The sequence below is a fragment of the Phodopus roborovskii genome, unplaced genomic scaffold (assembly GCF_943737965.1).
Source record: "Phodopus roborovskii unplaced genomic scaffold, PHOROB, whole genome shotgun sequence".
Classification (NCBI taxonomy): Eukaryota; Metazoa; Chordata; class Mammalia; order Rodentia; family Cricetidae; genus Phodopus; species Phodopus roborovskii.
Genome location: NW_026126646.1, coordinates 2,033,162 through 2,321,519, shown reverse-complemented (window position 1 = coordinate 2,321,519; position 288,358 = coordinate 2,033,162). Strand labels below are relative to the sequence as shown.

At 46.9% G+C, this 288,358-nt stretch overlaps 2 protein-coding genes across 7 annotated transcripts; one reads left to right on the top strand and one right to left on the bottom strand.

The window, feature by feature from the left end:
• Window positions 1-63,496: 63,496 nt before the first annotated feature.
• Window positions 63,497-86,119, top strand: Slc45a1 (solute carrier family 45 member 1). Its single transcript, XM_051173801.1, has 9 exons — window positions 63,497-63,651; window positions 68,924-69,344; window positions 69,804-69,896; window positions 70,237-70,461; window positions 75,282-76,021; window positions 79,639-79,796; window positions 82,232-82,425; window positions 84,112-84,317; window positions 85,720-86,119. The coding sequence occupies exons 2-9, from the start codon at window positions 68,948-68,950 to the stop codon at window positions 85,984-85,986; spliced, it is 2,280 nt and encodes a 759-aa protein (XP_051029758.1). The 5' UTR covers window positions 63,497-63,651; window positions 68,924-68,947; the 3' UTR covers window positions 85,987-86,119.
• A 6,082-nt stretch (window positions 86,120-92,201) lies between these two features.
• On the bottom strand, window positions 92,202-278,365 carry Rere (arginine-glutamic acid dipeptide repeats). 6 transcript variants are annotated; one of them, XM_051173787.1, is made up of 22 exons: window positions 277,897-278,365; window positions 257,973-258,043; window positions 250,360-250,485; window positions 223,201-223,306; window positions 221,064-221,160; window positions 213,403-213,507; window positions 188,483-188,531; window positions 182,677-182,801; window positions 181,521-181,620; window positions 162,869-162,967; window positions 131,616-131,696; window positions 102,362-102,524; window positions 101,751-101,843; window positions 101,069-101,268; window positions 100,015-100,176; window positions 99,588-99,701; window positions 98,122-99,470; window positions 97,786-98,008; window positions 96,514-97,234; window positions 95,626-95,772; window positions 94,951-95,155; window positions 92,202-94,692 (listed from the first exon to the last, which is right to left on the bottom strand). In XM_051173787.1, exons 1-22 carry the CDS (start codon window positions 278,219-278,221, stop codon window positions 94,659-94,661), a joined length of 4,695 nt encoding a protein of 1,564 aa, XP_051029744.1. In that variant the 5' UTR covers window positions 278,222-278,365; the 3' UTR covers window positions 92,202-94,658. The 6 variants fall into 6 exon arrangements, with proteins under 6 accessions (XP_051029744.1, XP_051029745.1, XP_051029746.1 ...); XM_051173788.1 differs by having other exon boundaries at window positions 94,951-95,131; XM_051173789.1 differs by lacking the exon at window positions 250,360-250,485.
• Between the last annotated feature and the right edge of the window lie 9,993 nt (window positions 278,366-288,358).

Genomic DNA, 288,358 nt, shown 5'->3' with positions numbered 1-288,358 from the left:
TCCATCCACATGGTTACACACATGTGTGGTACAGAGAAAGAGGAATTGCAGAGCAGCGTATGCCTCAGTCTCTTCATACTCATAGGTAGACAGATGCCAGTGTGCACACTCCCCCCCCACAGACACACACACACACACACACACACACACACACACACACCACTGTCTTAGGGCTTCTACTGCTGTGAAGAGACACCATGACTACAGCAACTCTTATAAAGAAAAATGTGTAATTTGGATTATAGTTTCGGTCCATTGTCATCATGGTGGGACATGCGGTGTGCAGGCAGACTTGGTGTTGGACAAGGAGCTGAGGGTACTACATCTTGGTCTCTAGGCAACAGGAAGTGAACTGCCACTGGGTGTAACTTGAGCATAGGAGACCTCAAAGCCCACCCTCCACAGTGACACACTGCCTCCAACAAGGCCAATCGTACTCCAACGAGATCACACCTCCTGATAGCGCCACTCCCTATGAGCTTATGGGGGCCACTTACATTCAGACTATCACATGCACATACACACGTACCAGACACATACGAGCTAAGATACATTGATTCGATTACTAAGGCAATAATACCACTTCTTAGGTTTTAGGACCAACTTTTAGGAAAAGTAAAGCTAAATTTAGGAAAGTTTGAATATAAGTCTCTTTGATATTCACAAAAAAAATTGTCACAATTTGGAGTGAGGTCTTGTGTCATTATATGTGGGTCACATTCTCCTGATTCCATGGAGCTTGGAAGAGCCAAAGGGGTTATTTTCTGCTTGAAGATTTTCTGAGTCTCATGATTTCAATTCATTCCTTGAAAACAGATTTTTACATTTCTTTTAAGATTTATTTTACGTGTATGAGTGTTTTGCCCAAATGTATGTAAGTGCTCTTATCCACAGAGGCAACTCTCCAGGCCCCTACCCACCCCCAAAACAGTCTCAAAAGAGAGCAAAATTATGGTCCACTCAAAAGACAGGGCTCAGAATTTCCTGTGTGCTTGGCTTATGCACAGCAGCCTTCCTTATTCTACCCCGACCAGGGTAGAAACAACGGGCACTAGCCTTTTCTCTCTCCTCTAATCCCAGGGTCTGAAAGTCTGTGAGTTTCCTAGGTTTAACTCCTAATATTTCATGTGCAATGCCTATGCCTGTGCGTTCACGCGTGCACGCGCACACGCGCGCACACACACACACACACACACACACACACTATGCTGTATACAGGCCAGGCTTGTACAAGTGGGAAATGAGTCTCATGGCATGCCAGAAATCATAGTTTCACAACTTGAAAATCTTATTGTCCCATCTCTTTTGTAAACGAACAGGTGACAGTTGGCCTCAGTGGCGTCACCAAGCCACAGGATTCACTGCCACACCCCATGTGGCCCTGGAGGGCATGAGATCTTTCCTCTGCGGTCGGTAGGCTCCTCCAGCTAATGTGAGAGGCCACACAGGGAAGGGAGGGAGGGCCCAGGCTGAGTCCCCTCACCACTCCCGACCCCACCTCTACACAAAGGCCAGATTCCTTGTCCCAAGCAGGACAAAGGCCTGTCTTTCTTTCCCTAGGGTCTCTGTGGAGCTGTCACAATCTTTGCTATTTAAAAGGCTGTGCTCCTGGATCACAGGAGACTAAGCATGCCTTCTTAGGAGTGCCCCAGAGTTCTGTCCTGTGACTCTGTGCTCAAGGGTACATGTGCCCAACCCTGTTCTTCCAGGCCCAACTCCCAACTCTGCACAAGTTCTATTGACTTGACTTACAAACCAGAACTAGAGGGAATATCATAAGGAGGTCTAAGTCTAAAATAATAACGGAACCTTAACCTTTAGTGTGTCCCTCCTGAGCCAGGCGCTGTGTGTCTGCAGGCAGGAAGCCAGGCAAAGGCGAGCAGCTGCTTGGACTGCTACAGTGTTTCAGCAGTGACCGCTACAGGTTCAGGGCACAGTGTCAGCCTTGCATCCTCTTGCCTTTGGCTGCAGCCTGCTCTCAGGTGGGCGTGGGATGGACTATCCATCTATCATGATCCCTGGGTGGGGGAAGAATTTGAAATGTACTCCCTCGTGGCTCCTCTCCTCCCTTCCTCTCCCCTCCCTTCCTTCCCTCATCCCCTCACCCCCCTTCCCATTCTAGGGATTTGAACCCATGACTTTGTGCATAGTAGATCAGAATTCTACCACTAAACCCTGTGTGTGCATGTGCGTGCGTGCGTGCGTGCATGCGTGCGTGTGTGTGTGTGTGTGTGTGTGTGTGTGTGCGGGCAGAGAAAACCAGGAGCATCATTTCTCAGGAGCCATCCCCTTGGTTTTTGAATCAAGTGTCCTTCAGTGTGATCTGGGACTCATGGATTAAGCCAGTCTGGGATCCTCCCGTCTCTGCTTCCTCAGTCCTGGGATTACAAGCACACGCCATCATGCTGGCTTCTCTACGTGTGTTCTAAGGACAGAACTGGGTTCCTCGAGCTTGTGTGGCAGACATTTTACTGACTGAGTCATCTCCTCAGCCCTGACCCACTTCCTTTGAGTATCCTCATCCTCAGCACAGGCAAAGGGTGGCCATAGACCTTTCATCTGTCCCCTGCAGCTTTTGGACAGCGATATAGTCACTCCTCCCTGGGTCTGTGGAATATCACTGTGGCTCTGACCCCTGTTCTTTGCTTACTTGGGGGGTGGGGGGTACCGAATGGTCGAATCGTGAAGCCCACCTGCGGGGGTACCGCTTGGTCGTAACAACGGTCCCCCATGGGAGGACCTCCACATTTGAGTATCTTAGTGTTGAAGCACTTTTGTCCTGGCCACAGCTCTGTAGGCAGATCCTGTCACTTTGTCTTGTCTTCAGATGCAAGCACTAAAGCCAGAGAAGGTGGCACAGGCCTGGCTAGCTGAAGCCCTGTGCCCCAGACACTGCTACTCGCAGGAACTCTGTGCCCTCACCCCCAGGCCTGTGGTGTGGGGAGCACTCATCTGGGCAGTTGCCACACCGACATGGCACTGAGTCACAGGGCAGAGATGGCTTTCCGAGATAGCACACAGGGAGATATGGAGATACAGTCTCGGGACTTGGCGCTATGGCGCCCGCCGGCCTCCTTCCGGACTGCTTGACACTGGTTAATTTGTGCTTGGAGAGTGTAAGAGACTCTCCCGGGCTCCCGTTGGCACTCCCTGGCCTTTTATGGCTGGAAGGTTCTTATTAGCACTTGGGAAGTCAGAGTTTTCCTTCCAGGTGGGTTAATGCATATTTGGGATAAGAGGGGGGAGGGGAAGCATGGGAGTGTGCCTACAGCCCAGCAGTACTTTGGGCTACAGAACAATGACCTCTTACAGCCAGCAGGAGGGACCCCCTGCCTGGGTGCATTGGGAAATAGCTGGGGCGAGGCCTGGACAGTGTGGGCTGGAGGCTGGGACTGCTCATGGCTCATTAGCCCAAATGGATGGATGCCCAGAGGTTGGCGGAAAAGAACAGGTGGCCCCTCTCATTTAAAACCCTGCAGTTTGTGCTTGGCTTTCAGGGACCATTGCCAAATTCTTGCCCTGGAAATAATGTTTCCAGGTCTTCCTATTTGGAGAATGAGGGACGCGATATGAAGAACAAAACCCAGAGGTCCCGACAAGAGCAGAGTTGGCAGGAACGCCACATGTAAGGCAGAGGCATCACATCCGTGTGAAGCAAATGACTAGAACCATGGCCGAGGTCATGCCGGCTAGCCAGAACCCTCGGTCCCTCCCCGCAGCATCCTCCTCACACATCTGGACAGCTGGGGATGCACAAGCATTCCAAAGGACCTTACCCAGCTTGGGGACAGCCACACCAGGATGACTAGGTTGGGTTCCCCACCCCAAAAGCCACAGCCACCCCAGGTGAAGAACACAGTTTTAGCTAGTAGGATTCACAGGACTTTCCATCCACCCACCCTCAGGCTTCAGGTTGAGCTGTGGAAAGCCAGGGGAACTCTGACTCACTCAGCCGCCCCTCCAGCCGGGACACAGTTCTGGGAATGGGAGGCATACACTGAGCAACGGGGCATTCCTGAGCCGGGGCTAGCAGCTGTAATAAGTCAACCGCCCACTTCTCTAGCCACGGCTTCACCGGCTTCACCGTCAGGGGCAGGGCTAACCAAAAGGACTGCAACCTCGCCCGCGTTAGGGGAGGAAGGCGAGTGGCACAGGGCGCCTTGCAGAGGGCATCGTCCTGCCACGCAGCGGGCAGTGCACAGGTATACATAGCAGCTGTCCCCTCCGCTTTCCACAAATAGGAAAGATGGCTCTCAGCTCAGGCACGTGATGCTCAAGACATGCCTGTTTCATAACGCATGCTCGCAGGGGATCTAGGAACGCATCTCTTCTGGGGGGGGGGGTAGACATCGCTGGGTTTGGACATTTGAAGTCACAGACAAATGACTCCGTCGACCTTTGACTTGTGGGTAAACATCTGTGCGTCTGAATCCCAGAGAAAACATTATTTATTAACAGAGCACTGAATAGACAAGTGTGGCAGTCGTGTGGGGCATTGGGGGATGCAGAGGGCAGTGTGAAGGGCATTGACTCCACCAGGGACTGCCATCATGGTGGGGATTGGAACTCCTGGAGTGTGGTGTGGTAGACTATGGAGGGAAGCTGAAGGCTAGGGACAAGGGAAGACAAGACCCAGGAGAGATGTCTGAGCCGGGTGGGCCCCCGTCTGCTCAGATGACCACCTTTCAGAGAACTTTGAGACCTAGGTTGAGGCAGAGCTTGGGGGTAGCAGGGTGAGATGGTAGGGTGGAGATTCGGGCACACAAGTCATACATAGCCTATGACTAGAGTCCCAGGGGCTCCTGGAGCTGTGCTAGGACGACTCCGAGTGTTAGAGTCCAGCGCAGAGCAACATTACCAAAGTGCCCCAGCAAGGTCATCCTGATGGCACTTTGAACTTTGACCTTGAAAGGGCCGATGATGGGGAGCTGTCGGGGGATCCCAACAGGCTAGACCAGCGCAGCAAGGTGTGACAGTGGGACTCCCCTAGCCAGCTCCCGCCTGGAGAGCCCTGGTGACTGTCCCCTCCTTTACCTTGAGTGTCAGCCCTAAGTCAGGCTGCTCTGCTATTGTCCCATCTAGAGATGAAGAGGCCGAGGCTTGGAGAGAAGAGGTCACCACTCACAGTGACACAGTGCAGAAGCAGCGGGGGGCGAGGGGGGGGCAGGGTTTAAACACCTCTGTCTGCCTCCAGCCACAGCCACCCAAGTGGGGTATGATTAACTGGGGAGGAGAGAGGTGCTTCCAGGAGCCTCAGCGGACACAGGACTGCAAGGGCAGGCGGCTGAGGAAGGAGGCAGTGTAACTGGGATTGGGTAGACTGGATAGACGGTGACAACGTGTGATCAGAGTTACCAGCCCAAGGTTCATGTGAAAGATGGACTAAGGGCTCTGTCTTGGTAGAAGGCAAAGAGGTTTATAGAGATCATTTCGGGTGCCTCAGACATCCTCATGGATGACCTGTGGTGTGTCCTTCCATCATCTTCAGTGTGCAGGTGGCAAAACAGACACTTAAAGGCCACAAGCTGCCTCTTGAGCCAGTGAGATGGGTCAGTGGGTAAAAGTATTTGCCGCCAAGGCTGATGGATGGCCTGAGTTCTGTCACCAGGACCCACGTGCTAGAAGGAGAGAACCGACTCCCACAAGTTGCCCCCAGACTCCACGCACGTGCACCTCCCCCAAACAAATGCAATTATTGAAAACAAATTTAAATAAGCTTTTGTCTAAAGTTGCAGCCCACAGAAGAAGGAACTCGGGGTCTCTGGAATTCAGGCTGGAGCATTACCCACAAGTGTATCTGGGTAGGTTAATACAGGAGGAAATGTACTAGGAGAATAAAAGCATGTCCCACAATAAGGAATTCAAATGAAGCCTGACTCAGTCCCATAGTGAAGCTGGATCAGCAGTGGGACATAGACCGTGGTGCTGCAGGTTGATATGTAATGGCCAGTGTCACCGTATTAAGAGATGGGGTCTGTAGGGAATGATTGGGTCCCCATCACATGGATGTGTACACCAAGCGGAACTGACCCTGCCCCGCCTTTCCCACCGGCCCCTCTTCAGACAGGCAGACCCCAGTGCACTCACCTGCATCCTCCGTATTACTGGTTCAACACTCTCCACCCAAACCGCGTGTTCTAGATCCCTCCACCCCTCTGCCAGCGCACATGTAAGAGTCCCTGCCTTTCAATACCGGTAGGTTGAGTCAGCTTTCCTCTCTGACCTCCAGCCACAGCCTTACTCAGGGTTCCTCACTTCCCCTCTCAGGCCTCATCATGACCCAACACCCACCTCTCTCCCTGGGACCCTCCCTGTCTTCACTGCATCAGGCTAGCTCCTCCATGCCACCCCTGCTAAATAGAGTCTAGTTTCTCTCAAATGCCACAGGCCGTGAAGCCAGAAAGACCCGGGAAGGCACAAGTACAGACTCGCTTTTTTATTTTCAAATTATTATCCAATTGTCTTTCAGATTATTTCCTTGGGAGAGAGTCCCCAAGGTTGGGATTCAGGGGTGAAGGAGGTGGGGTATCTCAGTGAGAAACTGGTCCCATACACTTGAAGATGAGCGCTTGCTCCCCGCCCATCCCCTAGTCTTCTCCAACATAAATATTTTAAGGGTGTTTGGGTTTTGCCTGTTTCATTTCTCTTCCCAGTAAAAGTATAAAGTAACTTTAACGCATCATCGGTGAAGGTCCCCTACTCCCATAGGCTGCTATGTGTTTTCTTTGCTCTGTTTCCATTTTGCATGTACATTGTCCCAGGTTACAGATACTTTTTTACTAATTGGCAGTCATTTCACCAATTGTACAGTGTGGGAATTCTCCTCCAAAGACTCTGAGAAACAGGGTTAGGAAGAGGCTCAGCTTATGCCTTATCCCTTCTTCATGCTCCAAGTAAGCCTCAAATAAGTAAGATCAGAAGCGAATCGGGAAGGGATTGTCATCTGTGTTCATCTTCATTGAAATAATAAGCGCCTGGGTACAGGGTGACAGAAAAACCCCCTTTTTATTGACTGTTGTGTTTTTAATGTGAACTGTGAACTAGCCCCCAGAGGCTCCTGGAGGAAGTGAGTCATGGGGGTGCTGCTTGAGTATTCTGAGCCCGGCTCCTTTCCTTGTCCTCTCTCTGCTTTCCTCCAAGATGGAGGAAGGAAGTCCCAGCCGCTCCCCCACACTTCAAGCTGCGAGCTGGCAGACCCTGCCTCAGTTAGGTATGTCATCACAACGGAAAGTAATTATACATTGAATTTCAGTAGGCTTTGGCAAACTGCATTTTCCTGAAATTTTCACTTATGGAAAAATGAAGCGATTGGTATGGTCTGCCTCATGAGTCTTGACCCTGCTCTCCCCCTCCCCCCATACCCCTCTACCCCCCCTTCCCTCCCCTCCTGACCCTCAAGGGGTGTCAAGGATACAGTGGCTTGTATGAAAGACTCATCTGGTTCCCTGTGAGCCCCTTTGTGAAATTTTGAAGTTGGGCCTTGGCTCCTCAATATAAGCTATCATCTTCAAATAAAACTGACCATCGTAAGTACTTTTCCCAGACCTGGAGAAGTCTGGAAGATGCTTTCCTTTCTTTCTTTCTCTCTTTCTCTCTTTTTTTTGAGACAGGGTCACTCTCTCTCCCCCTCCCTCCTTCTCTCTCTTTCACCCTGGCTGCGCAGGAACTCTCCATGTAGACCAGGCTGACCTTGAACTCACTGAGATCCACCTGCTCTGTCTCTGAGACTAAAGGAGCACGCCACCACGGCCCATCTTGGAAGTGCTCTTTAATGCATCATAAATTCTCTTCATTCTCCAAGGTTCTGTCTTCTTGTCCCATCTTTATTACAAGCAAACACACACACACACACACACACACACACACACACACACATCCTGCTTTCCCGTGGCCTCTGCCCAGGAAGGGCTCTTTCTACCCTTGTGTCCCAGGGCCTCCAGGATCGCTTTCATTGACCCCATGAGGCACTCATTCCCTCACCATCCATTTGCTTTCTCCAGTTTTGCATCAAAGCATCCCTTGACTGCTCTTGACAGGTCAGAGCCTCTTTTGTGTGTCCTCTGGGCACTCAGCACCTCTCCTCTACAGGGCTCCTTTAGATTAATTTATGTCCTTGTTTCCTCCCTCCAAAGAGCCTGAGAACCGGGGGGGGGGGGGGTCAGTATCCATGACTACATGGTTACTGCCTCAGTGGTAATAAGAACCCACCATGGATACAAAGCTGAGGTAAGCTTCTGTGGGAGGGACAAGACGACCATATTGAAGAGCAGTGCACTCTGGGAAGAGGTCATGACTCCGAATCTTTACTTCAAAGGATGCAGTGATGAGTAATTATGAGCGCACAGGAGATGACAGCAAAACAGAGAGAGACATGTTTGGCTAGGCCTGGTGCTCCCATCTCTTCTCTGACGCCTTCTCCTAGCCAAAGCTTCTAGCAGCTCTGGAGACCATTCCAGAAGCCTCTAACCATTTCCCCGGCGCTCCTTTTGCAAATATACAAGGCTCTCCTTCTGCACAGCAGGTAGGAACGTATCCGAACAGCATAGATACAGCCGCATCGAGGCCCATTTCATACTCGCGAGCTTATGACGCAAGCACCACACGTGGTCTGGTGGTCCTCAGCTACTTGGCCCTCGCCAGCCTCTCATGTTCTGGACCTGGCCATGCTCGCTGCCCTTAGGCTCCTCCCATGCTCCAAGCTCGCCCCAGGGCGGGTTCCCTCAGTTGGGAAAAGGCTTCTGAAGAGGTGTGTGTAAAGATTTCACTAGACCCAAAATAAATGACAAGTGGGTGTTTATTGGGGAACAATTACACAGACAAATACAAAGAACCGCGGAGTGTTTCTCTGCGCTTCCTACTGGATAGGCTGATACACCCTAAAGACCCAGCAAAAGAAAGCCAGGCATTAAGTTTCCCTCTTTCTGATTCTGTCCGCCTGAGACCCCGCCCAAGGGGGTGTGGCCACCACTACAGGTTCTCAGCAAGACTGCTTCAGGCTTCCCCAAGATCCTGCCATAGATGTCCCTTTTTGGGGTTCCTTTCTCCATCTCACTCCCACTTTTAGAAGAGGCCTTCCCTAACCGAGCCTTGAACTTGTGATCCTGCACTCTGAGCCTCCCGAGTCCCACCCTACACACAGCACTCATGTCCCCGTTTTGTTTCCTTCCTCTTCCTGTCTCTTTCTGAGTTATTTTCTTTAATGTGCCCAGAGACTGTGCTCCTGAGAACATGGCTTCCATTGTCCATTGCCGAGCGACAAGGGCCTAAAAGAGGCCCGGGAGGGGACGCACAGGTCCGTGGGGAGGAATGAGTGCGCTCTGTCAAGAAGAAAAGTATGGTTTTGGCCGCGGAGAAATCCAGAATGTGAAACTTCAAGAGGCCCAGGCCCTGTCGTTTAAAAAGTGGTACCCAAGAGAAAGATGCCATACCTCAGAGCTCACGTGGAGGGGGTTTTTATTAGGGGAACGTGAAAAGGGGGAGGGGAGGGATAAAGCCAGCTTCTGGGGACAGGAGCTGCAGAAGAAAAGAGAGAGCGGCGGCAGGGAGGGGCAGAGAGACAGTCAGAGAAGCGGAGCGAGAAAGGGACAGACAGAGAAACGGGAGGTTGGCACGGAACGTAGTGAATGTGCACAGGCGGTGCTCTCAGTGGCTGCAGCTGAGGGCGTGTCCTGTCAGAACCCCAAGGGCGGGCCGGCGCAGATGCCTGTGAAAGCATCCTCTGAGATTCACAGACTGTTCTGGCGTCTGGCAGTGGCTGAGAGGTGCTCAAAGCTTGGCCAGCCTAGTAGCCACTGAGGTGACCCCAGGACACGATACAGTGATGGGGGCTGTCACTTTCGGGAGCATATCCAACCTCTCCCGATCTGCTTCCTGGCTTTTGTGCCTTCATACCGAGTAGGTAAAGAGGACTTACAGGGGGACCGCAGTAAGAGGACAGTGGGATGAGCCATAGAGCCAGTCAGCAGTGAGGTGCGGCTTTCATGCCCGGCTTCCTTCTCCCAGACATGCCTGGGTGTTGATAAAACACAAGGCTGATAAATGAAACAGGGCAAGGCAGGACGCGACTATCCTGAAACCTAACATGTGTGTCATGGTTTCTGGATATCAAGAGAAAAGACAGTTCAGAGGTCACCCCAGGGCCAAGCAGAGAATCCAGTGGGTGACCTCTGAGAGCCAAGTCAAAGCTTGGAGAAGGGGGAGGCAGGAAGGCAGAGGCGGAGGGAACATGACCAGGGAAGAGCTGAATTCGCCCCCCCCCCTTGGAGAGCTCTGCGTGGGGAGCCAGTAACAGCATGGGGTGAAGACAATGGCTTGTTTTCCGTTAGGTGTCCATTTAGAAATGGGGGGACACAGAGGAACCCCGTTGTTGTCTTCAAGGGACACAGGATATTGATAATTATATGGATAGTTCCTGGCCTCCTGCCGGGAGAGGCTGAGACCGGAGTCTATGGAGAGACAGAGCTGGAGGAACCTGCCCACAGGGACACTGAAGCCACCAAAGAGATACAGAGTTGGAGAGGACTCTGAGACGCACCAGGCCGGGCAGCTCAGAGGCCCTGGGGTCACCCTGAAGTTGATTCTCCCTCAGACACCCTGCATGGACCTCAGTGAAACACAGTTGAGGCTTTAGGGAGGAGAGACATGATGTCTAAAATGACATGTTTATATTCACCCTCTGTATCTGTGTCCAGTACTAGCTACCCACAGACAAAATTCAAAGCCATCCCATTCTCTTGTGTAAAGCATGCAACATTTGCACATGTAGCCTGCCCACACACCCTGCATACTTCAAATCCGTAGTGTCTCTGTCACATGAAATATGAAGGCTGTGCACATTCACTGTGCTGATTAGGAGATAATGACACAGAAAAGATGTCTGTAGTGTTTAGTTTAGGCATATTTCTGACTTGAATTGTAAGTTTATTTGATGTGTTTACCTGTATGTGTACCTGTGCACATGTGTGCAGTGCTCACAGAGACCAGATGAGGGCATCAGATGCCCTGGAAAGGGAGTTACAGACAGGTGTGAGCCGCCATGTGGGTGCTCGGATCAAACCCGGGTCCTCTGGAAGAGCAGCCAGTGCTCTCAACCACTGAGCCATCTCCTCAAGGCCTAGATGCAACTTTTAAAGAGATGCATTTATTTATGTATTTATTTATATGAGTGTGTGCCTGCCTGCACGTATGTGAGCCATGTGTATGCAGTGTGAGAGGATGCCAGAAGAAGGCAGCAGATGCCCTGGAGCTGGAGTCGAGATGTTGGTACCTGCCACGTGGGCAACGGGAACTGAACCCCAGAGCAGCCAGTCCTCTGAAGTATGGGCCATCTCTCTAGCTCACAGACTTTTTTCTTTCTGAATAGTTCAGCCCTACGATTGGTCTAATTGGTAGATGAGAACTCACAGGGCACAGGTCTGCCTATGTGCACAGAGATAATCATAAGGGAAGCACAGAACGTTCTCAAGAAGGGATCCCTGAAAAATGGCTTGGATATGCTCTAGGTTAATGATCTTGCGAGGCTTCTAAGTAGAGAATGCTATAAATGTAAAAATCCCATTTAATCAAAAGGAAGGTTCCTGGAGATGCCATGAACCAGAGAGAAACGATGGCGTAGAAGACAGACAGAGAAGTGCCTAGGGCTGGAATCGAACCCCGGCACTTACTTAGGAGAGGGCTTTCTCCTCTCCAGGTCGCTCCTTTAGGTTGCTGTAAAATAGAAGGCTCCTTGCCGTGTTTCTCCAAATATCACAAAGCTCTGAGAGCAAGGGAATACCACTTTGTGGCTTTGGCCTCACTTGCTTAGTGTGAGAGCCAAAGTTACATTTTAAGTAACTTTAAGTAAAATATCTCTGATCTACAAACCCCTTGCTCAAGGACAGATAGTTCCTGAAATGCTGGAGGCCGTTGTGTATGGGCCATAACAAGCCTCATGCTTTTTCATTCCCCTATTCGAGTATGTTTGACCCATCTGCTCCAGATATGCTAGCTCGCATGTGGTACACAGGCAGGAAATACGTCAGAATATACGCTTACTGGTATGGGATGTCCTTCCGTATGCTGCAAATACACGTTGCTTCTATTGGTTGATAAATAAAGCTGGCCAGACAAAATATAGGCAGGAAATCCAAACAAAGATGCAGAGAAAAGGAAGACAGGGTCAGGGAGACACCGTGTAGCCTCTGAAGGAGTAACATACAGGAGCATTACCAGTAAGCCACAGCCTCGTGGCAATACATAGAGTAATAGAAATGGGTTACTTTATCAAATAGAGCTAGGCAGTAATATGTGTGAGCCATCAGCAAACAATTGTAATTGATATTAAGCCTCAGAGTGTTATTTCCTCAGTGGCTGCGGGAACTGATTGAGGTGTATGTGGGGGGGGCACGGAAAGAATCAAACTATGGTTTGCCCCTGATTGGATGTAGGCTGGATACATCAGGATGTATGCTTACCCCTGATTGGATTTGATGGGAAATACTTAAGCTGCTGTAAACCCTGATGGGGAACCTTCTGGAAACCTAGAGAGAAAAGTTCTTCATTCGCTGGCACCAGGCTCCAGGCTTTTCTTTCTCTCGCTGTAAGATTCCTGGGGAGTTGCTTGGGGACCATTATCTCAACAGTCTGATAGCCAAAGGGAGGGTGTCTATCTTTAGTATCTTCATTCCTGCCTGGAGGGTTACATTTGTGTGCTTCCCCAGCAAACCTGCCAGCGATGAAGGGACTGTGTTCTCTGCTATGGGTCTCTATTTAGTTTTGAAAGTAATGCAGCAAAACTTCCTTTTAAAAGTATTGACAGGAATCAGAGTGAGCCATCTAAAATATGACCTGAGCAAAAGGGTCATTTTGCACTAATAAGGGAAAATACAACACAGAAAGCTCCAGGCCTTCTGACCCTGCCCGAGTCTCTCTCTCTCTCTCTCTCTCTCTCACCAGCTGAGGGGACACAAGCTTTCCCTCCAGCCATGCACCTGAGCTGGGTCTGCACCAACAAGCCCGACCCCATCCCTTCCCCTTCCCACATTCATCTCTCTTACTCCTGTAACTTCCCTGTAATTTCTACCCTCTGCTAAAATGACACACAGACCTCCTACACGCTCCAGATCAACTACATCTTCTGAATCTTTATTTCTTTTTAACAGAGGCCCTTGGGCACCTACAAATGCAAGTGGTGCTATCAAATGAAATCTGTGTGCTTTTTTCCTTACTAATCTGTCTTTTGCTGATGCACCTTGATATGCTGGTTAGCTTTTGGTCAGCCTGGAACAGGCTAGAGCCACCTAAGAAAGAAAAAGCTCAACTGAGACAATCTCTCCATCAGATTGGCCTGAGCCAAGTTTGTGGGATATTTTATTAATTGACGATATGGGAGGACCCAGCCCACTGTGGGTGGTGCCACCTCTGGGCAGGTGGTCCTGGGTTGCATAGGAAAGTAGGTTGAGGGGCTGGAGAGATGGTTTAGCAATTAAAAGCGCTGGCTGAGCCGGGTGGCGGTGGTACATTCCTTTAATCCCAGCAATTCGGGAGGCAGAGGCAGGCGGATCTCTGTGAGTTTGAGACCAGTCTGGTCTATAAGAACTAGTTCCAGGACAGTCTCCAAAGCCACAGAGAACCCGTCTCAAAAAAAAAAACAAAACAAAACAAAAAAAAGAGCACTGACTGCTCTTCCAGAGGACCCAGGTTCAATTCCCAGTACCCACAAGGCAGCTCACAACTGTCTGTAACTCCAGATCCAGGGGATCTGATGCCCTCATACAGACATACATGCAGGCAAAACACTAATGAACATAAAATAAAAATAAATTATTTTTAGAAAAAACCAAGTTGCGTGGGGCAGTGGTGGTACATGCCTTTAATCCCTCTTGATCTCTGTGAATTTGGGGACAGTCTGGTCTACAGAGTGTGTTCTAGGACATCCACGGCAACACAGAGAAACACTGTCTCAAAAAAAACAAAAAGAAAAAAGGAAGCAGGCTTAGTAAGCCATGCAGCAAGCCAGTAGCAGCATCCTCTGTGGCCTCAGCGTCAGCTCCCGCTCCAGGTTCCTCTCTTGACATTTCAATGTGCTGTGACACAGGATGTATAAGCTAAATAAGCCCTTTCCTTGCCAAGTTGCTAAGACACAGGCATACCTCACCTACAGCCCATATGAAATCACCCCCATAGCATTCTCCAGCTAGAGTAGCTGTTAAATCTCGTAACTCCTTAAGCTCCTCAATGAGATCGTTTGTGTTGTGGTGGGGGAGGGGATCGCCACATGCTGGATCCGGTCCAGTGTCTTTCTGGACTTGTTTGTATTCTCTCCAGCACCCCAGCAACATATACTTCTGAGTCTAGAGGCAAATAGTTAAGACTGAGTTCCCAACCTCAGTGTCTGCAGGCTGACAAAAACAAGCCTAGCTGTCTTTCTTCCCTGGCAGACTCGTCCTGCTGCTGTCGTGGGCTGTGGTTCCCAGTCACCGCTGCTGATCGCAACCAGGCCTTTCTGAGTCCTGAGTGGGAGAAGATGTGAAAAGGAGAAAAGGGTGCAGCTCTGTGGGGGTGGACACATTGTGAACCAGCATCCTGCAGCACCATGCAGCACAGAGAAGCATCCTGAAGCACCATGCAGCACCGAGAAGCATCCTGCAGCACCATGCAGCACCGAGAAGCACCATGCAGCACCGAGAAGCACCATGCAGCACCGAGAAGCACCATGCAGCACCGAGAAGCATCCTGCAGCACCATGCAGCACCATGCAGCACCATGCAGCACCATGCAGCACCGAGAAGCATCCTGCAGCACCATGCAGCACCATGCAGCACCATGCAGCACCATGCAGCACCGAGAAGCATCCTGCAGCACCGAGAAGCATCCTGCAGCACCATGCAGCACCATGCAGCACCAAGAAGCACCATGCAGCACCGAGAAGCATCCTGCAGCACCATGCAGCACCGAGAAACACCATGCAGCACCGAGAAGCATCCTGCAGCACCGAGAAGCATCCTGCAGCACCATGCAGCACCTAGAAGCATCCTGCAGCACCATGCAGCACCGAGAAGCATCATGCAGCACCATGCAGCACCGAGAAGCATCATGCAGCACCATGCAGCACCAAGAAGCATCATGCAGCACCATGCAGCACCATGCAACATCCTGTAGCACCATGCAGCACCGTGCAGCATCCTGCAGCACCATGCAGCATCCTGCAGCACCATCTCCCTTGCCTCCCCCGTCATCAGCTTGGACACACTGGCTGAGCACTGTGGGCTCTTCCTGAAACCATCTCAACAGTCAAGAATCAGAACCCTCTTGGGAACGAGCTGAGGATCTGGGAGAGGGACATTAGCCAGCATGCTAGCCTGTACCTTCCTGGATGAAGGGCACAGCCCAGTCCCAGCCGGTGTCCAGGTCCTAAGGAAGATGACCCAGTTCAAGACCAGCTTGAGCCTCTGCAAGGGTGCTTTGGTTTCGTTTCTGTTGCTAGGATAAAACACCCTGACAATGCCATCTTAGCAAAGTTAGATCACAGTTTTAGGTTACAGACCATTGTGGTAAAGAAGCAGCTAGCCACACTCACAGTCAAGAGCAGAGAGGGGCTGCAGTGATGGCTCAGTAGTTAAGAGCATTTGCTGCTATTGCAGAGGACCCAGGTTCCATTTCCAGCACCCACACGGTGGCTTACAACCACTCATAACTCCATCCGGGGTGGCCTGTGCCGCCTTGTGACCTCTGCAGGTCCCAAGTATGCACATACTCATGCAGGCAAATCAGTCACATAGCAAATAAAATCAATAAATCTAAAAGGAACTGAGAAAAGAGATCAAAGAGAAGTTGAGGCAGCCCACAGTGGAGCCTCAGGGCACAGTCAAGAGGACCCCCAGAACGTGCCCACAGGCCGACCTGACGTAGACCTCCCTCACTGAGACCCTCACTGAGACTCCCTACAGGAGATTCTACATTGTGTCAAGCTGAGGGTGTGGCACAATCCAGAAATCGATGTTAGTGATGTTCGTTTCTTCGGGGAGTGTCTGGAGCTCCTGTGCTGCTGCAAGAGGCTGGAGCATCGTCCTCCATGCAGTGCAGCTTGCTAGATACTAGTCCACGTAGGAGAAACAAGTACCCCAAGTTCCCATGAGCTTAAGCCCAGGATGAGCTCCCCACGAGCAGAGGACCAAGGCGTGGAAGCTAGGAGAGGGAATGGATGATACTGGCATGAGGCCTCTTAGAACCACACCAGACGGTGGCATGGCCCGCACCCACCTGCAATGGCCTTTCTTACAGCCACCGTAAGGCAACAACAAACCCCGTATTGATTCTGAATCCCTAACAGACTTCCCAGGAGCCCATGTTCCAGGAAAATGGCGGTCGGCACTGACTTCCCTTCCAGGCCTCGGGATGCCAGACTCCACACACTAGAGGGCTTCTGGTGGTGACACATTTCCCCATGCATACAACAAGCACACCTCAGCTAACCATGCTCCTCCTCTTCCACAACCTCTGGTGGCACATTTCCTCCCTGGTGTGGAACCCTCCCCTCCCCCACCACTCAGGAATCAGGACTGCTCACCAACACGTGGCACGAAACTTCATCCTTCTGCCCCTAAGAAGGGGGGCTTGAACTCTTATCAGGGCCTCTGTTGCACTGCTGTCTGTCTGTCCGTGTTGTTAATAGCTCTGATAAACCTCTTACCTAAACGGACAGTCCATTTCAGTGTCCCCCTCGAGTCCCCACACTGGTGCAGAAAAACGTTCTTTGGCTCATGGCTTCCTTCTTTAGGGTTCTTTAGGGCCAATCACACCTATGTGCCCAGAAAGCAAGCCTTCCTCTACCTTTAGGCTCAGTGACTAAGGCTTGCAAACCGGACATTAACAAAAGAAAAGGCATATAAATTTTGCTATTAATACTTTAAGAGAGGGTTAAGGAATACATGGGCAAAAACCTCATGATGGGGGAGGGAAGAAACACCAGGAAGGAAGGCAGACAGGAAATCACATACCACAGGAGACAGGGAGATGTGGGGAGAGCCATTTGGGCTCTGAGCAGATAGCCGTTTCTAGAAGTCAGTTCTAACAGTGGAGACTGCCATGTTCCCCCACATCAGCTCTAACCATGGGCAGGCGCCATGTTCCCCATGACCACCACAAGTCCTCACGGTATCATGAAACACGGTAGCTGGGACCCAACACTGGAGAAGTTGGCAGATGGCTCTCAAAGCACCGACCTGTGCTCCAGAAGTACACTGGATGGAGGGAGGGAGGGATGCAGGGCCCCTTCTGGAGGGCAAAGTGTTCTGCTAGCCAAGAGGGGATGCCGGGGAAGAGCAAGGGCTTGTGGGAAAGACAAGAGCTTGTTTTTAGATTCTCTCTCTCTCTCTCTCTCTCTCTCAATTAGATTGGGGGGAAGGGGTCTGCTGGCAAAACCTTGTGTTTTAACCATGTCCTGTCTCAAAAGCACTGTTCCTTCCCAGAAAGAGCCACCATGCAGAAGGGCCATCGGCCAAGCACAAAGAACAGGACCCTGGAAGTAGCAAGTGGTGGCTTTAGGATCAGGGCCCCTGGTGTGTGAGGACAGCATGGACAGGCCAGGGTCTCTAGCATAAAGGATTTCAGATGGCCTCAAGGCATCTGTCTCCACGGGAACTGATTAGAGAAACTGGTGTTCTGGTCCACAAACAGAGTCCTCCAAGGAGCAGAAGTGGGTGATAGCGACTCTGTTGCTTGGGAAGCGAAGAGTCCCCCGCTCCCCGGCCCCACCCTCCACCCCCGCCACCCCCGCCCCGCCGGGTCAGGGTCTCCCAGTGCTAACCCAGACTGGCCTTGGACTCACTATTTCCCTGTCTCAGTCTCCAGAGAGCTGGAATTACATACAGCATGTGCCACCATCTCTGGCCCATTGGAATTTGTTCGTTTTGAGACAGAGTCTACGTGCTGGCTACTTTTCTGTGAACATGACACAGGCTAGAGACTTCAGTTGCTTTCTGGTCCTGGTGGGGTTTTTTGTTTGTTTTGTTTTGTTTTTACAGCCTCAAACAGGTGACAATCCTCCTGCCTCAGCCTCTTATGTGCTGCGATTTCCGAATGCTCCACCACACGAGCACAAAAACAGAGATTTTCAAGGACACATTTCTTAAAAAAGCAAAGGCCCTTCCCAATTGTGGATAAATATGGGCCAAATACCAGGAAAGCACAGTGGACCAGGTAGTCCTGAGAACAAAAACGTGGCCAGGCTAAGATACAAAATACAGGACTGCCGGGAGCTGTGCAGTCAGAGCAAGAGGGATTCCTGGCCTCTGTGACTGAGTGGCAAGCTCTTCCTTGGGGCTCTCCGAGGCAATCTTGTAGCCTGTGATGTTCCCAGGTGAATGAGACAGGCCTGACCCACAGACGAGTGAAGGGCAGGGCAGGGCTCTGTGGGACACAGAGCTCTTCTTGCTCAGTCTCTGACCCTCACACACCTGACCTCAAGCGAGTGTCATTAGCTGCTTTCATGACAGGTGCAAAATGGCAGGGCCAGGGGTTCAGGCCTCAAAGAGGAGGACTCTGGCCCATGGGCCCCAAGGAGTGTCTGACACCCAAGCTGGTGAGATGCTCAAGACAGGCACATGCCGGACACATGTCTGGCAGGGACAGCAAGATGACTACCAGTGACTCTAGTGTGAGCTGGGTATGGTGGTGCATGCCTTCAAACTCAGTACTCCAGCGGCAGAGGCAGGCAGATCTGTGAGTTTGAGGGCAGCCTGGTCTGCAGAGCGAGTTCCAGGACAGCCAGGGCTACACAGAGAAACAGACTCATGAGGAGGAGAAGAAAAGAAGGGGAAAAAAAAAGAAGAAAGAAAAACAGGCAGCCTCTAGTGAGGAGACAACAGCAAAATATCAATGTATCCAGATTGCCCGGCTCGGGAAAGATGGGGAGGGTTCTTAGGGAGGAGCCCGGGAGTGCCTGATGTCCCTGTCCTGGAGGGAAGAGCAATCAATCTCTCAAAGTGTCTGAAACACAGCAGACCAAGGGGAGAAGGTGGGACATGACAGGGCAGGCCCCGGGGACAGCCATGAGGGACAGCCACGGGGGACAGCCACAGATAAAACCATCAGGGATGGGAACCTTTAGTCCCTTGTGTGGTGTCATCTTTTGTCACTGTGACAAAGGGCAGAGAAAACCAACTCCCCCCCCCCATTTGTTTATGCATTGTTCCGGGGATTGACAGCTGATGGCTCAGCAGCAGGCACCCAGATCTGCTGAGATGTCTCACTGGCCCAGACAGCCAGCCTCTAAAGGAAAAGGATTATTCTGGCTCATGGTTCTAGAAGCTTCAGCCCATGGCCAGTGGAGCTGTGGCGAGGCCATGCATCCTGGTGAGACGGCGGAAGAGCTATTCAAAGGACAAGGGAGTCAGGGAGGGAGGTGGCCCAGTGCTTAGGAGCAACTGTTGCTCTTGTAGAGGACCCGAGTGTTGCTATTGGCACCCACGTGGTAGCTCAGTCATTGATAACTATTGGCACCCACGTGGTAGCTCAGTCATTGATAACTATAGTTTTAGGGACTCGGATGTCCTCTTTGGACTTCCAAGGACACCAGGCACATATGTAACACATGGGCATACGTGTGCACATAACACATATCAAATAGTACAGTTTTTAAAACTATTTTTTTTTTTAAGAGAAAAAGGAAGATCCACTTCAGGGGTGTGCTCCAATGACCTAGAGCCTGTCACACTGTGGAGTCCAAACCTTTGCCACATAGATTATTTTTTTTTTCTTCCTAAAACAGGGTTTCTCTGTGTAGCCCTTGCTGTCCTGGAACCTGCCCTGTAGATTAGGCTGGTCTCGAACTCAGAGATCCTCTTACCTCTGTTTCCCAGATTCTGTGATTAAATAAAGGCTTGTGCCACCAACTCCGCATAGATCTTTAGGGACATTTAAGATCCAAGTTGCAGCCCTGCCTATGTGCAGCCAAGCTGTTGCTCCCAGAGCCTCCTATGGACGGGAACAGTCGCATCAAGGGACCGGTGTGGAAGGAGAGGGATGGGTCTGCTGGGCATCCATCAGAAGCAGAGCACAGGGATTCCAGCCTTTGAGGATTGCTTGAAAGTGATTGGACACTTCCTGTCCCTCTTCCCAGAGGAAAACCATCTTAACCTAGAGAACTTCCTGGTACTGCTGGCAGGCAGAACCTTTGATAACAAAGGTGACAAGCCTAAGAACTGAGTAACTGACAGACACACGGAACTGAGTAACTGACAGACACACGGCTCATTCGGAAAGCCCCCTGCCTGCACCAAGAAAAGCAAAACAAAAGGAAAGCGTGTGTAGTTACTGGTGCCTGCGCCTTTGCCCATTCCTCTCTCCAAAGGATGCCACAGGGGCCCTTGTTAGCCTCTGTCAGTCATTCGGGGCTCAGAGGACTTCGGTGTGCAGACCTGAGCTGGGCACGGGTGAAGTGGGTTACTAGACAGATGCACGCCCACCCACGGGTGCGCAGAGTTGATCAGGAATCTCTGAGTGTGAGGTCCAGAGAGCAAGCCGGATGAGTGAATCAGCCGGTGGCTGCGGGAGGAAGAAGCGTCCAGGATGGAAGGCAGAGGCCAGTGAAGAGGGGTGGGGGGTGAGTGGGGGCAGGGCATGCTGGTGGCCACCTGCAGGCACCACCTTGGACATGAATCTGCATGGACATTTGTGAGACCATAAACTATTGCCACAGCACTCAAGGGGCAGGTTCCAAGGAGGGGCAGGGTCGGGTAGGCTGCCTGGCGCCACACTCTCTGGGAAGGTAGGCCATTTTGGTGGACATCAGATATTGGGGCACAGGTCACACCTCCAAGGACAACTCATTCCTTTCTGAAGGGAGCCATAGTAACAGCTGTGGCGGAGAGATGGAGGGCGCCCCCTTCTGGAGGGTAGGAGAAGAGCAGGAGGCCCTGAACCAGACAGGTGGCACACTGGGGGGGGGGTGGCCAGCAAAGGGGGTGCCCGGTGAGGTGGTGCCCATCGAGGGGGCGTGCCCAGTGAGGGGGTTCCCAATGAGGGGGTGCCCAGTGAGAGGGTGCCCAGTGAGGGGGTGCCCAGTGAGAGGGCGTGCCCAGTGAGGGGGTGCCCAGTGAGAGGGTGCCCAGTGAGAGGGTGCCCAGTGAGGGGGCGTGCCCAGTGAGGTGGTGCCCATCGAGGGGGCGTGCCCAGTGAGGGGGTTCCCAGTGAGAGGGTGCCCAGTGAGAGGTTGCCCAGTGAGGGGGCGCCCAGTGGGGGGGTCCAGTGAGGGGGCGTGCCCAGCGAGGGGGCGTGCTCAGTGAGGTGGTACCCAATGAGGGGGTGCCCAGTGAGAGGGTGCCCAGTGAGAGGGTGCCCAGTGAGGGGGGTGCCCAGCGAGGGGGCGTGCTCAGTGAGGTGGTACCCAATGAGGGGGTGCCCAGTGAGAGGGTGCCCAGTGAGAGGGTGCCCAGTGAGGGGGGTGCCCAGTGAGGGGGTGCCCAGTGAGGAGGCGCCCAGTGGGGGGGTCCAGTGAGGGGGGCTCCCAGCGAGGAGGGTCCATCTGGGGACAGCCTGAGGGGCCCAGGTTGAAGATGCTGAGAGAGGGTGGGGAGCGGGCTACGATGTGTAGCGGGACCCTCGATGGAGCCTTTGGGAAGTCAGGTCTCTGCAATTTATGTGCTCAAATGGCAGGCCCAAGAGTGGATGCTCAGGAGCGCTTCCTCTTCCGCCTCAAGAGGCTGGGAAGGACGAGGCTGAGGGCCCAGCATCTCCTGAGTGCCTTCTGCTTGTTTCATCCCACAGCAAAATGCAGAAGAGCAAGAGAGCTCACGCTTGAGAGAGAAGCACTCAGAGGTGACCTCTTACCAGGAAGCCACCAGAGGCATGGAACCAGTTCTCCCATATCTGTCTTAGTCCGGGTTTCCATTGCGGTGAAGAGACACCATGACCACAGCAACTTTTTTGGTTTGTTGTTTTGGTGTTTTTCGAGACAGGATTTCTCTGTGTAGCTTTGGAGCCTGTCCTGGGACTAGCTGTGTAGACCAGGCTGGCCTCGAACTCACAGAGATCCATCTGCCTTTGCCTCCTGAGTGCTGGGATTAAAGGCTTTTACCACCACAACAATCTTATAAAGGAAAATATTTAACTGAGGTGGCCGCTTGCAGTTCAGAGATTTAGTTCATTATTATCAGGGCGGGGAGCGTGCAGGCAGATGTGTGCAGGCAGATGTGTGCTGCAGCAGGAGCCGCTATATGTTGACATGCAGGCAACAGGAAGTAGACTCATACACTGGGTGGTATCTTGAGCATGGGAGACCTCAAGGCCCGCCTCCACGGTGACTCACTTCCTCCAATAAGACCACGCCTCCTAACTGCCACTCCCTTTGGGGGCCATGTTCTTTCAAATCACCACACTACCCCTCCATGATAGTGTCGGCTTGTCTGCTCAGGAGGGCAGAGCCTGCCCCGTCTCTCTGCGTGATTGTCCTGGGAGCACACGTCTAACACATGACCTCTGCAGGAACACATTTATTCCAGGAACATCGGAAGAGCTTTAAGAAGGAAGTGCGGGATGAGGGGCTGGAGGGAGGGTTCAGTGGGCATAAAGCCAGCACTTACATCACCGGTACCCACAGGAAAACCCGGGCATGGCAGTGAGCAGGCAGACCCTTGAGGTCTCTGGCTGACCAGCCCAGCCTGACTAGTGATCCCAGGGTGTCAGAGCAAGGGTGTAGGTCCCAGCAAGCTACTTAATCAAAACAGCCCAGTAGCTTCTGAGGAATGATAATAGGATTGATCTCGGGCCTCCTTGTGTACATGTGAACACACACAGAGGACCGCCTGGTGGCAGAGGAGATGGTACACACGGAAGGAAAAATCAGTATGCAGCTGAGGGTGGAGCCTAGAAGGTCTGGATCAAGGCCAGGGTGGCTGACAGACAGTGGGCTCTTTTAGGAAGGAGGAGACCGGTATGTTCAGGACCCACAGGGTAAGTATCTGAAGAAATCTCTCAGATGAAGGAAGTCAGGGAGCCAAGTCCAAAAGCCAGGGCATCCCTGAAGTAGGGAGGAGCCCAAGGTACCAGGCACCCGGGGAGACAGGCAGGGGCAGGAGACGGTGTTCTCTAGATAGACAATGAGGTCCAAAGTCTGCAGAGGCTACAAAGGGCCCAGAGAACGACAGATCCAACACCACGTCTTCATGTCAGATAAATGTATAAGCCCCAGAACCCACACAGACAAGTTCCTCTACCTGCCATCTTGTCTTCGGAATGGTCATAACAGTTTGCTCTTCCTTCTGAACTTCAGGATAAATTTATCAGTGTCTCAAGAATCTTTTCATACTTTTGACCTGTGTTGTATTGACTTCGCCCACCAGTGTGGGAGACTTGGAACCCTCCTATCCGTGAAGATGGTATGCAGCCACCTGGAGTTCCTCAACACATACTTTTCTTATTCTCTTTGAGACAGTCTTACCATGTAGTCCAGACTGGCCTTGAGCCTGCGATCTCCCCCAAGTGCTTAGGGTTAGGTAGATGCTTCTGTGCACACGTTCAACATATGTATATGCATTTTTTGTTTGTTGGTTGGTTTTTCAAGACAGGGTTTCTCTGTGTAATCTTGGCTGTCCTGGAACTCACTGTGTGTGTGACCAGGCTGGCCTGAAACTTAGACATCCCACCTACCTCTGCTTCCTGAGTGCTGGGATTCAAGGTGTGCACCACCAATGCCCAGCGCAACGTGTGTATTTTAAACCACTTTATGTATAATACAGGCAGAGGGTGTGGCTAAGTAAGAGAGCACTAATCCTGGAGCTAGGGAGGATGGGTGGTGTGCAGGGTGATGGCTGAAGGGCAGAAGCTTCTCTTTCAAGGATAAAAAATAAAATAAAATAAATAGTTGTAGTAATGGCCACTCAGTGAGTGTTACACAAGAACCATGGAATTGTGCAATTCAGCACTACAAGACGTTTCACAAGTAAAAGTTCTTCCTGCCAAACCCAATGACCTAAGTTTGATCCCAAGGACTACATATATGATAAAATAGAGAGCTGACTCCCTCAAGCTGTCTTCTGTCCTATACCACACACACACACACACACACACACCACACATTGTAATTTTTAAAATTAAAAAAACATTGTGGTGCTGGAGAGACGGCTCAGTGGTCAAGAGCACTGGCTGCTCTTCAGAGGACCTGGGTTCAATTCCCAGCACCCACATGGTGGTTCACAATCATCTGTACTCCAGTCCCAGGGCACTCACACACACTTTTGACCTCCATGGCATGGTACACATACATGTGTCCATGCAGGCAAAACACTCACACACATAAAATAAAATTAATAAAACTAAAAACAGAATCCTGTACTATACATGAACAAGCTGTGTGCAATATGAATTATATTCAATAAAGAGGTGAAAATAAAAACTTCCGTTTTCAAAAACAGTTTTCCACAGCCGGCTATCAGCTGGAGCACTGGGTTGGAACTGTCAGCCCTCAGCCGTGGCAAAGCCAGAAGGAGCTGCATGGGCAGGCTCTGACCATAGGAAAGCTGAGGGCAGCCAGGCAGGACCCTGGTCATGCACTCCTGTCATACCTGAAGCCCTCTCATTGCACACGGGATAAACAGAAAGGCCCAGTGTCCCTGAGGCAATCTTATGGGGTGGGGTAAGATGCTCGATCTCCCCATAGGAGCAGAAGTGGACCCTTTCTAACTGAAGGTAAGAGAATAGGACACTGACCCTGGTGGCTGCCATTGCCACCAAAACCTCAAACACAATGAACACACAGGAGCCACAAGTGTGGCACACTGAGCCTCCACCTAAGAACACAGAGTCACAAGGGCCAGAGCCCGGGTCCCGGCAGCTCCCAAAGCTAGATAGGCCTAGCCACCCATCTTTGATGGGATGGGGTCCTAATGTGAGGCTTAGGTTTAAACAAGGGTGAGAGGTTTGCTTGACGAAGCGGTCACGGTGTGGGCCTGTCCATCTGACTCAAGGCCAGTCTCTCCTGTGAAGCGTTCAGGTAAATCTCTTTCCAGTACCAAGTCCCCTTTCCTGGCTGGCACCAGCATTTCCTTCTCCCAGCATGTCTGGGGAAATTCCTGTTTCCTGAGGTCCGAGTTTCAATAGTTTAGTAGCTGAAGGGAGAGGCAAATGTCTCTTGGAATGTCTTCCTAATGTCAAACGTTACAACAGTAGCTCTGACTGTCCTACGAGCTAACAAGTTTGTTTCCAACTCCGAGAGTCATTTGGGACGGGATATCAATTTTATGGCCTTTCCCTGGGCGTCACAACAGGAAAGCAGGGGCAGGCCCTGCGGGGATCTAGGGACCAGCGCTTCCACCCTGCCAATGGCTAAGAGCTGATGGGGACTCAGCAAATTATTACATGATTTGGTAATAAAGCCTGATATGGCCACAATAAAAGTTAATGATTAGGCACTTACCTTCAGACAAATCACAGAGTCTAGACTGAGATTTTATAGGAAGAAGGGTTTGGTTTTTCTTGAGGCAGGGTCTCACGGTGTAGCCCAGGCTGGCCTTGATCTCACAGAATAAGGTTTGAAAGTTACTTTGGTTCTACCAGCCTGAAGCCACTAGTGTAGTCCCTACCCTCTTGGGTCACCCAAACAGCCCCCATCCATATTCTCAAAGCAGGCCTGTGCTGGGAGCCATGTGTGGAAACACTGGAAATGGCTTTGGTTTTGTTTGTAGCCGTTTGATGAAACCGAGACTCGTGTATGTGGGGTATCTGCTCTACCCCTGACCCTTAACCCAGAGCTGGCAAGCTCTCACTGTGAAGCCAGCTTAACACGTCCATCCATCTCTCCTTTAGTCAGCGTCACAATTTCCTTTCTCCTTCCTTGCTCAGGGGGAAGGGAATGGCATAGGAAACGGAAAGGTCTGGGACGCAAGATGTATTAGAAAGTTATTAATGCCCTGCACAGACAGACAGACAGAGAGCAGCATGGCAGGGCCTCTGAGGAGAGTTCTTGCCCATGAGGCAGGTAGGGGTCCCCTCTTACAGGTCTCAGAGGAAGAAGGGGAAGGTACTCCAGGCTGTGTCTGTGTCCAGGGCAGCAGGGGGGGGGGTGAGCAGGGGGGGGTAACTGAGATGTGCCTGCTACTCTGTGGGGGGGGGATGTGTGGCCACCGATAGCTCTGTGGAGTCAGGCAGCCTGGAGTCTGCAGCTTCCTGGGGGAAGTGAGAATTGGCTACTGTCATTGTCCTGGGATCCAGGCACCTGGGGAGTCTGTTAGGAGCCAGAGCCAGAGGAGCTCTGGGGAGGGACCTGCCACTTCCTGACAGAGATGCTCCTGCAGCTGGATGTGGGCTGAGCAGCAGTTCGGTCCAGATTCTAACAGAAATGAGGAAAACAAACTAGAAACAGATGCTTGTAACTGTAGGCTCATCAGAAGGACACGCAGGATGCCTCATCCAAGTCTCTACCTCGCAGGAGAGGAAACCGATTGCTCTCATGTCTAAAGGCCTCAGTAAGACATCCACTCTCAGTCCGGTGGTGCCGGTGGCAGCAGCGCACGCCTTTAATCCCAGCACACGGGAGGCAGAGGCAGGCGGATCTCTGTGAGTTTGGGGCCCTACAAAGCTACACAGAGAAACCCTGTCTCAAACAAACAAGCCACGAATCCTCTTAGCTGAGAGATGCAGTCAACCTAGGTATGTGAGTCCACTTATGTGTGGGCACATGGACACACCACCAACACTGTGGTGATATTTTGTTTATGATCTAAAAAGTAAAGCTTGCCTGGAGATCAGAGTGCAAAGCTAGCCACACTTGTCAGCCACAGAGGCCAGGCTGTGGTGGCGCACACCTTTAATCCCAGCAGCCACACTAGTTAGCCATAGAAGCTGGGCAGTGGTGGTGCACGCCTTTAATCCCGTCACTAGAGAGGAATATAATGTGGGTGGAGACAGGAGTGTAGTGTATTCAGTCTGCTGGGGACAAAAGAGGTAAGAACTCTCTAGAAGCTTGGCTGCTTGGCTTCTCTGATCTTTCAGCCCCCTAATATCTGTCTATGGGAGTTTGAAACTCCTGCTACAGCACTGGCATCAGGAGCCCTCCACCATTCTCCCCTCTGTTCACTGAGGCAGGGTCCCATGCTTGAACACAGGGCCTGCTGATGGAGTCGGTCAATTGGCGGCTCTGATGCAGGGAACCCGTCTCCACCTTCTGACACTGATGTAATACTGAGCTACAGCTCCGGCTCTCTGCCCAGCAAATACTCCACCCCAGGTCCCATTCTTCTCTTTCCCCAAACACACTTTTATTGATTACTTAAGATGTTTACATTGACCATGCTCACTTCCCAGTCCTCCCTGGTCTGTCCCTACCCCTGTACCCCCCCCCAAAAAAAAGACAAAACAAAACAAAAGCACAAGTCCAATCTGCCCATACACTCAGGGAGCTCAGTCAAACTCCCAGTGGCCAGCCCCTTCCCTAACCTCACCCCTGCAGAAGCCCTCAGTTATGAAGAGCTACACTTCAGCAATCCTTATCACAATTTTTAAGAGTTCTCTTGGATGGTTTCCTGCCTAGGCTGTTGCTTTTGTGGGGAAGAGGGTAGTGGGGGTTGTCACAGAAGCCTTCTATGTCCTTCTTTCTCAACTGTGAATGTGCAGTTATCTATTCCACGGGCTACGGGCATCAACTGTGAGTGTGCAATTATCGATTTCACAGGCCACAGACATCAACACAGCTTCTGGTGGCTGCACAGGCCATTCACATCCACATGCAGGCCAGGTTCTCGTCTTCTTGAAGGAAAGAATCCAGCCACAAGATACCGTTTAAGCAGAGCTTATGCAGCACAGCTAATCAAGCCCTCCAAAGAGAGATCAGAGTGGGTTGTCCCAAGCACCCACACCCACAGGGTTCAGTGCTGCCTATTAAAGGCCCTTCATGAATATTTATGAGGTAGGTGGCATGCTCACAAGGACATAGAGAGAGTCCCTTGGCTTTTTCCCTGGTGCCGGGGGCCAAACCCTATGCCAAACCCCCAATCCCAAAAGGTTTTCTTCCCCATAATCCTCTAGAAAAGTCCACAGAAGTAAAGGTGTCAAAAACACAATGAAAACGACAATATAAGGAAGCCAGCTTTTTCAAGGGCGCAGACCATGTGTTTGTGAAGCAGAGGGCCTGCCAGGCTCTTGGGGACAGATCCCGAGGTGGCTCTTGGAGTGTTAGCCCCCACAGACACTTATGTAATGGCCCAGTTGTAAAAGTCAGCAAGATGTATGTATGTGGTACAAGAACATGGATCTCAGATGTATTGTTTATTTTCTATTTGTTTTTGAGATAGTCTCCCATGGCCTAGGCTGGCCTGGAATTCATTCTATCCAACCTCAGCCCCCTGACCCTGTTGCCTTTACCACCTGGGTGGGTTTACATATGCATGCCTCAGTTTGCACTGGGCTAGGGATGGGCCCGGGGATTTGTACAGTTCCAGGCAAGCAGACTGCCCCAGCTTTCTGATTGGAAGCTGACCTAGAGCCTGACCGCAGTCACCAGCTGCTGAATCGCTTTTTCAACAATCGCAAAAACAACAATTTCTGTTGTCCCCAGCACAGCTTTGAGCCAATAAAATTAATTACCTCACCTAGGAAATTAGCCCCGTGTTTTGCATGCAAAGGTCAATGTCCACAGAGAAAAGGGTTCTCAAACACAGCTTGCTCTGCATAAACATTTATCACGGGGAAGACAGGAACTCATTGTCCACGGTTTGTTTGCCTTATCAGGCATTTACCTGGGGCAGAGTCTGCAGTCAGCTTCCTGTCCCAGTTTCTCTTGCCCAAGACCTTGGGCAATTGTTTATTTGACAGAGTGTTCTGTCCCTGTCCCCTCTTCTGGGAATAGAGGCAGAGGATGCTGTGCAAACAAATCACCTGGGGCCTACACACCTGATCTCTGGAAACAGCTGCAGAAGAGAAAGTTGCTCCAGCCTGGGCTCAAGTGTGCTTCCGCCTTCTGCTTGTGTTGGGTCGCATTTCCGCTGCTGTCAGTGAGGCTCTGGAGTGCGCCCGGCTTTTGACAGTGTAGCTGAAATAATGGTCATGGAGATGGCGGGCAGGGATCACAAAGAATCTGTGTTACAATTTCCTGTTGCCTTACCAGCCTTTTAGAGGGAGAGACCCTGGCCAGTCTGCCTTACCCAGCTTCTTGATCTGTGCCCTGCTCAGCTTTTAGGTCACAGCATCACACCCTAACTAGTACAGTCACACGCTAACTAGTTCACAGCCACACACTAACTAGTTCACAGCCACACACTAACTAGTTCAGTCACACACTAACTAGTTCACATACTAACTAGTCCAGTCACACGCTAACTAGTTCACAGCCACACACTAACTAGTTCAGTCACACGCTAACTAGTTCACAGCATCACACCCTAACTAGTACAGTCACACGCTAACTAGTTCAGTCACACACTAACTAGTTCACAATCACACACTAACTAGTTCACAGTCACACACTAACTAGTTCACATACTAACTAGTCCAGTCACACGCTAACTAGTTCACAGCCACACGCTAACTAGTTCACAGACACACACTAACCAGTTCACAGCCACACGCTAACTAGTTCACAGCCACACGCTAACTAGTTCACAGCCACACGCTAACTAGTTCACAGACACACACTAACCAGTTCACAGCCACACGCTAACTAGTTCACAGCCACACGCTAACTAGTTCACAGACACACACTAACCAGTTCACAGTCACACACTAACTAGTTCACATACTAACTAGTCCAGTCACACGCTAACTAGTTCACAGAGTCACATGCTAACTAGTTCACAGCCACATGCTAACTAGTTCACAGCCACATGCTAACTAGTTCACAGCCACACACTAATTAGTTCACAGCCACATGCTAACTAGTTCACAGCCACACACTAACTAGTTCACAGCCACACGCTAACTAGTTCACAGACACACACTAACCAGTTCACAGTCACACACTAACTAGTTCACATACTAACTAGTCCAGTCACACGCTAACTAGTTCACAGAGTCACATGCTAACTAGTTCACAGCCACACGCTAACTAGTTCACAGCCACATGCTAACAAGTTCACAGCCACACACTAATTAGTTCACAGCCACATGCTAACTAGTTCACAGTCACACACTAACTAGTTCACAGCCACACGCTAACTAGTTCACAGTCACACACTAACTAGTTCACAGCCACACGCTAACTAGTTCACAGTCACACACTAACTAGTTCACAGCCACACGCTAACTAGTTCACAGCCACACGCTAACTAGTTCACAGCCACACACCCACTAACATGGCAGTTGTTACGTAAGACTCCCACCTGCCCACCAGGAAGTGGTTCCAGGGATGGATGTCTGAACCTCCAGCACAGACATCTCAGGTTAGCATCCTGAGCGTGGTAACCCAGTCACGGAAAGACAAACATGGTATATACTCACTCATATATGGATTTTAGACATAGAGCACAGGACCACCAGCCTACAATTCACACCTCCAGAGGAACTAGGAAACTAGGAGGACCCTAAGAGAGACATGCATGGTCCCCCGGAGAAGGGGGAAGGGATCTCCTAAGCAAGGGACAAGATCTCCTGGGCAAATTGGGAGCCCGGCAGGGGGGAGGGGAGAGGGAGTTAGGAGAAAAAGAAGCAGAGAAGAGGAGGGGGAGGAGGACATGAGGGACCAGGAAGATTGAGTCGGGGGAAGAATAGAGGAGAGCAAGAAAAGATGCACCATAATAGAGGGAGCCATTATAGGTTTAAAGAAAAATCTGGCACCAGGGAAATGTCCAAAGACCTACAATGACCCCAGCTAAGAATCTAAGCAATAGTGGAGAGGCTACCTTAATGTCCTTCTCCTATAATGAGATTGATGGCTACCTTATATGCCATCCTAGAGCCTTCATCCAGCAGCTGATGGAAACAGAAGCAGACACCCACAACTAAACACTGAGCTGAATTCCTGGAATCCAGTTGCAGAGAGGGAGGAGTGATGAGCAAAGGGGTCAAGACCAGGTTGGAGAAACCCACAGAAACACCTGACTTATGGGCTGGAGAGATAGCTCAGCTGTTAAAGTCTAGGCTCACAACCAAAAATATAAGAAACAGCTGGCCTGAACAAGGCGGAGCTCATGGACCCCAGACTGACAGCTTGGAAACCAGCACAGTACGGAATCAGGCCTGGGCATGTGGGTATCAGTTAGGAGGTCTGGGCAGTCTATGGGGGGCCTGGTAATGGAACCTAGTGTACGAATGGACATTGGGAGCACATTCCCCACAGAGGGATGCTCTCAAAGCCTAGACACACGGGGGAGGGCCTAGGCCCTGCCCCAAATGATGTGACAGACTTTGATGACCTCTCATAGAAGGCCTCACCCTTTCTATGGAGCAGAAGAGGGATGGGATGGGGGTCAGTGGGGCGGCATGGGGGAATGGGAGGGAGAGAGAGCTGGGATTGATATATGAAATAAGATTGTTTCTAATTTAAATTAAAAAAAAAAAATCTCAGGTTAGGTCAAACCAGACGGTAGACAGACGATTTCCACCAAGAAACAGCTTCCAAGAGTGATTTGCATATTCCTCAACATCACCTCCTATCTCGTGTGGTTTTTCCTGAGTCTTTTTTAATTAAGTTGAGACAGGATTTCATGTATTCCCTGCTGACTTAAAGTCGATATGTAGCAGCCAATGACCTTGAACTTACTGGAAATCTACGTTTACAGTCTTTGGTTAGTTCCACGCTACCAAATCTGAAAGCTGACTTTCGCCAACTGTGTTTTGTCAAACCTTAATATGAACTTGGTTTGTTGAAGATTTAATTTGCATTGCATTTTGCATTTAATTTGCCCTGCTGTCCGCCCCCCACTTTTTCTATTGGAGTTTCCCTGTGGCGTGTGCAGTGGGACACCAACACCTCCTTGATGTGCAGAATCACCAACCTCCACTGGTCCCAGGCCCTATCAGGTTTGAAATGTGTCCTTCCAAGCCTGGTGTGAAAATCTTTCCAACTAGTTTCCCAAAGTGTAGTAAGCGAATTCAGGCCAATATTAGCAAGGTCAAGACAAAATATCCCTGATGGCTTCAAGCACTCATGTATTCCTGGGCCAAGCAATGTTTGATAATGATTTGCCTGGGAATGAGAAGTCCCTGAAGACATTATTCCTGCTCCTCACAGCACTGCCCTGTCCTTGCCTCTTCTTTTCCAGCTACAATGAAGAAGATGTCAGCCTTGTACTCTATCCCCAACAGAAGCCTGCGTTCCCATGATGGCTTTCTTTTGTGAAATTTTGTATTAAACTTCATTTTGTGTGTGTGTGTGTGTGTGTGTGTGATGTATATGTGTGTGTGTGTGTGTGTGTGTGAGTCAAAGAAGAATTTGCAGAGTCAGGATCCACGTGGATCCTGGGGATGGAATTCAAGCTCAGACTTGGCAAACGCACCTTTACCCTATGAGCCATCTCGCTGGCCCTTGATCACTTTAATGATTCTTTTCCATGATGTTTTCTTGATATACTATAGTTAAAAATGTGTGTGGTAGCCTAGAATACCAACCCTGAGGAAGCTGAGGCAGGAGGATTGTGAGTTCAAGGCCAGCCTGGGCTAGACAGTGAGATCCTATCTCAAAAAACAAAACAAACAAACAAAAATGATAAGCTGGGATTATAACTTAATAATTTGGCACTCACCTAGCAAGTCTAAGGCCCTGGCTTTCATCCCAAGCACAGACACACACACACACTCACACACACTCATACATGCACACTCACGCACACATACACACACACACTCACACACCACACATGCATGCACACTCACACACACATACACACGCACGCACACGTACACACGCACATGTACAGACTCCAAAGTATATGGCATTCTCCACTGCACACACACACAGAGAAGTTTTTACAGCTCTGCTTCCAGTCCTATGTGTCAGGAGTCTTCAGATGTCAGAAACCATTGATCGATCATCGTCACTGGGATGGTCACCTCCACCTGCCTGAAAACCAATACAACAGAGCTTACTCTCCTGTTAGGACCCGGGCTCCTTTGCCCACCTCAGAGTGAGTCGGGGAAGTTACACAAACCTCACATGAGTGGAGAATGTGTGGCCACCACTTCTGAGGCTTGAACTAGAGAGTCCTGGGAGGCGACCTTCCCATCCTACCCTCGGTTCAAGTCAAGCCAGTGGTTCCACCTGTGCCCACGCACTCGGCATTTACGGCATCTACGGCATGCCGACTCTTCTGTGAGGTGCCGGCAGGGATTTATTTCATCTCTTCTAAAAGCGGGTCCATCTGGGATGGAAACCCCCTTGATCACCAGTCAACAGCCGGGCTGTTGGGTGAGTCACTTCCCTCCCGTGAACCTGCTTTTCTCCTTTAGAAGACCAGTGTTTCACAAGATTCCTTCAGGCTCTCACAGTCCCGGCTGGAAGTTTCCACTGAACTGCAGCAGTGTCGCCCACCATGAGCTTGGGCTCTGCGCTGGTCCCTTGGCAGCCAGGCCTAGTTCCACATGCCCACCTTGTTCTGGGTTCGTGTGACATGGTGGCTTTGGAAACTGGTAGCTCTAGGCGGAAGTTAGACAGTCTTGTTATCTCCCATTGCCTGTCACCAACACTGACCCTGAAGAGACCCCTCAGCTTCTCTCAAGCCTGAAGGTGACCCCCTGATGTGTGTAACAACTGCCTAAGCCCTTTGCAGCAATGTAGAGGTAGCTTGAGCATCCTGAAGCCCCTAGCCACTCACGTCAGTCTGTGCAGGCCTGGGTACCACTCTGGTGTCCCAGAACTCAAACCTCCACTCTCTGAGAACACTATGCTATTGATTCTGAGCACGTGTGTGCTCTAAAGACACTTGCCACATAGTCAAAGACTTCTGATCTAACTTGAAGCCAGCTTTCAGCTTTTCCCATGGCAGACATCCGTTTCTTTGTTTGTTTGTTTGTTTGTTTCAAGACAGGCTTTCTCTGTATTTCTTTGGAGCATGTACTGGAACTCGCTCTGTAGACCAGACTGGCTTCTAACTCACAGAGATCCGCCTGCCTCTGCCTCCCAAGTGCTGGTATTAAAGGTGGGCATCACCGCCACCCGGCGACATCCCTGTTTCTTAGTGCATAATATTCCCAAATCCAGGCCAGGCGAGATGGCTCATCGAGTACAGGCTCTTGCCATGAAAGCGTGATGACTTGAGTTCTATCCATGGTTTTGTTTTCAGCTCCCAACATGGTGGCCCCAACTGTCAACAATTCCAGTTCTGGGGGATCCGAAGCCCCTCTTCCGACCTCTCAGAGCAATGCATGCATGTAGTGTACGTATATTAATGTAGGCAAAATACTCATATACATAAAACAAAAGTGAATTAATCTTAAAAAAAAAAAGAAAAACAAAACAAAGCACAGGCTGTGGTGGCCACTCACCTTTAATCCCAGCACCTGGGAGGCAGAGGCAGGAGGATGTCTGTGAGTTCAAGGCCAGCCTGGTTAACATAGCGAGTTCCGGGACAGCCACTACACAGAGAGAGTTTGTCTTGAAAAACAAACAAACAGAAAACCCAGCAACAATAACAACAAAAAAGAAGCTGAAAATAAGCAAGAAAAATATTAATGCCATTCAGTAGATGTTAAAAAAAGATGACAGATGAGGCTCAGTGAACAATAAATGCTCTTTGCTGGCCTCTTGGCCAGTACCACTGATTTTAACAGAAAATCACTGGTTAAGAACGGCTTTGTGTTGGGCGGTGGTGGAGCATGCTGTAAATTTCAGAACCCCAGAGGCAGAGGCAGCTAGATCTCAGAGTTCAAGGCCAGCCTGGTGTACTGAATGAGCCCCAGGACAGCCAGGGCTATTGAGAGGAGAAACCCTGTTTCAAAAATCAGTGTGTGGGGAGGAGGGACATGGGACGACTCTGTTTAGGGCAGTGTCATTAAGCATCCTTTTTCCTTTCCTTTAAATTATATTGGGGAGACAGAGGCAGGTGAGTGTGTGAGTTCGAGGCCAGCCTGGTCTATACAGCAAGTTCCAGGACAGCCAGAACTAGATAGTGAGACCCTGTCTCAAAAAAAAAAAAAAAAAAGTTTTTTAATTGTACTTGTTGTGCGGGGCATATATGACGTAGTATGCGTGTGGAGGTCAAAGGACAACGCATGGGAATCTGTTCTCTCTTATGACCTCGTGGAGGTTGAACTCAGGTCGTTAGTCTTAGCAGCAAGCACCTTCATCAGCTGAGCCATCTCACAGGCCCCTAACAATTTTTTTTTTTTTTTTTTTTTGAGACAGTGGCTCACTATGTGGCCCTGGATGACCTAGAACTCACAGAGATTCCCCCAACTTTTGTCTCCCTAATAATTAAAGGTGTGTGCCACCACACCTGACTTGATAACCCCATTTGTCAGGAGAGGTCTTGATGTTTAAAAATACTTTTGTTATTGCTGCCACAATGATGGTGCTCACTTGTACCCCTGAACACTTACGTGCCAGACTCCTGAGAATACCACAAGATCGAGGCCAGCCTGGTCCAGACCAGCCTGAGCTACATAGTGAGACACTGTCTCAAAACAAACAGCAACAAAAACGGAACAAATAAAAATCAGGGACGCTGAGAAGGCTCAGCAGTTACGGCTTGTCCCAAGATTCACAACTTGAGTTCAATCCCGGGACCCCCGGTGGAAGGAATCAAACCCTGGGCTCCATGTGTGCTGGGCGCTCTCCTGGCTGGCTGAGCTGCATCCCCAGCCCTGTGTCCAATGCCCTCTGCCCTCTTCCCACACCCACCGTCGTTCCCACCAGCGCTCCCCATGTTTCTGTGGACACCCTGGAATGGTTTGTGATCTGGTTGCTATGCAGGCTCTCCCAGCAGCCACTCCATCTGCCAGTGGCTTCTCTTCTTTGGAGGAATGCTCTTCTGTAATTGCCTGGGCTAATCAGATAAAAAGACTTTTGGCTTGCTTTCCAGCCTCCTTAAACTATGCCCCCCCATTCCCCGAGTAAAGGAAGCCCCAAAATGAGGAGAGTTTGGTGTGCTACCCAGCCAGCGGGAGACTGGGTAGGCCTGCACTTCTGGTCAAAGACACAGAAACTGTTCACTTTGTGCTTACAAAGTGGGTGGCTTGTCTCTCTTTTAAGAAATATTACCACCGCTAGGCATGGCTTAGCATTTACACGCATTAGAAGCTCCTGTTTCGCCCCAGGAACTGTCTGTTCCAGAAGCCAGAGCTCCTCAGCCTTTCAAAGGAGCATCCTACCAGCACAATCTCTGTAAAAAGACTGAAGCAGAAAACACAGCTTACAAGTTTTGCATTGACTTCCAAACTTATCTCATCATCGTCATCATCATTTTGAAAATTAGCATCCTGTAACACTCCTTCCTACAATCCTCCTACCGCTAAGCCAGGATCTGGGCCTCATGATTGTCCTTTGGCCCAGGCAGATGATGGTGACGGATGCCGGCTGGCACTAGTGTCTCTGGGGCAAGGGAGTGGCTGGCAGTTGTATGATGTCGATTCGAGGCTTTCTGGGTGGAGCCTGAAGCACTGTCCCTGTTCTCCGTCAACAGCATTGTTCTGTGTGGTAAGAACACACATGTGAAAATGTTCATCAGAAACTCAGTCCTAGACAGCTTATTACAGGCACACACTAAGAGTTAGACATTGAGCCTGGCATGGTGGCACACGCCTTTAATGCTAGCACTTGGGAGGCAGAGGCAGGTGGATCTCTCTGAGATCAGGGACAGCCTGAACTACCTGGCAAGTTCCAGGCCAACCAGGGCTACACAGTGTTGTCTCAAAACAACAAAGAGTTAGTAGACATTGACAGTTAGGGAACTAGATTATCCTGTAAATCCTTTCTGTGGAAAATGAGAGAGAACCCAGGTTAGTCTAACTGCTGAGTCCCAGGCCAATGGCAAACCCTATGCCAAAAAGCTAGGTGGACAGGGTCTGCGGACCAATGATGAGGCTGCCCTTCTGCCCTCTTCACGCATACGCTCACACACAGACAGCACCTGCAAGGTCAAACAAGAGTTAACATCCCCAAGGCCTGCCCTTGAAACCAGATGCACTGGCGGCTAGTCCCTTCTGCATTCTGAGGAAACCAATGTCCCAGACAAGTAGGGCAGAAATAAATCCAGCCCCTCACTGCGTCCCGTCCCACCTCTGCGGCCCGCCCCGTCGGTTATGGCTCCCATGGGGGAGGGGTGCCCTTTCACCAGGGCCGGTGGGAAGGCGCTGAGCAGAGCTGCATGAGCGACCATGGAGACAGGACCCATAAAAGTGTCTTCTCCCATTTTCAAGGTAAACAAATGTCTTTGCCACCAGGAAATAGAGACGCCGAGAATCTGGAAAAACTGCCCAGGCAGTAATTCTTTTCAGTTTCCAACTTCATTCTGACGGTTCACCAAAGTCAGTCAGCGGACAAGAAAATCCCAGGCTTCTCAAAGGCCTGTGCGCATAGAGGGGACATATTTCACAGTGGCGGATGTAAACCGCTAATCTGATGGCTCCCGCTGCCTTCAATGTGTTTTCCTTTCTCTGTCTTTGCACAGGCAGATCGGGCAATGTGGGCTTTGAATCCTGTGTTACCGGGGCTGCTGGTGTATAAAACCCATTGAGGACTGGGGGTGGGGGGTTCTGTAACTAACATCTTCCCAATGTGAAGCCACTCAGGCGATAGATATGCCTTCACTTTTTACATGTGTGGGAAATGTCACAGGGCATATATGCAATTGCACATGTCAATTAAAAACTTCCCCAAGGTCCGGCCAGTGGGATGGTTCAGCAGGTTAACACACTTGCGCCCAGGCTTAACATCCTCAGTTCGATGCCTGGATCCTGCAAGGTACAAGTCATTCCTAATCCCCACATATGTATGGTGGCGTGTACACACATGCACACACATACACACGCGCACAGACAGTGTGCACAGGGAGGAGGTAGCTGGCATCTCAGATAATTTGATGAGAAACATGAATGTCTAGTCATGGAAGGTATTAAGGGCCCCACATCTGGGACTTTCCTAGCATGGCAGAAGGAGGGGGGGGGGTTGTCCAGGGTAGACCAAGCCTTCTTCCAAAAGAAAGGCCACCTGCCACTAAAAGTGGGGCTTAGCCAGGTAGTGGTGGCACTCACGTTTAACCCCAGCACTTGGGAGGCAGAGGTAGGAGGATCTCTGAGTTTGAGACCAGCCTGGTTTACAGAACAAGTTCTAGGACAGCCAGGACTACACAGAGAAATCCTGTCTTGGTGTGGGGGGCGGGGATGAGGCCAGTGCTTGGAAGGGGTCACATTTAGGATAATGTGTTTGTTTTGGTCAACACTGAACACATGAAGGCCTTGGCACATGGTTGGACAATGCAGGAGGCAGAGTGTGCCTCATGAGGAAGCTTCACTTACTGCTTTTTTTCTTTTTTTCTTTTTCCTCCTGGTGTTGGGATGGACCCCAGGACCTAAGCTATACTCCCAGCCACTACTAATGAATATATTTATTTATTTATTTATTTATTTATTTATTTATTTGGTTTTTCGAGACAGGGTTTCTCTGTGTAGCCCTGGCTGTCCTGGAACTCACTCTGTAGACCAGGCTGGCCTCGAACTCACAGAGATCCACCTGCCTCTGCTTCCTAAATGCTGGGATTAAAGGCGTGAGCCACCACCTGGCTACTAATACAATTTTTAAACTGAGTTTTGTAATTTTGTTTCTGACATCTTCATTAAGACTTGTGTTGTTCTGTCTTATTTTTTTCTATATACACTTTGGAAATCCAAAAGCCTTTGGGATGTTAGTATGGTTGACCCATTGCTGCTGGAGGACCCAGCGGGAGGTGACATTTTGACATACGTGGTAAAGTCATTGCCCTGGGTGTTCACACAGCAGTGGGTTGCCAGGTTGAGTGGCTATTCTATTTGAATTTTTCAAGGTGATTCCATACTAGCTGTGCTAGTTTATATTCACACAAGACAACTGGCTGTGCTTACGGCACAGGCCAGATCACAGTGACCCTGACAAGGAGGAAAGCGTGCCTGTCGAGGGCATAGGAGCAAAAATTCACACATACTTCCATGGGGTTTACAGTCAGGGTCCCCCCTACTGTGACAACGATCAACTCTGAAGGGTAACAAGTCTGCTTTAGTTAACGGTTTCAGGGCTTCCAACCTGACATGATTGGCTCTGTTGTTTGGCGGCCATGGCCAGGTGGTTCATTATGGTGAGGCTGCTCACATCATGGTAGCCAAGAAGCCTCAGAGACACACAAGAAGCTGAGGTATCAGTACTTTTTCAGCGGGACTGAAGAGAGGGCTCGTTGGTTTAGAGCCCTCGCTGATCTTACAAAGAACCCAGGTTCAGTTCCCAGCACCACATGGCAGCTCACATCCCTTTCTGACTCCAGGCCCAGGGCAACCCTCTTCTGGCCTCTGCAGGAACCAGACATACATAAGGACATGTGGGCAAAACATCCATACACATAAAATAAACTGTTAAAAAAAATATATCTTTCAGCTGGGCATTGGTGGTGCACGCCTTTAATCCCAGCACTAGGGAGGCAGAGGCAGGTGGATTGCTGTGAGTTCGAGGCCAGCCTGGTCTACAGAGCAAGTTCCAGGACAGGCTCCAAAGCAATACAGAGAAACCTTGTCTCGAAAAACCAAATATACATACATACATACATACATACATACATACATATATATATATTGTGTGTGTTCATTGGTGTTTTGCCTGCATGTGTGTCTGCATGAGGGTGTCAGATCCCCTGGAACTAGAGTTAAAGACAGTTGTGAGCTGCCATGTGGGTGCTGGGAATTGAACCCAGGTCCTCTGGAAGAGCAGCCAGTGCTCTCAACCCCTGAGCCATCTCTCCAGCCCTTCTAAAAATACATCTGAAGTACATAAAAATGTATCTTCCTTCTCTAGCACAATACCAGAGTCTGATACTCCTCCCTCTATCCCCTACCTCAGAAGCTTCCATAGGCTTCTGGGGAACATTCCAGACTCAAGCTACACTGTTCCATGAAGGGGCTGAGGAGAAGTACTACCTGAGCAAGCTTGAGGACTACCCTGGGAAGCCAGCACCCATTGCACATAAATGTGAGGCTGGTAAGGAGGTGTGCCTGCAATCCCAACACACAGAAGGCAGAGGCAGGGTCTCCGAGGCAAGCAGGAGAGTTTGCGCTGGCCAAGTGAGAAACTCTACCTTTGACAGGGAAGGCAGGCGGAGGGTGACAAGGAAGATACACAATCACACCCATACACAGGGAGGGAGGGAGGAGAGGGGAGAGGGGAGAGAGGGAGGGGGAGGGGAGGGACGGGAGAGGGAGGGGGAGGGGAGGGAGGTGGGCGTCTCCATTTAAAGTCCACACGAGATAAAAAAAACGAGAGGACAGTTACATGTCTCCCAGAACCTCGCATGGCAGAAAACCCCTGTGCTCGCCATGATGGATCTGGGGGAGAGGACCCGGAACATCAACTTTCCATGAAATCGCTTTGGGCTTTTTTATTACTTGACCTCACAGATGATCACATGCATTTAAAAATAAAATCAACATTGATCACTGTGGGGCAGAACAGAGGTGTCTTGTTAGGTTCAAAACGAAGTCACAAGACAAGCTGGAGCCAGCCTGACTGTGGGGGAGGAAGAGGTTGGTCCCCTGCTGTGGGAGCTCATGAAAGACACCGTCACCAGGCTTGGGTCATTAGGAACTGGCGAGCATCATGCATGCACGGGGAAGACTTTTATGGCCCCTAATCGTTTTCTGTAAATGAAAATTGCTTGCCCTTGCCGGGTAATTTAGTTTTATCTGAGTTAATCCAGGAAAGTCTTATTCATACTAACTATGACACACACAAGTCTGTGAGTGTCACCCGGAGACTTAAAGAGGCACTGTGGTCCTCTCAGTTCCGGGATGGCGGCCTGTGGGGAGGGGGTCTGAGGTTGTGCATGCTGTTTCCAGGTGAAGGTCGTGGGTCGGTGATGGTCGGCTGGGGTGGAGACGTTCCCTTGCTCGCTCTGCTCTCCTCCCAGAGTTCCTGGTGTGGGTGACTCCATGTCCAATGAAGGCATGTTCTATCCAGAGGCTTACCTCATCCAGATGTGGTGGTTCTAGAGGTGTGGTCACGGCAACCCAAACAAGGACTCCCTAGCTTGCTTAGAAATCAACCAGGCCTTTGGCAAATTTGGGCAGTGTCCATTGAAGGAGGAGACTCCCACTGGGTTTCATGTGCAGCCACATTCATGGGTACCCTGGGCAGCTCTGCGGAAAGGAAAAGGCTCAGAAGCCAGAATGCTGCCTTTCTGAAACCCTGAACAACAGATGTCAGCTAGGGCTGCAGCCCAGGCAGGGCCTTGCGCAGACCGGGAAAGCTCTCCACAGCTGGTCTCTGTCCTCTGCCTTTCACAGTGGGCACCAGGCAAGAGCCCTCCATTCCCAGCCTCTCACTGAGGGGGAGTCTAGGCAAGCACCCCCAGCTGAGTCACACCCCAGACCCTCACTCTGGGGGGCCAGGGAGTTAGTCAAGCATCCCATAGCTGAGCTGGGCCCCTCTGTCACAAGCAAGTCAAAGTTTCTCCATCTATACCAGTGGCAGATGGGGTCTGCAGGGAGTTTCACTCCTGCCTGTGACCCCTCTGGGTTCTTTGCTGATACCGACTGTTCAGTACCCGGATGTCCGACACACTGTCACTGCGGTGTAGGACTGTGTATCGGGGAACAGACGTGACCTCCACCGTGTCATCGTGGCTAAAATAACCAGAGAGAAACCATGTTGCAGATGGACAAAATGACACCCTGGCCCCACCCTGGCCCTTCACCCCTTGGGGACAGTTAGGCAGACTGCCTCAAGTCTCTGAGGAGGGAATGGAAAGTGTGCATCAGCGGGCTGTGAGTCAGGCCGTCTGCTGGACGCCATGTCACTAGCTGCATCCACTGTACAAGCGACTCGTGAATATGATACAGGTGCAGCTGGAGAGGTAGGCTACTGCCTAAGAGCCCCTGCTGCCCGTACTGAGGACCCAGGTTCGGTTCCCAGTACCCACAGTGTGCGACTCACAACCGCCTAGAACTCCCGCTGCAGGGATTCAGACACCCTCCACGGGTATGGACACACTGTGGTACACATTCACATACATACACACGCAGGCGTATACAGGGGCATGATAGAGGCAGGTGGATTTCTGTCACAAGACAGCTTGGCCTACATATAGAGTTCCAGGACAGCTGGGGATAAATATACATATAAACATTATGATTTCATAACCTATAAATATATATATATATGGATAGATGTGGTTATATACTCTATAAAAAAGAATATATAGGGCCCAATGAAATGGCTCCATCGTTAAAGGTTCTTGCCACCCAGCCTAGTAACCAGAGTTTATCCTTGGGATCCACACAGTGGCAGGAGAAACCAACTCCTGCAAGCCGTCCACTGGCCTCCACACATCCACGCTACGTACACAAAGCAAATAAAGGTTAAAAAATAAGAATATATAGCCTATACATGTATATAAAATTCACATTAATTTTCATAGCTAATCCACAAATATAGTCGAAAATGTTCTACTCATCCAACTGCTATTCCTACCATTTAAAGACTACAGCTTAGACTTCAGCTCTATGAGGGTGTGTGAGGCACAAAGCATGCATTGGCGTCTCCGTCACAGCCCAGCCGGGCCTCAGGCTCCTCACCCCCTCAGCTTGTGCTCCACACCTAGTGGCTATTTTCACTTGTGGTTTTTGTCTTGTGTGTGTGTAATTGCCGTGAGTGTGTGTGTGTGTGTGTGTGTGTGTGATGTATGTGCCTGTGTGTGGTATGTATGTGGTGTGTGTATGTGATGTATGTGCCTGTGTGTGGTATGTATGTGGGGTGTGTGTATGTGTGTATGTGTATGTGGGGTGTGTGTATGTGTGTGTGTGTATGTGTGTGTGATGTATGTGCCTGTGTGTGGTATGTATGTGGGGTGTGTGTGTGTGATGTATGTGCCTGTGTGTGGTATGTATGTGGGGTGTGTGTATGTGAGGTGTGTGTATGTGTGTGTGTGATGTATGTGCCTGTGTGTGGTATGTATGTGTGTATGTGTGTGTGTGTGTGATGTATGTGCCTGTGTGTGGTATGTATGTGGGGTGTGTGTGTATGTGTGTGTGTGATGTATGTGCCTGTGTGTGGTATGTATGTGGGGTGTGTGTGTATGTGTGTATGTGTATGTGTGTGAGATGTATGTGCCTGTATATGGTATGTATGTGGGGTGTGTGTATGTGTGTGTGATGTATGTGCCTGTGTGTGGTATGTATGTGGTGTGTGTGTGTATGTGTGTGTGTATGTGTGTGTGTGTGTGATGTATGTGCCTGTGTGTGGTATGTATGTGGTGTGTGTGTGTGTATGTGTGTGTGTGTGTGATGTATGTGCCTGTGTGTGGTATGTATGTGGGGTGTGTGTGTATGTGTGTATGTGTATGTGTGTGTGATGTATGTGCCTGTGTGTGGTATGTATGTGGTGTGTGTGTGTGTATGTGTGTGTGTGTGTGATGTATGTGCCTGTGTGTGGTATGTATGTGGGGTGTGTGTGTATGTGTGTGTGTGTGTGATGTATGTGCCTGTGTGTGGTATGTATGTGGTGTGTGTATGTGTGTATGTGTGTGTGTGTGTGATGTATGTGCCTGTGTGTGGTATGTATGTGGGGTGTGTGTATGTGTGTGTGTGTGATGTATGTGCCTGTGTATGATATGTATGTGGTGTGGTGTATGTGGTGTGTGTGGTATATGTGTAAGTGTGGTGTGTGTATGTGGTGTGTGTGCCCGTGGGTGTGTGGGGGGAGGTGCGCACACTGTCACTCTCTGCTCTGTTGAGGCGGGGTCTCTCACTGAAACTGTGGCCCCATCTCCACCCTGAAAGCAGCTGTTTTTCAAACTGGGTACTGAGGATCTGAACTTGTTTATACACTCTCGTCCGCTGAGCGTCTCTCCAGCCCTGGTTGTTTGTTAAAAAGGAAAATAACATACAGAATGTATTTCTTGCCTAAAGCAGGGGAGTTTCATAGCTGTAGCTATATCTGAATGTATTCCTTTCACATGTCCAATACTAAGACCCTGGGGACGGGGACCTGGAACTCACTCTAGACCAGGCTGGCCTGGAACTCACAGAGAGCCGCCTGCCTCTGCCTCCTGAGCTCTGGGACTAAAGACGCGCACCATCAACACTTGGTTATGTGTATAATTTTATATCTGTCCTCTCTTACACATGTATACTCACATGCATCATCTACCACGTTTTTGTGTTAGGGTTACACTAAATCTGGACCGCAGTTCAGGCAGGCCTGGCTGCTTCATAGACCAAATCACCGGAGCGTTTACACAGCTCCTTACGGTACCACAGGGCTGTGCTGTGGGTCCCTAGGCAGATACCTTAAAGGGCCTTTGTTGTTCTCTGAAAAATATACATATTGTGTTATTTTTACATTTGATTTCCTAATTGTTACTGGATATGCAACTAAGGGACCTTGTTAACTTTACATCTTAATTTTGATAGCTTATCAATATAGCTGGCTTTCTGTCCACCCAATCACAAGTCCCTTGAGTAGTAACAATCTATTTGCTGCTCTGACCCTTTGTACATTTTCCCTGACCCTTCCTACCCTGGCTTGGACCCAGGATCTTTGCTGTAGGATAGGACTTTTGTAAATGCATCCCATCCCATCCCTGGTTTCCTTAAGGCATCCATCATCCTTGGGATTTAGGAATAATTTTTCTCCATTTTTTTTTTTTTTTAAGACAGGGTCTCACAGTGCTGGCCTAGAGCTCCTTATGTAGACCAGACCAGGCTAGCTTCAAACTCACAGAATCCCTCTCTCTGCTTCCCATGTGTTGGATTATAGGTGTGCACTGAAGGAACTCAAACAGGGCAGGAGCCTGGAGGCAGCAGCTGACGCAGAGGCCATGGGGGAGTGCAGCTCACTGCTTGCTCCCCATGGCTTGCTCAGCCTGCTTTCTTATAGAACCCAGCACCACCTGCCCAGGGGATCACGCACAATGGCCTGGTCCTTCCCCATCAAACAACAACAACAAAAACAACAAACAAACAAAAATAAATGATTATATATATATATTTTAAAACTTGGTCTCAGGGGCTGGAGAGATGGCTCAGTGGTTAGGAGCACTGGCTGCTCTTCCAGAGGATCTGAGTTCAATTCCCAGCACCCACCTTGAATCTGGTGCCTCTGCTGGCATGCAGACAGAAGACTATACATAATAAATAAATAAATTAAAATCTTTAAAAAAGAAACAAAAACAAAGAAAAAACGTGGTTTCCACAAAAATCCAAAGTGCCTTTTAAAATCCAATACATAAAATATATTTTTTAAAAAATTAAATACTTTACTCTCAAGAGGCAGAACCAGGACATAGTCACAATTTGAACAAAGCAAAACCAAACTGCAAGTGTGTAAATAATTCAATATTCCGTGTCTGGGATTCGCTTGGGCTCTTCTGGAACCCTCTGACAGGCCTGGATCGCCTCTCTGACTTCATCCCTTACAGCACACACAGCTGTGTTCTAGGCCCCGACCGGCTCATCTCCATGGCTGTTGCTGTCCTCGGTGGTCATCCCACGGTACTGGCGTCTCCAAAAGGCTGGGGTCCCTGCTGAAACTGGGCCTTACCTCCACCACAGCCTCTCCTGGGCTCTCTTCAGGGCCCCCAGGCCTCAGCCGCTCCCCATAACTTTTCAAAACCAGCACTACCCGGCTGATCCTTACAGCACCAAGTCAGCTACCAGCACCAGGTACAACCTTGGCTGCCTCCGAACACCGCCTCTGTGTGCTGGCTCTGAGGAAACACTTCCAGAAGAGTTCACCTCAACAATGCTGCTCTCTCCTTAGTCACCATTAACTTCTTAGCTGCAACCAGCATCCAGCGTCCCCGAAATGCAAGGGTTTGATTTCAGTGGTGCTGGTCCGTGTTAATCACGGCTGAGTCCAGCTCCAGCTGACCAAAGCAACAGATTGTTCCACAAAAGGCCTGCTGGAGTCTGCTTCCCTGTGAAACTTCACAGGCCAGGCCTCCGTCATCCACACTGCTTTCAATATTCTTCCCTCCCAAGTTCCCACAGAACAGCTCACTGAGCTCTCCATCCTCAATGGCTTTTCTAGCCCAGAGTTCCAAAGCCCTTCCACAGTCCTCCCAAACAACATGGTGGGTCTAGCACAGAAATACCCCACTATGCTGGTGCCAATTTATATTAGTTTAGGTTACTATTGCTATAATGAAACACCAGGACCAAAGCAGGCAGGGAAGGAAAGGGTTTATTGGCTCACACTTCCACATCACAGCTGATCACTGAAGGAAGTCAGAGCAGGAACTCAAACAGGGCAAGGACCAGGAGGCAGGGGCTGATGCAGAGGCCATGGAGGGATGCTGCTTACCGGCTTGCTCCACGTGGCTTGCTCAGCCTGCTTTCTGATAGAGGGGTGGTACCACCCACAATGGGTTGGGCCCTCCCCCATCAAGAAAATACCATGGGGGGTTGCAGGCCTTTACTCCCAGCATCTAGGAGGCAAAGGCAGGTGGGTCTCAGTGAGTTAGAAGCCAGCCTAGTCTTCTACAGAGCGAGTTCCAGGACAGCCAGGACTGTACACAGAGAAACCCTGTCTCAAAAAAACCAAAAAGGAAAGGAAGGAATGAAGGAAGGATGGAAATACTCTATATAAGTTTTTTATTGTTGTTTTGGTTTTTTTTTTTTTTTTTTGAGGCACGGTTTCTCTGCGTAACGCTGGCTATACAGGAACTCACTCTGTAGACCAGGCTGGCCTCAAACTCACAGAGATCCGCCTGCCTCTGCCTCCCGAGTGCTGGGGTTAAAGGTGTGCGCCATCACTGCCTGACTCTCGAGGCCTTTTCTTAAATTGAGGTTCCTTCCTCTCAGATAACTTCAGCTGTGTCAAGTAAAAGTCTCCAACGACGTCTTTTAATGCGCAGAGAGTGGAGAGACAATCCATGGTATGGGAAGAAAGAAACATTACAAAGGATGCATCCAACAAGAGTCCATGTTACAAAACAGTGCAGCTGGGCCACAGACAGACAGTGGCCTGAGGAGATTGCCCAGTGGTTAGAGCACTGGCTGCTCTTCTAAAGGGTTCAGCTCCCAGCACCCACATGGTGGCTCACAACCACGCACAACTTCAGTTCCAAGGGACCTGACACCCTCTTCTGATACCAGGCACAAGTGTTGTGCACATACATGCACTCAGACACATAAAACAAATTAATTACAAAAAGTTTTAGAGAAAACACACTGTGTCGGGGCACAGCTTGGTCTGTAGAATACTGGTGTGGCATGACAAAGCTCTGGGTTTGACTCCCAGCAGAGGCTTGCAGTCCCAGCACTAAGGAGCTGGAGGTGAGGTCAGAAGTTCAAGGTCATCCTCAGATACACAAGTTTGAAATTAGCCTTGGCTATGTGAGATCATCTCCAAAAAAGGGAGGGGGGATCACAAAAAAAAATGGATATGATCAAAATACACTGAATAAATATATGAAAATCTCAAAGAATAAATTTCAAGTATTATTTTAAGAAGTGTTTTCAGTGACCACATGTGAGTGCTTTGCTTGAGTTCACTACAATAAGCTGATTTAAGTAACAAGTTTAAGTAAACAAACTTCTCACTAGCATGCAGATTCGCTTTCATATTTGATATATGATGAAAGTTAGATGTGTACAGGATTAAGAAATGACTGTTTTGCATTTGGTATCTTACTGTTCTGTGTTGCTGAAAGGTTGGAAACAGGGGTGGATGACAAGTTAACATGATTTTCAGCATTTACAATGCTTGACTCCTCTATCTACCTATCCATTATCCATCTGCCCACCTACTCATCCATCATCCATCTATCATCCATCCATTCATCTTCCATCTATCATCTGTCATCTATCTGTCTATCTGCCTACCTACCCATCTACCCATCCATCCATTCACTCATCTACTCATTATCTATCTATCTAATCATCTGTCTGTCTGTCTATCTACCTACCTACCCATCCACCCATCTACTCATTATCTATCTATCTATCTATCTATCTATCTATCTATCTATCTAACCATCTGTCTGTCTGTCTGTCTGTCTAAACAGTCTCACTATGTAGTTCAGGTTCTCGATCCTCCTGCCTCAGCTTCTCACCACACATGGCTTTCTGGTTCTAACCTTTCTGGAAGCTCCTGTAGTCTGAGGGAAATCTCCCTGCCTGGAGCCTCTGTGTGTCCCCAGGTCTCTCCTGTCATCCCAGCTCAGCCTGTTCCCCTGTGTGACCTGGTCCCATCCCCCCATCCACCCACGCAAGACTGTCAGTTTTGCCGCTTGGAGTCTGGCTGGGTCTGTTGGCAAGGCCTCTGTAGTTGGAATTTTTATAAACGTGTTGTGCTCACAACTTCTGACTTGCCATGGCTTCTCTCCCTCCTCCACAGCTCAGGTGGAAGCAAGCATTTTATGAAACTTCCCCTCCTGCAACTGGAAAATTGGCAGCCGGGTGATTTAGAAGTGAGTAGGAAAGACTGGGCCCCGCTGGCAGCGATGCCTTGTGGAGGGTGAGGAATGTTTACGAGTGTGTTTATTAAAGAAAAAGGGCTGAGCTGTGTCCCGGGGCTCTGGGCTGCAGACCTCTTTGACCCTTGTAACCGTCCAGCAAAGGGCAAGAAGACCAGAGAAGCCTTGAATTCAGGGAGAGAGCTGGGGACAAGGGCACCCTGATTCAGCCCTGATACCACATCTCCTCCCAAACAGGGTTCCCAGCATTATCCTTTCTACACCATTCTGAGATTAGCACCTCACAATCCACAGGGAGTGTGGAGACAGCTTAGCACAGGCATGATGGCTCTGACCAGCCGTGCTCCAGCCTAGGGACAGAGAGGACTAGACTTGGCACAGGAAACCCGTTTCTCGGTACACTGGTGTTCTCAGAGCCGGTCATCAACTCCGCCTGTGTCAAGAGAGTGCCTTTCCAGGCCACAGGAACACCAGAGCACACACACTGGCCCATGAGTTCCCAGCACCAACCCTGGGTATCTCACAAACACCTGTGACTCCTGTCCCGAGGCTCCAATGTCCTCTGCGGGTCTCTGCGGGTTCCCGCACGAGCATGGTCACAGAAACCCATTGGGGCAAGCATACAGACTGTCTTAGTCACTGTTGTGTTGCTGTGAAGAGACACCATGACCAAGGCAGCGCTTAGAAAAGAAAGCATTTAATTGGGGCTTGCTTACAGTTTCAGAGGTTTAGTCCATTATCATGGCGGGGATCCTGGCAGGACACAGGGAGGCAGGAGGCACGATGCTGGAGAAGGAGCTGAGAGCTCTACATCCTGATCCACAGGCACAGGGGGAGAGGTCCTGGGCCTGGCATGGGCTTCTGAAACCTCAGAGCCCATCCTCAGTGACACATCTCCCCCAACAATACCCCCCAGCCCAGCCCCGCCCAATCCTTCCCAAACATTCCACTAACTGGTAACTAAGCATTCAAATCTATTCTATGAGCCTATGGGGGCCATTCTCACGCAAACCTCCACACATACAAATAAACAAAAGCAGATGGGAGATGGAAATGAGAGCCGACTGAAGATGGGGGAGGGAGAGCGAGGGGGGACGGGGACGGGACGGGGACGGAATCTACTCTCTTGGAATCCCAAAGGACGGAGCATCCCACGACCTAGATGGAGCCAAGAATGACCACAGACTGGGGACTACTGGTGCCAACCGGGGAGGAGGGCTCTAAGGACAAAGTGGAGGCACAGTTGGGCCACGTCCCTGGCCCTCCCCTGCTCATCAGGGCAGGACAGGCAGAGGCCACAGCCAACCTAAGAAGCCCCGCAGTGGCTGGGGACCCAGGCTGCTTCGGTCCTGTGGTCCCTGCAGGGCCTTAGCTGGGATTCTGAGGCCTATGAGTGACAGTGCAGTCCCAAAGCTATTGGCTTTGACTAAAACATAGAAATAGATTTGGGCTGGGCAGTAGTGGCATGTGCCTTTAATCCCAGCACTGGGGAGGCAGAGGCAGGCAGATCTCTGTGAGTTCAAAGCCAGCCTGATCTACCCAGTGAGTTCCAGGACAGCCAGGGCTACACAGAGAAACTCTGGGGGGGGGGGGGATAAGACAAAAAACAACAAAACAGAAATGGCTTTGGGAGTTGTCCCTAACAGCAATCTAAGACGTCACATGTGACATACAAGGACTACTACAGCCACAGCACGACCTCTGCTGTTTTTATTCCCCAAACACCTTGAGTTGACAGAGTTCTTACTGTAGAACAGCAGAGGGCTCTGAGGCCAATGAAGTGTTCCAGTTGCTTCCATAGCAGACTATTCTGAGCACTTCTGGGCTGCACACCCGTGTGTGTATGTGTGTGTGTGTGTGTGTGTGTGTGTGTGTGTGTGCTTGCCTGAGCTTTTGGAACCTTGCTCCTTGCTCGCAGAAGCCAGGAGAGGGTGTTGGATCCCCTGAACTGTAGGTACAGAGGGCTGGAAGCTGCCCTGTGGTCTTAGCTGCTGAGCCGTCTCCCCAGCCCCCAACACCTGATTTTTGACACAGGATCGTTCACTGAGCTTGAAGCTTGAAAACTGTCCAGACTGGCTAGCCAGCAGGCTCCCAGGATCCACCTCTGTGGCACTGGGGTTGTAAAGCTATGCCAATGAACACGTATGGGAGATCCCCACTCTGGCCCTCACGTTGTGTGGCAGTGTGTAGGGGCTTCTGTAGGAGCTCACTCCAGCCTGGGACTTGGCTGCTCCCACCTCCTACCTTTCTCACTGGAGAAGTAGTCACTAAGTGGCTTCTAGTAACTTCCGCCCTGGCCCTTTCCAGACAGTGTCATGTCGGTGGGAGCTGGGGCAAACTCGACTTGCCTAGTTTGGACCATGAAAAGTCTCATGACAGAAAACCCTAAGACAGAGAGGGTCCCCAGACCACAGGGATTACCAAATGGTGGGATCTGAAGGAAGAGGGGGCGTTTGGGACCACAGGAGAAGTAAGGACGCCTACTTCAAGGCCTCTGGGCAAAGGTGGGAGGTAGGGTTGTACTGTGGGAAAGTAAGGAAGGGTCTAGAAGATGAGGCGAGCCACAGATGAAGGCTATGTTAGGTAAATCCGGTGTGTGTGTGTGTGTGTGTGTGTGTGTGTGTGTGTGTGTGTGTGTGTGTGTAACTCTTTGATGGCTGGTCTCTGGGTCCCTAGGTTCTCATGGTTCTGCTGGAATCCAGACACGTTGGATATTTCTTTACAAACTCTGAAGGGCTGGTTACCTCTCCCTGAAGAAGCAAGGCTCACAGAGTCAAAAGTGAGTGCTAAGCTGCCAGCAACAGAGTGAGCCTCTGGGCTTTAGCATTCCCTTCCTGAAGTTTGGGAAACCCACCGCAGCCCACCGCAGCCCACCGCAGCCCACCGCAGCCCACCGCAGCCCACCGCAGCCATTCCTGGTGGGGTGTCTGCTGGTGTGTGTCCAGCTACGGGAATTGTGGGCTGTTCAGTCCTTAGTTCCAACCTAAGACACAGATGAGACGGGTTTCAAGTGGGACCAGAGGGACAAAACTCAGGTTAGAGTAGGTCCCTTTCCCAGCAGGCCCTGCAGGAAAGAGTCTGATTTCCTCTCAAAAGTTCCTGCAATCCAGGTGAGCCCAAACCACTGAGCCTGTTGGAAAAGGGGGTGGGGGGAGTTAAACAGAATAAAACAAAATCTCTTTAATAACAGCGTGGGCAGTGTTGGGGCCACGATGGCATTTCACCCAGCGGGAGACACCGTTTTTGATCTGAGAACAGATTGTGGAACTCCTGAGGGAGGCTTCCAAGAAAGAGAGAAAACAGCCCCATTCTAGTCGGGTAAGTAATGGCGTTGTGCCTGTTGGCGACCTGCATGCTGGCCCTAGTGATTGGGATAAATGTGCCCAGAGGAGCAGTCACTGGAGAAGACAAGGGACATCGCGGCAGGAGTCACTGGAGAAGACAAGGGACATCGCGGCAGGGCAGGAGGGTGAGTGGAGATTTGTGGCTGTGGGAGGGTCTGCACTCACCCTGGCTAGTGAAGTTTAAAGGAAGGCAGGATGCATTCAGACTCTGATGGTGGATGGTGACCGCGGGCAATGAATGAGTGCCATGAATGCCTCAGTGGGCAACAGAGCCAGACGGTGCTGATTCCGCCCCATTTAAGTTCAGAAAGAGCCTCAGTATTGGGGCAATTGAGAGTCAGGAAGCAGGGTGATTCACCATGAAAATAGAAATAAGAACCCAGGCCGGCCCAGAAGGCTTCAGGTCTGCAAGGCCAGCTTCCCAGGCGGGGGCTGTTCCACAGGACCCTGAAGAGTCCCCGGAAGCCTGGCTATAAACCACACCCCGTTATGCTTCCCAGGACATGAGTACTGTTTTATGTTAAAAGGCTGACCCTTCAACAGCCATAAACACTGTGTACACTCACTTCACTTCAAAGCAGCTGCCCCCAAAGGTGCCGAAGTGAGGCGTGGCCTCTCCCTTGCCAGTTGGGTTTGGGGCTATAAGCTTCTTGGTATCCACAGCCTCTGCATGGGACAGGCCAGCCTCTGCCAGGAGCCTGTCTTCGAACTTCTAACCCCCAGCTACCTGGACTCCACTTCCCCAAAGTTTACAGACCTCAGGCTACCAGGAGTGGTATAACCTCTACCTAGATTATGAGTGCCTCTTAACTGTAAGTGTCCCTACAGCCCCACGTTCTCAGGAGAACCCCCCCATGGCCCACACACACACACACACACACACACACACACACACACACACACACACACACACGGCCCAGGAATCAGGACAGCCTGGCTGCAGACCCACGCTGTGGAGTGTTCACTAATCAAGTATCCTGGAGCATCCTTCCTCTGAGACTTAGAAGGGACCACCCGCCACCTTGGGGGCCTGAGATCTCCTCAGAGCCCCTGCCATGCTGCTGTCTGTCTGTCTGTCCATCCATGGAGTTAATAACTCCTCCAGTAAGTTGCTCATCCAAATAGAAGTCCTCCTCAGTGTCACCTCTGAATCCCAACACCCCGACCTTTTAGTACAGTGACTGGGAAGGAATTCTTTGTATCCTCCTTCGTCGACAGCTGTTGTCCAGCAGGGGACGCTCACCATGTCTTGGTGAACCTTCTGTTCTTAATAGCTCACTCACTCTTGGGAATTCTGTTACAGTAACATCAACAAGAAGAGGTTAGGAAAGATGAGCATAAGTGGCTGAGACACCTGGCCTTGGCCAGCCATGGGAAAATCAAATACGAGGTCAAGGTTTCCAGGGCAAAGAAACTGAGGACACTGAAGCAACAGGAGGTAGAACCGGCCGCTGTCACTCAGTCCTTGTCAGGGAACATGTTGGGAATATTTACGAGAACTCGGTCTGCCAGGCGCTGCGGAGTTGCTTAGGGACAAAAGACAAAGCGGCCATGCTAAGGGACAGGCTGCGCTATGAACAGGTGCTGGGTTCCACAGGACAGCGGGGAAGTTCTGGGGAAGCAGATGACGCTGTGAGGCTGAGAAGGTGCAAGCAGGGAAGGGTTGGGAGGAGGCGCGCAGGGGTGCAGGGGAGCAGGCGTGCAGGGGTGGGGTGCAGGGGAGCAGGGGTGCAGGCGTGCAGGGGTGCAGGCGTGCAGGGGTGCAGGCGTGCAGGGGTGGGGGTGCAGGGGTGCAGGGGTGCAGGCGTGCAGGGGGTGCAGGCGTGCAGGGGTGCAGGGGTGCAGGCGTGCAGGGGTGGGGGTGCAGGCGTGCAGGGGTGCAGGCGTGCAGGGGTGGGGGTGCAGGGGAGCAGGCGTGCAGGGGTGCAGGGGTGCAGGGGTGGGGGGTGCAGGGGTGCAGGGGTGGGGGGTGCAGGGGTGCAGGGGGTGCAGGGGTGGGGGGTGCAGGGGTGCAGGGGTGGGGGTGCAGGGGAGCAGGGGTGGGGGGTGCAGGGGTGCAGGGGTGGGGGGTGCAGGGGTGCAGGGGTGGGGGGTGCAGGGGTGCAGGGGTGGGGGGTGCAGGGGTGCAGGGGTGGGGGGTGCAGGCGTGCAGGCGTGCAGGGGTGCAGGCGTGCAGGGGTGCAGGCGTGCAGGGGTGCAGGCGTGCAGGGGTGCAGGCGTGCAGGGGTGGGGTGCAGGGGAGCAGGGGAGCAGGGGAGCAGGCGTGCAGGGGTGCAGGGGTGCATGTCCTACTCAGTCTAGACTCCCCTGAGCCTGAATCAGGGTGGAACCAGGACAAAGAGCAGAAAAGCCCAAAGATCACACTCACTGCTGGAGCTTCCATGGGGGAGGGGGAGGGGGAGGGAAGGGTGGGGGAGGGTGGAGTGTCACAAGGATGGGGAGGCAGATACCTGAGATTCCTGAGGAATAGAGTCTATTAGAGTTGTTAGTGTCAGGGACAGACAGACAGACAGGCAACAGCATGGGGGCAGGGGCTCTTAGGATTTTGAAGGCTTGAAGAAGCTCATAGCAAGAGCCTGCAGTCAGGCTCTAGGATCCCAGGCCAGAGGCAGGGAAGGGAAGGGGAGAGAGGGGAGGGGAGGGGAGAAAAGGGAAGGGGAGGGGGAGGGGGGAGGGGAGGGGAGGGAAAGGGGGAGGGGGAGGGGGAGGGGAAGGGGAGGGGAGGGGAGGAGAGGGGAGAGAGGAGGGGGAGGGGAGAGAGGGAGGGGGAGGGGAGAGAGGGAGGGGGAGGGGAGGAGAGGGGGGGAGGGGGAGGGGAGGGGGAGGGGAGGGGAGGGGAGGAGAGAGGAGGGACAGGGGAGGAGAGGGGAGGGGGAGGGGAGGAGAGGAGAGAGGAGGGACAGGGGAGGGGAGGGGGAGGGGAGAGGAGGGGAGGGGAGGGGAGGGGGAGGGGAGAGGAGGGGAGGGGAGGGGAGGGGGAGGGGAGGGGAGGGGAGGGGAGGGGAGGGGGGCACGGACAGCATAGCCACCCCAGGGGAGAGAGCCCCTGGGACTGTCAGTCAGGGAAGCACAGACAATGTCCTGTAGGGTTAGGACGCTGCTGTGACAGCACTGTGGTGACGTCCTGTCCGTCCCCGTCCCCGTCCCCCATGAGAAGGAGGAAAAGCGTTGCTGTTGTGCCTTCACCCAGGTCTGAGTGCAGCTTCTTCGGGCTTCCAGTGTGTGCCGATGCCTTCAGGCTTGAGCACCAGGTTGGACCTTCAGGGCGTCCAGCTGGACTACCCACACTGCATTGCGGAAGCCAACCTAACAAGTTGCCTGGTACACATTCATTCTGTAAGTTCTGATGCTCCAGAGAGCCCGACTAAGTCACGACTCAAGGTCACCCATGAGCTGGAATCCAGCCCAGAGACAGAGGGCTTGCCGGCATGTGAAAAGCCTAGGGTTCGTTCCCCAGTATGGAACGCACCACCAACCAAAAAAAAAAAAAAAAAACAAAAACAAAAACAAAAACAAAAGATGCGGCCAGCACAGACCTGGGAGTTACGGTGTAAGCCTGCAACGCTAGTACCAGGGAGGTAGAGGTGGAGGATTGAAAGTACGAAGCCATGCTGGGCTTCGAACAATAGTGCCAAAAAGAAATTAAGATCAGGGGCAGGAGAGATGGCTGAGAGGTTAAGAGCACCGGCTGGAAAGCTGGCTCAAACCTGGCTGTTCTTGCGGAGTTCCCAGCACCCCACATGGCGGCTCTCAACCACCTGTCCCTCCAGTTCCATAGGAGCTAGCGCCCTCTTCTGGCCCTGCATGCGCACCGCACCCTTCTGATGCACAGACGTGCCTGCAGGCAAAATTCCCAACCACATAAAATAAAAACACACAAGAAAAGCTGAAAGAATCTGTGCAATTATTAAGATTAACAAATGAATCCAGGAAGGCTTACTATTTGTACGGTAAATACATGCAAGTTACATTTCTAATTAAGACACAAACTAAAATAAATATTTGACAGTGATACCATTCCCAACTGAAGCAAAAATGTAAACATCGAGGAATGAAGACAAGGCACACACGTTCACACACTCCACACTGAAGGCGTTGCTGGAGACCAAGTGAGCTGAGATGTACACATAATGTTAATAGATGGAAAATATTCATTTTCAATTTCTCTTTTGAGTTAGGGTTTCTCTGTGTAGCCCTGGCTGTCCTGGAACTCACTCTGTAGACCAGGCTGGCCTTGAACTCAGAGATCCACCTGCCTCTGCCTCCCGAGAGCTGGGACTAAAGGGGTGAGCCTCCACCATTGCTCATTCATTTTCAATCTTTAAATCAATCTATTGCTTTAAAAATTACAAAGTTTTGCAAGTCAGTAGCACACACCTTTAATCCTTACACTTGGGAGGCAGAGGCTGGTGGATCTCTGTGAGTTCAAAGCCAGCTGATCTACAAAGAGCGTTCCAGGACAGCCAGGACTGTTACACAGAGAAACTCTATTTCGAAAAACAAAAACAAAAAAAATTGCAAAGTTTTAAAATTCAGAGCTTTTTGTGTTCTTTTTAATGTGTGCGTGTTTGTGGTGTCTCTGTGAGGAGTAGGGAATATGTACAGGAGCATGAGCATGTGCATGTACGTGTGTGTGTGTGTGTGTGTGTGTGTGTATGAGTGGTGTGCATGTGTGTGTGGTGTGCATGTGTGTGTGGTGTGTATATGTTATATATGAGTGGTGACTGTGTGTGGTGTGTGTGTGTGTGTGTGTGTGTGTGTTATATGAGTGGTATGTATGTGTGCATGGTGTATGTACCCCTGTGTAATCCTGGTACATGCAGTTCATAAGAAGACCAGAAGTTGATATATGGGTGTTTTTCCTTGATTGATTCTCACCTTTCAAAATAAATTTTAAATTGATTTATTTGTGTGTTTACGCACATGAGTGATACCTGTGGGCGCACACACACCTTGGCATGGTAGGAGGTCAGAGGGCAACTGTGTGGAGTTAGTTCCTTGCTTCCACCCTCTTTGGTTGTAGAGATCCCAGCCCGGTGGCTGAGCCAATGCTACAAGCATCTTTGCCTGCTGAGCCGACTTGTCAGCTCTGCCCCAATTGAGACAGGACACTATTGAACCTGCATCGTCGTCGTCCCCCATCCCCACCCCATCCCCCGGTGACTACCTGGCTGACACTGAGCCCCAGGGATCCAGCTGTCTTTGAACCCCCAGTGCTGGGATTACAGGCAGGTGCTATCATGTCCAGCTTCTCTGTGGGGATTTGAACTTGGGTCCTCTCATTTGTGTAACGAACTCCTGTGTTTTTTTTTTTTTAATGTATTTATTATAGATACAGGAAGATGCATTCTCAGACCTGAAGAGTGAAGAGCAGTCCAGGACATGTAAACGAGGTGCAAGGCCTTACTCCACTAGATATGAAGGCCTTCCACAGAGCCGTGCACACGGGAGAATGGACCGGTAACAAGGGCTCCAAATACTTGGGAGTTTTATCTATGACAGAAATGGCCCCTCAGTACCATGAGGAGGGAAGATCCTCTCTAGAGGTAACACTCAGCCAAGTCACCGAGAACAAAAGCCCATCCTAGCAAAGGCACATTGAGTGACAAGGATGTTCCCAACCTGGAGGGAAGGGGCGATTTCTTAACCAGACCTCGGGGCGGTTCCAAAAACAGCATCACCTGATTGTAGTTCGTTGCAATTAGGGCCTTGCCAAGGGCTCTGTCCAGAGACACATGCACACTTGGCATGCTACAAAGGAGGCTCTGAAGTGGGGGTAAGCGTGAGGCGCTAGAGTCCATTAGTCACCTGGAAATGTAAATCAGGATTTTTGTCACCTGTCTGTGTCCATCTATCATGGCGGTCATCGATGCTTTGGGTTGGATGAGACAGCCGATGGGGACACAAACTGCAGCTCCCGAATGTGCACTGCGCAGGGACGCCCCATGTGTTCACCCATGCAGGGTTATAATTCCCACAGCAGCGTTGCGTCCAGTGAGCCCATGCCCACGGCATGCTCAGGGGATGGAAGGTGTTTGGTAAGGAAAATGAACTTGAGCAGGGTGCAGTGTGCACATGGAGAACCTTCAAATTCAAAGTGGTGGAACCCAGGCCTAGTGGCTCACACCGTTAGTCCCAGCACTCGGGAGGCAGAGGCAGATGGATCTCTGTGAGTTCAAGGCCAGCCTGGTCTGCAGATCAAGTTCCAGGGCAGCCAGGGTAACATGGAGAAAACTTATCTCAAAAAAATAAAAACAAAAAACAAAATCAAACAGACAAAAAGAATAAAGGACCCACACCAAGGACTGTCACTATTGTAGGACATTTCTCCACATCTCACTATCCCAAGTTCAAACCTCGACTCCAGCCCTAACAGTTTGCAGTCCCGCCCACCCTAACTCTAAAGTCCATAAAAAGATCTGCACAGTTGGTGTAACACTGTTACAAAGGACCTCAGTTCCCATCACCTCCTGTAGGGCACCTCCTGTAACCTCAGCCATGGGGATCCAGCGCCCTCTTGTGGACTTCAGGGGCACCTGCACACACATGTACATATCCATATCCATGTAACTTAAAAATAAAAACAAGGGGTTAGAGATGGCTCAGCCGATAAGAGAACTTAATGCTCTTGCAGAGGTGACCTCAGGATCAAGTCCCAACATCTATACCGTGACCTGAAACCACCTATAACCCAGTTCAAAGGGATCCCATGTCATCTTCTGACCTCTGTGGGCATCAGGTACATACATTGCACATACCTAAGTGTACCTGCAGCCACAACATTCACATGCATAAAATAAGAAAATCTTTTAACTTTTAAAATAAATAAATAAACAAATCTTTAAGATCAAGCGCCAGAGAGAATGTGGTCTGAATAAACCCCAAGCAGCTTTCTGCTTGCAAAAAGAAAGAAAAAAAAAAAAAAAAAAAAAAAAAAACTATGCTCAACTAAGAGGGGGAGAGTTTTTTCACCCTAGAGTCAATCTTGCAAGGTGACCAAGTGTTTGCCACTTGCAAGCTACAGCTGCAGGCGCAATGGTGTGACTCTGGCGCCACCTAGTGGACATGTGGAGTATCTGTTCCTACCGCCTGTTCTTGCTAATGTGGTCACAGCCATAGGGTGTCACGTGGGTCCTGTGAACTTGGGTTGTGTGTGTTGGTGGACAAGAGCTCTTGGTTGCATGTAAGTCCCTGTGAGCTCCGCAAGATGCTGGCGTTCAGTATTGCTGGCTTGGTCTCCTGGAGTGTCCCAGGTACGTATCCAGCCTAGGTCCTTGAGTTTCTCTTCCAAACTCCCTGTGACCTCTGGCCTGATGGGCAGTCCTTTCCAAACCAAGGCTGGGAGGAAACTTAACACTGCACATAGGGCCATGGTTCCCTTGACAAATTCAACTCTGACCTCCTGTCTAAACCTACTGTGGAGACAGGGGTGATTTTGTCCACACAAAGGAGCAAGCATAAAAACAAAAAGAAACAAGCACAAAAACAAACAACAAACACCTAGCTCTCAACTGTTCCTGGAAGGGTTAAAAAAAAAAGAAGAGGAAGGTTAAAAAAGGGCAAAAGAATTTTCTTTAATTCCTTTCTTTCTCAGCAATGCCTAGATTTCAAGCCCCTTTCTCATGCTAGAAAATCCTACCATGACGGTCAGAAACTGGATATATTCTTTCTCTTCCATACAATCCTCTCCACCTTTGTCTCCTTGGACACCTGCTGCTGCCCCACCCATTTCCATTCTGGATAGAGGCCCCAGCCTCCCTGAATTGAATGGGATCTTGTCCCCAGGTCCAAACCCTGAGTATGAAAAGGGTCTGGAGCTTGTAGAAGGCTTGGGCCCACCCATAGGGAACGGTAGATTCTCCACACACTTCAGGGAGGTCCCTCAGAGCCAGGGAAAGCCCTTAAAACTAAGCTCCGAGGCTGGGGCTGTAGCTCAGCCAGTAGACTGTTTGCCTACCATGCAGGAGAACCTGGCTCCATCCCCGGCACTTCCCAAACCAGACAAGATGGGATACACCTGGCATCCCAGCACTTGGGAAGTAGAAATAGAAAGATGAGGATGGATTCAAGGCCATCCTTAGTTACATAGTAAGTTCCAGGCCAGCCTGGCTACATGAGATAATGTCTCAAACAAGTTTCCAAAGCAGGTATAGAGTACCAAATCCCTAGTCTTAAGAGACAGAGGCTGGAAGATTTCCATCAGTTTGAGGTCAGCCTGGGATACACAGTGACACCATATTTCAAATAAGATGGTACACATTTTTAAGCCCAACCCTTGGGTTGTGGGGGGCAGAAGCAGGCAGATCTCTGAGTTTGAGGCCAGCCTGGTCTACAGAGCGAGTTCCAAGGCAGCCAGGGCTACATACAGAAACACTGTCTTGAAAATCCAAGCCAAATGAATGTGTGTGTGTGTGTGTGTTATATGTATATGTATGTGTATATGTGTAAGTATGTGTATATGTGTGTATGTGTATGTGTATATGTATGTGTCTATGAAAAGAGAGGAGTGTGAAGGGATGACTCAACAGTTAAGAGTCATCTGAGAAAGGGAACTTCAACCGAAGAACTACCTGTTATAATAAAGTGCGTAAGGGACCTTGGTGGATTCCCTGGCAGGTGAGGGACAAACAGGCAGACAGAGCTTAAGTGAGATATTTTATTAGAAAGGGAAAGGGGGGGTAAAGGGACACAGAGACACAGAGAATGGAAGAGAAGAGGGAGACAGGGAAAAGTACTGTCTATCCCTTCAGGGGAGCTGTGGGAAAGAGAGCAGAAGTTGGTGGGGGAGGGCAGTTCTTTTAAAGGGTCCTTTGCATCTGCAGACTCTAATGATGTAGCAGCCGTGGAACCCTGGGTTGACCAGGGCACTGCCTGAGTGCATTCTGCCAGGTGACAGGGGCGGTCAGCGTAATGCCTGAGTCCTCACACTGTCTCCATCAGAAGGCTGGGGGCACACTGTCTTAACTGCTGACTGACGCAGAGGGCTCAGCCCACTGTGGGCGGTGCCATCCCTAGGCAGGTGGGCCTGAGATGTATCAGAAAGGCCGTAGGGCACGTTGGGAGAGGGGCTGGCCAATGAACCGTGTTTCTCCGTAGTCTCTGCTTCAGTGCCTGCCTTTAGGCTCCTGCCTTGAGTTTCTGCCCTGGCTGCCCTCCATGTTGGATTGCCTCTGTGGTCACGGTCTTTTCACAGCAGCAGAAAAGCAAACTGGGACATGTTCCTATCCATCCCTCCTGTCCCCGTCACTTCTACCCTCACAGCTGTCTTCTCCCATCTAGGCCATACTTTAATCTCCTGTCTGCTATCCCCACCTGTCCCAACCCCCACCCCTGACCCTCTCCAATTTTCCATACAGAGCTTTGTCTTAGTTAGGGTCTCTACTGTTGGGAAGAGGCCCTATGACCATAGCAACTCTTATAAAGTAAACATTTAATCTGGGTGGCTGGCTTACCGTTTCAGAGTTTCAGTCCATTATCATCATGGCAGAAGCATGGCAGTGTGCAGGCAGACGTGGTGCTGGCCACATCTTGATCAGGAGGCAATGGGAAGTAGACTGCCACACTGAGGGAAGCTTGAGCATAGGAGACCTCGAAGCCCGCCCCCACAGTGACACACTTCCTCCAACAAGACCTCACCTATTCCAACAAAGCCACCCCTCCTAATACTACCATGCCCTTTGGGGGCCATTTTCTTTAAAACTACCACAAGGGGACTGGAAAGATGGCTCAGAGGTTAAGAACACTGGCTGCTCTTCCAGGAGGCAGGGAGGGGTAGGGAGGGAGAGAGGGAGGGAGAAAGGAGGCAGGGGGAGGGGGAGGGGAGGAATGTCGAGAGCCCTGGGTCTAACTGGCACTGCAGCTCCTACTCCTAGTCCCCTTGGTCTCTCTGTTCCCCAGACTCTGCCCACAGATCTGCCACCTGACCCTTCTGTCAGGGACCTCCGGGGCCTGTGAGCCTCTCTGTGCTCATTCTCCAGCCCCCCCTCCCCGTGCCTGGTGTGACCTCACTCCTGATGTGCCTCATCACCCCAACTGGAACTTGCAGCATCTCTCCCTCCCCCAGCCCCACACTCCCTCTCTCGGCCCCATACCCCCTCCCTGCCCGCAGTCCCATGCAGGCTAACTGCTCTTACACCAACTGGAGGTGATGTGACAGTTAATACTGACTGTCAACCTCACTACCCTAAGAAGCAGACCTCGGGCATGCTGTGAGAGGCTCCCTGGACCTGCCAGGTTCCTCAAGCAGGAGGACCCTCATTGAATGTGGGCAGCTGAGGTCCTGGACCCCATAAAAGGAGAAAGCGGCAAGCTGGGCACCAGCGTCCATCTCTCTCTGCTCCCTGACGTGGGCGCAGTGGGACAGGGTTCCCCTGTGCTGCCCTCTAGAACCGGAAGTCAGGATAAGCCCCCTCCCTCGGGTTGTTTCCTGTGTTTAGTCACAGCGACGTAGTTGTTCTTTGTTTAAAACCTGCTTTTGGATTGTTAGGCAAGTAAAGACCTGTGTAAGCCTGCACACACATGTGCCCTGTGCAGTGGCTGAACCGAGACTCAACAACGTTCAACACATGGCCTATTTCAGCTACAGTGCTGTGCTGGGCAGCAGTGTCACCGAATGTCACCGTGATGGCTCAGATCTAGCTAGTCCATCTGAAATGTGCGTGCTTGAGGGAGCTGTGTCTTCTGGCATACCATTTATACACTTCATCTCTTTTAAATGTCTGGATTTATTGTGTGTATGTGCACAGTGTGTAGAGTGTGTGTGTGAGTGTGTGTGAGTGAGCATGTGTGTGTGAGTGTGAGTGTGTGCATGAGTGTGTGAGTATATGTGAGTGTGTATGTGAGTGTATGTGAGTGTGTGTGAGTGAGCACGTGTGTGAGTGTGTATGTGTGTGAGTATATGTGTGTTTGAGTGTATGTGAGTGTGTGTGAGTGTGTGAGTGAGCACGTGTGTGAGTATGTGAGTGTGTGTGTGAGTGTATGTGAGTGTGTGTGTGAGTGTATGTGAGTGTGTGTGAGTGTGAGTGAGCACGTGTGTGTGTGTGAGAGAGAGAGAGACAGAGGCCATGGGGGAGGTCAGAGAACAACTTAATGGAGTTGAGTCTCCTCTCCACCTTTAGTGGGTGGTTCTGGGACTAAACTCAGATCTCCAGGCTTGCTTGGCAAGCATCTTTGCCATGGAGCCATCTCTCCAGCCCCTACTTATTTTATTTATCCTTTTTAATGTGTGTCTTTCTCTCTAACCTATCAACCCCAGGTCAGGAAGTCCCCCCTCCCTCCCCTTTTTTTCTCTATACGGGGTTCTAGAATAAAGCACAGCATAGCTCAGCCACCTGATGGATTTATGGCCAGAACAATAAATGTGATACTTTTGGAGATTGGTTTAATGCAGTGGGCACAATATTTAGGGAGCACTTGTTTTCTGTAAATAAACATGTGACTATTTACTGACAATTAAAGATACAAAAATGTACGCATTTCCTTTAAACTGAGGCTCGGGGAGGAGGCTCACAGGCTCTGGCAAGTGCTTTTATAATGCATTTACGACCACGGAAAAGTAAACTGTTGCATGTTTTTTTGTGCCTCCCTTTCCTGCCTTCTGCCTACAGACTCGGGTTGTCCCCCAAAGGTGCGCGGTGGCTGCTTTAAGGGCGTTCTGCAGGACCAAGCGGCAGGATGCAGCCATGACGTCACAGCCCCGCCCCGCGGGGTGATGCTGCAGCTACCGCGGCGGGCTGGGGGCGCCGGGCTGGGACGGAGCTATACCCCGAAGAACCAGGAGCCCAGCCTGAGAAAGGGATGCCTCCCGTCTGGACGCACAGGTACCGGCGTTTTCTCCTGCTCCCTCCACCCAGCTCCGCGCAGCATTGCTGTTTAGGCCCCAGGATGATGGTGGTGCCCAGGCTGGGGGCTCCGGACGGGCATGGGGACCTTTGTTCTCCTTGGGTATCTAGTGAATTAAGCTGAGGATGGAGCCTCCAGGATGAAGTGCCCACAGGCCTGGAGGGAGAGGCAGTCTGGGGAAATTTGCTTCCAGCGTCTGCTGTGTTTATTGCGCCCCGGGCCTGTTCCTGGCTACCTGGGCAGGTGTCATCAGCTTCCGGGTCACTTCCTCCCCGAGGCTGAGCCCTTTGGCTGGCCAAGGGTTGTGGTAAACCATCTCCCAGGATGTCTGGGTTACTGGGAACAGCACCCTGTCGTCTTAGCACTGTCCTGAGTCACATAGCTAAGGGTGACATGCTAAGGGTGATAAGCGGTCCCTTGACCCCCTTCCTGGACAGAAACATCTCACAGCTCCTGGAGTCGGTACAACGTTTGTTTTTCTGTTCTTGTGGGAAGCAGAGTCAGGTGCTGATCAAAGGCAAGTTAGTGAGCTCTTAGCCCGGACTCTGGGGACAAGTTGGCCCACGGGAAGGAGCCCAAGTCCCGGAGATGAGGTGTGAGAACTGGGTGGTAGTTTACTGACTGAAACCCTTTAAAGGCTACACCAGCGTTTAAAGGGCCGAGGAGAGGCCTGAACTATTGGCGTTGAGAATCCAGGAGGCAAAAGGGAAGTGGTACCCAACCACCCCATGGATGGAAGCCCCTCACCGCCCCCCCCCACACACACACTTTTCTTTTACAGAGAAAGGAGAAAATGGTTGGTTCCAAGTAAGATACTCTTAAGTATTGGAGTTACCTGGATGAGGCTTGTTTTGTCAGTCAGCTGCATTGAAACAGCCCAGGCTGGGGATGAAGACATTGCTGCCCAAGCTGAGGACCTGAATGTGGATTCCCAGCTCCCATTTAAAGCCATGAGCTATGGTACCAGATCTTCAGTCCTGGCGTTCATATAGTGAGATGGGAAGCCGGGCTGGGGAATCCACAGAAGCTCTGGGCTAGCCTAGTGTATCCAGCTGCAAGCCAGAGATCGCTTCTCTAAAAAGGTGGAAGATGCGGCCCTTCACCCACTGACAGATCTCACTGCCCACAGACAAAGGGACTTTCTTAGTATAAAATTTTCCAAAGCTCTTAACAAACACATTTTTTATTTGTAACTTTTATTTTCATATGTGTGTATGTGTGTGAGAGAGAGAGAGAGAGAGAGTGTGTGTGTGTGTGTGTGTGACTGTGTGTGCTCGCATGTGTGCGTGCACCAGTGCCTGGGAAACAAGAAGAGAGCATTGGGTCCCTTGGAACTGGAATTTCAGGTGGTTGGGAGCCACCTGATGGGGGTGCTGGGAACCAAACCCAGGTCTTCTGGAAGAAGAGCCAGTGCCCTTATCCCCTGAGCCATCTCCCCATCCCAGAAAAATACATATTTATTTATTATTTATTTTACTAAAAAACGATGATTTGGGGACTGGCAAGACAGCTGAGCAAGTAGAAGCCCTTGCTACCAAGTCTGATGACCTGAGTGCCATCTCAGGGACTCAAAGGGTGGCAGAAGAGACCCAGCTCTTGCAAGTTATCCTCTGACTTTCACATATGTGTTGTGCGCACACACACACACACACACACACACACACACACACACACACAGAGATTAAATTTTTTAAAGGTTATTCTGACCTGACTCCAATGCAAACAGAAAGCTAAGTGAAGACATTCTTCAAACTCCAGGTTAGTTCTGGTTCATGTACCAGGCCAGCGGTTCTCAACCTGTATGTCTTGACCCCCTTGGGGTCACCTAAAACCATGGGAAAACACAGATATTTACAGGGTAGTTTTGTTTTGTTTTTTGGTTGTTTGTTTGTTTGTTTGTTTAAGTTCATTTTACTTCTTTACTTATTCATGTCTTTTTTGTATATGAGTATTCCAGAAGAAGGGATCTGATTCTATTACGGATGGTTGTGAGCCACCATGTGGTTGCTGGGAATTGAACTCAGGACCTCTGGAAGAGCAGTCACGTGCTCTTAACTGCTGAACTATCTCTCGGGACCTTTTGTTTTGTTTTGTTTGAGACAGGGTTGCTCTGTGTAGACTTGGCTGCCCTGGAACTCACTCTGTAGACCAGGCTGGCCTCAAACTCAGAGATCCTCCTGCCTCTACCTCCCAAGTGCTGGGATTAAAGGCCTGCATCACCATGCCCAGGTAAGGGGGCAGTTCCTAGCACCTGTAGGTTTACGTGCACTTTATTCTGGGTAGAATACAGATAGCAAAGAGGGGATAAAATACTGTGTCTCTGACGTAGGGAGGGCCCAGGAACCCTGGAAGGGGGGAATAAGTGCTGTGACCAACTGGTAGAGTTGAAGCAAATTCACAGCACACCCATGTCACATTGGCTCCAAGGACACAGGCCTTCAAAGTGGGAAGCTCCAGGGGTCACTAGCACCTACCTGTACTCTGGAAGAAGGGCTGGTCATGTGACAATTCTGCAAGTTGAGAAGTCCCTGAGCTAGAGGAAGGAAGCACACACAAGCCTAAGCTTTTTGAAACTGTTAATCTCCAACAAACAAAATTAATTGCATTTATTATTTATTTATTTAATGGTACCGGTGCAGGTCAGAGGACAACTTGCAGGAGTTGGCTCTCTCCCACCATCTGGGTCCTAGGGCAAGCGCCTTGACCCACTGAGCCATCACTGGAGCCCCTAAAACCTTAGTCTTGACTTACTCTTCGCAAGTAAACTATATTTTAAATGAGGTATTACTTGTCTACATGGTTCTCAGGTCCACCTGTCCTCATTTTACATGACAGAATCTTTAAGGTCACCAGATAAGTCACATTACCTCACGTAAAATGCACCTCTTAGGCAGGGCATCAAGGTCCTTCGCCATCAGTGAATGCTGTACTGGTGACGTCATCTCTCTCCACCCTCACTGTGGCCCTCAGCTAGTTCGTTCTCATTCATGTGGAAGATTCCCACTGCTTGGAACAATTTCCTTCACTTTCTAACTGAACTTGAAGGCAAGAACTATGGCATTACCCTATCTCTTTGAGCTCTGTGTCTCGATGGTCAGAACTTAGTCACACGGGAGGATGGGTTGGGATGCTTGAAAGGGTGGTGGGCAGGTGGAGAGATGAGAATATGAGTAGAAGGATTGGGAAGTAGGTGCATGAATTTGGCTGGACAGATGATGAATAGAGGTAGATGGATGGTAGGCAAGTGAGTGAATGAGTAGGGAATAGATAGAGGGTGGATAGATGGATGGTGGATAGGGGATGGATGGGTGCATGGATGGAGTATAGATAGAGGGAATTGGATGGAGGGTTGTTATGAGCGGTTTTTCCATGCTGATCTGGTCCCACCACCATGCCAGCCCCAAGTAACATACAGAGATGCTGTATTAGATATAAAGCTGTTGGCCAGTTACTAGTTTCTTATTGGCTAGCTCTGTCTTAAATATTAACTCATTTCTATTAATCTAAGTATTTCCACGTGGTCTCATCTTACCGGAAAGAAGGCCCAGCCTCTGTTCTCTCCAGTCTCTACATCTTAACTCCTCCTCACTACTGCCTCGAATCCCCGTTGTCTCCTAGTCCCGCCTATCTTGCTTTCCTATTGGCCAACAGTGCTTTATTCATTAACCAATAAAAGAAACATATTTACAGAATGGCATCTCCCATCAGAGTGTAGAGGAGTGAGTGCTCTGAATCCTATCTCTATGTGCAATCATTTCCACTACTGGTCTCTTCGGTGGAGATGCCTGCATTATGGAGTAGTACAGGAGTCTGAACACACATGGAGTGAATTTTGAATCTATAAGGGTGGGGGAGGTAGACTGTACCTGGACAGTTCTGGAACATCCTTGCTCTGGGTCTCTGTTCCTCCCCTCTGGCCTCAGCCTTCTTATCCCTGTGTTGAGGGAAAACGATGTTGGTTACAGTGTGAATCATAGAATCAATTCCTTTAGTTTATAATCTAGATTTGTTTCTAAAGGGCAAAAAGCAGTAAGGTGCTCAGAGAACGATCTGAGCAACAAACCCTGGAGGGCAGAGAGCAAAGGGCAAGGGGCAAAGGATAGGGGTCAGAGGACAGAGGGAGCTTTTGCATTCCCAGTTCCCTACTAGGCGCTGGGGTGGTGTAAAAATTTCTCAAAATATAAATACATTGGGGGCAAAGAATTTATTTCTCACCCTATGCGGCTGTTTTTAAATTCATTCATTCATTTCTGGCTGTAGAGATGGAGCCCAGGCCTGGAATGCATGAGGCCAGTGCTGAGCTACATTTCCAGCCCTAGACAAGAGGTCTAGACCATACTCAACTCACTGAAAATCCACTCCTCAATAGTAGTTGAAAGGAAAGGACTCGTGACAATCTCCCCACCACGACACACACACACACATACACACACACCACACGCACATACACACACCACATGCACATACACGCCACACACACACACAGACACACACACTACACACACAGAGACATACACACATACACACACCACACGCACACACACAGACACACACACACACCATACACACATGCCACAGACACACACACACACACCACACGCACATACATGCCACACACACACACACACACACACACACGCCGCACAACACATACACACACTCCCTGATGCTTTAGGGCAGGCAGGCATCTGGCCCCCCCTTTGGCTCCTGTGAAGAAGTCTTATATAAAACACTTTTCACCCCATGCAGGAAGGGCTGTCCCTCATCATGAGTAAGCTAGTTTAGTGCTCAGCCCCCAGGTGGCTCCCGACCCCTGCCTACACTTTTTGGGTGTCTAGTCCTGTGGGACCGTCAAACAGTCAAAGGAAGGCAAGACCTTCGAAGCACCCCCTCTCTGGCAAGAGGCTCATTTTGTGTGTCAGTCCCCACTCAAACTGCACCCCTGGAGCACTGAGGGAAGCTTGAGGACTGGGGCTCTCTCCCTAAGCACAGAGGGAGCCTCCCGTTTGTCCTCCTACCCCATGTGAAGGGCTCTGCTCCAGCCCCTGAGCAATGGGCTCTGCTAGGGGCCGAATGCAGGGGTTGGAGAGACAGACAGACAGAATGGACTGGGAAGTACTGCGTGCGCGCTTAGCTTTCCCCACGTGGATGGACAGCAAGCGAGGAGGGCAAGGGCTCATGGGGGGAGATGGAGGCACCACGCAGACCTCTGTGAAGTAACTGTTGTCCCTAAATGGGTGTCCCTCACAGCAACAGCCACCAGCCCTGCCTACGATGATCCCCCCAGCAGGCAGCACCCCTCCGGGAGAGGCCCTCTTCCCCAGTGTGGCTGCTCAGGACTTGTGGAGGTCTCCCATCTCCGGCTACTCAGGGTCCATGACACGACACATCAGCCACCGGGCCAACAACTTCAAACGCCACCCCAAGAGGAGGAAGCACATTCGACCTTCTCCACCCCCGCCCCCCAACACCCCTTGTCCCATTGAGCTGGTGGACTTTGGAGACTTGCATCCCCAGAGGTCGTTTTGGGAGCTGATCTTCAACGGCTGCATTCTGTTTGGCATCGAGTTCAGCTACGCCATGGAGACGGCGTACGTGACTCCGGTTCTCCTGCAAATGGGCCTGCCCGACCAGCTCTATAGCCTAGTGTGGTTCATCAGCCCCATCCTCGGTGAGCCCCGATGGTGGTCGGCCTCTGGAAATCTCCGGAAGCTTCCAGAAGCCTCTGCTGAAGCAGCTTGAGGGACCTGAGGGGACGAGGGAGGAATTGAGTTCCCCTCCTTAGTATGGGGCTATGGGAAGACACAGGTATGGCCGGTCACGTCCTGTATTCCAAGTTCTTTGATCTGTGCTGGAGGGTAGGGCAGGCATTAGGCAGACCCCAGGATTATCATCCAACACGCTCAGCTCCGAGCACTCAGCGCAGAATCTGAACCATGAGGTTGATGCAACCGGGAGAGGGCGGGGCTTGGTGTCTTGTAGAGCAGGTCTGGTCTGGGGTGGCTCGGGTCGCTCTAGCCACCAACCCTGATCTTGCTGCTTTAAAGTTCCGGTGCCTTGGGAGTGCGGGCTGCTGCTTCTGCATCCCCGTGGCGCTGCCCTGGCAATAACGCCCCCTGCTCTGTTTCAGGATTCCTGCTGCAGCCTCTGTTGGGTGCCTGGAGTGACCGATGTACCTCAAGGTTTGGAAGGAGGCGCCCTTTCATACTTGTCCTGGCGATAGGTCTGTTGCTTGGCATGGAAATAAAATGGAAAGAAAGAGACAAGGAAGGGAGGGAGGAGGCAGAAGAGAGGCTCAGGCGATTCCCTGGCAGCTCCAGGCCCAACCCTGCCTGAGCCAACACTGAGGATAAATCATTTAATCGTTTGCTTGTTTGTTTTAATAAGCCAATAAAGCTCTTCTTGTCCTCGTTCAGCATATGGGATGAAAAGCCTGTCCTGAGTGAGAATTCTGCGGGTCTGCAGGTGACTCCTACAGGCTTCTCAGTCTCAACCTAGGAAGTGAGCCCCAGGGACAGAGAACGGCTCCACTTCCTCTAGTGACTTGGTCTCTCTGTTTCCAGGGGCATTGCTGGGCCTGTCACTCCTTCTCAACGGAAGGGACATTGGGATGGCCCTGGCTGACACAGCCACCAACCACAAATGGGGCATCCTTCTGACGGTGTGCGGGGTGGTGCTGATGGACTTCAGCGCAGACTCAGCAGACAACCCAAGCCACGCCTACATGATGGATGTGTGTGGCCCCGTGGACCAGGACCGAGGCCTGAACATCCACGCCCTCATGGCGGGTGAGTACTTCCCCAAAGGCGAGGCTGCAGTGCTGTGGGGTTCAGATGTGCCCCTAGCGGCTGGGGTGCTCCTTCCCGACCTCCAGATTTAGAAGTAAGCTGATGAAGTTGAAAGATACAGGTCGGCATTGAGGAAACGATGGCCAGCATTTATCTTTGGTAGAGATGCTCCACCTGAGTCTGACTCTCAAGACCCACATGGTGGAAGGAGACACCTAATTCCTACAAATGCCCTCTGACCTCCACAGGGCACAGGGCACGCACACCACAGCCCCAAAGTAAAGAAACAGACAACACTCATCTTGAAACTGGAGAGGTAGCTCAGTAGGTAGGTAGGGTGCTTGCCTGGTGTGCACCGAGCCCTAGGGCTCCCCGGCACTGTGTAAGCCAGGTGTGCTGGTGCACATCTGTAATCCCAGCATTTAGGAGGCAGGAAAGTGAGGGGCTGGAACTCATTTCAGAATACATAGCCTGATGCAGAACTGGGATACATGAGGTCCTAATGAGAGAGAGGGAGAGAGAGGGGGAGGGAGGGGGAGGGAGGGGGAGGGAGGGAGAGAGGGGTAAGATGTACTCCTTTAATCCCAGCACTCAGGAGACATGCAAATCATTGTGAGTTCAATGCCAACCTGGTCTATATAGTGAGTTCCAGGCCAGCTAGGGCTGCACAGTGAGACCCTGTCTCAACTAAGTAAACAAGTCAAGAAACTATCCTGAAATCATTGGGGGAGGGGGAGGGGAGGCTGGAGAGATGGCTCAGCCGTTAAGATTGTCTACTGCTTTTTCAGAGGTCCCGAGTCAATCCCCAGCACCCACACGGAAACTTTCCCACCTGTACCTCCAGTCCAGCAGGTCCGGTGCCCTCTTCCTGCTTCGGTGCAAGTCTGTGCTCAGGCACTTAACCCCCCCCAACAACCCCCAACAACCCCCCAAAAACCCCCCAACAACCCCCCAACAACCCCCCAACAACCCCCCCAACAACCCCCTAACAATCCCCCCAAAAAAAACCCCAACAACCCCCCCAACAACCCCCCCAACAATCCCCCCAAAACCCCCCCCAACAACCCCCCCAAAAAAACCCCCCAACAACCCCCCCCAACAACCCCCCAACAACCCCCCCCAACAACCCCCCAACAACCCCCCAAAACCCCCCAAAAAAACCCCCAACAACCCCCCCCCAAAAACCCCCCAACAACCCCCCCAAAACCCCCCCAACAACCCCCCAAAAACCCCCCCCAACAACCCCCCAAAACCCCCCCAACAACCCCCCAACAACCCCCCCAAAACCCCCCAAAACCCCCCCCAACAACCCCCCAACAACCCCCCCAACAACCCACACATACACATAACTTTAAAATAAGTAAATAAAGACAGGAATTTTTTTAAAAATTAAAAAGGTATAGTGCATGCCTTTAATCCCAGCACTGGGGAGGCAGAGGCAGGTGGATCTCTGAATGTGAGGTCAGCCTGGTCTACAGTGTGAGTTCCAGGACAGTCAGCACTAACCAGTAATGTAGTGAGACCCTATCTTTTGTTTTGTTTTTTTCAAGACAAGTTTTCTCTGTGTAGCTCTGCCCTGGAACTCCCTCTGTAGACCAGGCTGGCCTCAAACTCAGAACTCCACTTGCCTCTGCCTCTGAAGTGCTAGGATTAAAGATGTGAGCTACCACTGCCCAGCTCCTGAGAGCCTGTATTTAAAAAGAAAAAAATTAAAAAGTAACAGAGAAAGAACTCAATACTGGCCTCTGGCTTCTAAACACAATTATGAATACCCAAACATGTATATACAACACCGCCTACACAGATGTTCACCAATATATACACACATGCACACAAACACACATGCATACCACACACACCCACTCAGATGTTTACCAATACACACACATGAACACAAACACACATGCATACAATACACAGACACACTCAGATGTTTACCAGTATATATACACATGCACACACACACACACACACACACACACACACACCCCATACACATCCCTCATGAGTCGTCATCAAACTGTAATACCTACAGAATGTTGTCAGTCTGTATATGTTTAGTACAGGCAGCTTGTTTTCCCCTGAACATTTTAAAGCCAGGATGATTCTGGCCTTGTGGATGGGAGTGCCACCTGTGTACATGTCAAGTATGGAGTCATGAATGTAAGTGGGCAGGGCAGTCTAGTCTTACCCGCAGCAGCCATGTTCCTCCCAGGGCGAGACAAACTCCGGCACAGCAAGCATCCCTGAGATGGCCACATGAACTGTCCCTGCCCAACCTTGCCTCGTTCGGTGTAAAGACAGTGTTGGTCATGCTGTTACCTCCTTCGCACTGGCCTGGTGGTTCATAGCACTGTGGCTTACGCCTGAACAGACCTCATGTGACATACATCTTCTTCCATAGGGCACTGACAGAAGTCAGTGAGGAACTCAAGCAGGGCAGGAACCTGGAGGCGGGAGCTGATGCAGAGGCCATGGAGGGAGCTGCTTACTGCCTCACTCCCTCGGCTTGTTCAGTCTGCTTTCTTATAGAACCCAAGACCACCAGCCCAGGGCTGACCCCATCCACAAAGGGCTGGGTCCTCTCCCATCAATCACTAATTAAAATGTACTACAGACTGGTCCACAGCCCGACCTCCTGGAGGCATTTTCTCAGTGGAGGCCCCTCCTCTCAGACGACTGTAGTTAGTGTCAAGTTAACATTCTTTAGCCAGCACAACCCTGTAGACCCCGAGGATATGCAGGAAAGGAGGGGCTAAGCAGGCCTGTGCCACCCAGGCTTGGCCTCACGCTTGGGGCCAGTCAATCTGCGCCTGTCCTGGGCGTATTCTTGAACGATGCAAAAAAATGCCTTCAGAACTAGTTAACAAGCTATTTCTGAGTAGGTGGGCTCACAATTCAATACGTGCACACGAATCTGGGGTATTCATGCTTGTGTACCTATGCTGTGTTCACACAGGCATGTCTGTGCTTAATGACATGAAATGAGTTCCTGCCAAAGTCGGGGACGCGGCAAGGAGACACTGACCCCACAGAGTGATTGCTCTGAGGCAGTAAGAGGGGGCAGGAGGTCAACCTTGTCACACTGTGTGATAGCACCTACTAAGGCTTCCCGGGACATATGTGCAAAGCAGTGCACAAACTCAGCAAATGCTGGCTTGTGATGCTCTGCAATTAAGGCATAGCTCAGCGGCAGGGCACTTGCCCAACATGCCAGAGGCTGGCAATTTGATCCTAGTGACACAGGGTGAACAAAAGACAACAGTCAGCCAGGTGTTGGTGGCGCACGCCTTTAGTCCCAGCACTCGGGAGGCAGAGGCAGGTGGAGCTCTGTGAGTTCGAAGCCAGCCTGATCTACAGAGAGAGTTCCAGGACAGGCTCCAAAGCTACACAGAGAAATGTTGTTTTGAAAAACCAAGTAAATCAATAAGTAAAAGACAACCGTCATCCAAGTGTGGTGACTGTGCCCAGCACTCAGGAGGCAGAGGCAGGAAGGTGCCCGGAATTCAAGCCCAGCCTGGTCTACAGAGTGAGCCCGGGCTGGCCAGGACTGCAAAGCAAGCATCTCAAAACAAGAAGGGGCATTACAATGTCTCAGTGGGTAAAGGCACTTGTCACCAAGCCCCACACACTGAGTCTGATCCCCCAGACACCACATGGGGGAAGGACAGAGCCGACTCCTGACAGTTGTCCCCTGACGGCCACGCACACACTGTGGTATGGGACCCCCCACACACACACATACACACACAGGGTAAAATTTATAATAATTTAATTTGAAAACAAAAACTAGAGACCTCAGCTTTCCCAAATTAAAACACATATAACAAAATGATATGGAAGGGGAGGAAAAGCCCATTTAGAAATAGCAGTTTAGGGGGTTGGAGAGATGGCTCAGAGCTCTTGTAGAGGTCTTGGGCTCACAGCACCTGTAACTCCAGATCCAAGGGATCTGACACCCTCTCCTGGCCCCCACAGCCTCCTGCACACACGTCAAGCATGCTCACAAACATAAACATAAAGTAAAAGCAAATAAATAAAAATTTAAAAAGTAGAGCCATGTGTGGTGATGTATGTATTTAATGCCAGCACTCAGGAGGCAGAGGCAGGCAGATCTCCGAGTTTGAGGCCAGCCTGGTCTACACAATGAGCCAGGGCTAGACACATACAGTACTAGATTAATTTCAATATAAAATGAATGACACCCTTATGAAACCTGCCCTTGTTTAAGGGTCTCAAATCTTCAATGGTTCCTCCAAAAGATGCATCAAAAGCTAATTGGCAGGACCCAAACTCACCTGAGATAAATCGGTGGGTAAAGGCACTTGCTGTCAAGCCCAATTGCATCCCCAGAACTTGGGGCCATCCTTAGAAGTGACTTTCCTCACGGTGGCCCTGCACAAGGCCGATACCAAGGGACATGCTCATGTGCACACTGGCTTGTATGTTGAAGATGAGGTCTTGGTGTGTTTGTGCTGCCCTGAAGCTGGACACGTCTTAAGCAAAGGAATGACTGGGTTCAAACGGTCCCTCCCAGGATTCTAACATGCTTCCTTTCAAATGGAAGGCGGGTTGGCAGTTTGTCCTTCTGCTCCCTGCCCTGGAGCCAAGCCCCCAGGTCAATGTGGAGAAGAGAGTAGCCAATTGGCCCTGGGGTGTGTGTCAGGGACACCCATGGGGCCCCCTCAGCAAGTCTTCCTCACTTGCTGGGGTGTAGTTTTGACAGACACCGCATTGGGTCCTTGGAATGGACTTCCATACTTTGATGGCTCCACCTTTCCCGGGGACTCTCCTGGCCTGAATCCTTCTTCTCTCCACAGGTCTTGGAGGAGGGTTCGGCTATGTGGTCGGGGGCATCCACTGGGACAAAACTGGCTTCGGGAGGGCCCTGGGGGGTCAGCTCCGAGTCATCTTCATCTTCACCGCCATCACCCTGAGTGTCACAACTGTGCTTACCCTGATTAGCATCCCTGAGAGGCCCCTGCAGCCCCTGGGAGAGAAGAGGACAGCGATGAAGAGCCCCAGCCTCCCCTTGCCCCCCTCCCCTCCTGTCCTGTTGGAGGAGGGGGCCAGTGATGCCCTCCCGTCTACTACAGCCACCAGCTTGTACACCAGCTTCTCCAGCCCCATCTCACCACCCAGCCCCCTCACCCCCAAGTACGGCAGCTTCATCAGCAGGGACAACTCCCTCACAGGCCTCAATGACTTTGCATCATCCTTTGACACCTCCAACATAGACAGCGTGCTCATCGACTGCTTCACGGCAGGCCATGACAATTACCTGGCCCTGCCCAGCAGCGTCCCCAGGCAGGCCATCAGTGTCAGTTTCCCCCGGGCCCCGGATGGCTTCTACTGCCAGGAGAGGGGGCATCTGGAGAGGAGAGAGGGGGCCCTGACCTCGGGCTCGGATGGAGATGTGCTAAGGGTAGGCTCTCTGGACACCTCTAAGCCACGGGCCTCAGGGATCCTGAAGAGGCCCCAGACCTTGGCTCTCCCAGATGTGGCTAGAGGAAATGGTCCTGAAGCCAGCAGGAGAAGAAACGTGACCTTCAGTCAGCAGGTAAACGGTCAGTCAGAGGCTGAGGGGGAAGTGTGGCCTCAGAGATGCCTGCCTTTGCATGTGGGTATGGTACTCTGGATGCCTGAGTCCCCAGATGGGAGGCTTTGTTCAGGCAAGCCTTATGTCACCTATGCTCCAAGGAAAACCGAGGCCGGGACCCTTCCAGAGAGCGTGGTGTAAATGCTGTGCACCGCTTTCCCTCAGCGGCCCAGCCGCTGCCCACACCGGGCCCTTGCATATGGTGCCAACAGATCTGAATCCTTTTTTAAGGTTTATTTATTTATTAGGTATACAGTGTTCTGTCTGCATGTATGCCTGCAGGCCACAAGAGGGCACCAGATCTCATTACAGATGTTTGTGAGTCACCATGTGGTTGCTGGGAACTGAACTCAGGACCTCTGGAAGAGCAGACAGTGCTCTTTACCTCTGAACCATCTCTCCAGCCCTGATCTGAGTCTTAAAGGAAGAAGGGACCACCACAGCAGCCTGTGGTGTCTTCTGGGACCCCCCCAATGTGAGCAGTTGCCCCTGCTCATGTCAGACTAGCTGACCCAGAAAGGCTGCGGGCTCAAGGGTGTCTTCTGCAAAGGGGCAGAGTCTTCTGGAAGGCTGAAGTGCCTTTACTATGTGTCAGATTGGCCATGAAGTTGTTGGTTGCTATTGAAGGTTACTTTCAGAGCCCAGGTTGGTTAAGTGCTTGTCTTGAAATTATGAGGACCCGAGTTTGGTCCCCAGAAGCCACGTTAGGGGCTGTTGTGGTGAGACAGTGCCTGAGTAACCACACCTCCTGAGGTTATCCTCTGGCCTGTACATGTAAACATGTATTCCTATATTCACACGCGTGCACACACACTCACACAGCACCCTCCACCCCTGGAGGATCTCCTTTAAGATGCCCTCTTATTTAGGTAGACATGTCTGCGCCCCTTTGGCCCTGGAGCCCTCACAGGAGAGCGATAGGGAACTTGGAGTTTCTAGGCCACAGCCCTATGAGGCATCTAGCCTGCACCGGTCTCTTCAGGGAGGTAGTTCTGGGGCCAGGTAGTCTGGAGCAGGATCCAGTGAGACACTTTGCTTAGGCCACAGATGCCACCGCCTGACTGAGCCAGAGCCACTGCCTCTGCCAGAGAAAGGGCTGGGCAGTGAGAGAGGCTGCTCCTCCCCGGAAAGAGTGCAGAGGTCCGAACGTGGAGGGCAGCCCAGGGGCTGGACAGGGTTTCAGACCATGTTTCCAGAGGACATGTTTCCTAGCAACACAAATCAAGGCTTGTCTTCTTCCTTCAGTGACATCCAGGTAGCTTCTCTGGCCCTTTGTCAAATGGGTATCCTGTTTAACAGAACTCTGATGGCTCTTAGATTCAGGTCTTAATGAACCCGAGGCCCCCAGCTCCCCCTTTTTCTGTTCCCGCCCAGCTTCTGCTCTGTCAGCAGTAAGTTCTTTGAAAATACTAAAATCTGAGCTGGAGAGATGGCTCAGCAGTTGAGGGCACTGGCTGCTCTTCCAGAGATTCTGGGTTCAGTTCCCAGCACCCACACGGCAGCTCACGATTGTCTATAACTCCAGTTCCAGGGAGTCTGATTCCTTAATACAGACACACATGCAGGCAAAATATCAATGCATATTTTAAAAAAGAAAGAAAGGAAGAAAGGAAGAGAAAGAAAGAGAGAGGGATGGAGAGAGGGAGGAAGAAAAGAAGAGAGGGAGGGAGGGAGGGAAATGGTAAAAGTCAGCTCAAGGCTGGGCAGTGCCCTCCGTTGACAGAGAGCTTAACATGTACAGAGCCGCAGTTCAACCCTCTCTTACACAGAGTGTGGCGGTGCATGTGTGTAATCCCAGCACCTGGAAAGTTAATGAGAGCCTGTTTCAAAAAAAAAGAAAGAAAGGAAGGAAGGAAGGAAGGAAGGAAGGAAGGAAGGAAGGAAGGAAGGAAGGGAAACAGAGAAGGAAAGTGTGAGCTAAATATGAACACGTCCAGGCTCAGGTTTTCGCTGTCTTCTGCTGCAGGTGTAGGGAACAAGCTTCGCTGGTATGGCTGCTTTGTGATCCCGAACTACGGCTTCCTGTTTCCGGTCCCACTAAAATAGTCCGGTGCAGCCACCTGGGGTGTTGGTGGTGGTGCAAGCCTTTAATCCCAGCACTCGGTCTACAGAGCGAGTTCTGGGACAGCCAGGACTGTAACACAGAGAAATACTGTTTTGAAAAGCAACAGATTGGCTGTGGTGGCGCACACCTTTAACCCCAGCACCGGGGAGGCAGAGCCAGGCAGATCTCTGAGAGTTCAAGGCCAGCCTGATCTACAAAGCTATGCAGAGAAACCCTGTCTTGAAGAAACCAAAACAACAACAATAAAGACAGTCTAGTGGCCACAGTGTCCCCCCCCCGCCCCGCCCAGAGCAGCTCCTCCTCCCTCCTCATTCTCCAAACAGCTTAGTTCTAGGGTTCCCTCACCCTGGAGTCCGTGCTCCAAACCCAGGCAAGGTACTGCGGAGCAAAACCTCATTCCCAGGCAAAGTTCTGGGGAGAGAGATGCCAGGGGCCTGCAGGGGCCATTGAATGCCTGTGTCTCAGCCCCTTTCATTCTGCTGATGGGTGGGTGTCTGTGTCTCATGATCTGAACCCCCCCCCCCAGACAGGGCGGCCCTGTCCTCCATGTGGCAGGAGACCCATCGTGTTTTAAATGGGTGTCTCCAGTCCCTCTGAATTAGCGTTCACAGCCTTCTTCCACAGGGGAGAAGGTGAGGGCTGGCTGGGCTAGCAGTGATCCGTGTGTCACGTGTGTGCATGCGCACATGTGTGTGCACATACATGGAGGTTAGAGGTCAACTTTGGGCGTTCTTTAGACAACATCCTTGGTTGTTTTGTTTTGTTTTGTTTGAGACAGGGCCTACAGTGGCCCTGTAACTTGCCATGTAGGCTAGGCTAGCCGACCAGCAAGACCAGAGATCTGCCTGTCTCTGCCTTCTCAGTGCGGGATTGCAAATGAATGTGGCATCCTTTAACCCAGGTTCTGAAGCCTGAACTCACGCCTCATGTTTCCATGACAAGCATTTACCAACTTCCCCTCTCCCTGATCTGTCTTTATTTTAACTGTATCTCCACTTCCTGAGGGACTTCCTTTCTCTGTGTGCGTGTTTGTGTGAGAGACAGGGGAGGCCCTGTATCACACTGTGAGGCGTTCACAATGAACTTCCACCTCTAGCTGCTCCTGGGTCTCAGACAAGATACCCACAGCTCTTCTCTCCCCCAGTGCTCGGTTATGACCACCCCCGCCCCGTCAGAAGGCAGACTGGGTCTAGTGAGAAGGCTCGGCTGGTAAACGAACCCCTACTGCACAAGCCTGATGACCTAAGTTTGATCCCTGGAACTCACAGTACAAGAAAACTGATTCCACATGCATGCTGTGGCATGTAGATGTCTGTGCTCATACACATATGTACGTCACACACACACAGACACCATGCATACACACATCCACTAATAATGGTAAATGAGATAAAAAGTTAAGAAAAGACAGAAGTCCCCCCACACACACAGCGTGTGCTGTCTGTGTTTGCTTCTCAGCACACGCCATCGCATGCCTTGGTGGGATGTGGCTGACTCAGTGGCTCTGTTACAGGTCGCAAACATCCTCCTGAACGGGGTGAAGTACGAGAGCGAGTTGACCGGCTCCAGTGAGCAGCCGGAGCAGCCACTGTCCCTGCGGCGCCTCTGTTCCACCATCTACAACATGCCCAAGGCACTGCGAAATCTCTGTGTCAACCACTTTCTGGGTGAGCCACGGCCCGTCTGTGCCCACGTGCAGCCAGCGCTCTGCCTGCACCGGGTCTGGGCACAGAGCCCTCACTTCTTGGGGTTCTCAGGTTCCCCTGTCTGCACTGGAGGCTCTCCTCCAGGTCACTGAGGGACCCCCTTTCCTGGAATGTAACTCTCAGGTGTGAAACATGCAGCCCTCCCCCCATCTGCATACCTGTTGATGCTCTTAAACCACCAGGGTTTGGCACTCGGTGACATCGAAAGACGCCAGCTTGGCCGTTAGTTGTTTGTTGTTGAGTTGTTGAAGGTCTGAGGATGACAGATTTGTAGTAATTTAGCGCTGCCATTCAGAGGGACACAATTGACATCACAGGCAGACGTTCTTATTTTTTGAGACAGGGTCTCTCTCTACATAGCCCTGGCTGGCCTCAGAGATCCTCCTGCCTCTGCCTCCCAAGTGCTGGGATTAAAGGCGTGTGCCACCATCACCTGGTGACAGGCACTGTCACTACTCACAGTGATCTTTGCAGGGTGTCCTACATAAACCAAAATCACAGATGGCTCCGAGAACCCACGTGACAGGTGTTTAGTGGGGTACAGCTTATGCCAACAAAGCTAGGTAGGGTAGGGACACAGAAGTCTGACCCAGGGAAGGGTTAAATCATGTGTCTGTGTGGGGACATACTTTGCTGTCGTGGAACTGAGTTTAATAATATTTGGTGGGCTAAAGACAACAGCTCAGTTGGTACAGAGCTTGCATGGATTCTATCCCCAGCACTGCAAAGACCAAGTATGCCTATAATCCCAGTACTCAGGAGGTGGAGGCAGGGGGTTAGAAGTTTTGAGTCCATTCTCAGCTACATTGCAAGCTCCAGGCCCACCTGTATCTTGAGACCCTATCTCAAATTTAAACAATAATAATTGTTTAATCGGAGCTGGGGAGCTGGGGATCTGGGGATCTGGGAATCTGGGGAGCTGGGGAGCTGGGAATCTGGGGAGCTGGGAATCTGGGGAGCTGGGGATCTGGGAATCTGGGGCGCTGGGGAGCTGGGAATCTGGGAATCTGGTGAGCTGGGGATCTGGGGAGCTGGGGAGCTGGGAATCTGGGGAGCTGGGAATCTGGGGAGCTGGGGAGCTGGGGAGCTGGGGAGCTGGCTCAGCTAATACTGTGCTTGCCGCACGGACATGAGGACCTGAGCTTGGCTCCCCAGCTCCCACACAGAAAACTGGGCATGGCAGCACACATCTGTAATGTCAGCACTGGTAACGTGTGGACAGAAGGATCCTTGGGACCTGCTGGCCAGCCACGCTAGCCAATCAAGGAGCTCCAAGTTCAGTGAGAGACACTTCATTTAAAAAAAGAAAGAAAGAAAACAAAAGCTGGGAAGCGATTGAGGACACCTGATGCTGACCTCTGACCTCCGCACACAGCACACACATACAGAGTATAACATCATCCCTTGATGGAGTAGAAGCTGCGGTGACCGTTTATCACGGCTTGGCTTCCTCAGCCAAGGAAGCTGCTGGCAGCCTTCAAAGAGTAGCGCTTGGAAGCAGGGTCGCGTCACACAGCAGGCCCACATTGCAGTTTGCATTTCCATATATTTTTCCCCTGATGGGTGTGGTGGCACAGGACTTAAATCCCAGCACTTGGGAAGTGGAGGCAGGTGGATCTCTGTGAGTTCAAGGCCATCCTGGTCTACATACTGAGTTCTAGGACAGCTGGGGGTTTGTAGAGATAGGGAGATTATGTTTCAAAAATAAACAAAAAAACTTAATATATTCCCCCTGACTAAATATATTCTTCTCCATGTTGCTGAAAATCACCAGCATTAACTTGCTTCCTGATTATAAGAATTATTTCTCCAAGCCAAGCATTGCAGTGCACACTTTTAATCCTAGAATCCAGGAGGCAGAGGCAGACAGATCTCTGTGAGTTCAAGGCCAGCCTGGTCTACAGAGTGAGTTCCAGGATAGCCAGGACTATGTAGAGAGACCCTGTCAAATAAACCACAAAAAAAAGGATGTTAGGTGATAGATAAACATCCCTGGCCAGCCTTTGCTGGGTGAGGGTCTGTGGGACAGCCAGGCAAGAGTATAGAAATAACAAACTCAACAGTTCTGGAAACTAAATTATTGTTGTTATGGACACTGCCACATTTCAACCAAAATGGAGTTACTTTACAAATCACAGTGACCCTGGCTAACATGACCCAGGCTAGACTTGAACTCCCCCCCCCAAGACAGAGTTTCTCTGTGTAACAGCCCTGGCTGTCCTGGAACTCGCTCTGTAGACCAGGCTGTCCTTGAACTCACAGAGATCTGGCTGCCTCTGCCTCCTGAGTTCTGGGATTAAAGGTATGCACCACCATGTCTGACTTCCGTGTGTTACTTCCGTCTAGTAAGAGTGCTGGTGGGAAAGACAGAACCACAGTCTGAGTGACCCAGGGTCACAGCCTCTGTCTCCCTCCAGGGTGGCTCTCATTTGAGGGCATGCTGCTATTTTACACGGACTTCATGGGAGAGGTGGTGTTCCAGGGCGACCCGAAGGCACCGCACACGTCGGAGGCCTACCAGAAGTACAACAGCGGTGTGACCATGGGCTGTTGGGGCATGTGCATCTATGCCTTCAGTGCGGCCTTCTACTCAGGTACCCACCTCCCCCCCAACCCCAACCCCCGCTGCGTGCACACTTCACGGTAAAGGACCAAGAGTCTCTGCCCTGCAGGCGGGGAGTGGTCCTGTCTTTAGTTCAAGTCCTCAGCTACTGCTGGGCCTACCAGCTGCGCTGTCCTGAACCGAGAGGATGTCTGGGGTGCAGGCATCTGTAGATGTCTGTGGGTGTCAGGTCTCCAAGGAGGAGGCACCCCAAAAGGGACATGTCTAGACTTGTCCAGACCATGGGTTCACACATAAGGGCAAAGCAGGTCTGGGGGCAAGCCATGGGACCACATACAGGCAGGCGTGTGGCTGACAGCTAACCCCATTCTTCTCGCGATGCTGCACAGAACAGCAGGGCCGGAGGAGGCCTGGGAAGGAGGCAAGGGAGCACCTGCTGTGATGTGGGCAGCAGGAGAGCCTAGAGTGTTGAGTGCAGGGTGGGCAGGGTCTGGAGTCTGAGCTGAGCCCGAGGGTGCGCTCCTGGGACACCATGCTCCATTCATCCCAGGACAGTCCCCTTGGGACTCGGTTGGCAGCATGCACCTACAGTGTCCTCCTGGGGTCTTAGGGTGAGGTCAGATATTTCCAGACTCAGGAGTATCGTGTCTCTGTTGCAGCTTCCCAGAGGTGCCGAATGGTTCCAAAGCAGTCATGATGTCTCAGGGGGGACCCAGCATCGGCCCTGAGCCGATGACACCTGTGTGTGTTCTGTGAGATGTGGCATCAGAGTCTTCATGTGCCACCAAAAACAAACAGAAGCTCCTTTAGTTTGTCATTTAAAAGCTCAAAGCAGCAGGGATGGCTCAGTGGGTAAAGGCCCTGGCTGCCGAGCTTGATGACTTGAATTTGATCCCCAGAATCCTCATGGTGGAAGGAAGTGACGTCAGCAAATTGTCCTCTGACTGCCACACGTGTGCCACGACACACGCATGTCTCCCCTACCCCAACTCTACCATGCACACTAAATGAATATTCAAGGTTTTTTTGTTTTTTTTTTTTTTTTCTAAGTGCAAAGTTATTCTGGGGCCACACAAAGTCAGGCTGAGAAGGTGGGGCGAGAGGCGGCTGGGGGGATGGGATTTGTGTGTGGGGTGTAACTCATGGTGGGAGAGATTACTTAGCATCTGCAGGGCTCTGGGCTCCATGGTGTAGCACCGCACGCGTGTAACAAACAGGTGGAGACCAGGCTGCACGCTGCAGTGTGCGCCTGCCCTTTCTGACCTCCCTCACCTCAGGGGACCTCAGGGGTGTAGCTCAGCGCAATAGCCTGTTATGTGCTCAGCATCTTTTAAGCCAAGCTCATCCCTAGAGACCCCACACTAGATGCTAGTCTCACGTGTGAGCCCTGAGGTCAGCGCTTTGGGAGTACTGGGCCGCCTAGCCGGGTGGCCTTGTGTTACTTGGCCATGCCTGCTCTGGGTAGCTCATGGTGTGCTGACAGCCAGCACACTTGCTCCCGTTCCAGGCACGGGACCACATTGCGGAGCCTTCAGGAGTCTCACCGTTTGATGTGAGAAGCCCCAGGGCCCTTATGTGGCAGGTGTGAATGAGGACACCCCAGGTCTTGCTATCCATGCCACAGGCCTGCGGGGGACAAGCTGCCTGCCCTGCTCTGCCCAGGGGAGAGTGGCGCAGGGAAGAGCCTGGCACCCACTCAGCCTTTTCCTGCCTGCAGCTATCCTGGAGAAACTGGAGGAGTGCCTGAGCATCCGTACCCTCTACTTCATCGCCTACCTCTCCTTCGGCCTGGGCACTGGCTTGGCCACACTCTCCAGGAACCTGTACGTGGTCCTGTCCCTCTGCACCACCTACGGCATCTTGTTCTCCACGCTCTGCACCCTGCCCTACTCCCTGCTCTGCGATTACTACCAGAGTAAGAAGGTGGGTATGATCACCACATGCTTCTTGCGGGCACCTTAGAGACTCTCCCCAGGCTACCTCCTGCAGGCAGTTTCCTGTCTCACAGCCATGCTCAAATAACGGACACACGGGCTTATATTGATTATAAATGCTCAGCTGATAGGTCAGTCGTGTTACTACCTAACTCTTACGTTTAAGTTAAATCATATTACTGTCTATACTTTGCCATGTGACTCATGGCTTGTGACCTCATTGTCTACACATCCTTCTTCCTCCACAGCTGGCTGTCATCTCCCTGACTCTGCCCTTCTTCCCATCATTCTCCTGGTTTGGTTGTCCCACCTACAATTCCCCCTGGCTACCAGCCAATCAGCTTTTTGTTAAACCAGTCCAAGTAACAATCTTCACAGTGAGCCAAGGGATTATTCCATAGCCACCTCCCAGTATGAACAGGGGTACTGGGGGGAGGTGGTCCCCTGTTAACACATGGCTGGGTCCACGGGAAGGAGAGGAGGACACCTGGAACATGGTGACGGAGAGGCAGGGTTTTTAAAAGCAAAATTGAAGTGGAAGGCCTATGCTTGTTTTATCCAGCCAGAGTTTTAGAACTGGCGTTGTGTGATGTAAGGTGTGTGCGTGGGCCACCACATGTGTGTGCAGGTCAGAAGACACCAGCCCAGCTGCAGATCATGCTCAGGCTGTGAGGTGAGGCTTGCATCACTAGACCCAAGCCCCGCACCCACTGTGCCATCTTGTTGGCTACAGATCATTTTGTCAGCTTCGCTGGGGTCTAACTCCCCACAGAGTCTTTGCTTTTGTTTTGCTTTTCCCAATAGTCTCATGTAGCTAAGGCTGGCCTCAAAGTGGCCCACTTGCCTCCGCTTCCTTTGCACTGGAACTACAAGTGTGTGCTACCGCGTAGTAACTCAGTTGGGCGTGAATAACGAGTTAGATGCCAGCTGGGATTATGTGAGAACACATCCTGAAAAATAAGTAAAAGAAACCAGACACTGGTGGCACATGCTTTTAATCCCAGCACTGGGGAGACAGAGGCAGGCGGATCTCTGTGAGTTCGAGACCAACCTGTTCTACAAGAGCCAGTTCTGGGAAGGGCTCCAAAGTGACAGAGAAACCCTGTCTAGAAAAACAAAACAAAACAACAACAACAAAAAGAAAAACCAGAAAAAAAAAGTGGCTTTTGGAAATGTCATGGATTGTGTAGCCACTGCCCTGAGGCCAGGCAGGTGCCCCCCCCCTCCAGGGACAGCCCTGTACCGCCTGGCCTGAGAGAAGCCAGCCTTTCTTCTGGTTGTTACCTCTCTGGACACTGGCTGACCCCTGCTGTGGTCTCCCTGGGTCCCCTCCTCCCCGCCTCTGAATGGAGGTTCTGGCAGGTCTAACTGATGTGACGTCCCCTGGTCAGTTTGCAGGGTCCAGCGCAGATGGCACACGGCGTGGCATGGGAATGGACATCTCGCTGCTTAGCTGCCAGTACTTTCTGGCTCAGATCCTTGTCTCTCTGGTCCTGGGTCCCCTGACCTCAGCTGTGGGCAGTGCCAATGGTGTGATGTACTTCTCCAGCCTTGTGTCCTTCCTCGGCTGCCTCTACTCTTCCCTGTGCGTCATCTACGAAATTCCCTCTGGTGAAATGGCTGACGAGGAACACCAGCCCCTCCTGTTGAATGTCTGATGTCTCAGAATCTCCACTTTGGACTTGAAGGCGGTTGGTCTGCTTCAGGCTGGCCACCGAGAAACCAAAGGCCTTGCCAGCCAGCCAGACTTCCAGTGGAATGTAAATATGAGCTAAATAAATGACCGAAGCAAAGCCTTTAGAAGCTCTTATGTGAGGGCGTGGGGCCACGTGGGTGGAGTTGCTGTGCTCTGGGGATGGTGGTATCATGGGAAAACCATTCATCAGAAGTGAAGATGTAACTTGGCTCTCAACTGTGGTTCTCCATCAAGGGTGCTTCTGATATCTCCCAGCCCCCTGGAAGGTCTGCAACAGTGTCTGGTTGCCACAGCTTAGCCGGGTGCCATTTGCCATCCAAGGATGGCAGACATCCTTGGATACACAGCCCCCAACAGCAAAGGCTTATCCAGGCCAAGATGTCAGTAGTGCAGAGAAGGGAGTGTATACCTCTGGTAACTGGGCTAGATATTCTTCACATTGCACTATGGTTAGACAGATTTATGTTATTCCCCCGCCCTCTGGGAATGGTGGTTCCTTCCATCCATCCATCCATCCATCCACCCACCCACCCTTCCATCCATTCACCCACCCACCCACCCACCCATCCATCCATCCATCCCTCCACCTATCCACCCACCCACCCACCCATCCATCCATCCACCCATCCCTCCACCCACCCACCCACCCACCCATCCCTCCACCCATCCACCCACCCACCCACCCATCCCTCCACCCATCCCTCCATCCCTCCACCTATCCACTTGCAATACAGTTTGGATCTGAAGGCTTGGTTCCCCAGGCCCCTTTGTAAGTGGGGCTCTTGGGACTCCACGTGTTAAGACGTGGGGCCTGGTGGGAGGAAGCTGAGTAATGAGGGCACACCTTGAGGGGTGTTAGGACGGTGGCCTCTTCGTTCCTTTGCTACCATTAGTTGAGCTCCTCCTCAGCTATGCATCTCATGTGATGCATGGAGCTCAACACAGCAGGGACCATGGCCTAGAACGTTAAGAAGCAAAAGAAAACTTTCCTCATTTAAGTTAATCTGGGGGGTACACCGTCCTCCCTGCCACCCTGGAGTGTCCCCGAGAGGGGCTGACAGGAACAATTCTTCAGAGATTAATATAAATGAACAAGAGACCCCACCCCACCACACCACACACACACACACACACACACACACACACACACACACACACACACACAACCAGGGAACTAAGCTCACGCTTGGCCATGGTGAGGAGTACTATGAGCAGGGCAGGCTTCTAGGCTGCTCCCTGGTGAGATGCCATTGAGCAGCGCCCTTTGCTGAATGAGAAGCCACAGCTTGACAAGTCTGAGTGACAGCATGCCTCAACATGCCCTAAGACTGGAGGCTGGAGCTGTGTCAGTCCGGGACACAGCTGTCACCCCACCCTCCTGCCTGAGCACCAGGCCCCCTCCCTTCTCAGCCATTCAGTGCAAGATGGACACAGAAGGTTTCTGGGTGCTGGAACTCCACAGAGCCAGGCTTGCAGAGAGAATGAGAACACATGGCCATGTCTCTGGGCTTCTAGTACCTCTTACTGACTGACCTGGAGAACTGATTTCTCCTGAGGCCTCTGGCCAACCTTCCACTCCCGGACATCCCAGCTTGCTCAAGGGTCTTAGAGATGTCTGGGAAGTGGCTCTCATCCTTCTGATTAACTGGCTGTGTGGCAAGAGCTGGGGAGAGGGAACCAGAGTACCTAATGCATTGGGCCTGGCGTGGGGTTATGTGACCCCTAATGCTTCCAGTACATGGTCTCTGGCCAACATTGCCCAGCCCTGAAGAGTGAATCACCGAAGAGTTCACCAGCTTGCTCTGACCAGTTAGGGCCAGTTGAGCAGAAACCCATGGCCTCTGTGGTTTGATTAAGCCACCCCTCTGGCTCAGTCAACCCCCTTGTCATACCCTCCCACGTAATCCACAGATGCACCTAGGTGCTTGACCACGGTGGCCGCTGCCCTGTTGGGATGCAGCCAGGGTACAGCATCTTTCCTGCCTTCCTGGTCATCTTCAGGCCTCACTCCAGCTCATGTCCACACACCTTGATACTCAGGCAACAGCAAAGACCCTGATGTCATTACCTCCTGTCTAATCTGCCCCCAGGATGTCTTCCAAGAGTGTGTTCATTTGTGTGAATGCAAGTGTGCCAGCATGTGGAGGTCAGAGAACTCCAGGGGATTCCTGTCTCTGCTTCCCCGGCACTGGGATTAAAGGCACATATCATCACACCTTTTTCTCTGGGCACCAGGGGGCAAATTCAGGTCTTTGTGTTTTTGTGGCAAGCATGTCACCCACTGAGTCACCTCCCCAGCCTCCATCCTGTGCTCTGAGCTCCAAGTCACAGGTCCAGGGGCCTCCTTAGGCTCAGGCTTCCCCCAGCACCATGGACCACCCAACTACACAAGAAAAGTGTAGGGCCCTCAGGAATGCGGTCCTGAACAGTCACCCTCCGCTCTGGGTTAGTTTCCCCCAGAACTGCTTCAGTTTGCAAGAGAAATAACCAGGGAAGCTGCAGCTAGCCGTTAGCCCTTCAAACCCTGGGTCCTCTTCCTGGAACTTTCCATGTGAATGTAAACAGATTGCTTTATAGGGTTAGGGTTGATAGCCTCTTTGGAGCAGAGGCCAGAACTGAACTCCAGGCTGCTCCCAGCAGGGGGCAGTGGAGCCCCAGAGCCCCACCTACATGGGTTGGCATCCCAGGTGCCTTGCTGCCCTTTAGTGAGTTTGACAATCCATGGAAGATTTAAAAAAAGTTTCTACTAAGTGCCCTAAGACAGGTCGCGCTGAAGCCACCAAACCGAAAACTAGAGCCATGCTGTTCAAACTGGAAGCCACCCTCCTTTGCTTGTTGGAAATGTACTATCTCCAGTGGCCACGAGCCCTGTACTTGGTATTGAGTGTGCACTGGTGACCTTGCTCACAGAGGGGAAATAAAGGTGTGGTCAGCTGACACTTATTGTATTGTGCTACAGGGCTTCATGGGAATGGAGGCATATTCTCTCAAACATGCACCTGGGTCCCCTAGGTTCCCTTTGCTTCCTAGCTTTGTGTACGGTTCCACACCATGCTTGAAGTGCTCTTTTGCCTGTGAGCAGATGAGGGCATTTGAGGACAGTGCACCTGGTACTGGGATACCTGCTGGGCACACAAGGGCCCGCATGGCAGGGCTACTCAGGGACATTCTTGAGAGTTGGTTTCTGGGCCCAAGATTTTAGCTCATGGATTCCCAACACGAAGCCTCAGCACCATGTAAACTGGCCAGACATCGCAGTACTTGGGAGGTGCAATCTGTTACATTAGAGGGGGAGGGAGGAAGGCAGAGCGAGGGAAGGAAGGAGGGGGAGGGAAGGAGAGGGGCACTGGTTCTCAGGGAGCACTTACTGGGTACTGCTGCGAATGCCCCAGGTCCTGCAGATACACCGGAGACAGAAAGATAAGCAATGTCCTAACTGCACTGTCGGCCAGGGCCGGGCCTCCCTGCACAGCGCGTCAGCCTGTCATCTCTGTGATCCTGCCCTACTGTGACCTTCCCCAGTTGCCCCTTGATCCAGAAACCACCTCCTGCCAGACAGTGGTGGTGCACACCTTTAATCCCAGCCCTCGGGAAGCAGAGGCAGGAGTTTGAGGCCAGCCTGGTCTAGAGGGAGAGTTCCAGGGCAGCCAGGGCTCCATCATCTCTGCATAGGCCTGGTCACAGGTGGCCCCCAGAGGACAGACATCTAACTTTGTAGCCACTGCCACCTGGTGGCCAGGATCAGAATTCTGTTCTGTGGAGGGGACCTGGAGTGACATCAGGATGGCAGCCATAGAAAACTATGTCCTTAAGTAGCTCCAAGTCCCTTGCTGCGTCAAACAGGTCTTACAGCAAGGTCCTTGTGGGCTGGTGAAAATGGTTCAGTGGATTAAGGGCTTACCTTGCCAGGGTGAGGGCCAGAGTTTGGATCCCCAGAACCTGTGTAAATGCTATATGGGTGTAGTGGCCCACATGATACCAGCACATATGAGGCTAAAACAGAATCTGTATGGTAAGGGGCTGGCTGGGTTCAGTGAGAGATCCTGCTTCAATGTCTGGAGAGGACATCAATGGAGAAAGACACTTGTATTAACCCTAGGCCTCTACCCATATGCCTCCCCAGAAATGTCAAAACCAGCTAACCTTGTTTTCTGAATTCCCCCTTGGGATTCACCAGAGGCCAAATTGCAGGGCAGCAGCTCCTAAGAGCAGTGTCCACCAGAGCCAGAGCAGGAGGCAGGGGAAGGGAGAAGCCACAGGGAGGCATCAGCAGTGGGCACCTGGCTCCCGGCCTGGAATGGCCATCTGCATCTAAGAGCAAGTCACCTCGAGGCACCGAAGGGCCGTCTTCTCAAGTGTCTGCCCAACCACCCACCCCCTCACCCATCCATCCTGTAGGACAGTCACAGAGCCAGTGACCTCGGCCCAGTAACAAGGGAAGCTGGGTTGCCCACGGATACTTGGGCTGGGGGCCCACAGTGGTTTGTGTGCAGTATGGAACCCTGACACGACAAAATACAAAGGACTATGATCACACTGGGCAAGGAAGGCAGAGAAGCCAGGCCCAGAACCTCAGTTGCCAGGGTTCCTGGTCAGAAATGAGCCCACTGCATGAAGTCTAGGAATGGTCAGTTTTCAATACTAGGAGAGCAAAGGTCCAGATAATCTGACACAGAAAGAGCCCAGAGGGGATGGCATGGGCTCCTGAGCCAGTGAGAGGTCATGTGCATTGGGTGATGGTGGCTCATCTCTTTAATCCCAGCACTCAGGAGGCAGAGGCAGGTGGATATCAGTGAGTTTGAGGCCAGCCTGGTCTACAGAGCGAACTCCAGGACAGCCAGGGCTGTTACACAGGGTTTCATTTTTGTTTATGACCAAATAGCATTCCACTGTCTACACATATATGTAGTGCAGACATGTGTATGTCCCCTTGTTAGTAATTGAGCACTGTGGCTATTGCGATGTCCTATAAACACAGGTGTGTGTGGGTACCACCTCTGTCCACTGCTTATACGTCCAATGTTGGAGTCACAGAGCGGTCAAGACACCTGGGTCTCACCACTTAAGCCCAATGCCTCCATTTCACATGCCTATGCTCAGTAAGAAAGTTTACAGCAGCTGCCCCTGGGTCCCGGGTACACGCAGCACTCCGCATCCCGCACCCCCATTCCTGCACAGGTCAGTCCCGAAGCTGCTGAGCAGGACCAGAACTGCTTATAAGGGCCATCAGTGCACACCACCCTCCCTTCAAGTGAGCAGCACCTGACCCATGCTGTCCCCAGCCCTTCCTCCCTGGCGGGCAGCTCACCAATGCACTTAGGGCTGGTCTCGCTCTGCTTCTTGAAATGTTTACAAAGCCATGGCTTTAACAGGGAAATGTTCAGGGGAAACGGTCCCTGGTCCTCAGAAGCCACGGCAGAGGTGGCGCGCGCCTTTAACCCTGGCACTCAGGAAACAGAGGCAGGGAAGATCCCTGAGTTCGAGGCCAGCCTGGTCTACAGAGTGAGTTCTGTGACAGCCAGAGCTGAACAGTGAAATACTGTTTCAGAAAAACAGAAACAAAAGGCCACAGCTGGAATCCGCTAGGAGTCCTGGCCTCCGATGGCCACGTGCACACTCAGAGGTTATGCAGTGTAGAGTGTCTGTGAAGGAGCACTGGCTCTCTACCCTCCTAACGCTGTGACCCTTCATTTAATACAGCTCCTCCTGTCACGGTGACCCCCAACCATAGAAGAACTTTGCTGCTACTTCCTAACTGGAATTCTGCTAGTGTTACACGCACATATCCGACATCCCAACCATGAAAGGTCACCTGGCCCCCAAAAAGGTTGTGACCCACAGGTCGAGAGAGAACTGCTGTGCTACGGGGCCTCCCGTATCTTGAACCTGGGTTGACTCTGGAGAAGACGGCTCCAACAGCTGCTCAGCAGGCAGGGGGCTTCCTGCACCCTCACGGCAGTGTAGGGAGAGTGGTGGATGTGGATGGCGACCTTGGTTTCAGAGAGCAAGGGGGTTTGCTGAGGCAGCTCTTCACAGACGGCACAGACCTGTTATCGGAAACCGCTCTAGGAGGTTAGGTAGGGCCTGGCAGCAAGGAACAGCAGGCTCCCCTGGCTGTCTGGAGCACCCCACCCACGCTCCAGAACGAGACAGTGCACTGACCAACACACAAGGACCTGTAGTGTAGCTTGGTTTTATTTATGTTCACAAATATTTCAAAAAAATTACAAAATACTCAAATGGAGAGAACACAGAAGTCACGATTTTCTGGGTGTCTACTGTTTACACTGTGTTATCTCATGGCAAACTACTCATATATACACTTAGCTCCGAGATCTAAAGAAATGCAGCGATCAGAATGTCTGCTCGCTCCACGGCAGTGAGGCGTGAAGCTCAACCTTGACGACACTGAACAAGATACATACAGAACACAGAAAGCAAACCCAAACTTCAAACGAAAGGAAGGAAAATCCAAAAGGAAGCCAAGCAGCCAGGCTTCAGGGATGCCATGAAGGTCCAGGGCCTCCGAACAAACAGGTCGGTCACGGGGGACATGAATTCAGCGCTTCACCTTGGGACGGGGAGAAACCCAAAACTAACAAAGAAATACTTCCGGACAGATTCCAAGTTCAGACTCCAGAGTACTTCACTCGCTCTTTGGAAAATGGGTATTAGAGGGGGTAAAGGCGTAACTGAACAGCAGACTAGATTAAAGGGGAGAGGGAGGTGGTGGCATGGGACAGAAAGAACCTGCCTGGCCAGAGCTCAAGAGGAAGAGGCTTTCCTCAGTGCAGAGGGCAGGGCAGACCACGTGGTGAGCATACCACCACCCCCAGAAGAGAACAAGCGCCTTCATGCCGAGGTGGCCAGAAGTTTGATAACAAAAGGTTATTTTGAGCTCGCCTCCTATGAAGAACCAAAGTTAAGGCAGAAGGAATGAGAAAAACAGTTTAAAAACAAAACAAAACGAAACAAAAACCCTACATTTTCGACAGACAAATGGATCCTAGCCGCCCCACGCATGGTTCAGGGAGCATGGGGTCCTGCCGCACCTGCGTCAGAGCCTGGGGGCAGGGTGAATGCCAGGTTAGTAGTGAGCCACTTCTCTCCACAGGGCCAGGACACCGTGTGACTGACTGGCTGGCCGTTCCTATATGCAGCCACTGCATAGGAGAGTAGTAATGGCCCTCGAGAGTCCAAAGGAGTGGGGTCACATAGGTATCTTCACCCTTGGCTCTGGAGGGAACTGTGCCATCGGTGGCAGTCAGTTCTGCCCAGGACTGTTCCCCAAGGGCCTGCTGGAGAGGGCTCTCCCAGGGGAACCGGCCACGACGACGACTCCCGTTCCTCTCCCAGGAGGAAACACGGGATACACACGATTCCCCGAGGGGTGCCGGTCACCTGCACAGCCTACATAGCCCAAACCACAGGCCAGACCTACATCACACCAACCCCGGTGTCCCTCACCGTGAAGCAGCCTCACTGTGGCAGGCATGGCTTGGTGACATGTGCGCTCACAGATCTCTAACTCCTTTGGCAAGCATGTGACCTGGGTCTTCCAAGTGCTGAGTACCGCACTGCATTCTTCAACTTCCTAAACTGTTTATGACAATTTACCTAAACAATCAAACATGTGCATAAAACTCTAAGGAAACTTATCATCAGACACATACAGGTAAACATGCGCTTTCTATACCCAGGACAGGACAGGACAGGACAGGACGGCGGGGACACCAGGGAACACAAAGTCAACACTAAACTCCTATGAATAAGGAAGGAGGCTCGCTCGCTCAAACACGCCTGCCACTGCACACGCGAGGGACAGACATTAAGTGAGATCAAAGCAGCAAAATAAAAGAGCCTGTAGCATTGTCCCTGCCAACCCCGGATGCTCACTGCTATGACCAGACCCAGTCCCAAGCTCCTGCCTGCCTCAAACTAGTAACGCCCATCTGTTCCCTTTAATTAAAGGGATAATTATATATAACTTTTTATTAAAAAATCAACTCTGTATTCTGTCAATAGCTGGTAGGAATTCACACTTTGTGACATGGCTGGAAAAAATAGATCAGAATAGTCGTCTGTGGAAGGAAAAAAAGGCTTCTAAAATTATTTATTTACAGATGTAAAAAGCCATGCTGCAGAACTGTCTCAAATTATGAAGATTCCCTACAATGTATTAAAATAAAAATTTTTTAAAAATTATAGCTCTTGGATTTCAAACTCATATGCCGCCTCTCTGCAAACCTCGTGGGTTCCAGAGCCCACGTGCCTCAGTGTCTGCGTGCACAGTGAAGGGTGTGAACGGACTCTAGCACCTACTGAGAAATCAAGGAAAAGAACTAAAGCCAAACCCCAAGATCGCAGGTAAGTTTTCTGGGTGTCAGTCCAGCCCAGGACACACCAAGTTTCTGGGGGGGACTGTCATGCAGGGAGACCCAAATAGGTCTCTGGAAATCCTCTCAACAAATGAATACTACTTATGCAGATGTGTTTTTAGTTGTGGGTTTTAAATATATAGAGAAATCTTTAGACGATATTCCTCTTTGCTCTTGTAGCTCCTACTGGATGTAAAGTCCTGTTTCTGCCCCCTAGAACTGGGGTTTCCACAGCCAGCATTAACAAATAAATAACTTATAACTGCTTGTCACCTTCTTTCTTCAGTCGACTGGTGGGGGAAGGAAAGAAAACAAGAGAATGGGCATCAGGGTGTGCTAGGAAACAGGGAAATGGCACCCTACAGGCTACAGGCAAAGGCTGGCCAACTGTTTGCTTATGAATTCCACCCCAACCAGCTGAGCCTCCCATCCAGCCAAGTCATGCTTGCATGCATCCCTCCCTCTCAGAAGCGAAGAGGCTGTGGCCCCTGGTGCTTGCCGCAGTGGGAATGGGGTGGGGTGAGAAGCTGGGCTCCCTTTCATCTCACCTGTAATAATCTTCCTGACTTGGCAGGTGGCCTCCATGCATGTGTGGGTGTCCATGCAGCCACTGCTGCTCCATGGCCAGTCTCTGGAGCTCGGCTGACTGGGCATGCATGGCCTGAAGCTGGTGGGCTGCTGACATGGGGGGTGGGATAGCCCCAGGCAGGTCTCGGGGATAGGGAGTGCCTGCCAAGCACAAAACACGCTCTGCTACAAAAACAAGTCAAGGAGTAGCCATGACCAGGGCAACCAGGACAGAGACCAGGGAGAAAGTCAGCCTACTCTGCAGTGCACTCTCCTAGCTGAGGAAGCTGGGTCAGCCCTTCCCAGGCTCCTCACCAGGGGCAAGGCAAGTTCAGCAGAGTCCCCAGGCAGGAAGCAGCCCATTCCAGAGGCCCCGGGCCTCATGCCCAGACCTCGCCTGCCTGCCTTCCTCTCCTCCCCAGACCTCAGCCTCAGTCAGGTGCCTACTGCCCTCGGCAGCCCAGGCAGCCCTGGCTCCCGCTGGGCTGTTGGCTGTGCATTTATGGCCCCCTCACTTCAACCCTCCCTAGCAGTCTACCCGCCTGCTCCCCACCTGTGCACATTTATTTGGTCTACAAAGGGCCGGCCGATGGTCTGACTCAACCCCAACTCCCTCTGGGAAGCCCAGGTCCCCTGCCCTTGCAGTGAGCTCTTACCGAACACTGGGTGACGCAGCATCTCGTGCTCATGGGGCGGCTGTCCGAGCAGAGGGTTGGGCAGGGTGCCAGGAGGGTAGGGAAAGCGAGCCAAGTGAGGGCCAGCAGTCAGGGGGTCCACCAAGGGGTGAACTGGGCCTGCTGGGCCTGAAAGCAATGACACAGGTCCAATGTAGCTGGCGCACGGCTCCGGTGCGCTCTCCTTGCTGCACAAGCCACTGTCCCTTCACCCAAGCTGGCCCTTGCTCACTGGGGCGGGTGGCATCAACTGGCTGCAAAGAACCCACGCATGTGCCCAGCACCGGGGAGAGCAGTAAGGCAGAGAGCAGTGCAGAGCTCAGCCCTGAGAGGCCGTTTCCTGCTCCACACCTAAGGCCACTCAGCAAAGCACCTGGTGCCTGCCTGTCCAGCTCGGGCGGCACTGCCTTCTCCCCTCAGCTGCCCTCTTCACAACAGCCCACCAGTCAGCCGTGTGTTCACCCCGGTAGCCCCGTCCTGGGTACATGCTGGCTGCAGCAGCCCTCCCTGTCAGCGCTGCCCCGCCTTTGGGACTGCCTGCCTCCCCAGGAGCACAGGCAGCTTCCCTCTGAAGGGAGTGGTAGCCACTGTGCCTGCCTCTGCCCCAGCCCACAGGTGCCAGGAGACACGCTGCCTTCCCCAACGCTCACAACAGGACGTTTCGGCTTCCTTGGGTAGCCCAGGACCTATATACCCAGACCTTGCTTGGCTCTAAAGGTCACAGGAGCCCTGATCTGCTGTCTCTCACCCAGGGCACAGGGCCAGGCTCCCCCGGGGTCAGCGGCTTCCTGAGACCCTGACCAGGGAAACCCAGCACCGAGTTGCCGACAGAGGCTGCCTGTCCAGCCTTGCGCCCGGACGCGTACACACCTTGGTGGAGAGGGTCCTGCTGGTGGAGGTGGAGGTGGGAGTGGATGTGTGAATGCTGGTGATGGTGTGGAGTTACGTTAAACATCTGCAGCCGTGCCAGGGGGTCGCTGGTAAGAGATGCCATGCGCTCGGCATGGATGCGCTCAGCTGCCAGTCTGTCTGGGTAGCTCATCTCAGGCCGTAGCTGGGGGCCTGCCAGTGCCAGTCTCTCCCGCTCCAAAGGGTTCAAGCCAGGGTGGAAAGAGGCAAAGGGGTGGGGGCCAGCTGCAGGAGGGATGGTGAGGGCGCTGTGCCGGGCAAAATGCTCCATGGGGTTGGTGGCTGGGTGCAGGGGGTCCAGCTCTGGCGGCTTCACCTCAAAGCCTGGTTTCATTCTCTCCCGCAATTCCCGCTCCCGGATCTCTCGCTCCCGGATCTCTCGCTCCCGGAGCTCCCGCTCCCGGATGGTGGGGTCAACATTGTAGAGGCCAGGCATGTGGTAGGCCAGCAGGGGGTCAGTGGGATTAAGGGGCATGTAGAAGGGGTGGTTGCGGTTGGTGGGAGACATGACGTGGGGCCGAGCGTATTCGCTCAGTGTCCGGAGGGCCGGTGTGTCAGGCCCGATGTACGGCGGCACGGCGGCAATGGTGGTCGGTGGTGGCTCGAAGGAGGGTCGCATGTGACCGGGACCACTGAGCTGAGGGTCACTAAGACGGCCTTCGTGTGCTGAGCTGGACGCCTTCTGCTCAAGGAAAGAGGGTATGAGGATGGGTGCCAGCTACCTGGGGTCTGAGACTGGTGCTCACCCCAGAGATGCCCTTGTCCCGCTGCAGCGTCCAGCCAGTTTACTTCCTTTACCAACACAGAGACAGGGCACCTCAGCCAGGTCCAGGCCCCAGGACGGTGTAGACCCTGCTACAGCACTCTGGTCTCTGCCTGCCTGCCTGCAGTTCCCCTGCACCTCAGCGAGTGCATGTTAGTCTGTGCACACAGTGGCAGCCAGGAACCCTCCCATCAAGTCTCACAAGCCACTTTGGGATTTGGCACCAGACACCCTAACACAACAGGACACCTGTCCCCGCATAGCGATGATCCCACGCTCAGGTTTCCTTCTGAGTCACCGGCTCCTGTCTCTCTGACACTGTCTATAGATCAGGCCCATCAGACAGGCTAGAAAGCTTGAGCATGGGCACCTCTGGGCCTAGAGAGCACACCAGCAGTCTGGGGTAGACCCCTGCCACCATGCCCTGGCCGAAGACACCGCCCCCCGAATGTCAGGCCTTAAGGACTCACAGCGGCACGCTCTGCCTCCCGTTCCCGCTCTCTCTCCCGCTCTCGCTCTTTTTCCTTCTCTTTCTCCCGTTCCCGTTCCTCTCGGGCCTTCTGTTCAGCCTCACGCTTAGCCTTCTCAATGGCCTCTTCCCTCTTCTTGGCTAGTTTGGATCCAGCCAGAGGCATGAAGTACAGGTCTGTCCGTGCACACGAGTTGTAGCCACGGTCCAGGTGTTTGTAGAACCTAGGGAGGTGGCAGCTTTCGCTTGCGCTTGTGCTGGGGGCCACCCACACCCTTCCTCACCTCCACCAAACCTACCCACGCCCAGCCAGGCCCACCTTCCACTAAACCAGTACCTGGCAGACTGGCTAGCGTGGCTGGGGGTGTCCACTATAGTGGGCTCCGGGGATGGGCTCCTGGGGGGAGGAGGAGGGCTCTCTGGCTCCTCTGCTTCATCCAGAGCCTCCTCTTTGATCTGCACAGCAGGGAGTGGGCAAGAGGGTGCCCCGGGAACGCTGCCCCCAGAAGAGACAGCAGCAGAGCAGGGTGGCTGTGATGAGGTGCTGGGCCCTGAGGGTGGGGTGGAAGTGGAGGGGCAGGCAGGTGGGGTGATGGGAGGAGGGCCTCCGGGCACAAAAGGGTGCTGGGGGAACGCGGATTGGGATGGCACCTGGTGGAGGCCGGTGGGGGGATGGGAGGAAGCAGGGGGTGGTAGGTTCTGGCTCTGGGTCAGCCCAGGAGGCTGGGCAGGGGAGGAGGGCAAGGGCTGGCTCTGTGGCATGAGCTGTAAGGGTGGAGGGTGGGCTGACGGAGGATGGTGTGTGGACAGGGAGCTGAGCGGCTTCAGAGCTGGAGGCGGTGGCAGATTGGCATTCATAGAGAAGGGGGAGGGCCCTGAGAGGTGGGGTGGGTGCTTGTGGGCCTGCGGTGCCGGAAGCTGGGGAATCGGTGTGGTGGGTGGGGGTTTGATGTGAGGCATGGCTAAGGGCGCAGGAGGCAGGGGCTGTTCCCTTGGGGGCTGTTGGGGCTGCAGTGCTGGCTGGGAGGCCGGAAGCTGTATGGTGGTATGAGGATGAGCTGCTGGGGAGGTGCCCAAAGGGCCCTGGCCTTGGGAGGCCTGGGGAGGAAGTCCAAAGGGCTGAGGTGGCCCTGGGTGTTGCAGCAGGGGACCAGCGGGCAGGCTGTGAGGGCCAGGTGGGCCCTGACCATGCAGGGAGGGCTGGGTGTGAGCCTGTGCGGAGTTCTGGCCAGGGGCTGCAGTCAGAGGCTGCAGGGGAGGGTGAGGTGAGGGTAGCCGAGGTGGGTGCAGGGTGGGGGCCTGCTGGATGTGAGTGTGGGCTGCAGGTCCTACTGCAGACTGAGTCTGGTTAGGGGGCTGTGAGGTTGCAGGGGAGCCCTGTGGAGCGACTGCAGTGGCAGAGGGTGTGGGCCCCGGGGCGGGAAGTTGGGGTGCTCCTGGGGGGGCAGACGGAGCTGAGGCAGCCCCACTGGGAGCCTGCATGGAGGGGGGCTGGGCCTGCAGTGTCTGCTGCTGTGCTGATGAGTCTGAGTCACTCTCATTGTCCTGAGGGCTGGGGATACTGGGGGACGTGCTGCGGTTGTCCTGGTCGATGTCCTTCGGGTCACTGCTGCCCTCGTCATTGACACTGCGACTGTCGGAGCTCTCCCCCTCGCCTTCAGACGGAGAGTTGGGGCGGCTGATCTCCTAAAGCCAGAAGCAAGGCAATGGGAGCGCTGGAGGCAGAGCTCGGCCCCTGCCTCTGCCTCACCCCAGGGTCACCCCAGGCTGTGGGGAGGGGGTCAGGGGTCACAGGAGCCTCACCTGGGTCTTGGTCTTTTTGGAGGTGCTCCTGTCAGGCTCCTCGGCATCGGAGGTGACCTTCTCCCGCTGGCGCTTGGTGCTCTTCAGAGGGGACGCAGCCTCTTCCTTCACCTTCTGCAGTGGAAGCAGAGAAGTGACGGTCTGTGGACGCACTTCCTCACTCTGACAACATCTCCAGACAAAGAAAGTTCTTTCTCCAAAGGGCTAATGGGGGGCCTAAAGGGCAGCTGTCTAGGGATGAGCGTCTTTGGCTTTAGGAGCACTTTCCAGCGACTCCATTTTGAGTTCCTGGGGCCTTGAAAAACTTGCGGCAGAGATACCCCATTTCCCCGTTTTTCTAGGCCCTACACCGTTAATTCAGGGCAATGTCACTGCCATGGGCGGGAGGGCCCGGGAGCCCCACCCCGCTGCTGGCTCAGCCCCTGACCTTGGCTGACTTCTTCACCGACTCTGCTTTGCTGTCGTTGCTCGAAGTGCTAGCAGCGCTGGGGGAGTTCCGGCCACTGGACCGGATGTCTTCATTGATGGGCGAGGCGCGGCCATCGGGACTGGCAGGCTGCTTCTTCCGACCACTGCGTAGTGTAGACATCTGTCCCTCCAAAACCAAGGGTGAAGAGAATGAAGCCCCAGACCGCACAGATGCTCGCCCAAGTCTAGCCACTGGCAAGTTAGGATAATCATGTTCACAAACTCACTCGAACCCAGAAACACATCCCAAGGAGCTACCGTGAAAATGAGCAGGGCTGACTTAAGATCCTCACCCTTTCTCAGGGAAACTGTCCATGCTCAACAAATCACACCACAGAGCATTTGTGGAGTTAATCAAACAGGACAGGAAGTCACCCAAGGAGACAAGGCTATTAAATACTGTAGTTTAACTCCCACAGCTGCCTGGCCTGCACCAGGGCTCAGCAGAGATCAGTTTGCATGAGGGTGGGTCATCCTATCCACCTGCCAGAAAGGCCCTCAGAGAAGTCAGTGCTGGAGAGAGGATCCCTTGGTGTTCACAGTCCCAAGCCTCAAAGACCCTCCCCTCACAGTCCTAGACATGTTTCCAACCACGTCAAACAAAGCTGCTGCCACAGCTGTATTTCTTACAAAGACTCACTCCAGAGCCAGGATGGCCTTCTGCCATAGCTTCTCAAGTGCTACCATTACAGACAGGAGCCACCATGCCCAACTGAACAAATCTTCACTACAGAGCCAATGTAAACACTTCTAACGTAGAAATCAAACGTTTGGAAAAAAACTTGCAAAGTTAAGCAGAGATACATGTCCACTGGAGGCACACGACCAGAGGGTTTTGAGGGACTCGGGGAGCTGGCACTGAAACCAAGAGCAATGAGCTCCCCCTAACAGTAAGTTCCAGGCCTCAACTCTAAGCAAGGCTGCTTCCTCTGAGGAGAGCAGTACCAGCAAGAATGTGTTTCTGCGTGAAACCAATTCTCACTTGAGCCCCCAGCCCCAGGTCCCCAGCTCACCGAGCCCCGACTCCGCCGAGTCCTCATGCTATGCTTCCCACTGAGCCCATCCTCCTCCTCCTTGACAGGCTTGAACATGAAGGGCGGGGGGTCCACGGGCTTCTCGATGGGTGGCAGCTCACCGTACTTCTTGAAGTGGATGCGGCAGTCAGTGCAGAGCAGGATGTTCTCCCGGCCTCCGTGGTGCCAGTCTTTGGAGGCTACATAAGGGGAGGTGGGCAACCTTGGAAACCACCTCTGTCTCTGAGGACTTCTGAGCAGAGGGCCCTTCTGTGGGCTCCACCTGCCCTGAGTCATGAGACCTACAGAGCATGAGCTTGGATGGATACCTGCTCCTTAGACAACCCAAAGCTGGTGAGGGGCATCCACTGCCAGGTTCCCTGTAGCCACCCACCCCTTTCAGATGGCGGCCCTGGCCAGCAGACTCCATCCCTCACCTTGTAGGAGTCCCTCCTACCCAATAAAGCAGTATAGTTCTGACTGTGCAACAGGGAAGCAAAGTCAGAGAAAAGGTTCAAGTTTTCCAAGCACAACCCAAGGGTCAAATCAATCACTGGCCCTGGCTTCTTTTCTATCCAGCACATGAAGCACCTGAGTGTGGCAGCCCCGAGCCCAATCCTGCCCTGGAGTGAGTGCCTGGCTGCCCTGCCCTGCGGGTGCCCGGGGGAGGGGGGACACTTACTGGTGGTGAAGCAGTGACGGCAGGCGTACCCCTTCAGCTCCTGCTCGCTGTCTTCACTGTCAAAGTCATCCTCACTGGCTGAGCTCAGGTCCACTGTACACAGAGACAGGAGAGACACCGTCAGTCATGTTCAGTTGACAATGTGACCACTGGTACACACTGGGATGAGCATCGGGCACAGGGCTCACTTTGAATGCCTATGACCGGTCAGTAACCAGAGCAAAGAGCTTGCAAGCATGAGGGGTTGTACTACTCAAGGTCCTGCTCTGCCAGGCGCTCACACTGGTGAATCTAAAATGGTAGCCACAACGCCTTCTGGGTGCATCTGAGCAGCCTGGAATTCCATCTATTGAATCAATATGGTTTCTGGCCCTCATCAAGTATAACACAGAACACTGGTACCCTTAGGCCAGTGTTCTGGGCTCAGACAGAACCGCAAAGCACTCTGCCTGGTTCTAGTTCATAGGGGCCAAGACAGCAGGAGCCACTAATGCATAAACCACACCATACGGATCTCTGCTCAGCAGCTCTACAGGTCAGAGCCAGACACATACATGCCTGCATGTGAACAGTCTCTTGCTATGTTTTACAGCATCAAAAACCCCACTTACAGAATTCACTGGAAGGTGGTCTGGAAGGTGTGTTGACTGGGGTGGATGCTGTGCGAGTCTTAATTCTTCTGAACACTGCCTGCCTGCGGTGCCGGCGGTGTGCACGTGAGCTGGCTGCCTCTGGTGTCTTCTTCCAGTAGTAATAGAAGGTAATCAGTTCCCCCTGTGAGTGAGAACGAAGGGCAGCTGTTACAGCTCGAGCACACAGCCTCCCCATCATCACACCCTCCTGAGAGCAGGCAAAGCTCTAGGAGAAGCTGCAGGGTCCCCTCCTGCAGCCCAGCAGAGTATGACTCCCACACATCAAGAATCAAGATCCCAAGAGAGACAAAAAGGATAGAAGGTTCCCACTTATTTAGGGAGTCATAACTATGTGAGTATGCAAGCTGGGTGTGACAGGTACACATGTTAGCATCTCCAGGGACAGCCACCAAACAGAACACAGATGAGCTGGTGGGAGTGAGGGCCAGGAGACAAACTGCCTGTTCCATCTCCCTGACTCTTTCAAAGGCCACACGTGCACAAACCAGCAGGAAACCCTGAAGAGCAGGACTGGGGTCTAGCAAAAGCAGACAGACGGACTGACGCCTGTCACACGCTAAGCTTTCCAGGAAAAAAACAAAAACAACCCAAAACTTAAGGGGGTGGGCAGACCGTGGCAGTCCCGTCACCCATCACCTGTCTCCCACACAAAGAGAGCACGAAGCTGGCTAACTTTAAAGATCAATTTTAAAAAATAAACTTTTAAATGTATTAAGTTTACAAAATAACGGGCTTATGACATTTTTATAAAGGGCTGATTTCTTAGAAAGACCCCAAAAGAAAGTCTTTGCTTCAGGCTTAGAAGAATACCATCAACAAAACTTGAAATCCGCATTTTACATGCAGGCTGCTCCGTTAGTCTGGAGGCCCCTCATTCTCTTCCTCTATCCCATGCAGTCTCATGAATGAGGTGAGCGGGAAAGCAGTTTTCTTGGGAGTTAGGTTCTAAGGGCTTGGAAGATAGGTAGGCAAATCACAAAAGGACTTCTGGAGACATGCACAAACTCTTATGACTGACAAGACCAAACAGAACAGGCTTTACCCCAACACCAGTGGTCTCGAGTATCAGAAGGAATGAGCATCAGGGTTTAGACAAGGGAACTACTTCTCTAAGGCAACTGATACACTCTCCCTCCTCCACAGAGTGTGAGGAGGACAGGACAACCTGTGCGCTCTCTCTCTCTCTCTCTCTCTCTCTCTCTCTCTCTCTCTCTCTCTCTCTCTCTCTCTCTCTCTCCCTCCCTCCCTCCCTCCCTTCCTGTGTTTTTTCAAGACAGCAATTCTCTGTGTAACAGCCCTGGCTGTCCTGGCACTCACTCTGGAGATCAGGGTGGCCTCAAACTCACAGAGACCGGCCTGTCCCTGCCTCCCTCCCGAGTGCTGGGATTAAAGGTGAGCGCCACCACTGCTCAGAGACCTTGTTCTCCTTAACAGCTGAGACTACAAAGGTAAATGTGACAATTCAGGCAGTACTAAGTTCCATCAACAAGTACCAGCTGTGACAGAAAAACTAAGCACCCAGAACAGATTAAACCTGGGCACTGTGGGTCAAGATGAGCAAGTGCCTGGGCCGGGTGGAAACCATGGCTGAGAAAATGAAAGAACATAAACTTAAAATGCAGAAAGCCTAGATGGCAAGGATTTGCACATACCGCTGGTGGGAACATAAGGCAGTCAAAGTCTCTTCATAAAAACTTTGCCAGTTTCTACAAGGTTAAACAAGTACCACAGGGTCTAGAATTCTATGATTGGCTTATTTATCCAACAGGACAAAATTCGCTCACACAAAAGCTTTAAACAGCTTTTAGATTATTGGAGTCTCGGGCGGCATGCTGAGCACGGGGTGCTGGGAACACACCTGGTCCTCTGGAAGAGCAGTCCATCATCCTAACTAAGGCAGCCCTCTGGTCCCACATAAAGATGTTCACAGGACCATTCACACAAACATTATTCTCAAAAGCTCCAAACAAGAATAAAGGATGTTTGGCCATAGGAAGAATGCCTGAATTATAAGTATCCACTGAAATGTTACTTGACAGCAACAAAAGGGAGCCAGCAGCTTATACAATAACAGAGGTAAATTAAATCAAACAAGCAAACAAACCAAAAAACCTGTTAAATGAAAGCCACAAGAAGAGTATGAGTTCATAACAGACAGGGAGATGGATAACAGCAAGAAAGACAATTCAGAAGTTGCCCAGGGTCCAATCAAGTGGACTTATCAGGAGGGAAATACAAAGGCCTGATGCAGATGGTGTTATTCACACAGATGTATACAATTGTCAAAACTAACTGACTGGATGCTTAGTGTGGGTGCATTTACATATGTATGTATATGAACATATGAATATACACACACAGGGTAGCACATGTCAATTCTGTCAATACAGTTGACAAAAACAATAATCCAGGCCAGGTTTTATTAGCTGCCTCTCAGAGCCTGCAATGGCTACTGAGGATTAAACATGGAGGATTAGAGGCAGCATATTGCTGCCTGCATGGGTGGCTAGGTCTTGAGTACAAACAAAAGAACATGTTGGGAAAAGCTTTGGTTCTACAAATAGGGAGTGAAGCAGCTCATGGCCTCACCAGGAACAAAGTCAATTGCACTTTAATCAAACATGCATGGCGTGCAGCAGAGACGGCTGCACATAAATCCAGGGGAGAAAAGCAGCTGCAGGAATCAATAGCTCACTGAAACATTAACACAGGCATCATTGATCAAAAGGCAGCTCCACAAAGGCAGCCTTGCAGATTAGCTCTTGCTTTTGCTTGCAAGCAAACACCAAGGTCTAAATGTTGACACAAATGGCCTGTAATGATAATTTTGTTCTGAATGCTCTAACCTCACTGGTCTCACAGCCAACCAGTGTGACATCAGATGCAGTAGCTACACACACCACGAGGTGCTAAACCATCTCAGAACCTGAGCCAAAAAAAAAAAAAAAAAAAAAAAGCCACCCTCAACTGCCAGAGTCACAGATCTTAGCTCCTGCCCAGTGCTGAGCTCTACTGGCCTGTGCTAGCACTAGGTCTTTCTTTCCAATTCCTCCAATTCCCAACCCCCTGCCATTTTTTTTTCCCCCTTGTAGAGGGGAGCTGGGTCACAGGCAAAGGTTCCTAGAAGCAAAGGCTCAATCTAGTAGAAATACATACAAGTTGTTGTGTGTGTGTGTAGGGGTACTGTTGGGTTCCAGTGACATTTCTGCTTAGGGAATCCCTTCCTCCTGAGTGGCTGGGCACCTGGAAGAGTCAGCAAAAGCTGTGGGGAAAGAGCTCCAGGCTGCCTGCCTTGTGGCCCCCAGCACTTGCCTGTGCAGCATCTGAAGGGATGGGCTTGGAGCTGGCCTAAACTCATTTAAGGACAAGTTCTGCGGCTGTGACAAAACAGCAGGCTGAGTGTCCATCTCCCCATGCGCATGTCCCTAGCGGACAAACAAGGGTGCTGAAGATGGAGGTGGCAGCCGTGTGGCCAGCACTGGCCGGTCTGCCCCCTTGTCTTACAAGCAGGGCTCTGTCTGACCACTGGTATCCATTTGGTTAAAGTTCACTTCCACCAGCCACTGCAAAGCAAGAGGTTAGTGACTGTCCTGCTCAATTAAAACTGACTCTTTTTAAAGGTAAGGTGCCTGTGTCTTCTTTGTCCTCAGGGGCCCAGAGAAAGGAGTTACACCTGAGTGCTGAGGCACTGGAGAAACAGGGTCTCTCTGCATTAGCTCCAGCTGTCCCCAAACTCACAGAGACCCTCCTGCCTCAGCCTACCAAGTGCTGGGACTGAAGGTGTGAGGAACCTGGCCTCCATGGTTAAGAACACCTCCACCTGCCTTCCCGCCCCTCACCCCCGACACCGCCTGGCACAGGGATCTGTGATGAGCCGGCTCATCCCCTGCCCTGGCCCTGTGCTCCTTAGACAGGACCCTCTGGGAGGCTGATGTTGAGGCAGAAAAAGGTGAGCCAATCATTCTTTTTAATGTATTTCTTTCTCCAGCTACACACACACACACACACACAAAACTTTGATCACATCTTCCCTCCCGTTAATCTCTTATACTCTTCCCACCTCCCACCTAACCCGGTTTACTTCCCAACAGGTATGTGAGAGCCTGGGCACTGAGCAGAACAAGAAACTATGTTTGGGAGCAACCACCTCTTCAGAGCTTTCCAGCAGGTTGCCAGGCAGAATCCCAGCACTTGGAAGGCAGAGGCAGGCAAGTGAGTTCTAGGATAGCCAGGCCCACACATAAACCCTATCTCAAACAAACAAACAACAAAACAAAAAACAAACCCACAACAACACCCCCCCCCCCAGAAAGAATGAGAGAGAAAGAAAGCAGCAGTTTTCATCAGGCAACTGGTCATCCTCCAGTCGCTGGTAATTAAAGCACTGTTCTTCTGGGATCCTTCTTTTGTTAACCAGCCTAATCGAATCCCCTTATCCCCAGAGGGACCAGCCACTATCAGCAGCTCTGCTGTAAATCATTGCATACCACCCCCTGGCATCTGGGAGAATGATGATCTGCTTGAAGGCACAGAGCTGAGGATGGCATTCTGGAACCCAGCCTCCACTACTCAAGAGGCTCAGAAGACGCCCAACTTAGCACACCTTGCTCTGAGAGGCAGCCTGCTTACAAGATACAAGTCAGACTAAGGTGCCCAAGGAGAAGTTCCTGAACCAGGCACCCTTTTAGAAGAAGGGGGAGGTGGGAAGATCCCTAATTTGGATAGGTTAAAAATTCACCCCCTCTTCCAAATATTATATTACATTTATATGGCACAAAGAAACGGAAACAGCCTGGGCTACCCTTCCGGTTCCTAACACTGTTGTCTGGGTTCCGGACTCAGTGGCCGCTGAACCTACTTCCGGTCCCACATCTCCACTACAAAGTCCACCTGGAGGCTCTACTATTACCCTTTCCTTGGCTGGCCTTTTACTTTTCTGGAGGCTAGCTCAGTCTTCTCAAAGCCCAGCAGACACACTGCCACTTCTCCAAACCAAGTTCCAACCGCTTGTCCACTTCTTCCAGACCTTTCTCTTATTCCCCATGTATCCCAACCCCTTGGCTTATGCTAACACTATGGTCAATTGGCTGTTCTCGAGTATTCAGCCCGAGTCACAAACCCCAAAAGCATAGTGGAAAGAGAAAACTGGTTCTCCAAAATTGACCTCTCTTTCTAACACACACACCAAAAAAAAAAAAAAAAAAAAAAAAAGAACAAGTGGGCTTCAAGATGGGCACTGTGGCTTATGATCTCCATGCCAGCACTTGGGAGGCAAAGGCAGGAGGACCGCCTGAAGTTTAAAGGGCCATACACACCCTGTTGCTACCCTTGCCAATAGCTCTGCCAACCCTACGTATTAAGCACAGACATGATTCTTCCATCTAACAAAAAACAAAAAACAGCTTTATGAATGACACACTCAAGAAAGAGCTAACGGCACAGCAGGAGCCTAAGGTCCCTACCAGGTGCAGAGGTCACTAGGCTTCCTAAGAGGTCCCCTGGCAAGTCCTGACACAGGAACACAGTGTCACACGGAACCCACACACAAGGGTGCACACACAGACCTTGATTTAAATGAGGACTTCTAACATTTTAAATACTAACACTACCAGGAATTGTGTTTTCTCAGTTGACAACCCAAACCCTAGGAATTCATTTGTGGATCTGAGTTTTGTCTCCCGGGTGAACACTTCATTATTCCTGAGTTCATTTTATTGAGGTTCAGCAACTGGGTGGGCGAGGGGATTTCCATCACCGCATCACCTTTGCTAATGGGTCTTTTTATGGTTGTCTGTTTTTAAAGTGAAGCCACAATTCTACCAGCAATGGAGAAAGGGAAAGGGAAAGCCATAAAATGTTAAAACCACCCTTCTCCATCTCATAAACAGTTTTCTATTTATCGGCCTTTCATTGTATGTGCAATCTTATTATCCTTGCACAGCATCAAAGTGACATCCGTCAGGGTCACCCTATAAAATATACATTGCAATGTAACATTTAATGACGGGAGTGGGGCGAGAAATGAAGGATGTGAGGGTGGCGTGCTGCAGGAAGCTTCACAGGGGTCATCAGTTATCCCCGTGCATTTCCCGAGGTGATAACTGAATGACAGGGGCTGGAGGAAAATCCATTTTTGAGCTCAGAAAGGATAGTTAGGAGGAAAATGTTTTGGGTAGAAGCACATAATGACAGCCAGGAAATGAGGGAGCTATTCTAACGCTGCTTCTTGTGTTTTATGGTTTTTATGGACGCACAGCAAATTATCACGTACGATCTATTTCTTCCAGTTGAATGTTCAAATAAAGGACAGACTTCATTACAAAGGAAGGAAGGAAAGGGTATTTAACTTTGTCACAGTATTACATTTGTTTAATAAAATGAGCAGAAACAAAGATTACTAAAGTGTAAGACACACACACACTCACACACTCTTCACAGGTATAAGACACTTCAACTCTTTTACCTAAAATCTGGGGATTTCAGCTGAGGCAGAGATCTTAGGAAAATTTAGATAAACCAACATCATGTACTCACAGCCAGAGCAGCTGTCACCTAGAACCTTTTGCTCAGCTGTGTGGTGTGATTTGGTAGGATCTTTAAAGTGTTGATCCGGGTAAAATGAGGTCATTGGGAGGTCCCTCACAGAACCTGACTATATTCATGTTTGTTTTTGAGACAGGGTCTCTCTACATAGCCCTGGCTCACCTGAAACTCACAGAGACCAACCGCCTCTGCCACCCTGAGTGCTGGGACTCAAGCCTGGTGGTGGTGTTGGTAGTGGCAGCGCCACCTTTAATCCTAGCACTCGGGAGGAAGACGCAGGTGGATCTCTGTGAATTTGAGGCCAGGTTGGTCTACAGAGTGAATTCCAGGGCATCAAGGGGCACATAGAGAAACCCTGTCTTGGGGTGGGGGTGGGGGAAGTGGTGTGTGTCCAACATTGGTGTTCTTACATTGGACACGGACATGAAGATCTGAGGAAACAGCCAGTTACAAAACAAGAAGAGAGGCCTCAGAAAAAATTAATACCACTAATACTTGGGTTCCCACACAAGTATTCTGGAACTATGACAAAATATTTTTTCACTTTTGAAGTCCTGTCTGTGGATATAGCAATCAGGTAGGGCGCATTACTATGTAAGTCCAGGACAGGGCTTCCTGGTCAGCACTGCAAAAAGAAGACCTGTGGTCAGTCTGTGAAGCCAGCCAGTCCCTGGCTATGAGCAGGACTCATGGAGTAGGCTACCTTCAGAGGAGCAACAATCTACTGGGAGAGAAGGTGCCAAGGAAGAATGGTGTGTGGACAAACACTGAGGTGAGTGACCTCAGAGAACTGGCTGCCCTGCTTGTTAGCTGGCACCGACCCCCACAGCAGAGGCTAGCCCCTCCACATTCCACTGCAGAGGCTAGCCCCCCCACACCCCAATACAGAGGCTAGCCCCTCCACCCCCCCACAGCAGAGGCTAGCCCCCCACCCCCACTGCAGAGGCTAGCCCCTCCACATTCCACTGCAGAGGCTAGCCCCTCCACCCCCCCACAGCAGAGGCTATCCCCTCCACACCCCACAGCAGAGGCTAGCCCCCTCCACTCCCCACTGCAGAGGCTAGCCCCTCCACACCTCCACTGCAGAGGCTAGCCCCTCCACACCCCCCACTGCAGAGGCTAGCCCCTCCACACCCCCCACTGCAGAGGCTAGCCCCTCCACACCCCACTGCAGAGGCTAGCCCCTCCACTCCCCACTGCAGAGGCTAGCCCCTCCACATCCCACAGCAGAGGCTAGCCCCCTCCACTCCCCACTGCAGAGGCTAGCCCCTCCACACCTCCACTGCAGAGGCTAGCCCCTCCACACCCCCCACTGCAGAGGCTAGCCCCTCCACACCCCCCCACTGCAGAGGCTAGCCCCTCCACACCCCCCACTGCAGAGGCTAGCCCCTCCACACCCCCCCACTGCAGAGGCTAGCCCCTCCACACCCCCCACTGCAGAGGCTAGCCCCTCCACTCCCCACTGCAGAGGCTAGCCCCTCCACTCCCCACTGCAGAGGCTAGCCCCTCCACTCCCCACTGCAGAGGCTAGCCCCTCCACTCCCCACTGCAGAGGCTAGCCCCTCCACTCCCCACTGCAGAGGCTAGCCCCTCCACTCCCCACTGCAGAGGCTAGGCGGCACAAGCCAGTTGCCATGTGGTGCCTTCACTGCCGGTATGACCCAGGAGAACCAGCCCAACTTGGAAGGAGAGACCTCCAAGAGTTCCACAGCAAGGGAGCTAAGCTCTATCACATCTGAGTATTCTTCATGAACCTGTGGCCAGGGAAAGTTCTCTGGAAGGAATGCAACACCTCTTCCAGGACAAGCAGCTGTGTAAGTAGCTCGTGATCCTGGTGGGGTGGGGTGTCCCTCCATGCTACTCACATGGACACACACTTGGAAATTTTAAAAACAAAACACAAAATCTCCTAGTTACAGATCTAGTCCATGGCTAGGTCTCCTCAAGGTTCTTGTCAGGCCAGCTAACTCCTACACAAAAAAGGCAGTACTGTGTGGACGGCAGTCTTACCCTGCCTGGGCTGTAGCCCCTATCAGGGTACACTGACAGTCAATTTCTGGGGACTACATTACTGCAGCTGCTTGGAAAAGTTATTGCCTTGTCACCACCCCCCCCCTGAAGAGTTTGGGAAGATGAAGCTGACCTCCCAGAATCGTGAACTTCCTTAGGCATTTGGTTCATATCTTAAAATTGCCAAATGGCGCTATGAATGGTGGTCCCGTGTTTGCTACCCACAGACAACAGTAGCAGGAAACGAGGAGTTTAAGGTCAGCCTTGACTACACAGCCAAAACTGCACTGCAGACCTCAGAAACAAACTCGAACACTCTAGGGTCGCGTCTCCATAACGTATCAAGGCACTAACTTAAGTTAGTATGCTGAAGGGTACATTAAAGTCTTCATAGCTCTTTTGTGGAGAATCACTGTCACAATGGCTATCAGTGTCCTGGCAGGCATGGGCAGGTGGCAGGAAGGGGTGTGACAAACTGCTCCTAGAGACACCGTGGCCCTCCAGCCCTTCCAGTTTCTGTGCAAAATGATGAGATATGAAGACTTTTTCTTCATGCAGCATATGATAAAAGGTTATTTCAGGCTTGAACAAAGAGCCACACAGAAGAAAGGACACTGATGGATGAGCTCTGCATTCTTCCTACTCAAACCTGAAATCCCAGAACAACTCAAAAAACACACACACAAAAACAAAAAAACTCCTCTTTCCCCACAGACTTTTTACTTAGCTTCAAAACTTGGGTTTCCAGGTTCTGATTCCTCAGCAACTGGCCGTCCCCACCTATCTCACTTCCCAGTGGAGGCGCCTCTGAGACTTCCCTTTGAAGCAACCGTTCTGTTAGGAGAGCAGCACTTCCTAACCCACCTTCCCACCCCCTCTCAGGGCTCCCATCCTACAAATACCAGATGCTACTTTGACATCGGTGATGACTTTGGACCCTTCATGTTCCAGACATCTGGCTTCTGGAGTCCTTCCTTCACAAAAACAGCTAATGGCTCTTCCCACACACCCTGCCTTGTGGCCTCCAGCTCCAGGAGCACATCCTCTTAGTTGCTGCTAGCCAGCCCTACAGCCTTACGTCGCCATTTGCTGTAACCTAAGTCTCTTGAGAGTTTGTTAGCCTCTTCCCATGAAGATCAATCTCTCAAGCAGGGCTCTTTGGTGGCTCGAGTCGCGGAATCTAGTGGGAATTACGAATGCCTGGTTTTCTTCTCTAACTGGACTCACACAAACAGAAGATGTTGTTAGAGCCCTAGCAATAAACAGTGGATCCTGACCGGAGTAGATGCTCTCAGGCTAGAGAGTGTTCGTGGGTTTACGAACACTCACTACCCTTCCAAACAACTTGGGTTTGGTTCCCAGCACCCATACCAGATGAGTTATAACTTCAGTTCCAGGGGACCCAAGTCCTCTGGGTTTCTCAGGCACTTGCATGCACAGGTGCACATAAATGGACATATTCACATATGCACACATTCACATACTTTTTTTATTAAAAAAAAAAAAAAGGTGCCAAGTAAACAAAACATTCACTGGTGTGAGCCAAGCAAACAAGAATACCACGCAGGAAATATACAAAGGAAAGATAAGTTTCCAACAGCTGTAAAGCTTCTCAAGATTATTGAGCTTCCATGGGACTTTATCTATGCAGTAAAGTAAAAGAGAGTGAGTCCCACAATGCACTTAGTTACATTAGGGCTACTCTCAGCCATGAAAACAGGTTACTCATCCCAAGGGACGTTCAGGTGTGGAGTGAGGCGGTGCCCTGTAGTGAGGAGTCACCTGGGCAGATAACCGGAACCACACAAGCCTGGGCTTGATACTGTTGGGCTTAATTAATGAAACCATAGTCAAAAGCCAGGTGGTGGCACATGTTTACAATCCAAACATTCGAGAGGCAGAGGCAGGAGGATTAAGAATGGAAAAACAGCTCACTATATACTGAGTTTGAAACCAGCAAGCTACATGAAATTCTGTCTCAAAAATGGAAACAAACAAACAAACGGAGACAAAAACCCTACTTAAACTGAACCCAGTAATGAATGACACTTTGTCCCTAACAAGTCCATTTTCCTGAAGCAGGGAGCTCTCCACCCTTACTGTTAACCTGCATATATGTTTGTACATCATTTGTGTGCCTGATCGCGAACTGTGAGAGAAGGCTGTGAGCTGGGAATCTTAACCACTGAGCCACCCCCTGCCCACCTGAAGCTCACAGCAAAGACTCAGTGTCACATCTCACAGAGCCTGCACCAGGCTGCAGGGCACTCACCCAAGTTAGCTGACCTGCTCTGCCAGGAGCCCAAGAAAACCTAAGGAAAAGAGGGCACGTGGGCAGGACTGTGACCAGGAGCCCCAGCAGCAACCATTTCTGCTCCCGGAAGTGCCAATGCCTCAGTCAACGCTGCACCCACACATATCCTGCATCCAATCAAACGGTGGATGTGTGCCTGTGCATGTGTCTGGCGGTACAGAAGAAAAACAATGATTACTGCCCAGCCTCTCTCAGCTGGAGCTCTACTGCTGAGCCACAGGACTCCCAAAGCCCCAGATAGGTCTGCTGTGAACAGGACACAACTATCCCATTCAGGATGCACAGGAGAATACCAGCACATCACACAACAAATGCTAATGCTATTAGGACAGGAAGCTCAGCCAGTGGACAAATAGGCCCTGACACACCCCAGGCTGGCACCTTCTGTTTCAAAAGAATGTTTTCATTTGCATTCATTAACCTATATTCAACATAGCTCAAACTACCAAGGGCCAGGGTTCCCTCCAGGATTAAGTAACACAATACCAGGCTTTCCCTGGCTGTGCCCTTTCCTGCTCTTCTTTCTAACCCCCCAATACTGTGTCCACAGAAAGTTCACTACTCTCTCTGAAGCTCTTTCCTTACTTGTAAGCCAGAGAAGGGTCAACAACAGCTCCTTCCCTAGGGTGGGGCCTGTAACACACACACACACACACACACACACACACACACACACACACACACACTCACTCACTCACTCCATTCCTAACTGCTATCTTTTCATCAGAAAAGGACCAGAAGCTGGGGTGTGGTGGCACACACCTCTAGCTCCAGCACCCAGGAGGCAGGGGCAGGCAGAGCTGGTCTACAGAGTGAGTTCCAGGACAGCCACAACTACATGGAGAAACTGTGTCTGAAACCCCACCCCCTCCAGCCAAACAGAACCCAAACAAACAAAAGGACCAGAAACACAGAACTAAATTCACCTGAAAATTAACTAACTTCAAAACTATCTTTCAAATCTTCTAACTTCCTTCCTCTGTCGATCTGCCCCCAAACCACAGGCACACACACCATATAGCCAAAGAATCAGGGTTATCTGAGGCCAGCCTGATCTACACAGGGAGTTCTAGGACAGCCAGGGCTACTGTGAGATGTGTTTCAAAAGAGTCAGGGTTAGTGAAGGAGCCTGGAGAGGACGCAGTCTAAAAGGCCGCTCCCAGATCAGCAGGCTCCCACTAGGACCCGCAGCCATGCACGCCAGCGGCCTCATTGCCTGGACTTGAATTTCATCAGCAAAAGGATGGAATACCCCACACTTTCAGAATCTCATAAGGAGATGAGGGCACAGTGTAACAGTACAGACTTTGTCCAGCATGGACTGGGCTTCATTCTTAGCAACACACACACACAAAAGATAAAAATAAGGACGAAAAGGGAAGGGTGTGTAATTTAAAAGAGTTTTGGCAGGAGTAAGAACAAAAAAGACACACCTGCCTATCTGCAGCTGGCTACTCTTGGCTTTCTAAGCCATGCACCACTGATGTTGACTGGATAGGTCCAGCTTGAGGGACTTACAACATCCTCTTACTTAATTTCAAAGTGTTGAACACACACACACACACACACACACAACAATGCACACACACGCACACATACAAACTGAAAAATTATACCTGTTATGAGATGTTTGAGTATACTGTGTAAAGATATGTCACTGTGACTGGTTTAATAAAAAGTTAATAGGCAAGACTTCCTGATAGAGAGCTCTGGGAAGAAAGAGGGTTGCCAGCTGGACACAGAGGAAGCAGGACACACAGGAGGAGAGGTAAAAGCCACAAGCCACATGGTAGCCATAGAGGGATAGAAATGAGTTAATTTAAGTTATAAGAGCTAGTTAGAAACAAGCCTAAGCTAAGTCTCCATGTTGCATTTGGAAGCTGGCTAGTGGGAAGACATCATTACTCCTATCTGCAATAAATTCTACTGCCAAACCGCAAATACTGTCTTGTGGTAATGTGGGGCACTCTAAAGCACTGGCTCTCAACCTTACTAACACTTCGACCCTTTAATACAGGTCTTCATGTTGTGGTGGCCCCAACCATAAAATTATTTTCATTACTCCTTCATGACTAACTCTGTTACTGTTATAGAGCCTAATGTAAATATCTATTTTCTGGTCTCGACCCATATGTTGAGAACTGCTGCTCTAGAATATTATCAAACCAGTTACTACTCATTTTCATACTGCATCTCTTACATTTTTTCCTATCTGAAATTCCTAGTGGCTTGTCACCTCAGGCACACGCCTGAAATCCCAGCAGTTAAGAGTTTAAGGGTTCAGTGTAATTGAGGCTAACCTGAACTACACAAGCCCCTGTCTTACAACTCAAAGACCCAAACCAAAACCTTAGTGAAGTGTTCAAGAAAGTGGATGCTGAAGCCTGGGATTAAGTGCTGGTGACTATTGCCACTTCCTACTGCTGCACACCTACCTGGGTAACGCAGTCCCCATGGATGTGTGCAGCGCGCTCAGCAGGGCCACACAGATCCGTGGTCCTTCCATCCCAGCCGCTCCTCCCTATTCAGTCTCGGGGTTCCCTGCTACAATTTCCAACACCGCCTAGTAGTTTACAGTACTTTCAGGGCCTGGCTTTACACACTTAGTCACTTACTTTCTCTGTCTTTGTCACAGACCTAAAATCTGTAACCAGACAATGGAGCCTTAAGAAACAAAACAAAAACAAAAGAAACCCCAAACCCTACCATTTCCTCCCCCATGCCTTCTTTCTGTTTTAGAGGGAGTGTGCATCTGAGGCAGTGAGCGAGAGCATGGCCACACCCACTACTGCTGCATTTCTATTATGTAACAATGTTTAGAATCCTGTAGTTATTAAGTAAATATTTACAAAATGAGGAGGTAGTCAGGCAAACAAACATTTACTTAGCTTTTAAATAAACAACCCAGGACCACTTACATGCTGAAGATGTCGTCTTACATGATGTCTTGTTTTTTGAAGTTAAAAAACAAAAAACAAACAAAAAAACCAACCAAAACTCACCTTTATTTGTAAAATATAAAAGCTGATAAAACACAATTGAAAAGTCAAAAGTCACATCTGTCCTGGCTGTTGATGCATTTTATGCCTCTGGTCTCCTAGAACACAGTTGGGTGGCTTTACTCTTACTGCACAGTGTGCTCAAGGGAGCAGGAGCAGGAGGTGAGGGACCTGGGGTCACAGCTCAGGGGAGGCCCTTCCATTCCACACCTATTCCCTTTGTGCCAGGCTAGACTTCTGACCTTCCCGTGTTAAGCACACGTTCTACAGCTAAGCTACCTTTCGACCCTCTATTTTCTGGAGAGGGATTCTCTCCTAATTTCCTGACTTTGGAACCTGCAATTTCCAGCCTCCCCAAATTCTTTTTTAGAATTATCTTTTTAATCCTTAAAAAGATAATTCTAAAAATTGAGCTCAAGATGGGGACTGAGATGAGGGTCTGACATCTTTTTCTGAACTGTCCTTGGATAAACACACTTCCTTCTACCAAGTTCTAGACAGATGGGACTCTGGCAACACCGGGGACACCATAGCAGTGCATGCAATCTTTCATGTTCTTCCAGCACACAGCCTAATAGAGCTCATTTCTCCTGCAACAAATTCAAACATTATGTCTCAAAGGATTCCACTCACAAGATGCACCCAGTTTACCATCCTCACAGATCAAGATTCTTTAGTAACAGAGTGTCCACAGAAGAAACCCAGCCCTTTCCAGTAAACAGATGCAGGCACAGGCAAAGTGGCATTTCTGCTACTAAACCAAACAGCACAAGAAAACCTAACAGTGACCCTCCGGTTACAGGAAAAGTCCAATGACTTCAAGTTCCAGGCATTTGGTCTTAGTCCTCATTTCCCAACAGAGGAAGATACTCCAAGGAGTATATCCTTTGCTATGCTACTGGCTCCCAGAGCCCAGCTGTGACAGGATGGGGCAGCTGTCAGAAAGACCAAGGTAAGATAACAAAGTGAATTAAAATCCCTTTTCTAATTCCAGAGAGAAAGGCTGGAGGTTAATCAATGATGCTTAACCTCTCTCTCCCTATTAAACCCGTAAGCACCAATCTAAAAAACCATCCCAATACCCCCCCCCTCAAAGAGACTGGGGTTCAGAGGCGTCTGGGCAGCTGAATAACAGCATTTGCAAGGGAAGAGAGTCCAGGTCTAGAGAGATAGCTCACCAGTTAAGAGCACGGGTTGCTCTTCCAAAGGACTTGGGTTTGGTTCCCAGGACCCATAGGGATGGAGGGTCAGGGAATCCAATGTCCTCTTCTGGCCTCCACATGCAGTGAACAGACATACATGTAAGCAAAGCACACACACACAAGAAATAGAAATAAGAAGAGATGAACCCATCCACAGAGTGACAGAGTGGGGCACATCAACTCACAAGGCACAGAAGCTCATGTCCTCAAGGCCCTTCCAGATGGCTTCCTACCCACACTCATCTGGCAGCTGGAGCCTTTAAAATACCCTGTTAAATATAATGAATAAATACGGAGTAGAGTTTGTTGGCCATCCTAGGAAATTAGTCAAACCCAATTTATACCCAGATTACTGGGTCTGAAGTGGTGGTGGTAGTGTGGTGGGGGAGGGCACCCGAGGCCTTAACCTGGAGCCTCAGGGGTTGTCTCCAGGTAGGGTCTGAAAGAACAGGTTAGTGCATTTCTTACTATAGAGTTGCTTCTCGGTAGAGTGGAATTCTGAGAACAGAAGCCTTCTGTGCTGATTATGGGCAGAGGGAAAAAAAGGAAGAGGTATGAATGTTTTCTAGAAACTGAAGTTAAAAAAGTATTTCAAGAAAAGAGATCAAAATGTGTGTGTGTGAGAGACAGAGAAAGAGAGAGAGAGAGAGAGCGCTTTGCACTGCTATGACAAAATACTTGAGAGAATTAGAAACCCAGCTGCATCCAGTGTCCAGTGTCAGAAGTCTCTGTTCATGTTCTTTCTCTTGGTCTCAAGTGTTAGGCAGAGCATGGAAGAGAGGGCAGCACAAAGCTGCTCACCACAGAGCAGTCAGAGTGGGAAGAATGAGAGAGGAAAGCCCACAGATAAACTATAACCTCTGGAGGCAGCCCCCAATCTGGGACCCATTTCCTCAACTAGGCCACACTGGCAGAGACCCAGTCACATCTAAGCAGCTCTCCCCCATGAGAACACACAGGGAGTCACCTGGAGTTCTGAGTACAAGAGCTTCTGCTCCCTGGAAATTAAGGGCACACCCTCGCCCTAACTTCTTCAATAGCTGGGAACCTAGACTCCCACACACGAGTCTTTTGAGGAACCATTTCATACCCAAACCACAGCAAACTTCCTGTATTTTCTGTCTAAAGTTTTATGGGCAGTGAGAAGCCTTAGGCAACAGGAACTCAAGGTTCATCGCCCATCCTAAAGTACAGACTAGCACAAATAAATCCTTGGTCTCTATAAAAGACTCCTGAGAACATGAAGGCAGCATGGCGGAGAGACGGGCCTTGGGAAGATCAAGCTATAGCTGTATTAATGACACCATCTAGCCCCAACGTCTACTTCTAACTCAAGCTCACACTGGTGGAACCAAATCCCAATTCACTTCAATTTTTCAAATTATCTGAGGAGTTTTACAGAAGATTTGATTGGAAGTGAGCGGAGCCAGGTGGACCTCTGTGAGTTTCAGTTCAGTCCGGCCTGGGCTCCTCCATACTAAGACTTGGAACCAAACACTACTCTTATGGAGGGCCAGAGTTTGGCTCCCAGCACCCAGGTCAGGTGGCTTACAGACTCAACTCCAGATTCAAGGGTTCCAGTGGCATCTGTTGGACAACTTCTTCTATCTGGGCACCTATACATATGTGCACATGTACATGCACATGCACACACATGACTCAAAAATAATCTAACTCAGCCAGGTGGTGGCCATGTATGCCTTTAATCCCAGCATTGGGGAAGCAGATGCAGGCAGATGTGAGTTCGAGGCCAGCCTGGTCTACAGAGAGAGTTCCAGGACAACCAGGGCTCTTACACAGAGAAACCCTGTCTCCAAAAACCAAAACACCAAAAATAGCTGACTCTTTTATAAATGGTACAACTGAGTATTGAGTTTGCTTTTCAGATTCTCAAAATCTATGAGGTTTTTACAGCTATGTGAGGGCAGGATTGCCTGGTCATCCACACTCAGACCCTCACACCAGTGGCTGTGGCAAGTGGGCCATGATGCCTCCACTGGACAGATGGGGAAATACAGCCCAAGGAGAGCATCTGTTTGAGAACAGCTGGCATGGAGAGAATCCCCACACAGTCCCATTCACCGGAGACTTCATGGAAGAGGGAAGAGGCTGCAGTAGGCCCTTGGCTAAGGTGCTCGAACCACCCAACACTTACATGGAGGGAGCGACTTAAAAGTGGGGACAAGTTTGATCAGGGTCACCTGACAGCTTTAGGAGACTATAACAAAGGCAAAATAGAAATAAGATGTGAACTTGGGGTACTAACCACACCCTGGTACAAACCTGGTTCAAGGGCATTTATGTCCCTACATGGCAGTTAGCACATTTGTTTCATGTGCTTTTCTGGGGAATACTATAAACATTTGAGGGTAAAAGAAACATTGCACTTGTTTGCTTTTAATTCACATTTGTTTTTCGTAATATTTCCTGCATCCAACTAAAACATCTTTTGCAAAGGAACTTGAATGCCTGTTGACTGGCTGAGTAAATGAATACACATAAGAAAAATAAAAACAGGAAATCATAGACAATCCAAAGCATTCACTACAAGATGGCTGTCACTAACACTAACCCTGTAGACTTCCCTTGACCAGATACCATCTAGCAACCCCTCTATCCAAAGAAGCCAGTACTAGGAAACCAAGAATAAGCTTAATAATACCAACAGAAGGACGCTTCCTTCTGGCCTTGTTTGCATTACTAGGAAGCAGGAAGGGAATGCCTTCAGCTGCTCAGCCATGTGGCACCTTCAGGTCTGGTGTCTGAGGCTGAGGAAACCCCTCTGCCTTAAAGTTGCCTTCATCAGGTACTCTGCCACAGCAAGACAGTAGATACACAGAGGGTCAACTTTGACCACACTGCAAGTTTGAGGTCAGAATAAGCTACATAAGAACCTGCCTCTGGGGGGCAGTCGTGATGGACACCTGTAATCCCAGCCCTCGGGAGGCAGGGGCAGGTGGATCTCTATGAACTGGAGGTCTGCAGAGTAAGTTCCAGGACAGTCAGGGCTACAAAGAAGAACACTGGAAATACTGCTCTCCCCCCCAAAAAAATATCCTGCCTCAAAGAAAGAAAACTCCACAAACAAACAACAACAGAACACTCCCAAATAGCACATCTCATCGCACACATTTTCCTTTAGAGGCCTCAGGGTTTGTCAAAGAGCGTGTGGCACAACGGAGAGGACTGAAGTTCGGATCCCAGCAACCAGGTTGGGTACCCAATGAACATCCATGACCCAACGCTGAGCAGAGAAGAGAGGATGGCTGCTGGGGTTCCCTGCTTCCAGAATAGCTTAGAAAACGAGACGGCTCTCAAAAAACAAACAACAACAACAAACAAGAACAGGAGAAGAAAGATAAAACACACCTCCTATAGCCAAGTTCTGTTTGGTGATTTGTGTATCTTTCATTGACTCTAGGACCACGGATTCTGCCTTCATATGACCCATTTGTGACAGGCTTGAGGACCTGGTCCAGAAGGGAGAGGGAGGGATCACCGTTTCCCTGGGAGACTGTCTCATCACACTGCCCTCTGCTGGCTTGTAGGTCAGCATCTCCAAAGCACCAGGGCACAAAGGGATTGCACAAACTTCTACTTCCTCCTTGGGGGTAGGCCAAAGACCCCTACCATAAATCAGGAATTTTAGGAGTAAAACCTCACTTTCTTCCTGTGAAAAGTAAACCATGCCTGAAAACCAAGCAAGCACTCAGCACAGAGGCTCCAGGGTGAGAGGGGTACCCAGGTAAGATCCAGCCAGCTCGGCCTGGGAAGGACTGGGATGGCCCCTGCATGCACATCGAGCATCGGGGCATTTTGGTCCCACCCTCTGGAGCATCAGGAGGACTGGGGAAAATGCTTTCTGGGAAGGGTTCTGTTGCTAGGATGAAAAGGGCTATAAATATGAGGTCAAAGCAATATTTTAAAAAGCATTCTAAAGCTGCAAGCAGTTCTTTCTTTTGAAATGGAGAGCCACAGAAGATCAAAGGAGCAGCACTGTTTGCTCACGGCTGCTCTGGGAGCCCCTCCCACACCTGGCAGAGTCCCAGAGGTTGTACAGCAGGATCTTAACTTACTTTAACTAACACAACCAACCTCAAGACAAGCTGCACAGCCTCCTGTGGAGGAGGCCTACACCAATAACCCCATCACTCAAGAGGCAGAGGCCTTTGGCAGTTAGAGGCCAGCCTAGGCTACACAGTCAGAGTGCGTCACAATTCTAAAGAAACAGAAAGAGCAGGTTAAACAGTGGTTTCCTGGAACACCTTGAGCAGAAGCAAGAGAGGAAGGAAAGCTACACAGCTTCCACACAGCTCATTGCCTCCTGCGCTCAGAAACACTAGGCAGCCCAGACAGGGAAACATCACGTTGTGGAGACATGCTTCTCTATGCTTCTCTTTACTCCTCCTGCCTGGCACAGGAAGTCCACTAGGCCCCGGGCAGCTTGCACAACACCATGCTTAACCTTGGCTCGATCAGCCTTCTCAACCACGAGGATCAGGCGGGGCAAGAGGGAGCAGGGTTAAACTTACTGGAAACAAACTTAATCAAAGCCGAGCAGTAACAAAGGGCACCAGAAACATTTCTACTGTATCACATCCCACAGGCTGGCCACAAGCCCGGAATTTTCATTACAATTTTTCAAAGGGAGGGAGAAAAGGAGGAAAAAATATTTCACAAAAGCATTATCAAGGCCCCAACCCAGGATGCCCTGCCACACAACCAAAAATCTGTAAGAGGTTAGCTTTTCAGGGAGTCAAAACCCAGCATGTGGAACCTGGCAGGCCTTTTATATGGTGGGAGGGGTCCTTAAAACCACTACTGTTCTGCACTGAAGTCTCCAAGCTTCACAGATCATTAAAGGTTTCTGAACCACAGAGAAAGGAGGGCAGAGTTAAGGAAATAAATCAAAAGTTCCTCTGGGATGCACAAATGCCTACTTGGAACAGGCTTTCAGCACGATACCCTCCACATTAAACAACAGGGAGGACTTTTCAAAATAAAAGCAAAGAAGAAGTTCACTCTTGTTATAAGCAATATACTTTTGGTTTAAAGGTTATGTGTGCTATAAAAATGATTCCTGCTGCAAGTGTGGAATGGGGCGAGGAGGCTGGGCTAGGGGAAGAGCAGTGCAAGAAAGCCAGTGAATAAAAAGCCAGAAGTCTGCTTTGAAGACCTCCAAACAAGTTAAGAAGCCCCGTGCTCATCAGGGTAGGACCCCAGGGAGGAGAGCCAGGGCACCCACCCCTTGCTATCCTTGCCCTAAAACCATCTCCCACTAGCCAGAAAGAAGCCTCCTGTCTTTCTTGGGAACACATGCAGGTGAAGAGGAAGGCAACAAAACCATGCTGCACGCTGCTCTGAGGCAAGGGCCTCCCTCCCATCTCTTAGGTTAGCCTGAGCACAGGAAGTGGCGGGGACACCTGAGGGTATGTGTGTTCCTTGAGTCTTGGTCTTCTTGGCTCTCCGGCAGCTGGACCAGCAAAATGATTGGCTCAAGGCATCTAACTAGCACATTTCCAAAACAAAACCAAATTCTGATCTTGGGAGGCATGTGCCATCAATAATCACCAAGGTAACTAGGCACTCACCAATTCTTAACCTTGCAATCCAAAGCTTGCATACAAGAACAGAGAGACAACTGAAAAAGCCAAAAATAGGTAACTAAAGTGTCCCTGAAGAAAGTCTTCACTGAAATATTGTTCAGAACAACTTCAGTGGTTTTCCACTCACACCGCAAAAACAGAGGATAAAAAATTCCAGAGACTGTTTTCAAGATAATAAAATCGCATGTGATGGTGAGTCACTGAGATGAAGAAAACCACCACAGCAGGAAGCAGAGAGCCCACACTCCGTGTGCACAGCACGAGTGTGCACATGCACTTTCGTCGCGTATTTGAAAGGCAAGCAGAAACAGGCTACTGACAATGTTTTAGTCTTGATTTGCCCAATATACCTACTGAGAAAAGCAGACCAGGGTTTCCAATCTTATAATCTAGGGCACAGTGAGCCTAGGTCTTAAGTCTTGCTACTGTGGATACGTGTGTTAAAGGTACTCTGTCCACTCTACAGTGGAAGGCCTTGGGCATCTAGGTTTTCCGTGGTCTTAAAACCAGCAGCTAAACATGCACTTGTGACAGACTGTCTATATAAATATGCATTGTATTTGTTTTGATGGATTGCACTTGACAATTAATTATGAGCTTACGAATAAGCATTAAAAGGCAAATAAATAAATATATTTGTATATAAATTCGTAAGTGTATACGTAATGGAAATCCATTAAGATGAATAACTTTTTTTTTTTTTTTTTTTTTTTTTTTTTTGCGGCAGGGATTCACTGTGTGGCACTGGCTATCCTGGAACTCACTAGGTAGACCAGGCTGGCCTTGAACTCAAGAGACCTGCCTGCCTCTGCCTCCTGAGTGATGAGATTAAAGGTGTGCATCACCGCCAGCAAGAAATAAGTTACTTAAGACTATAAATTTAATTAAAAATCTTAATTTAAAGTAAAAAAACTTAAAGGACACACTTCTGCTGGACAGATGGGCTAGTTAAGAAAAGGATGTGCAAGGCCCCAGAGCCCAGCAAGTTAACATGGGTGTTTTCAGGAAGCACCAGGTGCAGCTGGCCCTCAGCAGTGAGCTAGTTCTATGAAGCCAGGCTCACCCTCACCTCCCACTCACATAACACAGGCCTTGAACTGAACCAAAGTGCCTGAACTCCTAACTTCGCCAGCTGTAACGGTTCATAAATTTCAAGGTCTAATCCTCAGAAACTACGTCCCCACAATTCAGACAGACTGAGGACAGCAACCCAACAATCACATTTCCAAAGTCAGAGACAGTGTAGCTGGACCTGAGGCGCATGCCCCAGGGACAGAGTGCAGCTCGGTGGCTAAGTCCATGTCTAGCACGCTGCAAGGGACTGGGCCCAATCTTCAGCACTGCCAAAATAAAACAAAACACCCACAAACTAAATTCTTTAGAAGTGCTGAGGAGATGGCGCAGTGGGTCAAGTGACTGTCATGCAAGTATGAGGAGCTGAGTTAAAAGTCCCCTAATGCCATCCATGTAGAGCAGTGCACTGTCCCTGCATATCCTTATTGGAGAGGCAAGAAAGGAAAATCTTGGGAAGGTCAAAGGTTGGCTAGCCTGGTTTACACAGCACAAACAGATCTTACTTAGGTCAGACATCCAAGTTGTTTTCTGACTGCCTTGGCAGGGTGAGGTATGTGTGCATCCTTGGTTGTATGCATAGGTGACCGTACACACACACACACACACACACACACACACACACAAACACACTTACCCTAAGGAAAGGTCTGCCCTACTTGTTTTTCCTAGTTACACAGCACAGTGGTTTTCAGAAGACAAGAACAGAATGCTGTTTTACTTTGGGGCTAGGAATGGTTTTTCCACTTAAATCTAGTATCTTTTTATTTAAATTTGAAACAGACTTGTTTTACACGTCAATCCCAGTTTCCTCCCCTGTTCCCCCCACCAACCCCCATCCCATCCCCTTTCTGCTCCACAGGGAGGGTGAGGCCTTCCATGGGGAGCCTTCAAAGTCTGTCATATCATTTGAAGCAGGCCCCAGGCTCTCCTCCATATGTCTAGGCTGAGGGAGTATCCCTCTATGTGGGATGGGCTCCCAAAGTCCATTCGTATACTATGGTTAAGTCTAGTATCTTATCCTTACTTCTCCAAACAAGGTAGTTTACTGTTACTGTAATTTCCTAAGTGTCACTAACTGGTATAACTTAGAGTAAGATTAAAATGAACTTGATCAGGGTGGTGCCACACACCTTTAATCCCAGGGAGGCAGAGGCAGCCCTGATCTCTTTTTTGAGTTCGAGGCCAGCGTGGTCTACAGGGCCAGTTCCAAGACAGTCAGATCTGGTTCACAGAGAAACCCTGTCTCGAAAACAAACAAACAAAAAAGGAGCCAATTATTTAACGGTTATAATTTTAAATATGCTGTATAACACAGGGAATGGCAGATCCTTGTAGGCAGCATCTGAACCCTTGGTACCCTGTCAAGTTCAAAGCAGGGCCAGCAATATGGCTCAGTGGATAAAGCACTTATTGCCAAGGCTGGCGATCTGAGCTTGACTCTCAGAACCCACAAGGTAGAAGGGAAGAATCCGCTACTAAAAGTGGTCCTGACTTTCACACACAGCATGGCATGTGCTCAATCACACACACGCATACACACACAAATGGTTTTGAAATGGTCAGTTTCAAAGGCAGTTTCTACAGACAAAGCCCTAGAGCACACTCTCATGCCGCTTCTGTCAGTCTGCGTATACAGGGTAAGGTAAGAGAGACGCGGATACAACACCGCAAAGAGCAAAGGTCCAGGGCCTCGGCTTTAACATTGCCTTTTTTTCCCCAACACTGGCACCCCAAGTTTCCACCATGAAAATCAAATGCTTGCTTCATTCACACAAGGGAACAGGCCATGCCCTCTTAGACCACCTTAGTTAAAACAGTGCCTACTGGCATGGTAGGCTGCACTTGCAATCCCAGTACTGCAGAAGCTAAAGCAGGAGGGTGGTCTCTACTCCAAGGCCATCTGTGCTATAAAGCAAAACCCTGACTTAAATAATAGACTCCGGCCTTGGCTACACTGTAGTAGGAAACCCCTCAGCCCCGCCTGGAGAATGCAGAGCCTCAGCTGGGAAGCAACAGCAAGTACCTTGGAGAAGAGTGTGGCTCCTAAGCCCCAGCCCTCCACCTCCCCACTTACCAAGCCTCAAGAGCACTTCCTATGCTGGGGGCGCCAGTGGAAGAAAGCAACACCTGAAGGGTAAGATTTTTGTTTTGTTTTTGTTGTTTTAAGACAGGGGTTTTCTGTGTAGCCCTGGCTGCCCTAAAATTCACTCTGAAGACCAGGCTGGCCTTGAACTCATGGAGATCCTCCTGCCTCTGCCTCCTGAGTGCTGGGATTAAAGGCGGGTACCACCATCACCCAGTGGGTAAGATCCTTAAAATATAAAATATGTGTTTCTTTTTCTTTTCATATTTAGGTAGGTGTGTGTGTGTGTGTGTGTGTGTGTGTGTGTGTGGTGGCTCACAACTACTTGTAACTCCAGTTCCAAAAGACCCCTTCTGGCCTCTACCAGCCCTGCACGCAGACAGTGCACAGATATGCATTCACATACAGTCAGTAAAATACGTGTTAAAAAAGAATGAGTATTCCTTGAATCTTGAGTAAGTAGTTCTTAAAACTTTATAGAACATTTGATTATCCAAATTCCCATTCTAGCAACAAAACACCCATCTGGGCAGTTAACACCGCACAGTATATACACTAGAGGGACAAGGTGAAAAGCAGAGCTTCCCAAGTGTTTTGTGGCTGCAACACAGTTAGCTACCTGTTCTCAGTTTCAACCCAGTCAGGAAGCCCATACTTTCTTATGGAAGATTAAGCACTATGATTGTTTAGCCTAAGGTTATAATCTGAACGTTGTATTAATTTTTAACCTCTTGTTGTTAACAGAACTTTGATTCCACATTCTCCCATTTGGAAACACATGCCTGATGACATAACTCCCAGAGCAGTTCCAGAGTCAGGAAAATTTGCCCCTAGAAACATGGCTGACTGTCATGCTACCTGGCAAATTAGAAACTTAAATCTCTAAAACTTTTCATCTCATCACACAAGGTTTATAAAAGTAGCTGTCCCTTCACTGGGCAATCCAAAGTCTGTGAGCTCTAATTTTGGCTCAGATCCTCTGCATCAGCTCACACACCTTCTGTGTATAAGTATCCAAATGAAACAGCCACATTTGCAGAAGAGACATATCAACATACCCTGAATAATAATTGAGATTCTGTAAGAAATGCAATGTATGTGAAATGAGCAAGTTATTCTGCAATCTGTATTATAAGGTCGGTTCCCTGTGGGTGGCCAGGATTTGAGTCATGTTAATTCACCCACCAATAACAGAGTGATAGCACTGTTATTGGTGACATTAAAAGGCCTGGTTTGAAGGGTGGCAAATTCCTTAACACCCTGGAGTGAGACACCATGTGGGACTCACAGGCTGGCCCATCTTCTCAGAGGTGTAGGACACTTGGCAGTGTTTACACAGATGCACTAACACCCCAAATCCAATGTAAACAGTCAAAAGATAAGTAGACAGTCACAGCCAATGTGAGACGCTGTGCCCATTCCTGGTTATGTTATCTACTAATCATACATTTTATATTTAAAGAAAGGCAAATGGGGAACAAGGAAGAACTGGGTATCTGCACAGCCATAAAACTAAAAAGATTTGACTTATAGTTACTCTCTCGGGTACCATGAGGTTGACATGTAATACCCATCCAACTAACCCTCTATAAACAGTTGGTTCTCTGTAATCACAGCCACTATTCCCACGTCGGCGGGTAGCAGCATTCAGAGGAAAACCAGACCTAACGCCTGTATAATAAACACCAGAAACCGAGGAAAGCTGCCACGGGCACGTTCTTCTGACTATAAGGCCTGTATTGAATGGGAGGAAAGCTCCGGAAGGTAGAGAGATCTGCTCCCACCCAGGTATTCCTCCCCACCCTTCCTAAGTAACTCTGGTGAGAATAGCTCCAGAACAGAAGCTCTGGGTGCTCGAAAGCAGAGCTCAGCAGTAGGCACTTGTCTAGCATGTCCAAGTCCCGGGTTTGATCCCTGGCAAGCATGCGCATGCACACAGAGACTCATTTTTCAACAGAGGGTAACATATTAAGAAATCATTTTTATATACTATTTATAGACACCATCTCATTTACATTCTCATTCATGTTCAAAGCCTTGGGAGTTATCACCACATCTCACAAGAATCAGAAGGCAGGAGGCTCAATAACCTGCCTGAAGCCTACAGAGATCCGCCTGCCTCTGCCTCCCAGTGCTGGGACTGAAGGCGTGACCCTCCACCTGCTTTAAAGATTTTTTTTTTTTAATTGTTTTTATTGCCAGGCCCTGGTGGCACATACCTTTAATCTCAGCACTCAGGAGGTAGAGGCAAGAGGATCTCTGTGAGTTCGAGGCCAGCCTGGTCCAAACAGTGAGTTCCAGGACAGCCACAGGGAAACCCTGTCCTGAAAAACCAAAAACAATATTCATTTATTTTTGAGGTTAGAGAGATGGCTCAGCAGTTAAAAGCACTCATTGCTCTTCCAGAGGACCCAGGTTCAATTCCCAGCACCCATATTGTGACTCCAGTTTCAGAGGACCCACTGACACCCTCTTCTGATCTCCTCAGACAAAACATCTATATACATAAAATAAATTAAAAAAATTAATAATCTATTCATTCTATGTTTATGTCTGTATGCCCATGTGTGCTCACAGATGCCTACAAAGAGTGCTGGACCTCCTGAGCTTGAATCATCGGGGGTTTAGAGGCCTGATGTGACTCTGTCACATCTTTAATCCCAGCACTCAGGAGGCAGAGGCAGGCAGATCTCTGTGAGTTCAAGTCCAGCCTGGTCTACAGAGTGAGTTCCAGGACAGCCAGGGATACACAGGGGAACCCTGTCTTGAAAAACCAAAAATAATAGTAATAATAATAATAAACTACCTGATGTGGGTGCTGGGAAGTGAACTCTGGCCACACAAGAGCAGCAAGTGCTCTTTAGCACTGAGCCATGTACCCAGGCTCTCTCAGGCCCACCCACCTCCTTTTTCTTTAGAGGCCAAGGACATCTGTCTCATGCAAAGAAACACCATTTCAGAAACAGTAACTTTTCAGTAACTTGTCAAGACATGATCGGAACTTCCCTTAGCACCAGGCTAAGGCAGAAAACCCTGTACAGAGAGATCAAGTGCTCTAGTTACTGGCAAGGCCAGCAATGGAGCACAGGTCTGCTGACCCCGCTCCAAAGCCCAGCCAGTCAGGGTTCTTTCGGATACTAATGCCCTTCTGATGTTTCAAGTCATCTGAGAATAGCAAAGAAACAAGTTAATAACCCAACAGGGGGGAAAAAATGTGGGAAAACATCTAGATTACAAGAATTCTCTATAAAAAGGTTCATAACCATAAGATTTTTATTAAGGAAGTTCTAGAATACTGACACCTTCAAAATTCCTCATCTTCTGCAGCAAAAATGAAATGTGACCCTTGCCCTCCCCTCTCACTGGGCTGTAATGATTAGCCTAGCTAGGTCGATAGCCAAGGAAAATACAAGACATGCCTCACCCCATGATTAGAACAATCACAGATTTGCCCCACTGCCAAACCCCTTCCATGCAATCAGATGAAGAGTGGGCCTTGGGATGGTTGCAGGGGTCCTCCAAGGCTGCACAGCAAGTCTGCTGTCCTTGAGTGAAAGCAGGAGGGAACAGTGTAGAGAAGGCACAGCCATAACAGAGAAGGAAAATGTCTCTGGAATGAGGACCGGGGAGAAAAAAAAAAAAAATCACCTCACAGGGCTGGTCACTGAATCAGCCGTTTGATAAGGGCAACCAAGAAGAAAACAGATTAGATTAGGAAAATCTGACTTTCTACTTAGGAAAACAGGTGAGCAACACAGCACAAGGTGAAAGGTCAGTCAGGTCTGTTTCAGCTAAGGAGACAAAGCTGAGTAAAAGTCTTGTGTCTCCAAAGCTGTCTGGCAAGCACAAGACCCTGACTTGAACCCAGCACCGACTCCTGCCACTTTGTAACATTTTGAGTTAAGTCTAGAGTGTACTACTTTTTTTCCCCAAAGCATCAAGATAAAATGATTGTCAAGATTTCTTTTATCAGATCTTTATGCTTTACAACTTTCAGCAGATAAAAAAGAACAGATAAAAGTGAAGGTCGGGAAGGCCGAGGTTACAGCTAAAGGGCCAATCCCAGCACCTGTAACCAAAAGGACTTAAGCTGACAGGTCAAGACCGATTGTCAACTGTAGGCGCATCCACTCCCTAACTCTTTCCCCAAATAAAACTGCTACGTTTGAGTCAGGTTATTTTAATTTTTTAGACTATGTAGTAAATTTAGAAACAAATGAAATTCCTAGAAAACTTAAGGAGGATTTCTACATCACTGCTGCTCTTCATTAGCAAGACCTCTTCTAGAAAATAAGAAATACACATCATTTCCACATAAAATACATTAAAATAACACCTACCCACAGTTTGGGTTTTCAAAGGTTTTCTGGTGGCACATCTCAGCACATTTAGAAGCACAACAATGACTCAGTTTTAATTTAGTTGCCAGTGGCTGGAGCCCTCACTTTACTGGGATGCACTTGAAATCTCAGAACCTTTTTCCTTGTTAACAGTTAACCAGGATCCTACATGTACTCTACATTATGTGCCCAGAAAACCTTCATTTTTAAAAGGGGGAATCAGTAAGCACCAACAGAAAATAAAATATCAAACTAACAAAACCCTACCATCCACTTTCCAAATGGATTGATTCCTTTCTTCCCAAAAGCTCAAGTGTGGCCAGATAAAGTATCAATCACAACCCTCCCCCTCCCAAGTCGGAGGTACTTCCGGTTACTAGATCGAGCATGAAGCCACCAGCCTGGTGAAGTGGGTGGTCCTCCCCCACCTTCCAGAAGGTAGGAATCCCAGGTACAGAGCCTGAGCCTTACAGCAGGCCTTCAAAAACTCCAGTCCACGTTCATCAGGAGCATTTGGCCCTCAACGTTTGAAAAGTAAAGGCATTTTTTTTAAAGCTCCCATTAAGCAACCAATAAAAACCGCTTTTCACCACAAAGTGCAAACATTTAACGCTGGGATAACAAAGATTTAAAAGTATTTTTCTAAAACGGTGGCAGTGAATTCCATAAACCTCTCAATTCTATCCTTTGGCTTGGTCGATGACTTTTGATAATTACCAAATCCAAACTAGCGATAAAATACCATTTCCTATTCCAGCCACTGGATTTAAAATTAGATGTAACTCTCCAGCGCCCCCCCCCCCACTCTGTTCTTCCAGTTACAACGCGTTCTTCAGGAGGATAAGCACAATATGTCACTCTGCTCTCTGAAAACCACCAGCTGAAGGAGTCAAGGAAGCAGAGCGCACGGAATCTGAGGCCAGCCTGAGTAAGGCACCGTGCGGGGTTAAAGGAACCATTTCCTAAGCTCAGATGCGGAGAAGCAGCATGAGCAGAGCAAAGGGGGAAAAGCCAAGTTACATAAAGTCCGATTGTACTCACGGTTTCCTTATTGGGAAGCAGCTCCTTTCTGATTCTGAAGAAGTTCTTTCCGTACTGCCGGAGCCCCTTAACGAAGCGTTTCTGTGATAAAAAAGAAACAAGTGAGACGTAAAAACCAAAACCAAAACAGGATGTCAGCAAAGCAAAGATATCTGCAATCAGCAGAATAGCAACCGCAGAAAACTCTGAGCTCGGGAATATTAGCCAGGCTGGAGGCTTTCGGCGGCACAGCTGGGACCGGCTGGCAGGGCAGGGCAGCCCCCGGCCTGCGGGGAACCACAAGCAGTGCCGCGCCGCGCATTTCGGGAAAGGCAAGCGGAGCTAGGGCGGCCTCCTGACACCCTGGGCTGCACGAAGGTGCAAACAACAAACAGCCCGCGTTGCAATAAACCAGCACAGCCGCTTTCCACCCGCGGAAGCAGCTGCCTTCGCAGAAGTGTCTCGGGCAGCTCCGGCCCTCCTCCCCCGTCCCTTACCACGAAAGCCCACCCGAAGCCCGCAGCCCCGAAGCCGAGAGCCTCTAGGGTCGAGCCCCCGGGCCGCCCGCCCGCCCGCCCGCAGACTTTCACTTCGGTCAGCTCCACGAGCCGCCCCCACCTCCGATCCGAGCGCAACCCGCAGCCACAGGTAAGGAGGCCGCGCCCGTCCCCGGGCTCCACAAAGCGCAGGACCAGGCGGCCGCGGGCTGCTCAGCGTGTGACCGCGGCGGGGCCGCGCGGGGCGCGGGGCGCGGGGAGCGGAGGGCGCCGGGGGAGGAGGCTGGAGCGCAGCGAGCCCGGCGGCGGGCAGCTGCAAAAAGCGGCCTGGATCGCCGCCGCGGCCTGCTCGGCTCCGCCCAGCCCGGCCCCGCAGGCGGCCGAGCCCCCGCCGCGGCCTTCTGGGGTCCTCCCTGCGGGCGGGGCACCACAGCAGTGAAACTTGCTCCCCACGCGGGCCAGGCCACACGCCCACTGCGAGGCAGCAAAACCCACACCGGTGCCCACCCCCGTGGCCGCTCCGGCCAGTGGCTGAGGTGTTCGCTCCTGCCAGGCACGGGTATCAGCCTGCATTTCACAAGTGATCACCACGGAAGCGCCCCAGCCAATAAATCACCTGCCCACCGGGAAGAGGGGCCTCCCACTCCGGGTGTTAGAGACCCGCGGGACAAACGCTGGGAAAGGCCAGACCTGGCCTGCAAGACCCATCTGCAACCTCCTACTCTAGTCCTGCAGGCTCTGTGAGTTCCGATTTCTCCCTTTGCGAGGATATGACTCATCACTGTCAATTTCCAATGTAATTGATACAGTTCAGCGAGAACAATCTGTGAGGCACAAGAAAGCAGCACACACTCCTCTGGTACGAAGAGACTTGTGGTACTTGACTTCTCTGCACCAGTCATACAATCAACAGGCATCCGAAGCTGCACACGCATCTCCGCCAGAACTAGAACAAGAAAGCGCTGCCCTCAAGGAGTTCCAGTCAGCCGAGAGGAGCAAATAGGTATGGATGGTTCTTGGGCCTTTAAGAAAAGCAGTAGAGAAACAAAGGGTGGTGGGTGGAGCTAGGAGGAAGCTTGCTCCGCTTGACTTAGGGGAAGTGTCAAGGAAGAGCATAACCCTGCCAGGTGGGCTCCAGCTGGACTTCAAGTGGACCAAGAAGGGCACAGGGACATTCTGGAAGCCACAAGGACAACGTATGCAGAAAAAGTGACTGCTGCAAAAGAGACCGTGGCATCAGGCTGCACAGAGCTCCGAGGAGCTGAGGGCCATGGCACACAGGGAGGAGCTTTTCCTGGGGAAGCCCCAGTATGGACCAGGAACAGAGCAGGAGAGAGGCTGGCACACTACACTGGTAGGAAATGAGGCCGGGAACTCACTTTAATAACTTACTGAACATCTAGCACTGGGAGGGACTCTGAAAAACCTTGCCAGGACATGTGTTAAACTTTCAGCAGATAAGGCATGGAGAGTCATTCTAGAACACTCTGAGGTAGGACCTGACCAAGCACAAAGAAGAAAGGGTCATGTGACCTGCTCACTAAGGAAGCCAACATGGACACTGTGGCCTTTGGCAATACAGAACATCTTCACACCAAGGCACGAGGGCATGGGGCAGGTTACCAGGGGGAGGGGCAACACTTGTGGTGGTGGGGGGCTCTGAGAAGAGGAGACAGTCTAGGGGTGAAGTGCCAGGCTGTGGGGTCGGATGTAGGACTAGTGCTCAGCAACAGAAAACATACTCACCAGAAGAGAGGGAAGGGGCTGGTTCTGCAACATCTGGGTAATGTGACAGGAGGGTGAGAAACACCATTCAAACCAATTCCAACCAACAGGAGTTATTAAGTATCTATCACGTCATTGCCAAACTAAGGAGGTTCTACCATTACTCCCATTTTACAGACAAGGAAGCTGAGGTAGAGAGAGTTAAGAAACAGATCAAGGTCACCCAGCCTCACAAATCCTTGTGTTCCCTGACATTTCCTATGAAATTCAGTCTATATTGGTGGCTATCCTGAAACTATACTTTCCAGTCCATTTACCATCAGCTTGCCAGTTCTTCAGTCCTCCTGACAAGGGCTGCTCAGCCCTCCCTCCCTCCCTCCCTCCCCAGCACAGGTCTAGGCCCCACCTCCAGGAACTTAGCTCACACCATATAGCCTGTTACAAGCCTCTGCCAAGGAATTTTCAGAACTACAGATTTTAAGTACATGCTTGTAATCCCAGTGCTAGGAAGGTGGAGGCAAGAGGGGTCAGAAGTTTAAGATTATTCTCATCTATACAGCAGATTTGAAAACAGCACCAGCTACATGAGACCCTGCCTCAAAGAACAAAACAACAAAAAAGCTACATTTTTCCCCAGGCCCTGTCTAAGAATAACTTTAACATCTGCAGGACAAGGCTCATCCACCTGAGCCCTGACTTAGTGCCTTCCCCCCACCCCCACGCAGATGTCTAAGGATGCCAGTCTGTTTCCAAGGTTCATTTCAAATACAGACTCAAATCCCTCCTGCTCCCAGACTTCACTGAGTTGGTCTCTAAACCCTGCAAAGGCAGGAATCCTCTCCCACGCAACTTCCCTCCCTCGGGTGCTGGGCAGCTGGTATCCTCCAAGTTTTTGAAGATTATGAGACAACATGGGGCTTGCTTAGAGTTACAGCACTTGGGAGATGGAGGCAGGAGGGTAAGAAACTCAACCACTCTTCTGTACTTAGTCTGAGGCTGGCCTGGCTACATCAGACCCTGCTTTAAAAAGTAAAGCAAAGGGAAAAACCAACAAAAACAAAACAACAACCAAAAAACCCAACACCCCACAGTAAACAAACAAGAACCACCAGCCTGAGTTCTCAGAGCAAACCTGACCTCTGATTCCTGACAACAGAGTCTCCTGGTTTTCTTGGATCACCTGGCCCAATTCTTTTCTTAGCCTCTAAATGTGCTCCCAGAGTTTTGGGCTTTCTGCTCACCAAAACTCTGAGGACAACCTCTTGCTGCCTGGCTCTAAGTTCCTTGCAAGATGGTCACTGTACCCTAAGGCTGCATCTATGACCCAGTGGCACTGAGAACAGTCAGCGAGTCTTAAAGACACCTCAAACTAACTGCACTTCCAGAAATATGAATTTGACATCTGATGGTGAATGGAGATCTATCACTACTGGCCATGCATGACAAGTACAAAGTGCCCCTTGGCCCCATTTTAATTAAAAAAAAAAGAAGAAGAAGAAGAAGAAGTAAAAGCTTCATGTGGCCTGTGCTGTTATTTCTCTATGGAAAGCCACAGGCCTCAAAACCAGTCAAACATCTGCCTCTCAGGACGACTTCACCTGTGGTTTACCAGAAATGCAGAGTGGCCTCTAAAATGGAAGCAGAGCCAAGCCCTCATAACACACAGTAACTGGCCGTCAGTTTGTAAGACTGCCTTCTAAGGCTGTGGACACCATTCCCTCTGCACAACCCTTTCCATGTGAAGACATTCATGTTTATGGTTTCAATAATAGTTTAATAATCACTACACTGACTGGTTCAGAGAGGAGCGTTGTTACCAAGTTCAAGTTCATGGGCTGTCTCTGCCCTGATGGCATAGATATCAGAATGCCAGGCTGCCAAGGGCAACAGAGAGAGAAGATGCGTGCATTTAAACTGTGGGGACCAGCTGGGTCACATACCAGTGCTAAGTAGCCCTGCTTCCTGCTCCAGGGCATCACCTCACTTGTATGTGGGTGCTGAGGCTCTTGGGAAGTGGGCACTTGTTTCTTTGGTATTTTTTTTTCACCTCCAAGTAACCTGAGTGTGAAGTCTGGGAGCAAAACCTCATTGTTTTCTATTTCTGCATCCTCACAGGCAGGTGAAACCCAAACAGAAACCTGTACTTACTTATCTATGGCGAAGAGAATATTCTTGATGTTCCAACTTAGTTCATGAGTTTGATGCAGGTTTTTCCACCCAAGTTCCCAACAGGGAAAACTTAAGGGCTGGATTTAGAAAATGTGAATAGGGGCTGGAGAGCTGGTTCGGTGGTTAAGAGCACTTGTGGCTTTTACAGATGGTTTGAGTCCCAGCATCCACATGGAGGCTGTCACTATCTGTAACACCAGTTCCAGGGGACCCTCACCCTCTTCTGACCTCAGGGCACCAGGCACACATGGTGGACTTACATACATATAGGCAAAACACTCATTCACATGAAATAATTCTAAAAAACAATTTTAAAAAAAAGTATCCAGTACCTAAATGAGGCCATGAATTTAAAACACAATGTGAAAAATCTGGCCATCAGTAAAAGGTTTCTGAACATACTACAATTAGAAAATAATAAAAAACTCAAACACACAGTTATGTTTCTGTTAGCAACCACCCATCCACTGCAGCCTGCTGAGCACACATACATGCACAGTGCATGACATCACACCACAGGTGCTAATGAACGCTACAGCAAACATCTTGACTCAGATTTGAGACGAAGGGAAGTGTTATTGTTACTGTGCTTACGAAGTTTTCTGCTCTTATAATATTTTCCTCACTGTTTAAGGATCAAATTAATCTACCTTTGGATTATGTAGTATTGAGAGTGCTTTTTCTTTTCTTTTCAAAGAAAGTTCTATTTGAAGTTAAGAGCTTTTGTTGTTGCTCTTTCTGAGGACCCATACCCAGCAGCTCACAGCCATCTGTAACTCAGCTCTAGGCTAGGGGACCCGACATGGTCTGCTGGCCTCCACAGGCACCTTTAGATACAAGGCAGTCACTCATATAGACACATGTGCAAACATGCACACATACACACAAATAAAAATAAAACCAGATTTTTAAAATTTGACACTTTGAGGGCTGGTGAATGGCTTGGCATGTCAAGGGGCTTGCAGCTAAACCTGACAACCTGAATTCCATCTCTAGGACCCTGGAGGTGGAGAGAATCCCTTCATGCTGTCCTCTATGGTATGAGCATGCCCCAACACAAATGTACTGACACATACAAATTAACAGTGTATACAAAAAAAGTTTTTAATAAAGATTGCTTTTGAGTTTCATAAAAATTGTTCAGTCCTGGCTTGGGTTTAGAAAAGAATTCCCAGCCATTTCTGAAAAGTCCATAATCACACTTCTGCCGTTTGTGCTATGTTTTCATGTGAAGCTGTGTTCTCAACATTGATGTTATAAAACTTAAATATTGAATAGTCTGAAAAACCCCAAAGATGCTTAACATCCTGCATTATTATTCAAGCAAGATTTCTTTTACGTCAAATAAGCACACCCACATCACTAGCATGCAAATGTTTTCACTGCTAATAAACAGTGAGATGCATACCAAATCACTTTCAAATGCATTTCTTTGTGATTTATTATCAGTTATGTTTGATTTAGACATCTATTTCATATACCCGTCTACCCATGACTATCTAAAAACTTCTCAGGTGGAAAGGGGTTGAAAGGAGAAGAGTATTCAAAAGGCCCTAAGACAGTCTACTCTTCTGTTTCACAGAGAATTCTGACATGGCTGTTTAGTCACAGCCATTCCTGAGATGGAGATACTTACAGAAGAAAAAGATCAAGGTTGAAATGCAGTAACATTAATCTCCCCTACAGGTTAATGTGTTCAGAGGTTCCTTGTGTGCTCCAGCAAACCTATCTGTGAGCTGGGAGTATATAAACAGCCTACAAGACAGCCACTGTACTCTTCTGTCCTGTCCTGTCCTGTCCACCTAGTCTGCTAGCTGGGCCCGGATAAGAAGCCTCAGCATTAGTCCTACGATCAACAAATATGGCTGCAGTTTTGTGTGTGTGTCGGCATGGAGATGGTGGTGAGGTGCTGCCTGACACAGCAATAAAATGGCTGCACACGGCCTTGCATAGGCACCGCCTCAGGCTCTATGAGCAGGACTTTCTTCAATCATCACAGCCACCTTAGGAGGCAGAGCTTCCATTTTTGATAGGAGGAAAGCAGATGGTATGCAATGGTACCAAATCCTTGATTCATGGTGGGGGAAGGGCAAAGGTGACACATAAACTGGGAACTGAGATTGGACGGGTGCTGACATTAAAGCAATGTGCAAGTCAGTGGTGGTTGCTGGCCCTTTTAGTATTCAAAAATTATCTACAAATAGGCAAGGAAAGGACACCCTCACTGTTTATTCTTGTCTCAGCCACTCCCAACTTGGTCTTTTACATAATATTCCTATCCCCTGCAGCTGGGCATTGGTGGCGCATGCCTTTAATCCCAGCACTCAGGAGGCAGGGGCATGTGTGGATCTCTGTGAGTTCGAGACCAGCCTGGCTTACAGAGCAAGTTCCAGGACAGCCTCCAAAGCCACAGAGAACCTTGTCTCGAAAAAACAAAAAGCACAAAAAACCTTACCCCCTGCAACTAAACCACAATTAATAATAATAATAATAAAGGACTGTGAGCATCCAGTTGAACAGCAGCCCCAAGAGCGATGGGACAGAGTAAGTCCTGTGAAGGGCAGGGTGTACCTCTACCTCTAGATCGCATGCACACATGGCTCCCTCCAAAGCCTTCCATCTGCAGCAGGAAGGCAGCACAAGAGAGGGGAGAGGCTGCATCCCAGACTGAGACACCTCTGCATTAGCCACTGGCTGAGAGCTTTCTAAATGAACTCCCTGTGGTGAATTTTAACTATTGGATCAGTCAGAAACTTGCCATGACTTCTCTGCTTGGTCTTCTTACATAACAGTTTAGGAAACACCGTAGGCATTAAAATGAGCCCCACTGTGAGACCTTTTTTTTTTTTTTTCCTCTACTGTTTGTTGCACAGAACTTTATGTTAATAGTGCACTGGTTCTCAGGGGACTGACAAGCAGGCAGATCTGCAAGTAAGCAACCTATAGTTACCCTCCCAACCCACCCCCCAGAGACAGACACAAAGTGTGAGCCTATCAGCCAGGGAGTAAGAAAATGAAAAGTAGAAAGGCAGGGGAAGAAGTATCCCAAACGCAGCTGAGGAGGGGTCTTGGAAAGGGACGTGTGCTGCATCATGCCTGCCACCTACACTGCAGCTGCTCTGACCTGATGACAGCCCACTGGGTGGCAACCTATGCCAGTGCAGCATACATGGTCCCAGTAATCAATAAATATCACCCACACCAAACTAAGACACAGCCTCCGAGAGTCACTGCCCTTCTGATGTGAGATGTGCCATTTGCTAGTGCTTTAAAGCACTTACACACTAATGAAAGGTGTCCTGGTAAGACATCATTTTGGCAAAACAGCACTACAATGTGCCCAGGCGGAGAAGACCACTGCTCCTGGTCTCAGTTTCCAGTTTAAATGCACTGCTGAATGGCTAGTGTTATTCCAATCCAGTTTAAAGTTTAATTAACTTACAGTTTCAGCATAGCAAACTGGACAGTAATAAAAAGTTCTACCCTTTTGGGACAGGCATGGTGGCACACAATTTTAACCCCAGCATTTGGGAGGCAGAAACAGGCAGGTTTCTATGAGTCTGAGGCCAGTTTGGTTTACAAAGTGAGTTCCAGGCCAGCCACAGTAAGACCCTATGTCAAAAAACCCAAATAAACAAATACTATTTTTTATTGGTTGTTATCAAATCTCTAATTTATTTTATGTTTTACATTAACACTCTATTGCAAGATGGCAAAGTTCCAGAAAGACTGAAGAACTGTAAAGGAGCAAGTAGTGGTCCCTTTTATTTGTTGAATTATAAAAAATATTTTCTAGAAGCTCCATATAAAAGAAAACACACAAATGACTGTCTTTCAGAAAGGTTAATCCCACCCTCAAATGTTTCTAACTATTTAATAACACATCTTGGGTTTTATGGGTTACTTTATTTTCTGTGGATGGGTGTTTTGTCTGCATGTGCCAGAAGACTTCAGAAGAGGGTATCAGATACCCTGAAACTGAAGTTACAGATGGTTATGAGCCATCATGTGGGTCCTGAACCCAGTCCTCTGCAAGAGCCATCTCCCAGGGCACTCTCTCCAAATGTGGTGTGTTCTCCAGAGTCAGACTTGAAAACACACTTTTTCAGAGAGGCACAGTCCAGTCTTTTGTCCGGATATGAGGCTATGGGCTAAGAACATAACAATCAGTGTGGACACAGCACTGAGGGTCCTAGGCCACATGCTCAGAGCAGACCAGTCTTGAGCCTAGAGAGCTGACTCTGTTCCCTGAGTCTGTGTGGTTCCTTCAGGCCTCAGTGTAAAGCATGATGGCAGTGATAGCAACACAGGCAGCCACAACAGTCACCCAGATGGGTGTCCCTGGGCCGAGTAAAGAACTGGACCTTGCAGGGAGGAGCTTGCTAAGTGCTCTGTGCGTTCATTTATCCTAGGACTCTCTGCTCACTCCCACTGCAGGCTTCACTTTGTGAACAGCATACTCCCTGGAGGGGTAGCCACCACACTCAAAGCCTTTCTGGGCTAACTTCCTGCATGGACCTCAAGAGCCACTGCACAGCCGTCACACCCTCTCCCTGCAGAGTGGCACCTCAGGTGTTGAATTCATGTGGACACTCTGCTATGACTGCAATCAGGTAGGGACTAGACCATTTTAGAAACACAGCCTTGAAAGCCCAGGGCTCTTCAGGGGTCCATCTTACACCCTAGTCAGGCATGCCTCAGGGTTATTAGCTCTGTATGTGTGGGAATCCAACCTACAGTTAGTCATGCTAATGCTTTGGACTTCCAGACTTCTTTCCCTATTAGCAAACTAGTGTAGAGGCTCTTAGCTCCCTGAATCCCTACAGCTGTCAGCTGTAGCTGAGTTATAGAAAACAGCTTATATCAATAAATTTATGTATTTATTTCTTTGTTGAATCAGGGTTTCTCTGTGTAGTTCTGGCTGTCCTGGAACTTGCTCTGTAAGACCAAGACCGGGCTGGCCTCAAACTCAGGGATCCACCTGTCTCTGCTTTAAGTGCTGGGACTAAAGGTGCTCTAGCTGCCTGCTGCCCTATGACCTCTCTTCTCTTCCCTAAGTTGTGCTTGGTCGTGGCATTTTATCACAGGGACAGAAAAGTAACTAATGTCAAAAGTAATCGAAGTTCAGCCACTGGTTGCTGAATGGTGATGGTTCCCACCTTTAATTCCACACTGGTCATCAGGGTAGCCAGGGCTATACAGAGAAAACCTGTCTAAAATGCCACCCCCCCCCAACCATACACACACACACACACACACACACACACACACACACAAGTTCAGCCACTCTAGAACCATCAGACAGAACAGATAAATTCACCTCAGCAGCTCCAGCTGTCACTTTCCAGCCTGGCAGTGGAGGGGCCTTGAAGGGTTTCAAACCCAGAGCATTTGACTGAGCCCTACCACATCTCACGTCCGCAGAGCCACTCTTGCATGCTCCCTCCACAGAAACTGCAAGAAAGAATGAATGTCTAATGCTGTTTTCAGGGTGTTTTTGTTTGTTGTTAGGAGTGATTTGATCTCTTATGTAGCTTTCTTATATGACCTTAACCTCACCTAGACCTGGAAAGTGTACATCTGTAATCCTAGCACTTGGGAGGTAGAGGCAGAAGTTCAAAGCCAGACTCAGCTACTGGATGAGTTTGAGACAAGCCTGTATAGAACAGGACACCCTATCTCAAGATAAAAACAAAGAAAACAAACCAAACTCTTCAATCTCAACATCAGTCAAGTATGTGTGCAAATAAGAAGCAAACTGCTCTTGGGACAATATGCATGCTCTGCTTTAACAACACCCAGTTCTAGACATCATGTGACCTGAGACTTGATGTATGTGGTGCTGCTGAACTGCAGAGAACTGGGCTGCTCTGGGTGTTACAGCCCCAGCAGCTGATGGCATGGGGCAGGTGGTCCTCCATCACCGGCTGACCAGTTACAGGAGTGATCTGGAGGTGGCCACCATCCTTCCAACTGACTGGCTTCACTCCATCGCCTGATAGGCCTCCACTGCCAAGGTTCCAAATACAACTAACAGCACCAGGGATGCCTCATCTTCTCCAAGCAAACCTACAGGCCCACTTGAGGATCCAAGCTATACCCACCCTACCAGATACCCACATAAGATCCACAAACTAAACAATTCCCTATTTCAGTATCTATGTACGACAACTACCCCCTGGCCAGGCTGACTCTGCTAGCAAATGAAAATTACTATTATTTCCACTCAAAGACCACACACCCAGTAGGAAGACGACCTCATATTAGATGGCTGAAGTAGCAGCTGAGCCCTCCTAGCTACCTTGGCCTATGACTCTTGAGTCAGATGACTGTGTGGAGCACACTGAAGTCCTTCCATTACTTCAAGCCCTGCCACAGAGGGCATGCTTCAGAGCACTGGCCCAGTCAAGTGAGAGGCTAGGTAAACAGAAGACCAACAGGTGCAGAGATTCAGCTGCCTAATGCATCTTGCCAATTATTGGCTACACGGCTACACTCAAATTAAAAATAACCTGGCAGTAATAACAACCCAAATAGCCATCCTCTCCCTGAGATATCATCCCAGGGTCTCCATAAAATGCTCCAGAAAGTGGTTCAGACTCATGCTGTTTAAAGGCTCAGTTTTCATTAACAAAGTTGACTTCAGCACAGAGCAAAGGGGGGGGGGGGTTAAAAATAAAAAGGAAATGTGGATTTTCTGTTAAAATGCAAAGGAAAAAAAAGACATTTTCAGTGAGGAAGCTGTTTGTGAAACTCATAAATAAATAAATGGAAAAGGGGAAGGGGAAAAAAAAAAGGAAAAGGGCTGTGGATGAAACCCTGGGTTCCCTGACCACCAGCAATAGCAAAACATGCCAGTGCCGGGCAGTAAAGGCTGGAGGACCAGAAGTTGATGAGTATTCACAGCTACTTAGCAAATTAAAAAACAGCCTGAGCTACAGGAGGCTATGGCTCAAAAACATGTATCTATAAGCATTTGCATTATAAAGTTATATATTTATGTGTGAATGCATTTATATTCCATATGAATATGTACTATTTATATATTGTTCACCTATGCTTTATATATACATATGTATCTACAAGTGACTGGCAAATAACAAGACACCCACGGCACCAAATGACAACCTTTACAGAGGTAAATAACCACACTGTCACAACTGTGGGCAATGATAAATGATAACCCATATTCACACAGACCTGTGATTTCAAGGTAAATAAGCCACATCTCAACTTCCTGAATCAGGAAAAGTCACCACAAGCTCGGTTCCGTTCCTGGGAAAGAGGTGTGGAGCCTGTGTCCTCCCTTCATGTGATATGAGCCTGGGCTCCTCACCCGACATAGTTCAGCTAAGATGTCACCCCCAAAGGGAGGAAATCAGATGGGTATAGTGGCTTACACCATTAGCTCCAGAGTGTTAGAGGCAGAGGCAGGCTGATCTCTGTGAGTTCCAGGCCAGCCATAGCTACATGTTGAGACCCTGACTCAAATGAGAAGAACAAAAGAGACCAAGAGCCCAAAGGGAAGGAAAATCAGTGTCACTTCAGGAAACGAAGCCACGGAGCTCTTCCACGGAAGCCACACCTCCTCATCAACCACGAGTTCCTGTCTCCCATCCACCATGAATGATGGCCACCACTGCCAGGCAAACTCCTAGGAACTGCCAGGAAGCTCCTAAAGGAAGCTGCTATAAGCCAATCACAAGGGCGCTCTCTCTGCTGGATTTTGTTTACAACAGCAGTGCTCCCATGACCTCACTTCTGTTGAGAACATTGGTACTGAGGGAGCACTAACACAGCTGTGTGTAAACTGCATACACAAACAGATTAGCTCTATCTATTTATAAGGACCACAAACACACTAATAATGCACTTGAATACAACTGGGCACACTATAACAGTGCACCAGGATACACAGCTGGGCACACTATAACAGTGCACCAGGATACACAGCTGGGCACACTATAACAGTGCACCAGGATACACAGCTGGGCACACTATAACAGTGCACCAGGATACACAGCTGGGCACACTATAACAGTGCACCAGATCTCATCATGGATGGTTGTGAGCCACCATGTGGTTGCTGGGAATTGAATTCAGGACCTCTTGAAGAGCAGCTAGTGGTCTTAATGGCTAAGCCATCTTTCCAGTCCTTGAAATAAAATTTAAAAAGAGACTATTTTTGGGAATTAGTTTTAGTTTCAAAGCAAAAATCAAGGAGAAAGTACAGATATTTTATGCTTCATTAAATCAGAATGCACTTTATTTATTTATTTATTTATTTATTTATTTACTTATTTATTTTTAAATGAAGGCTGGGCCCTGGTTCCAGGCCAGATTCTATCAAGATCCCATAGTTAACCTCTGCAAGTCACTGGCATGGACTGAGTCTCTCATCAAGATGGTGTCTCATTTACCACATAAAGTACTAGCTTAAAATTTTTGAGTGTTTCTGGCAAGGCATGGTGGCAAAGTCATTAATCCCAACTAATGGGAGACAGGAGCAGGCAGATCTTTGTGAGTTCTAGTGCTAGGCTAGCCTTGTCTATGTAGGGAGTTCCAGGCTAGCCAGAGCTACATGGTAAGACCCTGTATCAAAAGAAATTCCAATAACACAAAGAATAAAAATATGTGGAGGCAAAAAAAAAAAAAAAAAAAAAAAAAACAAGGCCCTAATTTTATTCTGTGTGTGTGAGAGATAAAAATCCTTCAATTATCTTCTTTATCTTTTTTCAATGTAACTATAAACTGGAACAGAGGGAGGGAGGGAGAGGGAGAGAGAGAGGGGGAGAGGGAGAGAGAGAGGGGGAGAGGGAGAGAGAGAGAGAGAGAGAGAGAGAGAGATTCATTTCTAAGGCTTGGTTTATGGTGCTTACAGTTCCACCAATAAATCATTTCCCAATCTGGGCTTAGAAAAGCACTGGCCACGGTTTGATTGCTCCAGCCCCAGGTTGCCAGGCAACCAGCACAAGGGGGAAGTCTGAGAAGAGCTGACAGATAGCCAAGTGGCTGAAACAACAGACTTCTCTCTGTCAAAAATGTGTTTCAGGGCACCACTTGCCCACCTCTGCTCTCTGCTAAACACGACATGACTATAAAATCAAAATCAAAAGGCCACTGTAACAAAAACACACTTCCTGCCCAATTACCAATTGTTAAAATGCTGTGGGGAGGCCCAGATCACAGTGTATGGCAACAGAAATGTGACACTGTAAATGAGATAAAGTCGGCAGCATGTAAGAAACCTGATCTAAATGCAGCTTTGCCGTTTCAAGCCAGGGGACCTGCTGCTCAGAGGAAATCAGCTGCCCAAGAAAGCACCAGAAGGAAAATAACGACTATTAGGATGTTAAAGGAACATACCACACAACAAAGCTGCAGGCACAACTGCCTTGTAATAAACAAGAAACTCCTCAGCTGTTAACTGGGGCCTACAGACAATGCATTTCCTCTCTTTAGCAGACTTCTGAGAAGATCAAGGCCCTCCTGGAAGCCATGCCGGTGGTTGGTTCCAAATGAATTTCCAAATGCTTGACTGTAGTGTTTTAGGGTAATGCCTGATATGACCAGTCCGAGATACCAGAGTCTGTGGAAACATTCGGAACACCTAGGACCCGTGTCCTAAGCCAGCACACTGTGCCAGCAGCTATGACAAGTCTTACTTTGCCTAGTGTGCTGCCATGAAGCCACGGCACTGAACCTGACATCTCAGATGTTCTGGAAACTATCCGTGGTATCTGGAAGAAGGGTAATTCTTAATCTGTTTTATGCCTTAGATACTTTGGCATTCTGGCCAAGCCTAACCTTTCTAAAAACAGTTTGTGGCTGCCTAATGACTTCAAATGGACCCAGTGATAATAATACTCCATCATTAAAACAGTTAACATTTATCATTTTTATGTACCTTAGTGCTTGCCTGCATGCATGTATGTGCACTGCATGTGTATAGTCCCTGAGGCCAAGAAGGAGTGTCATATACCCTAGACCTGGAGGTGCAGGCTATTGTCAGCAGCAATGTGGGTACTGGGAACTGAAGTCAGGTCCTCTGTGAGAGCAGCCAGCTCTTATCCCTGAGTCATATCTCCAGCCGCAACCTAAACACTTTACTTGGTGTGCTGGAGTGAGGTATGTGCTATGATAACATTAAATAGCAGATCTAAAGAGGGTCTGCTATCGGGGGAGAGGGGTTATTGTGCATTTTTTCTTGTAGTGTGAGCTCATAGCATGGACTCCAGAAGTCAAGGGCAGGAAGGGTTCCATCATCTCATGACCACTTGGTCATGTCCCATGATAGTCCTCTCTATCCCACCAGCCCACAGGGTATCAGGCCCCCAGGACTACCCTGGTGCCCAGAACTGGCGATTCGAATAGTTCTAAGCAATTATTTACAAACCCTCAAAATCTCATTTACAAATCTTCAATCTAGGATTCATGCATCAGAGAAGGTCAGTCTTTATCTTTCCTCCTCTCTTTTTAATTTTTACTTTCGAGACAGGGTTTCTCTTGTAGCCCTGGCTGTCCTGGAACTTGCTCTGTAGACCAGAGTAGCCTCAAACCCCAGATTCACTTACTCTACCTACTTCTGTCTCTCAAGTGCTGAACACAAACACACACACACACACCCCTATTTATATGTTCTGCCTGCGTGTGTGCCTGCAGGCCAGAAGAGGGCACCAGATCTCATTATAGATGGTTGTGAGTCACCATGTGGTTGCTGGGAATCGAAGAGCAGCCAGTGCTCTTAACCACTGAATCATCTCTCCAGCCCTTCTGTCCTATATTTTTAAAACAATGATAATGGGTATAAATCAGCATAGAACTTAACATTCAAAAGATATAGTTTAAAGACAGAATTTTATTTTAAAGAATTAAAAACATTTTTTATGTGTATGAGTGTTTAGTGTTCATGTGTATCTGTGTACCATGTGCCCAGTACCTGTGAGGCAGAGGAACGCATTGGAACTCCTAGAACTGGAGTCATAGGTGGTGGTGAGTCCCCATGCGGGCGCTGGGAACCACGTCTAGGTCATCTGTAAGAGCAGCAAATGCTCTTAACCACTAAGCCATCTCTTCAGACCCCCATTCTATTTTAAATGTCAACATATGTACATTTGATATTACATCTTCACGATGAAAAACCTACAAAAACTGTATGCCAGAACGGCCGGCTGATGTGCACTGTTGCTGTCAAACACACAGGAGGCCGCAGTGACAGGAGAGACGGAGGTTTGAAATCTCCTTGGCCACACAGCATGTTCAAGGCCACACTGGGCTGCATGAGAGACTAAAACAGCATGCCATTTTAAACTTGGGGGGAAGGGTGTGGTTTTAGGCAACATTGTTTTTAGATGCTTTTGCACTGTTTTTCTTTCTGAGATAGAGCCTCTCACTATGTAACCCATGCTGGCCTGAGTCTCAGAATCAACTGACTGTGGTTTCCTCTATGTTGAGATTTTACAGGAGTGCCAACATGCCTGACAGGAGGGGAAATTTTGTTTTGTTTTACTCTGCATCAATTGAAGGGGAACACAGAAATCCTCTGGAGTACCAAGCACTGTCCACATCAACCAGATCCATCGGACTCTAGCTTTAACCTTGCAGAACCAGGGAGGGCTACTGAGCTTTCAGCACCACACCCTTCTCGGTGCTGGCCTCCAGGGGTCTCCCCGCATTCTGACTTCTTGCAGTGTCACCCCTTCTGTTGAGGTGGTGTCTGACAGAGACCTCTGTACTGAAAGCCATTTAATAATGGTGTCTTCAATGGCGTTTCCTGTTAGCAGTCTCTGGACACCTGGAGGAGCCTAACTGTTGAAATAAATAACTGCTGAATTAATATGCTTCCTTCTTAGCGGGAGGGTCTACACTCATCTGAAAGTATACCTGTCCAAGGCTCTGATTCCACCAGAATTCAGGGCTATTTCACTTCTGGTTTTTGTCCTTGCAGTGAAAATTCTCTTTAAGAAATCATACGCTATAGAGGCTGTTTCAGTGAGACAGAGGGCTGTATGATGTAAGCAGAAGACAGGGGAAAGGATAAAGAGAAAGGGGAAAACTGTGTGGGAGACAACTTTCTTACTCTGAGAGGTCACAACTGAAGAGTAACAGGACACGAGTGAGGGCTTGGAGGCCTCCCACACAGCAGCTCTTCTCCCTGGGGGTAATGCAGCTGACTCTGAGACCAGAGGTAGCGGCCCCACACTGCTCCACTCCGGTCTGTGGGCCCTTCTCCTGGGCTGCTCAGAGGGCAGACATTGGTGGGACTCATGCAATTTGATCTAATCTGCTAACAGCAGAAAAAAAAAAAAAAATGTTTTTATGCCCTGCAGGCTTAAAAAAGGATGAAAGAAATGTTCCTTTCAAAGAGGAAGTGAATCATCCACACATTAAGCTCCTCCGTGCCTTTTTTTGTTTGTCTTAGGCCTTTTCAGCCTGTTTGATAAAACACACTATACTGAGGAAGCTTCAAAGAAAACGAAACCATGGTGACAAAGGGAATCCTACGGACTAGAGTCCCATTTTAAGTTTAGCCACGCTTTTCTCAATCCTTTCTCCTGTGCACAGGGAATCATCACCCACAGCTACTGTAAGATATCATCAGCAAAGGTCTGTCCCTAATCTACTAAGTCACAGGGGGAAAAGCTGACCAGTTATTTCTGTGCCTAGCTCTAAGACAATGCCTAGCACAGAGCAGAGACTTAATCTCTGCTAAGTGATGAAGCAAACAAACAACAGGATGATGCCTCAGAATCTCAGGTATTAGACCTTTAACCCCACATGTTCAGTTTATCTCAGTTAGGAAGGCCTGTAGCAAACAGGTCATCATCGCAAGCTGGAAGCCATGTCATAAGCAACTTCATTGGCTGTGTCCCTGTCTAGGGGACCTCAGTTGATGGCCAACTGCACACATTCCCTCCTTCCCACCTCTGCTCTTCCAACATAATTCAGACCACTCTTATTCTCAGCCAGGGACATCACAGTAGCAACCCCAAATGGCTACTGGTATCACCACAATTTTGACCCACACTGTCCTCTATAAATGCCCCAGTGTCCTCCACTTCCAACTTCCTCTTCCTCACATTAAAATCCATACAGCACCCTCTCAGTGCCTCCCAACACAGGCAGGACGCCAGTGCAGTCAGTGGCAGCCCACCCACTGGCCTTGATCAGTTTATTAAGTGCTTCTGCACCTGTCTGTCAGTATCACTGTCAAAACATGAACACTGGCCCACATACCTGCTGAGGCTCTGTCCGTGTCTGAACATTCTGGTGCTCGTGGGGAACCACACCACACACAAGAACTAAAGGTCTTTCTTGTTGACTCCTACAGTCTAACATTAACCCACAAAATCCCTGATGGTGGCCCCTGACCACCCACTCCTTTACTACCTCTGTCCTGATCTCCAAGTCATCTGTGGAGCTGGGGACTCTGGATAGACATGACAATGACACACAATGACAGAGAGACAGGCAAACTTCTCCAGGAAATCCCATGCTGCAGGTGAGATCGGTCTGAACTTGGCAGGGGAGTCACCACCTTACAAGAATTCTGATAATTCAGCTATAGATTAATCTACAAATACACATTTCCTGACAGCTGTGTCATCTTTTCTATTAAAGGCAAGGAAAGCAAGAGCTTTCCAGCCTCAGTCTTGGCCAACCCTGTAAACAACCCCACAGCCCTTACCACTTTCTGCCTCAGCTCTGCCTGGACAGTAGGAAGTCCAGGCCCTGGCCACACCCATGCGGACTCTGCGGGGTGGGTGGGGTGTCCCTACTGACTCATGCCATCTTAAAAAGAAGTACTGCATGTGGCCATGGTGACTTCATGCCTATAATCCTAGCAGGAGGTCAGAAGTTCAAAATCGTGCCTGGTTATGGTGGCCAGCCTAGGCTAACTGAGACCTAGCCTTCAAAAAAATATATTATTCATTTCCTAACAAAATGTCTAACAAGTTAAACATGGAACCAAACCATTCCCCTATCTTCTAGTATCTCTGTCTCTATCACCGGCCATCTCAGAGGGCCTCTTCTTAAACTGTACTGTTATTCTGGCCCTTCCTCATACCCTGCTCTACAGCTTAACCTCTTCAAGCTGACTTCCCTCAACTGAGCCTCCTGTGCAAACCAAGGACCTTTCCTTTCAACAAGCTTCATTCATTCCTAATTGCTACATCCATTTCCATCTTCCACAGCCCTTCAAATACTCTGCCGTCAGGCCAGCACCAGCCTCCTCTACACCCAGGTGTCGGCTCTCTTTTTCTTGTGACTTGGCCATGTGAGGGGTATTGGAGCACAATGGAGAGCAAACACTGTGAGCCACGGCCATGTGCTCTGTAGCCAGGCAAGGGCCGCCTGTGTCTAGTACCACTCCTCCATGTGTAAATGCTCAGGACACCACCTGATACTAAAAGTCTCATGACTACTCCATGAGGCTTCTCTATCTTTTCTCCAGCTTCCTCCTCTTCACAATCTCCAGGGTAAGGCTCAAGTAGAATGGTCTTCCAGTGACTCCAGATTGCAAAGCATGCTGAGTCAAAGGTGTAAACCTACATCTTTCAACACCTTTTCCAAGCATCATCCCAGTCCAGTGGTTTCCAGGATCATATCAGCACTGGATAGGGCCTTGTTGGATTCTGACCTAGCTGATCTTTCCTGTGGTCAAGGTATTGGGACCTTAAATCTCCAACAGTGACTAATGTGTGGCTTCAGAACCCTCCCTCTTGGACTCCCCACGCTGTAAATCAGGCTGATCCTCAGAGGCAGTCCCAACTCCATCACCCCAACTCTCAAAGGCAGATACAGACTTCTCAGGACTGCAAGGCAGAACAGGCCTTCTTTGCTGTCCCCAAACCACAAACTGCACTGAAATCAGGTGGTCTATTACCAACCCACCCCACTCTTCATGACTCAGTGTTCTTCCTTTAGCTGGGTATCCATGCTGCTTGGTGAAATCCTTCCTGTCCCACAAGGTCCCCTCAAAACCTCCTCTATGCACCCTAACCAAGTGTTGTCTAGCTCCTCAGCCATAGGGACTCAGAATAGTGTTAGGAACAGCAGAGGCACAGAGAAAAGTTTAAACTATGTTGCTGTCATTCATTTATATTCATTGCTAAATCTGTCAAGGACGGAGGTGCCTGCCACACTGTCAAGCAATTGCAAGGTTAGTAGTGACTCTGGCTGAAGCCTTAACAGTGTATTTGTTTAAAGTTAGTGCTTGCACCCCATCTTCAAGACAGAGTTTCTCTGTCTCTCTCTCTCCTCTCTCTCTCCCTCTCTCTCTCTGGACCAGGCTGGCCTTGAACTCACAGAGTACAGGGGTTGAAGGCAAGTACCACCATGTCCAGCTTGTTCCCTCCTTTTTAAATAAAGGAGTCAATGTTGCTTTTTAAAACCTTTTTTAAGTTTTGGTCCTTTCTTTTTAAAGACAAGATCTCTTTATTATGCAGATCTGGCTGTTCTGGAACTCACTATGTAGTTCATAGCTACCAGGCTGGTCTCGAACTCACAGAGATGTGTTTGTCTCTGGCAGAGGCATACCTGGGCTTTAAACAAACAAAACAACAACTTAAGTCAACTAATTAAGAACATTTCTGGGAACAGAACTAACAGTGATGGGAACGGAAGGTCCACGGAGGAAGACTGGTGATGGTGACTGTGGATAGTGTGATTCAAGAGCACCTGGCAAAGCTTGTACAGCACAGGCGTTCAGGCACAGTGGGAGGCAGCTCAGTGCAAGGTGAGGCGCAGCAACCTTTATGTGCAACGCTTAAAGCAAATCTCAAGTCGGCAATCCAGAAACAGACAAAAAGTCTCCAGCCTCAAGCACCCACATCCCTTCTGTGAGCACACTCAAGTGCAGAGTGTGAGGCCCTGCACAGGCACAGGGCTGGCTAACGTTTGGCCTTCTTTAGATGTGGGAACAACGTGCACCACAGTGTAACCAGGAGGTGGAATAAATCCACCTGGATCCCTGACCTGTGCACAGGAATTTATAAGTGGAGGGGGAGATTATGCTGCTGGCTGAAGTCACAGTTCTGCAGGCAGACAACTCACCAAGGCCAGGCTGCTCTAGGGCACATAGTTCCACAGAGCTCAAAGCTGAGAAGGAAGCTGTGCTGGCTTTCAGGGTGATTGTCAACAAGCTTAAGTGATGGGAGATGCCATTATGTATATATGTTTCTCATACTGGTTAATAATAAAGCACTGTTGGCCAATAGGAAAGGAAGATAGGAGGGACTAGGAGACAAGGAGGAGAGAGGAAGTAGTAAGGAGAGCGAAGATGGAGAGTCGGGAGAAGGCAGTATGGCAGCCAGCCGGCTCTGGGTAAGAAGACCACGTGGAAATACATAGATTAACACAAATGGGTTAATACGTAAGACAGAGCTAGCCGAAAAGAAACAAGTAACCAGGCCAACAGCACTGTATCAAATACAGAGTCTCTGTGTGTTAATTGGGGCTGGCGCGGCAGCGGGACAAGACCAGGTGGCAGGCAGAAAAACTGTACTCCTTACACTTAAGTCGCTGAAGGACTGGGGGATTCCACTCCCACAGCCTAGACTGACAAGGAGGACCTTCCAAGTTCAGAGTCGCTCCAGTCCTCTGTGGCAAATAAGTAGCTTTGCCTGATGATACCCAGAATCCAATTCTTCTCCTGGGGGCATAGCAACAGTCAGCACAGACGCTGGTGCCTTCCATCCATTTTACATTTTACACTGTCAGATGGGTTAGACGTCCAGGTCACCTGGCTTCCCAAGCCTATGCTTATGACGATCTTGCCAATTCATTTTCTAAATTCCACTTTGAAAAATGGATAATCGAGCCTGCCTAAGATGTTAAGGCCCTGGATGGCATATTTAGGCTGACCACATCTATTTGGCAAGGGGCTAACTAACAACCTTGTCCCACGAGCCTGCTATGTTCTGGGAATACAGATTATAATTTCCAGACACCCACTTTTCAAGAGACTGCAGTGCTAGGGAGAAATGAACAGTTCTGCCAGGGAATTAAACCTGGCCGGTACCTTCATTACTGCACGTAGCACTAGTCCTCTAGGTCAGTGGACACAGCAGGGTATAGTGGTCTAAGGTTTTAATTCCAGAACTCTGGAGGCAGAGGCAAAGGCTCTAGGCCAGCCAGGGCTACATATAGTGAGACTCTTGCAAACAAACAAACAAAAACAACAAAAAAGTCAGTGGACACAGAAACTAGCCAACTTCAACAGTATTATACAGAGCATATTCTCAAAGCCAGCATTGGGCCCAATGAAGAACGTTTTTTGTTTTGTTTTAATCCTTTCTCATTCCCAGGTGATTCAATTCGGACATTAGTTTGATAGTCCTAAATTGTTCTAATTCTTTACTTCCTAGGTTAAAATTTGCTAGAAATGTCTAACATGAGTGACTGTTACTCCATGGTGGGGACAGTTCATACCTTTCCCTTTTCTGGTATGTTTCTTATGCCTGAATTACTCAGGAAAAACAGCTCCTTGCACAAATGTGGCATTCAGAGTGAACACAGGTAGGAAACACTATCTGCTCACTGAGTCTGAAGAGGCTGACTCAGACTCCTACACAACTGAAACCTAACAGCAGGGAGGGGCCAGTGCAGGATGAACCACAGGGCTCACAGGACCTCCCGTTCATTCACTAATAGGAATGGGACTCAGCAGGCATGAACTTCACAATGCCCACAGCCCACTTACTTCCTCTTTTGCTGGGACTCTTCTGGTGCATCCGCCTAGAGCACTATAAGGCGAGCTTTCACCTACAGGCCAAGGACCATACTCAGACTTCCAGAAGATCATCCAGTGAGCATGCTTACACAGCACAGTGAAAGCTGGGACTAGGCGGACTCCAGCTCAACTCTAGTAGAGGATGTCTCACAGGAATGAGGGATCACTGCAGTCTGTCTATTTGGTCCAGAATGTTCTCCTACATATTTGCAAGGCGGGTTCTGAAAAGTTGTTTAGGTCTTTAATCAAAAGTGACATTTCAGGGCTACTTTAAGTAAAGTGTTGTGTGTTGCCTGACACTGCACATTGCTTTCCTACGCTTTTTTCTCATTAGCACTGAGTTAACATACAATATTGTCACTCGAAGTTAATTACCTTGTTCAGTTACCTCATGTCAACTCCATGAGGGCAGGCATATTTGCCTATATTACTCTGCTAAAGCCTCAGCATGAAAACCATGGCTACCTGGCTGTCTTTCAACACTGCAACGCCCTGGCAATCATGGGGCTACCATGACCTTAGATGTCAGACAAAGGGATGCAGGAGATAGGAGCCCTAGCCAAGTGACTGCATCCTCTCAGGACCTCCTTTCTTCCTCCCAACCCTGGATCTCAGCAGTCTAGGATGTCTCTTACCCATCAGACAGTAAGGCTCTGATGTTGATATACATAGAATGTGCCAGGCACACACACTGAAACTGACTCTGATCTTTTGCTAAGGAACTGAAGAAGAAAAGGGTTTCCATCCTCTTTGTTTATAAAACATCCACTTTGTCTACAGGAGAACTACGTACAATTTCTCAAGCCCCTTGTGTCTTATTCTCATTTTTAAAGGAACAGAGAAAGATGACTGCATGGTGAGAAGTGCATGCTATCTCCATTTTCCTTACATGCCCTTGAAAATGAGATGAAAACGTGGCCTTAACAGCCCACTTCCCTAGTATTTATGAATTTTTCAAGCTGAAGATATCTGAAGAGGGACATTGTCCCTCTCACCAAAATTAAAAATGTTCCATTACAAAAACAAAACAAAACAAAAAATGATTTTGATTTTAAATGATTATCCCAAGCTACAAAGAACAATACAGGGCATGCTCATATTCATCATGGGTTACTCCTTCCCCATCTCAGCTCTGCTTTGCGAAGCTGAGTCCAAACACAAAACAAAAACATGCAAGCACACACAGCCCTGGATGATGATGACACTATGTACTCCTGGCTTTAAAAGAAAATCAGGCAAAAATACAGTTAGTAGATAGTGAGTTTAGAATATTATTAGTAACAGAAAATGAAAAGGACTTTTGCTTTACAAATGAACAGGGGAGGAAAAAAAAAAAAAAAAAAAAAACAGAAAAAAAGAAGACTGTCTCTGTAAAAAAGGCAGCACTGTAAATAGGGAAGACCGAAAGGGGTAAAGCCATGAATGTGAAATCAAGGTCCCAGGTGCATCTGTCCATTTAACCCAGAGGCAACTTCAACTGACGTAGGAACTAAAATACAATTTAAAAAGACCTCCTCCCAATGCTTGTCCTACTTCGCTTACTCAAGGATTTAAAAAATATTTCTCCTTATAGCTTGTTAAACAGTAGAATCTTTCTGCAAACTAATTGACAGAACTGATTGCTTTCCACCATCTTCCTGCACATGTAATTGATTTTTAATTTACTGTCTCATTTCCGAAAGGACTTGACAATAAACTCTACTTTATCCACTCTATTGACTTCTTTAAACAAGGGTTTGGCTCAAAGACTGATGGGAATTAATCACAGAAACAACCCAATTTTAAGAATACTTGAAATATCAGGTAAATCTTACCTGCATCTACATTTTTCTTGGTCTGAATTTGACCTTGGGTCACATTAAAAGCACACCTGACTGAGTAGTCAGTGTCGTTTCTATTAGGAAGTTAACGAACGGTCACCACCCATCTCTCTGCTTCCTACTCTTATAGCTAAGAACTTAGATGGATACTCATTAGAAACAGAACCAGTTTAGCCAGGCAGTGGTGGCACACACCTTTAGTCCCAGCACTCAAGGGGCAGAGTTCTAGGCCACCAGACAGGGTTACATAGTAAGACCCGATCTTAAAAATCAAACAAAACAAAACAAAAACAAAAACAAAAACAAACCTATATTCAGAATTCCCTATAGTCAGAATTTCAAGAGAGGCTTGGTCATGCACAGCTGAAAGCCCACATTTACAAGGCCGAGGCAAGAAGACTGCTGAGTTCAGAGCCCATGGAAGTTACACAGCATGACCCAATCTCAAAAAACAAAACACAGCAAAACAAAAGCTCAGAATTCCAATATTATAGAGCCCAATTTATATGTACACAACTCTAAGCACATAAAATTAAACTACAGTGTTATAAAACAAGTACTCACATAAAGAAAGATCAATAAGCAGGTTTTAATACTGTTCTAACCACAGGGGAATGGCATGTATTTAAAAGAATAAAATTAACAGATTCATCTTAAATGACATACAGGATTGCATCATTCAGATCATGTAAAATATCAACAACTGAGAAAATTGTGCCTTTCCTAAAATAAATGCCCCACACTAAGCCTTCTCCTATACTGTGGATTAAGACCTTAGCATTGCAATCAGCCCAGGTTAGCTCTGGATGGTGAGAACCCCTTTCTCTGCGGCCCTGCCTCTCCCTGTCCCCTCCTTGCCTTCACCTCCACAACCCCCAGAGGCTCTTAACTCTGATTCTGCTGTGAATTCCATTTTCCTCCGCTGCCACACAAACAGTAAATAAAACTCAATGTACTTTTGCCCCACAAAGCAGCTCTGTCTTGCAGCACATCCAATGAACAATGAAAACAGGGTTTTCTCAAGCAGACATTGCCAAAGGTGCATAACAAAGCATCTGAAGATGCTGCTGGGGAAGACCCCACCGTGCTGGATTCTGTAGTTAGGTAATTCCTGGGCCAGCTGCACCGCTCCCTTCCTGGACTCAGAGAATTAATCTGCTGTGTCATGTCAAATTTGAGGGGGGCTATTAATGTGAATCTATGATGAACTGAGTTTTAAATGGAAAGAAGGGTTAGATGTTTTCAGGGACTTGAACTTGTGAATAAATCCACACACATGACCAATTAAGGTTTGTCACCACTGTGGATTAACTGTGTTAGATCAAAAATATCAGAGCTCATTTGTATCTAGATTTTTCACCTTAATGGATTTCAACAAAACTAATATAAAACATTTAATAGGAAACATATTTCACAATAAAAGCTACAGTTACCCAAAGTGAGACAGAAACACCCTGCTGTAATGTTATAAATAGCAAAATCTTTGCCTTGAGTGACACCTTTTACTAAACATGAAAACAAAGGAAACACAATGCAGCCGGCAGGACAGGAAGCAAAGTGTGAATGCACAGCCCCATGGAGCATCCATTCTTATAACCTTGCAAGTCAGGCCAAACTCCACGAGGAAAACAAACGCAGGCCCAGAATTTTAACAAGAATTCAATTAGCATCACAGTATTTCCATAATCAACAGCTGAATGCTAATTAGGAGCACAGCAGCAAGTAGCAATGGGAGCCCAGTACAATAAGCAACAACACAGCCACACAGAGGCCACCAGTGGCCTGCACGCACAAACACACAGAATTAGTAAGCACCAAAAAGGTGACTTCATCTGCTTCGATTGGGTGCAGTTCAGCCTGGGGGCCTTTGTGTTATATTTAAATGTGTTTATCGTGTTTAATTAAAAACCCAATAACCTAGGATTTGTTTATTTTAACATACTGATTTGTTTTTTTTTTTTTTAATTTCCTTCCTTTTCTCTTTAATTCCTACAAGTCTGGACGGCTTCTTGAAAAGAAATGATGCTTTTAAAATAATGTATGTGAAATAGGTTAATCTTCAATTTAACCCTCACAGACAGCATCCAGCCATTTACTTTGGTCCATTCTGGACATGGAAAGTATCATGAATTTACTGGGCACTCTTTCCAAAATTGCTTCTCTGATCTGACTGAGTTCATCTAACCAGAGCTATGCCAGGTGCAAGGCGATTCTTGTCATTCCTGTATGAAGGCAGAATTTGTTTGTAGTATCCATCTAGTCTGGGATTTGGCAAAAAGTAGCTGTGCTAGCTAGTTTTTTTTTTTTTTTTTTTAATGTTTATTTTTTGGATTTTTGACACAGAGTTTCTCTGTGTAGTCCTGGCTGTCCTAGAACTCACTCTGTAGACCAAGCTGTCCTCAGACTAAAGAGCTAGGATTGAAGAGATACGCCAGCACTCTCAGCTGTGCTAGCTACTTACAGCTAGAGGAGAGAGAGCCTCAATTGAAAACCATGCCTTCATAAGAGAGAGCTATAGACACACCTTTCTATTTTTGCTTAATTGTATGTTACCTTTTTAAATAAGCTGCATAACCACAATACTCTAAACAAAAGTAGAAACATACATTCAGTATAATAACATTAATTTCAAATTTGTATCAATATGCCAAGGTTCATACCAATGTAAAATATTTGAGATTAATAGGAATATAGGAGTGCTTTCTTAATTACTGATGGATAGGAGAGGGCCCAGCACATTGTAGGTAGTGCCATCCCTGGGCAGGTGGTCCTGAGTTCTAGAAACAAGCAGGTTGAGCAAGCCTGGCGAGCAAGGCAGTAAGTAAGCATTCTTTCTCCATGGCTCCTGCTCTGTCTCAGTTCCTGCCCCGACTTTCTTCAATGATGAACTGTAATGTGGAAGTGTGAGCCAAATAAACCCTTTCCGCCTAAGTCACTTTTGGGCATGGTTATTTCATCACAGCAAAAGTATCACTAACTAAGACACTAGTACAAGTTTGATTTTAGAGCAACAAGTCTCACTACACCAGACAGCCCCAGCTTCACTCCAGCCTCACTGAGAAGGTCACCTCCACGAGCTAGGAGAGGGACTGCTGGGAGATAAAGCGTCCCTAGCCTACGGAAGGGAGCAGTGGCAGCTATGCTGCTGGGACAGAGACGATGAAGGCTTTTCTTCAAAAGTCAGAATACACCTCCTGCACAAGCCCGAGAAGACACAGTTTCACTATCTGTCCTGGAACCAAGCTGGTCTCAAACTCACAGACATCCACCTACCTCTGCCTCCCAAGTGCTGGGATTAAAGGTGTATATCACTAAGCCTAGCTCCAAAAGGGGAAAAAAAAAAAAAAAAATTAAGGTCAGTTTGGGGAAGCATGTAAAATTTCTTACATTGAGTCCTAAATATCAAACCAAGTTTTAAATTGCTGGATAATATCCTCACCATCAATAGGTCCTCGCCCTTACCAAGCTTGTAAAGAAAGCAATCAACTTAGAAATAAAGGCTGGAGAGATGGCTTAATGGTTAAGAGCATTTGCTGCTCCTGCAGAGGGGACCACTTCTCAACAGTACTAGGCACCTACCTTACAACTGCCTGTAACCCCAACTCCAGGAGAATCTGAGGTGCAAAGCCTCCAAGAGCACTTGCTTGTGTTTAATTTTTATTTAAAAACAAATCTAAAACCAAAATCTTTTAAAAAGAGGAAAATGGGCTGTGTGGTGGTCTGTCATCCGAGCATCTGAAAGATGTAGGCAGAGGATCAGGAGCTCAAGGTCATCCTCGGCTACACATGGGATTTGAGAGTCTAGGACACACAAGACCCTTCTCAATAAAACAAAAACAAACAAAAGGAAAAGGAGAAGATGCACATCAAAAGAGGGAACAATGGTTACAAAGCAGGGAGAGGACTGGTTCAGCTTCAAGGTACAATTAGGGTGTAATCTATACCAGCTGTGGTGATGCATTATTTATGACTTATTAAAGCTTACCTGAGGGTTCAGAAAGCAAAGTCAGCCACAAGCCATAGAAGCCAGGCACACACCTTTAATCCCAGGACTCAGGATTAAGAGGCAGACATATATCTATTAGTTCAAGGCCACGGTGACTACATGAAATTGATCCAGTGTTAAGAGAAAACAGCTCACATAAGATGCTCTCAGCACTTGGTATCACACGCCTTCAATCCCAGCACTAGAGAGGTACAGAAGATAGGAGCAGGGTCTTCAGTAGGCTCAGTCTTGGGATTCTCTCCAGCCACACTGAGGAGAGGCAGCAGTCTGAGGCTTGGTGAGAGCTTCTGGATCAGCCCTTTCAGCCTGAGGTAGAGGTGAGAGCTAGTGGCCAGCTGCTTTGCTTTTCTGATCTTCAGGCAAGCTTTAATAAATCATAAATATTACCACACCAGTAGTTTCTCAACCTTCCTAATGCTGAGACTCTTTAATAAAGTTCTTCATATTGTGAGGTGACTCCCAACCACAAAATTATTTTGATGCTACTTCACAAATGTAATTTTGCCACTGTTATGAATCGTAATGTAAATATCTGATATGCAATCTCCAAAGGGGTTGTGACCCACAGGTTGAGAACCACTGCTCTACACTAAAAAGGACAGAAGCTGTATTCCTCAGGGAGCAGAGGCTTTCCACAGAGAGAAAGTGCAGGTCACCTTTCTGGCTCAGCTGGGAAACTCTCAACTCAGCACTCACAACCAACCATTTCGTGGAGGTCACTTACGCACATCTGATACTGAGTGTTAGATCAAATTAACATGCTGGAGACAACAAAGTAAAAATAACCAGAATGTTCTAAGGATATGGTACACCGTGAGGGAAGATTAAGGGAGGTAGGCTTATGCAGATATTTCAGCTCCGACACATTTGTGTCGGCTTATTTCTTTGACTCCCAGGATGAGAAAATGGAGAATTAATGGGGAGAAGGGGACCCATTAACAAAGCCAAAGGTAGGCTAAGGTGAGGAGGGCCTTGGCTGGTAGACACCGTTCAGCTATTCACAATCAGATGCATTAGAAGCTTCCTTTAACCTATCCATCTTCCAATCACTCCCTCCCATTCACTGTCCAGGTCTGAGGTTTCCCAAAGCAAAGCTTAGTTTTCACAAACAAGGGAACCATCCGATCCCTAAGCTCTGCAAGGGTTGGATGACTGCCAAACCATTTCTCAAACAAGAAGCAAACATGATAAAAACGAGCCCAAACCAAGTTGTGCTTCGACATTATCCCACACTTGGAATGTCCACCACTTTGGAACCCTGTTTTGTTTTTCAAAATGAAGCTGGATTTTTTTTTTTTCTGATGCCCAAGGCTCCTTTCCTCATCCCCCACCCCTTCTGGCTCAAAATCCTGGAGCAGAGCAGAGCCAGCACGAGAAGTGCCGCAGGAAAAGGAAACTGCCTTTATTTTAGACAGAAGAGAGGCCTCAGCTATGTGCTCTAAAATTCCAGAGGAATCAAAGGTCAGAGAGAGAAGGGGAGGGGAGTCACTGCTGGACGAGGGGCGGGAGCGGCAGGGGGCAGCAGTAAGAACTAGAGGAGGCAGAAAGGGAGGGTGTCCCCAAAAGACAGGGTGGCAGAAGGAGAGAGATGCTCAGGCAGCAGGAATGGAAGGGTGCGGTCTTCAGTATGCTTGCACTGGCATGGTGCCCCACACAGGCCAAAACGGAGGGACAACTCTGAGAGCTCCTGCAGTGCATACAGGGCTCCGCCCCGTCCTTTCTGAGTGGTTAGAACCCTCCCGTAAGAACAGGCCTATGGTGAAAGGTGCCAGAGTGACTTCTCACAACTCCATTTCATGTGTTTTGCCTCAGCCATCACCTGAACAGGGCCACACCTGCACTGCCCTTGGGGACCACCTCTTCCCTCTGCCCTCTCCTCAGTGTGTTCCAGCCACAACCCTATTTCTGCACATTCATTCTTATTGTCACTAAAGGACCTAGAATTCCGTCCTCCCTGAATCCTTCAAAAATGCTCCCATGAAGGTCTTCCTGCCCCAGTTACATGAGGCAGTGCCCCTCCCCATCCCCACCCCCCTCATCCTGCCCTGTCTCCTTGACATATACCGAGTGAATGGTTTCCCTCTTAGAACTCCAAGATTTTAGAGTACTCCTAGCATAGGACCTGGCACACAGTAGGCCTGGTGTAAATACTGTTGCATAAATGAACCCAAGCAGGATCAAAAAAACAAAAGCAAAAAAAAAAACCTTGTTTGTTAGTTCGTTCATTTGTTCCTCCAATCAAAACAGCACTTTTAAACACTTTTCCTTAGCATGCTTTACAAGAGAACTGAGAAACTTTCCACCACCTCTGTGTATTTCAGTTGCACTTGACTTCAAGAGCAAATGTCAAGCAGTCATTATCATATTGCAAAGGCACAGGAAACCTGTGAGCTGTTTACAGCTACACTGTGGGGGATTGTTGTTGTTTTCTGATACAGGGTTTCTCTGTTTAACAGTCATGGCTGTCCTGGAATTCTCTTTGTAGACCAGGCTGGCCTTGAACTCACAGAGATTCACCTGCCTCTGCCTCCCAAGTGCTGGGATCAAAGGTGTGCGCCACCACTGCCTGGTTTACAGCAGCACTCTGTAAGAGTCACCAGGGAGCGATGTAGCTTAAGGGCTGTGGGGTGGGAATTGCAGGGTCATGCACCTGTGTTTGTGGGCACCTTTCCCTCCCCATCTCCTTCAGGGTTCAAATAAGTCTGTGCTCCCTGCTTGGGAGCAGCTACTTTCCATCGCTTGAGGACCTATGAGCCCTGAAAATAAATTATTTCAGGCTGTGGTTTAAAACAGAGGAGTCTCACACACTGCCTGCAGCAGCCATGTTCTCTGCCAAACTCAGGGAGAGCTTTCACGACACCCATGGAGCCCAAGGATGCTAAATCAAATCCAGTCATTCTTATAGCACCTCCTTGTATGTTCATACATGACAGGTACTGCTTGCACATGGCACAGGACAATGCATGGTGTCCGCTCTAGTTTATTCCCTTTAGACAGGGTCTCTCACTGAGCCCAGAGGAGGCCGGCAGGCAGCAAGCCCAGCCACCCTCTTGCCATTGCTCCCACAGCTTTACAGAGTCATGGGTACACAGGCAGTCATGCTAGCTTTAAACAAACAAACAAAACAAGAAGGTTCTGGAGAGCTGAACTCTTCGTGCTGGGGTAGCAAGGGCTCTTCCCAGAACAGCGTTTTCCATTTACTGGACAGACACCACGGGCAGTCTGTCTTCTGAATGGGCCCCTCCCCGGGAAGCAGGGAGATCACACACAGGAAGAACCACCCCAAAGGCCCAGGACACACAGCACACACAGGCCATGCTCACCACTTCATCCTCCGTCCAGCACTTCTCGATCAGCTTGGGCACAGGCTTCTTTACCAGGCGCTGAAGGGCTTTGCCAGCATCATAACTGCTTTCATGTAGCTGAGACAACAATGACCTTAGTTAGTTAACTGTACCACATAGACATAGAGGTCAAATCAATAACTTAAGTCCTATGCCTTTAATTTATAAATGTATGTGTCTATGTATTTACCTATCTGTCTCTAGAGGAACCTACCTACCTACCTACCTCCTATTTCTAGAGAAACCATGGAAGGGCAGTATTTTACTGTGAGGTACTGTATCCAGCCCACTGCCCCTCCCTCCTAACCCCCATTCCAGTTGTTAGGACTGACCCTCTAAGGTACAGGTGAAGGTCTGGCTCAGCATGATGTTACTAGGAGGGTTAGAATCTTGATAACTGTTGTGTTATATATTTTGCTATGTTAAGGTTAAAACCCTTCTTTTTATTTTAGACAGAAAAGAGGAGATGATGGGAGATGTCATTCTGTATATGTTTCTCATACTGGTTAATGAATGAAGCACCGTTGGCCAATAGGAAAGTAAGATAGGCGGGACTCGGAGACAAGGAGGGTCAAGATGGAGAGTCTGGAGAGAACAGAACCGCCATTCCTCCGCTCTCGGTAAGACCACATGGAAATACATAGAAATGGGTTAATAATTAAGACAGAGCTAGCTGATAAGAAACTAGCACCTGGCCAATAGCATCACATCAAATACAGAGTCTCTGTGTGTTAATTGGGGCTGGCGCAGCAGCAGGACAAGAGTGGCGGCGGGCAGAAAAACCCATACTCCTTACATGTCCCATTCTTTTCTGTTTGCTTGTTTTAATTTTTCCAGACAGTGTTTCTTTGTGTATCATTGGCTGTTCTGGAACTCACTATAGACCAGGCTGACCTTGAACTCCCAGGAATCAGCCTACCTCTGCAATCCTAGTGCTGGGATTAAAGGTATGAGCCACCATGCCCAGCTCTTGTTCCACTGTTTGGTTCTGTCTCATTCTGTAGCCTAGGCTGTTCTTGAACTCATTCAGCCTCCCAGGTGCTTACAGTTGTGAGCTATTACAGCCCACTATTCTAGTCACATCTGTTCCAAAGCTCATGGGTAGACCAGATTCTTTTCTAGTCTTTTCAGGAAAGTACTTTACTTAAAATCATTAAAAGGGTTCAAAATATAGACTTGCAAAAGACATACTTCTGTAATGGCAGCGATGACTGAAGAAGCTGGGCCTTTAGAGCAGACTCTTCCTAGCAAAGCTCACACACACCCCGAACTTTCCCAGCACGAGGCAGCGCTGCACCCCACTGACACTCCTGTCCTGCCAAGGCCTCTATGTCCCATCTCTTATCAGATGCTGCACACAGCCACTGGAAAGAAGGAACCTCATGCTTAACCCACACCTTCCCTGGCTGAAATCTGCCTTCTTCCCATGGCAGTCCAGTGACTCACACAGTCAGTAGCCCAAGATGACCCTTCAGATATGCTTGCTAAACTATGTGAAAAGGTCTTCAGTTACAATGTAGCCCAAATTGAAACCTCAGTTTACACAGACTTATGAAGCTATTATTATCCAAGCTCTGGGGCCCGTCACCTTCTGGACGCACATAAAGAATAAAATAAAGTCAGTTGTTCACACTCTGCCTAATACCTAAAACAAGCAGGCATTTTCCAAGTTTTCTAATATAATGAGGGCTTTTAACAATTTAATACAGAATGAAACTGAACTGAATTTAAAAAGCACAAATTTTAGTGGTAATTTAAAGTAAAATCCAGTGATCAAACTGAAACTTAACAAAAAGCTCAGGGCAAAAATTTTAACAGTGACTCTTGTGTATGGGGTAAAAAGAAGGCAATATGGATAACTCACAAGAGTGAGTCTTGCTGCACTGGTTCAATGAAAGTCTATCTCAAAGACTACAGTGGGGAGGGGCTGAGAGCACATATTGCTCTTCCAGAGTCCTGACTCAGTGCCCAGCACTCACCCACAATGGTGGCCTGACACTCCTGGGCTCTTGGGTTTGTGTTCTCAGTGGGCACCTGACCAGCTTGTCAGCCTAGTCCCTTAACATATCCCCTTTCCTGGCTTCTCGCACTCTAAGCTTAAGAACGATGGCCTTTCCTAAGATGAATAAAACTTTGGTATGGCACTGATGCACTGGAATCTGACAGACAGGAAGTAGCGGGTACAAAAGGTACAACAGACGGCTGTTCTACATGCCCTCTTTGAAAGAGCACTGCGAGAGGGATACCACCTTCCAAAAATTCCATTTCAAGTACATGCATGTGTTTCTCAGCATGTGTGTCTGTGTGTGCATGTATGGAACTCAGACCTTTAGGAGCTGGAGTTATAGGTGGTTGAAACCAAACCTGAGCCCTATGCAAGAGCAGTACATGTTCTTAGTACTGAGCCATCTCTGCAGCCACTGCAGGATACCATCTTTGTGTGTGTGTGTGTGTGTGTGTGTGTGTGTGTGTGTGTGTGTGTGTGTGTGTGTATTTGGCACAGGGCTTCTCTGTGTAGCCCTGGAACTCACAGAGATCTGCCCACTTCTGCCTCCTGACTGCTGGGATTAAAGGTGTATGCCCAGAGCAGGGATGCCATCCTAATGTAATAATCACTCACATCCATTGGACGGGAATCCTGTCTGAGAAAGCTCGGGTAGGGTGGATGGTAGTTTCACATTTTAAAAAACTGCCATTGTTCCCTCATCAGTGAGAGGAAGCTTCCAGGACTCTCAGTAGATACCTGAAATGGAAGGTGGTATCTACATACACCAGGTGTTTCCTAAGACACTCACATGAATGATAAAGTTTAACTTAAACACATTAAGAGATTAATAACCACTAGTAAAATAGTTATTTTAACCACTAATAGAATAATTGTAACAATATACTATAAAAAAAAGTTACATGACATCTATGAATTGTTTACTTCTGGAATTTTTCATGAAGTCATTTTATCTTATGTATAGGAATACAATTTGCATGTTAAATATCACTAGAATGATTTAATTTACAGATTTATTTACTTTTATGTGTATGAGTGTATGCCAGAATGTATGTATGTACACCATGTGTGTGCTTGGTGCCTGTGGAGGCCAGAAGAGGGTGTTGGATTCCCTGGAACTGGAGTAATAAACGTGTAGTAGGCTCCATATGGGTGCTGAGAACTGAACCACATCCTCTGCAAGACAACCAGTGATCTTAGCTGCCGAGCATCTTCCCAGACCCTTGTGATACACAAGAAAGAGGAAGTGCTGGGATCAAAGGCGAGCACCACCAATGCCCGGCTAAAAACAGAACTTTTTAAAAGTGTTCCCTTTAATCCTAGCATTTGGGAGGCAGAGGCAGGTGAATCTCTGTAAGTTCGAGGCCAGCCTGATCCACAGAGTTCCAGGACAGTCAGCACTACACAGAGAAACCCTGTCTCAAAAACAAAAGGGGGTAGGGCCAGACTTGGTGGCACACCACCTTTAATCCCAGCACTCAAGAGGCAGAGGCAGAGGCCGGCAGATTTCTAGGAGTTCAAAACCAGTCTGGTGTAGGTAGCGATCACTTGGACAGCCAGGGCTACAGAGTGAGTCTAGGACAGGGCTCCAGGCAACTTTCAGCCAAGGACAGCTGGGAACTCCACATTCACCTGTGTGAGGTTTCCCATTGCCTTCCAGACTGGACTGCAGGTAACTCTAACAGTGCAAAGGGAAATTGGGGCTGGAGGGACAACATGAGACTGTAGTCATGTTTCACTGAAGATACATTTTTAATATCCCACGAGTAATTAGGGCCTATTCAGCTCCATAACACTGGGGAAGCCTGGAGGGCAGGACCTCCTCACCTCATCCCTTCAACATGGACCCACTCTGTGCTCACCTGTGCCAGGCCCTCTTTTAGGTTTGGGGACAGACACAGTTATGAACAAAGACAATGAACACAGGGAATGTGTGCTAAGCACAGCCTAAGAAGAAGTACCACAGGGAACACAGAATTGCACATCCACACAGACCCCAGGCTACTGAGCAGCTGGACCCACCATGAACAAGCAAGCTAACTGCAGGAGGAGCTAAAATGGACATTTCCATGCATTTCTCATGTCAGCCAGAGTGGGTAAATTTAACCAAAATACTAGTTATCTAAACTGAAACTCTAAAACTTGCCATTAAAAATATTCTTTATAAAGTATGTTGAAAAATTTAAGTAATTTGATTTTGTAATACTGAATTTCAATTTTTATTGTCTTATTTATTATTTTTTTAATTAAAAAAATGAGAGAGGGTTTCTCTGTGTAGTTCTGGCTGTCCTGGAACTTGTTTTGCAGACAGGCTGGCCTCAAACTCAAGAGATTCATCTGCTTCTCTCTCCCTAGTGCAGGGACTAAAGGCGTGTATCACCACTGCCCAGCTTATTTTTAATTTTTGACATTCATTCATATGTGGGTAAGGGGGAGAAGGAGGGAGGAAGGGACTGGGTAGAGAGATGGAGGGAAAGAAGATGCAAGCTATAGAGGACATGTGGAAGTCAGAGGACAGCTTGCAGAAGTTGGTTCACTCTACTGTATGGTTTCAGCTCAGCTGATCATGCTTGAGAACAAGAACCTTTACCTAAATGTCTCACTGCCTGGGTTTCAACTCTTTTAAAGGTAAAACAGATATTGTTCTTTTCTATTATGGTTATTTTATTTGTGTGTATGTGCATGTGTGTGTCTGTCTATGTATATGCCATGGTGCAAGAAGGTTCTTGCAGAAGCCTGGTGAGGGCATCAGATCCCTTGAAGCTGGAGAGGTGGTTTCGAGTCACGTGATATGTACACTAGGAAAAAATATTCTGGTCCTAGTTTTTTTCTTTTTTCCCTCCCTCCCTCCCTCCCTCCCTCCCCCCCCCTCAGGACAAGGTTTCAAGGTTTCTGTGTGCAGCCCTGGTTGTCCTGAAAGTCGCTCTGAGCAGTGAGGACTCTGATGGTAGGCCCCTCACTATCGCTGGGGGGCGGGGGGAGAGGAAGGTTCCTAGAGAAAGCTAGGAGAAAATAGAGCACCCTACAGCTTCACTCCTCAGCCATGGAAAGGCAATCAAAGCAGGGTAATTAAATGTTTGTGCCATTTGTAGCCAAGCTAGGTAGGTAGATAAGATCTGGGATTAAATGCAATTTTCATGGAAAACACAGAGAACTGTGCACTTTGGAACTACTGCGGGGAAAAAAAAAGACAGGGATCACAAACTAGCCCTGTGACTCAATTTTCCCACCTTTGGAAGCCAGTGACGGTTGAGGCAACTTTCACCCACACCCACTGAAGAGGGTGTCATTTGGGGAAACCATGTCCAAATTCATCACCATGGGAGTGGGGGGTATGCCATGAGCTTTTGGTTGTTGTTTTGTTTTAGTATTGTTTGTTTTCAGCCAACAAACTAGGATTTGAGGATAGGGACATGGTAACAAAGTGGAGATCCTTCACGAATCTACCAGCTTTCAAATGGCTCCATCATAATTTGTTCTTTCTCATCAAATGTCCTGTGGACAGAGGCTTAGCCAAGATGTGTCCTTTCCTTCATTTCGGGTATACCCTTGTCAAAGAGCAACTCTCCATGCAGCCACCGACATGTCCGGGGAAAGACAGGTCTGTACAGGATGTGGCAGAGGATTTTGCTGTTTAAAAACAACATCAGTTTCTGGCAACACTTGGTTTGCTGCAACTCTAACAAAAGTCACCATTCTGTTGAACCACAGAGCCAAAGACGGCGTGTGTACATGGCTACTTTCCCATGGCTGAATAGAAACCTGCCAATGACTTCCTCCAGTGCTTCTGCAGCTTTGCAAAGCAAGCACAGGACCCAAAGCAGGGTCAAACTCTTTTAAAACAACAACAAACTATGTATGATTGTTTTGCCCATGGAGACCAGCAGAGGGCATCAGATCCTTTGGAACTGGAGTGACAGGTGGTTGTGAGCTGACAGGTGGGTGCTGGGAAAGGAACCGAAAGTCCTCTGCCAAGAGCAGTTAAGGGTTCTTAACTTTGGCGCCACCTCAGTAGCCCCTGTGGTCACACTCTTGATACCAGGGCTACCCTGAACTGTGAAATGGACGTCTCCACTTGTCAAACGGGTACAATGCCAGTCCTCAGCTTGTCGGGGAACAGAGGGGAGCTTCACATGAGACACAGAACATCAGGATCCCACCAGATTTAAAATAGTTTTAAATCCTACAGTGGTTTCCTCGCTGGCAGCGACAGTTTAGATGCATGGCTCAGACTGTTCAGGGCTCACTGCAGCCCCTGACCCTTCCTGATTAGCAATGAGGAAGATCACGCCACAAGAAGAAAAACACATTTCTGCATAATTGCCTAAGTTAAATGTGCTTCTCTTACTCTGCCCGACAAATCATCTCTTGCTTATTACTTTCTTTAATTTAATATATATAAGTGCTTTACTGGCAAGCCTCTCACAAGAATAAATAATACTTAATGAGTGCCTACAGTTTAATTAACTCATGATTGAACTTCTCATGGACTGCTACAAACATTAAATTACACCCTCCCTTCAAAGCTGCCATGCATAGAATCTTGTCTCGAGCTTTAATTCTCTTGCCTCAACAATTCTCAAATGTCAGCCATTCTGTATGTTGGACACAGAGGTGAATCAGCCTTCATGCCCAGTTATAAAGTACGTTATTTTGCGGAGCGAGGATGAGGTCTTAATTCAAATAAGACTGAAAATGTGTACAATGTCAGAGCACCTCATTTACATTACAGCAGTCATTAAGCATCTCTGGGGCTCTGGCTGCCTTATTAGCATAAACTCAAGTATTACCACAAGGTTTCCAGTTTCTGCTCTGGCTTCTCATAGGAGCTGCCATTTCTGACTGCATAGAGCTGCAAATAAATTTTCCCTTTGGCATGGCTCAGCTGTCAGGCATCTCTGTTCTATAATGAACCCATGAATTACATCTCCCTACTCTGACATCTCTGGTCTCACACATCAAAATATTGTTCTTCAATTGTAATTTATAACTTAATTTAAATGTCCCTTTTCCCATGACCTTTTTAGATCAAATGGCAGTGCATCTGGCAGTTTCTACTACACCAAAGCACCTTTTACAATTACAGCCATTAGGGTGACTCCAGGGAAGCCTCTCCAATGCAGGCGGCTCTCAAGCCCAACATCAGTAAGTGTGATCTATTAACAACAACATAAGATCAGAACCTTCTGCTATCCAAAATATGCTATGTGCACAGCAAGAAACTGCCAGAATAACTCAGAAGGGGGAAGCAGGGCATGGACTTTATAATCTGTGTGTAGGCGTTTCGTGTCTGAGTACACATGTGGAGGTCAGAGGACATCGTGCAGCAGTCAGCTGACCTGCGAGATTTTTCACCAGCCTGTTTCAAAGACCTTGTCAAAAATCTGTCAAAGACATTTTAAAAAGTTTCTCCTTTTCCCTGACCATGATTAACAAATTTCATTTAGAACTCCAACATCAGTAACTGAGTGCTGAGCACAAACTATGACATCAAAACAACATATAAAATACACATATGTCAAAAAGCTACAATTAAAATACAAGCACTACAAGCACCTGACCTGCCAGATGTGGTGGTGCACAGCTATGAACCTAGCACTTGGGAGGCAGAGGCAGGTGGAGCTCTGTGCTGTGAGCTCAAAGCCAGCCTGGGTCTACATAGCGAGACCTGTCTTAAAAACAAAAAACAAAAACAATAAATAAATAAATAAAAATAATAAAAACACAGGAAAAAACAAAACAAACAAAAACAGTAACAACAACAGCCAAGCCAGGCACAGTGGTACACCTTTAATTCCAGCACTCAGGTGGAAAAGACTGGCAGGTATCTGAAGTTCTGAGGCCAGCATGATCTATAAAGTGTTCCAGGACAGCCAGGGTTCTTACACAGAGAAACCCTATCTTGGAAACAACAACAAAACAAAACCCAAACCAAACCAAACAAACAAAATAAAACTACAAGCACAGTACTCAATTTGTTTGGTCACTGGCCTATCAAATATCTTCATCTAGGTACCATTGTAGCTAAATTTGTCTAAATATACTAATGGTAGCAAAGAAACAAGGGCAAAACGTACAGACTGGAACTGCTTAGAAAAGGCTTGAAAGGTAACTGTCAGTTTTTACAAGACAGACAGAGTCCTTGGACACCTCTCCTCCTGTCATGTTTTCAAGTTAACTCAGTGCCCTATGTGCACTAGGCCAGTGTTGTATAACCCTACCCCAAACCACTTTCTAAAGAACGACCAGCCCTTGTATTTACACAGAAGAGTGGCTGTGGCCAGCATCACTTTTAGTGGTCACTGGCTTGCGGCAGGCCATTCTGATAGGAGCCCACAGGGCAGGGGGGTTTAACGGAAATCTACATTCCAGGAAGAAGTCTGTGCCAAAGTCTCAGGCCTACAGTGCTCAACTTGGAGCAGCTGCGGACAATCTGGTGGCCACGATAGGCACAAGATCCTTCATCTGCGGTGACACAGCAAACATATCCCTCCCTTTTCTAGATCTGGGTCTTAGAGCTAAGGCTGGGTAAAGGGAAACAGGCAATCAGCGGAGAAAAGATCCACCAAAACCAGGAGATAAAATAAATGTTAGCCTAAGAATGCCTAGTGACACAGAGTAAGCTTTGAAAATCTAGTGAGTGCAGCTTGACCAACCCTGCCTGACCTTAGTGATCAGCAAAAACCAAGCAAAGCACACGTTCTAGGGAGGAGGTAAAAATAAGCAGCAATACATACAGGCAACATCTCCGGGCTCACTGCTGAGTCATAGCTCCTTCCTCAACACTACTGTGTCTGGAAGCAAGCTGCTCCCCTCTCTCACTAAAGGGGTCTCGGAGGACTCTGTAGACTCACAGGAAGAAGAGGCGGAGCCGGCATCAAGAGTTCAAGAGCAAGCTTTTAAGGCAACATTCCAACAGAGGCTAGGCAAGGCACTTGGAAAAGTCTCCTTGGTGAATGACCTCTACAAGTCTTGGCTGAGGTGAACCGTCTGCCTGTTTGGAGGCTCTGTCTGCTGTCTCCACACCAACACAGACACCGAGAAAGGCTGGCCAAGACACAGGTGTGGAGCTGTGTGGAAGACTCAGCACCATGCTGCTGCCTGGCTGCGGGCTGATTTAAGGCCTGTCCCCCAACCCTGACTCTGGCACAGAGCCACCATCTCAATTAAACCCTTGTTTTCTCAGCTGCAGAAAGGAAGCAAGAAGCTACTTTGGAAGACTGTTTAGAACAGATCTCTCTCATTACTCCTGACACTAAAATATACTCGACTAGGGACAGCTGACTACAAGGGACGGGGTGGGACCGGTCAAAGGAAGCGTCGTGGGAATGGAAGAGCTTACAACACAGACTGTGACTAGGGCTCCACCAGTCACATGATGGCTCAAGGAAGCGTCCCTGCTCTTACCTAACTAAGCACGCAGGCCAGGTTAAGGGCTAATTGTAAGTGTGGAGAAACAGACTGCAATCCTGTAGGAGCCCTGAGACTCTAGGTTTGAGAATCTGAGCCCTATGGTTTTCTAGCCACACAGGAGGTGCTGAAGGTCTCTTACAGAACTTGAAAAACTTTCACATTCAGAGGATCTCCTGAAATAACAAATCCATGGTAATGGTATTAACACATCCATGCAGACCCAAGCAACACCCCTGGGACAAAACCCTTGCAGCAGGCACTGCACTTCCTGCTTCACTCAGCACAGGAGCAGGCACAGATCTTTACATGAAATCTGAGTCATCATCACACTCTGTGTACATGACAGTCTCCCTGACTTTCCTGTAGGAGTCCACAGCACCACCACCCAGGGGCTCCTCAGGGAGGGGCCCCTGAGAACTCAGGGACTGACTGCTGAGGATTCAAGGCTCAGGACATGGGATGGATGTAAAGAGCCATAAAGAAAATCTATGTATGGGACTCTCTGCACGAAAACTTATCAAGAGACAAATGCTCACTTCTACACACAAGTAGAGATGGTTCTGGACCATGGGTAGACATGAAAACACACATGCAGCTATGCTATCCCTACCATTCTTACAGCTTTGAAAACAAGCAAAAAACAAAACAAAACAAAGAAAACCTAGGCAAAATGACAAAGGCGAACCAAGACCACAGCTGTATTTACCTACTCAAAAAGAGCACTCTGCTCCAGAAAAAGGTCTGACTGGTAGTTAGACACATCTGCAGAAGGAGTCAACATACAACAGTGCTGTCAACCCTCAGCAATCTCACCTGCAATGGCAATGGTTTACAACAAGTCATTTCAGGTTGTGCAGATAACTTACACTTAAAGCTCTGAGCATAACAACAGAATTGTGGGACAAAGGAAACCAAAGAGCTCAGGCGAGGCTGTGCTGGGAAGACAGGTGACTGCTCTTTAGTCTGCACTTTCAGCCAGGCAGGCAGGCAGGCGCTGGAGGAGGACTGTCCTCCTGCTGTTAAGAAGGAAGCTAAGAGTCTCTGTGTAAACAAGGCAGTCCAGCAAAACCACTAGTGTTGAGCCTTAGAAATGGGGTTACCTCACAATCCTGATGTTAACAACCAACAGATAAATAAACCAATCCAGACCGGTAAGAGCAGCAGTCTCAGTGTCTGGGAGGCAGAAACAAGAAAAACAGATGTTGGAGGCCGACCTGGGCTACACAGGAGCTGATCTTCCCAAGATGCTTGGTTATCCAGATCCATATCCTTAAGAACAGTCAAGACCACACAGGCATTTGAAGAAGGACAGAGAGATGGGGACAGCAATGAGAGGCTTCTAACTTGTTGAAAGAGCAAAGCCTTCAAATGACAAATTCATTACATGTTTTGGGAAGGCTACTGTAAGATTCTTGCCTCTGTCAGGAGGTGGTGGTGTGTGCCTTTAATCTCAGCACTTGGGAGGAAGAGGCAGGAAGATCTCTGGGTTTGAGGTCAGCCTGATCTACAGAGCAAGTTCCAGGACAGCCACCGATACACAGAAAACCATCACAAGTAGTGTGTGTGTGTGTGTGTGTGTGTGTGTGTGTGTGTGTGTGTGTGTGTGTGTGTGTGTGTTCCACCCTCCATTCTATCTGCCCCAACTTTAAATGATTATAAATGAGACAGGTGTGCTTATTAATTTGTAGACAATATCACATTTTAAAGACCTATGTAGATTAAATTACTTCATTCATAAACAAAGTTATGCCTTGCATATAAGACATCAATGAACCAACAAAATTGCTGTCAATAGATAAAATAACTGTTTATTAAAATGAAAATAACAATGATGCACTCCAAATTCTACGGAGGGCTGAGGAGACGTCCACAGGGTAAAGGTGCCTGACCACCTGAGTCTGATTCCAGGGTCCAGGTAGCAGGAGAGAACTGACTTTTGCAAGCTGTCCTATGACCTCCACGTGTGAACAGTAGCACTTGTATACATGTGCGCGTACACACACGTGCACAAACACACACACACACACACGTAATTCTATTAGACTTCAAATTCAATAAACAAAGAGAAGGAAAACAAAGTTAAGAATAAGACACACATGAAAAGAATGTGCTGAACACAAGCTCACACGGGAGCTCTAGGGTAACTGTGAGTGTGTCCACCTATCAGAGCTGAGGTTTTAGGGAAGGTGCTGGTAAGACGTTTATATATAAGAATGGGAATATTATGACATGGAAGCTGAAAGCATTATCCTCAGTGAAAGAAAATAATTCTAACTGCTGATTATTACACCTGCAGTGACCAGAACGGACAAGTCCATAATGACAGAAAGTAGTGAGTGGTTGTCCAGGACTAGAGAGGCCAGGATTCCGTTGACAAAAACTTTAAAATTGATAGTGCTAGTAGCTGCCTGAAACCTAAATACATCAAGAAGACACAAACTGAACATCTTTTATTTATTTATTTATTTATTTATTTATTTATTTATTTTTTAAATTCATGTGCATTGGAGTTTTGCCATGGGCATTTAATCCCTGGGAACTGGAGTTAGACAGTTGTGTGCTCATGTGGGGCGCTGGAAATTGAACCCAGGTTCTCCTGAAGAGCAGTCAGTGCTCTTAACCACTGAGCCATCTCTCCAGCCCCCCAAACTGAACATCTTAAATGGGTAAATTATATAGAATTTGAAGAGTATCTCAATAAACTTGTTACATAAAAAAGACAACAAATGCCAGGTGGTGCACACCATTAGCTCCGCCTAGCATTTGGGAGACAGAGACAAGTGGATCTTGTGAGTTCTGGGCCAGCCTGATCTACAAGGTGAGCTCTAGAAGAGCCAGGCTGTTACACAGAGAAACCCTGTCTCAAAAAACAAACAAGAGAAAGGGGGGTGGTGGTGGTTGTAGAGTTTGGCACAGAGGTGCACACTTGTAGTCCAAGCATTTGGGAGGCAGAGGCAGAAGGATCAAGAGGCACTCAAAGTCACCCTCGAGGCTATACTTCAATTTCTATCCAGGCCAGCCCGGGCTTCATGAGACCTTATCTCAATTCCTCTACCAACCTCCTAAGGTCCCCCACAAAAAAATAAAAAGTACTTGACGGTGGCTCATATGGAAAAACAGAGCTGGGGCCCAGACTGTGGGGAGCCCTGTGGGGAGCAAGACAAACACAGGGACTGAAGAGACTCCTGTGTGACAGCAATCTGAAATGCAAGGTAGGCATGTCTCACTAGTTCTAATTGGGTGCCCATGATCCCCCCACATCCACTCCAGTTCAATTAAGTAAACCTACACACTGCCCCAAAAGGAATAAAATATTAAAGAGTAAAAAGCTAAAACCCACCCTCATTTAAATGAGATCAATAGTAAATCATATGTTAAAATGTCATTACCCGGAACTTTGGAACTAAGTTGGACTACAAAGGCAGCCATGTTAGCAAACATCTTTCTTCCTACGTATTCATTTGTTGAAGTTTACTGATTAGGTCTCACTCTGGTCTCAAAATGCTGATCTTTCTGCATTTGTCTCCACAGCGCTGTAATCACAGGCTTGTGTACTACCAAGCCTGACCACGACAGTAAATTTCTACCCACTGCATTTTTATAACCATAGCTCCAAAGGTTTCCAACAGGTCAAAGCACAATGAATGAAGAGGTGGAAATGTATGCATTGTTATACTGACAACTAGTTGAGAAGGTCTTGGTTACACCACAAAACCTCAACTGCAAGAACTCCTGTCTACCTCCTGCAAAGCCGTAATTAGCAGTACAGCCTGCACATACTGATACCATGTTGCTGCATAAGTAAAAGCTTGTCAAGATTGATGTATGCGAGCTACTGTCCTGAAATTTATAGGATTTCCGTAATAGGAAACATATATCATATCAACTTTATAAACTTCTTCCATTCCCTTTTCAACAACAAATCAAAACCCCCACCACAACCCCTGCAAACCCAGCCTTAACCCAAGTCAGCAAAAACTAATCACTTAATGTTGCTTGTGTGGAAAGTGCAGCATTACTGGTAAATGCCCATGGGATAAAAGCAAGAAGGCCCCCTGTGAGCACCATATTTGGGCTGAGAAATACTCCTTAAGGACCCACAAGCACTGTAAAGTTAATACAGGTTAGGAGACACCAATGCAGTCAGTCCACTTATGATGAAAAAATAGAAAATCTCCAAGAAAAAACCCTACAGATGTAGTCGTCCGAGTACAAGGGGGCAAATGAGATGAAGGGATCATTACGGTCAGCTCATTTTGCATATTCCTAACACAGAGTTCTCCATGATCAGCTCTGATACACAAGTGAGCCTGATTTGTTTTCAACCATTCAAACATTTAGCCTTTCTCTACCATGTACCAGGCAGCTGGGTAGGACTGAGAAAACAAGATAACTAATATCTGTTAAGAAATTGTTGTTAGCTGTCTAACTAATTTACCAATCAAAAATGAAATATCATTCAAGTACAGGGAACTTTGAATCTTTTGTCTGAGATGTGGGTGTTCATAAATAAATAAGCAAACAAACACACACTCTTTTAAATGTGTAAAGATCTTGATTAAAATCTAACAGCTACCGATATTTCAGGGAATAAAGCTGCCTGGGTTGAGGTCCAACGTCTGCTTCGTGATTATATATTTTACTTATAAAGGTAAAAAACCAATCACATGCTGAGTGATGTAAGAAAAAGTAAATATAAAAATGGCAACAATTACTCAGGAAAGTTTAATTTTATTAATGGAAGAAAACTGAGCCCCAACAGTGAAATACAGTATTGATTTAGTAAAAAATAATTCAGCATAATGTAAGATCTGTTTTATAAATGGGCGGCCAGCAGAGATGGCCAAATCAAACTGTCAGGATAAGAAGGCTGTTCTGTGCTTCGTGACATCGCTTACTAGTTACTTACCAGGTGATGGTACAGGCGCACCTGCCCATCTGCACCCAATGTTTATACGACCTGGATCCCACGTGGAATTGTTTCTAAAGAATACACGGTAACCTAGCAATCCCACATTACAGAGTTCACATTGTAAGTGTTATAAGCAGTGCTTAAGAGCCATCTGTATTATATTTAAGCAAGCTAAATATTCCAAGAAAAAGTCAGACACTGTCAAGACTGCACAGTCAGACGATAACAACACGTGAGGACTTCAAAAGTGAAAAGGCAAGATTAGGATGGAAACAGAGAAGACGGTGGGGGCCCATGAGAGCCTCACACACAGGAGACACTAACACAAAAGTTACTACTGCGCACAAAGAGCCTGCCCCTCAAAGGTACAAGAGCCAATACACAAACTCTACAAAGGTGCATGTGCCTAATGCCACCACCTCAAAAACATGATGCTAATATGACCAGGATCTAGCGTAGGCAATGGTAACCGTTACAATGGTGAATATCACCCAGATCTTGTATTCTGTACTGATTATGTAGTTATCAGTTATGAGACCAAGTTAGAGGACAATGTGTTGAAGTCAGTTCTCTCCTATTCTATGGGTACCAGGGACAAACCCCCAGGTCATCAGGCTTGGTGGCACATGCCTTTACTCACTGAACATACAATATCTCCAGGCCCTGGCTCCTCAACTGTAAGCAACCCCCCATAACTGTAGAGTTTTAAAAAACATGAAGCATTTTAACCAATATAAATCACATGCCAAACCAGGAAACTACAAAAGATTGAAATCTTGGCACTAGAGGGATAGATTAATGACTAAGAGAATGTAGCCCTGGCTGTCATGGAATACAGTCTGTAGACCAGACTGACCTTGAACTCAGAGTTCCACCTGCCTCTGCCTCCACCACCACCATCCAGTTCCAAATTCTACAATATCTTGACATAAAACAATTTATTCTAAATAATTCATGGGTCAAAGAAATACCAAAAAAGGCTTAAAAGCATTTTGAAAAGCGAGGGGAAAGAGAATCCAAATCTGTGATAAAAGCAGTTACTTTTACCCAACTTCTGAAAGTAGAAAATACATCAAATTAAACTCCCAGATGGAGGGAGACAAGTTTAATGAGGAAGACAACAACAAAACTAAACCTAATTGTTGAAAAAGGTTAATTTTGATAAATCTCTATTTAGGATAATTCAGAGAAAACAAATTCAAAGTCTTAGGAAAGACAGAAAGGCCAATAATGAGAAAATCTATAGTAATTACAATGTTAACTCTATAAACCAGAGGAAATAGACAAAATGTTTACAAACAAAGGCTTACCAAAATGAAGAAATATAAAATCTGAATTGGCCTGTGTCCACTTGTGGTTTTTTTCTTTAGACTGTTTTATTGTCATTATCTTAAAGGTGTGTGCACTACATCCATGAACAAGTACCCTTCAAGCAGGAAAGCACCAAACTGCCAGGAGCTAATTACAGGAACTACCCACTATGGATGCTGGGAACTGAAACCCAGTGCTCCAGAAGAGCACAAGCCCTCTATACTGCTCCGTCATTTCCCCCACCTCTATAAAATTAAAGATACTAAATCTTATTCATTCATTGTATGTGTGCATGAGTGAGCATGTTTGTTTGTGCTACGTGGTCACATATGCCTGCACCTGTCTGGATGACAGTGTCCTCCTGCTGACAGAAGCATGTTCTCCTTCTACTGTGTGGGTCCCAAGAATCAAAGTGAGGTCATGGGCTTGGCAGCAAACTACCCACTGAGGCAGATCTCAGGCCCTAATGAATGATAAGTAACTATTCATGAGTAAATATTTAGATTCTGATGACTTTACTAGGAATTCTTGGAAATGTTTAGCAACAAGAAAAATGATTTTATAGACTCATTAATATGTCACACAAAATGAGCACAAAATATACTTTGACATCCATCATGAATCCATATATGACACAAAACAGGCGGTGGTGGCACGCTCCTTTCATCCCAGCACTCAGGAGGCAGAGGCAGGCGGATGTCAGATGTAATAGCCCTGGTTGTCCTGAAACTTTGTAGAGCAGGCTGGCCTCGAACTCAGAGAGATTTACCTGCCTCTGCTTCCTCAGTGCTGGGATTAAAGGTGAGTGCCACCACTGACCAGCAAACCTTACATTCTTATCTAGAGACTGGAAAGATGATTGCTGAAGTCTGTTACGGAACAATCTTCTGTACACTGAGAAGATGTGTCTTTGCCAAGGTGCCTGGGTACTGATTGTTTTAATAAAATAGCTGACTGGTTGGTAGCTAGGGAGGTATGGGTGGGACAGCCAGACAGAAGACACTGAGAGGAAGAAAGACAGAGTCTCAGGGAAGTCACCAGATATGCAGAGAATGAACAGGCCATCTGCAAAAAGGCATAGCCATATGGCAAAGCTTAGATAAGAAACATGGGTTAATTTAAAATGTGAAAGTTAGCTAGTGACCAGCCTGAGCTACCAGCCTAGCATTCATAAATAAATCTCTGAATGGTTACTTGGGAATGGCTGCAGAGACACAGAGGAACTCCAATTACAGTAGGTTCTTCCAACTACAGAACTCTCAAGACAAAAACAAAACAAAAACAAAAAAGAAAACAAAGATGACTGTAAATTAGATAACCGTTAGAGGAACTGCTAGGCCTCTTGGTGTCCTAGACACAAATCACCATGTGACCACCATGTGCAAATACACATGACCACCACACCAGAAGCCGGCCCCTCAACACTGAGCATCACTTGTTTGAATTTGGTGATGTCACATTAGGAAACACAGACAGTGACATCCTGAAACATTAACCTCCCTATACTGTGCTGAGAATACACCGTGAGGTCAATAAGGAAAAGAAAGCCAGCAGTGATGATGCAGGGCTCCAGCAGTGATGCAGGGCTCCAGCAGGCACGCTGTTGGCAGCAGAGCGGGCGCTGCCGCTTCTGACCCATTGTGCAGATCTTACAGGAGCAAAGCAACTTTTCTTATAACCAATCCCACCTGCCTGCACTCTCATGAGGGAGATTTTCCTGGAGATATAAGGAGGAAGGCAGCGGAGCGAAGAGTCCAGGCTGAACAGGGCTGACAGACCAGATCATGAAGGGGGGGGGGAGCAAGAGAGGAGGCACCATGGAGGGGTCACCCGGTGAGAAGTGCTGGGAGAAGCCAAAGGTACCGAGGGGTGCTGGTGAAGAGATAGCCACTGCATCACTGTGATATGTTATGAGGCGCCTCAGCTAGCCATTTGTTTAGGATCTCAGAACCCTAAAAGTTGTGAGCCGCCTGACTTGGGTCCTCTGGAAGAGCAGTATGTGCTCTGCACTGCTGAGTCATCTCAAATACATTATTTCAGACCAGTGGAAAAGATAAAAGTATGGTGCTGTATTCAACTCTTGTTCCCATAACCTTAAATTACGATTGATCTCTCTAAAATTATTCTCATTGCTGTGGCTGGGGTTCAATTCCTGCTCAGGAAAGCCTCTCCTGAAGAGATAGGAAGGCAGCTCAACAGCTCAGAGAACTTGCCACCAAGTGTGATAACCTGAATTTTTGACCTCAGGAATCCTCATGGTAAAAGGAAAGAAATACTCTTGCAAGATGTCCTCTGATTTCCATAGTGCAAAAGTGGCATGTTCTTCCTCCCTCAGAAAATAAACAAACATTTTGGATTTTTTTGTTTTATTTTTGGCTGGACTTATTTGAGACAGGGCTTCTCTGCTTAGACCTGGTTGTCCTAGAACTCTCTTTGTAAACCAGGCTGGCCTCAGACTCAGAGAACCACCACACCTAGCTTGTTTTCTTAAGGTTAACAGTAGCAGAATGTCCTGCAGTGGGCACTCTGAGGATGACATAAATCATCCATGCACACAGTATCCAAAATAATGGTGTACTAGGAACTCATTTGAAGCGCCTCACAATTCTGAGGTTCACAGATTAAGATATAAACCTAGAGGAGGAGTCATAATGTCTCCTCCCTAGAATCTTGCATTTCCAGGCAGCTGTGAGAAGCCGTAGCAGTACTGGGAACTGAACACAGCTTCTCTGGGAGAGCAGCAATGCTTTTTTACCTGCTTAGCCAATTCACCAGCCACCACAATTCTTTTATTAATTTTTTGTTTATGTATATTTATGTGATTTACTTTTTATATATAAATTGTGTATACGAGAGTGCGTGTCGTGTGCAGGAGGTACCTGGAAGTTACATGAGGGACTCTCAAAGTCAGCGAGAGCAGTTATTTTTAAACCCTAGCAACACCACAGCACCCACTCTTGAGCTCTCAAAGGTGACCTCCAGAGACTTACTGTGTTCAGTGCATTGAGAGTGGTGTCATCCCGAGATGCTGCAACACAGCCATCCTCTGTGGAGCCTCCATCACACATCCCTGCAAATGCTGCCATGCTCCTTTGGGGAAAGGACAGAGTTTCCTTCATCAGCATACATCAACATCCAGATACAGGGTGACTTTTAACCCTCAGTTTGCAAGCTTACTTTCAGCTAAGATTCCACTAATAAATACACATCAGTCCTCAGCCCGGCCTCGACAGTCCAACCCTTCCTCCCTTGGGACAGAAGTGCGAGTTACACTGGGTCCATGTTAGTTCTTCGGTTTTGCTCATACTAAGATTTCAAATCTGAGCACATGAATAACCTACTTCCCATGGTATTCCACTAGATTATGATATTTGAAAGTACCCATATGCACTATCACCGTGCATTAATTAAACATTTTTAAGTCCCCAGAAAACAGATGAAATTAATTTGTCTCATCTATGTATCAACTACTTTTCAGTGACCTAAAAGTGAAAAGTGACAGAACGGGAAAAAACACTCAGTCACCCACCCCATTACATTAATCTCATATCCGCCGTGTGCAAAGCACTGTGGTCTACAAAGAACTTGCCGTGCCAGGTGTGCTCTTCAGTCTTTGCTCCTGCACACGGGGTGAGGCTGCTGTGAGTCCCCGACATCACTACAGACAAAAGTAGGCTCTGTCTGCACCACAGCACGAGGGGACTCAAGTCAAGGTTCTACTTTCATATTTGCCAATTGTATGTTCACAAGTTCTACAGGCTAACCACGGATAACTGTTCCCATGTAGGGAAGCCATACAAACGTCAAGCTTGTGAGACACTAATGAGCAGCCACCGCACGGAGAGCAGGGACTCAGTAATGGAACTGTAAGCTGAGGTGAATGATTCACTCAACTGCAGTGTCAGAAGCGGATAATTCCACGTGTGGCTGAAGGTGCTCCTTCTAAGGAGTTCTCTAGTGTGATGTGAGGCAAATCTCAAGTAGAGAAAAAAACAGCAGCTGTCTGTCAGGTAAAAGGGGTCACCAGGGCAGATAGCCACACTCAGAGTGAGAAAGGTCCCATCAGGGCTAAGGAGGGAAGACACTGTGCTCACACTTGTCAGCCCACATGTCCTCATTCGGAAACAGCTGGGGCAATTCTATTACCTTGCTGCCCTCAAGTACATGAGGAGGTCACAGTCGCTGACTCCCGGCATCCAGACTAGTTCCTCATGCTGAGTCACCGTGTCACCGTCTGGAGAAGGAAACGGTTGCAGATCTGGAAGTTTGGCCTGAAAGACAGGGATGGAGAAGTCACCATCAGGCTAAGCACCAGAAAGAGGCACCCTACCATGCAGTCTCCTGGGCCTGGAGCACTGTGCACGCTTTCCCTGGGCAGCAGAAAGGTAAGATCAACATCGTGAAATCCCTGGCAGTGGTCACACCATACCACCACACGTCACAACAGACCGCTTAACCCTCACTCACATAGCAGTGATGGTGTCAAAGCCAACCTGTACCAATGTGAGCTAAATGGTGAAGCAATCACATACACAAATAGAAGGAACAAAAGCAGAACGTATCACAGAGTGACAGCCCTGGCTGAGAAGAGACACACATCTCCAATGCACACTCGCAGAGCAGCCACAAACAAATTACAGGACTGCACCTAAAGACAGTGTGTCATGGTTAAGATAACTGTAAGCTACCAAAGTTAACACCAAAAACAACGTAATTAACTTAAGTGGTAGAAATAGCATGGTTGGGGAAGAAGAGAACTGCTTACCAAGGGACAAGAAGGATCTTTCTAGAATTAAAGAGATGAAACTTAACTCTGAAGCTTACTATGACTATACAGAGTGAACCGAATAGTTTACATAAATCATCACATGTAACATATACATCTCAAGTAAGAACAGAAGTGATGAACAGCCGAGATTCAAGGTCTTCAGATTTCTCACCTGTACTCTAAGGCAGGGCAGGGGTAACAGGCAGGTACAATGGCTGCCTGTAAGCACCAGAGGCAAGTGACCCAAAGTTGTTACTGTGAAAGCCAAAGTTATGTTTTAAGTTTTAATTACCTTGCCTAAGAGATACATAAAACAAAAATGCCTCTAATCTGGAAGCCCCTTACCCAAGGACAGATACTTCCTGGGATGTTAGAGGGTGTTGCTCACATAAAATAACAAGCCACGTTTTCACTTCCCTAAACAACTTTGGTTGATCCAACTGTATGATGTGCTTCATCACACGTAGGCAGGAGGTAAATAGGCAGAATGTACCTCAGGATGGATGCTTGCCCCCAACTACACTCAGGCTGGAAGTACATTATATCGCTTTGTTGGTGTGCCTTTCTAGGTACCTGGCCAGCCGGGTGGTGGAGCACGCCTTTAATCCCAGCACTCAGGATGCAGAGACAGGCAGATCTCTGTGAGTTCAAGGCCAGCCTCTCTTTACAGAGATAAATCCTGTCTCAAAAACCAAAAGCACCCGGGCACCATAACTCATGGCCACCTTTTGGGAACTCTGGAATAGACCTAGTTAGAGTCCACTGGCCAGTATTTAATTAAAGCTTACTTCAAATCTGGCTCAAAATTATGCTGATAGTCTTATGTTGCTTTGATATTTTACACTATGCTGAAGTTCCCAGGAACAGTTTATAATAAGCAGACCAGTGTAGATGTAAACACTGGAAATGCAAAGAGTGGCCCATACTTAAGTCTAACAGTCCAGTAGACACAAGAAACAAAATTCCACATCCCAATCTGCACCAGGCAGGCTGCTCTTCAGCCATGTGCATGCAGAGACAACAGCACAAGGAAAAACAGAGGACACTATTGTCCCACCCGAGGGACACCCTTGTCTCCCAGGAACTCTGTCTACCTCATCCCCGCTGCCCCTACTCCACCCAGAAATCTTCACTTTGAGTAAAAGCTCCTATTTTCCAATGCTAGATATTCAAGTTTGAAGGCCATCCTGTGACAAAACACAATCTCCCCCCCCCATGTCTGTTTTGCCAGCAGGCTGCATCTCTGTTCTCCAGAACATTCTCACTTTCCCCAAACGAGGGGATTATTAGTTGGCTGCTGGCTGGCTGGTTTGGAAGCAAGCTCTTGCTATGCAGTCCAGACACAATTCTCCTGCCTCCGCCTGCCAAACGCTGGCATTACAGATATGTGGCACCACTCTAAGCAAAATAATGATCTTTCATGCTTAGTATTTACTTTATAACCTTTTAATGGGTGCTATCAGGTCCAAAAGCTCCCTTTCTCCCAAAGGCCAAGGCTGGGTAAACAGAAGGGTTGTTACCAGTCAACAAGTTTTAAGGTTTGTGTTTCCTAGAAAAGCAGGAACCACCCTCACCACCCAGAAGCCTGCCTTAATCGTTCCCAAAAGTCAGCTACCCCTGTCAAGGCAACTAGTTCTGTATCAGTACGGACAGTCTGTGTCCGTTCAGATCCCTAAACTGTCGTATAAAATCTGTTTGCTTTATCACCACTGTGATCTCTCTGGCCCCTCACCCCACCCACAGAGATAGTCTTGGCAATTTAATCCCCAATAAAAGAGTGACCTAGTTCAGGACTCTCTGTCCCATCATAGGTGTCACAATTAATTCTACATTATATATAGTGAAATTGCTGGTTTAAGATGAAAACAGGATGGATATCAGTTTGGAAAGTCATTGACATTAGTACTTGGCTTTGCATCCCCAGGCCAAGTCTAGTGTCTAGTATAACAATGGCTCGTAAGTAAATTAATTGAAAAGTACTTTAGTTGGGGGAACATAACCAATCCCTGGGCAAGGGTGTGACTAGAAATATGATTGGGTGACACAGAAAAAGAAAAGCTTTTAAAGGGAGAATATTAGGTCTAGACGAGAGGGATGCAAGTTAACAACAGACTCCATTCTTGGCCTGGCTTCCCAGGCTGGCCCCTTTCTGAGGGTATATACAAACACCAGTGCACATAGGCCGTCCTCTGTGGCATTGCTCATAACCAGGCAGCTCAGAAATGCAGCATCACACACAGGCTACAAGAGGTGGGGTGGGGGGACCACAGACCAGCTCTGAAAGCAAACAGAAAGAAAGGAGGCCCAGAGAGTGTACATTATATACTGTTTAGGGGGGTGGCGGGGCCAGGGAATGAAATAAGTGGGAAGAACACTATTATGAATTGGTTCCACTCAGGAACTATTTCAAGTAATGCTAAAACATGAATTTACCTGCACAGCCCTCATTGGATATAGTTAAAGAGTAAAACAAAACTTAACAGCACACTGCTTCCAAGCAATAGGGGCATAACTCACTGGCAAGGTGTGCGTAATGCACCTGCAAGGGCCCGGACTAAATCCCAGCATCAAAGGAAAACCATTCCAGTAGTCTACAGCAGTGTGAATATTGTTATTCTGGGCTATACAATAGAGGGATGAAGTAATTAGGTTAGTGTCAATCAATGGAGAAAGATACAGACTTAGTTGAAAGCAGAGCGGATGAATGGAAACATTGAAGTTTTAATCTGAAGTTGCCAGCATAAGAATGAGCTCACCTACAGACACACAAAAAAGGACCAGAGGGGAGGGGCATGAGGGAGGAAGAAGGGGAGGAGTCAGCTCAGAGTTCTGTTCCCAGCACCCACATTGGGCAGTAACTCCAGCTCTAGGGGGATCCAATGTGCTCTTCTGCTCTCCTTGGGCAACTATACTCAGTGTGCACATGCCTCCACAGACACAAGCATGCACATATAACTCTAAAGACAAAGCAAATGTTTTAAAGAGGAAATGACTGCTTTCTTTCTTTTCCTATTTTGTATGTGTGATGTGCGTCTATATGCATGCATTTTATTGTATGTGTGGGTACACATTTGAATGGGTGGGTGGACATACAGGCGCCTGAGGTTGATACAGGAAATCATCCTCAATTTGTCTTTGATTTTACTAACTGAGGCAGGGTCTCTCAATCAAACCCAAAGCTCACCACTATTATTAGTCTGGCTAGCCAATTTTCTCTGGGGACCTCCTCTGTGCACTGTCTACTGGAATTACAGGTGGGACGCCACACCCACTTGGCATTCTAGGGAGCAGAATGGACACTGGCTCTCATGCTTGCAGGTCAAGTGTGTTACTTTTGTTTTTAACTCCTGTGTGTGTGTGTGTGTGTGTGTGTGTGTGTGTGTATGAGACGCAACACCGTGTGCATATACAAGTCTGGTAAACATGCGGGAGTCAGTACTTTCTCTCTATCATGTAGGTGGCAGGATCACACTTAGGTTGCCAGGCTTGAACAATCTTGCCAGTCAAATTGCAACTGACCACTAAGCCATTCCCAACCTCAAGCTATTACTAATTGTGTTTGATGTGAAATACTACAGTATCTTTCATAGGAGGGCTTCTTCCTCACTGTGCTGTCTGTAATTAAAATGATGTATAGATTCATTTCAATGACCACAGGCAGCAGGAAGCATCCTGAGGGAAACAGCAAAACCAATCTCAGTGGGACACTACAAAGCTCAGTAACGCTGATGACTGTCTGCTGTTCCCACTGTAGTATGTGTTACTGTCTTCCCTAAGGAAAAAGTAAAAACTTTAGAAAGGAAATTTAGATTTTGCTACTCCAAAACTTGACTCCTAAAATACCTGGAGTCAAAATCCAATATGGAGATTCTGCAACCTGGGAAACAAATGGTGGGGAGGGAATGGGTAGGAAAGTACAACACAGGCAGGAAGGGTAACGGGAATGCTACTGAGAAATGGCAGCAAGCGCAGGACCCTGACTTAAAACACAGCTGGAGGCCGATGGGAGGGCTAGCAGGTAAAGCTGCTTGCTGTCAGGCCTGACAGCCTCACCCTGGGGACCCCCACAGTAAGAGAAAATCTATTCCGAGTTGTCCTCTGAGATACACAGGTACCCCACCAAAAGACATAAATAGGTAATTGCAAACAAACAAACAAATCATGGCCCAAGGACAATGACAGTACATGCTGTACTTTCAGCACTCAGAAGGCACTGAGCTACATAGTAACACTTCATTAAAACAAACAAACAAACAAATAAAACCAGGGCTGAAGAGATAGTTCAGAGGTTAAGAGAACACACTACCCAATACATGGTGGTGTGGGCAGGAGAGGCCACTAAAGTCAGGGGGCGTGCCTATAACCTTAGCACTGAGGAGACTGAGGCAGGAGGGCTACCAGTTCAAGCCCAGCCTGTGCTCTGTAACAGCGTTAAGGCCAGGCTTGGCTACAGATCAAAGAAACTGTCACAAAAAATCAACAAAATCAAAAACTTCAGGGGGAAGATGGCTCAGTGGGTAAGAATACAGTCACTGCACAGCTATGAAGACCTTACTCCAGAGCCCAGAAGCCACATGAAAAGCCAGGTGTGGAACCTGTAGCCCTAGCACAGTGCTGAGTGGGGGACAGGATGACAGAATTGGTGGAGTCTGCTGGCCATGAGCCTAGCTCCAACACCAGCAAAAGAAAAGACTATCTTAAAGGAAAAAAGTAGAGAATGGTAAAAGCAGAACACCTGACATTCTCCTCTGGCTTCACACACACAGGCCACACCACAGGCATGCACATTCATATTTTCTCTCTCTCTCTCTCTCTCTCTCTCTCTCACACACACACACACACACACACACACCAGTACCCCACAAAACCTTTTACTCTGCATTTAAGGAGAATTAAGAGACTTATACTCATCAATAATCACTCTAATATGCTGCTCCAAAGAATAAAGATTTATTTTTATTTCGTGTACATTGGTGTTTTGGCTGCACAAGAGTGTCAGATCCCCTGGAGCTACAGCTACAGTCAGTTGTGAGCTGCCATGCAGATACTGGGAATTGAACCCAGGTCCTCTGGAAGAACAGCCAGTACTCTTAACTACTAAGCCATCTCTCCAGCCCCCAAGAATAAAGATAAAACAGAAACACAGGAAATAAAAAGCTATTAAGTTTGTAAAATGTACTTTACCTGATGGCTGGGGCCAACTCGAATTTCCCCTTGGGTACTATTCAGCCTCCTGTAGTGAAGAGAACAGAAGGTTAACACAGTCATTCTGACACAAACTTTCTCAGATTTATCAAGGGAAGTAGATGAGAGACATCTTATTTTTTAATACTGATTTCTTTTATGTGTAAGAATGTATGACTGAATGTATGTGTGTCCACAGATGGACATCATCAGATGGACATTCTGAAACTAGAGCTACAGATGGTTTTGAGCTGCCGAGTGTGTGCTTGCAATCAAACCTGGATCCTCTCTCTAGAAGAACAGCCAGTACTATTAACTGCTGAGTCATCTCTCCAACCCCAGAGAGATGTCTTAAAAGGAGGCCACTCCCTTATTATTTCTATCATCGCTTCAGCTACACATGCTTACACACACAAGTCCTTAATCTCTCATTCTCCTGACTGCAGCCTCCTATGTACCTCTCCTACACCACCTGTTTGAGGCAGGGTTTCTCCATGTAGTCCTGGCTGTCCTCTCCACACTCACTATGTAGATAAGGGTGAGCTTGAACTTCTGATCTTCCTTCCTAAGGCTGAGATTGTGAGTGTGTGTCAAAACACTCCATCCATCCATCCTGAAGACCAAACCCAGGCACCATGCATGTCAGGTAAGTGCCTGTCAACTGAGCTTCATGCCCAGTGCTCCTTTCTTCTTTTAATCCAACCAATTTCTTCATCAAGCGCACTACGTGGGTGAGGGTGGGGGGCACAGGAGCAATGTCAAAGTGAGAGCAGGCAGTAACGACAACACGACGTGGTCCCAGCCCTAACAGTCTTAGAACGTACCTGGAAGGGCGGCAACAGGAAAGGGCCCAGATATCATAATCATAACAAAAACATAACATACTCCATTCAAAAGAAATGTCAAAAGATACCAAGGGAAGCTAGGCAAACCAGCCAGGCTTCCAATGTGTAATCAGCAGCCCACGGGCCACACACAGCCTGACCAACCAATCAGAACTGGTCATTTCTGACAACTCTGTTACAGTGCCACTGTGTGGTTCTCAGTGAGCTCTGGGAGCATAACAGCTGCACACACAAAAGCTCGACCAATCCCAAGTCCTTCATTCTGGAGTGGCCTGGACGCCTCTGGAGGAGAACGAGGACAGCAAGGCAGACGGTAGGCATTTTCAAGAGGGAACAAACCACACAGCACAACAGAGGCAGGCGGACAAGAAAGCAGTAGGACATCTGCCTCGGGTTCTGACACAGAAGCTCGTATCTGGACTGTCCTCATAGGCCCATGCTTGGAGGACTAAGCCAAGGATGCAGCTAGCCAGGCCATGGCTACTTTCTAAAACTGACCACCTGGGCTTTGACTTTTGTTTTGGTCTTATGAGACAGGGTTTCCCTGTATAACCTGGGCTGTGCTGACCGCACTCTGTAGACCAGGCTGGCCTTGTACTCGGGGACCCACCTGTTTCTGGCTCCAGAGTGCTGGGATTAAAGGTGTGAGCCACCACACTCAAGCCTAACAGCTTGTTTTTGAAGTGGGTGTCAGCCACTGTTTCCATATTAACATGTCCATTTCTATTTACTGGGCAGCCACGAGCAAAATAATCTGCCAAAGCATTTCCACAGACTTTCCAAATGCTTTACCGACTACCAGTAGCTCCAGCCAAGACCTATTATACCTCAAAAAGCTTAAGCCACAGTGGCCACAGCTCAATCCTCAGTCTGCTCTAGAATACCTGTGCTATTTTAGGATTCACCAAAGGTTGATTATGAAATCTTTCTGATACCACTGATACCCACAGTGCTAAAGTAATGTGCCACAAAATGAAAACAACCCTCAAACACCTTATGGAACTATGTATATCCTCCTATTCCTAAAAATAGGAGGGAGCCAATATGAAGGTACACACCTGCAATCCTAGCACTTAAGAGGGCTTATAATTCAAGGACAGCTTTGGCTACACAATGAAGCTATGTTTTTAAAAATTCCCCCAAAGGAGCACACCTTTAGCGCAGCACCCAGGAGGCCAAGGCAGGTGAATCTTAAGAGTTGAAGGCCAGCCTGGTCCACAGAGCCCAAGATCAATATACAGAGAAACCTGGTCTAGAAGAAGCAACTAACATGAAAACAGGAGGGTCAGAGAGATAGCTCAACAGTTAAGAGCACCACTGGCTGCACTTCCTAAGGTCTGAGTTCAATTCCCAGCACTCACATGATAGCTTGTAACTGTCTATAATGGGATCTGGTGAGCAGATGTACATGTACACCAAATGTCCACATATATAAAATATGTAAGTAAATAAATAAATCTTTAAAAATAAAATAGAGTTAATAAGTCTAAAAAGGGACGGGCAGTAGTAGCACACACCTTTAATCCCAGCACTCAGGAGGCAGAGGCGGGTGGATCTCTGTGAGTTCGAGGCCAGCCTGGTCTACAGAGTAAGTTGCAGGACAGGCTCCAAAGCTACACAGAGAAACCCCGACTCAAAAAACCATTTAAAAAAAAAAAAAAAAAGGTGTGAAAAAAAAAAAAAAAGAACAGGAAGCAAACACCTATAACATTAAGAACTAACAAAGAAGATTCTAAGTGCAAGGGTTTCTTAGGAGTCCAAGTAAGTGACAACACTGTGGTGTGGTTTGGTTTTCAAGTGCTAAAGATAATAAAACCAAGGCCCTGTGCATTCTAAGCAACCATTCTACCACTGAACCACACCCCAAATCTGTGTTTCTTTAAAGTTTGTAACAAGGAAGACGGGGAAGAAGCTAAGTAGGATATGACATACAAATTAAAAGAAAATAGAACTTTGTTGAAAACTTATTTTAAAATGAAATGATTTTAAAAACTATATGTAATGCTTTAAAAAATAACAGCATTAGCCTGCAACATCTAGAAATGCAGAATGTAGACCAAATATTAGAAAAATGATTATCAAATGGTCTTTACTTCTATAATGCAGGCCAGCCTGGAACTTGCTATAGCCAAAGACCACCATAAACTTTAGGTCTTCCTGTTTCCACCTCTCCGGTGTTGGAACTATACACAGTCTAGTAAGTATGTTGCTAGGGACAGAATCCACGGCTTTGTGCAGGCTAGGTAAGCATTCTACCAACAGAGCTAACGTTCTACCACATTTCAGGTCAAAGATACAAAGATGTTGAAAGCAACAAGTTCCCTTAGAGAGAGGAGATGAGGGTCGCAGAGATTGCTGGCTGACTAAGAGCACCTGAGTTCACTTAACAGCACTGGCCTCAGACATGTCTGTGACCTTATTTGGAAGAAGCAGGCAGATCTCTATGAGTTCAAGGCCAGCTGTGATTACATAATGGACCCTAACTCAAAAGAACAATAGCTTTCAAGGCCTGACCCAGGAGAGGACAGAGACCCCACCTCTTGGTCTGGGGAGGGGTGGTGGTGGTGGTGGTGGCGGCGGCGGCGGCGGCGTGGGTGCGGGGCATAATCAACCACAGGCTGATCAGTACCAGGCAGTTGTGCAGTAAGGCGCCATCAAACCAAGTGCCACCTGTGGTTTCTAGGTCCAGGCGCATGAGAGAAGGAAGGCAATATCTCTGCGCCGTGCCTGGGTTGAAGTGGGCAGGACTCAACCAGAAACCTTTGCACCATTATGATGAGCGAGTCCAGAGTGGTTCCTGGGCTGGGGAGAAGAGGTGGGTCTGAAAGAGTTGAGGCTGGTGAGGGACAGGCTGGCATGAATGGCTTGCTAGCCATCAGAGTCTAAGCTCATGTCTGGGCCTGGACTATTGCCAGGGGGCAGGTCTTGGTCAAAGGCCCTGAAGCAGCTGAGGTGGCCTGTGTTAATGTCTGTGGCTCCTGTCACACTGAGGGCAGTACAGAGGCCTGTAGTCTGAGCTGCCACCTGGGCCCATGTTGGTATCCAACGGCTATGCTGCTGCAGGGACAATGCCACCTTGGACCATGATGACATCCAGGCCTGGGCCCCTACCAAGGCTCATGTCTGAGTCCGTGGTCCTACCACAGCCAAGGTCTGTGTTGATGTCCCTGGGCCACGTTGCCACTAAAGGCCACATAGAAGGCCAGGGTCTAGACTGCAAGCCGTGGCCACAAGGGTATCCCAGGGCTGTGCTGCTGCAGGGCCATGTTGATCAGAGTGGTCTAAGCTATTGTCTGAGTTCATGGTGTTTATGGGGCCAGGGCTGTTGCCGAGGGCCATGTCTGGATCTGTGGCGCAAAGCAGAAGGTCTGAGTTGATGTGTGTGGTGGCCTATGTGGATGACTGGAGTCTGTTCAGTCACCAGAGACTATGTCAGTGTTTGAGGCTCACACTGCTGCTGGGGCCATACTGATCTGGGTGGCCTGTGCTGCCACTGGGGCCTATGGTGATGTCCATGGCCAGTGTTAGTGTGTGTGTGTGGAGGGGGGGGAGGTCACTGGAACCATGGTGTGCTGAGCCAGCCCTGCCCCTCACTGGCACTGGGATAGCTGGCCTGCCCCTCAGGGAAGCTGTCCTCTATACCGGGAAAGATGGCCCCAGCCCTCACAACAAGGGTCCACCTCACCTGGATGACAGACTAGAGCTGACCCTGTAATTGGGGACATATGTGAGCCAACCCTGAGGGCACCAGGAGAAAACTGACAGCCCCACCTCCATATTACCTACAGCAATCGGAAGAGAGGGTCCTGCACCTCACCTGGGCAAAACAGTAGAGCTGATGCTGGTGGAGTGAGTGTAGGTGACTGCATCTGAGAGCAGGAAACTGGCCCTGCCCTTTGCCGCAGGTGAACTAGCTGAAGCAGTGCTGGACAGCTTGCCCAGGTAGTGGCAAGGTGACAATGAGGGAAAGCTGGCAACCATGCTACCATTCAGGCTCAGAACCAGGGCTGTAATCAGCCTACCTCAACATCCTCCTCATCTATTAACTTTGGAGCATGCGAACGGTGCAAATCTATAGATCCAAAGCAGCAGCATCCCCACAACACAGGAAAGCACTGGAACATCCAAGAAGAGCCACAGTGAAAGCCCATTATTGGTGGTGTAGCAGAAGCCAGACCCAGAGCCAGACCAGTGACTCACAGCAATGAACACTTGCTAGTAAAGCTGAATGGACTGAGGGCAAACTGTGACTCTAGGGCCCGACTACAGCTGTCACAATGGAGATCGTTCTCCTTTTTTGGCTTTGCTTGGTTATTCTTTTATTTTTATCTTACTCAGGTGGAGGTTCCAAGGGCAGAGAGCAGATAGGAGGGGACAGGGAGTTAAGTGGGTTTGGAATGCATGATGTAAAATCCACAAAGTGGATTTTCACTAAAAGTGAAAAGAATTAAAAAACAAAAAAAACCTCAATGGCCCATAGAGTCACAGGATCTATCCTTTAGTGCATTTACCTTTATTTGCAAGTGTTCAATGAAAGAAAAAAAAACACAGTGAAAATAAAGTTATTGTTCTCAGATTACATAACAATAGCACACAACTGGATTCTCCTATCTGCATCTATAATTACTTTGTCACATTCGGTTGTTCCAATACTTTTTTAAGTTATATGAAGAAAACACACCCTTACACACACAGCTATGTAACTGGAGAGGGCAGACACACTTTAGTAGCAATATTGGTCTATCAAATTTGTTGCTTTTGAGGCAGTCTCAACACTGAGGCCCCTGGGAGTCACCATCAAGACTCGATGCTTGTTTACCATCTTTCTGATACCACTCCAAGGCCTAACAGGAGCTAGTATTTTAAGGCTACATGCAATGCTTTGATTTCTGTTTTGCTTTATTGCTGGGATGTCAAACACCCCATCACCAAGTAAGGTTCCCACACAAAGCCTTCGTACAACGCTAACATAAATCTTGATTAATAATCAGGACTCACAAGGTACAAGGAGAGAATCAACTCCACATAGTTGTCCTCTGACCTCCACCTGTGTGTCATGGATGTGTATATCCACACATACATACATACACAACATGAATGTAAAAATGTCTAAGTGAGGGGCCTGCAAAATGGCTCAATGGATAGAGGTACATGCCATTAAGCTTGATGATCTGTACTAAAACACACAACGGAAAGACCCAACTCCCAGAAGCTGTCCTCTAACCTACACACGTTAAAATCAAAAATTTTAAAAGACAGCCAATCACATATAAAGGACAGTGTAAATGTAACTTTCCTGATAAGGAGAAAGCTGAGTGCCTCAGGTACCCAGGCGGGGAAGGGGTGTAACTACTGAGGGCTCTGAAAGGTCAGCAGCTGCATTCTGATGCAGAAGCACAGCTACACATGCGATGAAACACTGCATGTGTATACGTACGTATGTATACGTATACATACACACGCAGACACCCACCCACAAACACACAGCTCTGTGCTGTCTTTGCAACATCCCATGAGTCCAAAAGAACTACAGTTTGTTGTTGTTGGTTGGTTTGGTATTTTTGTTAGTCAGAAAAAGCCCAAACCAACAAAATAATCAACTCCACATCTAACTTAAATCATCTAACTTAAAAACAGTGACAAGAAACCCCACAAAGAAGTGTGTGTGCGTACCTATGTGCATGCCAGGGAGAGAGTATGTGCCTTCTTATGCAGTCCATACTGGACTCAAACTCACATCCTCTGCCTTTGCCTTCTGACTACTGGGGTCATAGGCCAACTCCATCACAACCCTCTGACATTTTCCATTTCTATCTCTTAGGGTCTCTGGGCTCTGAAACACTGTGGATCCAGCTTAATATGTAAGTGTGTGTTCATTTTTGTAAAAAGCTATCATCATCCTTCCTAGTACAGAGAATTTCACTGTATAGCTAATATAAATTACATGTTTTGGAAAATAGCTGACTCTCAACCTCTATTATTCTACAAATCTTTGGTTGGGATATGAAAAAATGGCTCAGAAACCAAATTACAATGATGGTTGTCACTGTGTTTATTTCTTTAGTATCAAAAAAGAAAGAAAAGAAATTCATTGTATATGAAATCCGATACAAAAGAAACCGATGTAACAAAGCAGTATCCATAGCAACTACAAGTTAATATTTCAGCCCTCTTCAGCTGCAGTGTATTAAATAAAATGACAAGATGTTCCCTTTGAAAAGTAACCTGTTACCATGGAAACAGTTTAGTCTAAGAAGTAAACAGGGAGTGGACAGAGAGGAAGGAATCTTGCATCTGAATTACAAAAAGGGAGAAATATCTTTACCAGGAGGTGGAAAGGCTTGGGCCACCAGCCACAGAGAGGTTTCTTCTGAAGGTCATTTGGTTCCACAGGCTGCCCAACCCTAGGGCTGCCCTGAGAATGTGACACAGTCACTTCATCATCCCAAAGAAAGAGAAGGCGGATATTTACTGCAGAGCACCAAGTGCACGGACACCAGAAACAAGACGACTTAATTCAAACATTAGCTCTAAGTGTCATCTTGACATCATCTCTCTGAGTCCTCAGCTCATAATAGCAAGTAACTCGGCAGAGAGACTGCAGAAATAAGAGATCTGCTACAGTATGAACTAGACACAGGCCTGCTGCCGTCACTGCTGTTCTTAGCTCTATGTGAGGTCAATCAGTCAGGACAGGACGAATCTGCATCCTCCCCTTCAGACAGCATCCGCCATGACTTTTATGAGAAATTACAAACCATACAAATGGCTGTCATGCTATGGGGAGCAGAGCCTTCATGAAGCTAGAAACTAAGCCTGCTTTTACTTCCCCACTATGCCCAAGAGCGTATTTTGTAGTTTTAACTAGCATTTAGTAACTGTGCAAAGCGAAAGGCTTCATGGGATATCTTTGCCATCTCTCCAGTCCATCAGTCACACTCTGCCCCGCAGTCTGTCCCCACACAGTCTACACTTTCATGTCACATCCTTTCTTACCCATGAGAGAAGACATGTAACATTTATTTTTCAGGATCTGGAGTTTTCCTTTTTACTTAAAAGGATGATCTTGCGCTCCTATCCATTTAATTTTATACTTCTTTATAACTGAATACCTCTCCATTGTGTAGAGACAGCATACTGTCTCCACTATCTGTGTATGGATAAGCACCCAGGCTGTGGCTACTGTGAATAGTACTGCAATAACACGGGCGTAGCATATCGCTGGGTGCTGACTGACATCCCTCTGGTACATGACTAGGAGAGGTACAGCAGGTTAATACAGAAGTTTCACTTTTGGTTTTCTGGAGGGGCCCCTACAGGGGCTCCATAGGAGCTACACCACTTGATATTACATTCTACAGTAAGTGTGCATCTCAATCTGCTCTGTTATTCTCTCAGTTTGTTTCTTTATATGTGTGTGCCTGTACACACTCTATACACCTACACATATTGTCCGCAGAGCATGTTCAGATGCCTGGAGCTAAAGTTCCAAGGAACTATAAGTGAAATCAGGGGACATGGATGCTGGGAATCAAACTTCAGTTCTCCAAGCCTGGCTAATGTGCTTTCTTAATGGCAATCTCTGACTTTGGTGAGATGGAATCTCAATGTAGTTTTGACTTGCATTTCCCTGGTATCTAAAGAAGTTGAACATTAATATATTTGGAATGAACTCTAATATTCTCAATCAACTGTATCTTAACTATAGTTAACAAATAGGGGCTTTATTCCAAGATAATAAAGTCACTGGAATCCTCCAAGCAAAGTTCATCTGAAAAGAGGTTTGATAAACTAACAGGAACAAAATCCAGCCTTCATCCAAAACCCTGAACTCAGGAGAATTAGTAAGAGAATGAGTGACTGGCCCACACTGGAAGGCCTGAAGTCAGCAGAGGCCTGGAGCTGGACTCAGTATCCAGTCCTCTGGTAAGCTCCTGAAAGGCCTGGAAACAATCCTTCAGCTCTGCAGAAGAAAGGCCCGAGGAAAGAAAGAAAACCACTCTTTCGGGATGTCACAGCCATCAGTTACAGAAGCAGCTCTCCCACAGGCTTCTCTAAAAAATAACCGAGTGTCCAGAACTGAGGAAGCATCAACCGAGGAGCAACAAAACTGTCTGCCCTGATAAAAGTCATAACTACAGCCTTTCACTCCAAACAATTTCACATCAGAGAAACAGGTTTAAAACTGTGTTAGAACTGTGTGTAGTGCACAAGGCTGAAATCTTAGCACTTCAGAGGTTGAGCCCAAGGACAGAAGAGTTGGAAGGTTGAGTGGATTATAAAGGAAAGAGGAAGATGTACTTACTATTTAGGAGGAAGAACAGATGGACAGCAGATGAGAGGGAGCTACTTTCAAATACAGTGGCAGCCTTGTTCATTGTCTGCATTTCTTACCCACGATTCAGTGATCTGTATAGGTTACCTTGAAATGACATCCAACTCTGTCCACTCCAGGCTTCCCCTGGACTTCACTATCTGCACTTGCTGCACAAATGCAAACAGCTTTAAGAACTATAGCTTAACAAAAGTACATATATACATATATGCACACCAAACTTTAGCAAATTATTATTTATTAAGTTTTTAGAGACAAGGTTTCTCTGTGTAGCTGGCTCTGGCTGTCCTGTAGACCAGTTTCGCCTTGAACTCACAGAGATCTGCCTGCCTCTGCCTCCTAAGTGCTGAAGTTAAAGGCGAACACCACCATAACTACTACAAATTATTTTTTAAGAACCCTATCACAAAGAAAAACATAACAGCTGTCCTCCAGAATTGAGCTGATCTCCAAAGCAAAGACAGGACTTTCCGGGCACTGAAATAAAACTACATAAGCCTGCAGAGAAACCACAGAGCTAGTAAGCAGGGCTACAACAAACTTCCAAGGTCTCTCTGTCTCACTGGGAATGCATTCAAGGCAAAAGCCATCACCTAATTCCTCTTATCATACTGCTGCGAATATGGTGGGCAAACAGGCAAAGAACACCAATTATCTGCCTTATATATGTAACTACACAGGATAGTGTTCAGAATGGAAGCTCCAGGAGGTGGAGAGGTGGCTCAGCAGTTAAGACTCTTCTAGAGGACTCAGGTTCAATTCCCAGCTCACAACTGTAACTCCAGTTCCAGGGGATCTGACACCTTCATACCAATTCACATTAAAACAAAAACAAAACCCAAATATTATCATTCATATATATATATATATCAGAGACTGTCTTTAAAACACAATTTTTGAGTTTGAGGCCAGCCTGGTCTATAAAGTGAGTTCCAAGACAGCCATGGTTGTTATACAGAGAAATCCTGTCCCAAAAAACCCAAATAAATAAATATTTTAAAAGGAATAACAATAAAACACAATTCAAGGGGCTGGAGAGATAGTTAAGAGTACTAGCTGCTCACTTTTTAGGGGATCCAGGTTCAATTCCCAGTACCCATAAATGGTAGCTCAAGACCATTCCTAACTCTAGTTGCAGGGGATAAAATGCCCCCTTCTGGTGATTTTGGGTGACAGCAGGCAAGCACACCACTCGTACATATAAAATAAATAAAAATAAGACAGTATAAAGATAATTTCAGAACCTAGAAAGGTAATATATTCCTACAATCCCAGCTACTAGAAAGGCTGAAACAGTAGGATTGTGAGTCTGAGGCCAGTCTAGGCAACTTAGTGAGCTCCTGTCTCAAAGTATAATGAAGATGGAGTATACAGCTTAGTGGTAGAGCACTTAACTACCAACTAGGTGTCAGGTTGTAGAGTCAATCCTCACAACAGAAAAAAAAAAAAAAAAAAAAAGTTGACCCCCCCCCCAAAGAGGAATAAAGATAAATACTGAAAACAAGGAGGAGGTAGATTAGTCAAGTGTGCATAGCTGATTACAGCCTTCACTCCCAGGTAATTCCTAATGCCGCTTTGCTGCTAAGAGAATCAATCGTACCTGCAAGAAACTAGAGCTGAGGACTTAGAATTAAGACAACACAATAAGCATTTTTCATAGTGCTCTCACTGATCTTCACAACTAGGAGGCCAGACCCACGAGGAAGACGAGCTCAGGGCAGAGGAGCGGGTGACCCGGTGCACTCACTACGTCCAGCCAGTAAAGTACTTCTATAGCCCCAGCTGGCCTGCGATTGGATATGCATAGAGGTTAGGCTCCAAACTCACAGATCCACCTGCTTCTGCCTTTGGAGTACACACCTGAGTGGCAAAGACAGGTCCATCTGTGAGTTCTATCTCAGTCCCTCCCCTTCCCCTGCATCTGCCAGGCCCTATATTAGGAACAGAGGTTATAAGAATAGATATGACCCCTGTCCGACAGGGAAGATTGTTAACAGCAATTATCTCCATTTCACCTTAGTGTCAGAGCATCACAATGCACACAAAATGTAAAAGGTAAGCTTTCTTTCAGAATTATTTTAAACAATATCGGAGCACTTGTGGCACCTGGATCACTTTAAGATATAAGAGGTTACTAACTGTGTGTGCTTCTTCAGAAGACTCAAGAGTGCATGCTTTTAAAGTTGTCCTTTAGTGTTTCTTGCCTTCTCCCATCCCATCTGATATCTGTCACAGAGTTAGAACAAGTGTGTCTTTGGTAGGAGGAACATGGCTCAGTAAGGACAAAAAGCAAAATGGAAAAGGAAAAGAGGTTTCAGAAGGAAGAAAGGACCAGGAACCATGGCACCAGAAAATCAACAGCATGGCAGACACTAAGCCTGAGGCAGCCAAGAGCTGCTTCATCCAGGGAACACATGGGTGACGTGGTAAGAAGCACAGGGCACTAAGAAGTGGCATCAGTGACTCACATCAATGTGTCCAGGCTGTCCACCACGGACAGGCTCACACTTTACTACTGGCACACATGATTTCCAGTCAGTTCTACAGAAGTGGATGAAGAGGTAGCAGCAGGGTAAAAGATTTGAGAACAGTCTATTCCCTGGGAAGCACAACCTTCTTTCTATGTCCCCCAAGTGAACCAGTAAAGAAAGCAAAGTAGTCAGTGTTCTCTGCTGGTAAACCCTCACCATCCGGGGTGACTGCAATGCTGTCCCTCACCTCCTCCTCCACCACCACACAGGCCAGGCCCCAAGCCCTGGACAGCAGCAACCTTCCAAAAATATTTTCTCAAGACAGGAGAACAAAGAAACACACACACACACACACACACACACACACACACACACACACACACACACACACACGAAACAATGCTGCTAACTTTATTCCAGTAAAGCACAGAAAAATAAAATCAACTCTGCAGCCCAGAGGCCATCCATAGAGTACAGCCAGGGATGCCCAATCTCCACCAGCAGAGCAGGTGGTTGTACCGAAGCACCACAAAAGGAGGTCTACACCAAGACTAGCCAGACAAACAGGAGACCCTGACCCAATTTTTCTTTAAAACTAAAAAAGAAAGGAAAGACCTTTCAACAGAAAAACCAGCATTCCCCAAAATACTCAAACTTACGGTCTTGTTCCAGAAGCAACATTATTATATGTTGTGGGAAACATAGGTATTATCCCCAAACTTGTAAACACAATGTTCAAATATACATTGTCATAACAGGAAGTGGCCCTCACAGGGATGGGAATCAAACACAGAAACATCAACAAAGACACTAATCCTACATGCTCCTCTATACAGCATCACTTTGGTTCCAATTCTAAACTGAAGCCTGAAAGAATACAACAAATTATGTTCTTTAAGAATATTCTAAATGTTAGCACTGCTAAAACCCTGCCCAGTCAGGTCTCTTCTGACCAGAGCTGATCACAGGAAGCCCCACACCCATGTTTCCAGCTGAGCCTTCCTCCTTGGTGTCAATACAGTGAACTTTTCCCTCACCTGCAGGATGCACACTGTATCTTAGGCACTTTCTGCAGACCTCACAACTGCACAGAGCCTGACTGTTGTTTCTACATTGCTCCCAATTTAGAGTAAATGAGGCAGCTATACAACCCCAAACTTCTCTAACTCCCTGTTTGAGTAAGAATTCCATTGTGCAAAATGTGCGTATCCTGATTGGCTCTCTAGTAAACTACGGTGCCAGCCACCTGCCTGGGTTCTCTACAAACAGTAGGTACAAAAAAGCGCAACTTCATCCAGGTAAAAAGGGCTACTCAGTGGTCAGACATCAGGCCACAGGCACTAAATGTGGCCTTGTCTGCTTTCATTCAACCAAACCCTTTCTACTCTCCTTCTACCGACTCAAGTCACACAAAATACACACACCACAAGCTAAATCAAACATACAATAAGTAAATGCATATGGATCTCAGTTTTAACACAGACGTCAATGTGTTTTGTCTCACAAAGCTGGAAAGAAAATTTCCACAAACTCCAAAAAGAAGGCTTTGCTCCTTCCCAAGAAACAGAAAGACTGGTAGATATGGCGCGGCAGCTTCCCTTTAAAGCACGCTCTGAGAGGATACGGTCGCAGTCATCGTCTACAGCCATTCCCTCATGTGTCACCTCACAAGAATTATAATTTGCTTTAGCAAACAGACTCTCAATCAAAACAAGTTCCACCCACCTTCAAAGCAACCAATAGCTGCCCACCTACCACCCTTCCTAAAACAGCCAAACAGATCCGTTCTGTGGCCCGGCAATCCCTACGAGGTACACGGGCAATGAGGCAGCCTGCAGGTTTGCTCTGCAGGTTCTGAAGACAGACACTCTACAAAACGCACTGGTCAAACTCAGGCTAAAATCACACTGAAGAGAGGAGGAGGCGAGGGAACCGGGAAGAGAACATAGAGACTCACACAGCTTCACACTCTAAATTTGCTCAATTCATCTCTGGGCAGATCCCACACACAGCTCTGATTGTATGCTTCGCAATGCCACTGCTGCATGGCCAGCTGGCTGAATCAAAGGCTCGGGAACATGCACTGTGAATGGCGAGATGATTCATAAACATCTTTAGAAGAAGCTCGAGGAGCAAAGCCAATGTCTCTGAGAGGCCAGGGGAAGATCGCCTACCTGCAGGGGCTGAAAGGATCATCCATGACTACCAGAGGCTCTGGTGAAGCTAGCTGGATTCCTGCGCCTCTACTTAATGCTAAAACTCTGCCCTTCTCTACTCTAAGTACTCAAAATGGAGGCACATGCAGGCTGAGAGACCTCACAGAGCTCTCACTGAGCTTGTGCTATGACCTAAGCCTTCACGCAGAACGCAGAAACTTCCCTCACACTGACAGGACTGAGCATGTGCTGTGACCCTCCCTCATCCACACAGTCTCTGCTCAACGCAATCAATCTCAACCCTGCTGTTTCCGTAAATAAAGCCCAGCCAACAGACTCCCAAGCTTCTCCCTGCACACCAAGCTAGTGTGCAGGGAAGTGGGGCCTCAGAAAGGGGAACCCAGACAGCCAACACCAGGGAACTCAAGCAAAGCCAAGGAGACAAACAGCAAGTTTCTTTAGTCTTCTCCATTTTTACGTAAATTAGGTTTTAAATAACTAGTTTTTCAAGAAAGAACACAAATGAAAAAACAAAACAAAAACAAAACAACCAAAAACAAACAACAACAACAACAACAACAAAAAAACAGATATGAACGACTGCACCTGAGATTAAACACAGAAGCAGTGCTTACCAGAAGCAACTAAAACATTTTTTTTTTTTTTTTGGGAAACAAAAAGACCAAACAAGTAAGCTAGCCACGTAGGTACAACCTCGGAAGAAACAGATGGCACTAAGCCCAACACATAAAAGAATCCTATGCTTAATGCAAAGAGCTCCAAATCTCCCAAGTGATAAATTACAACCTTTCCTAAGGTAATTAATATGAGTTCATGAGGTCTTGAAGAATGTAATTCTAACAATAAAAACAGCTAGAAAGTTCAAATCAAGGACTTGGGGGCTGGGGGATGAGGGACTCAGCAACAGAGCACTCACTCAGGATGAACCATGATGGTGGAGTGATACCCACACCAACCAGAAAGCACAGTGCATTCTTTTGCCTCCCCACATCTAAAGACCATCTATATAAATTCCTCAGCACACACAAAGCAGCTCACTCCAAATTCTCCGACTCAACCCTCTAAGCCAAACCCTCACAGCACTATCCATGAAACTAAATCTATTAAAAACTCGTTCCCAAAGATTTCTAAAGCCATGTAGACACCTTACTTTGATACCAATAATGAGCCCCCAAAGTACTTGCACTGTCCACAGACCAGCCAAGGGAGTTTCTGATAAAACCCTGCAAAACAAATCTGACTCCTCATTCAGTGTTCGTCTCCCACAAAGGGCAAAGGAGCTGTTTGCCATGTAAGAAACAGCTGACACGTGGGTTATTCCCACCTGCAAACCAAAAGGTGTTTTTTTGCATTACTTGGTTATAATTTTAAAAGAAAAGTAAGATCACAAAACTAAAACGTGAAAGACAAGACTGGGGAAAAGCGGCAGGGCCACCTGCTTCTGTTCAGAACACTTAGTGACCTGGAGTCTCCAGCAGCCACCAGGGCAGTCCCATGTGCAGGGCCTGCTGTCTGTGCTGAGAGACAGCACATTCAGCTGCACTAAGCGTAATCTAAACATACCAGCAACGCCAAGAGCTGAAGATGGGACTCGGCTGATAAAAGCGCTTGCCCAACATTCACAAAGCACTGTTTGAGCCTCAGTACCACGTAACCTGGGTTTGGCACTGGTAATTATGATGTTTGGATGGAGGCAGGAGACTCAAGGCTTTAAAAGTTCTTCAGAGAGAGACTGGAGGAGGAGAACAAGAATGCACGACTCAACCAGACACATCTGAAAAGGTCCCCTTTGTCCCAACAAATGAGAGCTGGGTGCAGACCAGAAAACATCCCCAAAGCTGCTGCAGTTACCTGACCTGCTGAAACGGAGAGCCCCAGAACCAGAATGGTACTAAAGAACCCTTCACGTAGGAGAGTTCCCTTTAACAAATAACACTCTTATAATTATCAAGAATTTACAAAACTTCCAAAATCTTACACAAGTCACCTACAGGGTTAACTATGACCACCTTCACATGAGGAACACAGAACAGATCCCAGGAAATGAACACCTCACTGAAAGATACAAAGATAAAGTGGACATATGTGTCTAGAACCCAAGCATGCCAAATCCAAAAGTAGACAGTCCTTCCCAGGGATGAAGATGAAGCAGTCTATTAAATGGTTATGAGGTACTAGATGAAACAAATAAGGACAGTAAAAAGAAACACAGAACCATGGCTAAGACCAACTTATTGCAATTCAACCAAAGACTCTGGGTTTTGGCTGGCTGTCCAGCAGGTCTAACTGGTTCTGCTTACCAAGATCTCTGAGCTGAGATCTCGTTCCTTTTTTTTATCTTGAGGGGTGGGGATTTTGAGACAGGGTTTCTTTGTATAGCCCTGGCTGCCTCAGAACCCACGCTGTAGACTTGGAACTAAGAAAACCACCTTCCTCTGCCTCCCAAGTGCTGGAATTGAAAGCATATGTCACCAACTCCTGGCTGAACTTTATTTTATTTATTTATTTTGTTTGTGTTTTATTGTTGGTGTTGTTTGTTTTTGAGGCAGGGTTTCTCTGTGTAATAAACAGTTCTGGCTGTCCTGGAACTCACAGAGATCCCCCTGTCTCTACCTCCCAAGTCGTGGGATTAAAGGAGGGGGCCACCACCACTGCCTAGCCTGAAATTTAGTTTTTAAGTAGTTAGTTAGTAGAGCTTCATATAAAAGGAAAGCACAATTATACTATCTTGCAGAGAACGCTCGCCCACAGAAGTAAACTTGGGGTGAATCTTGTTCACATCAGACCAGTGAATGTTCCCTGAGTGTACAGATGTCAGAAACAGACTCTGGAAATCAGAGCTGCACACTGAGGGTTCAAAGTTAGGTCAGGACGGCTTAAAGCTCTTACTTGTCACTCACCCTTCATAGTTTGTGTCCTTAAATGATGAGGGAAATGGATGGAGTCAGGGTCGGAGGTTTTTAGGCCTAGGAACTTCCAATTACAATGAGCACACGATATAGTATATAGCATCCCAGGAGCCCCTGAGCCATAACTACATTTGTCCTTTACAATAAAATAGTACACTAAATTAAAAATGTACCTCCGATCAGTGTGAGTCAGGTGTGGTCATAAACTGAATTCTGGTGTCACTGTACATAAACTGTTAGGTTTTCAGAGCTTTTGTATTTTACAGCTGAAAAGACCATTAAGAGCAGGGCAGTGGTGGCCCACGCCTTTAATGCCAGCAGCTGGGAGGCACAGGCAGGCGAATCTCTGCGAGTCTGAGGCCAGCCGGGTCTACAGAGAGACAGTGAGTTCCAGGACAGGCAAAACTGTTACACAGAGAAACCCTGTCTAGGGGAAAAAAAAAAAAAAAAAAAAAAAAAAAAAAAACAGCTGGAGAAATGGCTCAGCAGTTAAGAGCACGTGCTGTTTTTCCAGAGGACCTGGGTTCAATTCCCAGCACGCACCCACACGGCAACTCACAACTGTCTGTAACCACAAGATCTGACACCCTCACACAAACATACATGCAGGCAAAACACCAACGCAAATAAAACAAAAATAAAAAAAGAACCCAAAAGTATATCCTTTCCAAAGCACTGGAGCCTTTGGTTGAGCTGCCATGGTTCTCTGTCTCTTTTCACCGTCTCTATTTATTTCATCTAGTGCCTCAGAGCTTAGTCTTTAAGTTAAGATCGGCCTGGGAGACTCTCTTCCTTTTGGGTCTGGCGTGCCTGGGCTCAGGCTGCTGCATTTTCTTTCGTTTGTTTGTTTAGCCTGGAACACTAACTGTTAAAAAGACATCAGCAATAATTGGATCTAGAGATACCAAAGTAATTCCACAGCATTTACCAAGTTCTCCTTTGTCTACACTGTAAACCCAGAAACAGAAGGGCACAGACCACCCAGCTCCCGATCATGCACTGGCCCATGAGGCCAACGGCTCTCAGCAAAGCCAGGGGCTGACAAGGCACAACCTGGAACAGTTGGATGACGTCAGGAGGGAGTAAGCAGGTCCTCCTCGCACAGTGACATGTTCACCACACCTAGCCAATAAGCATGAAAACACCAAGCACTCAGTGATGACTCATTTGAATCAACGGTGGGAAGCAACACAACCCATGTGTAAGTGCCTGCTCTGAGACGAAATGGGTCTTCCTCAGGATTCTGTTTTAGCTGCTCACACAGGGTCAAACCAATACCTGGATTGTGTAAGGGGCTGTGACAGCCATTCACGTTTACAACCACGGAAGCCCCGCCCTCAGTTAGCACCAGTGATCCCGCCTTTCTATCTTCATCAACTTGATTTACCTCAGTGCCTCAGGGTCTCAAGAGGCAGCAGCATAGCACCTGGCGTCCACCATTATGACCGAGTCACAGTCAATAAAGTGGAGGGAAACCCACCCTAATGCGAATGCATCACACAGACTGACCTTACAAATAAAGACAAAACAGGCAAGTCCAAGGCCTGCAGGAGTTTGCTGCCTAGACAGCTGGGGGACACGATCATTCCATGTTCTCTTAAACCAGACACACATTTGTGATCAGTTAGGGAACTACACACTTCGCTCTAAACTTCAGATCTGAAGTGATGATTCTGGAGAAGAAACCAGCAGGCCAAGGCAGTGAGCCCCGCACCTTCTGCTACAGCAGACTCCTCCAAAGGCTGCCCGCTCTCAGCATGGAGTTTCACATCTGTTTTAATTTTTCTGAAACTTCACTTATAAACAAATACCAAAGTATTTCTTAAGCTCAAATTTTTTAACACCTTTCAAGCATTTGAAATGGACTGGAAAGTTCCAAAAGCACAGGGGTTCAGGGCCAAGGCTGTGATGTGCTGCTCACCATCATACCTGCGCTCCTTTGTAAGCACGGTGTTTTCCCACTGCACACTCACACACCTTCTACAACAAACTGGGGACCAATGGGTAGCTAGGTGTGCCTAGCAAACATAGTGTCCTGGGTTCAATCCCCAGACCTGGGCAAGGTGGCAGAGAAGGCATTTGCAACACATAATAAAAAGTGATGCAACTTGTGTCAGTCTCTGACAGAGGTAAGTTACACATTACGTACTCAGTAAAGTTTAAATTCATAAAAACCATCAGTGGTTAAGAGTGTGTACTGCACTTGTAGAGGTAGGTTAGGTTCCAGCACCAATATTGAGCAGTTCAAAAACACCTTTGACTCCAACTCCAGGGGGTCCCACGCCTCCAGCCTCGGCACTAGCATTCACATGCTCACAGAGACCACACACATACACACAATTAAAGGAAATCCTTAAATCTATTTTAGTCAAGTTTTAAATACCTACATCGTTAAACAGAGTATCACAAAATAACATCCAACTAACTCACCCAACACAGAAACCAATGATAAGCACTTCTACACTGCACTGAGGCAACAGAAAGAGTCAACAGGGGCTAGAGAGGTGGCTCATTGCATGAGAATGTGCTGATTCTTCAGAGGACCCAAGTTCAATTCCCAGCACCCATGCTGGCCGGCTCAAAACCTCCTGTGACTTTAGCTCCAGGGAACCCAATACCTTCTTCTGGACTCCATAGGTACCCATACACGTGTGTGACTACATAACAGTCACACACATATACACAGTTAAGTTTTTAATGAATAAAGGATACAAAGATGCATATATAGAATAAAGATTTCCAAACATAGAGGCTGCTGAGTATGGCGGCATACAAGCCTGCAGTCTCAGACACGAAGGAAGCTGCCTGGGCTATGGTGAATTTAGGAGCAGCCTGGGCAATTAAATGAGATCTGCCTCCAATTAAAAGTAAAAAGAGGACTTGGGACTGTAACTCAGTGGTAGAAAGTTTGAAAGCATGCACAAGACCTAGTGGTCAATCCCCAGAACTGTGGAGAGGGAGGAGGAGGCTCTGAAATGTTACCATTAGAATACATTCTGAATCTCAGTACACTGCATACATTTGAATTAAAAGCTCACATTTCAGTCTGTTCAAGAAAGGAGATACTTAAGATACACAGCCATTATCTTGCTGTCAGTTCACCTGCCCTGCTGGCTCAACAACTATGGAGAGAACAGACACTAACGTGCATGCTCAGAGCAGCCTCACACGCCACACACAGCCTGTTCCACCACCCAAGCCAGGCCACCTAAGAACCCCATGCACACATTTACACATGGATTCTCGGCATGCTTTGAAGGAAGTACTCGTGAAATAATATTCACTGTATACTTGTACCTCACAAATATAAAATAAAGTCTAATTCCTAGAATTCCTTTCTAATCTTCGTATTTTGCTGATGTATCTCAGATGTCTAAAACATACATGACTTTGATCGACTGCTAATACCTGTTTGTGGTTTTAAAATCCTTGACAAGCCAGGCATGTTGGCGCACACCTTTAATCCCAGCACTCTGGAGGCAGAGGAAGATGATCTCTCTGAGTTTGAGGGCAGCCTGGTCTACAGAGTTCCAGGACATCAGGGCTACACAGAGTAAGCCTGTCATGAGAAAAAAAAAAAAAAAAAAAAAAAAATTCTTGACAGACTATGTCATCATATGCCTGATGACTCGTGTGAATGTGAGCACATGCACTCTTACACACAAATATAAAAAAATTCTTTGTTCAATTACTTTGACATAATTGATGATGCTCGATTATAATTCTCTCTCTCTCTCTCTCTCTCTCTCTCTCTCTCTCTCTCTCTCTCTCTCTCTCTCTCTCTTTCTGAAACAGGGTTTCTCCATGAAGCCCTGGCTGTCCTGGAACTTGCTCTGTAGCCCAGACCTCACACAGATCTGCCTGCTTCTGCCTCCTCAGTGCTGGAATTAAAGGCATGAACTACCACCACTATCTGGCATTAATAATTTTCTTAGCACACATTGGCTTTCATGGGCCTATCATTGATCTCTGCTCATGCCCACTCTCTCCACCTTCCTCTCTCCTGTTACTGGACCATTCCTCCTGCCTCAAACTCCTTCTTTTGCTTGTCCTATAAATGAGATGCACATTAAGCTAGATCCCATGTAGGAGAGAGGACACACATTATATGGCCCTTCACCCACCCACTTTCCTGTCCCATATGTATTTGGAAAGATTTAGAGTCTACATATGAGAAAATGAATGGCATTTGCCTTTCCTTTGTCTCCATTACCCTGTTGTTTCCCGCCTCTACTTTCCTATCTTTAACTCTCCCCTCCCTTAGATTTCATGACAGAAAACATTGAGACACTTGTCTCCATAGTAATTCCTTGCAAGACAGACAGTCAGCAAAGGGTTTTCTCCCACTTTGGAGATTGCTGTTTCCTATGTTTGCAGAAGGATTTCACTTCACCATTTGTCAACTCTGGCTATTATTTACTAGTCTTTTGATAGTTTTTACAAAGAAGTTTTAGCCTGCACTGGGTAACTTGTGCACGAGGTGAAAGAGCTTAGTTTCAGCCCTCTCCGTGTTGGATGTGTAGACTTGGCAGCACCTTTCCTCCAAAGCGTGTCTATGTTCTGGCATCTTGGTTGAAAACCTGGTGGCTGTAGCTGGCCTCTGTCCAGCACCACTGCTGCTGTTCATACGGCCCTGTGGTATACTTCAAGTCACGTTATTACAAATCTCCCCCAAATTGCTCTTTCTGCTTAGGGTTGCTTTAGTTACTTAGAATACTCTGTATTTCCATGTAAGTTTTAAGGTTACCTTTAGCTCTATAAAGAATGTTACTGGAAGGTGATAATGATGACAGTATTTCCAGGCTGCTTTTAGGAATACAGCTATTTTCACAGTATTAATTTTGCAATCTCATAAGCATGGGGGATCTTTTCTGTCTTCTTTAGTGTAGTGTTTTCTTTTTAACTGGATTAATTTTTGCATATTTACTTTTCTTTATATGTGTTTCTGTATTCACTTGGGTGTCCATGAAGACCAGAAGAGGCTATCAGATTCCCAGGAGATACAGTCACAGGTATTGTTAGCCACCTGATGTAGGTAATGGGAACTGAACCCTGGTCTCTGGAAGAGCTTTATGTGCTCTAAAGGGACTACATTGACTGTGGGATGGGGTGCCACACACATTTAATCCCAGCACTGGGCCAGCCTGGTCTACACACAGAGTTCCAGGACAACAAGGATGAACAGACAAACCCTGTCTCAAAAAACAAAACAAACAAAACAATAACAACAACAAAAAAAAAAAGAGCCATTCATTCAGCCATAGCACAGTATTTTCAAAATTTCCGTTGTGACAGTCTTATTTCTTTGATTAGGTTTATTCCTAGCATGCAGGTGTGTGTGTGTGTTTGTGGGGAGGGGGGGTTGTTTCTTTGTTACTGTGGCACTAGGGATCGAACACACAGTCAAAATATGCTAGTTTACTTTAGGACCCAGCCTCCACAGCAACCCCCCCACCCCCCGAGTGTTGGGATGTATGCTGGGATTAAGCTGTGTGCCACCACCGCCCAGCCCAGTCCATTTTTCCCAAAGGTTCTGTGAATGCAATTTTTTTTTCTTGAGAGTTCCATTCTTAGTAAATTCTTCACTGGCATAAAGAAAAACTAGTGTATTTTTTAAAATGTGTTTTGCCTACATGTATGACTGTGAGCCACATGCTAGCCTAGTGTCCATGCAGGAGGAGGGTGGCAGATTCCCTGGAACTGAAGTAACAGATGGTCATGAGCCACCATGTGGGTGCTGGGAACCAAACCTGGAGCCTCTGCAAGAGCAGCCAGTGCTTTCAATAGCTTAGCCAGCCCTGCTGGAGCTGTTTTTAATCTTCATTTTAGTTAGCTCTACAAGGGGTCTGTTTTTACTACCTTCATGAATGTCTGTTTTCTTTAGCAAACTGAAATTTAAGCTTTTCGTTTTCAAACATAGGCCATGTACCAAAAATGTATTTGACGGTGACATTTCATGTCATTGTTCCTCTCCACCCTCTTGGGATTGGTGTTACGCAACCATTCTACCATTGAGCTACATTCCAACCTGTCTTTTTACTTTCCACTTGGAGGGAAGGTCTTATCAAGTTGCCCACGCTGGTTCTAAATTTACTCTTTAGCACAGGCAGATGCTGAACTTGTGGTCCTCTTGCCTCAACCTCCCAAGCAGCTGGGATTACAAACCTGAGCCACCAGACCTACCAGCCTCTTACATTACAAAATGTTTGTTTTATATATGTGCATTATCATGTCTTTTATTGCCCAAGAAAGAAAAGTATGAGAGAACTCAAACTAACATTCCTGTGTTAGGCAAACTGACTGCTATTTTAATGAGGTCATGCTTATTCTGGAATATAGCTTATTCAAAGTATTCTCTAGTAATTCTCAGGAATTCATTGTTACCTGATATAATATCCCAATTTCCATCTCTAATGTATTAATCCAAGCTGTTCCTTCTTTTAGTTAGTTTTCCTAGAGCTTGTCGATTCATCTTTGCAAAGGACTGGCCTGTTCTTAAGGCTCCACTTCATTAATCTCTTTCCAGATCCTAATTATTTCTGCCTGCTGGTCTTTGGTTGGTTAGGCTTGTTCGTGTTTTTCTACGACCTTGAAGTGCACCATTAAGCCTAATGTTATTTTCAATACCTGTGTTTTTTAAAGCAAGAATAGTTTATTGAGTACATTTTGCAAGAGGGCAGTGACTAACATGCTGCATGTAACACAGAGCTGTCTCTTGATGCCTGCATAGCTATACATATCTTTATAGAACTGCCTCCATGGCAACTCAGAGTTTCAGATAAGTAATGTTTTCATTTTCATGGGCTTCTAAGAATTTTTTGAAGTTCAGTTCTAATTTCCTCAATGACCTACTGTTCATTCATAAGTATGTGTAGAGTGTGTGTGTGTTTGTGTTCACTCACACATGTGCACAAAGACACCAACTCAGTTGTTATCCACTTTGTTTCTTTTGAAGGGTCTGTGTAACAGTCCTGGCAGTCCTAGAACTCACTCTGTAGAGCAGGCTGGCCTCAAACTCACAGAGATCAGCCTGCCTCTACCTGCCTGCTGGGATTAAAGGCGTGCATCACTGCCACTACCACTTGGCTCATCTAGCCTTCTTATACAGCCCAAGATCACCTGCCCAGGCAATAGAGCTGCCCACAGTAAGCTAGAGCCTCCAGAATCCATGAGCAATCAAGTCAACCCATAGAAGACATGCTTACAAGACAACCTGACCCAGTTAATTCCTTAATGAGGCTCTCCTTTCAGATGACTTTAGGCTGTGTCAAAAGTTGACATTGAACTTAACCAGGACTAGGGCCATCTTCCACTTTTAGGCCTCGTGCCTTTGCTGCTGAAGTCTATTTCTCATAGCCACACTGCTTTTCATGTATGTTGCAAAATATCTGTACACAAGGTGAAGAAATATTGCTGTGACTTGTTTAATAAAAAGCTGAATGGCCAATAGGTAGGGAGGCGATATAGAAGGGGCTTCCAGGTAGGTGTGTGTGTGTGTGTGCTCGCACGGGGGGGGGGGGGGGAGTTTGAAAGATACCAGGAAACACAGAAGCAGGATGGGTGGTATGTGACAGAACACTGATGAAGTTATAAGAGCTTATTTAGGTTGTACGAGCTAGTTAGGATCGAGCCTAAAATATAGGTTGAGATTTCATAATTAATAAGAAGTCTCGGTGTCATTATTTGAGAGCTGGCTGGTGGAACAGAAAAAGACTCATTACACATATAAATAATTATCCCGTTACTCATGTACACCTTACCAAGATTGCAGGAACAGGGTGCTGTCCACTTCCTACTACTAGTCTCACCAGACCAGTTAGTGAGTATTCCTGGGATCTCAAACTAAAGAAAAACTAATAACCTTTCCAAACTGATCTGTCTTCTTCCAATACATAAGGCCTGACAAAGTCAGCATCAAGGAAATGATCTGTCATAAGTTCAAAGCACAGACTGAAGGACATAGTCTGCCCTTATCCCTCCTCTCTCCATCCTCACTGCCATTTTTCTTGTCTAATAAAAGGAATAGCAAATAACAAGCTGTATCAAATGCTGAAGGCACGAACTACGAGGCTCACACAGGCTTTTGGTATATTATTAAGTATAGATGTGTAAACGAACGAGTACATCTACATCTAAGTGAGAAAAGGCAAAAAATTCTAAATGGGTATAAATGATTGACTTACCTTGTCTCTGGGTTGTAGCCTAATATGTAGAAAAATGAGTCCACTCGGGCTTTAAACTCTCGAGCAGCAAATATGTCAGAAAAATGGGAGATGTTACACTTCCCTCTGGGGAAAAATAAAAGACAAAACGTATGATTAAATTAGGTACTTTGCAAACCAAAAATGCAGTTGGAGGGGGTGAGGGTGAAGGAAGCCTAAATCCAGAGTGTATGAAAACCATAGTTTCCATGCATGACTGGCAATGGTTTTTGTTTAATGATTGCCTCAGCATTCAACTTCGTATCATAATTGCTTTTACTTCACCATTTGTGATAAAATGAAATCAATGAAACCACAAATATAAACCGGACGTGAATTGTGGTGGCTAGACAACCACTGTAGGTTAGTCATGGTCTAACAGTGATCTGCACCAAGCGAGTCTCGTCTACACAAGTGAAGTTGTCTCAACAAAACACACAGGATACTAGCAACAAAAGATGTTCTTGAGGCAGGACTCTGATAAAATGAATTTAAGCAAACTAGAAATAAGAAGAAGAATACTGAAATAATCAGGGAAATATATGATGAAAAATTCAATTTAATTTTTTTCTGAAGCAAAATGAGTCCTTTCTCCTGACTACAGTGACAGGCTCTGGTGATGAAACCAGCATCTCTATGGATACACAGCTTCTGGTCCCTCAATCTCCTTGCTTACATGTAAGAGAAAAACTTTCCTGGAAATCAAACTGAGAAATCTAGGTTTCCACAAAGATGGGCTCCAGTATGTCAACCACTCCCAACTTCCAGGCAGAGTCACGTGACTACAGGTTGGAAATCACTTCCACATAAAGTACCACAGAAGAGAACAGCACCATCTCTAGGTGTGATCCTTAGACAAAGTCAATCATCCATGGCACAAAGTGGGCCCAACTTCCCACTGTGCGTGTGTGCTCCCTGTCCCTGTCTCTAGGAGACAGGAGAGTTTAGACAATAGTGTGATTGCTCAAAAGCAAGGAACTGTCTCAGTGTGTGGTGGGTAGACGACGAGGGGCTGAGTGTTAAAAAGAGAACTGCCATCATGTCCATCTGTCTGAAACATCTGGTTTCAGAGATGTCTATGGTCCTGTCACCCCAATTCCTAAAGCAGATTTTCACCGTTAACAGAATGCAAGCAAGGACAGGAAAGCCCTATGTGCAGTCTGCCACCACTAAAGGAGACAGCTGTGGTGGTGGCACACACCTGTAACCCTGGCACCAGGGAGGCTGAGCTGCAGGGCTGTATACACAGGAAAAGTACCCTCAAAACCCAGGAGAGCGGGGAGCGGGATCAGCCACCCTTCCATGGGGCCGGGGCCCGGAGCTGGTGGGACACTCTGGGCTACACAATTAGAAGACAGTACAGGAAGGCCATCACGTGCTACAGGGTGAACAGTGAGGACATAGCCTTCTATAACACAAGGGAGGGAATATGAATAAAAATCACAGCCCAGAAACTGACTCCTTTAAATTATTAGTAAGGAGGAAAGCCTTCCCATGCCTGAAGTTTATATAAAACAAAGGGAAACTCTTGAGTGGGAGCATAGAATTCACAGAAGCGTGTCTGTGGAGAGATGCTGTTAGCTGGACTCATAACAAAATCATGAAGGGCCTCGAGAGAAATGCCGTTCTATCCCAGGGTAACAGGTTAAAGAGAGAAACCTTAGGAAATTACTTTCTCAGTTTCTATGTGGTGTCCACTGCCTTCCTGTGAGCTATGCATCCTGATTTATGGCTTGCTGTAAGTAGATGGCTGTATGTCATTTTCATGGTGGTTTCTCTAGGTGTGACAATGCACACACAGAAATTAGCATACTGCTGGGTGCCAACAAACTCCCAACTCTAGGCAGTGCAGAAATCCTACACACAAATCCCTTAAACAAGAATGACCTAAATACTTCGCTATCCAACCAGGACAAAAGTCAGTACATTCCTTCAACTTAATTTTTGTTTATCCATAAGGTAGGAAATTCACTCATTAAAAATTATTAAATTTATTTTTTTAACTGATGTATTTAGTACAAATTATTTACCTTTGATAATTTCTTAGCCAAAAAATATATGGCATTTTTATTTTCATTGTTACAAATGTCTGTTTTTGGCTTGTTCTGTTCCTTACATCAGAAGTTGTTTTACTAGGAAGTATTAAATTTCTAAGTATAGAGGGCTTGCATTCTTTTGTTTTTCATGGTAAGCTACTAATTTATAGCAATGTAATCAGATAGACATTTTTGTCTTGCAACTTTTAAAAATGCAACAAAGTCCATTAAAAAAAAAAAATGTTTACTATTACCCAGAGTGCAAAGTTCAACAGTTTCACAGTTGAGCGAAGGAAGAAACCTGAGGGAGGCTGGCTTTGGAGCACACAAGTCACTATGGACCATATAGGAAATATACTGTGTTCTCAGATAGAAAGTCAACGTGGCCTTTCTCCATCAGCCGGTGAACACATTCAATGAAACCACGTGGCAAATACCAGCATCTTTCCACAGAAGGAAACGAGTTAACACCAAGGTACATGTGCAAAAGCAAATGATTTTAAAAGGGAGCACTAGTCCAGACACTGGAGTACATAGTAAAATGTGTAATACAGAGCCCTTCATCTGCTACCAGGGCAGTGAGGTGCTAAATAATGTGTGGACACGGACGACTCATGCCGACCAGTGAAGCAGACACTCTGCGGACAGAGCAACGAGGATGCTCTAAGTCAGCCTAAAAGTGCAGCTGAAGCTACAAGACAAAGAGCTCCATAATACATGAAGTTTCTTAAGGGATTCTCTACCAGGAAACCAATCCACTTGAACCCATAAATGTAATGACAGCTGCTCATGGCAAAGTGATGAGGAAAGTTAATGCAGGTGAACATAATAAAAACCAGAAGCTCTGAATAATTAGTCAAGAATTCTTGGCCCTGAACTTTAGAAAATTTACCCTAAGTTACCTTTCTAAAATATGAATTCCTAGGCAAGATGGTAGCATGTAGACTGAACTGCCTTAGTATATTTCTTTCTTGTGACTACTAGAAATAGGAGGCAGACCATGATAGGAGGCTGGAAAATAGCCCTCTAGTCAAGGCCATTACTTTTCTTTCTTTCTTCTTCTTCTTCTTTTTTAATCTTTCCTTCCTTCCCCTGGTTTTTATTTTTATTTTTTTTTTGAGACAGGCTTTCTCTATGTAGCCCTGGCTGTCCTGGAACTCACTGAGATCCACCTGCCTTTGCCACCTGAGTGCTGGGATTAAAGGTGTGCACCACCACTGCCTGGCTCCATCCAGGGCTATTTGTGACCTCCCATACTGTCTTCCAGGCAGGGCACTATGAGTACATCCCAGTCACAGGGCAGCCACTCCACATACCACACATCTTGAAGGGGGAAAGCAACACAACCAGCAAACTGCAAGAGATGGCCACAAGCCTATACTCTTGGAGCTTCTCAAGATACACAGGGCTAACTTTTGCTTCCTATACCAAACTCATGTGAATACCTAATCAATCCACCAATGCCAAGTATTATCAGTACCATAAGTAACTGTATTATAAGCGTTTCTTCCTTAAACACTAATTTTATAGAGCTTGGTGAGATTCAGTAACTGAAAAAAGAACATTAATGAGGCCACTGGAGAGTCCCTGTGTGTGCTTGCCACGTGCCTGCTGTAGTGCATGTTAAATGTTCATTCAGGTCCTGAGGCCAATGCTAGGTCACATGACCCTGGACAAGTGTCAAAGGGATGATACCAAAAAAAAAAAAAAAAAAAAAAAAAAAAAACCAATAAATTTAATTGTGGTCACAAAGCTATGCAACAGCAGCCAGGTTAACCTGTTTCGATCTGGCACTTGTCACTATTGTCACTATGCGAACTAAAATGCACACCTGGGCAGTGGTCTACTCAGGCTGCTGGCTTCAGTGACGGCAGAGAAGAGGGAGGGCCATGCAGTGAGAAAGCAAGCACCAACCTAAAATCTGTCAGAAACATAAAGATGAGGGATGGCCAAGGCCAAAGGCTCAAAACTGGCCACAACACAGTAACGCTGGCCTCAACACACACTTCTCAACATAATCCAGACTAAGAATGGATTCCTTTGGGGAAAGAAAAGCAAAGATACCACAACTTACGAAGCAAAGGCTGCAGAGGAGCTGTTTTCCTTTTGATTTATGGTGACTAAAGGACAAAGCTCTCCCTTCTCTTTTATAACCCAACTCTAGCACCAGCTTGAAAGAGAAATATAGACATCAGCTTCATCCCCTGTGAATTGGACGGCAGAGCCTGGTCAATGGCTGCACACTGCATGAACCCCTGTAACTGAGTCCTTTGATCTTGGAAAAAATGTTGCTAAGAGCCAACGCTATGAGTCCTTTTCTCTTTCCTCTTTTTGTCCTCTGGTTTTTTCATTCTACTCATCTGATCCCCTTTCATGCGCCCACAAACTGTTTTATTTGTGTCCCCTTCAAAATGAACTTATCTATAGTAGTACTGGTTTACATGCGTGAGAAAAGAAAGCACTCTTTCTGTGGGTGAACTGTTAAAGGAGAAACTGGCAGAAACAGTTGAATCTCAATCTTCAATCATCCATTACCTCTCATTCACCAAAATGATTAAGCTAAAGTATCCTAACTTTGGAGAAGAAAAAAGAAACAAATTGAGGTGAGCAGGACTCTGCCATTCCATCCTGCTTGACGGGTAAGCACAAAGGCATCCCCAAACTCCGTGTGCTGAGCATACTACTATTGAGAATGAGGCAAGAGTCGTACACCGAGTGAGCATCAGACTATGGCCAATGCCAAATCTTCAGCAAGATTTACCAAACCAGACCATGTAGTGACAGAGGACTGCTTATTCTCCAGGATGCTTCGCTTAAACATAACGAAACCGGGGTCTGGAGAGATGGCTCAGTGGTTAAAAGCACTGGCTGCTCTTCTAGAGCACAGGTTAAACTCCCAGCACCCACAAGGCAGCTCACATGTAACTCCAATTCTAGGGGCCAACACACTCATGCAGACTAAACACCAATGTGATGGGAGATGTCATTCTGTATATGTTTCTCATACTGGTTAATGAATAAAGCACTGTTGGCCAATAGGAAAGGAAGATAGGAGGGACTAGGAGACAAGGAGGAAACAGAAAGAAGTAAGGAGAGTCAAGATGGAGAGTCTGGAGAAAACAAAATGCCGGCCAGCTCCCTGGTAAAAAAAAATACATAGATCAACAAAAATGGGTTAATAATTAAGACAGAGCTAGCCGATAAAAAAACAAATAATGGGCCAACAACATTATATCAAATACAGAGTCTCTGTGTGTTATTTGGGGCTGGCACAGCGGTGGGACCAGACCAGGCTGCAGGCGGAAAAACCATACTCGTTACACCAATGTATGTTAAAAAGTAAATAAAATCTTTTTAAAGGGGAGGGAGGGGGAGGGAAGGGGGGAGCGAAGGGAGAAGGAGAACACCGAAATTGGAGAAGTTTCCTTACTGAGAGGTGGAAACTCCACTTATTTGTATTTGTGGTTATCCAATACCAAATGGTCATCCCTGAAAACATCCATACAGATAATATTATACAGACAGGACAGGCTGCACTTATGTGTTTAGGAATACACAGTACATATCTACATGTAACAACAACTAATGCAAAAAGAAGCCATGAATTTGAAAAAGAACAGGGAAAAAATACCATATGGGAGGCTTGGAGGAGAGAAAGGGAAGGGAGATAGTATAATTATATTAACCTCAAAAAAAAAAAATCATTCTTAAAAAAAGAAGAAGGTTTTGTACCAGACCCATTACTTTGTGGACAACTTTTAAGAAATACAAGAGGACCAACACCCTGACAGTCAGACGCCCTGGACAAAGAGCTGCATGCACTGCGACTGGAGAAGCAGGACTCAGGGCGATGACGGTGGCACAGTCTCCTTCCCAGGAGAAGTGCAAGCCTATCTAGATTACTCCCAATCTGTGTCCAGCTGCTGTTAAGGGAGATAAACAGCTCTTCTAAAAAATGCTAAAAATTAGGTGAGAATTATGTATCGAATCTCAACAGCATGAAGAAACCCTCAAATACATTCATTTTAAGCCACTATGTCAACATATTGTTGCACCTTACATCGTTTCCTTAACTAAAACCTGAAGTCCTTTAAAATCATGACCTCAATCAGTGAGGAGATAGAAAGAACAGAAGGCAAATCAGGACAAAGGCTCCACTAGTCAGATGTCCTGCAATAACCATTTGTTATCAACCTAGTCAACTTCCATTAACTTGCTTTGCTCAGCATGCAGGCTTCATTTAAGCCTGGAAATCCACCTTCAAAAGATAGACTAAGGCTTATGGGAATCTGGGGGTTATAAACCACCACACACAGTCTCAAAAAAAATAGCAAAAGTTCCAGAGAAAATAAAAGTTAACACACCAACTCCTTCCCAGTGGTAGGGCTCAGCACACTATTGACCAACAAGACACATGACCCCACTGCCCGTTCTAACATAATAGGAGAAAACAATTTTAAATTTTTAAATAATCGAAAAAAAAGTGGACAAAATATTTAACAAGTGAAAGTTAAATAAAACTCTTACTTTCCGTTTTTAAAAAGTCTCAGGTGGGCCACAGCCAACACATCCATTTATGTGGTTGCTCCACAGTGGCTAAGATGAATGATAGTTGAGACACAGGCCATTACTACACATACCTGAGACCCGATGTTTGAAAAAGCAGTCCTATAGAAACATCCCTGCTCTGCTGCTAAAGTACATGCTTCTATCCTTGCAGCTTTGCACTGGAGACCCCAGGAACTGCCCCTGAACATGTGACAGGTAGGCATTATGTGAGAAAGGGTTACATCTTACTGTAAGTAGTTAGAGAAAGCCAACAAATCTTAATGGCTTTTTTTGTACCCAAATTCTTTAGCAGAGATTAAGGGTTTTGTTGCTATTTGACAAACTATTATTTATGGTTTACAGAGAGTAAAGAACTATGATGTTAGCTACCATACTTCCTACATCACTTAAGAGGCCGCAAATCAGCCAGGCATATATAGACACGGCGTGTACAAGGTGGTGGACCCTGCTCTGGAGACAACACAAAGAACAGAACAGAACAGAAGGACACACTCACTTTACAGCAAAATTACCTGACATCACAACTGGATATGATGTCTCTTCTGTTCCACACTGTACCTTCAACATATTCCCCTTGACTTTTAGTAAAAATATTCAGAAATAAGAAGGAAGAACTAATACAAGTTTGTATAAATTCTTATGCTTTCTGTAATTAATATGCTGGAACATTTGTTTTATCTGCAGTTTGTTTGATTCTCCCTTCATCTTTCTAGCAGGAGGACTTGATCTTTACAAAATTAACTGCAGACCTTGAGAGTATTTACCCTAAAAGCTTTGATGAATAATACTGGGATGTTAATTCCCCAGTAAGACACACTGATGTAGAAAGTACTAAACATATCACAAGGAAAGTACAAGGAGAGGGACAGTGCAGCTGGCTGAGGTCCCGGCAGCCTCTGGAATCAAGTGACCCCAGGGGACAGTGCCATGTCAGCGTGGTAAGACCATGAGTTGTCTGACTGAATGCAATGACGACCAAACAGAGCAGAGTGGAGTCAGCTCCCACCCTCCAGATCTGGCCCAGCCCCGCACTCTCACCTCAGGGCGGCAGCATGGTAAGTGTCAACATAATCAGAGATGAAGAGCTCCCGATTCTTGATGACTGGATCTGTGATGACAAGCTCCCTTCCAGAGTCTATAAACAAAAGAAATCAGTTAATCAAATAAGAAGATATTAAAATAGTTTCCTAATACAAGTAGGAAATTTTTGCAAAACTTTTTTCTCAAGTTCACCACCTACCAAAGACAAATAACAAAACCTACTTATTATCAAAGCCCTGCCAATAAGGAATGGGGTATGTATCAGGAGAGACAGAAGAACACAGTGCACAGCTCTGCTAACTGAGGTTGCTCAGCAGACCTTTAACAAGTCCTTCTCTGTCCTGCAATGCCTTAACAAGCACAATTTAAAGAGACGCCCATTGCAGCATCCCAACTTGTTAACTCTTTTTTGAGAAGAAAGGAATTCTTGATTTTATTTGTTTAACTGTGTTCCCGTGTACATGTGTATGTGCTTATATTTGGGCAAGCATATCCCATAGCGATAGATGTAGTGGTCAGAGGACGACTTTGGGAGTCTGTTCTTTTCCAACACGTTGGTCTGGGGACTGAACACAATTGCCAGGCTTGGCAGCAAGCAACTTCACCTGCTGAGCAATTTTGATGGCCTTAGGATATATGACTATATATTTAGAGAACATGTCTATTTTATGTTTTCCGTCTGTCTGTCTGTCTGTCTGTCTGTCTGTCTGTCTGTCTGTCTGTTTCTGAGTGACAGGGTCTCAGCACTGGACGGATCTGAAGTTGCTACCTAACTGAGGCTGCCTTGGACACATAAGGCCTCCTCTCCCTCCCAAGTTCTAGGACCATAGCTATACATCACCACACCTAGCCCCTATCTATTTGCTTACTGCCAAATATTCCAAAATGGAAAAGCCATACACTGCCAGGACTAAAAAGAATCACTGAGCTATTTTTTGAAAAAATAAGAAATCATAATTTACTCGCCACTTCTCTTTTCAGAGACGTTCTTTAAAGCCTATGAAGAGCTCACTGTGGCTGGGTCCTATCAGGGAAGCAGCGGGAGTGGGCAGCACAGGTAGTGTGTCCCTGGCTGCTCCAGCACAGCTCCCACAGCCTGTCTAGACTCAGCCTCCTCATACAGAATGCCAGGGCAAGCCACCTCAAGGGCTGACGTCCACACCCGCATAGATGTCACACACAGCACAGGCACACACACACACACACACACACAGCTCAAATGACATCAAAGGCAAGGGTGAAAATCAGCTGCCAGGCACCACGCCCCTCTGTCCTGAAAGCAGCTCCAAACCCATACCCCACAGTGTAACCCAGAAGGTGTTTTCTGAAAATGGACTCTCTATGCCTGTGATGGGGGGAAGCGCAGAACACAAGCTGCAGGGAGGGCAAGGAATGCAAGCTTAAAGCGCTATAACACTGCTGGTCACAAAATTAAATACAGGAGCTTATAGAACTACATTCCTGCTATAATGAAAAATATACACATTAGCACATACTCAGAGGGGGGTTCTTGATTTTTTATTTTATTTTATATTTTTTTATTTTCTTAATGACTTTAAATTTAGCCAGGTGGTGCTGGTGCACGCCTTTAATCCCAGCACTTGAGAGGCAGAGGCAGATGGATCTCTGTGAATCCAAGGACAGCCTGGTTTACAAAGTGAGTTCCAGGAAGGCCAGGGCTATTTCACAGAGAAACCCTGTCCTGAAAAACAAACAAAAAAAGATTTTAAGATCATGTATATGCATGTATGTGTTTTATCTGTACCACGTGTCCATTGAGGCCATAGGCATTGGGTCCACTAGAGCTGGAGTTACAGGCAGTTGTGAGCTGCCTGATATGGGTGCTGGGAACTGAATCTGGATTTACTGCCAGGGTAGTGAATGCTCTTCTCAATCAGTGAGCTGTCTCTCCAGTCCTCCCTCTTTTGTTGTCTGTTTGCGTGTTTTTAAGGGAAAAAATAAAATAAAATAAAATAAAAGCAAAAGCAAGGGCGAGAGGGTCCAGTAATGTTCTTTATTACAAGCTCTTCTGAGAGAAACCCATCAGAAGCAATCTCTGTTTAACTGGTATTTTTGAAAGGAGCTTTACCTGAAGCTAAGACTGAAAAGTATGGCAGCCCGAGGGCACACGTACCATTTTCATTATGCCGATCCTGAACCAAATGCTGATAGACAGAATCTGGGACTTCAGACTGACGGTAGTACCATTTGACGTTCATGAGTAGATGGTCCCTCTTACTCTGAAAAGGAAAATCTAACAGCATTAGGAACAGGTTTCAGGTCCTGCAAGTGCACATCATACCTACGACCAAAAGTCCTGTACACAGTGGACAGGCAGAAAGCTGGGAATACAACAACCATCCGCAGTGCGAGCCCAGGGTTCCCGGCACCACACCCTCACACCACAGCCCTCAAAACTGCTCATTTCCATAAACGAGAGGCGGATCTCAGTTTCTCAGTGTGGCTAACTCATTCAGTATTACATTTCCCTTTAATGGTAATGCAGGGCACTACGTGAGCACATACTTCTACCTTAATCCTTAACCATCTTGGTAATGACAATCAGAGCAGACTACTGAGGCATATTATAAAAGTAACAAGCTGGAAACAACTTACCCAGAGACACCTGACAGTCTCTTCCCCTCCAAGGTCTGCCTGTCACAAACTGTCTCAGATTCTCCCTCCACTGTGGACCACTGCTGCATGCCAGAATCACGAAGCACACCACAGGCAATAGGTGGTGACGAGAATGTGTGCCCACACAATAGGACCTGCCTTATTTACCTCTGACTCCTGAGGACAGAAGAGCTCATACATAACTACTGGTAAAATAAAGACTCCCATGTTGACCATCGTCGTGTAAATGTCTGTAGGACAACTATCCATATATTTCTAAAAGTTAACTTTGTTTTCAGCTCAATCAAAAACTAAGGTACCAGATGCTACAGGGTACAGCTTGAAGTGCATTGCCTGTGTGCTAGGCTATGGGATAGTTCAATGCAGTGAGCACTGAGGTTTCCTAGGATTAATGAAACAGCTTTAACCCAAGGTAAAGGCTGTACGGTCCCTCTTAGCAGCCTCTGCCCTTTTGCAAAGGCTCACAGACCACAAGTGCAGAGGCCAAAGCTTTTAAAAAAAAAAAAAAAAAAAGCCTCAGGTTTGGAAAGAGGCCAGCACAATTCTGAAACATGTCAGAAATCTGTAATGAAGGAAGACACATCTTGGTTTAATAAAGGGGCAAGTTTAGGCTACCCTAAAAGACGAGTGAGGGAGGAAAAGAACTGTTGTAAGTCTCAATATAACTGAGAATGTGGATGCTGTCCCACAGTTAATATCATAACCACCACGATTCTACTTTGCATCAACTGTCAAACAGGCATGACTACAAAACAGGGCATCACGATTGGCTTATATTAAACTGTGCATGCAAAAGACAGTGTATGGGTCTTGGGGTTTACTCATTCTTACTTTTACACTGGAAGGTTTAATGACAAGAATTAGTTTGCACTGTTTATTCTGCTGAGGACAATCAGTACTAAAAGGTTCACAGAAGTGCTGAATGTTAAGTGTTGAAAGAAAGGAGCGGCCACCTTCATTGGGAAACCCTGAAAGAGATGTGTATCTGGGGAAGACGGAAAAGACCTCTGTGCAATCCTTCTAAGCCAAGGCGGAGACCACAAAGAGACACACACCAACGCAGCGCAAAACACTCATGCTGATGCTGAAAAGAAGCCAAACCCTGGCCACAGCCTGGCCTCCAGGGGATTGACAGGACAAACTCACCTCTGACCCCACATACAGGCACTGAGGTACATGCATCAGGAAGAGTGTAATTAAAGGCTCTGAAGGATAGAACATGTAACGGGACCACACACGCACCTTGTGGGCATGAGGCTTATTCTGCCAAGACCCCAGAAAAATACTTGTCTCTCCCTCCACTTTGTTCCAAGGTGAGGGAGTAAAGAACAGGACCAAAGTGGTGTTGCTAGTGAAGAAGAACAGAACCCCAGGGCCTGCCGGGGAGTCCAGTACAAATTCACCGCAGTAAGACACGGTATTATAAGCCTGCCTGTCTCCGCACTGCTAACACATGGACAGATGATTACGTTACCCTGCCACTGCCTGATGTAACAACATTCTCCCCAAGCTGCGGCAGCGAGGACTGTCTCTAAGCATTGCTAAATCTCTTCTCTGTTGAAAATAAAATCAGAGTTGAGAACCATAGGTCTAAATGATATTATTGTTACTGTTGCTATTATTATTATTATTATTCAGAAACCAAAGCCAGAATGATCACATGAAACCTGGCCCAATCACTATAGAATAGAGTACACAATTAACTAGAAAACACAAGAAAGCTTATCACCATGAACTCCAATGCCATCACTACCTGTATCTGTGTGACCCTGGTAACTTTCTAAGATTCTGAATTTCCCTTTTGTCCTGTAAATGAGAATAACTTAAGGAAATGGTGAAAGAGGTAAGAGTGCATCAGATGCCAGGTGAATGCTTAAAGAAAAGCTCCATGGCCTGTCAAAAACCCTGTGGGAAGCACAGGGTCAGTCTCCCTCCAAAACAGCCTGTGTGAGGGGAGGCTCATCTCCAGCAGATGCTTACACTAATGAGTACTTCCCACAACGGCCAGAATTCAGGATACCAGCAGCCCCAGCAACTGTGCTCTAATGCCTAAGCATCTATGCATTCCTGCAACGTGTGTAAGATGCCTGAAAACCTCAACTGCAACAGAAAGACCCTGGGTTCAATGACCAGCACTTTTTAAGTTGTCTCTTTTTTTCTGAGCCTAGCTGGAGATTCTGGAAACAACTGGTTAGATGTGCCATTTCTACATTACTAGTTATGAACTGACTCAAGTGTGCCCATTGATTTTTCATACAACAAAACAGACAGACAGACAAAAAAACGTACTCCGGCTTACTTTTAAGTAAGCCTTAAACTCTTGAAAAGCTGCAGGGCTTCCTGATGCAGTCCTGCCCAGTGGCCAGGGGGCGGCAGTATTGCGTCAAAAACATCAGCACTTAAAACCCGTACTTCATTCCACAGACACACACAACAAAGGTAGAGGCAAAAGGAACTTTGCTTCTACGTGGGCATTAATTTAATGCAAGGCTGTCAGTCTGTAAAGGAATGCAGAGGGCTATTTCAGAGCACTGGGCTAAAACTGCATGCTAAGAATGCAGTTCCGTCTGTAACCACTAGTTAGCTACCTTAGCATCCTGGGGTCTTTAAAGACTGAAGGGAATCTCTTCCTATTTTATAACTAGATGTCTTCCCCGGGCCAGACCCAGTAGATTAAAGGGAACGGTTCTGCATCTGTTCACTGGTGTCAGCTAGTGTTACATCCCACAGGGTTACAAAGTGCAGTGTCTTCTCTGAAGGACACTGCTACAAGCAGGAGCACCTCTCCTCAGGTCAAAAGCCACACCATGCTGCACATTAACCATGGGAAGGCCTCATTTGATTTCTATTCCTCGCTCAAAATCACAGCCAAAAAATAAATTCAGGAACCATGTCATTCAACCCAAACTACTTGGATCTGAATCCTGGTTTTACAATGTGCTAGATTTTGACTGTGTGTAAATAACTTCTGGCCTCAGCTTTCACATAATCTGCTTCACTTCTCCACTAGGCTCTGGAGATTGGGTCAACTCACAGGAGCTGAGTGCTTAGCTCTCAGTAAACCTTAGTTACTGTCACCATCCTACAGAGGAAAGGAACCAGCCACAGGTTTTACTTTTCCCAGCCTCGTTGATAATGACAGTAAAGGCAACACATGTAGCCATGGGGTGGGAGGGCAGGCTTGTCACTTGAAGAACCCCAGGAACAGATTAAAGTGTCTCTAATAGCATACCTACTTATTTACTAATAATACAACTGAACACTAAGATAAACTCACAAAGAATACTAAACCAAGAGGAGACTTCCATGGTGAGAGCTTTCTACCAGCTTAATTCACACAGAAATGAAGGTCAGGAAGTCACAGAACCAGAGGGCCCCACCAAAAATGGGCATAGCTATTTGCTGGGGGAGGTTTGCAAGAGAGGTGGTGGTGTCATCTGTAGGTTAACACTGGGATTCGTCTACATCAATGGCAAGCCTCTCCCTGAATTGAAAACTACATGTAAATTTAAGGCAAGAGTAACCACACAATGTACATGCAACATCCACACACACCCCACATGCAAAATAAGGTCAAGAAGTGACTAAGAAAGACATTCTGTTGATAACCTCTGGGCTCATCACGTGGCTGCACAGTTGATCATGTACCTCCCCCACATGGAGGTACAGGTATGCGTGTGCACAAGCACAGACACAGGCAAACACACACATGAATGCATAAAATTGAAACTACCTCTCAACTGCTAATTATAGAGTCAAAACTTACTAAGGCTCTGTCTACCTAGTTTTACACTGCACATTAACAGTGACCTTTTCAGGCAATTAGGTATTTTATTTGCAGTGGGGGAGACCTATTTCTTGGCCTCCAGTGTAAACTTACTAATTTTCTGTTTTGTGAAACAAGGTTTCCTGTGACCCAGGCTGGTCATGAACTATGAAGCTAAGACTGGTCTTGAACTCCTTGTCTCCTGCTCCCACCTCCCACAAGCTGAGACTGCAGATGCATGCCATAATGCTTGGCTGTGTTGTCCTTAATACTAAATGCACACACAGATAAGGTATATGTAAACAGGGATTTGAGATGTGTTTTGAGACAAACAGCAAGCTAAAGAACATTCTTCTGTATATCACCATACACACTATTCTTGACTGGTTAACGGTCGTGATTAATACTGGGTATCAGAGTGGGTAAAGGATAGAAGCAATGTACCACTTCGGTTGGTGCCTCCACAAGTGCCCTTGGAGGCCAGTGTGTGACAGTGGGCTGAGTAAGACAGATCCCATCAGCTCAGGGCCTGGACAAACTAAGAACAAAGCAAAGGCCAATTCACTTTCTGCTGGAGCTCAAAGTGGTGCTCTCAGCCCTACAGGCTCAGCTTCTCCGACTCTAAAGTCCCCAGACCCACTGAGCCACGCTACTAGCTTCCCAGGCCTCCAGTGTGCAAGTGGCCCATGATAAAGCTCAGTACTTCCATAACGGAGTGACTGAGCCTTCCCTACCAACCCCACCTACCTACCTCTCTCTGGAGAACACTGACTAATCCACTAAACATTAGACCCAAGCTCTGAAAAACCCCAATCTATGGATTCCAAGGCTCAATTTTACATGCAAGATCATACACATGGATCTCCAAAATTAATTAATTCTCACCTAAAAAGGATGTCTACTCCAGGAGTTAAGGTTAACACAAACTCTTTTTGAGCCAAAGGATGTCTGTCTTTCAGTAAGAAACTTTCTCAAGTCCCTGAGTTCCCAACAAAGCTTTGACCACTTTAAGAACTATTTTTAATCAAAACTCAAGCCCAGACAACCTGAAATTTGTCATCTTATTAATAATGGAGTGGCAGTGGTGACAGTAATGAGAAAGGACAGACAGGAAAGTCACAGGCCCTACATACCAGAGACGGGCCAGGCGTTAAAGGAAGGTGGGAATCTGGTAGGGTGATCTCCTATGTGTGACTCCCAGCTGGACTGTTTGGAAGGATTAGAAGGTGTGGCCTTGTCAGGGGTGTCCCTGGGGTGGGGCTGAGGTTTCAAGAGCCCACACCAGGCACTGCTCTCTGGGTCCCTTTCACAGAGCAGACAGTAGGTATCTGAGGAGCCCCTCTCAGCCCCTGCTCCAGCACTGTGCCTGTCATCATGAACTAACCTCTGAAACTGTAAGCAAGCCCCCAGGGAAATGTTTTCTTCTATAAATTAGTCATGGTGTCTCCGCACAGTAACAGGACAGTAACTAAGACTCCTGAACCACAGGGCATTGAAATACTAGACAGTTTACAAGTTGAATTTAACATCTTAGTAGCATACTATTTTAAAAACAAAAAATGACCAGCTTAGGGTTAAAGCCATCTCACAGAGATTTTGGCATTAAAGCTTGATGGCAAAGTACTCCGGAGATTTATATTAGTCAACATGGAGTTTTTGTCCTGAGTCTTCTTGGTCCCCAAGATCTTTCCCACCCCTTTTTGTGTTATACAGGGTCTCTGGCTAGCCTAGAACCCACTATGTAGACCAGGCTCATCTGAAATTCACAGGGATCCACGGGCCTCTACCTCCTGAGTGCTGAAATTTAAAATGCCACCAGACCTAGTCCTCGAATAAATTCTTAAAATTTACTGAGTTAATTCTTAAAATTGGTGTATTTTTAATATTTGTCTCTGTGTGGAAGTATGTGCACATGAGTGAAGAGGCCAACAGAGGCCAGGTGACATCTGTTGTAGGCTGTTGGAGCTGGAGTAGGTAGTTGCAAGCCACCTGATGTGGGTGCTGGGAATTGAATTTGGGTTCTCTGGCAGAGAAGTGAGTGCTTAAATGTCAGGCTGTCCTCCCATTTCTTGCGTTGTTTAGAGACAGGAGATCACTGTGTAGCCATGGCTGTCCTGGAACTCACTAAGTACACTAGACTGGTCTCAGATTCACAGGGGATCCACTTGCTCTGCCTCCTGAACGCTGAGGTTTAAGACATGCACCAGCACACCCAGCAAGACTATATTTCCAACAAACAAAATTCAGGAAATGAGGAGTGCTTCTAATTTCACTTTCTTCTCAGTCCCGTGGCCTCGGCTTTTCTGACTGACTGTCCTAAAACATCTTGTTTTGCTTCTGTTAGTAACCTCAGAGGTCCTACTGCATCCGTGCTTTGTGAGGCATACTTGGAAGAGGATGCGCGAGAAAAGGCACATGAAGTCTTGGCATCATTACAGACTGATGTGACCCTGCAGCCCCTGGGTTACACTGAAGGCCAGCTGCTCTTCAGATGAAGTAAGCAAGTTGCACACATGCCCCCTGTCAGACTTTGTGGCTCCAACAGATCACATCTAGTTTGAAGGAGCCCAGCAGTAGCACAAAGCTCCAGGTGCTGGGCCTTCTAAGTTCCCGCAAGATGGTGGATCCTGTTAACATAGTACAGCTTTTCATAGAACAAACATTTGCACTTTCACGGGTGATTAAGACTTTCAGATTTAGAAATCACCATTTATTTAAGGTTTGCCTGTATGATAACAGAAATCTAATTACAGCTAACAAACACTCCTAACCATAAATAAATTCAAATACTTGGGTTAAGAAAGAAGAAAGTCAGCAGGAACACTGAAAAGTCACATTTCCCATTTTATGTAAATTCGTTTTCCTGTTTTAGATGTCTTAATTATTTTTTCTTTTCCTTCCTGACCAGAGAGAGAGAGACACAGAGACAGAGAGGGAAGAGAGACACGGAGAGAGAGAGACAGAGAGAGAGACAGAGACAGAGACAGAGACTGCCACCTGTAATAGCTGTGGGTCTACTTTCTGTGCCATTTTTCTAGTACAAACCAATCATACCCTGAAAGCTCAGCCTAGTCCACATCTCAGACAAGCGTCACTGGCAGCTGGAGGGGACAAATGGAAAGCAGGACGGTTTGCTAACCCTGGGTAATCCATCAGTGCACTCAGTCAGTGGCAAGCTGAGCTGGGGAATGCTTAAAATAAACAAACAAACAAAAACAAAACAAAACAACTGAGGGGGTGGAGGGGAGGTAACGAGGAAATTCCAAGAGCCACAAAGCATTTTAAAATAGGAATTTTGTCAAAAAGAATTTCCATCATGCTCCAGCACTGATATTAATATCCTACAATAACTTTTTATTTGAAACTGTTGTCCTTGGTTTTGAAAATCAAGTTTTAACTTTTAGGTTACTTTTATTTATTAAGGTATTACTTATATAAAAAAGATTAACTTATTTTTAATGCTGAATAACTTTGAGAAATACACGCACAATTTCTGTTACCAAAATCACGGGCTACCATTACCACAAAAAAAGGCAGCTCATAGATTCCACACGGCTGTGCTGGGGCAGCTGGCACACCAAATCACTAGAAAATAACATACTAATCGCAATTTTTTCTTCCATAATCTCTCTCTCTCTCTCTCACACACACCCCAGCTTATAGTTTATACAGACAAAACCACCCCATGTGAGCTTCAATATTTCTACCTGTAGCCAGGCACCACCACAGACAAAACCCCAATGTAAAAATCAAATCAACTGTCAGGTAAAGATGTAATACAGTCTCTTGAAACTTCCAGAAGAGAGATAACTTATGGTAACAATGAAAACAACTAACAAAAATAGGTGCTAATTCATTTTAAGCCATTCTTCCATTAAACCACCCAATCAGTATTTAAAATAAGCGAGGAGCAATGAAGCCTGCCTTTTAGTAACCAGCACTTGTTTACACTGCTGTTTAGTATCTTTGGGTGTTACGTTTCTTAAAATTAGTAGTCTTCTCAAAAGTTCCTGAGGATGGAAAGAAAAGGTGGATGGAGACTTTGGCTACTTCATAAGTAGATAAGAAAATATCCTTTAGATGCCCTTGGAGATAAGTGACATGTAGGGGCTGGGGTGTAGCTCTGTGGTTTGGCACTTGCCTGGCATGTGCAAGGCTAGTCTGGGTTCAATTCCCAACACCATCAGAGAAAAAATATTGTGCCACTGGTAAGGATGAATGATAAAGATATCAACTATTTAGTAAATGTTACTGAGGTCTGGGAAGTCAGATGAAGAAAAGTGAAACTATACTATTAATAATTCATATTCTATTCCAAAATCATTCTAAATAGTTGACTTATTTAATAATCGAATGAAATGTAAGGGGGCTGGGGAGACAGTCCTGCAATTAAAAAAAGCACTTGCTGCTCTAGCACCCACATGTGGTAGCTTACACACTCCCTCTAACTCCAGCTCTGGGAATCGGATGCTCTCTCTCTCTCCCTCTCCCTCAGACATCTAAGCTGATGGAGCTGCCGGAAGCAGCCCCCTTCCTTCTAAGAAACATACACTGGCACAGCTGCCGTGTTCACGAAACCTGGACAATATTTATCAAAACAAGTATATTCACATGCTTCCCCAGCAGTACCCTTACTGCAATTTATTCTGAAAGTATGTTTGAACATTTATTTTATGTACATTAAGTGTTTGCCAGAATTTGTGTAGGTATAGCATGTGCATGCTATACCCAAAGGCCTAAAGAAGAAAGACATAAGACATTACAACCCCCGGAACTGGAGTTACAGATGATTGAGAGTCACCTGACAGGAACACTGGGAACTGAATCCAGGTCCTGTGTTCTTAATGGCTGACCCAGTTCTCCTTTCCCTCTAAAAATACTTTTGCACATACACAAAATCACTATAAAAATCTAATATCCATGGCAATTTGGGGTTATTTCTGGCTACTACATGATACACGAAAAGGTCTCAAAAATCAAAGGATGAGACAAAGGATGAGAAAGTGGAAGAGGGCGGAGGACCCAATATTGATTCACAGGCACTAATTACACTATAGCACATCTAAATAATAAGACATCGTGCAGACTTTTAAAAATGGGGAATGGGGGGGGGGCGCATGCCCCTTTAACCCCAGCACTCGGGAGGCAGAGGCAGGAAGATGTCAGTGAGTTTGAGGCCAGCCTGGTCTACAGAATGAAACCCTGTGTCGAAAGCAGAAAGGAAGGGTGTGTGTGTGTGTGTGTGTGTGTGTGTGTGTGTGTGTGTGTAAGAGGAGGACATTTCCATTGGACAGGAAAATGGCTGTGGAATGGTGCGCCCATCTTTGGAGCTGCTCTGTTGATTTATACACAGACAATCAGACATTTTAAATAAAAGCACATGAACCCATTCACAGTGAGTACCTATACATGGTAAGGTTTTTAAAGAAAAACAATTTGGGCAAATAAGTTCTTGAGTGAATGATGATGTCAGTATACCTTTTAGTACTTTTAAAATTATGTACGTATATTTATTCTCTATACCAACTTTGAAATTTTAACGTGTGTTATATGTCTACATGTGCCGTGCAAACATGAGGGTGGCCAAAGGACAACTTGTGCTCACATTCTACCATGTGAGTCCTAGAGTTGAACTCAGTACTCAGATCATAACAACTGATATCAGGAATCTCGCTATCTGCTGTGTCATCTCATGGGACCTCAAACTAAGTTAAAAAAAAAAAAAAAAAAAAAAAAAAAAATCCCAGGCTCTTTTGCTTCGGTCACAGGTCTTTGTTCTCTCTTTTCCTCTTACCTGGGTATGTTTCTGCTGCTACTTTCAATATAGAGGTCCATCTAGTAGATGACAGGCAGGTCTATCAGCCAAAACCTAAATCCCTTATACTGTTATTTCATAAAACTAACAGGAACAAGCCTGTATAATCACAGGTCAGTAACAAAAATCTGGCAGTTTCCCCCACTTAACATCTAGAGACTGAGGATATAGCTCAGTCTGTGGCATGCTTGCCACACATGCATGATAACCTAAGTTCAGACCTACAGAACCCATGTAAAGAATCAGGGTTTGGTAGCATGTACATAAAATGCCAGTGATGGCCAAGTGAAGAAGGACCCCAGAGAATGGCCTGTCAGCCAGTGTTGGTTCAGAGTAAGACTCTTGTCTCAAAAGGTAAGGTGGGGTGATAAGGACACCCAATGTTGACCTCTGGCCTCCATAGCATGCACCTGCACACCACACTCGAAAGAAAATACAACACATTCTAAGCAGCTTATACAAGAAAGCTACATGTCTTTGTCCCCATCAACGTTCTATTACTTTTCACAGGGAATGTTACCTCTAAAATGTCCAAACTTTCTATGAATGTAAAAGGGCACATAGCACCTTTAGTAATGGGATGTAAAGATTCTCCTACAGAGGAAGGCATGTTACTCAAAGCTACCCTATGAAACAAGTTCTGGCCAGAGGTGTGGAGTGTGGGTGGGGGGACACACGCCTTTAATCCTGGCACTGGGGAGGCAGAGACAGGTGGATCTCTGTGATTTTGAGGACAGCCTGATCTACAGAATGAGTTCCAGGACAGCCAGGACTACACAGAGAAGCCTTGTCTCAAAAAAAAAAAAAAAAAAAAAAAAAAAACCCACACACACACAAATAAAGAACAAAAATCAAATAAACAAGAGCTCTGAAAGGAAATCTGACTTGCCCAGGTCTGATAACCCTGTGCCTTCCAGGCAGGCTGTAGGCACTGGGGACCGTGGAGTCATTAATAAGATGCAATTGGAGCCTACAGAAAGCAAGCAAGGAGCACTGCTATCGTCATGGCAGTCTTCTGTCTGTTTGCTATGTGCACAAACTCCTCCTGATTACAAATTGTCTTTGCGGGAAGACTCCATGGCAGGCAGCAAACTGCTGACTATATTGACGGCTGTCCTCTTTATACACAGCCTGATTAGCATTTCTATGCCTGCATTGCACATGCTAGCATTATAAATCACATGCTCACTGTCATGCCCAATAAATAACCAAACAGTTACCTAACAGCTAAGGGTATTACAAATGGATTGAACTAATCTTTGAATATGTGTGCCAATAATTACATTCTGTATGGTTTTCTACCTTTAAACCTAAAGGCAGGCAGCACTGAAACTGAATGCCATCCGAGAGGCTTTCACATTTGCCATGAAATGTCACTTGTATTACAGAGTTCACATCCAATTACTGAACACAACCAGCCAGAGCATCTATCACTTACATTAAAACAAGCAGAAGCCAGCGGTAGGGCTGTTGGAAGCCATCACATGGTTTAAATGGATTTCTCACCTTTCAAATATCAAGGGGTCCTCTTTCCCAGAACATCTCACCAAGGGGTTTGGCCTTTTAACAAAGACAGCTGCCCAAGCTGAAAGAACATTCGGCAGAGAAGACACACAGCAAAGCACAGTTCAAAGCTAGAGACATCTGCCCCTTGTGTTAAAATACAAAACAGTAAAGGATCTTTTATAGGAAAAATAATAAATACATGTAAAGGACAGTTTTTTCAAGGCCATTAACAAAGAAGCCAAGCCTCAGACCCAGAAGAGTCCCTGCTTTTGCTAAGTGTCCACACTCAGGGGAATAGTCCAGGACCTATTCATTTTCTAATTCTTGAGAACAAAGAAACCTATCTTGAAGCTCTTGCATGTAGGCCCCAGATCAAAGCATCACCAAGCACAAAGCTACGCCACTCTGTGACAGTGTTGCTGCTCACACTCTTACCAGGATTACACAGGAGAAGCCACCAGAGCTGCACAAATACACAACCAAGCTGTCCACCTACCCATGTCAAACAGGGATCTTAAAACCCTGACCAAGATAATTCCCCCAACCCTGACACAGAAAGTGGTGTGCATGCTCTGACCTGGATCGAGCTGGGCCATTAAAGGACAGTGATGGTGGACAGATGAAGTATTCCTTTGTCTGAGTCTGCCTTGTGTTCTGTACCTAACTTCTCCTGTGTGGCTTTATGCTGGAATACTGGCAGACAGCACAGATAGAGCATGAAAATTTAGGAATTAGCATTTGTGGTCCTGGGGCTAAATAAAAAGGCATTTCAATAAAAACTAACACACCAGGTATACTGGGAGGATGGCACCAGGGACAGCGGAGTTTGCAGACATTCTTCACATAAAAATAGATCAATAGTAAGTCAAAATAAACTCCTACTGACAGCCCAACAAAATGAACACAAATGTTTGCATGAACTCTGCAAGGACAGGGACAGTTTCCCATCAATCGACATGCCTGGGAGGAAAACAGAGAGGATCACTGGGGAATGTGGCTTTGTTTGTTTCTTAAGTAGCAGCACAAAAACAACTAAGGAAAGTTCTGAAAGTAAAAGGAATATTACTCAACCACACTGACCTAAAAATTTAGGGAAATTAAGTTTATCAAAAACAGGGACCAAGAGAAACGTGGTGTTGCAGAGAAAAATCTGTAAACTCAGCTACAGGGGAGGCTGAGGCGAAAGACTGTAAACCACAAACTAATCCGGGCTACACAGTGAAATTCCTTCCCAAAACAAAATAAAAGCAGTAACTAATAATTTTTAAAAGAACAAAAAAAAAAAAAAAAAGAGGTTAATGTACCCATAAGGGAAAACAAAACAAAGAGCAGAACAGTATCTGTGCTGATGAAGAGAGAAATCCACGTGCATGTGTGTAAACATGACAACAAAAATAAATACATTACACAATTTCAAAACAAGTTACTATCAAATAGATGTCCTCACACAGTAAAAAAGCCTACATTAGAAACAAGGCAAAAGTCATTTAGAAAGGAAAACCAGAAACAAAAACAAAACCCGAAAAATAAAAGAAAAAAAAAAAAAAAACATGAAGGAAATTTCTGACTTCTGTTAAGAAGTCCTCTCATCTGATGTGAATGGTGTGTCATAGGCACAATACTCAAAAAAAAAAAAAAAAAAAAAAAAAAAAAAAGTAATAGCTTTTGTTTTCAAAACAGAACTATAGGAGCAAAACAGCCAGATGTGGCAATGTGATCCTATAGCACTATTATTCAAGATTACAAGAGGATTTCAGTTGGACACCACTTTTACCGTGCCCTCTCAAAGAGAAAGTTTTGAAAAAATCAAAGTGAAGAGGAGAAGGATGAGGAGAGGGATGGGCAAGGGCTTCTTTACCCATGACAGTAATCCCTGTGCTTGAAATTACTCCTGTACAGTCAGCAAGATCACAAGTTTGAGATCCTCCTCCAACGTTCTCTGCTAACATCACTAGAGCTGGGGAAAATCTATGCATCTAGGGGAAGGGCGACAGAACTGTAAAAAAGAGTCATCACTGGACTTTGACAAACCATGTTCTGAATCAAATGAAAACACAGCTGTGCTGGGTAAGGTGCGTGTCACCATGCCTGGCTCAACTTTTTCTTTTATAGTTCTAAGAATTTAGAACAATACCGCCAGTATTAGTAGCTATTTCTACTATTACTTACTATTCTGCATGAGAAGGAGACAGAAAATCTGGCATGAGCTGTGTATGACCTCAGACTGGAACGAGGGTGTCATCGCAACTATCAGGTACACCTGGCAGGTTTGCGCCCCCCCCCCCCGCCCCGCAGAGCAGATGCATTTCCACGTCATTCAAGGGTACATCAATTCAGAAGCAATGAAACCCAAACTAGATTATGATTGTAAAATATCATCTTCAGGGAGAGGGTGGCTCTGCAGTAGGCATGTGTGAGGATGGAACACCCACACACACCGTCAAGAAAAAACTATCAAGCTCTAAGGTCAAATCAAAAAGTACTCAGGAGCCAACTCCAAGAGGCATCCAATGACGGGGCAATCTGGCGTCCCTAATGTCGCGTTTGGAAACTTGATAAATGGAGGGGAGAGACAGTCTTCACACAGTCTTGCCTACAGAAAGTGTGCCCCTGGGTTAAGAAATGGCGGCTGGCAGGGCACTGCCACAGACACGCACTCCAGTTAGTAGGTGAACATGAAACAGACTTACAATTTAGCAACTTCTGAGGAAAAGTTGGACAAGAAAAAATAAATAAATCAAACATTATGCGGCTCTTGAAAAAACTGTAGTACACTAATGTAGTGGTTTGAATAAAAATGGGTCCCAAAGGCTCAGAGATCTGAATGCTTGGTCACTAGGGAATGGCAATATTAGGAGGCTGGCCCTGTTGGAGGAAGTGTGTCACTTGGGGTGGGCTTTGGGGTTTAAGGCCTAGTGACTATCCCACCTGCTGCCTGTGGATCAGGATGCAGAACTCTCAGCTCCTTCTCCAGCAACATGTCTGCATGAGAGCAGCCATGTTTTCTGCCATGAGGACAATGGACTAAACCTCTGAAACTGTAAGTCAGCCCCAAGTAAATACTTTCTTTTCTAGAGTTGCCATGGGTGCAGTGTCCCTTCGCAGCAAGAGAACAGTGATTGAGACAGCTAACTCTAATTCTGCTCAGACAAACCACTAAGACTATCCAACATCTGGATCGAACTATTATCATACAGGAAATACAGAGGATGCAGGCACTGTGCAAACAGTAAAATTCAGATGGCACAAGATTCCTGGTCAAATGCCTTGATATCAACAACTAAAACAAAAGGGAGAAAGGGAAGACTTGACAGATGATTAATGTAACAGACTTGGAAGATATTTATAGACCAAGAACACCTAGTGTCTGGAAAGCCACACCCGATAATAGACATAAAATGATTGCTTGAAGCCAGGGTGGCAGTTAAATCTGTGGGGAAAGGAAGGGCTGCCACCACAAGGGAACAGACAGCCAGGAACGTGGGCCTGGGAGATGGCTGCACATCATAGTGATTCATGAACTACAGATGCCTTATGTGGGCGTTTGCATCATGTGAACACAAAGAGGTTTAGACAAAACAACAACAAAAAGACAAAGAGAAGCAAGGGCTAGAGTTCTTCTAACCAGAGAATAGAGGAAAAGGGGACACACACCTGTAAGAACAGTCCCACCAGGGCAAAGGTGAACTTCACACCTCAAATTTCAGCTAGAACCAGACACTACAGAGGCACTGTGCACAGATGAAAAATGATGCTAGTGCTAATAAACAAATATTCCGTAACTGTGTGGTTGGTCCAGCATCAGGCCCTACCCATGTTTTGTTTTTTGGGTTTTTTTGTTTGTTTGTTTTTTGGTTTGTTTGTTTGTTTGTTTGTATGAGACAGGACCTCACAACGTAGCCTGGGCTGGTACTGAATTCATGATCCTCCTACTCCATTTCTTAAGGGCTGGAATTTCAAGAATGTGCCAATATACCCAGCACAACTGTGTTCTCATGAATTTGTTTTTAGAATTACCTCTAATGACTTTCATCTTATATGTATTTCATGCAAGGTTACAAGACATTCATGTCCATTTCAAACCCTTTAAAAATCATCTGTCCATACCTTACTAACATAAAAATAATTCATATTATCTCATGAGGACAAACTATAATTTTAGTTCTAAGCCATTAAAATAAACATAAATAAAATCTGTTGAAATACTAATTTATACAAACAAAACCACACAGTCTCTTATATAAGTGCATCTGCTTTTAGTACTTTCTGCATGTTTTTTGTGTGAGATAAAATTTTTAAAATCTCAGAAATGGCTGTAACTCCTGGGGTCATTACTATTTGGGTGGAGAGATGTGTTTAGGGATCTAATTCAGTGCCGAATGGTCCAATCATAGCACACAGTACTGATGGGGGATGTCCTTCTGTATGCTGTGAATATTTCCCTTATTGGTTGATGAATAAATGCTGACTGGCCAGTAGCCAGGCAGGGAGCATAGGTGGGACTATCACTAGGAAAATTCTGGGGAGAGGAGGCAGAAGTGAGGCCTTGTGGCTGCTGAGGGAACAAAAGGTCCAGGCATTCTCCGGTAAGCCAAGACTACATGGAGATACATGGATTAAAAGAAATGGGCCAATAATTAAGAGAGAGCTAGCCAATAAGAAGCCTGAGCCGTTGGCCAAACAGTTTAATAATCAATATCAGCCTCAGTGTGTTCATTTGGGACTGAAGGGCGGCAGCAGGACCGAGCTAAATAGACACTCCATCATCACAGTGAAGGTTCCTTAGTCAGCTACCATTTTCCCCAGTAACAGAGCTCGAGAGCCCGCGCCTGTGAGTCCACCGCAAAGCAATCTTTTTAAAAGTGCAATTAAAACCCTGAAGGAGGACCAACTGGCTTTAACAGCATCTAATTAACTCATTCTCCACTTCTGCATTTACCACAGGGTAGATTACTGACAGTTCAACCTGTGAGCCATATTTGAGTAATAGTAGTTTAAAGAATTGGGATGATGCAGCTCTGGCTACAGTAGCCATTTGTGACCACCACGACAGACCTTCCAAAGGGAACTACCACACACTGAAGACACCAGAGCAAAGAGCAGGAGCCTGAGCCCAAGGACCATCACTCATCCTACTACCATGGGGGCACACCTTGTTTTCTGTAAGAACAGACACAACTGGAAAAACCACATGCCTACATTATTCATCACTGTGAAGTTTCAGAAACCCAGAATCACAGAGCTTTAGTTTCACATGAGAATAACCCTGAGAAGTAAGAAAGGAAGTGTTATCTCGATTTGACAGCTATGAAAACCAATGCCCTAACAGATTAAATAGCCTGTCTCAGTAGTGCAGCTAGCCAGTGTAGAATTAGAAAATGAACCAGCTGGGTCTCCCTTTCTCCAAGTACAATCTACTTCTCAGTGAACTGAAATTACCTCATCACAATTGCATATAAAACACAATGTAAATTAGAGATGTGACTCACAAATGACACTGGGTAGAAAGATCTACAGAATAAAACACCAGTCAAGCAGGGAAGCCAAAATTAGATCGAATGGCTACAGCCAAAGTTTGCAACATTTTGTAAGGCCAACAAGCATTTAAAAAAAAAAAATTAAAATTAAAAAAAAATTAAAAAAAAAAGGAAACAGACAAATTGAAAGTGATTTTTAACTATTTATTGCTCAGGCTGGCCTCAAATTCCTGGACTCTGATCCTCTTGCCAAGTCTCCCAAGTAGATGGGAATACAGTGGCAAGCCATCACCATGGGCTTAAGGCTCATAACAAAATGTAGCCAGCATTAACTAATTTAGTTAAGAATGAGTAACACTTAGAACAGAAACCAATCTAAAAGTCTGAAATATTGCCTTGGTTCTAGATAAATATGTAAATAGGTAGTATTTATCTTTTTGTTTTGTTTTTCAAGACAGGGTTTCTCTGTGTAACAGATCTAGCTGTTCTGGAACTCACTCTGCAGTCCAGGCTGGTCTCGAACTCACAGAGATCCTCCTGCCTCTGCCTCCTAACACCCAGCTATAAGTTGTATTTCTTAAAAACTGGAAATTGTGCCATGGTTAATTATAACCTATTGTGTTTTGATATAATCATAAAAGGCACCTGAGAACCACTGTCGATTAGATTCCTGAATATTCTTCAGTAGTAAACACATAATGATATGGAGCCATTCTCACTTCCCAGGAAATAAAGACATATTATCAAATGGCTGTCTGGTTCAAAAGGAAGAAAAAAAAAAAATCATCTACAATGTGGACTGCTTTAAGCCAAACTCCTCCACCTAAATGGGCATCAAACATTCCATGACAAAAGTGCTAAGGAGATCCTCACATCGTAACTACTTGCTAAATTCCAGACTAAACAAAAACACCAACCTTTCATTAGAAGCAGATAAAGACCCTTTAGCTACAGTGACTATTCTGTTAGGACATTAAAAAGAAACAAACAAGGACAGGATAAGGGGTTAGAGACAGGTATGAGCACAGGCAGGGGTACAGACAGAAGAACTCACCAGCTCAGATCAACACAGGAAAGAAAAGCAGCAATTCTCTCTCCAAAAGGCAATCCTTACAGCACATGAGCAATAGGGGAGGAGGAAGCACACCAGGAAGTCATCAAGCTTACATTAGCCCAGGGGTTGGCAGAATAGGGTCCCAGCTTCCGTCCTGCCTCTGCCAATTTCCCAAGTATTTTCTGGACAAAGACACATGCTTGAGCATGAGTGTGTATGGAACATCCATGGCCAAGTGAACAGCTATCACCAAGAAGACACAACATATCTCTACTATCTGGACCTTTAGAGAGAAAACCAGCCAGGTCTGTGTATAAAAAGTTTCTGTCAGTCAGGACCAGAAAAATGCCTCAGTGATTTAGAGTACTGGCTGCTCTTGTGACCAAACTTGGGTTTGGATCACAGTACCTACACGGTGGCTCACATCCATATCTTACTCCAGTTCGAGGGGACCCAACACCCAGAAACACACAATACACAGTCATAACACACAGGAAAAACAACCATATACTCAAAATATTTTTTTTTAAAAATCTGTGAGGGCAGGCAAAGTAAAGTGCTACATGAGTTTAATCCCAGCATTGGAAAAGTGATTTGGGATTGCAAGTTCAGAGGCAGCCTGCATGCTGTTGTCAATTTTTGATTCAAAAAAAGGAGAAAGAGGGGCTGGAGAGATGAATCAACCTTTAAGAACACTGGCTGTGCCAGGCTCAGGTGGTACAAGCCTTTAGTCCCAGCACTCAGGAGGCAGAGGAAGGTGGATCTCTGTGAGTTCGAGACCAGCCTGGTCTACAAGAGCTGGTACCAGGACAGGCTCCAAAGCCACAGAGAAACCCTGTCTCAAAAAGAGAACACCTACATGGTGGCTCACAACTATCAGACCTCCCCCTACCCCCACAGTTTTAGGGACTCTAATGACCTCATCTGATTTCTGTGGGTACCAGAGTACACACATGGTACATAAACATACATGCATTCATGAAAGCAGAAACTACATACATATAAAATCAACCTTTAAAAATTTTAAAGAAGAAAGTGAGAAGTAAAAGCATCAACAGCCAACGTGAGTATCATCACTGAACAACTGCACAAAATGTGACCGGTCACACAAGAGTGGCAGAAGCCGGCCTCCATCTCACAAGAACCTCAGGTGGAGGAATACAACGGAATTCAGTTCAGGAGGCTCAAGTCTGGTCTAGAGAAGAGCTGACTCAGGTAAAAACAAGCCTGTGTCAGGTGCACATCAGAGTATGTCAAGGACTTAGAAGTACACAGGCATTTTATGTCCCCTTAGGAGACCCAGAAGGGCACATGATGCAGTGAGTTAGGCCATAGTGCACTTGCCTACTCACACAAGATCCTGGGGTTCATGCCCAGCACTGCAAGGAAGAAAGCCCATTTGAGTAGAAACATGAATCACCTTCAGAGAGCTGCTGATACCATGTGACACACCATGGAAATGGATGGAAATGGTGCTGACACTCAATGCTGGTAGTGCTCAAGTGTACCCCAGGACCACAGAGGCAATTTCAACTTCAGCAATCCTAAAACCACAAGCATCACTCAATATGGCAGAAGCCTGAGGCATGTCTCAGTGAAAGGAGAAGTCAACTGGCTTTCACCTCCTCTATCCTCTATTTCTATCAGTTAAAAAGGCGAGTTCTTAACCATCTAATTCATAATGAAGTAGACTTTTAATCTGACATTTCAATTTTCAAAGACAGTTGTTTACTCTTTAAAAATCAGGTATCTGAAATTATAACCCAATGGAATGGGAAATATTCCAGGTCCTCTTCTAGAAATCTCACTAGAAGGAGGAGGAGGAAAAGGTTGTGCCTTTTCTCCACCCAAAAAAGAGGGTGGGAGAGAGGGAGGGAGGGAGGACTCACTCAGCTTCTCGCTCTGACAGCATGAGGGCAATCCTATTTGCAGAACACTGAAGGTAAGTGTCACTCACCCTAGCAGTACATAGGGCCACTGAGTGCCTCACTTTCAGCCCTCTGTAAACGTGGGTACGGTCTCTCCTCAATTAAGATAATACACTCAATCAGAACAGTCTAACATGGAAGTTGACAATTTAAACATGCACCCTACATTACTAGGATAAAATGTACAGGAGCCAGCATACTGCACTCTTCCATGCAGACATGTGTCCTTCATTTACTCCATCAACCAAATGCATGCAAATTCAAAGACAAGCTAGCAGTGACAACAACTCACAACACACTGCACAAGAAAAGCAGCGCAACAAAAGAGGCCGTGTGGAAGGCAGCACACAAGAGAAACAAGGCTCGCCTGTGCCTACAGAGGGCAACAGGCAGGCCAACAGGCATCTCCAGCATCCCGGGGTGGGCAGCACAGGAAGGGAGCCCTAGGTATGGGCCTGGCAATGCTACAAGTTGTACCGATTGCTCACTCCATCCCACTGGTCACACAAAGCTGACTACGGTCAACTTCTCCAGGAAAGCCCCAGCTCCCCCCACACCACAGCCTCCCTGCAGCAGCTGCACACAAACCATTGCCGCTGCTCTGTGGCACACAGATTTCAATGATGTCTTTCTTTCTGCTTTTCCTCATGACTCTACCTTCCCACTCAATCAGCCCCTAGCTACAGCAGAGAAAAGGCTTTGAGCACTCACAAAAGTAGTCAACTGGATTTCTATGTGGGGTTTGGCCTTGCCCCATGGTTCTGCTGGAGATGTCTCTAGCTCAGCCTTGCCCTTGGAGGGTTAAAACAAAGGGGCCTTCAGAAACAGTGTTACCCCCACCAAAAACACATTATCATCACACTATCAGTTTACCTCTCTTTGCAGACAAGGTTTCTAGCCCCACCCAACCAGCCCCCAGGAGATGGGGCTGCTCAGCTGTCTGACAAGCCTGGCTGCTGCCCACAATAGTGGCCAAGTACACCATGGGCTCTTCTCAGTCCATGTCTTCTTAGAGAGCCAGATAGCTTTTTATCCCAACCCTGAGGTTGGAGAGCCCAATGACTGACAGTGTGGTAAGCACAGCAGCAGGGCTATATCTCAGCCCACCTTTGTCTTTAAACCAGGCCATTGAACGTGCAGTCCCTTCTGCCTCAGTCTCCCAAGCAGCTGGGAAGTCGCGCCTGTGCCACCAGGCCTATGTAGCCAGCCTGACCTTTTACTTAATTCCCACCATAAGGCAAGGATTTACAGTTCAACACTTAAACAGCACTGCAGGGTAATGAAATATGCTCAATGCATGTGGTGTTTGCAAAGGCTAGGCATCAACAGCTGCAGAAGAGAAAACAAAGATAAGTAAGCAGTGGGTAGAGTGTGTGTGCCCAGTAACTTAAAGAATACACAAAGGCATTCACACAAAAGAAAACCACATATCTACTCCAGAGCACTGTGAATTGGAAGGAATTGTCCAAAGGGACCTGCCAGAGTGCCTCGCAAATCTCCCTATGCCAGGGACAAATCACCAGCAGGCAAAGCTCACGTAATGAAACCCTGAGAGCCAGCCCTTAATAATGCAGCCTTCCCAGGACTGCGTATTGATTTTGTTTCAGAGGAAGGAGTGTGTGTTACCTTCAGCCTTACAGCGAAGTGACAACATCAAGAATTCAAGCACAGAACTTCCCTGACACATGACTTCTCAAACTGAGCCTAGGAGTCTTTGTCATTTTTCATCTATTTCTAGAGAATCCCTGCCTCGCGCATGTGTCTACCTACTTGGCCCACTGAAACCGTACTTACTAGTCTTTCAGTTTCTACAGTTTAAATGCACCTATCTGCCAATGATATGTTTCCCATTGCTCCTATAAATATGACTTTAGCCATGCACCAGATACTTGGTCCATTCCCACCTGCTTGTCAACACCCCTGCTTGATGGTGCAAGTTAAGACGGTGGCTACAACCACAGCACCACATACAAACAGACCCCAAACCTTACTCCATTTCTTTAAATGGGCTTTTTAATTCTATCTTACAAGTGGAACAAACTCTCAACTCAACCTCTCCACAAACAGATTCTGTAACCAACACAACAAAGCACAGGCTTCTCCTTACCCAGCCAAACAGCTCATGTCAAGAACACTGAATGATGAATTTTGGGGTGGGGAAATTACTTTCACTTTAAAGTGATTCTTAAGTTCCTCAACTAACTAATTAATATTTTAAGTATACAATGTACAGCTCCATTAACAGAGTTCAGAGCTATTAAGAATTTGATTATAGCCAGGAGGTGGTGGCACACACCTTTGGTCCCAGCACTTATAAGTTCAAGGCTGGCCTGGTCAACAAAGAGAGTTCCACAATGTCTTGGGGGGAGGGTTATTTTTTATTACGGCCAGGTGTAGTGGTGCACACCTTTAATCCTAGCACTCAGGAAGCAGAGGCAGGCATATCTCCATGAGTTCAAAGCCAAACTGGCCTACAAGACCATGAGTTCCAGAACAGCCTTTCTCAAAAGGAGAGAATGGGGGAGGATGTGGGAGGGGAGGACTAATAAAGCTTACACCAAGCCAATTAAGAAGTACTACTGTAGTGGTCAAAAGCTAGTTAGCGAACCTGAACCAACACCACCAGTACATTTTTGCCAGGTAAAAGCCAAGTCACTTCATAGCAAGCTAAGCATACACCAAAAAGGGGTTAAACAGTAAAAGAAAATATAGAACCAAATGAGCAAAGCAGTGTTCATTGCACATGACATGGGCACGCTGTTTCCAACAACATGAGCTAAAGCCAATTTTCATCATCTTTTACTTCAGAAATATCAACAGCCACCCTAACTAAACTAATGTTGATATTGAGGATTCTGTTGATTTTGACATTTGGTTGAAATTAATTTATAAATGCCTTTTACTACTATATGAGGGATATAAACACAAAGATTACATGTAGTTTATATGTTGAGGAAGTTAGCAGACTTCCTGGGATGGACTTAAGAAAAGAGCCTCACTGGGTGGGGAAGTACCCTACTGCCAAGTTTACATCTGTAGCTCTCTCAAAAGCAAAGTTCCCTTTCCGTAATCACCCATGCCTGCATTTCAGTCAGTCAGTGGTTGACCAACCTGAATTCCTGAAATCTATACTTCAGCATCTCCTGGAAGACTCTTACAAGGAATAGTGATCCCTGAGGCCGACACTAGGAGTACTGAATTCATCATCGTTGTTGTTTCACAAGGTACAAACTGAGTCTCAGAGGAAGTACGCCATCAGGTTATAGGACAAATACTACCCCCATGACTGAGACAGTACTACAGTCTCGAGAGTGAAATGAATGGTTTTAACTGCCTCCATTATGGGGTAATCACTTCAAACAATTCCCCACCCCAAAGCACAGCAGCAGAGAGAGCTAAGACCAGCAGCAGAGAAGAGAGGGAAAGGCATGAGATGCCAAACAGAACTGACCAGAACTCTGAGTGAGAACAGTGTCCATGGCAGAGGAAGAGGGGCCCACAACACAACACAACAAGGAATATAGGGGAATAGGTAAGAGGAAAAACTGAGGTCATAGAATTAGGTTCTTTTCTGCATTCTGTGAAATGATAAACAGCTTATAAACTACAAGCTTGCTAGAAAATCTGTTACTATAGGGCTATGGAAAAAGAGCATCTGGGCTTCAAAACAATATATAAAATATTAACAGGCTTTCATTTTTTAAAAGCACAAGTGTTCTAATCTCAAAAAATCTGGTGCTAAAGAAAGTGATAAGAACACAGGGAGGGGCCGAACAGCGGCCCTATCTATGATACAGGACTGTATGCACACTGTACTACACTGCCCACAGCACTGAAGGGCAGGGGTAAGGAGACTGCACAGATAAGGCAGCCAAGGCTGTTGGTTACACAGCAGGGCCTTGTCTTTGTCAGTTGTTTGTTTTTCATGTTTCCAGACAGGATTTCACTGTGTTGCCCTGGCTGTCCTGGAACTTACTCTGTAGACCAGGCTGGCCTCGAGCTCACAGACACCTGTCTGCCTCTGCCTCCCGAGCGCTGGGATTAAAGGTGTGCTCCACCACCTGGCTTTTTTTTTTTTTTTTTTTTTTTTTTTAAGAGTCAATCTTAAACAATTAAATCTCCCAACTCAGCTTTGATCTCCTAGCAACGAAGAGGACAGGTGCAGCCCACATGCACATGTAGGGCAGAGGGAAAAAAGGCAGACTTAAGTCCCCTAGAAACCGCAGCACTATGGCTGTTTGGATGGGGCTTTCACAGGCTGCCGTAAGGCTTGCACTTTAATCACTGGGGTGGGTGGGTAGTGACATAAATTGGACTTGTCTCTGAGCACACTAAGGGAATCCTAGGCGATGGCTCCTTCCCTCTCCCTCATCCTACACTTCTCATTTCTCCACAGTTCTTTGTGCTAGAAAACATCCAAACCAGCGACCAGCATGTACTTCCTCCCTCCCTCCCCCTTTTCTGTTTTTTGTTTTTGTTTTTGTTTTGTTTTGTTTTTCCAAGAAAGGGTTTCTTTGTGTGGTCCTGGCTGTCCTGGAATTAGATTTGCAAACCAGCCTGGCCTGAAACTCACAGATCTGTCTGCCTCTGCCTCCAGAGTGCTGGGATTAAAGGCATGCACTACCACCACCCAGCTCCAGCAGATTCTTGAAAACTGGTAAAAAATTGTTTCTTCAGTACATATACTAACAAGAGCAAGTAACTTTAAAATTAAATCTAATGAGTTCATGTACCTGCATATGCAGAGAAAGCTAAATTATAACGTAATGGATGCTATCCTATAAAAACTAAATAACAAAAATAGTCTATTAGCAAAGACATCTGGTGCATCATGATAAGGAACACTAGCGATGTTGTCTACAACCCTGTAATCAATTTTTTTTTCTCCCAGCAGCTCTCATTACACTGTACTAGATCTGTATGCCTGCAGAATTTATGGGAGCTCCACATGGGGTTGGAGGCTCTGCCAACAGGATGCAGCAAGAATGACTTTGGCAACACAAAGCATCATTAAAGAACAATCAATACAATTAGCCTTATGCAGCATCCTCTGGCTCAAGGAATATTTATCATCATGTTATTGACTCTTCTCCAATCTACATTGGTGATGGCATCTAAGGACTCCACCAATGATGAATTTATTTAAATCCTCAGTGGATGCTGAAAAATAGCAATACCAACCATCACTAACTCTATTATAGAAAGTTTACTAAAAGATCAGTGTAATGGGCAAAATTTAAAATCTATTCAGCAAATCTTGGTTAGTAAGTACCACATAAAAGTATCTAAGCTAGCATCACACTGATCAGAGTAAATCAAGAAAATATCAGCCTGCAAGATAAGCCATATTTCTCAGATACATAAAGGACATCACATGGAAGACTGAAGTTTCCCAGGTAGGCAGTCAAAGCCCCACTGATTTTTCCCTTAAGGTATAAGGATTCTACCCACTACGTGAGGTCCCACCTTTCACTGTGTGTGCTTATTATCTCAAGAAATCCTAGGCTTCCATAGAAACCCTTTTTGGTGGCATCTAACTCTTGAGTAATTACATCAACTATATGAATGTGACACTTTTAGCAATTACTCCTGGTTTTGTTACACTTGTGAGATGGAGATGGAAGGTATTAAAAGGTCCCTCTCTAAAGCCCAAGCTGGCCTCAAACTCAAAACAATCCTGGTGTCAGCCTCCCAAGTCCTGGGATTTCAGACATGAAAACACACCCAGCTTGTTGTAATTATCAAAAGTGATCTCTATAGGCTTGTTCTTCTTCCTTCTACATAGGGGTGACAGCCCTAGTCCTCCAGTTAGCATTCCCTTCTCTATACTGCATGCTATTACCAAGTGAATCTTCTGAAACAATGGCTTGGATTCTTTTTCAAGCCTTCAAAAGCTCTGCACTGCCTATCCCATAAACAGCTTAATTAGTCTGACTGTTAAGATCGCAGACCTCATCCCTATTCTAGATCTTCACCTCTGCCTCCCACACCCACTAACATATGCTGTTCAGGGACATCCTACATCTCTTCACAGCCCCCAAAGTAACCAGCACATTGTCCACACTGTAAGATACGTGTATACTCTGGCTATCTCTATCATACTGACATGCCAAAAAACGTGCAGCTTCTGGATTCTAATCCCTTTTACAAAAATGCATGCTATAACCTGCACAGAGAACTCAGTAATACTGTACCCTGCATCCACACAACTGATCATGTATGTGTCGACAGTATCTGGTGCTAGCTATGTGTATGCAAGATGACTGCCCTCCTGCGTTATTCTCTAGGTGAGTACAAACTTAAACCTACCAGTCTAATGGCTCTTCTAGTTATAAACAGTCTTGGGTACTCAGTTCAAAACAATAAACAGCTGTCTTCTAGAAAGGTTACCATCAAAGTCCTCCAAAAAGGGAGCGAAAGGAAGCCAAGTGAGCACACAGTCTACAAGCAGGAAGCGGCAGCACCTAATGCCCTCATGAGCACCACCACTGGCTGGGCTCCTGGCTCCGGGGCTGGTGCAACATAGCCACTGCATCCTGCACCATCCCATGCATCTAACCTTCTCATCAAGTCGCAGAGGGCTTTTCAGGGTACAACCAGGACAGGCAGAGCCACCCCCCAGCCCCAGCCCCAGCCCCCTGAAGGGCTTTCTGGCTATTGCAGAAAAACCTCACTGTTTGTCAACAGCCTTTTACAATGTGTCCCCTGAAGAGGGCAGTGGCCAAGACAGTTTAGATTTGTGGAGTCCCAAATGAGCCTTGGGAAACGCAAAATCCACACTTGGACTTAAACTTACCCCCTTTCCCCCATCTCAGTTGCCAACATCCATACTCGCTGCTGATTGCCAGCTCCTGCTCCTTGCAGCAGCCCAGCATGCTCTCTGCTGGTGCCAAAATACCCTTCCACAAACCCCACTAACTTCTGGAACTGTCCTAGAGGGGTAAGGCAAGTCCCGTATTGTGCTTCCTCTGTGCATGTACTTATTACTCTTTTAAAGACACACATCATACAGCACATTTTAAAGGGGCTCTGGGAAGGGAGGTAATATCCTATTTTATACCCTATGGGATATAAAATACTGATAGCTTTTTAAAACGGGATTCTCCTTACCCCTACAGGCCCTCTCCCGGCTTCAGAAAGATGCTGTGGTGGCTGTGACGCCACCGGCAGAGAGCATGCTGGGGGGTCACACAAAGCAGGAGCTGGAGATCTGCAACAGGCCTGGGAATTGTGGACCTAAAAGAGAAAACAGTTTTAAGTTAAGGTGCCTAACACCCCCATCCTGGTTACCAGGGGCACTCAGCACACAAGCAGGTGTCAGCAAGGGTCCTTAAAGAGCAGAGAACCACTGACATCACTGAGAATTTGTCCCCACTTTAGTCAAAGCTGCTTCTTTAAGTGTCAACACCCCACAACCATTCTGCTCTGTATTTTAACTGGGTCCGTCTTCAGTATGGTGTGTGCCCCTCAAAATAACCAAGTTAAGATGCTATGCCAAAGCATAGCAACAGTGCATGCTTTGCTCATCATGAAAGCAACATTCCAAAGAGTCAGACAGACAGGAGAAAACTGTGAGCAGACAGATTGACTGAGCTTTCAGAAGAGTTTCTGAGGTGAGAAGCTGGGAGCATACAATCCGTGTACATTTAGTAGGAAAGCACCCAAGGGCTAGCTAGGGTGGCCAGAGAAAACACGGCCACTTCCTGAATCCTTATCTAATTCTAAAAAGCTGAAGGCAAGATAAACAGACAACAGCTTCAAACACAAGAAAGGAGTGCATTGAATTGAGTTTTAGTTTCCTCAAAATGTCCCAAAAGTGAGAATAATTAACAGGCAAGCCATTTCAAGTTCAAGAAAGGTATTCTTTCTTTTAGGGGTTAAAAATCAGCTTAGCGTGTAACAAAACTCTATTAAAAAGGAACCAGCAGAGGAGGATAAAGAGCAACTTCTGAAAGCCAGCCCTGTCCCTTAAGCACAAGAAGAGACACCTCAGACAACAGCTTCAAGCTGCACCCTTCAAATATTCAAGAGCACATAGATAGATAGCATATAAAAGCCTAACTACAACAATCGCATGCAATAAGTGAACTTTTAAAAAACCCATAAAATTCAAATACTTATTATGTAATTACAGTTATTTAAGAATTAAACAAACAAACTTTAACATCGAATCATCATCGCAGTGTCTTGCTGCATATGTTCTGTTTTGAGGCCAGTCTCTTATTCCTGCCAGCTCCATAGATAGCTCTAGGAGCCATACCTCATGACTCCCAGAACACAGCAAACTCCAAGGAGAAAATGCAATTGAGTGCTCCAGTATAGTCAGTATTTTTTTCACAATAAACAAACAATAAAACTGAATATCTGATTAAATCTCTTCAGTCAGCAATTCAATTAACCAGAACTCAAATTCAAGTATCAAATCCTCCTCCATTCTAATTAAGGGTTTCAATTTTTTAAAAACCTAGCAAAGCATTTCTCAACACTTTGGCATTACTTGTTTTAAATATGCAAAGAGTTCAAACGACCATTACAACACTTTTAGCATTTAAGAAAAACCTGCCTTTTTGAGGCAAATTATCGTTCATTCAAATCAGAAAACACTGATGACATCTGGAGCTTCCCTAATTTTCTCAGTAGTTTTTTTGGACACTTTTTTGAATTGGATGTTAAAACAAAGATACATACATACATACATACATACATACATACATACATACAAATTGTGAATTTCCAGTTACAAGAATCAAGTTTGAACAAGATTTAAGCAATATTCTTACACAGCAGATCTCTACAAATATAACCATCTCAAATTTTTGTAAGCTCTTTGAGAAAAAAAAAAGTAGAATAATCAATTTTCTGCACTGAAAATTTTTACATAGATAATGTTCAGTAAATTATATTTAGAGATTACATACAATTAAACAAAATATCATTTACTTCTTGATAGTCCTAAAACCCAATTAAATTAGGAGAAAATGAATTACCCAACTTCACGATAATTACACAGCACTAAAACGTCAGCTCCTGCACCTGCTCTGGCACTGTTGACACTGAAATCAGACCTCTGAGAAATGAGCACATGGGGCCCGAGCTCTGGGTTCCCAAAGAATCCTTTTGATTTCTACCGAGGTAGATACTTCTCTGTCCATTTCTAAATAGACAATCACACCACACAGAAAGATGTGGGTACTGAAATACAATCTTCTAAGATCACTGCTCTGTGAGGAGGAGTGGGATCTGGCCAGCCAGCAACAGCCTCACCTAAGTCCAAACAACTCCAAACAGGAGAATTCCATTCCAACTCAAGACTCCTGAGTATAAACCACATGTGCTAAGACCTTTCATTCCCGTACACCTTGGCAGTGACACATAATCATAAGCCAAGTGCCCAAGTGCCTTTAAAAAAAAAAAAAAAAACAAGTGTAGGTGGCTTTTATTCAAAGCAAGAAAAAGGTGGTGGCCTCTAGAAGAGTTTGGCATCAATTCAACAAATATGCAACAGTTCTTGCCTTAGAATCATACGCATGTGTGTGTGTGTGTGTGTGTACACAATTACTATACACCCATTTTTTAAACAAGTAAGGAAGATAAATCACAATGTAAGGGTCCAATAATATCACAAACACCAACATTTGAGGGGCAGGTCCTATGCTTGACTTTTTTCATCTGGAAACAATCTACTTGCAAGGTCACCAAGCACAGCAACTAATGAAACAGAAATGGGAATCTGACAACTTGACGTCAAATTTAAATTATCAACCTACAAAGCCTGCCAACCTTCATCTCAGCCCAAGACAACACTTCCCAAATGTTGAATGACACATTCAAACTAATGGAAAGGCCCAGTCTTACCCCACCTCACTGAAAAGAAGGCTCTAATATGATACTGACCTACAACTAAAAAAAGTAGCTGCTTCCCAGATGCCAATACATTGCATGTTCTATGCTACAATCACAAGAGCCAACAAGAATGAAATAACTGTGCACAGTCCACACATCTGGTAATTCAGCAACATGCAGAATCTCAGCTGAAGACCATGTCTCTATGTGCTCTCTTCTACTATACTGTCAGGGGATACACAACTAAAAACAATGAGTGGCAACAAATTTTTGGAGTGGGTTCTGGGTACAAACTAGAGCTCAAAGAGAAATTACACACACACACACACGCACACACAAGTTGCTCACAAATAATGAAATATAAGGGTGTGTGTGTGTGTGTGTGTAAAGTGATCAAAGAAAACTAGGGGCTATGATTCCTTGGTTATTCTACGCTAACAAACAGATGAAAATGGCTGCTGTCTTGCATATAAAGAATGCAACAGCACACGCCTCCATCCACAGTTCAATTCACTCAATAGAGGCCACTGGAAGCTCTTTAATATTATTAATGGTGTTAAGGAATATTTAGACAAGGTTTAATCTTAGGGATGAGCTTTCCAGTTTTAGTACAATGCACCAATGGTATTTACCTAAAGTACTATTTGTAGTAATTACATATCCTTCCTGGAAACTCATTTGGTATAAACAAACCTACAATTACCCAATGTAAGTAAGAAACCCAAACCATACTTCCTTCTAAAGCACAGATGATGGCAATCAAGAACATGCAGCATTCCCATCAGAACATTAACAGAACGGCTCTGGGTGTTATGCTAGGAATAAACAAACAACTGATAGTCACCACAGGGAACTCCATGGTATTACACGATGACTCATACTAATTTTAACAATATACTTAGGGTTAACTTTCTCAAAATCCATGATTGTTTCTAGGTAGAAAATTACTTCATTTATGCTTAAGACTTGAGATTATGGAATGTTGATATTCTGAATAAAAACAAGAGTTCCTTTCACAACAAAAAGAATTAAGTCTTCCTATCAATCCTTTCCAGTGTCCTCTAAAAATGGCCAGTGTCTAATAATGCCACAAACTGTCTAATGCCACAATTAGAGTCTAAGGTTGCCCAGGGAAGAAACGCTTTATACTTCGTCAGTGCCCTCTGCGTACCCAACAGAGAACACAGAACAGGTCTGCAACAGGTGCCTGTGGGAGGGCTGAGTGTGAACATCCCCAGCCACCTGCTGGGAACACACACCGTGATGATCAAAATCAAAACATCAAAGCAAACTAGGTCACACAGAAAAGAGTTGAAGATGTTATTCCAGGTTCTTTTGCTCCACTCCATCCAGCCCAAGTGGACCATCGTCACCTCCACAGATGCTGGTGGAAAGGGGCAGGTCTCAGGGCGAGAGTGGCTGCGCCAGCATCCTCTGGTGCCTTCCGCTTTCTCACCTGCTTGAGCAGGCCGGCATGCCCAAGATGCTCCAACCTTACTATCCTGACTCACCCTTTCGGCTCCACCCCTCTGAAGACTGTCACAGTGCCTCCATTTTCCCCAAATCTAAATTTTAAAAGAAATCAATCTTTTCAAGCCAGGCCGCTACTGTTACCATTAACATCACTTCCAAGAAGTAAATTTATTATCTGAGACTGATTCTGAAAGCTCCAGTGCAGCTTTATTTAGTCACCCATCTTTCCTCCTGCCTCTAATAAGTAAAGCCTACTTCACTTTCTTTGCTTAAGCATACTCTCCCCACCCGCCTCTGTCTATTCCTTCTATGAATAACTCTAACCAATATATTTAAACAAGATTTCTCCACTTGGAAATACATGCATTACATGAATATAACAGAAAAGAATCAATGTTTCCCTACAGAACACATAATTTATTTCCCTTAAAAATGCTACCTTTAGCCAGGCAGTGGTGAAACATATCTTTAATCCCAGCACTAGAGACCTCTGGGCACTCAAGACTAGCCTGGTCTACAGAGTTCCAGGAAGGCCAGGGTTACACAGAGACAGCCAGTTGAGGAGGGAGGAGAGCGCGCGCGCGCACACACACACACACACACACACACACACACACACACACACACACACACACGCACGCTACCTTTGGAGTGTTCCTCCATTGGAGACCTTCCCATTCTCCATTTTGGGAGTTCTCACTTTGTAAATAAACTTATGTTTGTTCTCAAAGACTCCTAAGCGTCAACAACTTGGTTCAGTTACGAATTTAATACTCTGTACTATCATGGCCTCCATCTAGCCCTGTGCAAATGCAGGCTATAAATGGTGTGGGAAGGTAGCAGCCTTATGTGCTCTGAAGATCTGACTTGATAAAGCAGAAGCCATGAGCTCATCCCTGTAGACAAAAGGGCCACAAAAATGACCTCAGCTTGGACATCTCTGAGGAAATAAGAGGCTACTTACATAGCCTGGCATGCTCTATGCCACAGACATGGACTCTGAAGGAACCCTGAAACAAGCTCTAGTAAACAACCCAAGTCTCCACACAAAGTCCAAATGTTCTCCCTTTCACACACTGCACTCATAAAACACTACCCAGGGCTCTAGGAGTTCAACATACCAGTATTATACTGGTCTCGGTGACTTGTATATGGCCCTCCAACCGGGTCTCAGTTCGTTGGCTTTGACTGCTCTTAGCACATGACACAGCACTCCTACAGCCCAGCACACTCTTACGCAGACTCCACACCTGCCACAGAAGAACTGTTACTGCTGATGTAAACATCTCTTAGTATAGCCTCAAACCGAAGTCTAGAACACCCATCATGTAATACTTCGAAGCTAATGCTGTGCTTTTTTAAAGCTGTTTTTCACTGTTCTGTTTTGCCATGTTAATTCGCTTTGAGCAAAATCTACTGCAATTTCTTCTTTTAAAACCCTTCCTATGAAGGGCAGACTAGATTACTCTCATCTCTGTCCTTTCCTAAGTGCACAGAGCTGAGGAAAAGAAGAAAAGGAGGGGGAGGGGCTGTATTTCTCCCTGGAGTAAATATTTCATCATCTCTAATGTTCTCACATGACAACTACAAGTGTGTGCTGAATACAGACCCTCAAAGAGAAACACTATGTGGTTTTAAAGGTTACCTAAAAGGTAGCACCCTATAGCTCACTTGTTTTTGTAGATAGCTTTAATGTTTTTAATACTGACAACAGAAGCTTCACTTTTATTGCTGTTAATACAACAAACAATTACAGTTCCACAGCAGGAACCTCTGCCCAGAAAAGTAACTTCCACAGTAATCAGCATGGATGCTGTTCAAACAGGAAGGCACCTGCTAACCTGCGCGTGCAAGCGCACGCACACACGCACGCACGCAGATACACACACACACACAGAGCACAGCACAAGGAGAATATGATGGGAATCTAGACGAAAACATCTTGATAGTTTTATTTCAGAGCTATATATTCTCTATGGAGCTCTGGCAGTCGTTCAGCAAAATCACATACACAGATAACAAACACAGAAAGAGCAGGAGCTGCAGCCACTACCAAAATAAAAATCTTCTGGAAACCTCCCAAAGTTTCAGTTATCAGGCAGTATCTGTAAAAAAAAAATCTTTGTAAAGAAAGATAAAGAACAAACATCTGCAAAAGAGGTAAGAATTCATATTGGCAAGAAAACTAAACAGAAAGTATTTGATTTACAGGTTAAGCTGCAAGGCCACTTAGCAAAGCAGCCAGGGGGCTTAGAAGCAGCCTGATAGGAATAAATATATCTTACCAGTAAATGCACAATGGACTTGCTTTACTGTGTTAATTCTTTAAAGTGAAGTATCACATACATTGTGTGTAAGAGCACCCTCAAGCAATGAAGGATTTGGGGAGAGAGCATACACAGATGATCCATTATCTAGAAAGATACACAATTAGGATTGCTCTGCACTTATAATCAGGCTGGGGTTCTCAGTTTTCAAGTAAAAGGATCCCATTCCAAGGTAAAAACATTTTAGATGGTTCACAATGATACTGTATTTTACACACCAATTGTATGAAGAAAAGCCATTAAAAACAGCACCGTTTAAGTATGATGCTCTTAAGTAAGGGAAAAGTTTGGAAAGTCAAATGGAATATTAATGTTTGAAAAACAGGTGGACATGTGTGTGAAGTACACATATGTACACATATGTACTGATCGGGAGGGAGGGAGGGGGAGGAGAGGGGCTCTCTGTGTAGCCCTGGCTAGCCTGGAATTCACAATGTAGACCAGGCTGTCCTGGAACTCCTAGAAAGCCACCTGTCTCTGCCTCTTAGCACTGGAATTAAAAGTGTGTCACCACACGTGGCCTCGTCGTGTTTGTTTTACAAACACCCGGGGAATCTATCCTGAGCCCAAAGTGAGAAAACCAATGTCTAAAAAAATCAAAGATTTTTGTCAGAAGCGCTATCCAGACAGCCTTACCCCAGGCCAAATTCCATTCTCCCAACTGCTCCTGGCAAGGATGTAGTCCATACCTACCATCATCCTAAAAAAAACTAATCTTTGGTTTACATTTCATGCTCATTAATCACTAAACTGACTTCAGGCTCTTAAGACCAGCTGAGAGCAAAGAAAGCGCCTGAGAAACTAGAGGGACTCTCTGAGACTGTGAAAACAGCTGCCAAAGCAGACAATACCTGAGAAACACTGTTCACAACAGAAAGCATTACCACAGTGGACAGAGCACGCTGATGAAACCAGCCACAGCATTGAGCACACAGCCTGCAGGCAGGCCACACTGCTGCACACTGGTTATCACACCAGGAGTGCTGGAGAAGCCAGCAGAAGTCACAGCCTGTGTAGGGAGAGTGGGGGGGGGGGGGGGGTGAGGGACACAGAAGAGGCGGAGTGTGGGAAAATGCTTACCAGTTTGAAGTCTTGGATGCTGCAGATGAAATACGGTGTGTTTGGTCGCCGACTCTCGATATACACACAGTCTTTAAAAAAAAAAAAAAAAAGTGTTTTTTTAAAAAAAAATTGGTATACCCTTTAAAGAACTAAGCACAAAGGGCCATAGATTACTGCACAAATAAATAGCTAAGTAAATGAATATATAAACATATAAATAACAAAGCAAATGCCTTTTAATAGTAAAAAACAAAACCTTTTCCATGGGTGACATTAAATTATAGATAGCATTAAAGTGAGGATTCTTTCTAAACAGCCTTCTGATAATTTAAAGAACTTAATGAAGTCTGAGCCATTCTGTTCAGGGAAAGGAAGTTCTACAAAAACTGTCCGTATCCAGGCAGAGAAGTTTTGAGAAGTTGATTACTAAAGACGATACATGAAGACAAGCATGGTGGCACCTGCCAGTACCCTTAGTCCTGGGGAGAGGAAGGGAGGGAGTACATACATTTTAAGGCAAATCATTCTTCACACAGAGAATGCAGCAGGCCTGGCTGCATGCTACTTCATTTTCAATCAATATTTTGTGAGGAAATAGGTATTTGGGCAGACCAGCCTGAACATGCCACTACCATCACCTTTTCACCTATACCGTAAAAAAAGAATGAAAACTAATCTAATCACCCTGGGTAATGTTTGAATGTTTTTGACCATAATGAAAACCAAGGCAATCAATTAAAGGTGGAATGAAGTAAATTAAGTTATTTTTTTATATATTTCTCTCAGAAAGAAGAACAGAACACTTCCCAGTGGTTGGGCAATTCTTTTTGATGGTCACAGCTGAAGTGTAAAAGATCGCTTTTTAAAACTGCCTGTAAGACACTGTTTTTAAGAGAAGCAATGAGATTTAGGAAAACACTGTCCACAGAATAGGACTGGAAGTCTAGGCATTACCCACGAAGAACTACAAGTTTCACAGCTATCAAATCTGGGGAGCAGGATAACAGTGCATAATGTGTAAGTGTCATTCATCATATCCTTTCTCCTGCCCTTCAAAATGTGCACATGGAACAACAACTAGTTTCTGACAACCTGAAGAAAGCCCTCTCCTTCATCTCCACACACATTAAAAGCCCAGACAGACACAAGGGACACAATAAGGAGCCGAGCATCATCCCACTGGTGGGCAGTCAAGTTGCACTCCGAAAGCAGTGAACACACTAAGGGCTGGCTCATGAAGACAGCCTCTCTAAGAGACATAGCCTTCCAGAAAACTCCGTGCACAAGAGTAGGGTCACTGCACACAAATCTATCAAGGTACCAGAATGCCCCTGACTTCTCAGATGCAGACAATGAGTCCGTGAAGCCATGCACCAGAGAGTATTAGGGATGAGATAGCCCTGAGCTTTACACCTCGTTCAGGGTCCCAGATGATGACCGACTACACCGACATCAACCATCTTATACAGTAATCATCTCAAATGACAGGCAAAAGAACGTTTTCCCACCAGCTAATGTTTCTCTTTATAACCCTTGTTTGTTAAGAAGCATAACTCTATGCACAAGAAACCAGAGCTTACAGCGCTGAGATCCTAGCACTCAGCAAGGGAGACTAACAAGCTGGGGGCCAGCCAGGACTACAGGGCCTGTCTCAAAAATTATAATTAAGAAAAAAAGTTAATAATTTTTGGAATGGCCTCAAATTCTTAACTTCCGTGATGCTGCCCTGCGGTATGCAGCTATGGCAGGTAGTTCAACTCTCCAGGCGGCATCCACACACACTCACCTGCTCACAGGATACAGTCCATGTGCTTTCTTCTGCCTGTCCCTTTCCACAAAAAAAAGTCACACTTCCTCTATGTTAAGCTACTTGTTCAGTGCCTTAAAAACAAACATGTAGCCTCCTAAGTGAATGGAGTTCAATGATCTGTTCCCATAAATTCCACCTCCTCCCCAGGCAACATTATCCAAAAGCAATACCAATTCCTCTGGACAGTCTATGCCAGCCACATCCTGTCTTTATTCTACCTGTTTTGACCGCACACAGCTTAGGGAATGCACTCCCATGGCTCCTCTGTACAGAAGGAATGGTAACAGCTGCCTTCCTCAAATGATCCTAGCAATCCACCTTCCCCTATGTTACATTATTTGGCAGTCAGATTGCCTGCACAGCACACATCACCACCATCTTCAGAGCAATCAGCAATCCCCGTGTCCACCAAGGACTAATACACTCCCTTGGTGTGCTCAAAGTCAGACAAACAGGAGTAATAAGATGTGGGACAATGGGGCTTAGTTACAAGTCTGATGGTTTAAGAGAAAAAGGCTTTATATATCTTTTCATAATGAACAGTATCACTTTTACCACAAGCCCTCTTACTCTGAAAGATAAAGCACTATGATTTATACACTAACAAATCCCCATTATCAGGTGTGGTGCACATGCTCACACATAATTCTAGCACTTGAAAGATGGAGGCAGGAGGATCAGGAGTTCAAGGCCAGCCTTGGACTACACAGTTAGTCCAAGACTAGTCAGAACTACATGAAATCCTATTTCAATAACTAACCGCCCTAGCTTTCTAGAGAAAGGAGGGAAACCCATGTTATACTACAACTGGACTCTGGAAAATGTTCTTCTATGAACACACCAAGGTGTGAGTGTGGAGAGAAAAGAGGCACTGGGGGGGGGGGGGGTGAAGGGCAGTACTGACACACGTTTCTTATCTGACTAGACATGACTCACACACAGGCTAAAGAACGCTGTCTGAGGGAAAGGCTACCTGCCACTCCAGGGAAGAGCCTAAAACCTGACCTGAGAAATCACAATTACTTTTTAATGCCTTTTTCCTACATACAATTTAGAACAATTACCACAACAACCCAAACTGATTCAAAGCTGTGAATTTACATAATGACTTCAACATACAGGGCTGGCATCTGTAGACCCTATGGCTGTTTCAAAAATCTCAATATTCTGAAACACGTATGAAAAGGCATATAAGCTCACTGTGAAAGTAGGTGACAGATTCCTTTGATATAAAGAATAATAAATCATGGATAAGATCATGACTCATATGAGCTAAATATTTTTTCAAGCTGTGTCAAATTTGTCATCCAGGAAGGGAATGTGTACTGCCTTGACCATTTTGGACTAATGAGCTTTTAAAATAAAGTATGAAACACTACTGCAGTTAACTTTTCTTCCTGCAAAACAGGGTGATCCAATTTAAGAATATGCATTCTCCCCCACTCCCAAAAAAAAGGTTAAACTGGGGCCAAATAGTCATTAGAAGTATTTTCTCTCTGGTCTCATTAATCAAGCAGTTTATTTATTTAATACAACAGTCTATATAAACGTTTCTAGATAGCATAAAATCATTTATTTTGTTTTATTTGTAGCTATTTGTTTTTGCAGTGCTGGAGGTTTAACCCAGGGCCTTGAACATGCCCAACATTCATTTCCAGCTCCAAAGTTTGAAAAGGCAGAGTTAAGTAAGAACAATGTCAAAGCACAGCTGGATTAGGAATGTGCCCTAATCTTCTAAAGCCACAGTGATTTGGCAAGGCTGCCATGCAACTTACTGCTGCACTACTTATTTGAAAGATGGCTGTAAGGCTCAGTGTGGTCACCTGACTTGATGCTCATGGTGACAATACAATGCTCACAGTAAACAAAGGCATAGCAGACACCTTTTGTTTTTAAGTGTTAAAGCCCTTCTTTGGAAGCAGCAACTCTAAAGGGTGGAGCAGACAATGCAATTCATTAAACCCACAATGCACATTTTCAAAATCACCCACAGGAAAGCAGGCATTCACCAGATAGAGATAACAGACAGTTGCTGTGGGGCAAATATACATTGTTTTAATCTTAAAATCAGCACATCTGAAATGAGCCAAAAGAAGAAGAAAAAAAAAAAAAAAAAAAAAAAAAAAAAAAGAATGAGGCTATTTCCATCACTATCAATTATTCTAAACAATACATGATAACTAATGTTTTCTTTGGCAGGGGTGTCTGAAAATGAGATCAGATTATATACTGATGTTACACTCGCTAATGCTGAGCCTTTACACTCGGTGTCTCTTCAAACAATTGTGAACAGGAGCACCAAAAGCCATGACTTGGGAGACGAAACTGAACAGGGATATTTCTGGCTCTTTCTCATAACCTCTACATAGCTTCAAGTCCAAGAATCAATGCTCCCATCTGCAAACAGAGCCCCTCACAGAGCTGAGGGAAGAAGCCAGCCAAACGTGAAAGCAAATTCTCAAGGCACAGAAAAGCATCAGCTTTTTCAAGCCACCTCAATCAGCAGGTTTATGTAAATAGAGTGGTGGAGTACCTTCCTCCAGGGTAAAAATCATAGCCTACCACACCAGGCAGGCTGTCATCAGGAACACAAAGCAGCTATCAGCGTTCTCCCTGACAGTTTCCTCACTAAGCAGAGTGGACACTTTCTTTGCCCCCTAATTTAGTAAGCGGGTCTGGGAGCCCTGGCATTAAAGCCACAGTTAAAACACGCAGGCAATGTTCAGCCACTGCTCTGTCCTATAAAGAATTTTCTCTCCATCAATGTGTTTCCACCTATTAATCTTTGAAATACTCTCTCGTCCCCTTGCAAAGAATGGCACTGCCACTCTAATAGAATTTCAAACAGAAACCCTTTCCTTGTGAACAAAGCCTTTCTCACAAAGAGATTTTCAGAGACACCGCTGGGGAGCCCAGCAGTGAACATGGGAAGCTGACCTTCAGGGTTCTCTGTTCTTTCATTTCTCGCCCATGCTATTCCTCTATCCCTGACAATCAGAATCCTCCAACAAGGTAACCGTGAGTCAGTAAAATATTGCAAAATTAAGTTCACAAGTGTTGTTCTACTTAATACAAATATCTGCCAATTCCAACGTAGGAAAAAGAGAAGGGTGTGTGTGTGTGTGTGTGTGTGTGTGTGTGTTGAAGGCCAGAGGGACTCACTGGGCATCTAACTCTATATCACTCTCTACCTTAGTCCCTAAGACAGTATCTCCCCTGAACCTGGAGCTAGGCTATTAGAAACAACACAAAAGTCCTGGTGCCAGGATTCCAAACCAGAAGCACTGGTACACTGTGGGCCTCTAACAAACAATCTCATCTCTACCATCACCATCCTCAACACAGCCAATGCCAGCAGCATCATTCACTTCACCATAGTGTAATCTGTATTCTGCAGAGCAGACACCCAGAGCCTATGAGGAACAATGGAGGCAGGAGTTAACTGAGACCCTAATGCAACACTGAAAAGAAAGATGAAACATTTCTCCACAAAATGGCAAGTGGAAAGAGGCTGGCTTTCACGTTCCTGCCAGACAGAAGAAACTAACAATGTCTGGGAACAGTGGAGAGTTTCAAAGGGACAAAGGACACCTTTGCATCCTGCATCTTAAGCTTTTGGTTTGATTCTGTCAACTGTCACCAAATTTGATGGCATCATCTTGAAAAGTATAAACTCAGGAGAAAAATGTTCCAGGTGGAATCTATCAATGGCTTCATCCTTTTCAAACTACATGATAACTGAATCCATATCATGAGATGTCTTATCAGTTCTGACTAATGCCACAAAGCTTACATGGCCTCTTGTCTAAATGTAGAATAGCATGGTAGGAAAAAATGGGAAAGAGAAGTATAACAAACTAAAGGAATTGTTTCAAACTTAGACAGGTCTCTTTTCTAGATGTCAGAAAATCTTCCATTACATTAGTGGGTTGGGAAGATAGCTCAGTTGGTAAGGTGTCTTGCAAGCACTAGGACCAGAGTTTCATGTCTTATAAACACCAAGGCAGAGTGGAGAGTTCTTGCGATTCAGTACCTTGAGGGTGAAACCCAGTCAACATAGCCTACTCGAAGGCAAGTGAGGAAACCCTATTTCAAAAGACAAAATGGACAGTGCCTGAGGTGTGACATCCAAGTTGGCCTCTATATACAAGCACACACATACACATGTACAGCCTCCTCCCTTTCCCTGTGTTCTAACGTTTAAAGGCTGCCCTCAACAGCTATCATCCGATTCAGGAAGTATTGCTGGTGTTTGGAATAGCTGCTGCAGCACAATCTTTCCCACATCAATCACATCACATACTAACTGAAACTCCTCTCCCACATCAATCTAACTGAAACTGAGTCAAACAAGAAAAAGCAGACTATAGCTTAACCCCTGCATTACCCAAGCAGAGAGCAGTAGAAGCTCTCATCTCCACAACTTACTATGGAAATGGTTCTGATTCAACTTCCAAATTCCAGTTAACTCATTTCTCAGAATGCGTAACATTTCTGTAGCATTTTGTATTTCATAGCATTTGTATCATAAAAAAGGAAGTAATCTAGGAAAGAAATTCTATTTTTAGAATTGGTGGTGGAACTGAAGCTCAGTAGGTAGAGCACATGCCTGGCCTGCATGAACCCATGAGCCTCTGGGTTTTATCTGCAGCACTACTCAAGGGGCTGCAGGTACAGTGGCTCACCTAGTTAGAGAAGCAGGGCTCCCAGCACCTGGCTGCCCAAGCAACCCACCCTGCAGCACACGGTACCTGACTTCCTAAGGCAAAACATTCAGGTAACTGTGCAGTTCAGTGGCTCACACAAAATTAAACCACTGAAAGAAAAAGTCTGCTCAATACACAGCTTGGTCAGAACAATTGTCCAGTACATGCCAGATTCTAGGATTCATCCCAGCATCACACTCCCTCCCCCAAAAAGGGTGGGACCAAGGAAGATTATGTCCACTTAGACACCAATGCACAGGGAAGATGATCAGTGGCAGGTGAGCTTGTGAGAAGGTTCTTCTCTCCCTACATGGTTGACAGCAAACAAATTGCTTTGCTGATCTGCTGGTGTCACACCCTGCAAGACAGATTTCAAGCAAGGCTGCTAGCTGATTTCCAGGAAAAAAAAAAAAACGCCAGGGGAGCCCCAGCTTTACACAAACTGCTCCAAAGCAATTTTGTAGTGCTCACCGGAAATACACAGGAGGAAACTCACAGTGTGGGGCTATCATCCTTATTTGGCAAATGATTTTATTATAAGCTAGTATCACAGTGAATCCATTTTCTTTACAGGTTTTCTGTTACTGTTTAATGGACTGTCAGCACAACTTAGATTTAATCTATTTATACTCATTCAAGCCTACCTCCTGATTGTAAGCAAATGGAACATATTTCTATTCAACAGAATTAATGACAGTTAATTGTAATCTGCAGCTCTGAATTTTGTAAAAGCAAATTAAAAAAACAAACTAAAAAATTTCCCATAACAATTATTCTTTTGTACTTTTTTAAATGATTTATTTTTAAAATATTTTTAATGTGCATTGGTGTTTTGTCTGTGTGTATGTCTGTGTGAGGGTGTGAGATCCCTTGGAGATGGAATTAGAGACACTTATGAGCTGGGAATTGCTGGGAATGGGACCTGTGTCCTCTGGAAGAGCAGTCAGTGCTCTTAAAACACTGAGATATCTCTCCAGCTCCTCTTTCATACTTTTTGAGCATCTACATTGTAGTTCCTTACACAATGAATATAAATACAACATTCTATCCCATTTAAATATTTGCCTCCAGCACCCTACAACCTTAGCTAAAGGCCAAGGGCAGGGAAATAGAAGTCTTGCTGTCAGAACTGAGAGACACTCTATCATTACACTTGTTTTAAGCTGGCAAAATTGAAAGTTAAATTTTCTGCCTATCTTTTTGCTTATTGTTGAATAATTTTTCTTATATATTTCAATTAATCACAATGTGAAGATCAGATGAAATTTATTGTAAGCAGACTATGACATGTAGATTTAGACACAAAACACTCAGCTTATAGTAATGCATGCTGAACTGAACTGCTTTCAGAATTACTTCGGTCTTATTCACAGATAACACTGTCCCACAAGTGACCTTTCTTGACCTGCTATCTTCACAGCTGTGTGAAAGAAATGTATTAGACCAACAGCCAGGATCTGCTGCCCAGAGTATACCCGGCACCACAGCCACAGCACGGGGAAGTGCAGTTCACAAAAGAGCAGTGCCCTAGAGACAGAGGCCGGCAGATCTCCATGAGACTGAGGCCAGTCTGGTCTACACAGAAAGTTCCCATCAGCCAGGATTAGTGCAGAGAAACATTCCAAAAAAGAAGAAGAAAGAAGGGGGGAGAAGGAGGGAGAGGGAAGGAGGGTGGGAGGAGAGAGGGAGAGAGAGAGAAAGAGAGAAGCAGTATCTGCCTTTATGTGCCACCGCCACGGGTGGCTGTCCTTCCTACAGTTCCCAAGACTACAAGTCTGCCTCCACCCACCATCAGGCTCCAGCAGGCTCCAGCTGAGAGCCCATTACCAGCACAACACTTAATAAAATGAGTGAATTCCTCCCCAGAAAATGAGGTGTGGAAAGCAACAATTTTGTCTACCTTTATATCCTCCTCTACCATAGTCCTAAAAATTCTTTGTCCTACACAAAGGTGTGTGGTGACTATGATTTATTAAAGGTTGCCTGAGGATTCAGAAAGCAAAGCTAGCCTCAAGCTATAGAGATCAGGCAGTGGTGGCACACACCTTTAATCCCAGCACTCAGGAGGCAGAGACAGGAAAACTTGTAAAGCAAGCCTGGTCTACAAAGTGAGTTCCAGGACAGCTGGAGGACACAAAGAAAACCTGTCTTTAAAAACAAAACATGAAGCTGGGTGGGTGTAGTGGCACACATCCTTAATCCCAGCATCCCAGAGACAGGTGGATTTAGCCACAAAGTGAGTTCCAGGACAGCCAGGACTGCCCAGGAAAACACTGTCTTAGAAAAACAAAACAGGGAGCCCAGGATTAAAATGAAAAAGGTAGCAAAGTAGTGTAACTATACAGCACAGACCATTAATTTTACCTTCTGCCTGGATTTAGGACCAGCCTCCAGAGGAAAATTAAACCGGAGCCAAAGAAAGCTGACAACCCCTTCCCTGAAAAGACCACAGCTAAGTCAGAGCCCACCCTAAGGTTCACAAGCAGCAGTAAATGGTGACAGCTCTCCCCCACAATGACTAGCACAACTGTTGACTCCCTTAGTCTTTTCAAGTTCAAGAGAAAATGCATAGATATACCTTCCAGGGAAGCACAGGGAGTACTGATAGAAATTTCTTGGAATACTGTAGCACTTAAAAATGTTAAAGCTGGGCCAGGTAGGTGATGGTACACATTAATAATATAGTCAGAAGGCTGGTGTAGGAGGACTATACATTTTAAAGCTGGCCTATCTGTCAATATAGTGAGTTCCAGGACAGCATAGGTTACATAACAAATAGGTTTCATTAACATAGGTTTCATTAACAAATAAGCAAACAATGGGAAAAATTCAAATTGGCTATATTCCAGCTACTGACGGGCAGACTGGGCAATATAGGAATACCTCTCTTATAAAATTAAAACAATATTGAAATTAGAATTATAAAGGGAAATCAAATATGGTGGCTCAGAGGCTGATGGGGGAGGGTGACCATGAGATTAAGGACATCCAGGATTACAGAATAAGACCCTGACTCAAAACTGAAAAATAAAATTAAATGTTAAAAAAACTACTATATATTGAATTGCTTATCACAATACAATAAAACAGTTGTATGATACAATAATACACACACTTTTAGTGGATTCACGAAGAAACTTTACTACATATTATTCCCTTAAGAACACCCATAATTTCCAAAGTAATCATGAATGTAGGCATCACTTTGGGCATGTTCCCTATGATGTACCATGACGGCATTGGTCTGTACTAATGTCTCCATGGCTTAATGTTTGTCATCAGAATTAAAGCACTAGGTGTCATCAAAAATGTAATGAATGAATGAAAATAATGGCACATTTTTCTCCTACCCAACTCCAATCCATTGCCATCTATTCGGTCTCTTTGGTTAGCTACATGTTATGCTATAATCCCCAGCAGTAATAGCAGACGAAGCCTAATACAAGCTGTGTGTAATGGCTTATTGAGTCAAGGTCAGCCTGGGCTGCAGAGTGAGATTCTTTAAAAAAAAAAAAACAAAGGCTTATTAGAAACTGCAGTCGCACACCTCTACATGTGTGCACTACAGGAAGTGACCCCACAACAAATGTTAATAGCACCTTTAATTTTAAACTTTTGCTTATCTGAATTCTTCAATTTTCTTTCTTAAAAATGTACGACTGTTTGTTCACTACAAAGGAACCAGGCTGGGAAGTAATCAAAAGGGACAGAAAACATGCAAACCAAACAAACAAATGCAAACTAATGTGCAACCAAACAAAAGCACTTCTCAGGCCAAAGAAAATCAGCTGGGGTGAGTGAATTCAGGGAAAGAACATGAAAAAGGAGCGTGTTTAACCATCACAGATGCTCAGTACTCAGAACCCCAGAGCTCAGAGATAACAGACAGAAATTCAAAAAGGCTGATGGGCTCTACGAACAGTCAGTCATACTCTGTCTGGTCCTCTCAGAATGCTAAGAACAATTTTTAAAAGTATTACACACTTTGTTACCAAGCATCGATGTTGGGGGGTGGGAGATAGCTGCTGCCAGCTTCAAAATCACTCTGTTTGTTGGCCTAAAAGCCTGATTCTGTTCTAGCTACTACAGAGAACAGACCAGAAACCAGCTCTCCACTGTGAAGTCAATAGGGGAGGCACAAATCTCCATGAAGGTTAAGGCATAATTGTCAAGTCTTGAGCTGATAGAATAATTCTCTAATGCAAACCTCTAAATGCAAGCATGCTTTTATACTAAAGAATGGTGGTGATCAAAGGACCACTTTTCCAGTAAATCTGTTCCTGACTATGTAAAAGTACAAAATACCGGGTAATACGTTTTTGTTGGCATATCCCTTCCCTAAATAAAGAGATTATAATTATACACAGCATTACTAACATCTCCATGGTCAACAGGGAAACTTTGCAATAAACTACTGTTTTACAATCACACCACACTAGGATAAAAGGTCAGGCAAAGTCTGAAACCAATATGCCATCATCAATACCACCATCAATACCTGTGTCCATCTCTACTGCTCAATCTACAGTGAGGCATTAACACTCCATCTATGGAGCATCACCATATTGTGTCTGCACAGGTTCAAGTACACACAGCACTCGCCTTTCCCCTTCATCTCAGGCACTCTGCTACTCAGCCGGCTACCATACTGCATTACTGGAAAAGTAGTCCTTGAAATGGCAATTAAGATGTAAGTAAAATTAAATGTAAGGTTAAATGAACATTTATCATATATTACCTATACTATGCTAATTACCATACTGTCCATTATGAAATAATGATAAAGATTTTTAGAGTAGGTTCTAATACACATGTAAATGATACTACTTATTAATTCAATATACTTGGCAAAGTGACTTCATTTATTAATTTGTTAATTTTCATTCAGAAAAGCCAAGTAACTAATTTCAATGGTTTTTCGATAGAAAAACTATCTACTACAAAAAATAATTAATTCCTTAAAAATCCACTAGGAAACTATGCAAACATGTAAAAAAGAAGTAGAAACGATAGTCATCTTTTAATGTTCCCAGCATTTAGACAACTCTAAGGAAAATTTATTCACAAAAGCCTTTGCTATGGAATATTTACATGCTTCAAAAAAACCCCACTCAACCATGTACATCTTAAAAGAAACCCAACAAACATAATAAACAACACCATTCCAGTTTTAAAGTCATAGACACTATTTTTAATTTTGTAAAGCCTAATTTTCTCAGTTGGCAGAGCTGTCAGAATAAACAGAAGACAGTATCTGGAAAGACGACAAACGCATGGGTCATTACCAAATTCAAGCCAATCTCTATCAAGAGCAGAGTCAAAATCCTGCATTTCAATTTAAATTACATTACCCAACTCAAATACCACCATGCCACTCCAAATCAAAACTATTTCCTACAAAACTGAGTGTATGACAGATTAAATCAGTCTTTCAGCAATTTCCTCAGCTACCACAAAGCAGGGCATAAATGTGTAATTATAATAAAGGGAACATTTAACAATTAATTGAGCCAACAAAAGCCGAACCTCCAGAGCTTAGGAGTCCACACTCTGTTCACTAAGCAAAGGGGTAGAGGATTTCGAGTAACTGCAGAGATCTCAATCCAATTAGACTCTAGGTAAATACAAATCTCGTTCTTCTGAGATTGGGGTGCTGTCCGTCACAGACCAGGAGATTGCTGTGACTAGCTAGCATGGGGATGCTAACAAAAGAACTCCAGTGTTCTCTACGTTCCATTTCCAGCTTTTTACTATTATCATATTATAGTTCGCTTTAAATCCCGAGCCAGGGAACTGGAGAGATGGCTCGTGTGTTATGAGCACTTGCTCATTGTCTTCCAGAGGACCCAGGATTTGTTCCTAGCACCCACATGGCACCTCACAGCTATCTGTAGCCCCAGTTCCAAGTGATCTGACACCCTCACACGGCCTCTATGGGAATGACACTCACCTGGTACATGCACATACATGTGGGCAAAACACTCGTGCCTCATACCAGAAAATTTTAAAAGTAAAATAAGCCTTAAAAAAAAAAAGTTTCAAGACTGGAAATTATATCTTCCTCTTCTTTAAAAAAAAAAAAAAAAAAGGTATCTCTACTTTCCCTCTTAAAAACGGTGATGTGTGTGAAGAAATTCCAGAGTGCAGCAACTGGACACAGGTGGTCACAAGTCTGAAGTGAGCCTGGTGACCTAAGTCACAAGGGAAGTGGGGGCACCTGGGATCCATTTTGATTTGCTTTGGTTCGGCTGAAACCCTCAGCTACATACAAATGGCAAACACACTGGCATGCTAATCCTTCTTGGCTCTCAAGATAATAAACTCATTTTCTACCTACACATTAATTGAAGGAAGGCTGGGAAACAGTGGCTCACATCAGTGATTCTCAAAAATTAGTATGAATTTAAATCACCTGAGAATTTCAAAAAAATAAAACCCTGATACTGATTCAGTCCACCCATGTTGGAACCTGAGATTCTGCATTTCTGACCAGCACTTTAATAACTGAGCAACTGGACTGGAGAGATGGCTCAGAGGTTAAGAGCACCATCCCCTCTTCCAGAGGTCCTGAGTTCAATTCCCAGCAACCACGTGGTGGCTCCCAGCCATCTGCAATGAGATCTGGTGTTCTCTTCTGACATGCAGGCATACATGCAGGCAGAACACTGTATACATAATATGTAAATCAACCTTTTAAAAAAAAGGAAATAGGGCCAGTAAGACGCCAAGCAGACTTTTAAAACTTGCTGTATAAGTCTGAAAACGTGAGTGAGATCCCAGGAACCATGGGAAGAAGAACTGTCTTCCAAGAGCTGTCCATCCTCCCGCCTCCACACAGGAGCCTCCTCCAATAATAACATTATTAAAAAGGGGAGTGGGATTTCCCCAACAGTTCTAAAGACACAGTATGAGAGGAAGCAGCCACCCAACCTGAACCACTCAAACATGGGTCTCCCTAGCAACAAAGCTCTTCCTGCCCAGGCACCCCCACCAACATGTTTAAGTCCTGACCCCCAGTAACACGGAAGAACTGGGTAGCTGCATATGCAATGAGTTAAGGTGACAGGAGGTCTTGTCCAATAGTACATGGTGTCCTTATAAAAGGGAGGTGTCTGTTCAGACAACAAACAGCAGACAAGGAGAATGGCGCATGAAAACTAGATTTGTGCTGCCACAACATAGCTCTCAGTTCTGGCAGTAAAAGTACCCACCACCATCTTGACTAATACAGCTATGACTTTCATTTTAGCAATGTTGTTGTTTACCAGATAAAAGACTCGTGGCCAGAAAAAGATAAAGATTTACAATAAAGACAGATTCACATTAAGAAAAACCACTAAAGGTTTACAGTGTGTTCTAAAATATATGCAGGCTTGGGAGAGGAAAGGAATAAAATGGTTTTAAAAATACATCGAGGAGCTGGGTGTGGTGGCACACACTCCCAGCACTTGGGAGACAGAGGCAAGCAGATCTCTGTGATTACAAACTAAACCTGGTATGCAGAATGAATTCCAGGACAGATAAAAGTTACACAAAGAAACCCTGTCTCATAAACAAACAAACAAACAAATAAATAAACAGTAAAAGAAACAGAGTAATAAAAAAGTCATGTAAAGATGGAGAAAATATGGATACTATATGGCATTATATTGCCTTAATATCGTTTGACTGCTGAGAAAACAACTGTTAAAGGAAATACTGCTGGATTAATCCTATTTATATATTTTAAAAAATGCTTTGACTTCAAAATTTAAGTATAAAGACAAGTTACTGGGGAAAAGGATTTCTATTTTTGTTTCCACAGAAAATGAAAAGCTGTGGATTTCTTCCAGACTAATGTGGTTTGATCAAGCCAGACCCTCTAAAACAGTGTCCCAGGTGATCCAACATTGAAAATAGCTTGAACAAGGCAGCCTTGCAGACTACAGCCAGTATTTCTGCATCTTCTTAGGATCCCCATGACAGCGCCCCCTACCAACAAGAAGCAGTTTGAAAAGAACTACACCTAAATTCCTAAATATTGTTTATAAATGTTTCTTTTCATTTAAGTGGGCTTGGTTATAAATGGTTAGTGACCATAACCAAACTTTTTAAAGGTAAAAAGGGGATTATGGTATAGATATGAATACTTTGCTTTGGAATGAATTTTCATTTATTGATACAATTTAAGGTAAATTTTGTGATATGTATATTTCTCCTCTTGTTTAGGCATTGTGTTTATATAGCTCGTTTAAATACAATGAATAACTTAGTACAGATTATAGATAGTTAAAACTTAAGAGTTAAGTTACTTAGGTTTTCAAGATGTATTTGAGATGGATAGGCATTCTTCAAACCTTTCAAAGACCTACAGAATATGGCATTTAAAATGGTTTAGAGTTTTTCTTAACAGTGAGGCACAACTGCTCCAGGAAACACCACCTGCATCAGAAAGGAAGATGGACATTGAAGAAACGCTTTATGAAGCTTACTTCCAATATGGCAAGACTAGCCATTTGGAGAAGATACTGCTCTTGTCTGGACTGTTTGAATTTGTGCTATATAAACTGGACATGCAGGACCCACAGAAAAGTGACTGCTGAAACAAGATGGACATTGCTATAGAGTTCCTTCTTCATGAAAGAGTCTGTCAGACAGTCTGTAGGACACAGAGAAAAGTGACTGACAAACTGCCAATACAAGAAGATGGTTTAAAGTTTCCTGCTTTGCTGAAGAATCTGCTAGACACACTATGGCCGGCCTATGGGCTGAAGATGGAAGATTACAGAAGAACTTCGGGAGACTGACCAGGCAGTGAGGTGTCTCTGTCATTTCTAGAGTTTATATACTATCCTTCTGTGGTCTTTGAAGGAGTTGAAAGCAGATAGTTACAATTATAGTTTTCCTTAGTTGGGATTAAAGATAAGTTACATATAGGACTTTAGACTCACAAAGATAAAATAGATGGTGGAATATTTTCTTAAATCTTACTAAATGTTAATGGACTAAATATTGTTAACTGTGATTCTTATTTGATAACTGGTGTGTGATATATTTTGCTATGTTAAGGTTAAAACCCTTCTTTTTATTTAGACAGAAAAGAGGAGATGATGGGAGATGTCATTCTGTAAATATGTTTCTCATACTGGTTAATGAATAAAGCACTGCTGGCCAATAGGAAAGCAAGATAGGCGGGACTAGGAGACAAGGAGAATTAGAGGAAGTAGTAAGGAGGAGTCAGCTTGGAGAGACTGGGGAGACCAGGCACTGGCCCCACTCCCGGGTAAGATGAGGCCACATGGAAATACTTAAATTAATAGAAATGGGTTAATACTTAAGACAGAGCTAGTAGATAAAGAAGTAACTGGCCAACAGCATTATATCACATACAGAGTCTCAGTGTAATATTTGGGGCTGGCGCTGCATGCAGTGGGTACAGGCTGGCGGAAAAACCTTACTAGCAACACAACTAAGATATGGCTGCAGTATCCTCCTGGACAAACATGACATGGGCAGTGGCATTAACAAGAGTTCAATGAGTTCCTAAAGACAGAACAAGGACAACTCCTGAGATGAAGAGCAAAGGCAAAAATAGTTCTGAACAGGACAGTGTTAAGTTAAATCTTAACAAAGTCTAAATGACACCCAATTCACTTCTAATGACCTCAACAGAGACATGTCCTGAGGGCAAGAGCACAAGAGCCTCTCCTCACAGTTCCACTGCAGTGTGCTTGCTTGCTTTGTTTGAGACAGGGTCTCTCTATGTAGCTCTAGCTGTTCTGGAGCTCACAGAGATCCACCTGCCTCTGTTTCCCAAATGTTGAGATTAAAGGCTGGTGCTATCACCTCCCAGCTACAGCACTCTTTTCTAGTATCAATCTGGAGAAAGCTAAATGAATTTTTCCACATAGTCAATTTAAAGATCTGTCCAAAATCTACCAAGCCCTGGAAGACCTGTCTTGTATTGTAGCATTCTCTAGAGGTCCCACATGTTTCAAAGTCAACAAAGGAGCCTGTATCTCCATTGCTTGGGAAAGGAAGGCAGGAGGATCAAGAGTCATCCTCGACCACATAGCAATGATTTAAAGCCAGGCTGGACTATGTAAGACTGTCTTCAAACCTAAGGAAGGTGGAAGGACACATGTGCAGAGCACCACACGCCCTAGGGCCCAGCTGCTGAAGACACTGAGGCAAGGTAGTCACAAGCCCAAGTCTTGCTGAGGGACTTAATGGGACCCTGATCTGAAACCATATTTAAGAACAAAAAAAAAAAAGCTCAACTAGGCAGTGGTGGTGCACACCTTTGATCCCAGCACTGGGCACTGGAGTGGCAGAGGCAGGTGGAACTCTGAAAGGTCAAGGCCAGCCTGGTCTACAGAGGAGTTCCAGGACAGCCTCCTCACAGCTACACAGGGAAACCCTGTGTTAAAGCAACCCCTCCCCAAAAAAAGCAAAGGAAGAGCTCAGACTAGCTTGGTGGTAGAGCAAAAGACAGCAAGTTCAATCCTCTCCACAAGGACAACACAGAACAGAGAAAGAGACTACAAGAAACACACCGGGAAGGAATGGAAGGGGAGGAGGGTGCACGATTATCAATGTCCATCTGGGAATCAAGTCATAGAAACCTACTCTTGATTCTTCAGATTTGAAATGTTCCTGAAGAATGGACAATATTAGCAAACTTCCACTTAGAAATTATATGTGAAAGGCAGCCAAGCCATTTAACTTTAAATATTAGCTTCCAGACCATTCACCAAAAGTCACTTAGCAGGTCAAAGGGAAGCACTTTACCAAAGGGTCAAATACTGAGCCCAGTAGAGCATAAATCACAGTATCTCCAAACTATTCATGCACTCCAGTCAGCTCTGTGCATTAACTAATTCTGCATCTGTGATTCCAACCACATATCAAAATTAATTAAAAGGTGGGTCTACTGGCATATGCCTTTAATCCCAGCACTTGCAAGGCAGAGGCAGGTGGATCTCGGAGTTCGAGACCAGCCTGGTCTATGGGGCAAGGACAATCACAGCTACTCGGAGAAATCCTATATCGGAGGGAGGGAGGGAGGGAGGGAGGGAGGGAAAAAGAACAAAGAAAACCACTAGAGAGACAGAAAAAAAAGAAAAAACTGTCAGTCATTATACACAGAGCACACAACAATGGAACAGCATTTTCATCTCACTAAGAATCCAGGGTAACCTATCAATAAGTGCAGAGTATGAGATGGTGTGCAAAGGTTATGTGCAATGCTAACACATTTTTACACTAGACTAGAGAGGCTGGAGACAGAGATCAACAGAAGAGCACTTGCTTAGCATTTGTGAGACCTTGTGTTGAATCCTCAGCACTGTGCACAAAGAAAAGAAAAAGCTACTTGAGCATCCACAGCTGTAAGCTCTTGGGGGAGGTGTATAAGCAATACTTCCCAAAGCACTTTATAAGAGCCAGATGTTTTGTAAATGAGCCTTACCTATCTTCTTCCACATTTCTTTGAAAATATCAGGAAGGGGAACTTCCTGTCAAGCTGTAAAGGTGGCCACCATGTGCCAAACATGTCTCCTCAAAGTTAGTTTCCTTAGGGAGACAGCAGGGAAGACTGTCACAGTCCATAAGCAGTAGAGACAGGGGGTTTCTGGGTTAGGACTTCTCGAGTTAAGTAATTATCCACCTCTCGCAAGGGGACAGTCTGAGCAGTACTTTCCATTAGCACCTGACTCCTAACATACTGAAATGTCCCTAGAGAGACAAAAGGGAGATTCTGGATTATGTGTGAAGAACGGGGCTGTCATTCTATGCTGCACACTGCAGCTGGCAGTGACTGCAACAATGCATCTGAACCACCACACTACACCGCTGTTTCTAGATAAGAACAGTACAACCTCTCTTCCACCTGTGGACGACAATCACTCTAACAACATATTATTCCTTTCTCATATTCACCACAACATGGGCAGCCAAGCACTGTGATGCAAATCTGCAGTCTCTGCTTTCAGGAGAAGAGATCACAGTTTTGGACCACTGGGCTGGCAACAGAGTGCTTTCCAGGTCAGTTGGTACTAACCAGACCTTGTCTCTTAAGGCAAAAACAAAACAAAGCAAAAAGACACCAAGAAAACACAAAAACACACTAAGTTAAAGAGACCCTCGTAAGCAAAGTGGTAATGGTCTGGAAGCTGGGCAGCTGAGACATCCTTATGGTCCGTTACGGAATCTGAATCAAAGAAAAGCTCCCCAGCAGAGCTTCAAGACATCTACATGCCCTATCATGGACAACTTCATGTCTCACACCTCTCTTCTCAACTGTCAACCAAGGAAATTATAGTTGTAACATGAGTTTATCTGTATTGATTATTTTCTGAAAATCCAACTCCTATATAGGTCCCCCAAAATATGGAACTTTATTCAAATAAATTCAGAAGCTGAGTTCTCAGTGAAATGACTGCGCTAGTTAATGACATAGTACATCCTTTAATCCCGTTGTTAGAAAAACTTCCCACGAAATTGTTGTCATGGTTTAGCAGTATTGATAATTCAAATAAAATGACCTATGGTATCTTACTAGCTTCTGTAAGGAGGCTCTCTCTGTTGGTTGATAGGTTTCTGAAACAGGGACACAAAAGACTAGTCGAATTCATGGTGATTGGCCCAATGAAGGCAGGCTTTGCCAGTGTCTGTGGATCTACATCCCTTCAAAGCCTCTCATCTACACACTGGGTCTGGCTCTCTCTGAGTAAGGCTATAAGCTTCAGTGCACCAACAGCCAGATTGCACCAACTGCAAGGGATACAGAACACATGCAACTCAGTTGCTGTCCGGTTGCCACTGACTGGTAAACTGCTCGATACCTTGGTAAAAGTTTACCTGTAATTCTTGCTCTGAAGGTCATTTAAAGAAATCTGAGCCCAGCTGGTTGGTACTGGCACACAGGTGGTAGTCCTAGCACTTGAGAAACAGAGACAGGTAGAAAGACCTCTGTGGTCAAGAGTGAGTTCCAGGACAACAAGGGCTAAGCACTGAGACCTTGTCTCAGAAAACAAACAAAAACAACCAAAAAAAAAAAAAAAAAAAAAAAAAAAACACAGACTAACTACCCTGTTCCCCAGAGCACACCTGCCTCTGCTACATATATATTCCCTCTGCAACCCTGATGCATAGCTGGAAGATGAATCAAAGGGGGAAAAACAAACCTGAAAAAGCGGTTAAGTACAGAACAGAGAGAGCAAGCATCGTAAAGAAGGAAGCAAGGTCACCCAGAAATACACAAGCCAGACGGGCCAGCCAGGTGCAGGAAGACACAAGCACAAAGCTGGCAGCCCTGACTTAACCCTGCCGCCCACTCGTCTGCACTCCAGGTCTCTAACAGCAGTAAAGGGGTCTGCTCCTCTTCCCCTGTGAGGCAGAGGCCACTTCTCCCCGGGCCCTGTGCGGAGCCAACGCCTGCTCTTACCTCCTGGTCTGTAGACCACGTCATCCTCGGTGATGTAAGATGTTATCTCCCCAGTGTCCGTCCTTTCATAGCGGGACTTTTTTTTAGGGGGCTTCTTCTTGCTCTTCTTAGTGGCCTCCTCTGTAGTGGCACTGTTGTTGTCATTGTCTTCATCCTCGCTGTGATCACTCTCGGCATAATTTTTGGCTCCTCCTTCCAAAGTACAGCTCCTTCGAGGCCTGGCATTCTCACTCTCTCTCGCTTTGTCTCTTTTCTCTCTCTCTCGGTCCCGGTCCCGGTCCCGGTCCTTCTCTTTGTCTTTGTCTTTATCTTTGTCAGCTGTCATGATTCGCCACGTGCCTTCTTCTGTCCTCTCACGGCTAGGCCTCCGTGAAAGGTAGACAGTAAGCCTGGGCTTCAGTCTTCTGAATTTCTCACTCAATTCCAGGGAAAATCCAACCACTCCAACAACCCCAACGGTTCAAAAATGCTAGGAGAGAAAAGGGGGAAAGGGAGGGCGTCAAAATGGCTTTTCTTTGATGCTTAAATGTTTCCGCTTATTTCCCTCCTGAAACATTATGTTCCTTTTTTAAAAACCAGAGGTGGGCAGGGCAGAGGTGGCACACACCTCTAATTCCAGCACTTGGGAGGCAGAAGCAGGTGGATCTCTGTGAATTAGAGGCCACCTGGTCTACAGAGTGAGCTCCAGGACAGGCAGGGTTTGTTTGTTTGATACTTTTTTTCTCCATTCCCCTTCCACCCTCCCCTGTTTACTCAGGAGATCTTGTTTTTGTCTTTTGTTTTGTTTTCCTTAAAAACAGGGAGCTGGAGAGAAGGCTCAGCAGTTAGGAGCACTTGCTGACTACCAGAGGACCAGTGCTTGTTTCCTGGTTCCCAGCATCCACAGGGAAGTTCGTTCACAACTGCCTGGATTCCAGCTCCAGGAGATCCAAAGCTCCCTCCTGGCCCCCAAAGGAACTGAATGCCCGTCGTATACATACACAGATAAAGGAAAACGCTGATGGACCCAAAAGCCTTCATGTATTTACTTTTATGTGTATATGTGTACCTGCCTGAGTTTGTGTGCACCACTTGCATGAAGAAACCCACAGAGATCAGAAGAGGATATTGCATCCCCTGGAACTAGAGTTATAGGCAGTTGTGAGCTTTCATTAAATCTTAAAACAAAACCCACTATTCCTGCCTCCAACATAAAAACATCCCACAGGCCCTAGCAGAAAAGACAGACGAGTGACACACAATTTCACACACACACACCCACACAGCTGAGCCTCAGCAGCTCACAGTGTGGCTTTCACTGCCTAACTAAAACTAAGGACTGCTCAGTGAGTGGTGAGTGTAAACCAAACTTCCTACACACTCACCGTTTTTACAACATATAACGGGAATAATCTAAAAGGAAGGCGCCTGTAACACAAGTCACTCCTGTGTAAAGAACAATTTGCAGAGGTACGGGAAACATCATAGGAGTCATTTCTCCAAATTTCCAAAGCTCCACTCAAGAATAGTATCTGACCGACAATTCCAAAACCAAGAACCTTAGTCATAACTCACATCTTCTCAGCCAACTAGTCTAGCTATTAAAAAAAAAAAAAAAATTTACTATACCTGCCCAAACAAAAGTAGCAAATTCCAATCTGCACCTTAGGTGATTTTCACACTTTCACACCCACGACCACTGGCCTCCTCAATGAACTTCTCCAGGGTATACAATGAAGAGAATGAGTCTTAATCTTCAACTCAACCTAAATCTTGGAAAGTTTTCTACCAAGGGAGAGATGGCTTACAAGTCAGTTTTGGAATCCTAATAATCATTCATTTATTTTCTATAATCATCTGTCATGTTCCCCAAAATCTCATCTCATTTGAGAAACAATTGTTACTAAATACTTTCTAGGTGCCAGGTGTTTGGGACTAAAAATGTGAGGGGGAGCTCAGATCCCTGCCCTCCATAAGCAGCTGCAACAAAAAGAGGCAAGTGATCAGACTAAGAGCCATCTGCTTCCTGTGCTACCAGGGCCAGATAAGACAGAACATATGCAAACAAACAAAAGATTGGTCCTGTTTACTTAGCCAACAACAGATAAAAACAGTTTGCAATTATATGCTTCAGATGCAGAGAAAATTTTCTCTAGTCATGCCAAAAATCATAAAAATTACATCTCTCCAAAGCCCATAGATCAACCCTGATATAGCAGGAAAGTCTTCTCCATCAGCATGTCAAATATCCTGGGGAAAATAAATGTCAGCATCTCTGAGAGGGCTGAGGGAGGACCAATAGCACTGGCCGTCTAAATGCAGGCCAGAAGGCCTAAAGTATGTAGCACAGACTAGATTACGTCTTTCCATACAGTAAGTGGTTTCAGTAAAATTTCAATTTTAAGCTTATTTCAAGAAAAAGTATTCTAATGCTCATAAAAATTTTACATAGATGAATCGTCTGCTATGCCTAAGTCCCTGTAGGCTGTGGTATTAGCAACTGAAAAAGACATAAAGCTGTGGCTCACTTTCTCCTCCAAGCTCACCACAGCAGAAGATACACAGGAACTTCAGTGGCGAGGGAGGTTCACAAGGCATTCCCCTCATCGGAATATTTCAACAACTCGGGAACTGTATCAGACCAAGTTGTTCTACCCGCCTCACACTTGATACAGCAAAGGCAAATTCTGAAGCAGCTGCAGGAGTACAGCCTGCTCTGCCAGTCTTCTCAGTTTCCACAAGAGCCGATTTTTCCTTCATGGCTCTGAGCTACTAACTCACACAGCTCTAGGAAATAACACTCACAAACTGCCTCTCCCTCCAAAAATAAATAAATGCATGTTTAAAGCAGTGTTTTTCTCCAGCAGGAATGCCACAAATATTCAACGTTTGTGCTAATCAACTGCTTAAGTAGGTAACAGTATAACCTGCAGTAAAAGCAAAATCTAGCCTCGACCACATCTTGAAATCACAGTAGTTATCTGCTTATAGTGTGTCCCCTAAGCATATTCCACTCTGAAGGCTGGGAAACAGCAAACACAACCATTTCTCCCAGGGCAGGAGTTATGTTCCAGAAGTAGAATGACCACAAACACACACATCAACAATCTCAAGTGGCAGAAGAGATGAGGATCAGGAAGGCTGTGAATGAAGGATACAGTCTACTTAGGATGACCTTTCTGAGATGGATTTAATGATACTGTGGTGAAAGAAGCCACTAGGACCCAGGAAGGTGGGCCATGAGGAAAGGGCAAGTATGTATGATCAGCTAATCCAGGCACATTCAATATTCAAGAGGTGAAGCATGCTGAAGAGACAAGAGAGAAAAGAGGGGCTGGGAACCAAGTTCAGAGAGGGCTGGTCCTCACAGACATTAGAGGGCTTGAGGCCTGGTAAGAAGGTTGGCTGTCACTCAAATGCATGAACTGACTCTAGTTGATGAAGACAGATCAGTAGTTAAGAGTGATGGCTGGCAGGGTGGTGACAGCATACCATTTTCAAAGGACCTGAGTTAAGTTCCCAACAACCACGTCACATGTCTCACAACTGCCTGAAATTCTAGGCTGTAATGCCCTTTTCTGAGGGTGGAGGCACACAAAAAGAAGCAATAACATTTTTTCTTGCAATGTCCTCCTGCAGCCTATGAGTAGTTGCTCAAGCCAGTCTTCAAAGAAGAATACCAAATGTACTCAGTGGAATCTAATTAATTCTTTCTCATTCAATCACAGCAAAGTTATCTGTATTTTTCATACGTTCAACCACACAAAAGACATTCTTAGCTTGTGGTTTAAAAACATGTTCTGTGTACCTCTATAACTTACTGTTCCATTACCTGCTCTCACTGTTTTCTCCGCAATTACAAAAACAAGGGTTTTTGGTGGTGGAGTGGGGTGGCCTCTCTGATGCAGCACCATAGAATAGGGTCACTGAAATGCAATTCATGCATCACACAACTGACAGTATATTTGATTATATGTATGTGTCTTTATAAGTATACATGTATTCAGGTGCCAAGCCCAAGTCCTTCTTTTTGTTGTTGTTTGTGGGTGGGTGGGTGGGTGGGTGGGTGGGTTTGTTTTTAGAGATAGGGTTTCTCTGTGCAGCTCTTGTTATCCTGGAACTCACTCTTATCCAGGCTGGCCTAGAACTTAGAGATCTGCCTGCCTCTGCTTCCTGAGCACTGGGATTAAGGCGTGCACCACCGCCACCAGGACAAGTTCAGGTCCTAAGAGCAGTAAATGCTCTTAAATACTGAACCATCTCTCTAGCCCCACAACTGACCCCATTTAAGTACACAACTCCATTTGCATGGTCGCTTTCAAAGAATACATTCAACCATCAAGTCCTAGCCATGCCTCCATTCCTCCAGCATCTTCTCTTTCCTCCTGTTCCCCCCTCTACCTCTCTAATGGACTAATGGAATCTCTAATGGAATCCAAAACCAGGGTTCCTCCAAGGCTCTTTCAAAGTCCAGCCTCTCATGCTGAACCATGCTGCCCATGAAAACGGCTTCCACATATCTCACTGTTATTAGCAACAACTGATTGTATCACTTCCCCCACCAACTGAAAACAGATGAGGGTGAATGGCCATGTCTACCATGACATATGCTGTAAGACAAATTCTATCAAAGGACTGCTCCCCTTCTCAAATCCACAGGAGATTTCTCCTCGTTTCCATCTTCAAATCCTCTTTAACACCTGCTGAAGGACTTCTGGGAAGTCTCTATTCCGTTACATTCCTGGCCTGCTTCTGTCCTGAAGAGAACTGCTCCCATGGCTCCTGTTCTGAGGCAAACATAGTGTTCTGACATGGCACTGTCTAGAGCCCTCTTCTATGCATCGGCAGTTAGTTTCCTAAATGCTCACCAACCCCAGACATATACATACTCAGTGGACCCAGCTGCTCCTCCCACTGCTCACAGAGCATGAAGCCCACCTCCTCACAATGCCTCTCCTAAATACTTTAACTAAGCACACATGCTGGCCCCAGACAAGGCCCTCTCCACGACAGCCTACCTTTGACCTTTGCCCCTGCCAACTGTTAATGCAAGCTGATGTCTTTAATGTCTCTTCCTTCATCCTCAAATCCTAACATCAATAAATCCTGTCAGTGTAACATAAATTTCTCTCATCTACTTCTGAAGACCTCCAACACCAAAACCTTCATTTAAGCAAGTAGCATGGCTTTCCTGGTGATTGGTTTCTTCAAATCCAGACCTTCAGACCCTTCTACAATTCTTTTCACTGTAGCCAGGGTCTCCTCTTCAAAGGGTTAATAACATCATGCTAATCCCAACTTCAATATTTCAGTGACTCCATAGTTTAAAAGCACAGCAGAGCTACAGCACATTCTGTAAGACCTCTGTCTTTCCCTGCCTTTCCCGCACGCTGGCCTATTTGAGCCTCAGAGCACACAGTCCTGCTTCTGTATGCCTCTGAAGACAACCCACCTTCACGCCCTCTGCCCAGCTCTTCCTTCTGTTGCCCTGTCCCTCTCCTGCCCTTTAGCTTATAGCACAATAAGAACTTCTTCAAGATATGACGACCTGTCCAAAATTTTGAGGTTTAATTTCTTCATTACACTTTACTCAACTGGAATTTTACATTTATTAACTTGTGTCTTCACTTCCAAAGCTGGATGTTCCTCGAGGTAATATCCTGATTCGATCCTGGCACATAAAGGCGAAGGATAAACAATCATTTCTTTCTTCTCACCCTCTCACATGACTGAGACAGACTTGGGAGTAACTGAAGCAGCACTTGAGCTGGCTGATAAGCCATAAACAGCATGGTAAGAAGCAGAAGAACAGCACTGCAGGCAGGAGGAATTTAATCATTTAAAGGGTATCCAATTAAATAGCTTCCCTTAACGCCAACTATGCAGGAGACACAGAAGGAGTTATGTTTAAACAGAGAGGGTAGAATGCACACTGGAAGTATCTAACTAATATGGGGGCAGATTCGGAGAGATGGTTGAGCAGTTTAAAATGGACACTGTACTTATAGAGAACCTGACCTGAGTTTGGTTCTCACCACCCACTTCAGGCGGCTCATAACCTCCTGTAGCTCCAGCTACAGGGTATTGGATGCCTCTGTGGGTCCCTGCACTCACTAATATTTACATATACAAACACACAACTATACAATATTAGTATAATAAAGATAAATTTAGAAACTGTTTTTAGCATTCTCATTTAAGAACATGGTGCATGCCTTTGATCTCAACACTTGGAAGGCAGCAGGCAGGCAGATCTCTGAATCTGAGGCCACACAGAGACCCTGGCTAAACATACATACATGCACGCACGCACGCACGCTCGCACGCTCGCACACAAACAAAAAACCAAAACAGAAAGAAAAGAATGGTTTGAATTGAAAGCCCTTAGTAAGCAGAGTGAGTCTTCATTCCCAGAAAAACAACTCCAGCCTGCATGCAACAGAAAGCCACAGAGGTGGACCACTAAGCTGGTGGCTTGCATTCAAAGGGAAATCAATTTTCTTTTCCTGTTCTCTTTCCCATCAACATGCCTAAGAAAGAACATGTAATGACTTTCATTCTAGAAAAGGAACTGTCACTCTGACACTTGTGTTCATGGTGTGAGAAGTCAGGCATTCTCATAAATAGCAACCTGCTGTGGAGAATGCCTCAACACATGCCAAGGAGTCACTGACCGTGCAGGGTGACAATGAAACGTGGAACCTGCAGATCTGTAGTCAGGAAGAGATAAAACCTCATCTGAACTGATGTGACGCAGGCAGTATTTTCATGGTATAAAGCTGGTCCACCTGGCCACTCCTAACCACTCAAGTAAGGCAAGTTCCCACTAGTAACTATGAACACAATCAATCCCTCTGGGAGTCTGTACCCTCCTTCTCAGAGTTCGGGCCTTACTGAAGGAACTAACATCACTGCCAGGACAAAGCAGTCTTTGTAGCTGGAAGCAGGAAGCCATCGCAAATACTTTTGCTTTCACATACAAGGAAGTCTAGACACCGAGTGGCACTTCCTAAACAAGCTTTGGGGGGAAGAAAAACTGAGAGAACTAAGATTAATGGAATACCAAATAAAACACCTTAATTTCCTCCCAAAAGATCTAATAAAAACTACCCAGAAACAATACAGAGAGTAAGCAAGTACCCAAAACAGCAAACCTTACCAAACAATTAACATCTTAACTAAATGCAAAAGACATGTATTTTAGAGGCTCTGTGGGTAACAATGATCTTTCAGTGAACCCAGGGTCAATTTCCAACACCCACACAGCAGCTCCACCTCTCTGTAACTCCAGTTATAGGTGATCAGATGCTTCCTCTGGCTTCCTGACATAACACACACACACAGTGCACAGACATACATGCAGACATAAATATACACATAAATAAAAATTAAAACAAAAACTATTTTATAATTATAATCTGAAGCAGAAATTGTCCAGATGAAATGGCCTAGGATATTTTCAATAAACAATTTAAAATCTTGAGATTTTGTGTGTGTGTGTGAGCACGCGTGCGTGCGCGCGCTCGCGTGCTCACACACAAGTATGTCTCACATTCATGTCAGCACACTTGCAGATGGAGACCAGATACTGACATCAGGTGTCTTCTTTGGGTGTTCTCTATCTAACCTCTCACTAAAATCTGGAGCTTCATCAACTCAGCAAGACCAACGAGTCAGTCAACTTTAAAATCCATCTGTCTCTCAGAGCTAAGATTACAGATGTGTGCTGCCACTTCTGGCTTTACATGAGTGCTGAGGATTCAAAGCCAGGCCCTTGTACTTATGCAGCAAACACCTCACCTCCTCAGCCTCACTTCCCTACATATTGTTCAAATGTGAAGCCTCTGATCATCACATGCAGAACTGTGTGGCCTTGTACATTGCCTACAGTTGTTTATCCTATTTAGCCCAAGAAGAATAAATCCCAGTTCACTCTAAACAAAGGTTTCTCTACAGTGATACTCTCAACAACTGAAGCTAGATACTTCTTTGCTGGGAGGCTGTGCTGTATGCATTACAGGATGCTTAGCAGCAGTCATGGTACCTAGCCATGTAGGTTCTGCTAGCACAATCCCTATTTCCAATCAGAGTTACAAAATGAAAAAGGAAAACTTCTCCAGATACTGCCACATAGTCTCTGGGAAACAAACTGGCCCACAATTGAGAATTTAAATACCTGTGCTGTTTTCTTCAACAGAACTATTACCATTACTTCCTTGTCCTGCTAGCTGTGGGGGAGGGGTAATAGCATTACAAACTCTAATGTGCCATGTTCTTTGTTCCCTAAAATAAACTGAACTGCCTGAAACAGTAATTACACAGATGTCTCAAGCTGAGTTAGGAAAACAGAAGCTAATATACTGAGAATCCGAAGGCAGGCTGTTCGAAGCAATCACTCTTTGGCGACTAGGTCTGCTCCTGGGCCAGTTGGGAACCTTTGTTGTTGCAAAACTGAGGGAAAAATGGAAAGCCAAGAACCAGGGGATCAAATGCCTATCAACCAAGCCCCTGGTCTAAATGGAGGAAAGGGTTCTGAAACTTGCTTCCCCATAGTACAACTAAGAACTTAGAAAACTAAGAAAGGAAAAGGAAAATATAAGAACAAAGAAAGAGATTGCAGAAATGGCTCAGATGGTAAAGTACTTGCCCTATAGGCATCAGGAAGTGACTTCAGTCCCCAGAACTCAGATGAAAATGGCAAGCATGGTGGTTTGTGTCTGTAATCCCAGCAGCACTGTCCAGGGTGAAAGGATCCCTGTGGCTCACTGGTCAGCTAGTGTAGGCTACCTGGTAGACCAGCCGGAGCAAGACTCTCCAAAGATGCAGTAGTCAGACTTGCTGAGGATGGAACCAAGGCTATCCCTCTGGCCCTCACATGCACATGTATTGCAAGTCAGCCACACAAAACCATGCATTGTAAGATCCCTTTATATAACAAGTCCAGAAAGAAAAGAAAGCACACTGGTGGTTGCCTAGGACTTCAGGGAAGAGTAAGCAGGTAAGACAGAAATGTTCTACAATTGTCAGTATCTGTGAACATACTTGAAGCAGATAAGATATATGATGAGTAAATTCTATCTCAATATAAACTGTCCAAAACATACATAACAGCAGCAACATTAAAAGCTTCTTAAAGGCTGAGGCTTTGCTCCAGCAGCAATAGCCGGTCAGCTGGCCTGCCTATAAAATTCACAAGAATGAGCTGCACCTCTGATTGAGAAAAGCTGTACTTCAGGATGAACCACATAGAGTTCTGATGGTAAAAAGGCTATCTGGACTGTAGCAACCTTTAATAAGCAGGAATCCCATTCAGTCTAACTTCCTCTGCATCACAGGCTTGGAGGAGAACAAGGCTCTGAAAGATCCCAAGCCACCTGCTGTCATGTTCTTAGCATCGGATGAATGATATGCCAGGGCAAATTTTATAAATGCAATAACACTTCACACATGCATGAGACTTCACACATGCATGGGGACAAATCCTACCAAAGGAAAAAATGGAAGCAGGAGACCCACTGGAGCAGGGCCTTCAGTCTCAGGTGAAAGGGCTGGGAAAGCAGAAGCCTAAGCCAAACCTCAATCTGCTGTTTTCTAGTCCAGGTGATTCTAAGTGGGTGTAATTCTTCCTAAGGTTGACCAAACTTATTGACCTAGTAACATTAGTGAGCCTGGTATGATTCAAAGAGAAAATCAGAAAAGTCACTACAACTATTCTATTCCTGATGCCAGCAACCACTGGTTGCCCAGGTAGGAGAGGGCTTGTTGAATTACCAGAAGCTGGGAGACAACACTTCAAAATGCAGTACCTATCAGACCCACCATCCAATAACACCTCTCGAGTAGGTTTTCTGTCAATTCCTCGCTCATTGTGGCGCTGTCCAAACAACTCTATATACATGACTCACACAGTCTCTAATAGAACCTATGATCTAGTGGGGAAGGAAAGACAGTAAAATGTTGTGTTAAATATTGCTTCAATTGGGATAAGCACTATGGAGAAAAGACTAGGTACAGTGATTGGGGGATCATTAATGTATTCAAGGCAATCAATCATAAGAGGTCATTTGCCATGGGGGAAATAATTGTGAATAAGGTAGTATTCTTGGACAAGAAACAGACAAGTTCAAAGGCCTAAGACAGGAACACTCTTGTATATGTCAAAGTGGCTGAAGCAGTTGAGGACTAAGAAGGACTGGAGAGACAGCTGGGCAGCCTCTGCCCAAAGACGGGAATGCCTGGAGCAAGATTTGTTTCCAGAAATCACAATCTGAGTTACATGTTAACAGACCTTCAGACCTGAACTCCTGAGGTTAGGAAACAGTTAACTGTTAATTATATATAGGATGCAGTCTGCAAGCATCCAGATCTGTCAAGAGACTGTGATGGAAGGAAACAAAGAGGGACTCAAGAAGGCAGTAAGGACTTGGCTCACCTTTAGAAGGGAAGAGGGAATGACCCATACAAGGAGGAAAAGAAAAAAGCA

Coding starts and splice junctions, on each gene's coding strand:
- Rere (XM_051173787.1), bottom strand. CDS start 278,221: ATGACAGCTGACAAAGATAAAGACAAAGACAAAGAGAAGGACCGGGAC. Junction 258,044..277,896: donor CGTGGTCTACAGACCAGGAG/GTAAGAGCAGGC, acceptor TTTTTTTTAAAG/ACTGTGTGTATATCGAGAGT. Junction 250,486..257,972: donor GCATCCAAGACTTCAAACTG/GTAAGCATTTTC, acceptor TTTCTCTTTTAG/GTCCACAATTCCCAGGCCTG.
- Slc45a1 (XM_051173801.1), top strand. CDS start 68,948: ATGATCCCCCCAGCAGGCAGCACCCCTCCGGGAGAGGCCCTCTTCCCC. Junction 69,897..70,236: donor CATACTTGTCCTGGCGATAG/GTCTGTTGCTTG, acceptor CTCTGTTTCCAG/GGGCATTGCTGGGCCTGTCA. Junction 79,797..82,231: donor GTCAACCACTTTCTGGGTGA/GCCACGGCCCGT, acceptor CCAGGGTCACAG/CCTCTGTCTCCCTCCAGGGT.